Source organism: Capra hircus, chromosome 22 (genome assembly GCF_001704415.2).
Source record: "Capra hircus breed San Clemente chromosome 22, ASM170441v1, whole genome shotgun sequence".
NCBI classification, from domain to species: domain Eukaryota; kingdom Metazoa; phylum Chordata; class Mammalia; order Artiodactyla; family Bovidae; genus Capra; species Capra hircus.
In genome coordinates this window covers 47,517,975-47,786,151 of record NC_030829.1, presented here as the reverse complement: position 1 = coordinate 47,786,151, position 268,177 = coordinate 47,517,975, and the positions used below count along the sequence as shown (strand labels likewise).

The following is a 268,177-nucleotide window of genomic DNA, read 5'->3' as shown; positions in this document are numbered from 1 at the left end:
TTTCTATTGCACTTTGAAAAAGTCAAAAGACATACTTTGGTCTCTGAAACTGGCTCTGGTCATCCTACAAACTCACCAGGGCTATTCACCTGTCTTGCTTGCTGCAGTTCACCTGTACCTTTCCATCCCTAAAGTATGCCAAGGCCCTTCCCACCTCAGGACCCTTGCACACTCTGTTTTCACTGCCTGGGATACTCTCCATCGCACCTCATGCACAGCCCTTCACATGGTTGGTACCATCTCATTGTTCCAGTATTTTTTAAGAAGGCGGTCTCCTTAGAGAAGTCTTCCTTGCCCACTTCACCTAAAAAGGTTCTCTCTCCTCACAATTGGGGGTCAAGTTCAGATTGAGTCGCTGCTTATGAGATGTACTATTTTAAATTTTAATTGAGTTTTATTTATTCATTTTTGGCAGTGCCATGTGACTTGCAGGATCTTAGTCCTCCAGCCAGCAATTGATCTCAGGTCCCTAGCAGTGGAAGCATGGAGTCCTAACCACTGGACTGCCAGGGAAATTCCCCAATAATATATCCGTTATGGGACCCTTCATCTCTCTGGGCCTCAATTTCCTCATCTCTATAAAAATGCAAATAAAGACACCTATCTTGCTGGCTTCTAAGAATCCAAGACCATAAGGTTCATAAATACTCTTTGCCAACTATAAGCACAACAGAATTTTCAGAAATAATTGGCATAGTCCAAAGCCACCTCTTCCAGGAGGCCTCCCAAGATTTTTCTACTTCCTTGTCTGTCTACCTAAGGCACTTAGCTTGCTTTTCCCCAGTCACCCACCTTGGGAAAAGCACACGCTCCCCCACCCCATTTCCATCCTTGAGTGTCACAAGCCCAGGGATCCCTCTGTGCCTCTACTACCCTCTGTTCCCAATTCATGTAGGGAAAAAAATGAATTAGCACAATGTTGCTGATTTTATATTATTGGGCCATGCAGTTTCCCTAAGCCTTTTGCCTCTTGCACTTCTTATCTGCTAACAAGAGCTTAGGCGCACAGAATAGGCGACCAAGGATACTCAGTAATGCAGGGAAAACAAAGATGGCATTTATCTTTGGGATGGTGAAATGCTAAAAATTTAGTTATAGTGATGGTTGCATAATTTCATGATATACTAAAAACTACTGAACTGTAAACTTTATTTAAAAGGGTGAATTTTAGGTATGTGAGTAATGGTGGTGGTGGTTTAGTCACTAAGTCACGTTTGACCCTTGAGCCCCCTTGGACTGTAGCCTCCAGGCTCCTCTGTCCATGGGATTTCCCAGGCAAGAATATTGGAGTGGCTTGCCATTTCCTTCTCCAGGGGATCTTCCCGACCCTAGGATAGAACTCACATTTCCTGCACTGGCAGGTGGATTCTTTACCAACTGAGCCACCAGGGAAGCCCTTGTGAATAATATCTCAGTTTAAAAGTTGAATGATAAAAGTTTACAGTGACTGGTACCAAGGACAAAAGGTGCTTTCCTTGACCTGCACAATGAGGCTTTTTGCAATATTCTTTTCCTGGGGAGAGTATAATGTGCATACAATAAAATGCACCCATTTTATAAGTGTGTAGTCTCTGAGTATTGATAGAGGTAACCACCACCACAATCAAGATACATAGAGTTCCACCACTCAGAAAGTTCCTCTGTCCTCTTCCACTGATTCCCCTGCCCACAGGCAACTGCTGATCTGATTTCTATCTCCATAGTTAGTGTTGTCTGTTTCTTAAAAAATTTCATCATAGAGTAACAGCCCCTTTTGTGTCTGCTTTTGAGATTCATCGTGTTGTTACATGTATCAGAAGATTATTCCTTTTTTCCTCTGATGGTCAACTGCTCCTTTATTTCAGGTTAAATAACATTATTTTAATAACACAGAATGCCCAAGGAATGAAGATTCAGCACCTCTGTTCTACTGGTCTTCAAAAACATCTTATCTGCATCAGTGAAGTTTTGAGCATACACCCTCCATTATGTTTATGTTTAAATTATTATTTTGTGCATACATAGTAGTCTATCTAGTAAAATATGACATGCATTATAAACATATACAATACATAAAGATTTTTAAAGGAAGAACTAATGATAAGATAAATACCACTTTAAAATACTTTTCAGAGACTTCTGTGGCAGTCCAGTGATTAAGACTCAGCACTTCCACTGCAGGGGACACAGATCTGGCCCCTGGTCAGGGAACTAAGATCCCGCATGCTGTGTAGCCAAATAAAGAAATCAGTTAATTTTAAAAGCACCGTCTATCTTTTTTTAAAAAAAGTAAAATAATAATTAAAAACATTAATTAATTTTCATTTTATCAATGGAGTACCATCACTTTGGTCCTCACAAAATAGTATTAAATTATTATTTTAATGATATTAGAGAAATATATCATATTAAAAATAATAGTATTGTTTCAAAAAGGAATGAGATTAAGAATGCTCCTTTTTTTACATTGATGAAGTATAACTACAGTAAACTACGTATTTAATAATTCAATTAGTTTTGACATGAATATATGTAGAAATCATGACAACAAAGAAAACAAATATTCTCATCACCCACAAAAGTTTCTTCACATCTCTTTGCAATCCAGCCCTCCCTCTGCCCATATCTCCAGGCAGCCACTGATGTGTATTTGTTGCTACAGGTTAGACTGCATTTTCTAGAATTTTATATAAATGGAATTATATAGTTGGTAGTCTCATAGAGCATAATGATTCTGAGGCCCCTCCACGTTGTTACATGTAACAGTAGCTCCTTTTTCTTACTGTATAGTATTCTATTGTGCAGATATGCCACAATTTGTTCATCCATCCCTTTGTTGATTTGCATCCTTTCCAATTTAGAGCTATTATGAATAACACTGTTATGAACTTTCATGTATAAGTCCATCTGTGGACGTCTGTCTTCATTCCTCTTTGTTAACAGCATATATATTAAGTAATAAATATATTAGAAATATTCCTAATTACTAATTAGTAATGTAACATATGGGCATATGGGGCTTCCCAGGTGGCACTAGTGGTAAAGAACCTGCCTGCCAATGCAGGAGACATAAGAGATGCTGGTTTGACCCCTGGGTTGGGAAGATCCCCTGGAGGAGGGCATGGCAACCCACTCCAGTATTCTTGCCTGGAAAATCCGTGGACAGAGGAGCCTGGTGGGCTACCATTCATAGGGTTGCAAAGAGTTGGACACAACTGAAGTGACTTAGCACAAACATATGATCTATGAAAACATACAATAAAAGAAGATGAAATACTAAATGTATAGGAATATGTATGTGTGCTTTGAAATGTGTAATGTATAATATGTAGGTGAAAATATATAATAAATGTCCCATCCATCATACATATTGAAAAGTATATATAAATACATATAAAACACACACATACATATATACGTAAATACAGAAACACTCGTATGTACTTTTATCTAATGTGTTTGTCTTTGATGGGACATTTAGTCTTCATTCCCTGTGGTCCTCTACCGACTTGTTCTGTATATCACATGAAAAAGGAGCAGTCACCCAGGCTTCACCCCAGCAAGGCCAATTCCAAGACCTGGGGGTCCACGTTGGGACTGAGGAGCTGGCATTTGGAAGCAGGACACCAAGGCTCACTATGCTGGCTGAGGGCTCCTGTATTTGGCTGCTTACAGCCCAGGAGCCAGGCAGGAACAGAGATTAGGGCCAACTCAGCCATAGAACATTCTCCAAGCCTGTTGTGGCCTGCTGGAGGATCAGAGGTAGGAGGTTCATGAAGAGATAATGGTCACTGGGCCCCTGGAAGGGAATTAGGAAGGCAAGCCCACCAGGAGAGGAGAAAGCAAAGGGAGACACGACATGGGGCCCTCCCAGCCTCTCCCCAAAGCCATCTGCTGGACTTGGGCAAGGGTGGCCTGCATCCTTCCGATGCCACATCTGCTCTCCATCCCCCACCCGCTTGCCATAACTGGGGACCAGAGTTCCCTCCTGTCCCAAGCCTTCCATTGCACTCCTTGCTCTCTTCCCGTGCTGCCATCTCCCCCCTGCTTTTTTTACATTAATATATGGCTTACATTCAATAACTATTAGGACACAGGTGTCAATCTATAAAACAGGGACATTTACTATGTTTGTTTGATACCTGTTACAGCACCAGGGAAGCTTAATCTCCCTGATAAACAAGAGTCTTGCTTACCTGGCTGGGCTTCCAGCCAGATGTTATGGTGCCACTTCTAGGCCCCCAACTTGGTTTCTGGCTAGTTAGCACTGGGTGGATTTGGGAGGAAAGAGATTTCTGCATAATACACACAACATCAGAGAAAATTCCAATGGACCCTGCTCTACCCAGAAGCTTTGTACAAAAATGAAGTGTAGCCAACTGAATTCTTATTTTCTCATTACTTACTTTATGATTCCTGAGATGTGTGGTCTTCATTCCTGTTAGGTCTTGCTCCTAAGGCCTCTGGTTCCTGTTCTCCACTGTCTTTAGTCAGTTCTGGAGCACAAAACTGAGACAGTCACTTTTAACTTCCTGGTATCAATGACTTTATTCTTCAAATGTGGCTAGTAACATTTGGGCTGTTGAAAGTAGATCAACACACTCAAAGATGTCTAGAGGTCCTTTTCAGCTCTAAGATCTGGGATTGGGTTGTGAACACGATTGTGACTATTTCAGATAAGGAGCTTTCCAAGTGGCAGAGTCAAAGTAAATCACTCATGCATTCCTCCTCTCACTGATGCTGGCTGTGTGCCTGCACAGGTGGGACCAAGGTGCCCACATAGATCTATTAAATGGCCAACCCAGAAATGCTCCCAGCCGAGTGAAGTCCTGGTTGGTTCAGTGAAACAGGGTCCTAGAAAGGGCCTATCTCCAAAGAAGGAGGCCTGATTTCCTCTCCTGAGCTGGGAGAAGGAAATCAGGGTCTACTTGTCTCTTCTCTCTCAGAGCCTGGCTTTTCCTCTTACAGACCCTTCTAGTGCCTTTGTACTGGGCCCTCTAAAAGATTCAATATGGCAGCCAGGAGGCACTGCTGGGGACAGGCAACCTTGGCAGGTAGGGACAGGCTCTCTGCAGGTAGTAAACGTCTGGGTGCCATTCTTGGCGAGACCCCAGCAACCAGAGGATTAAGTCAGAGCAGGCAAGCAAAAGCCTTGTGTGGTGCCCAGCTTGCTGATGGTGCTTCTCACATGTGAGCTCCCTTCCCACCTGCTGGCTCCCACATCAGCCAGATCCTCCACTGCAGCAGGACTCTGGGTTCCCAGAGGATGCTGCCACCTCTAGAAGCCAGGCCCACTTATAGAAGGGAAATGGGGCGGGCTCCTTGAGGCAACCAAGCATCTCGAGCAGAGAAGCCTCCAAGATGAAGAACAACTGGAATTCACACCCATTGCTATTACTAGTTTCCCATCAAGCTAAACACACATTTACCCTGTGATCCAGTTTCTCCACTCTGTGGTTAAATTTACCCAAGAGAAATAAAAACACACCCACACACAGATACTTGCGCAAGAATATTCAGAGCAGCTCTATTCACAATAGACGAACTGGAAACAACCCAGATGCCTGTCAACAGAATAGATAACTTGTGGTATATCTACACAATGGAGTACTACTCAGCAATAAGAAGGAATGAGCAAATGTTAGACACAGCAAAATTAGTGAACCTAAAAAACTTCATGCTGATCAAAAGAAACTTCAGGACTACCCTAGTGGTCCATAGTACCTGGCTCTTAGCTCAACTAAGACTCTGAGCTCCTAGTGCAGAGGGCCCAGGTTTGATCTCTGGTATGGGAACTGGATCCCACATCTCACTCCCAACTGAGTTCGCATATCATGACTAAAAATCTCGCACACCGCAAGGAATATCAAAGATCCCATGTGCCGCAACTAAGACATGGCACAGCCAAATAAATACATAAATAAATATTTTTTTTAAAGAAGCTAGACATAAAAAAGAACATGCTATGTGGCTACATTTACTTGTTGCAGGACAGCAAAACTAATTTCTGATGATGGAGGTCAGAGGCCATAGTAGTAGTTACTTCTTGGGTAGGAGCTAGTGACTGGGAGGGAATTTTCTGCAGTGACAAAGCTTGTTCTCGTCATGGTTACATGGGTATCCAGATTAGTGCTCTTTACTGACTATGACTTATTCCGCCATAGGAAAATAAGCCTCCAGGATGCACTCCAAAATGAGGAGCCTCGGGTGAGCAGCTGTGAAGAAGCAAGCAGAGGCCCTGTGTCTGCACACAAGCCCTCCTTTCGTCCAACCTATCCTGCAGGATCCTGGCTGGCAACTGATCCTCCTGATTCTGGTCTCAGTGACAACCGAATTTTGAGCCCACTGGCTGGTGAATGAGATCATACACATGTAAGTGGCAGCTTACAGCAGGGAGGCCTAGGAGGCAGATCACAGCCGGACGGGCCACGTCATGCTCTCAAGTCAGCTGGGCCACCTGTCACCACTACAGTCTGGGCTTTTCTGAGGCCCCAGGACTGCCTGGCTGCCAACCTTGCTGGGAAGGAGGGGCCCAGCCCAACCCCCTCCTAAGGGGTAACCCTGTTGCAGAAGATGTCAGGGACTGACCTTAACAGACCTTAGCTGCTGCACCCAGTATGGACTAACCTCATCTCTATTTTTTCCTGCCCTGTGTTCTCCCTAAGCTCAGCCTGTCCATTCCGCCTTCCACCCTATCACCAGCCCTTCCTCAGACTTCCCCCTACCTGTCACCTTCTGAGCACTGGTTCTCTAGAAGAAATGACCCCAGGGGACTCACACCCACATCTGTGGAAGATATGGCTGTCTACCTGTGGAAAAACACAAACAACACCCACAGTCGTGCACACACATGCTGGAAGGATCCACGGCAACAAGCGAGGCCTTACAGATGTGCCCAGGTGCCTGAGGCACATAAGCTACTGGTGCTGTAGCACCGCTGGGCCTCTACTAACTGCTTGGCAATGCCTGGCCAGTAACTGCTTGTGATCACGTTCACGTGTGCGCAGTCCTGTGCTAGGTGGCCTGTCCACGTGTGGATTCATTCAGTTCTCACCGCAACCCTATAGAGCAGGTCGTGTTCTGTCTGCTTTACAGATGATGACAGGAGTTCAGAGGAAAAGTCACTTGCCTGAGATTGTCCACTCAGATGCTCTCCAGTGTAACCCCAAAGCCCTGCAGCCAGGCAGAAAGCCCATCCAGCCTCTGCCCCCTGCACTCTCTGTCTCCTCACCCTCCCCCAGATCAGGGGGTGGGGGTCTCCTTTGGTTGAAGAGAGATGGGCATATCCCGAGAATGGGCTTTCGAACAGCCCATCAAATGGGCTTGCTCTCTTATTTCTCTGGGCTCTTGGTGGTTACTGGCCGGCAAATCCTCAGTGCTGTTTGTTAGGGGGTGGAGGAAAGCATGGAAGAGGCACGCTGAGCTCCCAGGGAGGCCTGGGAGAAACATCCGAGACAGACCAAGGAGAGCCCCAGGCTTGGCATTTCCACCTTTCCCAGCACAGACCCCACCTTCCCACTGCCCAAAGCACCTGCCTGCCTGTTGCTTCTCAACCTTCCATCCTAGGTCCTCCTTCACCCCATTTGCTAGAAGCAGAAAGTGAAGCCAGAGCTAGATAGGAATTTGTTCATCCAGAATCAAAAGTCCAGGAAAGGTCAGTCTTTTCCAAGTGAGTTGCTCTGGGGCAAGGCAGTTTGCCCCCAGTTAGACTGAGCCTGAGCAGGGACCATGCCAGCTACACTCCCAGCCAGCCCTGCTGTCAGATGTCAGGGAGAAACACGGGGCCAGGGTATAGTCCACGTCCAGCCTGGATGAGAGGGCCCAGCAGGCCACTGACCTCCATCTCCAGGTCTCCTGGCCTGACAGAAGGAGCAGGGGCAGGGAACTGCTTCAGGAGAGGTCTTACCAGACAGCTCCTGCCTTTAAGATATAAAGCTATATATCTTAAATATAAACAAGAAATAAATTAGTAAGTAACAAATAAGATGAGTAGTGTAGTGGTGCAGAGAAGGCAATGGCACCCCACTCCGGTACTCTTGCCAGGAAAATCCCATGGATGGAGGAGCCTGGTGGGCTGCAGTCCATGGGGTCGCTAGGAGTAGGACACGACTGAGCAACTTCACTTTCACTTTTCACTTTCATGCATTGGAGAAGGAAATGGCACCCCACTCCAGTGTTCTTGCCTGGAGAATCCCAGGGACGGGGGAGCCTGGTGGGCTGCCGTCTATGGGGTTGCACAGAGTCAGACACGACTGAAGCGACTTAGCAGCAGCATCAGTATAGTGGTGAGTATCCCCACCTGTTCAGAATTCCCCAGGTGGCGCAGTTGGTAAAGAATCCGCCTGCCAATGTAGGAGATGCAAGAGACCCGGGTTTGACCCCTGGGTCAGGAAGATCCCCCGGAGAAGGAAATGGCAACCCACTCCAGTATTCTTGCCTGGGAAATCCCACGGATAGAGGAGTCTGGCAGGCTACAGTCCATGGAGTCACAGACGACTGCGCAACTGAGCACGCGTGCACGTTCATGCTGCTTCTGGACACGGGACAAGATGAGCAATGAAAGAAATTCACACTGAAAGATGTTTTATCCAAGTGTTAGTGCAACAAAGTGCAGCCGTCCTCTAATCCTGGGTGTGCGATGGGAGTGTTTGGAGGGTAATTTTGCTCAGCGAGTTCGCTTCTCAGTGTCTCTCTGGAAGACCACAGAGGAGACGTGCAGGAGTTTGTCCATGCCGGCAATCTGTCCTGTGTCCACAGGGAGGCTGGTGGACCTGTTCTAATTGCTCCTCTGCCACTCATATTCTAAGAAGGGGAGGGCAGACTCAGGACTGGCCTCTCAGGAGGTGAAAGCCTAAAGGCTCAGAGAGGGCTTGTGGGGTCTAGGGCCCAGGTGGAATTCTGATTAGTGCTCCAGCTTCTGCTGGACAGGACGAGCAGCCATTCAGCGTTTTGTGCCTGTGTCCAGGGCCTGGCTCGCCATTGTCTTGCGGGCTGTCCCGCTCACGAGTCCTTTGCAGGAAACACACGGGAGGGTCCTGCCCTCTAGTGGCCAACAGCAGTCAGGTCTCTCCTCTTGGATTCCGGACCTCAGAGCAGCCCACTGCCCCCACCACCTTGTCCAGTGCCTGCTGCACAGGAACAAGTCCATTTTACAGGGGCTGAAACTGAGGCTGGTCCCAAGAGCTGGCTCAGCTATCTTAATCTCTGAGTACCTTTGACCCCTCAGGGCCCTGCTTCCAGACTCTGGATAACCCCAGAGTCCTAGGGTCACATGGTCTGGGTTCACTAAGAGGGAGGCCTGACGTGCCCAGGGGAGGGCCCTCACAGACCAGGTCGACACAAGCACTCCAGGAGACAGGGAGAACCGTAGCTCCAGAATGGGGAGCATGCCTGCCCAGGCTCCCCACGTGCCCACACCCCTGCTTCTCCCATCACAGCCTCTGTCACCAGGCTGCGACCTGTGCCTGTGGGTGAGCGGAGCACCACAGGACTCGAGAACTTAGCCTAGGATTTGACACTAAAGGTGCTTTGGCTCTGGACACCCCCATCTGTGCCCCAGGTGAAAGGAGGCAGGGACCTGGGGGAGGAGGGGAAACTGAGGGGAAGTCCCACCTCTCCAGGGAGGGCCTCGGCACCCTCTGTTCCTCAAGGGAGGTGCCAAGTGTGAAACCATCAACTGAAGTACGTCTTTCCAGCCCTCTACTGAACCATGGGCTGAGGTGGGGACCGGGTCATTCCCCCAGCCCCTCCATGCCTCTCCTGCCAGCCTCAGAGGCCTTCCCTTCATTCCTGGAGTCTGAAATGCCGAGTTGTGGCTCTGTGCCAGCTGCTGAGGATTCGGCATAAACAAGGTAGGCCTGCTTGGCCCTGGGGCAGCTGGTGCCCAGGGTAAGAGGTGGACAGTGACAAATCTGGAGAAAAGCAGGCAGCACACACCATGCCCACTCAGTTCCACTGAGGCCCCACAGAGGCCCTGCAGCTCTGGGCAAGGGCCCATGCCAGGAAGCCTCCAGGTTCTGACAAGGACAGCCAAGCTGCAGGCCCACCCCAACACATGCACACATTCCCTGCTCCAAATCAGCACTAATTGGACAGTGAGAGAATCCACAGGCCTTGTAGCAATAGGGTCAGGTCTGTGGGGGTCCCAGGGAGGTGGGTCCCCATCAGGGACTAGCTGAGCCAGGCCCTGGGGGAGTGGGCCCCAGGGTCCCCGCCTCTCTGAGGGGAGATCAAGTGACAGGGCCACATCTGCCAGGGACCTCAGTGGTCCCTCTGGAAGACAGAACTGCCCCAAGGTTGGGGAAGACTGGAGGATGGGGAGTCCGACACACACCTCCCTCTGAGGCCATATTCCCAGCTCCTCACCCGACTTGGCCTTTCCATTTCCTCTGCTCCGTCTTCACTGCGTATGCCATCCCCTCATTCATTCATGAGCCCACTGTTCATAAACTCCATGACGAAGCCCTGGGGCCACAGAAACGGATGTGCAGCTGGTCAGCAGGGCCTCAGAGAGGAGTCTGAGTGCAGGGGTGGCTCCTAGTGCTCCCCTCTTCCTCCTGAGCATCTCCCTCTTCTACTGCTCAACACCCTACACAGGCCTGCGCCCAGCTTGGCACAGGCTACAGGGGGCAACCCATCAGGGGGCTTCATCCCGTTCCTGGTGGAGAGGAGGCTGGGCTGGCAGTGCAGTGTGCTGGTGAGTGGACCAGCTCCACTCCTGCCTCTGTATGACTGGTTGGCGCTCTGGGTGAGGCTGTTGTTCCCTCAGTCATTCAGAAAGACTCAGAGGCTAGGCCAGCAAGGCCAGCTGTGTGCATGTCCCGCACCAGGCCTCAGGGCACAGCACTGCCAGGAAGTCCTAGGATTGGCGGGGCAGGAGAAGAGGGCTCCAAGTCTGAGTTGCTCTGAGGTGGGGCTGAAACATCCATGCTGACCAACCTTGGACCCAGACCCCAGGGTGAAGACCCTGAGTCAGCCAGCCCCCTTTACACCACACCATGTGGTGCGGCTCAGGCCCTCGGGCCCGAGCTGGCAAGGTAGGAAGAAAGCAGCTGTGTCCAGCCTGACCCCCACTCTCCAGAACACCCCCACCAGGGAAGCAGAGGCTGGGCTCTGTCCCCTCCTTTCCCACCAGAGAGACCAACAGTCCTGGGTAACTTGGTGTTGCCATGACAACCACACACTTTCTTCTTCCCTACTTAGCAGACCGATTGTGAGATGTCGATTAAGTCCTGGGGAGTTGTCTGTTTAGAAGGCAAGTGGCTGCTTGGAGAGATCTATGAATCTTTCGTTTCCCAAATGCCTCAGGCTGGTGACATGTGTCCCGCACCAGCCCGTGTCCCGTGGTGGGGTCTGGCTGACCAGGTTTCTGTCTGACAACACTCTGGGGTACAGCCTCAGGGGCGGGTAGATGGTGGTCACCGGAAGCCCCAGACCATGCACAGGCCCTGTGTGAGGCACAGGGTTTTCCAGCAAGTGCTCTGGACTCAGAAGGCTCTCTGCCTACTTGGGGTGTGTGCTGTCTTTAGGGACTTGGTGGCCACCGCTGGGAGTTGCCCGTGTGTGAGCAACTGGATGACCAGGTCCTCTGAGACCCTTGGAACCACCACAACCTCCATGCCTTCCCTGGAGCTGAGCTTAGCTGTAACCAGGGAAGGAAAGAAGCTGCCTCTGGTGCAGAGGGAGGGGGCTGGGGTCAGAGCTCAGGCCCCCAGTGAAGGAGACCTGGGGCAGTGGGAGACTGCCCTGTGATGAGGGGGCTGCCGGTGGACCTGGGAGGCACATGTCAGCCTGGCAGTGAGGTGAGGGCTGGTTTAGCCTCTTTTAAGAGGAGTCAGCCTTGGACAGTCAAAGAAGAGTGTGAACCCAGCTGTCAGTGGGCTTCTGGCTCAGCCTGGGACAGGGATGGACACGGACCAGGGGAACTTGCCGGGAAGACCCACCTCTGTCCTCTGCAGTCAGGGCCAAGACCTCCACATCACATGCAGTCCTTTTTTGGGCCTCATTGCACAGCCCGTGGGATTTTAGTTTCTTGACCAGTGATTGAACCTGGGCCCACAGCAATGAAAGCGCTGTGTCCTAACTCTTGGGACACCAGGGAATTCCCACCACATGCAATCCTGTTGTGGATTAGACCCCTACCATGTGGTTCTGTTTACATGGTCCCCACCCCACTGGGTTGCAGCATCCTTGGGCGGGTGAGGGCGTGGCAGCTCTCGACCGTAACTGCATCTCCTGGGACAGACCCACATCTCTGCCGCCATCTTACTACTGTAAGATGCTGGGCAAAGTTCCTTAACTTCCCTGAGCCTTTTCCCTCTAGGGAAGGGAGGGGCCCACAGATGGGATGGTGAGAGTGGAAAAGGGGCGATGTGGGGCTCCCCAAGCAAGGTCTCCAGGGAAAACACAGAATCTGTGATACCTGTTGAGGTTAGTCATGTTGAAAAGAGCTCAGTTTTATGATTTTGTAGGGAAGAACATAAAGTATTTTTAAGAACACAAAATAATGATAATTAATAGTTTGACAATAAACAACAGATTATAGTAGAAAGGAAATAGGATACTACTTGGTTTAGCAGAAAACAATGTTTTTATAGTTTTAAACATGTAAACATGAATTTACCCCGAATCCTGACACTGGGAAGATGGGAAGTATGCAGAGAGCGGACTGATTGTTCCATAAGAAGTCAATATTCTAAAGGGGAAACAATTAAGAAATAGTAACATAAGCAAATTACTTACAAATATGAAGGGAAACGGAAGACATGACCAAAAGAACTAAAATGATGGGCCAAGGAGAGGGTAGCTTGGGAGGGGGATGCAGAACTTGCTGTTTGGCATTATCTTTCAAAGCTGTGTACATGTGTTCTTTTGATCAAAAGAAAAACTGAAAATTAAAGTAGGTAGAGTATTTAGATAGAGGCATGTTGAGGATGGAGAGGTGGGGTAACTTGTCCAGGGTCACAGAATTGAGAGACAGCTTAGCAGGGATCCATGGACAGTTCTGGAGTGACCTTGTCAAGACCATGGACTCCACCTATGGGCCAGCGGCTCACCAAGTGCCCTCGAAGGCTACCCAAATTGGCCTCTAGCCTAACAGGCTGCACCCCATGCCTCTGGGCAGGGAAAAAAGGCCCCAAGCCACTTCCTTGAGGAGGCCACGTCACCCCAAGGGAGGAGTGGGAGCAGACGGTAGAGATGCCTGCCTGGGTTGTTTCACTTCCTTTCTGTTTACTGGTAGCTTTAGCTCCCAAGTTTCCCGTCCAGCCAGGCTGATTAGTCAGATTCTCCAGGGGGAGGCCTGGGGGATTGTTGATTTTCCTGACACCTGGGGAAGCAGTCCCCTGTGCCTGGCACACTCCACTTGCAGCCGAGGAAGCGGTGGAGCCTGGAGTGGGCCAAATGCAGACGAGGTCTCTGTGCCAGGATGTTCTCTGCTGCGTGGTTTTCAGTGCAGGGAATCCGGGGACAACTTAACTGGTACACCATGCAGTAAAAGCAGAACAATGTAGAGGGCAGTGTGAACACGGGAAAATACATGCACCACATGCAAAGCACAAAGAGGCCACGGGAGGGCATTTCTGTCTACAGGTACTGGCTGCCACAGGATACTTTACCAGTCAATGTAAGAAATACCTATTCAATGCAATACATAATGCTATCAGGAGATAAGATCATTTGCCATCAAGAAGAACAATACACGGAGATGTTTTAGACTGTGATGACATCTTCTCTGGTCCCCTGTCTGAATGCAGCCCCAGGCTCCAGCCTCGGAGCACTCAGGCCCACCAACTCTCCCGCTCTCCACTCAGCCCCAATTTGTGCTGCATGGGGGCTTCTCCTTGGCCCCCACCACGGTCCCAGAGCAACAGCGAGTAGGGATCAGAAACTTTTGTAGATGGAGAAGAGGATCTTTCAAGAAGACAGAGGCAGGTCTAGAATCAGAATGTGATTTCCAGGCTCTCTGCCTCTGTTGATTATCTAGATCAACAACTGGTCCCTAGGGCCAAAACATCATCTCTCAGGCCGTGAAGGTAACCAGAACCCTTGCAGGGTGGGGAGCATGGCCCACAGAAGGTGATGGGAATGAAGAGGCCTGGAGCACTGGGCTCTGTGGATCAGAACCAGCATGCCCAGGTCACAGCCTTTTGAAGAGGAGCAGGAAGAGGAGAAAGAGGAAGGCCTGATGGACTCCCCACCACTCAGATATGACCCAGACACCAAGGTCAGCAGCCTTACTCCTTACTCAAGGATCAGGGCCAGACTCAGAAGTGTCTGGTGTCTCCCTGCTCTCCCTGAGTCTCAACTGTAGGCAGAACACACTTCCTTGCTTACGAAAACCGCATCTTAATAGTACCACTCAAGACAATACCCCCTCAGACTTCCCTGGTTGTCCAGCGGTTAAGACTCTGCACATCCACTGCAGGGGGTGCAAGTCTGATCCCTGGTTGGGGAACTAAGATCACATATGCCCCATGGCATGGCCAAAAATAATAATAATAAAATAAGATTAGGGAATTCCCTGGTAGTTAAGAATCTGCCTGGCAATGCAGGGAACATGGGTTCAATCCCTGGTCTGGGAAGATCCCACACACCTCGGGGCAACTAAGCCAGCAAGCCACAGCTAATGAGCCCACATGCTGCAACAACAAGGCCCCTGTGCCCTTGAAGCCCCCTTGCTCCACAATAAGAAGCCACAGCAATGAGAAGCCCATGTGCTGTGACTAGACAGTGACCCCCACTCGCAGCAACTAGAGAAAGCCCATGCACTACAGTGAAGACCCAGTGTAGCCAAATAAATAAATAATCATAATAAATAAAGAAATTTTAACAAGGGAGAAAAAAGTCAAATTAAAAATAAGACAGCATCCTCTGTCCTAGGTTCTGGCCTTTCTCTTCCAGCTGCTTCCAGAAGGGGAAAGCCAGCTGGTCTGAACCCTGCATCCTTCATTACAGCCCAAAGAAGGAAAAAACAATAAGCAGGCTGATGGCAGAAGCAACGGTTGTTTTTGTTGCCTTTTCAGGGTGAGGACGAGGAAGAACTCGAGCTTCAGATCAACTTTGATGAGTGGGTTCAAGGTGAGGACACTGGCAAATTGGAGACTGAGGCAAGTGTGTGTGTGGCGGCGGGGGGGGGGGGGGGGGGGGGCGGGGCGGCGCGCGCGGGGGGAGTGTCTTCACGGTCACCATGGCAAGGCCGAAAGCTGAGGCCAGGGGAGCCAGTGCCCTTGGCCGCCCACCCGCATGGCAGAACCAACTCAGATCCCTCCATTTTCTTCAGAAGCTGCCAACAGCAGCTGGCCCTCCTTGGACAAAGCCACACTCTCGTCTATCACCAGGGGTCTTTTTTCTTTCTGCTTTAATCTAAAGCTGCAGGGAAATTTTAAACTACCAGCTGAGGCAATTTCTGAAATTGCTGAAAATCATTTAACAGGCTTTGCAAGCATCCCCTCTTACCAGGGGGTTGGGAGGGGCGTGGGGCAGTTCAGGCTGAGCCTGAAAGAGGGCATTTGCTGGGCTCTCCCTGGAAACGACGGCTCTGCTTCCTCCAGCTGGGCCGCCGGAACTTGGCTGAGAGTCAGAAGACCTCAGGCAGTCTCACTGACCCATGCCCTCACCTGCTATGCTCCTCCAGGCAAGCTTGGCTGAAAAAGAGCTTTCGTTTCCTCTTCACCTGAAGCACCGCCTTCAAGAAAAGGGGAAAGAAATGTTGCCACTGCAGGAAAAAAGATTCAACCACATACACGTCTGTGGACTGGGCTTAAGTGGGGAGGAGGGAGTAGGTAGGGGTGAAGCAAACGTTCCCAGGGGCCACAGTTCCTCTGTGTTTGGCAGATTTATAATTCCACTCAAGGAGCAAATGATGGGCTGGTGGGGCACCCCCTGCTTGATGCCCCTCCATCTTTTCATGGATTCCCTGCCATACCCGATGAGGTGAGTGTTCTAATGCCCATTTTTAGACCAGTAAACTGAGACACATAGGGATGAACTACCTTGCTCAAGGTCATGTTTGAAGTGGTGCTGGGTCTATCTCCAAGACCCTTTCTGGAACTCCCACACAACCTGCCTTCCTAATTCTCAGGGGAGAAGAAAAATAGGGCTGCTGAAAGAAAAAGAAAGGAGTGTGATAGAGTCAACATGTGCAACTGAGGCTGACAGGGTGAGGCCCAGGAGGTAGAGGTGAGGAGAGGTGAAAGGTGGGAGGCCAGACAGCAGGTGTCGCTGGGCTCCAGAGCACACCCTTAGTACCAGACAAGGCAGGAGCCAAGGAACAGGGATGGGCGTGTTTACTAATGCCACGGGTTTGGGGTTTAATGCCTTCTGGGTGTGACAGCACTGAAGAAAAGGGTTAAATCACCAGCATCTGGAATGTCCTTGCTCCTTTCTTCTTTGCCAGGACAGCCATAGGCCGGCCTGGAGTTGGGTCAACAGGAGCGAGGGTGGGGAGAAGAGAGCCTGGGCTGGGGTTAGAGTGGAGAGCATCAGGGGAGGACTGGCTGAGGGCGAGGAGCAGAAGAGAAAGATGGTAGAGAGGTGGGTACACAGGACATATAGGAAGCCTTGCTATGGGCTGTTTTCTCCAAAGCTTCCAGAGCTACATTTGACTGTCTGGCCTCTGTTCTCCTTCCATCCGCCCTGTGCCATGCCAGGTGGGTTAGCAACAGATGAGGAAACCAAGGTACAGAGAGGCAAGATCTGCCTATGGTTACAATATGATAGAGTGGCTGAAATCAGCCACCTTCCCACTCCTTGGTGATGTCACCTGAGGTCAAGGCCACCAACAGAGAGAGGACCATGGGGAAGAGACAACTGTTTCTTTGTAACGCAACATAATTCGGGGCCAGATCTGTTTCTCCCAAATATCTGTTACTCATTCCAGTGGCTGTGCAAAACAATTACCTTGAATTCTTTAAGATGAGATGAAGACTGGCAAAGGTGGGGGGAACTGTGGGAGAAAACGTCATGGAAGGCCAGGGAGGAGGTTTAAAACATTCAAACGTGGATTTCAAGCTTGACAGGGTTTTGTTGTTGTTTAAACAGAAAGAACTCCTCTTCCAAGCAAATTCTTAAGAGTAATCCCCAGTTTTCATTCCGATCAGAAGAGTGCTGCTCCAGCTGACGTAGGAGCCGGCTGACCCCTCTTGCCCTCTCAGGTGCAAGGTTATCAAAAGAGCTCAGATCTGGCCTTTGTGAATGAGGGAGGAATGGAGCCCAGGGGCTGATGGTGCCTGCTGTGTGCCACAGTTGGTAGAGTGAGGCTTGTTCAGGGTCACCCAGTGAGTTAGAAATGGGCAGCCAGGCTGGGGTATAACCATGCATGCGACACCATGGGCCGCTTAGAAAGCAAAACCCTGCTCGTGTACTTCAGAAGGCAGACATGACACAAGCGGGCCTCCGTGGTGGTGGTGCAGATGGGAGGAACCTCTGGGTGCTCCCCGCAGAGCCTGGCTCTCGGCCCTGCGTTTGCAGGGTTGCTGCGGGGAGAGCTGAGGGGAGGGGAGGTAAGGATGAGTGCCCAGCATGCTTGGGCATCTTGCCATAAGCCCCGCGTGATGTCACTCCAGGTTACAAAAGAGAAAAGGAAAAAAAGGAAAAGCCAGCAGCTCTGTCCCCTCTATGCCCCTACCCCCTCACCTCAACCCAACCCCAGAGCCTAACATCTGCACACCTGCAAGAACATCCTCTTGTCATTGGAGAGATGCCACTTAGGGAATCTCACAAGGCACGTCAGGAAGAAAGGAATCTTCGGCTCTAGTTCAGGAACATAAGTGTGCTAATCTGGTTTGTTCATAAAATTGTTGTCAATGCCCTGGGGGGAACAAAAAGGAAAGCTGTTTTAGCAACATTCCCTAGTTTGGTTGGGATTTGTGGAGGAAAACATCCCATTTCTCTCACGGCGACAATGTTTCGGTTCTCCTGCGTCCTCTGGCTCTCCCTCCCCGGCTGTGCCAGGCCCAGACGAGGGCGCACCCAGAGACCAGGAGAGTGAGCACAGTTAACGCTGGGGTTCGCAACAGGCGCCTACGGAGAGGGCCGTGGCTCCTGCATCACCCAGAGTCGTCTCATAACTCTCCTTCTGAAAGATGCCCTCTGGACCCCAAGTGCCAAGCTCCCTGGTGTGACCTATTGTGATTTTCAGAAGGGAGTGCAGAGAAGTGAGTGAGGAGCTATACTGAGTCATGCTTTCATCGCAGACTCCCCTTCTCTCCCGCCCGACACGGCTGCGTGGAGGCCACACGCTATTAGTTCCACATAATTGAAAAGTGTGTCAGGATCTCTCAGACATGAACCCAAAACATGCTGCTCAGTTGTCACCTCCAACGTGACTAATGCAGTCGTGTCTTAATTAGTCACTGCTCACTGTGCTGACAGCATCAGAGCGCCGTTCCAAGGCCCGTTTGTGGTGCAGATGAGATTAAAGGACCGAGGCTTGCCAGGTTCTCAGGTCCTGTTCCCACTGAGTGCTCTGCAGCAGGCGGGCCCTGCCAAGTGCACTGGTCAGACCAGGGCAGCACTGTGACAGTCAGTCAACAGGAGGAAGGGAGGTAATGAGACTAGTAAATGGTGGACTAGAAGATTCCCTTGTAAGTTGGTCGTTACGTCACAGGCCCTCAGGCAGCTCCTCCAAGGCCGAAGTGGCAACTCTGGCTGAATCACATCACCCTGCCCAGCCCCTGCCCAGTGAGAGCTGATGGAACTGGGCACCCACCTGCCCCAAGGGTGGCCCCTCTGCTGGTTCACTTATGACCCTGTGCCCACGGTAGCCACCCTATGAAGATAACCTGGGCCAGTTCCCTTTCTCCTCAGGGTCTCTGCCTTCAGAACAGAGCTTACAGCCAAAAGGAGACTGTGGGCCCAGACTGTGGGAGAGGAGAAAGGTGGTGAAAGAGACTGCCTCATCAGTGGGAGAACGTGGAACACTGTTTTGGGTGGAAGGGAAGAACAGTGAGTAAAATGCCAGTCCTGTCAGTCCGGAATACAGACGTGTCCATCACAGGGCCGAGGAAGCCAGCCCCTCCTTCCAGGTCGAGATCACCATCCAGTCACGTCCACCAGTGCAGGGAGAACTGTTTTGATGACGACTAAAAATGATTCACATACCTAAGGTACTTGCCCACCTTTCTTTCGTAATTTAAGAATTTTTTGTTTCGTTTTTGGAAGAAGTGATATGAAAGATCTTCACACAAATGTGGAGAAAATAATTTACTCATTTTAAAATTGGAAAATTGACGTGAAACTAGCAATATGAATACACTGGTTGTTTTTTTTTTTTTTAAAAGGGGCAGGAGGAAAGAGGTGCCCTGGTGAAATAGGTTAGTAAATGGCAGCGGGTGGGGCAGAGCATACACACAGGAAACTGACATGAAACTAGCAATATAAACCCAAGTATTAAAAAAAAAAAAGGCAGGAGGAAGGAGGTGTCCTGGTGAATCAGGCTGTTAAGCGGCAGAGGGTGAGGCAGAGCATACACACCGCCAGAGCCTGGAGTCACTGCTAAAGAAGCTTTAAGTGGCACAGCAGCAGCTGCTGACAGAGGGACCTGACAGGCCAAACCCCACGTCACCAACACTTGTGTGGCCAGGGCAGCACAGAAAGACGGAATGCAGTCGCTCTCACCATCAAAGGTTTCTGTTTCATAAATGGATGTGCTTTAGAGACTTGCTTCCATGGAGAGGTGGCCTCACTTATATTTTAAGTGGTACTTAAGGCCTGAAGTGTGATTTTCCCCCCAGTTCCTTCCTGGGTAACGTGGGGTGGCTCAGCACCCTTGTAGGCCAGCCCCTCCAGACCCAGGTGCAGCTCTAGGGGGTGGGGGGTGGGGAAGCCCAAGAGCCAGTGGTCGGGCCCAGCTGCGCTGCAGGGAGCAGCCGAGTGGAGACAGAGACCATGGGCCACACGGGGCCTGCTGCCCAAGTGCTGGAGCCCAGGAAGCAGGTGTTAGTAATGGGAAAACACCTGTTTCCCAAAAGCCTGGGCTACGAGAACTCCTCTTTCTATAAATGAGGAAGCAGGTCACAGCAAAGAGCCCTGGGTGACCATCCCTGCTGGCCATCTCGCCAGAGGAGCTGGCCCTGCCTGGCAGTACGAGATGAGATGCACCCTCGCCGTCAGATGCAGAGCTTCTCCGGGCAGAAAAGCAGAGTGGGAGCCGTGGAACTCATGCTCCTGAGGAGCTAGGGAGTCAGTGATGCTACTCAGGCAAAGGCGGCTTTCTTCCTAGAACTGGGCACAGATACCGTGACATGAGAGGAACTGGCCCTGGGTCCTGACTCGGGTGAGGATGCCGGGGTATGCCAACCCTGGTTTGCCGAAAAAGCTGGTCCCAAAGCCCCACCCTAGAGACGCAGATGCCAAAGGTCTGGAGGGACCCTGGAAACCTACATTTCTGACTTGCAACCCAGGAGATTCTGAAGCAGGTGGCGTGAGGCCCACACTTTGAGTCTGGGGTTAAGTGGGACAGGGTTGAGTGACAGGGTCCTAGCAGAGAGAGGGGTGGTCAACCGGAAATTGCGAGGGCTAGAGGCTCATGTCTGTGTGTTCAAGAGAGCAAAAAAGTACTTGAGAGGCAGGGCTGCCTTCTCTATGTGCCCTACCCCATGGAGCAATCAGTTCCTCTGAGCTGGGCTGACCCTGCCTGACAACACAGGACCAGGCCCACGCTTCTGGAGGGCCTCTAGCTGCTCAGTGATACCTTACATTTACCTACTGTCCCTGCAAAAGCACTCTCTCTTTGACTAGATACACAGGTGTCCAAGTAACTGGGTCCTAGTCTCAGGGGGTCTTTATCCTTGGCCTCTTGGCACTGGCTTTGGACCAGTGGATTTATTTTTACTTAATTAAAACAATTTTTTTTCAATAAGCGGTTTATTTTGTATTGAAGTATAGCCAATTACCAAAGCTGTGATAGTTTCAGGTGGAGAGTGAAGAGACTCAGCCATGCCTACACATGTGTCCATGCTCCCTGGGTCACTGGACTTCAATTTGTGCACTTCAGGTAAACCACCATCTGGTAGCAGTTGCCCTGTTCTCTGGGCATAAACACAGAGGGTTTGGAGACATCAGGGCTAGGTGATTATTAACTATCATCACCCAAGATATAGTTTGCACATGGAGCTCCAAAGGCCAATTACATCTAATTAATACATTAATGACATCAATTAATATATTAACAAGAGAAGAAAAATGCCTTGCTGCCTGATAACAACGCCTGGTGACCTCACCTGCTGGGTGCAGGGCACAGAGGCAAGCCTTCACCTAGGCTCACTGTGGCCTGGAGGACCAAACCTGCAGGCCTGCCAGCCTTGTCCTGGAATTCAGGTGCACTGACCAGGGCCGGAAGTAAGGGGTCAGTGGGAAAGGGGCGTGATTCAGTGATACCTGCCATATAGAATTTACCTTATTTTATTCTAATGGAAAAAAGACACCTCTACTCAACTCTAGTTGTCATCTGTACAACCTCCTCATGAGAACTTACAGCCAACTGCAAAGGGGGCTTCCCTTCTGGGGACAAGATAGCTCACAAAGGATCACAGTGTCCTTTCTCCAGTGGCCAAGCCAGAGATGAGCCGGTTTGCCCCTGCTGTGGGAAGGCATGTGGTAGCCTTTGTAGGGATAGCCGTGAAGGGGACAGATGCTGACTCTGCCTGGCTAACTGCAGGAAATGTGATCTGAAAGCCTCTGTGTCTTCATTTCTTGGATTTCTCATTAACATTTCTCCTTCTCTAAAAATCCAGGTCACAGTGGAGAAAGCCACAACTCTGGGGCAAACTTTGTTGTACAACATCACAAAACACCAAGTCTCCTTCATGCTTTTATAGAACATGGTAAATACTCCTGTGGAGGGTAAAGTGGCTGTATCTGTCCTTCTGAGCTAGATGATTATTAACGATTGACATCCAAGATAGAATACGTGGGACACATGGTTCCTAAGGTCAATCACACCCAAGAGGAATGACTACATTACTCAAAAAGAAAAATGCCAACTACAACAAAATGGTGAAAAAAATAATTGTGTCTATTTTAAAAGAACTTTTTCGTCTTCCCTTAAAAATGGAACCCCTGCTATCTGAAACCTCAAGTGGACGGTAAGTGTTTGGTCCGGTGGTTCGCTCCGATGACTCACCTGCCTGGGTTGGTCTCACTGCACTGCAGACCCCCGGCCTGGCTCTCCTCCACAGAACACGTGTGCCACCCACAGGACCGCCCCACAGCTGATCCAGGTGCCACTCGGCTTCCACAAGGTCATGTCGTTTTGTCAGCGAGTCTGGGCATGCCTAACTGAGTCCTAAGAAAGTGAATCAGCTTGGTTTCTGTGAGGAATGCTGTCCCGAGGGTCACTCCCAGACAGAGGGCCCCCACAGCGATGTGTGCCAGCCGGGCTAGCCAGCCCCATTCACAGCAGAGGAACACCTGTGGAGAGACACCACCGTCACTCCCTGGCCCCCCAGCCATATCGCCTTCCTCTGGGACAAGCCAGGGAGAGGGGGCTCTACTGCTCCAGCTTCGAATCAGGAAAAGCTGTAACACCCATGAGCTAGGGTCTGCTCTGTTCCCACAGGCACCGCCACTCAGTCATTTCTATCACAAGATGCTGGCCTGAAGCTTAGGGGAAGGGGCCCGAGGAAGCAAGTACTTGTCCAGCTGGTTCAGGCAGAACAGGAAGGGGATGTCTGGAACAAGGGAGAGTGGACAGACTGCAAAAGCATGTGGTGTGAAGGCCACGGGGAGTCTCACCTCTGAAGCAGCAGTGATGCCACCACTGACGGCAAACGTCCCGAGGAGGACTGGTGGCAGGGACAGGCCAGCCAGGGGCCTGTGGGGGCTCTTCCGGTAGTAGCGGTAGATGAAGCGAAGGCTCTGCGTGATCCGAATGCCCATGTTGAAGCAGTTGGCCAAGATGAAGCCCACACTGCCACACCAACGGGTCAGGACATAGGATAACATCAGGAAGGAAGACGACAGGGCCAGCATTGTAAAATTGTACCTGGGGAGAGGGAGGCGGGCAACTCAGGGCAGTGGGTACCTCGTCCCAAGGCAAGGCTGCTGCAAAGAAAGGGGCTGTGAACACGAACTCAGCTCTGATATCCCATAATCCAGTTGAGTTTCATATCAAATGCTAAGTGGATAACATGGAAACGTCACTGTCCCCCTCAGCCCTGAATAGAAGAGTTAAAAAATGAACAATTCAACATACTTATGGTGTTTAAGGATAACAACTGGTTAAGTGACACTTTGTAATCAAAACGCATAAAAATCCTGTTCGGCCTGCTTAATGTGAGGCGCGAGAATATGACACGGGTTCACAGTTTCGTGTGGACAGGCACTGTGACAGGTGCTGTGAGGGCTACTGGGAATGTGCCGGTGGACAAACACAGGGCCCTTTCCCTGTGGAGCTGGATCCATTTTACAGACAAGGAAACCAGGCCCAGAGAGGCTGAGGAATCTGCCTAAGGAGTGAGCCAACAGCCCAACCTGACCCCTGGCCCCTAAACGTTAGCACTGCTTCCTTTGGGAAAGGCAGAAACCCCGTAACCTTGGCCAGCAGATCTCACTCAAAGCAAGTGACCAGCTTCCATAACAGAATGGGAAGAGGGAGCAAGGCCTGGCCCACGGCCAGGGTTTCCCAGACTCTCACACATCCCTCCTTGGCTCTCCATCCACCTTTCTAGAGCTCTGTGGGTCCTGTGACTGGAGGGCTTATACTGTTCCTTTCCCTTCTCTGATTCCAGGGCAGTACATCACTTAGTTATCTTCAGTTTTCAGCTCTCGACTGTCTCAGAAAAGATAAAAATCTTCCAAAAGGCTGTGGTACAACCATGAACCAAATTCTCCACCATCTGGTTTCTGCTGAGCACACAGCAGGCAATCTAAGTGTATAGTTGTTGAAGAAACCAAACCCCTTAGATCCCCAAACTGTGTCAGCTGGGTTAGGAAACCTCAGAGACCACCACTCAGCTTCTGCACAGGAAGGAGGGGTGGCGAGAATGCCACTGGGTCCCCCAAATGCCTGGGTTCTTGTCCTCTGGCTGGCCAAGCCCAAGGTGCCATGGGAGACGTAATTATCGCAGAGTGTGGCATCACGAACAAACACACACACACACCCCTATACTCTAACAGGGGACAGTGCTTTCATCTAGAATTCCAGAGAAGTAATTCATTTGCTTCTCAGTTGACACAGTTTCTTTTTAATGAGTAATGGAAGTACAAGAGCCCACATCTTCACAGAGGAAGCTTCCTCACTAATGCTAACCAATAATCAGAATGGCCAGCTTTGTAACAAGCCACTGAGGGTAGGCCAGTACTCTGACCAATTTTCCAAAAAGAAGATGCTGTGTAATGTTTGGTTCTTCTTCAGACCACAGGTTCATAAACTTTCAAAGTCATGTTCACCCAACTCCAAGCAGAAGGGAAACAATGAATGAAACTGGTAGCTAATTCATGTTAACTCTAGCAGGGACAAGTTACAGTGTGGCTTCTTCGGTGTAGCCACTTGGGAGGTGCTAAAAATGAGGACGTCTACTGTTTCTCATTAGAAGAGGGCTCTGCAACTGTTGAGCTTTCCAACACAAATCTATAGCCTTAAAGGCATTATCCACTTCAGGATAAAATAAGAATTTTAAAGTTAAAATTAAAATGCCACTTTGTAAATCAATGGGAAATTAGTCAGCGACAATGACTATTTTCTAAGGTTTGGTTCACATAAACAGGAAGTTATTTTTAATCAGGTTTATCAAAAGGTAAGCAACTGAAGTGTCCCCAGTGGGTGCTGGCTGAAAACATCAAGGTACGGCCATAACAATGTAGCCTAAGTAACTATGTAGAGGATGGCGCGGGTCTCATGTGCCTAGGTGAGAAGATGGCACTTGTCCTTCATTCAGTCAACAGTTATGGAGTCCAACTCCACGCGGGGCACTCAAGGGCCAACAAGTCAGACAGAGGAGCTCTCAATCCTCGGCCTCTGCATCACTGTCCCCTCTGCCTGGAAGGTTCTAGCCCATCTATACATAGCAGACTCTTCCTGGCCATCGAGGCCTCAGCCTAAAGCAACCTTCTCAGAAAGACCTCCCGATCTAAAAGGGCTCCCACTCTCACCACATAACCCTGCTTTACTTCTCCACAGAGCACAATTTTCTTATCTATTTACTTGTTTGCTGTCTGCTTCCCTTACTGTCAGCTACAGGAGAGCAGGGATCACGTCTGTTTTGTTCATGGCTGTGCTCCTGGAGCTTAAAGCAATGCCTCTTAGAGAACAGATGCTCAAAAAAATTTGTCAAATAAGCAAAAGAAAATGAGACAGCCTTAACAAAACACAACCAAGATTCTTCAGTGGGGCATAATGTGAAGCCACCAATCTTCCATATAGATTATGAGGTTATTAACAAAAAAGGAACTCACAGCTCAAAGGACATTCTAATATTTCACATCCAACCAAATGCCTTAGTTTTATTAAAAAACAAACACTGATTAACCTGTAGTTCAATAAGTAAAATAGGTGAAAGCTACTCAATTATACTACAAAAAAATCTTACTACTGTTTTATGTCTGGCTAAATTCATAGAAAGGAAAAAAAGGCTGGTGTCAGTGATGAGCCCAGGTGCTCCAGGTGTTCAGAACAAGACTGGGAGTTGGGGCCAGGGGCCCAGACAAAAAGGGGGCTACTACTTTTAATATAAACTTGGAGACCATGCTTAAAACCACATTTTACTCTTAGGGGAAGTGAGTTACTTCAGATGAGAATATGGCTCTGTCTTTTCTCTATGTTGACGACTAATACCATGAAAATCATTTTCCAGATTTTAATACGCTGTCCAGGTCCCATTACAACTAACTTAAAAAGCTACTTCCTCTGGCTCAATGCAATATAAGAGAAACCAAAGCAATCAGTCACTGTCTGTACTCCCTCATGATTTGTTGGAAGATAATATATTTTTAATGTTTTAAGCAGGCTTAGTCTTGTTTCTCCCTTTCAACATTGATGCTGCAATTACTGTAACAAAATTCCCTTCAAAGAGATAGATTCCTAGTTCAGAGTTCTTTCCAACACACTTCAGTACCTTATTTAGTATGTTTTAAATTATATTTTTAAATTATTTCATGTTAGAAGCACCTTTCAAGTAAAAACATAGTATTTTCAAAATTAAACTTAGATGTCTTTTTATCCACTTTAAAAAAAAAAAAAAAAGGACAGATTCAAAGCAGTATATAGCTATACATTTAACTGTCTGAAGTAAAAACCATGTCTAGACCACATTTGGAAACTATGGGTTGTGACCTAAAAGTGGGCTGGGAAATCAATTTAGTGGGTCATGACATAGCAGTTTAAAAAACTGAAACAGAATTAAAAGCCATCATCAGTGTGCTCTGCGTGTGCCTGGGGTACTGGGTGCTGTGGAAGCTTCGTTTCAGTCACACCTAAATACGCACTGGGTCACAGTGTTGAGCACAGTTTTTACTCTGAAAGCTGGTCTAGGCCAGTGGTTCCTTAAGCCCGAGCTATCATCAGCGATCTCATGGAGTGAACTCCTTGGCCCAACTCCCAAAATTTCAGTTCAGCTGGTATGGGAGAGGGCCAGAACTCTGAGGGGAGTTTGAGCAGTCTGGACTGGGACCACTGCTCTACACTCCAGCTCTCAACTATGGTGTGGCCCACAGGTCGCCAAACCTGAGACAGGCCACAGTGCGAAGCAGACAAAGGGTGCTGTGAATGAGAGAAAGGGCTCCCCCCGTCTCTGAGGTATCCTTGCCCACCTCCCCATACCCCATGAGGCCTCTGAGGGGTTTCAACAGCACTCAAGGCACTACAGTGGCAGCCTGAAGCCCCCATGGGACCCAGACCTCAAGGGGCAAAGGGGTCACGAGGGCCGCTGGCCCCATTTCCTACTCCCACGCCTTCTCCTCTCCTCCTCCTCTCTCTCCTTGGCCGCTAACAGGATTATCCTTCTTCTCAACTACATGCTGCAGTGACGTCTTCAGATACTACCTTTCTACTTTTGCCATTTGCGACACAAGAGATGAATGATCCTGGGTGTGGATCAGAGGCTCATACCAGAAGTTGACATCAGAATCGTTGAGGAGCTTTAAAGAAAACATTTACATGCTCAGGGGCTACTGATTCTGTAGGTATGGTAGGAGAGAGTGGTGGGAGTAGAGTGGACAGGAATCTACATTTCTAACAAGCTCCATCGGGCACTGACTCATAACCAGTATTAAGAACGACTGCTTGAAGTTCAGGGCAGAGGTCCCAACCTCAAGGTCAATGGACAGGAGAAAATGTGGCAAATTTTCTATGTGCACTTGTATCTTTCTCTGAGGAGACATGTCACAGAGCCCTGAGATTGTCCATAAATCTGCTTTTTTAAAAAATATTTTATTTCTTTATTGTTGGCTATGTTGGGTCTTTGTTGCTGTGCAGATCCTAGTCTCTGGTTGCGGTGCTAAAGCTTCTCGTTGTGGTAGCTTCTCTTGCTGCGGAGTATGGGCTCTAGGAGGCTCAGGCTCAGTACTTGTGGCTCATGGGCTTAGTTACTCCAAGGCATGGGGAATCTTCCCAGACCAGGGATCAAACCTGTGCCCCCTGCACTGGTAGGTGGATTCTTAACCACTGGACCATCAGGGAAATACCTGTAGACCTGCCTCTTGAGAAAGCTCCTGAGTAACCCTCTGGAGCACTGGGCAAGGAGGTGGTGGAGGAGGGGGTCTTGTCTGGTGCCTGCCTCTGCCAACTAGGACTAACACAGCCCTTCAGGCCCTAGATTTTTCCCTTGACAAAGGGGGGTGAGGAACAGTGGCTGCTCCCCAGCCCTAGTGTGAAGACTCACTGAATGGTGCCTGAGGAAAGCACCATACTCCAGGCTCTAAAAGAGTCTTCTATAAATACATGTTCAGAATGAAAAGAAAGAAGCTACTTCATTTTGGTGGAAGGCCATGATTACAGGTGTGTCTTGAAGGTTACCTACCTGTCTACCTCCTCTTTGCTCATGGCAGCAAATGTGAAACACTCAGTCACTCCATTGATGGCAAGTAGGAGGACGTAAAGACAGTAGGCTCGCAGTAGGACAGGACCTGTAGGGAAACAACCTGATGAGATTCCAGAGCCCAAGGGGGAGGCCCCTGTGCATCCTCACATTGGCTGGATGGACAGAGAACACCAGAGGGGTCATGAGCTCTGCTGGTGTGGTCACTGGGCAGATGTGTGGTCCTAACTATCTGGAAGGACTCTGAGCATTCCAGGGCACTGACCAAAATAAACAGGCAAAAACAAATGGACAGTTAGGAAGAGATATACAGATCTCTTGCTTAGCAACTAAAAGCTAATCTGGCCAGCAAACAAATTTCACTTTTTGAAACAGCATGAAGAAGGCTGCTAGTCTGAGCACTCAGGGACACTAGTGGCCCTGCAGGTGAAGACGAACGCAGCTGAAGAAGCCCTGCAGAAGCCCAGGACTCAGGAGCGGCAGCACACTATGGAAACGGAACACCCACAACTCTGCAGGGAGAACCAGGGTTCGTAAGGTTATTTTCTTCAAACAAAGTGATTAGGTTCTATAGCTAACTAACAAGCTTTGGGAAAATCTGCTAACAGAAGATCAGGAGCCTTAAAATAGAGTTGATCCCCTCTTTTTTTTTTTTTTTTTCCCTGCCATGCTATGTGGCTTCTGGGACCTTAGTTCCCTGACCAGGGATTGAACTCAGGCTGTCAGCAGTGAAAGTGTGGAGTTCTAACCTACAGGATAGGAATTCCCTGAGCCCCGCTTTTAAAAGGGCCATTACCAAGAGGCAGTCAAGCAGTTTCTAATAAAATAAACATGTACACAACCTACAATCCAAAAATTCTACTCGTATACAAGCAGTGGAAACAAATGCACATGTTCACAAAAACATCTGTGGCAACTTTATTCCTAACAGTCCAAAATGATCATGGACAGGAGAAAGGATAAACAACATATGGGCCATCCATACAAAGAAATACTTCTCAGTAATCAAGGAGAAAAAAAAAACTATTGATCCATGTGAAAACATGCATGAATCTCGAAAACTTCATACTGTGGGAAAGAAGCAAAACGTGAAAGTACTTACACTGTATAATTTCATTTATACGAAATTCTTCTCTAAAGTAATACTAACCTACGGTGATAAGAAATCAAAGCAGTTCTTGCCTCTGAGGTACAGTGGGGCAACTGGGTGGAAAGGGCCCTATGAGAACTTTCTGGGGTAACGGAAATGTTCTGTACCTTAATCTGGATATTGGTTACAAGGGTGTAGACATTTGTCGAAACTCTTAAGAGTACAGTATTTTACTTTATGTAAATTAGACCTCAATAAAGAAAAAAAAGAAACCACTAAAAGAAAAGGGCAGGCCAAGGGGAGTTCCAGAGTCTCAGAATCTGAAACTTATTCATGGTTATGAAAGCTGCTTAATATGAAAGGTCCCCGTGGCACGGGGACACTAAATAGTTTCATGGCCATCAAAAATAACAAAAAGAAGTGATATGGTGGTGAGCTGTTGAGGAGGCGAGGCATTCTGTGGTCCTATGATTAGGTCTCAGTCTTCAGTGAGCTTTTGCCTCTGGACTGTGAACTTCACAAATATTTCCAAGTTTTTTTCTCCCCCCTCAGATGAGATAGGATTGCAAGATTAGACTGGAGTTGGGAATCAGCACACCTTACAGACACTGCATGCTTGGTTCCAGACCACTGCAATAGAGCAAATATTTTAATAAAAAAGGTCCCATGAATTTTTTTGGCTTCTCAGTGCATATAAAAGTTATGACCACATACTGTATTGTATTAGTTGTGCAACAGCATTATGTCTTAAAAAAAATGTAGTTACTTTAATTTAAAATAATTTATTGCTAAAAAATGCTACCCATTATCTGAGCCTTCAGCAAGCTGTAATCTTACTGGTGGAGGGGCTTGCCTGATGTTGGTGGTCTAATGGAGTTGATTTCATGGGACTGATTGGATTCATTTGATTTGATTTGGTTTGGTTTGATCTGACTGGATAAAAAGAACTGCTGTAGTAATAAGAGAATAGACTCTTATATGATTTCAATACCTTTATACTCTGAAATTTTTGCACTATGTTTTGTCCCTGGATGTTTCAGGGTCTCCCAGTTTATAGTCTATGGGAACTTGAATAAAATGTGCATCCTACAATTGTGTAAAAAAGATAAAATGTTAAAAAAAAAACAAAAAGAAGAAGAACTGTTTTAAATCGGCCTAGGAATGGGATAGTGAGGTATGGGTGAGGAGAAGCATTCTATGGTCCTATGATTAGGTCTCAATCTTTAGTGAGCACGCCTCTGGATTGTGACCTTCCCAAGTATTTCTGAGTTTTTTCCTCTCCATTCAGGTCAGGATGGCTAGATTAGACTGGAGTTGGGAACCAGCATACCTCAGAGATATTGCGGGTCAAACAACCAAAAAACAAAACAAAGACAAAAGGAGTCCTAACAGAGTAGCGCTGATGGCCCTCTCTTGGGTTCCACATTTTCATCATGTCAGGCTGCATTTCATTCCCCCAAATTGCTGCAGAAGTGACTTGGCCCCGACCACAGCCGTGGGACGACTCCAGCAGGCGAGGCAGGGACCAGGGTCCGCCCTGCAGTGGCTCGACGCTATGCTCAGTGTGCTTCCTGCTCCTCTCCATCCTTTGCTCTCTGGCAGAGGGGCGGGGCTCCTCTCACAACCTGCACCTCTCACTTGGTAACTGAAAGTTGACGCCATGTGGACCGCGCACGGCTTTGCAAGGTGGAGAACACAAACGCCGGCATGAAACGGTGGTTAGAATAGAAGGGTTTTGAGTCAACTTTAGGGAAAGAGATTGGAATTGGGGAACTTGCAGATGGAACCTTAAACTCTGGGTTGAGCTGAGTGGTAGTACGGGTTGAATTGTATTGCCCCCAAAAGTAATGTGATGGGAAAGAATCTGCCTGCAATGCAGGAGACCTGGATTCAATCCCTGGGTTGGGAAGATGCCCCCCTGGAGAAAGGCATGGAAACCCACTTCAGCATTCTTGCCTGGAGAATCCCCATGGACAGAGGGGTTGGTGGCCTACAGTCCATGGAGTCGCAAACAGTCAGACGCAACTGAGCGACTAACACTTTCACAAAAGTAATGTGAAGTCCTAATCACCAGTAACTTAAGAGTATGGTCTATTTGGAAAGAGCATCTTTATAATAAGTTAAAATGAGGTCATCAGAGTGGGCCCTAATCCATTATGACTGGTATCCTTATGAGAAGCAGAAGTTTGGGCACAGAGATAGTCACAGAGGGAAGATGATGCGAAGACACACAGGGAGAAGACAGCCGTGTGATGGGGGTAATGTATTTCCTAGCCAAAGACCGCCAGCCAACACCAGAAGCTGGGAGAGGTGAGGAAGGAGGCCTCCTCTAGAGCCACCACAGCGAGCAGAGCTCTGCTGGCTCCCGGATGTCAGACTTCTGCAGAACAGTGAGACAATCAATTTCTGTTCTTACAAGCCACTTAGTTCATGACACACTGTGATCCCAGCCCTAGGAAACTAATATTAGGGGCCTGAGAAGAAAAAAAGATTTTTAAAAAGTGAAAGAGGAGACACTGCTTTGGGAAAGCAAGTGTTCTCCTTACTGGCTGCAAATAATAAGCTCTTCTTTCTCAAAAAAAAAAAAAAAAAAGTAAAAGAAAGGGCAAGAAAGAAGCACCTAAGAGATGAATGTGAGAAGTCTCAGGGAAGTTCACTGAATGTTTGTACTTTCCTTTAGGACGGAGAAACCAGATATGAGGAAAACGTCTGATCAAAGTCTCAGACCACTTCCACAGCCCCTAATTACACACAGGGCTGAGCCCAAGTACTGCAAAGCAAACCCTCAGTGCGCCACGAAAGTCTGCCTGTGCTGCGGCCAAGTCCCACTTTAGGAAAGCAGCATGGAGGTCTCTAAGAGAGCCACTGCAGGTCTGGTCACAGGTGAGCCCACTTCACAGGCAAGGACAAAAGCAACATGCAACTGGGGCAACTGAGGACAGCAGCGTTGCAAGTTCCACTTTCAAAACTAAGTGGTTGGGCTGAGCCATGGAAAGTTCCTCATTCTTTTCTGATTCAGTAAGACTTTCTGGAGAAAGGCAATGTTTTCTGAATATTTAAGGGAACAAAAAAAAGGCTGTGGCGAGGAGTATCGGGGCGGAGAGCAGCAGTGTTAATATCTTTGGCACAGGAAAGGCATTTGAATTTGTAGCACTAGTCGGCAAAGTCGAGAAGAGGGCAAGGAGAAGAGGGGTGGTGTGGAGACAGGGAAGGAAAGCCAGCAGGCACCCTGGGGAGACACACTCACCCTCCCAGAAGGCACACACAGCCGGAAATTTGGTCAAAATGAGAGGGAGTGGTGATGAGGAGACAGAGGCTGGAAGACCTTGCTGGGGCAGGGATGCTGATGGAGGCCTGGGCCAGGCACGAGACAAGGGTCCGAAAGATGCTGCAGTGACTACAGCAAACCATGCATCCTTTCTAGAGACTAAGGAACCAGACCATTCTCAAGATGCTTCTCTCTCTCTGAAGATGAGACCAAGAGAATATCTTATTGAGTCTAAAATGATTAATGACTTTGACATAAAACATCAGAGACAGAATTCATTACCTTCATTTATCAAGTAACAATGACCCTTTTAGCTGACAAATCTATCATCAGTGCTCAAGACTGGCACCAGCATCTCACTTGAGTAATAGGACCACACAATGACAATGGTTTGTTGATGTATCTTCAATGATTAATGACTTAGGCAAGTGAATACTACGTAGATGGGACAGCCCTTTCCTTGTGGCACTGTCCTGTGGCTGCATTACAAAGGCTGCTCCTTGGTGATTACCTTTCTAGAGGGGCAGAGCTGCTGTGAAATAGCCTGTCCTGCTCTCTGTGCACTGACTTGCTAATGGCTTCCTATAGCTGCCTGACCCAGGGCACTACAAACCACATCATTGGTTTCACAGCAGCTGTTTGTCCAAACCTAATGACCTTTGTTCTTGGGTAGAAAGTCGGCCCTTCTTCTCCTAATACTAAATGTTTGGGGCCATTATAGTGGAGACAAAAGCATGCCAGTGATCTTGCAGAATGGCATCTGAAAGGGCCCTATCCATTTGAGACAGGGCATTAGAAAAAAGTCTTCAAGGATCTTGTCTAGTGATGTGAGGAATTAAGAGCATCTTTGCTCAACCCAAGAGGAAACACTGTAAATGGATTGCTAGTCTGTGACCCAGTGCATCTCGAAACTGGTAAAGTCCCCAGGGCCCAGCGATGCTGTGAGACACTCAGTGGCCTGGGCACCAGGTGTTTCCAAGCTAGACACACTCGATACTTTTCTCTTTCAAAACCCAAGAGTCACTGGATTAAATATACCATTTTATTTGCTGAGATCAATTTCATTCTCTGCAAATGGCTCTGGGTTATCCTTCAGAGGCTTTTATGCATCAGGCCGTGAGATTTATGTGGCACTTACTGTCTTCAGATGTGTTTAGTACCAAGCGGAGACTCATTAGAGCCTGCTCTCTGCCTTCCTCACTTACCCTACAGGGAACACAGGGAAGCACTTGGCAAAACACATTTGAGGCCTGAAAGGAAAGCTAAGGATTCCTAACAACTTCTCCAAGTGAGGTTGTGGGGACTGATCAACCTGGTGCCAGAGCCCCAACTGCACCCTGAGCTGGTGTGACCTCAGGTGCCCCAGCCTCTGGCAATCTTCCCTATACAGACACACATGTCAACCATATCTGACTTTCATAAGACTCCTCTCCTTCAGTTGGGAAATTAGAACAGATCTGGAAAAAGACTGTGCATACCTGATCCTGAGCTAAGCATGACCCCTCCATAGATGTCCAAAACCAGCTGAGAATAGGCAAAGCCGAAAACAGTGATGGTCAGGCCGGTCAGCAGGGCCAGCTTTAGCAGGGACTCCAAAACCGCGGCAGCCACAGCAACATCCTCCTGGGGCCGGGGGAGAAGGAAGGAAGTGGGATGAATCATGAGCTGGAGAGAAACCTCCCATGTGGCTTTCTCCCTTCACTGTTTCATGGATCACTCTTTCAACTGCTGAGAACCATAGCTGCTTTTCTACAGCCTGGGTTTGTTTCTACTCAATTAACAAATGGAGGAAAAAAGACAAAGTGTGCCTCCTTAAGAAAGCAGGGGAGGGTTAGTTTTTAACTTGTTTAGGATAAATTGTCTCAAATGTTGCCTAGGAAACACCTTCCCCTCTGACATTTATTCTTCAACTGACGAGTTTTTACAGCACTAGCTAGCTTTGTCCGTGTGCTTCTCCTGACAAACAAGTCCAAATTCTGATGTTTCTGTAATCGACACTGAGAAAACATTCCTAAATCAGACTAAGAACCAGATTGGTTCATTTTGAAAAGATATTATGCATGAACTGTCATCTGCAAAATATATTCTAAGACACATAAGAGGCTAACTAGTTTGCTTTTAATTCTAAGTCAGACATTTTCAATGATTCTAGGAAAAGGGAAGTTTCTACACACAAATACTCCTGGATTAAAATCTCGTCTTTTTTTACTGGCTAGACTATGTAGCTTCTCAGGGTCAGAATGGAGCTCTGGGCACATCACAGTCCTTAAGAAGCTAAACAACTGGTGTGGTGAGCGAGACCAGATGGCCCATGTCTTCCTCTCCATGCCCTCAGTTAGCCTTGCCCTGTCTCTGCATCCTTCAGCTCAGCTTTGGTCCTTGAGAATCTGAGGAGGGGGGAGGCAGCCTCATTCTTAAACCTTAGACCATAGGAAGGGGTCTGTGCTGCACTGGGGACAGCTATAGAGTTCTGAGAGGGCTGGGACAAAGAAAAGGTCACAGAGGACAAAGGGTGAAAAGAAAGGGCTGGTCAGGAGGAAAAGGAGAAGCTGGAAAGAAGAAGTGAGCTCAGGATCTTGCCATCATTCAGAATGTGAGAGGAGAATGAAAACTAGAAGAAAATTTCAGATCAAACAGAGGGAAACAGACAGCTCCTCATTTCTGTCTTGTTGATCCTGTACACACACAGAGAATTCACTTGGAAGATGGGGACACGAAAACCAAGACTACCTGCTTCTGAAGTGTGGCGTCCTTTTCTCTCTCTAGCACCTTAGCAAAGAATATATAAAAACTCTCCTCTATTGGCTGGAAAATTAATCTGGCCACAAGGGAGCCAAGATTATTCACTATATCATACACACCTACAAAACAAAAGAAAAAAAAAGAAATAACAGTCTTATTGGTATTTCTACTTGAATTTTTATAGCACTATTAACATTTTTTCTAATATAATTTTTTAGATTAAACTTTTTGAGATAATTATAGATCCACATGGAGTTGTAAGAAATAAAAGGGAGAACCATGTACCCTTTACCCAGTTCCCCCCAAATAGTAAATTCTTGAAAAGCTACAGCAAAAGATCACCGCATAAATTCAGTCAGGATACAGAATATTTGCATCACTAGTACTTTTTTATAAAAGTCATACTGCCAAGTTGATTTTTTTCTATTTTTATTTCCACTACTTAGGGACAGTATTCAAAAATAAATGTGAAAAAATATTAAGACCTATTTAGCCACACACATGGGCCAAATCTTCATGACTGTGATGACCTCCCTGTTACTCTGGCACCCTCTGACCCCCAAAATGAGCCCCAGAGCTCTGCAGAAAGCTGGGTAAGGGCAGGGAATCCCAACAGAGAACTTGCTGCCCAAGACACACAGGAGGGAATAGTCAGATATACATTTATAAAGACCTACAATTTTCAATCTTCAGGATTCATTTTTTATAATCTTCAGATTTGTTTTTTCATTAAATGTATCAAACTACAGGGGCTTCCCTGGTGGTCCAGTGGTTAAGAATCTGCCTTGTAATGCAAGAGCCTGTGCTCTGCAACAAGAGAAGCCACCCAACTGAGAAGCCTGCACAACACAACCAGGAATAGCCCCCTGCACACAGGAACAGATCCAGTGCAGCCAAAAATAAATAAATAGATAGATATTTTCAAAAGAATTAAACTACAGAGGCAAATATTAGAAAGTGTTGTGAAGATAGCTCATCTTTAATTAAAACACTACAGAATTTCATCTTACCCTGATCCCCAAAATTTAACACGTTCAAAAATGTCATCACATATCGCTCGCCTGTAAATGGAAAAGCAAAATAATTAGCATTTCAAATACACAGTATTTTCTTGCTTCCTTTTCTCTTGTTGTGTATTGTCTCTTCCAGTTGGTAAATACTGTCAAAGCAGAAAAATTAGACACTTGGTTAATGACATGGTCCTTGTCCTAATGTTGATTTAAAATAATCTCAAAATAATAACAATTTGGAAAGTGCTGGTGGCTTTATTGATAGCAAAGTTACAAAGCAATTAAAAACAACAAAAATCAATAAAACCAGCCTGATACATTTTCTTAAAAGTGTGAAGAGTTATAGGAATGTTAATAATAAAAATTATAATCTCAGGTTTTCAGGGAGGTCAAATAATCTGAGTGTAAATTCTGTGAAATGAAAAGTCCATGATAAACTGCACAGACTCATCAGAAGTTTCCTCTCTGAGTAGAGAAAACTCTGTGGAGGCCAGCAATTCTCAGCAGTCCTAGTTCATGGTTCAAATCTAAGACAGTCTAATGCCTTAAAGGTGAAGACATTAGCCCTGAGCCCTATTCCCCACTTCCATGAATACTCTTATTATCCCTGAATGGGAAACACTGACCACTATGGAGGAGGAGCACTGAGGAGACCACAGCCCTGAAGGGCCAACTCTCACCTCCTAACCACTTTCTCAAAGAAGAAAGCAGCATTAAGAGATGAGAATGTGATAGTCTCTCAAGTCCCTCTCCCGAGCCTTTCCTCCCTACAATGTCCCATTTTAGGGAGGGTGGTGGCAGGGACCTCTATAGATCCTTCCAAGCATGGGCCCCCCAGTATCTCTGCTCTTCTCTAATCCATCCTCATCGCTAACAGTTCCAGCTTTTGCAAATACAGATCTTAAGTCATCTCTTCTTTCACTCCTTTAAATGGCTCTACTGTGTTTGCAAAAAGTCCAAGTGCCCTGGTTTTGCATTTGGGACCTTTTATAGACTGACCTTTGCCAACAAAGGTCCGTCTAGTCAAGGGTATGGTTTTTCCAGTGGTCACGTATGGATGTGAGAGTTGGACTGTGAAGAAAGCTGAGCGCCAAAGAATTGATGCTTTTGAACTGTGGTGCTAGAGAAGACTCTTGAGAGTCCCTTGGACTGCAAGGAGATCCAACCAGTCCATTCTAAAGGAAATCAGTCCTGGGTGTTCTTTGGAAGGACTGATGCTAAAGCTGAAACTTCAGTTCTTTGGCCACCTCATGCGAAAAGTTGACTCATTGGAAAGACTCTGATGCTGGGAGGGATTGGGGGCAGGAGGAGAAGGGGATGACAGAGGATGAGATGGCTGGATGGCATCACCGACTCAATGGAAATGAGTTTGAGTGAACTCCGGGAGATGGTGATGGACAGGGAGGCCTGGCGTGCTGTGATTCATGGGGTCGCAAAGAGTCAGACACGACTGAGCGACTGAACTGAACTGAACTGAAAGCTATCTTTTCAGCCTCTCTTCACCAGGCTCAGCCCCACCTCCCACCATCACACCATCATCCTCTGCTGCACCCTACATGGAGGTTTTCACTCCTCCAGCTCTTCTGAGTCAGGCTGGGCTAGTGCTCCCAGGCTCAGCTGTTGGTATCCTCACCACCTGCAATGGCTTTTCTGCAGGGATCTCCCTGGGTTCTGGCACAAAAGGCGTCTCCCTCCCACATTCTGTCAGCTCCCTGAGGAACCATGTCTTGGTCATCTCCATGCCCCTGGCTGCCTAGCAGAGCTCCTGGAAATGACAGCACTCAAGAGACGTCTGGAGAATGAGCTGACATTTTCAAGTACACCCCTGTATCAGAGTTAACCACACAAATGCTTTAGTCTCTGCAGAGGGAATGAGCTCCTTGAAGCCACGTCCTGTTCCTCAGTCATCTGTGTATTCTCAGCACATGACACACAGTGTTCAGGAAATGCGGGGGTAGAAGGTAACAGCATATATATGTGTGCGAGTGTGTATATATACATGGGTATACACACACATACATTTTTGCTATAACAATAAATGATTTTAAATTTTTTAGAGCTGTAGCTTTCAGAGAAAAAGAATCTAGGTGTCCTTGTCAGGCCCCTTCCTTATTTCACAGCCATGGAGAGGGAGGCTGTAGGAAGTTCCTAAGGGCCCTTTGCCAGCCAGGCCAGATGGACCGAACATGAAGCAGGCCCACCTCGGGAGGCTCGAACATGTGGCTGACAACCTGACACTGTACACATGACTAGCCACAGCAGTACAGATAACCAAGTTAGGGCCATTCCTAAATTCATTCAAACTGCCCTTTAAACTTTTGAAAGAAAAAAAAAAAGTGCCTTTAAGTAGCTATGCGTCCTCACGCTCCCTCCATTGTTTCGCCTGTTCTAACAATAATGTGAACTATCACAATATACAACTTCACTATAGCTACCTTTCTTTACCAAAAAATAATTGCTGTGGACTTCCCTGGTGGTCCAGTGGCTAAGGCTCTGTCCTCCCAAGGCAGGTAGTCTGCGTTTGATCCTTGGTCAGGGAACTAGATCCTACAAGCCACAGCTAAGACCCAGCGCAGACAAATAAATAAATATTTATAAAAACCCAAACCTTGCTGAATACGTATCACGTTCCAGCCTAGCAGGGTGTCAGGGAGACAGTGGTGAACAGCATGCTCCCTTGCTCTCAAGAGTTTAAGGCATCTTCACTCAGCTCTCTGAAGGTTTCTGACCTTTACTTCCTCCAGAATTCCTGTGAACAGTTTTACTTTTGTGATGGAAATGTTATGGACTCAGGCTAGAAACGTGTCCTCAAAGGTGGGGAGCCCTCAGGTACCTCCTGGTTCTATCTTTTAAACCACAAATGAGGGAAGTGAGGCTTAGGGCTTCCCTTTGGAAGTATAATGAAGAAAAGTAACAATGGTGGACAAAAAAAACAAGATAGTAACAGTGATGTTTTTATTAGAACGCTAGAGTTTTAGGAAATTTTTTCCTATTTTCCAAAATTCTTGTAATGCAATTATATTATTTTTAATAGTTTCTGAAGACATTTGAAAACGTGTTCAGTAATAGATACATACATGTACAGACACATGAAATTTATAGAGAGAAACTACTACCTTCAGCAGCTTATAGCTGACTCCAATCTCATTCTTTGAAATAAAGCTGGGTATAAATACATATATATATATATATATATATATATATATATATATGTATATATAAAATAAGATGTACTTTCAGCTCCTGGTTTGTCCTCTGCATTAGAGTTCTGTCACTGTTAAACTGGGAAGTCCTTAGAAGTTGGAAGGTTGACCAAACTATTCCACCTGTGAATCTTATTGTTAGAGAAAATATATTTGATTTAACCCCAAATATTATCATGGCAACATGAAAAGAAATACTAGAAGCATTTCATGTTATTTTTTAATATTAATTCTTTAAAATCCAATATGTATTGAGTGTACTTACAGCTCAACTCAATTCCAAATGAGAAAAACTGGTTCTTAAAAAGGTCACAAGGGGCTTTCCTGGTGGCTCAATGATAAAGAATCTGTCCGCCAACGTGGGAGACACAGGTTCAATGCCTGATCCATGAAGATCCCACATGCTGTGGGGCAACTAAGTCCATGTGCCATAACTACCGAGCCTGTGCTCTAGAGCCTGTGATCCACAACAAGAGAAGCCACCACAAGAAGTCCATGCGCTGCAACTAGAGAAAAGCCTGAGCAGCAGCAAAGACCCAGCACGGCCAAAACTAATTAATTTTAAAAGCTATTTTTTTAAAAAAAGCTCAGAAAAAGTATATAAAATGTTCAGAAAATAAGATTATAGATAGAAGTGAAGTTGCTCAGTCATGTCCGCCTCTTTGGGACCCCCATGGACTATACTCCACCAGGCTCCTCCATCCATGGAATTTTCCAGGCAAGAGAGACTATAGATAGCTTTCTGTATTTTCTAAACTTTCTGTAATTGATAGAATATTTCTATAATACATTTATTATTACATATAATATATGTAATAATATTACATTATTATTAAGTGGGATTCTGGAATGAGACTCAGATTCAAAGTAAGTTGCCCCTAATTCTTGTAGGACCCTGCAGAAGTAATGTAACTTCACTGATGCTCAGTTTCCTCATCCATAATAAAAAGAACAATATCTTTCTTACAAGGCTGTGGGGAGATTTAAATTAGACAACTGAAGCATCACACTTAATAAATGCTAGTTTTCTCTCCTTATTTAAAACCCTCCCAGTTCTGAGGGTCCTCTGACCCAGGGGCTCTAGGAAGCAGGTGGTCTGCATCTAGGCAACCAGCAGTTCTGTAGACTCCCCTCGCTGATACTTTGTGTGCTTTTGGTTTGGGTTTTGTGTGTTTTTGTTTTTTGGCCATGCCACAAGGCATGTGGGATCTTAGTTTCCTGACCAGGGATCAAACACATGCTCCCTGCATGGAAGCTTGAAGTCTTAACCACTGGACAGCCAGGAAGCTCCCCATCACTGATACTTCAGTTTCCTAACTGCTCAAAGCAACCTTTTACTTACCTTCTGTCAAAATCTGTTTCAGGAAAGACTGTTTGAAAAAACTCCAAGTCAATTTAGCCTCTTCCCAATTTACAAACGCCTAGAAAAAACAAAACAAAAAAATTCTAGGTATTGCAAGTCTAAGAATACAATAAATGCTACACGGGAGGCAAACTCAGTTTGGTCTCTAAATCTCAGCTTGGATAGTCCCCACTAATTTTCATTTACTGCTGCTGCTGCTGCTAAGTTGCTTCAGTCGTGTCCAACTCTGTGCGACCCCGTAGACAGCAGCTCACCAGGCTCCCCCATTCCCTGGGATTCTCCAGGCAAGAACACTGGAGTGGGTTGCCATTTCCTTCTCCAATGCATGAAAGTGAAAAGTGAAAGTGAAGTCGCTCAGTCGTGTCTGACTTTTAGTGACCCCATGGACTGTAGCCCTCCAGGCTTCTCCATCCATGGGATTTTCCAGGCAAGAGTACTGGAGTGGGGTGCCATTGCCTTCTCCATCACTTACTGCTAAGCACATAGAAAACATCCAACAAATACTGACAAAGAATTTATATTTCTGAATGTGAAGACAAAGGCTCTAGGTGGAAAAGCCTACCTGTGTGGCCTGCCTAAGATTCATTCACTGAGACCCCTAAAGAACTGTGATGTCCCCTTGCTGCTGCCCTGGGAGTAAGCTGACCAATGGAACATACACAGTCACAGTCAGCTCTTCCCTTAAAAGATGTCTGAAGCATGCCGAGCTGCAAGACAAACTCTGCTCAGTGTACTCCACATCTTAGTGCTCTACTTAGCCAACTTAGCCATTCAGGGTCCCTTCACACAGAGCATACGAATTTGGCTCATATATTTCAAAAGGCCTTCCAGATCAGTAAAGCCACAAAGAATTGGTATGACAGAGAAAACAAAACTTCTGATATGCCTCTTCTAAAACTCTCAGGGGAAGCACCCAAACAGCCCATTTCCTAAGGACAAGGAGGATAAGAAAGAAGCAAATGCTTAGGAAGGGCAGAGGTCAACCTGTAAGACAGACAGGCAGCCTCGAAGTCAGAGAGCGATTGGAAAATCTGAAGAAGGGCAGCTAGCTGGACAGGACTTCTTTGTTTCTACTTCCTCCCAATTCCTTCTGGGGCCCCTTGATCATGAAGGCATCCAAGGATTCCAGAATACTCGGTTTAGGTGTTAGGTTCTTAATCTCAAGGTACCTGCATTTTGAAAAGTTCTCATTAACTTAAACTGATGACTTTTCAAAGGTGGGATTTCAGGGGGCTCTTCAGGAGGAAACGGGTGATTCATAAGGGCAAGCCCACTGCATCTCTCCAAAATGTCAACTTTAGCTATGGAACCTGTCCCAGTCACATGGGCCCCTGATCTTGGCCCAAAGTCCATCTGTGTAGCAGACATTGTATTTCTGTAGAAATATAATACATGCCACAATGTAATTTTAAGTTTTCTAGCATCCTACAGTGATGAGTAAAGAAACTGTTAAAATTCACTTTAAAATCTTTGATTAAACCCTAAATATTATCATGGCAACATGAAAAGAAATACAAAAGCATTTCATATTATTTTTTATATTAATTCTCTGAAATCCAGTGCGCATTGAGGGCACTGACAGCTCATCTCAATTCCAAATGTTCTGCAGCCACATGTGGCTGTTGCTTACCATTTACGACAGAGCAAGTTTAGAGCACCCTTTGAAACAAGGGTCACTTCCAGTCCTCAAATCTTCCCACCCCTTGGTTTCAGAACCTTTCTTTCCTATTTGGAAGGTAGTTTTGAATCCTTCCAAACCACACTGACTTCAGTGCATCACTGGACCGGGACCAATGCCAGGGTAGCTATAGTCCAGGGGTAAATTTTCCTCATGAGAAGGAAATCAGTCCTGAATATTCATTGGAAGGACTGATGCTAAAGCTGAAACTCCAATACTTTGGCCACCTGATGCGAAGAACTGACTCACTGAAAAAGACCCTGATGCTAGGAAAGATTAAAGGCAAGAGAAGGGGATGACAGAGGATGAGATGGTTGGATGGCATCACCGACTCGATGGGCATGAGTTTAAGCAAGCTCCCAGAGCTGGTGATGGACAGGGAAACCTGGCGTGCTGCAGTCCATGGGGTCGCAAGGAGTTGGACATGACTAAGCGACTGAACGACTGAACTGAATTAACTGAGAAGGAAATTGCACATTTACTTTTCCCAGAACAGAGTGCCAGACCTCCCTACACCACTAGGGGGCACTGGGGACCACATCATCCTCTGATGGCGTACACTGATCTTGCCCATAGCTGGCTTCCTGGGAGCCAGGGCACAGCACCTTCTCTCTCTCACACTCTGCCCTCTCCATGCCAGGTGGCCCTCTGGAGGAGTGAGGTGTGTGGACTACAAAGTAGTAACTGTGCTCTTTTCAAAGGAAATGAACAGTTACAGTGTGTCCACAAGGCTTCTGTGAAGCCTACTTGGTTTGGGAGGGTGGCTGAGCCCTTAAAAAAAAAAAAGGTTCTTTAGGAGAGTGCTAGCATGACAGTGTATCTGATCTGCAAGCTCATACTTGAGCATTCCTTCCTCCTAATGCCTTCAGCTTAAATGGACCCATGGTTTAGAAGGAATGGCCACACTGCTTACTAACTGCAAAATGCTCATTAATGATAGAGAGGCAGGAAGTTTGAGCAGAGATTAGGTTTCTACTCAGAGGCATCTGCTAAGTGGCAGAAAAAGAAGTACATTCTTCGGGATTTTACTGTTCTGAATGGATTTGTCACTTGGAAAGGTCAAAAAAGGCCCCTTCCACAAAATCTAGCTGAGCCGGTCTATCCGGCTGTGAATTTCTCTAGAATTCCCTGACCAACAAACCATTTCACTGCCTCCCTGTACTGATGGAGAAACTGAGGTACAGATGGCGAAAGGTGATGGGCAGTACCTCTGGAGAAGGTCTGGAATCACAACTCAGGGCTCACTGTAGTTTACCCTAACTCACTCTTCCACTTCCCAAACCCCTTTGACTTACAATGGTCCAACCAGCTGCATCTTTACCACACTGTCAAGAGTCACAGGAGCCACGGTCCTGTCCCCTGCCCTCCATCACCTCCACACCCTACACGGCACTCCTCTGTCTCCCTCTTGCTGCAGGGCTGTTGACTGCCCTGGCTTTGTCCACACTCCCATTTCCACCCACCCTCCACTGTCCTCATCACTTGAAAAGTGACAGATGATTGCCACTGCCTTCTCCTGATCTTAAACCTTTTCTCTCCTCATGGCAGGGTTCAGGTTTTGGAGTTGAGCTCATAGGCTAGAACTCAAATTACAGCTCCAGACACTTTTTTTTTTTACTTCACCAAGTGGCTTGCAGGACCTTAGTTCCCCAACCAGGGATCGAACCCATGCCCCCTACATGCCCCCAGGGAATTCCCTACAGCTTCTGACTTACGGAGTATGAAGGCAATGGGCAAGATATTTAACTTTGCTAAGCCTCAGTTTTCTCACCTACAACATGGGATAGGAAGTCCTATCTCAGGACTTCAGTGCAAATTCTGAGTGCAGGGACCCCACCTAGGGCACCTGGTACAGTGCTTAACACAGATATCGCTCATGATAGCTGTGTTAAATTCCTCAGCTTTACCTGAATACTAGCTGATCTTGCATATTAAATCACTCAGAAGTGTCAAAGAGTACAAAAGATGTAAATGGCAGCCATTATTTGAGGTGTCATTATTTTAAGGCTAAATAAGTATCTTTAAAGAAGATGGAGTTCTGTAAGAGGAGGAAAGAAATCTCCTAATTTGGTCAAGTTGACAGTAAATGTAATTTGTTTGACCAGTTTTGTACAAAGGAGCCCCCAGGACAGAAAGCTGCTCCAGAGAGTCAAGTTAGGCTGGTGTAGGCACCCAGTGCATTCAGATTCAGCTCACTTCTTTTCTTCAAAAAAAAAAAAAACAAAACTTAAATAATGAATTGCTCTACCTGGAGCCTCCCAATCTTTAAGTAAAACAAATAATTACTTTGGGCAATAAGCTAATTCCTTTTGGATGAATTCAGAGCATAAAGATTAAACACAGAGACTAAGGTTTTTTCACAGACAGAAGTTAGAAAGAAGTGGGCCCAAAGCCAGCTGTGTGATTTGGGGTGGATCACCTAACTCCTCTGAATTGGAGACAACAGTATTTACTCATAGGGTTACTATGAGGTTTAAGGACAGAAGTCCGAGTGCTTAGCCTAGGGCCAGGCACAGAGTAAGTATGCAGTCAATGGCAGTTATTACAAATAATTCTTTGACAAAGCTCAAATACTTCCACAGAACTCTGTAAGTCTTTAACAGGGGCCTCAGGGGTCGTGTAGACCAATAATCTCACCTTAAAAGTGAGGACCCTTGGGACTTTCCTGGAGGTCCAGTGGCTAAGACATCATGCTCCCAATGCAGGGGCCCCGGGTCCATCTCTGGTCAGGGAACTAATTTGCATGCTGTAACTAAGACCTGACACAGTCAAATAAATACTTTTTTTTTTAAAGTGAGAACTCAGAGATCTGGAGAGAGTCCTGCAGGCTTCAGATGTGAACCTACTGCCTCCCAAATGCACAGGAAGCTCCCTAAGGCTAAGCAGTCACCTTCCTATGTGTTTGTATCCCAGAGAGCACCCAAGCAGGGGCTGGGCTCTGTCAGGAGGAGTGCTGCCACAGATTGAAGGTACACTCAACCTTCTCATGCTCAGGCCTCAACAATGTGAGCACAGGTACTTTCGTGACAGGTGGACAGATGAAGCCACTGAACTCTCAGCAGTCAACAGTGTCTGCCTGGCTAGGATGCTCCAGCAGAGCTACTCCAGCTCTGAGCGCAGCAGTGAGGTGCTGGTGACGGTGTGGGCTGTCATTTACGGATGAGCACTCATGCCAGGCCACAGCATTAAGCACCTTACGTGCCCCCTCTCATGTGGCTCTCACAACCACCTTAGGAGGGAGGTATTCTTACTTAGTGAAGGACAGGGGAGCCTAGTGTGCTGCAGTCCACTGGGTCACTGAGTTGGACACACCTTAGCAACTAAACAACTCATTATGCCCATTTGATATACAAGGAAACTGAAGGTCAGAGTTCTGAGCCCATTACAGGGTTAAGTACACACTTGTCTGACTCTTCCTCTTTTCTCTTTGCCTGTATTAACAGTCCAAAAGCTGCACTTGAAAATACTGCTGAGAGCAGGCACTGGCCCAATACGACAAGCTGGCCAGGCTTGGTATAGGTGGGCCCTAGGGAATACTCGAGGAGAGGAACTTTTCTGTACTCTCAGATGCCCTCTATGGGCAGGGAGCTCCAGGTAAGAGAAGCTATCTGGAGTCTTGATCCACTAAGCCTACAGATAAGGCACCATGGCATCCAAAAACTGTGATGCTGATTTAGGTGAAAGGTTAGATCAGAACGGAGCGCTCTCTTCTAACAAGAACATACATGGCTTTGTTACATCGTATCTGGTTTTTCTTGAAAAGTTGTACAACAAGATTCCTAACATTCTGAGACTTGAATTCCAAATACTTTATTACATTTTTCAAGTAATAATGGAAGAGCTTTAAGGAGAAGCCCAGCTGAAGCCTTACCTCAACTCAGTGAACCACCTCCAGCGAATGAACAAGTACAAGAAAAAGGGAAAGTGGATCAGCCCAGACGGAGCAGGGCACAGGGCCACCGCACAGATGCAGTGTGGGAAAACACCGCAGGCGTGACTCCTGGGCTGGAGACTCTGGCTCTGACCCCACAAGAGTCGGGAGATAAAGTCAAATGGACCGAGAGTTGAAGTGTTGAGTAGAAAGAGATTATGCCTCCCTCCCACCCATCAGCCTCTGGAAGCCTCAACTGTCTACCTGGGGAAGCGGATCGCCTGAGAGAGTGGCCTGACACTAGACAAAGGAACCCTGCAGGGGCCTTCGGCTACATCAGCACCTCCAGACTGCCCATGCTGGAGGTCAGGCCCCGGGAAAAACCAAGAGACGGCAGCAGAGCAGAACAGAGAGAGCAGGCATGGGGGGAGAGCCTGTGCTCTGCTGGGAGTCACGCCTATCCGGCTCCTGGCCTCCCTCTGACCCCCACCCCAGGCAAGTATTTAGCTGCTAAGCCTCAGCTCTTCCTCCCTAAAAGAGAGATAACAATGTCAGCCCCAAAGAGTTGCTGTAACCATTAAATATGGTATGTAAATCATCTGGCACAGAGAGTGGCAGAGGGTTTCTCATCTGGGGGCAGTTCTGCACCCCAGGGGAGCATCTGGAGATATTTTCGGTTGTTACAACTGAGGGGTGGTAGTTACTGGTATCTAGTGGGTAAAGATCAAGAACGCCGCTATACATCCTACAATGCAAAGGACAGCCCACACAACAAAAATTATGTGGCCCACCCCGGAGAATGAAATGGCAACCCACTCCAAATCCCAGGGACAGAGGGGCCTGGCGGGCTACAGTCTATGGGGCCACAAGAGTTGGACACGACTTAGCAACTAAACAACAAATATATATATGTGCATATATACATTATGTATCTATAACTGAATCACTGTACCGTACACCTGAAACTAACACAACATTATAAATTATCTACATTTCAATAAAAGTTTTTTTTTTAATTAAAAAAAAATCATGCCACACAAATTGTCATTAGTGCCAAGATTTAGAAACCTTGGCTGAGCACATAACAGGCACTTCATAAACGTGAATTATCAAATTATCTTTGTTATCGTAACTATAAACAATAAATTGTCATTTCTTTCCCTCAAGGATAACCAGCATCTGTGATTAAAATGATAAGAGACAAAATACATTACTTACTCTACTTTTTGTCATACTGGGTAACAGATCTGTCATGCTGGAGACAGGAAGAGTTTGTTGCTTGGCTGATTCTGGGGAGCCCAATATCTTTGCAAAGTAAATAACATAGCAGAGCACCAGAACTATAGTATAGAAAAGCTGAAAAAAAGAAAACAGTGGGTTTTAATTACACTGTTTTAATGTAAGCATAATTAAGAAGGGGTTTTCCGGGTGGCTCACTGGTAAAGAATCCACCTGCCAATGCAGGAGATGAGGGTTCAATCCCTGGGTCCTGAAAATCTCCTGGAGAAGGAAATGGCAACCTACTCCAGGATTCTTGCTTGGGAAAGGGAAATCCCATGGACAGAGGAATCTGGCAGGCTACAAACCCAGCAACTAAACCACCACCATGATCACCATAACTAAGATGTGCCTATAGATTTGACCTTAAAGGCCAGTCAAGAAATAGAACTGTCTTAATTAACTGTACTTTCTACTGAGCAATGACTCACCTTCTGGAAAACAGTACTAGTCACTAACACTCAGCTCCACTGCAGCATCTCTGGGGAAGGCATCACAACACTCCACCTGACTGGGAGCATAGTTCTTCCAGGCAGGCAGAACATAACTTCCATGATAGATAGCCACTAGGGCAACCACACAGCAATGTCAGATACGTTCTGAGAAGATTTGTATCTGGCCAAAGGGACGGCTTTCCCACCTAGACAGCACACCGTGAGGATCCATGTGTCCTGGCTGTGCTAATATCCAGGGATGTGCCATCATCCAGGGCTGGGGATTTTCTATGAACCCTGGAAACCTGTGACATTATGATTAAAAGGCAAAATTAAGCTGCTGGCTCTCCTCTCTGCCCAGCACATGGGCAAGGCAAGAGCTACCACAGGACTGGGAGGGAAGAGGTGATAAAAGGCCCCACAATCCCTCCCTCTTCCCATCTGAGACAGAAAGTGGCTTCTGGTGAGGAGCAGCAGCCTGGGGTTTTGTCTGCAGGTTGGGGAGGAGCATCCCAAGAGCCCCTTCTTACAAGTTCCCTTGTCCACTCTCAGCCTGAGAACAGCACTGCACAAGGTCAAGGACTGGGATCTCCAGGCACCACTTTCAATCTGGAAATACCAAGGCTTAATGTGTAAAAAAGGCACACATCAAGGACTAAGAGGAGTCTGGATTTAGCAGGTGTAGGCCCTCTGCTTTCCAAACCCATCCACGCCTGAGGACAGACCTGCCACCCACCCTCCTTCTTTCATGCCTCAAACCCTTTAAGACACAAGGAGTGCTGTGGGAGCCACACCATCTAATGCCTACGTCCTCTGTAACAAGCACCTTTTCCAGCCCCCTTTCCTGCCTCTGTCAACATCCCGCTGACCAGAGCCTGGGGAGGAGCAACAATCTCTTCACAGAATATCCTAACTACAGGATCCCTGCCCCTCCTTTTAATTGAGGAAAAATTCACATAACGTTGACCATTTTAATCATTTTACAGCATAAAATGCAGTGGTTTTTAGTACATTCACAATGTTGTATAACCACCACCACTATCTAATTCCAGAACATTTTTCATCTCTAAAAGGAAATTCTTGGCCCATTAAGCAGTCACTCTCCATTCCTCTATCCCCTGATAACCACTAATCTGCTTTCCATCTCTATGGACTCACTTACTCTGGACATTATATATTAATGGAATCATATAATGGGTGGCCTTTACTGCCTGGTTTCTTTCACTTAGCACAATGCTTTCGAGGTTCATTTACATCATAGCACATATCAGTATTTCATTTTTACGGCTGAATAATACTCTATTATATAGATATACCATATTTTGTTTATCCATTCATCAGCTGATGAACATTTGGTTGCTTCCACCTTTTGACTATCATGAATAGTATTATACAAACATCAGTATACAAATTTTTGTTTGATCACCTGTCTTCAATTCTTTTGGGTTATATATCTAGGAGTAGAATTGCCGGATTATGTGGCAGTTCTATATTTAACATTTTGGGGAACTGCTAAATTGTTTTCTAAAGCAGCTGCACCATATTACATTTCTACCAGCAATGTATGAGTATTCCAATTTCTCCATATTTTCAACAACACTTGCTATTTCCTATCTTTTTGATAACTGCCATCCTAGTGGGTGCAAAACAGTATCTCATCGTGGTTTTGATTTACATCTGCCTAATGACTAATGATGCTGAGCATCTTTTCATGCGCTTATTTATATATCTTCTTTGGAGAAATACCTATTCAAGTCCTTGACCCACTTCTGGGGTGGTTTGTTTTCTGTTATTGAATTGTGAGGGTTCTTTATCATTCTAGACTGACTCTTTTTATTTGAGTCATGATGCCAAGGGTTGAGGGACCTGCTTCAGGAGGAACCGGGAGGCAAGCTGGAAAAAGGGGAATCCGAGCGCCATAGGTGGGGCTCCCCTGCTGATATGAGATGCTGTTAACTCTTCAACCTCTCCCACAGAGACTGACAATGTCCCAGAGAAGAACTTCCACAAGTCTTATGATAAGGACGCCAATAAAACTCAAACTCAGAACTGGCCTAGCTGACCTATGATCCATGACGTACCCTGGGTGGGAGCTACAACAATCAGAAAATCATAAAGCAAGTACCTTTCCCAAGAAGAATCAACCAATAACTGGGCATCTCTATGACCCTCCAATCCTATTAGGGAGAGTACAGCACAAACAATGATGAACATTGAGAACGGCAGTTCTAGATCTAATAAACGGTGGCAAAAATAATCAGAAGTAACATTTCTAAAACATGCAATTGTTGCAAGCTGCTCTTAGGAAGCAATTCTCATTCTTAATCTACAATTTTAAATCTAGCTCTTCTATGTTTCACAAAAATATCTGCAGTTTTTGCCTAGGACACAGGAAAACATTTTCACATAAATCATTACTAAGAATTTTAATTTGCTTTCCAATATATTAAGAAAAATTACAAATTAGTTTCAACTATGAGATGGTCGGATAACTATTTGATCTTAGGTTTCATTTTTTAAATTAGCACCTATAGTCTAGCTATAGGGGGCTTCCCAGGTGTCTCAGTGGTAAAGAATCCACCTGCCAGGCAGGAGATACGGGTTCGATCTCTGGGTCCTGAAGATCCCCTGGAGAAGGAAATAACAACCTGCTCCAGTATTCTTGACTGGAAAATTCCATGGACAGAAGAGCCTGGCAGGCTACAGTCCATGGGGTCACAAAGAGTCAGGGATATGACTTAGTGACTAAACAGCAAAAACAACAACAACAACAAAAATAAGTTATATATTTAATAGAACTAGAAAGATGAATTAGAACTAGAGAATGGGATAGAACTGAAGCCAAAACTGCTAAAACTGAAAACATACCTCCTATGACTTGATTCACGCCCTCTGAATTAGGAACGATTTCAATCTAAGTTTAAAAGAGGCTTGGCAGAGATTCCTGCTATTCTGAAAACGACTGATTGAAATTCAGGGAAAATAACAGGCAATTTGATTCCTACCCTACCCCCTTGCTGCTTTTTTTTCTCCTCCAGAAGACTGTCAGACAATCAAAGATCAGTTTGATACAGGCTTGCCCACAGAACATCTAAAGAAGCTTTCATGTATGAGAACAAGCTTTCATGTCCCCCTCACAGTGGGCAGACGTGGCAGCCAGAGGAGAAGCAGTGCCAAGACCATCTTTCTAGAACTTACAGCCTTCTCCACATGCATGAATACCGCAAATGTAAACCACGCAGTAACAGGAACAAGAAGTAGAAAACAGATGGAGAAACAGATTATACAAAAGTTAAAAGTCATAACTCTTACCTGGGCCAAAGAGAAAACGTACAGCCCCCAGTGAGGCAACCACAGCACAAGAAGGGCTGTCAGGACGCTCTTGAGGATTACTGACAGGCTCTCAGCAATCACCTGCAAACCCATAGTAAAGGGTACACTTTACAGACATTATTAAAACTGAAGAGGCAAAGGAATCCCAGACAATCTGGGATAATGGTTACCCTGGTGGTAGGGGTGGGTGGGTAATATGGTTGGACACAGTATTTATAATGGTCCACTTTGAGACTTCCCTGGCAGTTCAGTAAGTAAGACTTCACCTTCCAATGTAGTGGGGTTTGATCCCTAGTAGGGGAGCTAAGATTCCACATGCCTTTTGGCCAAAAAAACCACACATAAAACAGAAGAAAAACTTTAACAAATTCAATAAAGACTTTAAAAATGGTCCACATTAAAAATTTTTGTTGTTTAAAAAAAATACTGCTCTCTTTCTTGGGTTGGGTAGTAGATTCATGGATCTTTAAGATTTATATATATGCTATATACTGTATTGTTTTGTATGTACCGCTTCCCTGGTGGTAGTTCAGACAGTAAAGAATCTGCCTGCAGTGCAGGAGACCTGTGTTCGATTAGCGGCTTGGAAAGACATCGTATAGAAGGGAATGGCTACCCAAAACTAAAAATGGTCCACATTAAAAATTTTTTTAATTTAAAAAAAAAATACTGCTCTATTTCTTGGGTTGGGTAGTAGGTTCAAGGATCTTTAAGATTTATAGACTATATACTAAATTGTTTTGTATGTATCAAATAATACACTTTAAAAGATAAAAAGTTAATATTATTATGCAATTAAACAGAATCACTAGGAAAACCTGAAAAACCTCTCTGGTCCTCTTAAATTCTTATTTAAACTAGTAACTTCTCTATTAGCAAACCTGTTCTTCATTAATAGTGCAGCAGAGGTAAATTTCAACCAAGCCCATCTGACGAATCTCAAGTGAATGAACTAAACTGATTGCGTTACCTTTTCTCAAATACATTTCACATGCAAATTTGAAGAGCATTCTCTCTTATAAAAGCATTTTTTAAAAACCACTCTTTCATTTATTCTTCTCATTTCTCATTCAGAGCAGAAAGCACACTGACCTTGAGCTTGACAAACATATGTGCTTGTGCCAAGACCCAGAAGGGCTCTCCCAGAAGTTCCACCACTGCTGAGAAGCCAAACATCACCACTCCAGTTCCATAGTGGGGGACGACGTGAGGATCAGGCACTTCGAGCAACTGTAGCCAGACCCAGCCCAGGAACAAGGACCAAAACACACCCAAAGGGACTCTAGAAAAGGGAAGAAAATGTCTTTTAATATGCTAAATATAACAATAAAAATAAATATATATTAAAATAGTAACACTGAACAGAAAAGAAATATAGTCATGATAAAAACAGCTACCACTTATTCAGGCACTTACTACATGCCAGGCACTATGATTCACCCCGTTTATCTCACTGAGTCCTCACCATAATACTCTGTCATTACCCCCACTTACAAGATGAAGAAACTAAGACTGACAGGCATTGGGTAATTTGGCCAAGGTCTTAAATAGCTAGTCAAGGGCAGAAGCAGGACTCAATCCTGATCTGACTCCAAAGCCTGCTCCTATCCACTGTGTTACACTGATTTATAACTCCCAGAAGTGCCAGCTGTTTTCACTTAGAATGACTAAAGGATGGCATAGAGCTGGCCTTATACTCCAAATAACTGGTAGTCCAGTGCACAGTATCCCTTCAGGTGTGACCAGAAGGCTCTTCAGCATGACTGGGTGGCTAACCGTCATTCTCTAATAAAATAAACACCTACCAGCCCTTACAACAGTCACCTCCATGAGGTAATAAAGAGTTATGCAAGGGAAGGACTGGGAAACCACTGGAACCACCAGCCCTCTCGGCAGGATCTAAACTGCAGAAGAGCCATTACAATTTTTAGCTGATATACTTGGCTCTCAAGAATAATCTAAAAGGCTCAAAAGTGAAATCAACAAAACAAAATGGAGGAAGGATACAAAGAAACACTTCAAAGGCTTTCAAAAAATAATAAGTGGCTGTTAAAAGATCAGAACACACTGTAAAGAGAAATGGTTAGGAATAAAAAAGATGGCACAGGCTCAGTGGGAATCAAAACAGCAGAAACAGCCTCTGTTGCTTCTGAGGCTGAAGGGGGTAGAAATGGGGCTAGAAACGTAGCATAGAAACCCTCACCCAAAGCCGCCTCCTGGCTCCTGGCTGTCCTGAGAGGAAACAGCCAGGGAAGCTCCTTCACACAGACGTCCTCCCCTTCCTGCCCCATGCCAAAGGCCCAGAAGTCCACTGCAAAACCCAAGCTGGAGACTATTCAGCTTTAGGCAAGAAATGCTGTTTAACTTCTCACACTTACTACACTTGCCTCCGTGAAACTGTCTGTGGCCAAAGCACAACTCACGTGAGCCATAGGAGGTTGAGGGTCTGGCTCCAGTCTCGCTGGGCGGCCCCACTCAGACATGCTCTACGGAAGGCCTCTCTGGCCAGGAAGAGGGTGGTTGAGTAAAGCAGTGTTAGCCTATAAAGGAAAAGCAGAAACCAATATGATGTGTAGTTTTTTCATAGACAACTTTGGGGATTTTCCAGCAACCGGGAGGAGGAAAAGTCTCAGTTATCTTGATGGTGATATGGAGGAGCAATGGCTTCTTACAGAAGCCCCTTCCCCAACTAATTGGACCCACACAGTAACCGAGTTAGGAACCCAGTAAGGGACATATGAGTGTGTGCCCACAGAGTTACGCCTAGGAGAGAAACTGCCACAGCGGCCCCCACAGGCTGCAGCCTTTGTGCCTATGCAGAGGTGTGGCTCTGACCATAAGGAGGAAAAAAGGACAAGATATGACCCCACACAGAGGGCCTCCTGGCCACCATGACACTGGTGTCCTAATGGCCCCTGTGAAAGAAGTTGAGGCTCTCCTGGGTGGAAAATCTCAATACAGGCAATGAGGCTGGCAGCCATGACTGGGGTTGCTGTAACCCAGATGAGCTGGGCCTGTCTGCATCCTTCCTGGAGGGCAGCACCTAGGTGGATCCTCCTGCACCTTAGCAAAGAGTAGCTATGGTTCCCTTTCCTCAGCAGGCAGTGACCTGGGTGAAGCCAGAGTGGGGACGGTGCAGCGCAAAGGTACCTGAGGTTGCCCAAGGACCATCCTGCAACTCAGTGCATCAGCCCAGATGAGAGTGAACCATACCTTAAGCAGGTGGACAGGCCAGACAAAGGCTGTCAGTACAGGCATCTGGCAATCTGGGGAAGGCCAGCTGGGCAGAGGCCCAAACTGCTTTAAAGTCTGAGAACCTAAGAGACCATGGCCCTCTTCCTTCCTGTTTCTACAACAGCATTTCTCAAAGTATGGCCCCTACTTCAAAATCACCTGAAAAAACTATCAACGTGCAGTTCCTGGGCTCCTCCTCAGCCCCACCTAGTACAGAGCTCACCAGATGATTCCTCTACCCACCAAAGTTTGAGAGCTTCATTAAAGCTCTGTGAACAGCACCAAGAGCATATGTTCAGTAAGTATCATTATAGATGCAAAACGCTGTCTGGAACATACTGTCTTGTTTACCAGAATGTGAAGACACACCTGTGAACCTGAGCTATACTGAGCACGCTTATCGCTTCATATACTTTTGTGTCATTTGTGAAGACAGAATATGTGTGGGTGTCCATGAACAGACAGGAGGAGAGTAGAGGAAACAGAGTCTAAAAGACAAAGCAAGCTGGCTTTCTAAGAGCCTCCGAGGATCTGATGACAAGGACTCAGTTCTCATCCCACTGTCACTTTCCAATTATAAAATTCACTAAGGAGAGAGGGAAGGTGGCTGCTCTGGCCCTGCAATTACAAAGCACATCTTCACGATCTGCAGAACTCCTGCTTCCTTTGTTGTCAGCAGGACAAGAACACAGGATTATACCTGAGTTGGAGTTCGCAGTGAATTACTCCCACTCCTCTCCTGGGTTCTAAGAGCAGGCACAGCGGAAGAGCTGGCAGAGAAATGTGCATTTGGAGGCAGCTAATGGAAAACACACCATGGGTCCATTAAAAGCAACATCGCCCGCTCATCCCCCAAACCCAGCACGCTCCTCTTCTGCCCACTGTTGAAACACTCTGCTTCCGGTAAAGGTCCAAGATTCTAGAATCTGAGAGTGACACACAGGTACAAGGTTTGAAGAAAACCCAACTAGGGATGCAAGCTGTGGACAATGCCAGGGTACACTCCTTCTTACCTGACATTCACTATGCCAACGATTTCCTTCGATAGGAAGCGAAGAATAAACGCATTCAAGACAAAGGTGATTAATCGAAACAACACCTACCAAAAAAAGAAGACAAATATGTAAGAATAAACTATATTGGGAAGGTTTACTTTGCTGAAATGAACACAAGATGGCTGCTCTTCTTAATGTAATGACATACAGAAGCTTTGTCGGAGAGATTCTTTCTAAAATGTTCAAGCTGTCTGTACTGCTTTTGAAATCTTTCCTTGGGGTCTCTTGGTACTCGTGCACAATGGTCAAAGAACCCAAGGTGCTTGGAAGTCTCCCTAGTTTACTGATAAGAAGAGAGAAGCTGTAAAGTCAGGCACTCCAGTGGGCAAAAAGGGAATTCTAGTTAGTGCTTCACAATGGCCCTCACTCCAACCGATTTAGAAAGAGCATGCACTTAGCAAGTGGAAGCCCGCATGATACAGCAGACTTAGCAGGAATCATGGAGTCTAATGTCTCCTTCTTTTGTGCTTAGTAATACCTAAGGATCTGATACTGACGTTGAATCTCTTTGAACTTTAGTTTTGTCAGTTAGGAACCAGAAAAGGCTATACGCATTTACTGAATATTTGCTGCTTTCCAGAGAGAAGATGAAATATCTTTTAAACAACTGCAATAATATAAAACAGAGGGAAAAGGAAAACAGTCTAGCTAATGCCATTGGCAAAGGAAATGCCCCAAGATTTTCAAGCCTGTCAATTCAAAAAAACCACCTGAACAAAGAATTCTTCCCATGAGACAGAAAAAAACAGGTTGTGATTAAATGAGGTTGCCAAATGAGGATAATGGCTGGGGTGCAAGCCTCACTAAATGACACCCCTCTGCAACCTCACAGCACCACAGGTGTAACTCAAGGGCACTCCAGAGCAAATGATGCAAATGACAGATCACTTCTGTGTCAAGCACTCTGAGTTACACGTGAACAGTTATTATCTGGAAGTTTCAACTGAAGTATGCCAATGGACCACAGTGATATTTCACACAGTATATCTCTGGGAAAAGGTATGACCAAAAGGGAGACTGCAGTCTAACATGGTCCCCAAAGTGTCACAAAGTAGCAAGGTCTCCAACGCCAAGACATCACAATGCTAATCTTTATGGAGTCCAAGATGACCTTTTGAAAATCTCAGGAAAGCTCGGTAGCCTCTCCTGAGAAACATGCTGGTACATACATAAAACACCAAATTCTGTATTCAGTTTCAGAGATCTGAAACGAATTCATGCAGCTCTTAACAGAAAAAATTTTCTCAGCTCAGCATCTCAACTCACCATTTAGCTAAATTTGTCTTCGAATTTTTGTAAGCTTCAATTTTCACCCCCGTCAAATGAGGCTACCTGTCTCACAGAGTTGATAACAAGGACCAAGCAACACCATAGAAGTGAAAGCATTTTTGAAAAATGCATACAATAAACGGAATTAATAATTTCACTATGGCTGGCTCAGAGTGAAGACAGGCAATAAACTCTCAAATTCTTGCAGAACAGAGTGTAATTGCAAAACTACTGTACCTCAAGTGCCTGCATTATAATTTGAGAAAGCACACAAGATTGAATTAAAACACTCCAAGAAACCTAAACATTATGGCTATTAAACACACACACACACAGACTTCCTTGGTGGTCCAGTGGTTAAGACTCAACACTACCAGTGCAAGGGATGTGGGTTCCATCCTTGGTTGGAGAACTAAGATCCCACATGCTGTGATCAAAAAAAATAAATAAACACATAAACACATTTATGTTAACTTCAAAGTTATTGTTGGTAATAAACTTAATGTCTCAGGCCATATCCATACATAATTGGCTTAAGGTTTGAGCTAATGAAGCTATGAGGTTGTTCACATTCCCCATTATTTGCTCCATATTGTGGCCCTTATTAGCAACAAAGTCTTCATTTAACTTTGTAAAGGACTTGATAGTTTTTTCTGAAAAGCCCTTTCACACCTGTTAATTAGCTGATCCCTAAAAGCAACCAGGTAAATGCACAGGAAGCAAGTAAGTCTCAGAGCAAAGGGATCTGCCACATGAAAAGCAAATGACCCAGCTTGACCTTATGGCTAAGGCCATCAGACACCTAGGCTAGTGGCTTTTCTGCTATGACTTGTTTTCTTTTTATGAAGCCAACCTCAGTAGTAAGATATCGTCAAAGGTTGAAGAATCAACATTGTGGATAAAGTACTGAATTCAAACAGCTATCAATGTGGTGAAATAGAAAAGAAATACAACCAAGTAACTCGAGATTCAGGGTTATATGAATAGCTAACTAAGTGCATATTTGTGCAAGGAATTCTACGTGCCTTACGTAGCTCATCCTATTTCATTCCTGCAATGACCATTTTAAAAGTTCGTATTAGGTAGCTCAGAGGTTAAAGCGTCTGCCCACAGTGTGGAAGACCTGGGTTCGATCCCTGGGTCGGGAAGATCCCCTGGAGAAGGAAATGGCAACCCACTCCAGTATTCTTGCCTGGAGAATCCCATGGACTGAGGAGCCTGGTGGACTATAGTCCACAGGGTCGCAAAGAGTCGGACACCACTGAGCGACTTCACTTTCACTTTCACCATAATAAAAACAGCTAACATTTAGTAAGTATTTACAGTATGCCTAATGATATTATGAGGTTGCATTATCATTCTCATTTAAGATGAGAAACTGATGACTGTAGAAGTCAAGAGATTTTCACCAAAGGCAGGCACTTGGCAAGTGACAAGGCCCTAACGCGGTCTGCCTCATTCTTTCTCTCAACCTCCATGAGAAAAGCTGCCTCTCTAAAATAAGGCGGAGAGTAGACTCAGGGCTTTTGTGAGTAAGGGTTGAAAGGCTCAAGAGCAAGACAGAGAAAAAATGAAATACATGAATGACCTGGTTCTAGGGTTAAAAGAATCTTTACGATAACATTCGGATCAACTGGCATCCACCACATCTGACAGATGATAAAGATGCCAAGAAGAGTAAGTGATTTGTCCACGGTCACGCTGCCGGAAGGAAGATGTAGTCAACATACTACTGTGTTAAGTAACAATTATCCATATAAGCCCAACCCAGCCTCACAGCAACTTTATGACCTAGGTACTGTTATTACTCCCATTTTATGAGGAGTTTTCAGTCATGCAGCAAGCACATGAGAGAACCAAGATTCCAAATCAGGCCTGTCTGAACCCAGGTCCCTGTTCTTAGCTATGCCATAACGTCTCTCTGAATTCAGTGGTGGTCAAAGTTTGAAAAAAAAGTGTTTGAGATAAGGAGTGGAACATGGATTTAAAAATTAAACAAACAAAAAAAACTGCCTTAAAAAAAAGAAATTCTAGAGCACCCGAGGCATCCCTCCCCTACTGCCATATGGGAAATAGAATGCTCAAAAGGGAAGTGATTTGTCTGCAGTCTCCCAGCTCTGGGCCCAGGTGTCCCCTCTCAGGCGCCACCGCCTCTCGCCAAACCCCTCCGTATTAGCTGTGTCCAGGCCCGAATGGGCTCTCAAGGGCCCGAGGGCCTCCCCGTGAATCCCGGCTGCAAGACGGGCTGGGGCCGGTTCCCCAGAGTACCTGAAGGAGCAGACCTGAGGAGGCCAACCGAGCCGCCTGGCCCAGCACCTCCCGGCTGCCCATAGCCTCGGCGCACGGGCTCTGTCATCAGGAAACTCCGCCGACAAGCGACTTCGTCGCGAGAAGATGGCATCACCGAGTGACTCACTCGCTGATTGGCAGTTTTCGTACGGCGGAGGCGGGGCACTGGAAGATCTGGTCCTTTAAGGGGGCGGGAGTTGGCCTGCATCAGTGTAGTTGCGCCGCCTCACCGCTCAGGTTTGTGCTAATCGGTGTTTTGTGTTAATCGGTGTTTTGTGTGTCTATCCCTCAGTTCAGTTCAGCTCAGTCGCTCAGTCGTGTCCGACTCTTTGCGACCCCATGAATCGCAGAACGCCAGGCCTCCCTGTCCATCACCAACTCCCGGAGTTCACTCAAACTCAGGTCCATCGAGTCGGTGATGCATCCAGCCATTTCATCCTCTGTCGTCCCCTTCTCCTCCTGCCTCCAATCACTCCCAGCATCAGAGTCTTTTCCAATGAGTCAACTCTTCGCATGAGGTGGCCAAAGTACTGGAGTTTCAGCTTTAGCATCATTCCTTCCAAAGAACACCTAGGACTGATCTCCTTTAGAATGGACTGGTTGGATCTCCTTGCAGTCCAAGGGACTCTCAAGAGTCTTCTCCAACACCACAGTTCAAAAGCATCAATTCTTCGCTGCTCAGCTTTCTTCATAGTCCAACTCTCACATCCATACATGACCACTGGAAAAACCATAGCCTTGACTAGACTGACCTTTGTTGGCAAAGTAACGTCTCTGCTTTTGGATATGCTGTCTAGGTTGGTCATAACTTTCCTTCCAAGGAGTAAGCGTCTTTTAATTTCATGGCTGCAGTCACTATCTGCAGTGATTTTGGAGCCCAAAAAAATAAAGTCTGACACTATTTCCACTGTTTCCCCATCTATTTCCCATGAAGTGATGGGACCAGATGGCCATGATCTTCGTTTTCTGAATGTTGAGCTTTAAGCCAACTTTTTCACTCTCCTCTTTCACTTTCATCAACAGGCTTTTTAGTTCCTCTTCACTTTCTGCCATAAGGGTGGTGTCATCTGCATATCTGAGGTTATTGATATTTCTCCCAGAAATCTTGAAGAAAGCTTGTGCTTCTTCCAGCCCAGTGTTTCTCATGATGTACTCTGCATATAAGTTAAATAAGCAGGGTGACAATATACAGCCTTGACGTACTCCTTTTCCGATTTGAAACCAGTCTGTTGTTCCATGTCCAGTTCTAGCTTTTGCTTTCTGACCTGCATATAGGTTTCTCAAGAGGCAGGTCAGGTGGTCTGGTATTCCCATCTCTTTCAGAATTTTCCACAGTTTATTGTGATCCACACAGTTAAAGGCTTTGGCATAGTCAATAAAGCAGAAATAGATGTTTTTCTGGAACTCTCTTGCTTTTTCCATGATCCAGCAAATGTTGGCAATTTGATCTCTGGTTCCTCTGCCTTTCGTAAAACCAGCTTGAACATCTGGAAGCTCACGGTTCACATATTGCTGAAGCCTGGCTTGGAGAATTTTGGGCATTACTTTACTAACGTATAAGATGAGTGCAGTTGTGCGGTAGTTTGAGCATTCTTTGGCATTGCCTTTCTTTGGGATTGGAATGAAAACTGACCTTTTCCAGTCCTGTGGCCACTGCTGCATTTTCCAAATTTGCTGGCATATTGAGTGCAGCACTTTCACAGCATCATCTTTCAGGATTTCAAATAGCTCAACTGGAATTCCATCACCTCCACTAGCTTTGTTCGTAGTAATACTTTCTAAGGCCCACTTGACTTCACGTTTCAGGATGTCTGGCTCAGACAACAACATTCTGTCGTTTTCCTCTATTTCTTTGTATTGATTGCTGAGGAAGGCTTTCTTATCTCTTCTTGCTATTCTTTGGAACTCTGCATTCAGATGCTTATATCTTTCCTTTTCTCCTTTCGTTTTCGCTTCTCTTCTTTTCACAGCTATTTGTAAGGCCTCCCCAGACAGCCATTTTGCTTTCCTGCATTTCTTTTCCATGGGGATGGTCTTGATCCCTGTCTCCTGTACAATGTCACGAACCTCCATCCATAGTTCATCAGGCACTCTATCTATCAGATCTAGTCCCTTAAATCTATTTCTCACTTCCACTGTATAATCATAAGGGATTGGATTTAGGTCATACCTGAATGGTCTAGTGGTTTTCCCTACTTTCTTCAAGTCTGAATTTGGCCATAAGGAGTTCATGATCTGAGCCACAGTCGCTCCCGGTCTTGTTTTTGCTGACTGTGTAGAGCTTTTCCATCTTTGGCTGCAAAGAATATAATCAGTCTGATTTCGATGTTGACCATCTGGTGATGTCCATGTGTAGAGTCTTCTCTTGTGTTGTTGGAAGAGGGTGTTTGCTATCCCTACATGTCTGAAATAAATTAAATATTCTGAGCATACTAAGAGATGCTGTTAAAGTAGCCAAAGCCCCTTCTCTAAAGCTCCCAGCCCATCAACCAAGAAACCCTACCTTCCCTGGCTTCATGTGCCAAAAGGAACAAACTATTGAAGGACCTGCGTAAAAAGAGTCTTGATAATTTGGGCCTTCGCTTACAACATCACGGCCATGGTCCCCTAAATCAGACTGGACAAGACTGTCCCAGTTTTACAGTAAAACACTGAGGACCAGAAGTTAAATTCAACATCTTCACGTGTGTGATTTTGTGTAATGCTTTCTCAAGTGCTGAAAATTGGACCCTGTCGTCAGAGAGGAATAAGGTGAGACCTGGAGATGTGAAGTGACTTGTTCATGTATATGCAATTTCTACTTGGGTGGAGCAGACCCCAGACTCCAGATCCTAAACGTGCCTCTCTTATCTACATACTACCAGTTGTGAGAACAGAGAAGAAGTGCTTCAGAAAATGTAAAGTGCCTAACACAGTCATTAGTTGTTCTGTCCATGCTATCATCTGCTGTGCAGGCTCTAGAAAGTCCTGTCTATCTCTTATAGGCCCTAGATGATTTGACCCCAACTTACCTTTCAACCACCTTTCACACTATCACTGCCCTTTCCCTGAAACTTTCTAGACTCTGTCCTTTCAGATCCCTTACAGGCCCTAACTGGCCTTTGCTCTGCTGCTATCTCTGCCCAAAATGCCCTCTTTGAGGCACCACCTACCCTCCCTGACTCCACTGTTTGTGAGTACAACAGCACCTTCTGTGGATTGAATGTGTTGTCCCCAAATTCATACGTTGAAGCCTTAATTTCCAATGTGGTTGCAATTGGAGGTGTGGCCTTTGATAAGCAATTATGTCATGAGAGTGGAGCCCTCATGAATGGGGTTAGTGACCTTCCAAGAAGAGAAGAGAGAGGAACTCTCTCCCTGCCCTGTGAGGATAAGCAGGAAGGTGGCTGGCTACAACGCAGGAAGAGGGCTCTCCCCAAGAACTGAACCAGCCAGCACTTTATCTTAGACGTCCCAGCCTTCAGAACTGCAAGAAATAAATTCCTATTGTTTAAACCACCCAGTCTCTGTTATTCTATTACAGCAGCCTAAGCAGATTAAGATAGCACCTGTAAAGCACTTTGTAACCTAGGCCTTGACCTAGGCTGCCTGCCCACCCCCTCACACCTTAGGCTGGCAGGTGAGGTAGGCCCTGGCTCCCTTAATCTCCAGCAGAGCAGCTGCCTTAGCACAGTCTGGTCTGCAGTGAAGAGACTAGACTATGTCCAGACATCCCATGGGCTCCGAGAAGGCAGGAATGAAGGCCACTCGACTTTGCCTCCTGAAGCAGTGGCAGAGAAAGTTCCTAGTACACCCATGAATGCTTCCTGACCTATTACTGCTGCTGGAAACGGACTATGGAGCTCAAGGACTATGCACTCCCTCCACTCCCATCTTGCCAGGTTAATCAAGCTCTGTCTTACGGCAGAGACTCGGAATGTAAGCTTTTAACTATTAGACAGAGCTGGCCCTGAATCCTCATTCTGCCACTCATGAACCAGGTAACCTCAATATGCTCAGCTATTAAATAGGGGATATTATCTGTCTTGTGATGGCAATTGTAAGGATTAAAGTAGACAAAAGTCTGACCCTTCAGCAGCTTAAATTCTAGTGGAAGGAAGACTGGGTGTGGTGGGGGGGGCGGGGGAAGCTTAGTAAACAAATAATACAATTTCACAAAGGCATAAGTGCTATGAAAAAATGAAATAAGGTAATAGAGGCTCTTAGAAGGGAAGGGAGGAGTGCAGTTCTAGAAGGCAGAGCAAATTAGACATCCACTGGGAAAGGAGAGCAAAATGCTGAAGGGTTGAGCTATTCGGCCTGTGGACTGAGATGTCCAAGGCCTTAACTTAGGCTGCCTGCCTACCCCCTCAGACCTTAGGCTGGCAGGTGAGGTAGGCCCTGGCTCCCTTCATCCCCAGCAAAGCAGCTGCCTCCTCCACACCTCCTCCTTGGAGCACAACCAGCCAAGAGCTCTTCATGTCAACATACTCTAACCCTAGTCATTTGGGTGGGCTGAGTGACTAGGGAATCGTTTCACTGGGGGCAAAGAAGCCAAGGAGGAAATTCTCCAAGGTAAGTCCAAAGTGCAAAGTCTCCCGGGGGGGGGGGGGGGGGGGGTCCAAGGTACAGACTCCAGAGGACTTCTGGGCAGGGAGTCAGAGGCCCTTTTCTCTCATTCCAGAGGATAGGATTTAGCAAGGAGGCACTGAGCAGATGCTCTGTGCCCAGAGTCATGTTTGGTACAAGGGTGTGTGGGAGAGAAAGAACTGTGATGAGAGTCAGTGAGCGCTGAGCACTAACTCCATGTCAGGTGCTCGTGGGAGCACTGTACATGCATGCACTAACCCCTTCATTCTCTCAACAACTCATCGGGTAGGTGTTCCAGATTAGGACTCTGGGAGAGCTGCAGAGGCTGAGATGCAGTGGGCTTGAAGTTCTCCCCCGCCTCAGCACTGAGCTGCTCCAAAGGCCTCCCCTCTGTTAAAGGTATTGGCACCAACGGGGCCTGGCACACTCCATAGTTCTTGTGCAGAGGGCTAAGCTCAGGGCTGGTGAGCTGAGACCTGTTGGCTATTGCCTATTTTATACCACCTGCAAGCTAAGAATAATTTTTAGAATTGTAAATGGTTAGGAAAAATCAAAAGAAGACAATTTCATGACACATGAAAATTTCATGAAATTCAGATTTTAGTGTCCACATATAAAGGTTCTTTTTTAATTAGAAAATTGGTATCATGTTGTACATTTCCACTGTGTTTTCAAATTATTATTTTTTTAATTGAGGTATAGTTGACATACAATATTATATAAGTTTCAGGTGAACAATATAGTGATTCACATTTTTAAAGGTTATATTTCACTTATAATTATAGAATGTTGTCTATATTCCATTTTCTCATATATCCTTTTAACTCATTATTTTTTATAATATTTATTTATTTATTTGGCTGTTTCACGTCTTAGTTGCAGCATGAAGGGCCCTCATTGCATCATGTGGCACTTGGGCTCCAGAGCCTATAGGCTTAGTTGCTCCAAAGGATGTGGGACCTCAGTTCCCCAACAAGGAATCGAACTCATGTCCCCTACATTGCAAGGCAGATTCTTACCCACTGGATCACCAGTGAAGTCCTAGCTCATTTATTTTATACATAGTAGTTTGTACCTCTTAATCTCCACCCCTATCTTGCCCCTCCCCACAAATAAAGTTTTATAGAAACACAACCATATCCACCCATTTGTTTACTTGTTGTCTATAGTTACTGTCCTACTACAGTAGCAGAGTAGTTTGGCCTGAAAAACTGAAAATATTTACTATATGACCTTTTAAAGAAAAAGTTTGCAACTCTTGGTGATCAGCATTGAGCTCTGGTGCCCAACGTGCAGTGGACATTTCAATACCGATTGAATGAATGCATACATAAAATAATTTTTTAATTCAGTTAAAAAAATGTTTAAGGGTAGATGAGATTTATTAGCTCATGGCAAGGCCCAAAATGATTAATGATAATGGTGATAAGAAGAGTCCTTTCCTGGGGGGGTCCCTTGGTTTGGGGGACAACTGACCCCTGGAAGAACACTAGCCTGTAATTAGTTGTCATTGAAGGAACTTTCCCCAGGCTTCCCCCCTCCTTTTTGCTCTTTGTGCCAGGTAGCCTCCCTGCCAGGGAAAGTTGACCTGAGCTGGCTATTTTATTACAAGGCTGGAGGGAGTGCCAGGGCTGTTGCCAAGCCAGTTAGACTCCTGGGGCCTCAGAACAGAGAGGGAGGTGGCCGGTGGGTGGGGAACCAGAACAGAAGATACAGCAAGTGGAGCCCTGGACCTCAGCTGGGTGAAGGCTGGACATCAGGGCATGGTCCCATATACCAGCCACTAGCCTTGCCCTGCCAAGGCTTCCTGCTGCCCAGAGGCTCTCCACCAGGGCCCTCCCTGCAAGAGAAACTCAAGAATCAGTCCCTCACTCAGAAGTCCCTGGGCGGGAGGATTCAGCTGTATTACTAATAACCCATGTTTGCTGAGCCCAGGTAGGCACTGTGCTGCACAGTTCTCTTTCATGATCTCATTTTACTCCCACAGCAGCCCCACAAGGTACACACTGTTATTATCCCCGTTTTACAGACCAGAAGACTAAGGCTCAGTAGGGTTAAGGACCTGCCTAAGGGCTAGTAAATGGCGGTGCCAGAATTTGCACTGGGATATGTGACTCTCCGACTCAACCAGGACTGAACCAGAGTGTTTATTGTTAGTGCTGAGTTTTGGGGCTTCACTTCAGCAGTTCTGAGTCAAAAAGACTAGGGTGGGCCTAGAAATATGCATTAATCTGGGTGCTTCTGATACAGTGGACCAAGCTCTGGGAAGCACAGCTTGAGGACAGATCTCCAGGCACCTTGGAAAATCTACCTCCTTTGGTGGGCTGAAAAATTCTGTCCACTGAAAGCAAGCAAATTGAGTCCTGAGATCTGCTCCCAGGCCTGTCCAGCCCATGAGGAGTCTTGCTCTCAGGATTGGGGTACAGTTCAGTGGTCAAGGCAGCAGGGACTGGAGGTAGTGCCTGCGTGAGGGCCTTGGGGAAATATTCTTTTGCCTTTTATTTATTTATTTAAATTTAAAAATCTTTTGACCATATTGCATGTCCGCGAGATCTTTTTATTTCCCTGACCGGGGATTGAACCTGCACCCCCCACGTTGGCAGCACGGAGTCCTAACAACTGGACCACTGGGGACATCCCCGCTTGGGAAAGATTTGTACCAGGAAGGGTGCACAGTGCACCCCCTGGTCCCCAGGTCTGCCCAGGGCCTGGGGGTGAGCAGCCACAGGACCCTGGCTTTGTTGGCTTCTGCGGGCTTTGATTTGTGCAGAGATAAGAGAATAAATTGCAGTGTCTGCTCATCAGCCTGCTTCATTTCAACTCGGTGTCTTCCAGTGCCACCACTCTATGCCAAGGTATAAGGTATAAGGGAAGGATTCCTGCAGGAGCCTGTTTTGAGCTGCACCTTAAAGGGCAAGAAGGCATGGTCAGACAGAGGGACAAGCAGGCAGAGAATGCAGAGGAGGAGATTGCCAAGCCCACTGGGGAACCCAGTGAGGTCATTCCTCACTGGTCTGTGACCAGTGCACAATTGGTGGCACTGAGAATAGCAAGTTTGTGGGTGTGAACATGCATTTGTGAATGAAACAAATTCAGGCACATGCGTTCACATGCATGACAGGAGGTAAGTGTGCATCTGTACATGTGTGCAGATGTATTTGCCAGGATCTGCCCTCAGACAGACAAAGTCTGTGCGCACACACATGCATACACATGTGCTTGTGGGTTTACGTGTGAGCACAAATATGAAAGCTTGAGTGTTAGATCACATGTATTGTAGGCAACCAGTGAACATATGTGAAAACAAAGGTGTGCGTGCATGCAGGTATACATGTACGCGTGCCACCTCAGGGAGTCAGCCTTTGGACTTTCTGATTCTGGGTCTATGGTCCCCATAAGTGTATTAATGGTTAATATTGTTTAGTTAGGCCTCCACTTTTTGTGCATCACCTCAATTAATTTTCTCAATAGTCTTACATGGTGGGCTTACAACAATTATTTAGTAATCTTCTGAGTTATTACCCCATTTTACACATGAAGAAACTGAGGCTTAGAAAAGTAAAGTGACTTGCTCTGGTGGCTCAGAGAGTAAGGAATCTGCCTGCAATGCGGGAGATGTGGGTTCTTTCCTGGATTGGGAAGATCCCCTGGAGAAGCAAATGGCAACCAACTCCAGTATTTCTGCCTGGAGAATCCCATGGACAAAGGAGCCTAGGGGACTACAGTTCTTGGAGTCACAAAAAAGTTAGATAAGACAGCAACAAACAACACACAGATGAAGAAACTGAGGCTTACAAAAGTAAAGTGATTTGCTCAGAGCTACCCAGCCAAAAGGCAGGAGAGCTGCGATTGAGCTCAGACTATCAGACCTCAAAGGCCCCCGCTTTATCATTCTGCAAGCTGCTTCTTAGCGATTCACAAAGCTCCAGGGTAGAAATGCCTCGGGCACCCTCCTGCCCCTGGCCTGGACCCAGCGCAGACACTCAGGGCTTCTCACATGCTAGGTAGGAAGGGGCTATTCCTGGGACCTGGGTCTTGCGACCCAGGGCTACACATGTAGAAAGGTCACACAGAGGTGAAATGGGGCAGTCTTTGTTTATCCAAAACCCCAAAGAATTTGGGCCAGAGCCAGTGGAGGCCCCTAGCCTGAGCACATGGTGTGTTTCCTGCCCTCTGGAACAACAGCCCAGCATGGAGAGTTACCCTCAGGCTTTTCCAGCCCGGTTTCTTGAAGGCTGCTTGTCAGCACCTGTCCCTGAAAAAGGCAAGGATTGAGCCTGGGGACCAGAAGGGACCTGGAAGCCAGGGCAGGCCCTTCTTGGCCCTGACAGCCTGTTGGTGGCAGTAGCACCAACTTGCATTCTTGCCTTTTTTTCTTGCATTGAGGGTGCAAGTGCCACGTAAAAACCAAAACGGACAATAATAATGTTTTAAAAAATAAGTCACATAGAGTCATTTTTCTCAACCATTTGGAGATGACTGATCTAAACTCATATGTCTTTTAGGCAAGACAGTTCATTTCTCTGAGCCTCTGTTTTCCCATCTGTAAAATGGAGATGATAATAATACTTCCGCATGCATTATGATAAGAATTACATGAGATAGTGAATAGCCTGAGAATGCTCAACAAATAGCTAGGAATGTCATTTTCATTGCATTTGCATTGACAGTACTGACATCATTCCTCCCCGTGACCTTGGAAAAGCATTTGGACCTCCATCCTCCCCACCATAGAGATTATCTTGAGTTTTTTTTGGTTAGGTTCATTTGAGTATTTTAAAATATAACTTATTTTCATAATTCTATCACATAAAATCCACCCCTTTTAAAGTGTACAATTTAATTATAAATGAACTATATTTCAATAAAAATTGAGAAAATAATGAAATAAAGTAAAACATCATAATATTAAAAAATAAAAAATAAGGTTTACAATCCAATGGGTGTTAGCATTTTCATGGTTGGATGGCATTGTCCAACCTTCACCACTATCTCATTCCAGAACATTCTCATCACTCCCAAAAGAAACCCCGAAACCCTCTATTCATTAGCAGATACTCCTCTTTACCTCTTCTCAGCTCCTGGCAACCACCAATCTACTTTGTGTCTCCTTGGATTTGCCTGTTCTGGACATTTCCTATAAGTGGAATCATATAGAATGAGGTATTTTGCACCTGGAATCTTTCACTTGGCAATAATGTTTTGTAGAGTCGTCCATGCTGTGGCAGGTATCATTTTTCATTCCTTTTTATGGTTGAATAATATTCCCTTTTATGGGTATGCTATGTTTTGTTTATTCATTAGTTGATGGACATTTGAGTTGTTTCCACATTTTGGTTATTATGAGTAATGCTGCTATAAACATTGGTATATAGACAGTTGTGTGGACGTATGGTTTCAGTTCTATTGGTTATGTACCTAGGAACAGAATTGCTGTGGTCTTGTGGTGACCACGTGTTACCTGAGGTCTTGTGGTGAACCTGTTTCTCACGGTGGCTGTAGCATTTTACATTTCCAATGGTGGTGTATGAGGGTTCTAATTTCTCCACATCCTCACTGATACATTTGATTGTCCATGTTTTTGATCATAGCCATCATCTTGGGTTGTAAAGTGATACGTCATTGTGGTTTTGATTTGCATTTCCCTAATGACTTATGATGTTGAGCAACTTTTCATGTGCTTCTTGACCATCTGTATATATTTTTTAGAGGTATGTCTCTTGAAATCTTTTGCCATTTAAAAATTCTTTTTATTTTAGCTAACATTTACTGAGCACCTACTGTGTACTGCCTTACTGTGATGGGCAGGGGCACACAGAGCCAGGGACTCTGCTTGGGGCATGAAGGCTTACCCTGTTCGCCTCCCAGGACTATCACACTGGAGCATGTGTGTGACAGAAGGGACTCTGATCCAGAAGGGAAGGAAGCACAAGCTGGAGAAGGGCCTTGGGTTTCAGAGGCTCTGTATGTGCCATGCACCCTTCCGGGGCCTGCCTTGCCCATTGGCTGCCCTGCCACACTCAATACCAGTGTGATTGATACCTGGCAGTCAGAAGCTGACTGGGCATGGCAGCCACCCAGGTCACCAACAAAGGAGGCACCCTCTGGGTAAGCACTCACAGGGAGACCCAATTTAAACCTATGACCACCCAGCCAGAGCTCCCACACAGTCCCTGGTCATCTCCAAGCAGCTCTGCAGGGAGAGTGCTGGGGACAGCAAGGCTTTTGGAGCCTAAACAATAGGAAGATAAATGGACCCTGCTCTGGCCCAGACTGCTGTGTGCTTTGGGCATGTCTCTTGACAAGCCTAAAGCACATGACAGAAAACTGAGCCTCAGTTTTCTCATCTGTGAAATGGGAGACTAACAGCACAGTCTCTTGAGTCCCTTATGAAGCTGAAATGAAATGAGGTATGCAAAGGGGTTTACACAGGTTGGGAAAGAGGAAATGTTCACTAGATATAACTCATGTCATCTGAAAACTGAGAGGGACAAGATGATCTACAAATGCTTGACTCCTTCCTAGAAAAGAGAGGTCATAAGGAGTGAGGAGCACCCTCATGTCATATGAAAGGAGCAAAGAGGTGGGCCAGACTCCCAGCCACAGCTGCCACTATGGGGAGCAGCCACCCTTAGCTCAGGGTTATGCAAAAAGAATTTCAGAGGCAGTGGCCTCAGCCGCAGGGAAAGCCAGACTATCCTAGAAAGCTGTCTGGCCTCTGGGGCTCTTGGTCTCCATCCCGGTTTCTCCTCAGCCTGTGCCATGGTGGCCAGGCGCCTTCTCACTGACCTGACAAGCTCACAGCCGAGGGGAAGTATGTTTCCAGATACGGTGAAAATAGATCCTTCTCCAAATATGCTCATTGTGGCTAAGAAAAATAAATAGAACCAAGAAGGAAAAGAGAGAGCAGCTAGCAGCATCAGATGGGGCCAGGCCTGGGCGGGTCTGGAGAGGCAAGCTGCAGATGGGTGGAGGTTGGGCTTGTGCAACCAAATGGTGAAGGCAATGACAACCCACTCCAGTACTCTTGCCTAGAAAATCCCATTGATGGAGGAGCCTGGTAGGCTGCAGTCCATGGGATCGCACAGAGTCGGACACGACTGAAGTGCCTTATCAGTAGCTTAGCAGCATGTGTATTAGTGTGGGCATGTGTGTATGACTGAGCATGTGTGATAGTAATTGTGAGTATGTGTGAGTACGAGAGTGGATATGCGTGAATGTGTGTGAGTGTATGTGTGAGTATATGCAGGTTGAGTCTGTGAGTTCTTTTGTATATAAGGTGAAGTCTGAGCACGTGCAAGCATGTGACTGAATACATAAGCACTGTGAGTTTATGTGTGAGTGTGAGTGCATGTGAGAGTGTGCAAATGAGTGTGAGCATGTAGGAGTGTGAAAGTGTGTGACTGCGTGCATGTGTTTATGCCAATACCTCTGTGCATGTGTGAGTAAGCATCTGTGTGCATGTGTGTGTCTGAGTGAGAATGTGCGTATGAGTACGTGTGTGTGTTCACTTGTGTCGTATGGTGTGCACACATGAGCAAGTGTATGTGTGTGTGTACAAGCAGGTTTGATAGTGAGTGCATGTGTGCATGTGCCTATGGGGGAGGTGCTCCGAGTCACTCACTAATGGTGGTGGCCCTGAGGGAAGGGAGAATTCTCTGTGCTTAGTCACTCAAAGCCCAGACACAATCAAATCAACAATGTATTTCAAAATACACCAGCTGCATTTATCATGGAGATGCCGTGCTTTTCAGAGGGCCCATGAGGCTTCCTAGAGTTGCTGCTCCTGGGACCTCATGGAAGCACAGGAAGTTGGAAACTGAAGGGACTAGTAGCTCCTCCCCACAAAGACTTCCTGGTCCATATGGGGAGACTGAGGCCCAGGGTCACACAGCTGGTTGGGGCAGAGCTGGGCTTATGGACTCGGCCTTCACCCTTCTGTCCGTTGGTCTTGTTGTACTTCCCACCAAGACATGCCTTCCATCTCCTGAGCCATCATCCATTCATTCATCCAGCAAATGTTTACTGAGGACGTGTTGAGAGCTACACACCAAACTGGGCTCTAAGATACAGACCAGGACTCTGCCTCAAGAAGCTTTCCTCCTAGTGTGGAAATGTAGACTGTAAACCTATAGCCCAGCTGATAAGATAATTCCAGATTCTGATCAGAGCCTTGCAGTCAGGAAGGCAGGGTGATACGATCCTGAGGCCTCCTTCAACAGAGTGACAGGAAGGGGCTCTGCAGAGTGACATTCGAGCTGACACCAGGGTACGAGAGCCAGTTCCTCATAGCTGGGTCTCCAGACCCATTTTCTTTAGTTTTTAAAAAATATATATATATAAAATGTATTTGCCTGTGCCGGGTCTTAATTGCACCATGCAGTATCTAGTTCCCTGCCCAGGGATCAAACCTGGGCCCCCTGCATGGGGAATGTGGCGTCTTAGCCCCTGGACCACCAGAGAAGTCCCTCCAGACCTCTTTTCTTGGTGACCTTCTAGGGACAGGTGGAGCTGTCACAAGTACCATAGGCCAGAAGGCTTCCATCACTCCCCTAGTCCAACTCTGATGAGAAGTAATGGAGAAAAACCTCCTCCCCATGGGGACTAGAGAAATCTCCCTCAGAGAAGACCAGAGCTGGTAAGCAAGTGGGCCCAAGGCAGCTGGGACCCAGGAATCACTGCTGGGGCTGTGGAGGAACCTCCACTCATGCCCTGAAATGCTGTTCCAACCTTCATGAAAGTCATAGTAACCCGTGATGTTAAGTAATATTAACTACTGATGATTGCTAAGCACTTCGCCCATGCCAGGCACATACCAGGTGTGTTACTACAGTTAACCTCTTCAACACACCTTAGGAAATGGGCATTAATGTCTCATTTAGTTTATAGACAAGGAAAGTGAGGCCCTGTTGAAGTAACATGTACAAGGAAGGGGCAGAGCTGCCATTTGCATCCAGGCCTCTGTGACCCCAAAGACTAGAAGCTTGAGCACGCAACCCAGTGCCTCCTGTCTGCCTCCCCTAAGAATCTCACCTTCGTGGACCTTTCTGAACATCCTGCCTCCCAGGATCACACTGCCTGCCCTTGGAGCTCCTACTAATTTGGACCTCACAACTTACCACAGAACCCTGAATTATGCTGCTACTGCTGCTAAGTTGCTTCAGTCGTGTCCGATTCTGTGCAGCCCCATAGACGGCAGCCCACCAGGCTCCCCTGTCCCTGGGATTCTCCAGGGGAGAACACTGGAGTGGGTTCTGAATTATGCTACCATTTGCAAAAGCCAGGATAGCCTCACTGTCCTAAGAGCCCCTACTAGGCACCAGAGCACTGGGACTTTTACATACATGATTGTAATGTTCAAAAGAACCCTTGTAGGTCAGGATTATGTATCTCCTCTTATAGCTGAGGAGGTAAAGGGACTGGCTGATGGTCAGGCAACTGTGGAGTGGGCTGGGTAACGTGACTCCAGAGCCTAATAGCCCCTCATGCTTTCACACAGGGTGCTGGTGAAATGCTTAGCCTGCTGCAAAGTCAGTAACTCCCTCCCATCCCCAGCCTTACCTATGCAGGGTTCAAATTCATGCCTCAACAATGCTACAGAAAATCCCCAACTTTTGGGGTCACTCTCAAGCACTTGAAGCCATCATGTTGAAATGATGAAAGCCAAGTGTCCTCCACATCTATCCCTCAAGGCTCTGAGGGAAGAGATGTAAAATAATACAGCCCTATCTTAGTGTAGGGAGCCTGGGCAAGTGACTTAGCCCTTTAGAATCTTGATTTCCCCATCTGCAAAATGGGATTATGAGATAACACCCACCTCACAGGTTTGGAGTCAGGTAAAACCAAGGTGACTTAATGGTACTTGGCACTCAGGAGGTGCTCAGTAAAGATCTGTGGGCAACTTGGTTGGCACTGGCCTCGAGACCCTGAGGGAGTGGTACTGTTTGGAGTTAAGAAGTTAGGGCAGAGATTTCAACTTCCTCGGTTTCTGGGGCCTTGCTCAGAGGGGCTCAGTCCTCAGCTCTCTCTGCCCTAGTCCCTGGTTTGGGCAGCAGCCCCTGACTCTCTCTCTGGGAACTCTGGGGCAATGCACAGGCCTAGCCTTTCGGGTTCACAGACCAGCTGGGTAAAGGAAACTGCAGGTTTTTCCAGACAGCTGTGCCCCAGAGCTGCAGCCGAAGGACAGAAGTATGTGCTTAGTGGGGAAGTTGCTGCTGCAACCACCGAGTTGAGAAACAAGGTGGGGAAAATCCACCAGGCTGCTGGCTCTGGGAGGTGGGGGATTTCCAGGGGTGGCATGTGCACACCACTCGATCCTCCTTTGTCCCTCTAGCCTGGAAGCATGGTGGCTTCCTGCTGGTGTTACTCTCTGGGCTGCCATTCTTTTCCCTGATAGCTCCTCCACTTTTTTATCACCTGTGTAATGGATTTCCTACATTCAACTCCCTCTATTTGAAATACCTAAAGTAGCTTCTCTTTTCCTATTGGACCCTGAAGTCCAGAGAGGTAAGGCCACTTGTCTGGGATCAGAGGGCTTGCCTGGGGCACCCATCCTGAGCTTCCTCAGTGCCCTCTCCCTTGGGGGAATCTACTTTCCTCACCCTCACTCTGTGCCAGCCTCTCCCTGCTTTGTGAAGGACTATCTGGGAATGCAGTGAACTTAAGGAACTTCATCAGCTGATTCTCACTAAAGTGTGACTGACTGATACTTGGGTATCCAGAAGAAGCTAGAATCACATAGAGCCTGTCCAGAGGGATCAGAGGTCACAGAGGAGAGGCTGCCACTGCTGGAAACATTGCCTAAGGCATTTCTCTTCCTTTCTCCCTCCACCTTTCTCCCTGTGCCCTCCATGAGTAAACTAAGCCACGGAAGTTTGAGGAGTACAGCCTGAAGAGGTTGACCCCTTTGCCATAGACAAGCATCAGAGCAGGGTAAGGGTGAGGAATGATCTGAGGTAAGTAGGTTTGGGATGGACTTCCCAGGTGGCACTAGTGGTAAAGAACCCGCCTCCCAATGCAGGATATGTAGGAGACATGGGTTTGCTCCCTGCATGGGGAAGATCCCCTGGAGGAAGACATGAAAACCCACTCCAGTGTTCTTGCCTGGAGAACCCCATGGACAGAAGAGCCTGGTGGGCTACAGTCCATGGGGTCGCACAGAGTTGGACACAACTGAAACGACTTAGCATGCACGCAGGCTCAGGATGGACACATTCTGCTGTCTACTGCAGCAAGGGGTCAGATGTGACGGTTCCTGAGGACACTTGCTCTCTGAAAGTCCACGGATCTGTGACTCTTAGAGCAAGGGCATGGATTCCCCCGGGTTCTGCTCCCATTCTGATCCTGCATGGCCTGCTGATCCCTACTCTCTCTGGCCTTAGTTTGGCGTCTGCTCAATGGTGAGGTTGGTCAAGTTGGTCCAGGCACGCCCTGGAAGAAGACCCTGCGTGTGTGGGCTGATTTCTCATCCGCGTCCACATCACAGTTCTCCAGAAGCTGCTTTCAGGAATCTGCTGACCTCACTGTACCTACCCATCTGATGTCTTGTCCGTCCTGCTGTCTCAGGTTGGAGGCACCCAGCCCAGTGCCCTCTTCTCCTTGTGGTCCAATCTTCATGAGCCTGCCAGCCCATCAGCTATGGGGCCAGACCTCCCACCCCAGCTTCACCTTCGGTAGCTGAGGGCTGTTCCCTCTCAGAGCAGGAGGAGGCACCACCCAGCCTGGGCCAGGTTCCCCTCGAGGCTTCCACCCCACCTCCCTCCCTCTCTCTGGGGCTTCTCCTTTTTTTCCTTTCCAGAAATGGACAGGAAAGTGGGCCAGTTCGAGAGATATGATAAGATTTTTAGAAGGATTCTGAGATAGGTGCTGAGCCGAGAGGACAGCAAGTCGCCTTCCGTTGGAGGCTGAGGTCAGGCCCGTCTAAGGTTTCCGCAGGCTCTTGGCTCTCAACCCCAACAAGTTAAAAGGCGCCTGCTTCCCACATAAAACACGTGTGAATCACTTTATAAGAGCTGTGCTCTTCTCTTACGTGTGCTCCAGGTGACAGGTTGTCCTAATATTATACTTCGCAGACATTTAAAGAAACATGTAAGAGTTGCAAGCTTCCTGTCCCTGAGCTACTACCTTGTGCTATGTGACCTCAATCTACTCCTCCAAACATGGTACCACCATGAACCCCCTCTTACAGGGGAGAAGACAAGGCGAGAGTGGTCTGGCACATAGCCAGGGAGCTCTGGGCCACCGTCTGTCTGGGTCTGCCCCTCCCCACAGCATAGACCTTTGCTACCCTGGATTCCCAGCTCTGCTGCAGGGATTCTGGGGCATGGACTTGAGGCCTGTGGGGTTCACATCTCATTAGAAGAGCTCGGAGCAGCTGAATGGCCTGGCCTGCTGGACAGAGCCCTCCTCCTGGCCCAGTTAGATGCTTGATGCAGGTGCCCTGGGACTCCTCCCAACGGTGAGCTGCAGGGCACGTGGTTTACCTGCCAGGAGCCCAGAGGCAGGAAAACAAACACCATAAATCATCAGGAAGCCCGTGTAAATATTTTATAGATGGGATGGTAAATAATGCAGCTCCCTGGATGCACCCGACCTAGTTCATCTGCCCCATATCCAACACCCAGGTCAGTCTGTCTGGGCCCCCTCTCCTGCCTTGCACTTTTTAAACAAATGCTGAGGCCCAGTGCTGAGCCCTTTCATATGCACCATCTTCACTGCTAAACTTTTGCTCAGGCTGCTCTCTTTGCCTGGAACACCTTTCTCCTTAAGTCTGGCTAATTCATCCTCCTCCTTCAAGAGTCACCTCCTCAAGGAAGCCTTCTTTGATTTCCCAGGTGGAGTCAGGCATTCTCCTGGCTCTCATAGTACCTAAGCTTCCCCCATGTGAGCTCTGCTTCCTGGAGGTGGTCATTTCCTAGTAACTTGCCTGCTTTCCTTCTGATTCTCAGCTCCAAGAAAGCAATCGTTTCCCTGGAGCTACAGGCAAAGCATGGCATATAGTAGGTGCTCAACAAACAGTGTTGAAGAATAGCATAAATTGTCTTGTTTAATCTTTAAATAAGTCTGTGAAGTCTTATTGGAGTTATTGAGTTTCTTATTACAATCATCCTTATTTTACACGGAAGAAAACCGAGGCCCAGTGGCAGTGCTGGGATTGACTTCCCACCTGTCTGGCCCTGAGGTTAAGGCTTTCTCAATTATCTACCTGGGAACACATCTTTTTCTTGTGCAGACCTCAAGCTCTTTGAATCAGGGACATATTTCTACTGGGAGGGCCTTGACCCCTGCCATAGGCTCTGGCATCCAGTAAATGTTAATCCATGTGTGTGAACGGCTACAAAAGGCAAGGCAGCAGTCACGATCTTTCCCTCAAGCTGGGAAGGAATGCACAATGAGCACCTCAGGAGCAGGAGACCAGGCCAGGGGACTCTCTGGACTCCAGAGCATCTCTGAAAAGATGTATTTCTAGGGAAGGTCTTGGGCCCCTGATGGAGGTGGCTTTGGAAGGTACTTACACTTGGTGGCCCACATGACTTCCATCCAAAGCAACTGTACCACTCTGGGGCCAAGTCCCTAACCAGGCCATCACAGCCTCAGAGGAAGCTGAGATGCAAAGACAGATGATCCTGTCTGCTCTCTCCCCAGCCTGTGTCAGGTGCTGAGAACGAGGACAAGGAAATCAGGGCACAGACTGTGAGAGGTGGGACAGGACAAGGGCAGCTTTGCACAAGAAGCCCTGGCCTGACCCTGGCTTCAATCCTTGGCAAGAGCTGGGCTGCAGAAAGGAAGGAGGGTAAGTGGGTTTCAACTAATGTGTCGATTCCAGGCGGTTGCCAAGGGCTCCCTACAGCTGTGTTGAGGATTCTGAGCTGTATCCTTCCAGGCTCAGAAATGCTGTGATCAATTAGTAATATCGGCCACCAGAACAGAGGGGGACACAGTAGCCCATGTCACAATTTGTCAGCCCCTCCTTTCGCCTCTTCTCAACTCTCAGCACAGAGTAGGAACCCAATAAAGTTCTGAAGTTTCACTGTTTTTTTTTTAAAGATTATTTTTTAATGTGGACCATTTTTAAAGCCTTTGTTATTTCAATTTTTGGGGGGGGTGCCCCAAGGCATGTGGGATCTTAGGTCTCCGACCAGGAATCGAACCCACACCCCCTGCATTGAAAAGCAAAGTCTTAACCACTGGATCACCAGGGAAGTCCTCTGGTTCACTGTTGACTACTAAGGTCAGGACAGAAGTCATTTCTGCTTTAGTTATTTGTGGAGATGGGGATATGAACCCAGGGACTCTTTACTACTGCATTTGCAAGAACCAGAAAGGGAACAAGAAGAGAATAGAAAAGAATGACAGACAGTAAGTGAGAAGTCAGATGTGCAGGAGAACTTCTGGGCAGTATGAACCCAGGCACAGCTCTGCCCTCACCAGTCAGCAAGAACCAAGAGTTTTCAGAGGCAAATTCCTGAGATAAATCTTGGCAAGGACCCAGGGGGTGGCTCTTTGTGCTGCAGGAGGTGGGGCCCAAGCCTTCTGTGAAGTTCAGCAGACTCAGGCATCCCCATTGGGCCTGGGGCAATGCAAGGGGCAGAGAAGGGTACCAGACGCAAATCCTGCATGAGCCCCTCCCTCACATAGCTTCCCAGGTTGTGGGGAAAGAATGTTGGTGGAGCCAGAGTAGGTGGGGCCAGGCAGGATGCTCCCTTTGGGATGGGAGAACCTGGGCAGGTTTCTGGGGAAGGGACAAGGCCCAGAGAGCCGATGGTGGGGCAGCCTGTGTGTGCCTACCCTGGTTCCCTCAGCCTCTCATTACCCCTTGGACATCCACCCTGTGAGGCCACACAGAAAGGTCTGCACAAGCCTTCATTGCTGGGGAACAAGCCTCCAGAAAGGGTGTTGTGTCCTTGCCCTGTTGGCAGCCAACATCTCCACACCCATTGCTCATCTGACTTCACCCAGACCAGTTACCAACTGCTCCCCGGGCCCAACTGCTCCTGTGACTTTAGGGGTAGCCTGGCCTAGTGGCTATGAGCTCTGGCCTGGAATTCAGAGTAGTCTGGGATGTGAGGCTCAGTCTGGCCACATCCTAGCTGTGTGAGAATCGGCATGTCATTTTGCCTCTGTGGGCCTCAGCTTCCCCTCCTGTAAAATGGGGCTAACAATGGTCCCCACGTCGTAAAGGCTTTGTGGAAAGATTGTGAGTTAATAAACATCAAGGGTTAGTTCAGGGCCTGGTAGGTAGTGAATACGTGATATGTGAGGGTTGGAGTTATTGTTCCTGTTATGATTCTAATCGGAGACCAAGTTCATGTTTACCGTATCCTCTGCAGAGTCCTGATTCCACCTGGACTCCTGGGGGACCTCTTCTAAGATTGGTAGGCATCAACGCTGGTGGAGGGCTGGGGACTTGGGATGCCCTGAACCTGAAGGCCTGGGGCAGAGTCCGATGGGCCAGGCAGACGTTCTCTGTAGCCCCAAGGCCTCTGGGTCCGCTGAGCTCTGGGCTGTGGGCAGTGTCAGCCATCCCAGACTATAATCCCATCTATAATTACCTTCCAGCAGAGCTCTGTGGCACTGGGCGGGGGAAACCATTGTCAAGTTTTGTGTTGCTGCCCATTCAGTGACCTTGGGCAGCCCCACACCTGCTGGCCACTATTAGACACAGATGAAGATTGAGTTCTTCAGGGAGGAGACCTTTCCAAGGAGGCTGACCTCTGAGTGCAGGCTCCAAGAGTTCAGGATCCCCACAGTCTCCAGAGATCCACCTCTGCCCAGGCCCAGGGGCAAAGACTACTCTGGGGAGCCAGGAGAATTGATGGGGAGCTCTCCAGGGCCTCCTGGACACAGTGTGAAGCCAGAATGTGAAGGATGCTGAGGACCCAAAGTACATTCTCCATCCTTGTCCTCCTAGCCACTATCCCCTTTCCCTCCTCCCCTCAGACACCCAGGCCTTGGTTTTACGAGGACAGTTGCTGGCCATTGCGGCAGTGGCTGGGAATGATGTTGCCTCAAGGGCAAATCTGGAGCCTGAGCCTAAGCCGTCTCTGGAGGTCGCGCACCCTTGCTTGGCTGGAGCCTGACCTTCCACTCACCGCCGTGTGCACTTGCACCCTCTGGCTCTCCCACGCTCCAGGCCTCTCACACGTCCTTGTCCAATCAACCATGTCAGCAATTGCAGGGTGATGAGGGAGGAAGTAATGGTGACTTCCCACCCCAAACTTCCTCATCTTACAGAAGCAAGAGGTGGAGACTCTAGGAGTCAGGCTTGGGGTTGCAGAGAGGATCCTGCGTCTGAACACTACGGGCACTTTCGGGCATCAGCAGAGGTGTCTGAGCTGCTTCATCATGTGTTGCTGCTCCTGATTCTTCTGGGCACATCCCCACTTAGTGTATCTTTCTCCCCAGGACAGGGCTGAGGTGTCCCTGGATCCACAGAAGGGCTTCCAAGGCTGGGGACAGGACAGGGAGCCCCAGAGGCTCAGGCCAACCCCAGCCACCCTGACTTCCTTGGGGAACGGGCTCCTGCCCCGGACCCACTGCCCGGTGGAGACCCAGAGGAAGCCAACAGATGCGGTGAACAGATGCTGCTGAGCACTGTGTGGGCTTGGGGTGCCACCCTGGGAAAGCCAGTCTTCACTAAGCACCTACAGTGTGCCTGACCTTCATGGGGTGGCAGTCATGTGTGTGGAGGCATGAGGAGGGGTCAGGAGAAGAGGACATGGGCTCAAGGGGATGTGGCCCTATAGCTAGGGAAAGAACAAAGACATACAAGCCCAACCCTACAGGCACCAAGAAGGTCACATGCCAGAACCATGACACCAAGGATCCCAGAGACCCATAGGCAAAGGTTCCAAAACAAATAGTGAAAGAAAGGAAGGGTGTTTGAGGTGGTGCAGGAACCCCATACATACACCCACACTCTCACCCCGAGTCTGTTGCTCAGAGTCCCAGAAACTCATCACTCAGGGCTGTACCTCCAAGCTCACAGAGCAAAGGTCAGAAGGGCAAAGATCAGAGAAATCTCCCTGGACCCACTCCTGTGTGCCCTTTCATGTGGGCAAACCTTGTGCTCAGGGAGTAGGCTGTCATCAGCCTGGCAGTAGTGGGGTTGGGGCATGTGGGGTGGGTGGAGGGCTCTGCATCAGCTCTGTGTTTCCAACCCTGCCCTACAGGTGCCATCAGCAAGACGGGGCAGGGTACTCTGATCCTCACCGTTTTGGACCCACAGGGCAGCATGAGTGATAAAGGCCGTGCTGCACCTATCCACTCATTTAAAGGTGCTTACTGCAGCCGGGCCTGCCTCCAGATTCCTGCCCTTTTCTCTACCTAGAATGCCAGTCTTCCCAATCTTCTTATCTCCAGTTTCTGTCCGGAAAGTGCCTTTCCCAAATCTTCATTTCCCATTATCTTCAGCACAGGGCTCAAATGCAGGTCCAGCCCTTGCATGGCATCCAAGACCCCTGAGAATATGATTCCCTCACTGACCCCTAGGGTCCCCTGTGCATCCCATGTTCCAGCCTTCCAGGCTCACCTCAATGTTCCTAGGATTGGTCTTGGACATTGTCTTTGCTCCAGCTGTGAGTGCCTCTTCTGCCTCCTCACCACTGTCTGAGAAGGAATTCCTCCTTGTCCTTTCTGGTCCAAGCCAGGGGCACCCTGCAGTGGAGCCATCCTTGCTTCCTCAGCTCTAGTACTGGCTCAGGCACACAGTAGGTGCTTGCTAAACGATTGCTGGAGGGAATGAATGAATTAGGTTCTATTCCAGGCTCTGTTGGAGTCTGTGCTGGTTACCTAGGCAAGTTACTTGGCCTCTTGGGACCTTAGTCTCCCATCTATATGATGAGAAGTTAATGGGGAGTTAGATGAGATGGTTGTATTAAGCTTCTAAGAGCCTTAGGTTTTACACACACACACACACACACACACACACACACATATATATATTTACTTGTTTAAGATGGTGAAGAATCTGCCCACAGTGTGGGAGACTCAGGTTTGATCCCTGGGTTGAGAAGATCCCCTGGAGTAGGAAATGGCAACCCAGTCCACCATACTTGCCTGGAGAATTCTGCGGACAGAGAAGCCTGGCAGGCTACAGTCCATGGGGTCACAGAGAGTCGGACACAACTCAGCGACTAACACTTTCATTTTAATTTGTTTATTTATTTGGCTGCACTGGGTCTTAGCCGTGGCATGTGGGAACTTTTAGTTGTGGCACGTGGGATCTAGTTCCCGGACCAGGGATTGAACCTGGGCCCCCTGCATTAGAGGTGCAGACTCTTAGCCACTGGACCACCAGGGAAGTCCCAGAGCCTTAGGTTTTATGCAGAGGACTTCAGGCCATGTAAGCTCCCCCTCCCATCCCTAAACACATCCTGATAATATTAAATCATATAACAAAAATAGTAGTAATCTATTGAGAGCTCACTCTGACCTAAGCCCAGTGCTAGACCTCCTCTGTCTACATTCCCTGAGCCTCTGAGGGGTATTAACAACCCCAGTGAGAGATAAGGAAGATGAAACCAGAGAGGGGAGATGACTTGCCCAAGATCACACTGCAAGAAACCAGCCCCCAGTGGCCAGGAGACTCCTGGTCTCAGACTTGGGCCTCCTGAGCTCAGCCACTGCCTTCTAAAACCACCTATAAGGATAGGCCCTTTTTGGGAGGTTCAGGCTCGGGGGCCTCGGCTGCACTGTGGACTGGAACCCCACAGGCACGTGAAAGGGAAGAGGGAACCCTGAAGGGCAGTCACCCAAGAAAGTGGCCTCTCACATCTGGCATCTGGGCCAGGTAGAGAAAAACAGGTGCCCAGCCCCCCAAATCATGCTGGACTCCATCCCTTCCTCTGGTGGGGATACTGGCCAAAGTCCTCGTTGCCATCTGGGCTCAGCCAGGCCAGACAAAACAGCTGCCCCTGTTCCAGTTTCCTGAGAAATTATCCTGAATCTGCCCCTCTCAGAACCAACTGGAGGGCAGCAGAGCTGTCTCCCACCACAGCATCCAGCCTTTGTCTAGGGAAGGGGCAGGAACCTTTTTTATAGGACATGTGGACAGGCAAGGCCTTAGACTGCTGCCTCAGTCTCTTCCAACAACCCTGGCCTTGTGTGGCCTTGGCCTGGGATGCACCAGAGCCTCAGTTTTCTCATCTGTGGGATGGGCTCAAAATGCTTAGTCTATCTAGGTGGAGACAATTAGACAGCAATCAGGGGACTGACTCACCATGGTGCCTGAGTGAGGCTCCTGGCCAAGGGATAAAGAAAAGAAAGTAACAGGGCAGAACTGTAGGACTGTGGGAACCTGTCCGTGCTCTCAGCAGGTCCTCCTGCAGACCTGAGGAGTGGGGAGAGATGGGACAGGGAAGCCTGTGGCCTCCTCCTTACCCTCACTGGCTCAGGTAACCCTCATGGCCACCGAGAGCAGGTGCTTAACATCCTTCATCATGTTTCAGAGAAGCTGAGCCACCTGCCCAGCCGTCACACAAGCAGAGAAGGCTGAGCTGGGAGGGGAACCCAGAAGCCTGTGGCCCAGGTTTAACTACCAGGTGCCCCTGCGTCTGAAGCCACCAGATCTTCCTCCTGAAGTTGAAAGTCTAGTTCATCTTCTTTGCAAGGCTCCCAAGCAGGGTCCTCAGATTTCCCTGTGATCCGAGGCCCCCGTTCCAGTGCCTACCTGGGGCAACTTGGTGCACCTGGATACAGCTAGCCTGAGTCTTCATGCCCCTCTCTTCCTATCTAGAGTGAGGGTGTAAAGGGTCCCACATGGCCTGAACCTGAGGGTTTAAATTATATATCCCAGCCTTTGACCCAAATGTCACCCCCATCCGGAAATTTCAGCCTTCTTCTGGAACTCCTCCTTCTATTGCCCTGGGATGACCGCCTGGTGCCCACAGACCCTGAGGGGCTGGCCTGGGAACCGGCTGTGTTTCTAGCCCCAACGGCTCACCATCCTGCTGTCCAAGGCCTGCCCGATAGCCTGGCCACCTGCCTAGCCACTGTGGCCAAGATGGCCTCAGCCTGTGCCTGCAGAAGCCTACAGGCAGAGGCAAGGCCAAGGCATGTGAAAGTGATAGGGTAGGCAAGTAGCCTAAGGGTGAGACTCAGCTCCCTGGGGAAGCTCTTCCTTGCCAACATGTCTGTTTCCACTGCAGGCTGCTGGACATTGACAAGGAGGCATATGTCTACCTAGGGAGCTCAGAGCCTGGGGAGACAGACGTGAACAGCCCAGCTGCCTGTTTCCAGGGCTGGGCACAGGTCTGGACCCTCTGCAACCAACACTTCAATCCATCCTCAGAGCAGCCTTAAGGGCTCCAGATTTTACAAATGAGGAAACTGAGGCTCAGAGATGGTTGACACTTGCTCAAGGTCATACAGCCAGTTAGTGTGGAAGTGGCATGTGGAGCTCTGTACATGTGGTCAGTGCCCCAGGAAAGACCCTGGACCGCACCAGTAGTGGGATGGAGGTGAGGGCAGAGCTCATAGGAAGCAGAGGCCCTCCTCAGTTAGAGACAGGAACCTAGAGGAGGACCTCTTACATGGGGTCTTGTTAGATGGTTAAGAGCCTAATGGAATGGCATTTTAAGAGCAAAGCACAACCTGAGCAGTGGCCTTGAGGAGGAGCGTGGGTGGGGGAGGGGGGGCAGGGGATGGTGGGTGAGTTGGCAGGGCTGTCCTGGCGCCCCAGTGCCTCTCAGATTCCTGGAGGAGTCAGAATGGAAGGTGCTGGCTGTGCAGGCACCTTGCTCAGGCTCTGCTGGTCCAACTGGCCTAACCACTTCTCTCCAGGCACTGCTCATTGCCCCTGCTTACAGCCTTGCCAAGCGTTGTTGGCAATCCCTGGGTGAAGCTTGGTCAGGAGCCTGGGATCCCTCATCCTGGTACCAAGGTAAAAAGAACAAGGGGTCTTGAGGCCCAGACTGCTCTGCCACCACCACAGAGCCACCTTCTCCAGGAAGCCTGTCCTGATTGTGCTTTCCAGTAAGACAATTTTTAAGATGCAGTGACAGTCTGGAGTTCTAGGTCTGTCTGAGGAGATGAAATTATCCGTGCAATAACGACAATTTTCTACTTATCTCTGTAAACTTGTCTTTGTTTTCCTTAACTTGCTCTATTTTTCATCAGAACAGCCAGTGTGTGTCATTCATTTATTTTCTAGGTTTCCGTGACTCTCCGTCCCCGTCTGGCATCCCCCATCCAGCCCCCTGTCCTCCCTGCCAGGGCGCTGGTTGAGGTGCCTTGGACAACACTCTCCTCGCCCAGGCTCTCGGTTACGCCATCCATGAAATGGGCGTGCCCGAGTCTCTGACTCTTCGGGACCGAGCTAAGGGCGAGAGGGCGCCGCCTCGGCCCAGAAGGCGGCGCCACTCCAGCCTCCAGGCGGCGGCCCGACCCGGGAATAGAGCCGGGTCTTTTATAGCCGGGCCTGAGTCACGTGACGGGGCGGCCAACTCTGCCGGCGACTGAGAAAGGCCTCCCGGGGGCCAGGCGGGGCGGGGCCCGGTGCGCGGTAGACGCGCCTGCGGGGGCGTGTGCGCGGCGGTCGGTGCTGGGGGCGAAACTGTCAGGGTGGGGTCGGGGTGTGCCTGGCGGGCGCTCGCACCCTGTCAGCTCAGGGCCGCTCCTACCCGCGGTCCCTGTTTCCCACCCGCCAATCCGGGCTTGGTGAGCTGCCCGCTGCGGAGGGAGACTGAGGCAGGTGAGCAAGCCAGGGAGCTGAAGGAGCCCGCGGCCCTTCACGCCCTGTGGGTGATGGAGCCCCCTACCACCCCCTCAAGTGTCAGAGCCTAGAGTGAGACCTGGCGGATCTTAGCGGCCGGGGGTACTGCTGTGTGCGGGTGATGGGAGAGGTAGGGGTGGTGCTGGAAAGCTGGGAGTTCCTCTGGGTCTCCTTGCCAGGGAGTATCTATTACTCTGTGACTGCCCCTGACAACATCAACACCCACCCACGCCCCTTTGGTGGGCAGAGGGGTAGAGGAGGCGGAAGAGCAGACCCAGAAGAGCAGGGGCTGTGCGGTGGTCAGAGCAGGACCGGGGTAGTCCAGGGGCTGCTTACCCTGTAAGAACCCCAGGAAAGCCCTGTGCCCTAAACTCCCAGAAAGCACCTTCCCCTTGTCTACTCCACGTTTTTCTGAAGTTCCACCCAAACAGAGATGTATTGAGGACAGAACTTGTAAACCATTAGCTGGCCTCACTAACTCTTTCCCAGTTAACACCAGTATGGATTGAGCTCTGCTCCCAGAGTACCCCACAAGCTTGATCTTGTCCATCTTCTCAGCCACCCACCAGGCCAGTATTACTGTTATCTTGCCCATTCCACAGTTGAGAAAACTGAGGCACAGTTAAGACATAGGGTGTAAACTTGGCCTCTCCAGGCCCCTAATCTGGCACTTCCTGCCATTTGGTACTACCTCAAGGCCTCTGCCCTTACTACCCAGTGTCTGAGGCAGAAATCTGGGCCCACGATCATTTCAGTGACCTGAGGCACTGCTACATGTTGGACTATGTTCCAAGTGCCCTTCTCACTTGCACTAGACCCAGCAGTATCCATCTAGGTTCTGCCATCCCTGAGAGTTGCCCAGGAGCACCATCTCTGCTAGCCTGGCCTTCTTAACCCTGAAACATGAGTCCCGTTCTCCCTTGGCCAGCCTAGTGCTCTGGGTGTGATGGGGGTGCTGCCGGCAGCCAAAGCCTCAGGGAGAGGATGGTGATACAGAGAAGCAGAAACAGAGACTGATCAGACGCAGAGAGGCTAGATCAAGGACCAACTCTTGGCAGGGCTCAAGTGAGGGACCCCTTCCTGCCGGCTCAGGTGGACAGTCTGCCCCTAGAGACTGAGGGATGTCCAGGTCTTTTCCAGGTTGATTGGCTGAGTCCTGGACTTCCTGTGGAGGGGTCTGAGGGCCTCCAGGGTTCGTGGCCTCTGTGGAGTAGTAGTTGCAGGGGTCAGGCTGCCCCTCCTCTGGACTAACCCTCCGGGAGCCTTCAGGGGGGCAGGGTGGATGCTGGGGGTGGGAGTCTGGTGGCTGGCTGCTCAGTGCTGCTGCTGATGGGCCCGTTTCCTTGGCTGCAAACCTAGAGAGGGAAGAAGGGAAAATACCACTTCTGGGTGGCTGCTGTGGACCCAGCTGTGCTTGGGGATTTATGCCCCATGTCATGACAGACTATCGAGGACTCTTCCAAGGCTGACAGCCTGTGCCTCGGCAAAGTGACCTTACTTGTGCTGTGGCCAAGGTGAGCTGAGCCTCACCACGTGTCCACCCTGGCAGAGGCTCCACGCACATCATCTCACACAGCACTTAGCCCCCAGAGTGGTGGTTTGTCATCAGCCCATTTCACAGGTGAGAACTCAGGATCAGAGAGGTGTGGTCACCCACTCAGAGTCATACAGTTACCATGTGACACACCCCAGGCTTGCTCCCAAGCCTCAGCAGGCCCTACTAAGGTCAGTACCATTCAGGTTGTGGGGGCATAGAAGCAAGCTCATCTGGACCGTGCCCTTGCACATCCAGTGTGGCACCAGAGGGCAACTCCAATGTGCAGAGCCACTCCAGCCCAGCTTGGCCTGGATGCCCTGTGTCCTAGATCCCAGTGCCTGTCTCTAGACGGGAGCCCACCTGCATCCCGTCTCTGCCTTGACCACAGTGTGACCTGCACAGCCTCAGCCCCTCTACTTTCTCTGAGGACGTCTTGCCTTCCCTTGGAGTCTCCAGGGGAGAAAGGTTGGCTGAGGCCAGTGTATGCTTGCAGCCCCTGAGTTCCCGAGTCTGCATAATCCTGAGGGCAAGGAAAGTGCTTCCTGATGTCTACTTTATAAATCCTTGTTCCTACAGCACTAACCCTGCTCTAAAGTAGTTCTCAACAAAGGGTGGTTTTGCCCCCTAGGGGTCATTTGACTGTGTCTGGAGACATTTTTTTTAAATGTTATTTTATTGAAGGATAGTTGATTTACAATGTTGTGTTAATTTCTGCTGTACAGCAAAGTGATTTAGTTTATACTATATATATATGGAGAAGGCAGTGGCACCCCACTCCAGTACTCTTGCCTGGAAAATCCCATGGACGGAGGAGCCTGGTCTGCTGTGGTCTGTGGGGTCGTGAAGAGTTGGACACGACTGTGCGACTTCCCTCACTTTTCACTTTCATGCATTGGAGAAGGAAACGGCACCCCACTCCAGTGTTCTTGCCTGGAGAATCCCAGGGACGGGGGAGCCTGGTGGGCTGCCATCTATGGGGTCACACAGAGTCGGACACGACTGAAGTGACTTAGCAGTAGTAGCAGCAGTATATGTATATATATATATACATTATGTATATATACTCTTTTTCATATTCTTTTCCATCATGGTTTATCACAGGACATCGAATATAGTTCCCTGTGCTATATACTTGGTTGTTTATCCATCCTGTATATAATACTTTGCACCCGCTAATCCCAAACTCCCAATCCATCCTTCCCTTATCTCCCTTCCCCCTCAGCAACCACAAATCCGTTCTCTCTGTCTGTGAATCTGTTTCTCTTTTGTAGATAGGTTTATTTTTGCCATATTTTAGATTTCCTTGTGTAAGTGGTATCATATGGTGTTTGTTTTTCTCTTTCTGACTTACTTCACTTAGTATGATAATCTCTAGGTCCGTCTCCATGTTGCTGCAGTGGTATTATTTCATTCTGTTTTTTGGCTGAGTAGTACTCCATCTGTGGGTTTCCCTGGTGGCTCAGTGGTAAAGAACCTGCCTGCCAGTGCAAGACACGCGGGTTTGATCCCTGGGTCGGGAATTTTCCCTGGAGAAGGAAATGGTAACCCCTTCCAGTATTCTTGCCTGGGAAATTCCATGGACAGAAGAGCTGGGCTGGCTACAGTCCTTGGAGTCACAAAAGAGTTGGACATGACTTAGCAACTAAGCAGCAACGATATTCCATAAGTACCACATCTTTGTCCACTCATCTGTGGGCGGACAGTTAGGTTGTTTCCATGTCTTGGCTATTTTGAATAGTACTGCTCTGAACATAGGGGTGCGTGTGTCTTTTCACATTATAGTTTTATCTGGGTATGTGCCCAGGAGTGGGATTGCTTGGTCATATAGCAACTTTATTTCACTTTTAGTTTAGGTTCTTTTTTTTTTTTTTTTGAGGAGACTCCATACTGTTTTCCATAGTGGCTGCACCAATTTACATTTCCACCAACAGTGTAGGAGGGTTCCCTTTTTTGGAGACATTTTTAGTGGGTAGAGGCCAGGGATGCTGCTAAACATCCTCCAGTGCAGAGAACAGCCCCCATAGCAAAGAATGATGTGACCCAAAGGTTAGCAGCACTGAGACTAAGAACCCCTGATGTAAAACATGGACTTTGGAGCCTGGCAGACCTTGGTTTGAATCTCACTTCTGCCATTTACTAGCTGTGTCTCCTTGGGCAAGTGGGTTTGAGACTCAGTTTACTCATCACCAAAAGTGGCACTAATAGTGGCCTTCACTGTGAAGGGTCTTAAGGTCTGATCAGGTTTCCCAGATCCAGTACCCAGCACAGGACCTGTCCCTGGGGCAGCTCCATCAGTGATGGCCATTATTCTTCTTTTCCATTTTCTAAGGTGAACCTCAGGGTGTGGGAGCAAAGGTCTGGTGGCTGGACCTAGAAATCTCCAAGTGGCAGCCCTCATTGCCCTCCTTCCAGTGGTCCCTGGCACCAGCTGGGCCTGTTGTTGACAGTGAGGGAGAGGCTCAGCTGGCCACTGTGGACCTGGAGGGAGGAGCCAGAGAGGAAACTTGATTCCAGGTGAGCAAAAGTCACCTGAAGCTCATCTTGCTCACCCTTTCTTCAGCTCAAGCCCAACTAAGCCATGGGGTGGGGGTGGGGACTAGGACACAAAACACACTAATGAATAGAGTCCTTTAGCTCAAGGAAGTCCCATGGATTCACAGCTGGACATCAAGGAGGAATGGCATTTGAATGGACACAACCAAGACAGGTAGAGATTTGGGGGTGGGTGGGAAATGACATTCAGGCCCAGGGAACAGTGTGTACAAAAAATTGGTTGTAAGCAGTAAGGCATAAGATTTCTTTCCTAAATGATGGTCCAGTGTGACTTGAAGGGTCCATCTTGGTGGACAGAGCCAACCCCAGTGGGGTCAGGGACAGGCATCAGAGCTGGGAACTTAGACATTAAGCAGTTTTCAAACTAGGTCTTCTTTCTGGAATGTAGGGTAGCATGCATCCCCACCCTCCATGTGTGGGAAAAATTGTATCAATAGTATTCTTCTTTCCAGCTCAGACACACCCCTGCCACACACACACACAGTTTCAGATTCACATCTTGGCCAGGGCTCTGCATCCCTGGAGGTGTCATTAGACAACCCCTCCCCCTACCATCCCCACAGCCCTGTAACCCAGAAGGTCTGGACCCTTCTTCCCACGCATCTTCCCCAACCTAGGGTCCTCCCACCTGAGCAACATGGCAGCTCTTCTGGCCCTATCCAGCCCTTCTCTTCTCCTCAGCCACTATGTCCCATCCATTTCCTCCACAAGCCCATTCCATTTTAACAGCTACCAGCACTCGCTCCTTGAGAAGACTAATGTCCTGGCCATGGCCTGTGTTGGCCATGGGCCCCTTGATCAGTTCAGGCCTCCTCAGGGATTGTCTCCCATTTTCATCCCTTAGGTCTCAGCTGGAAAGAGCTGTCCAGACTGTCTGCATGACCTCTAGGTGATCTCCCAGGAGGATAGGTCTGGAACTGGAATCCTCTTCTTTTCCTCTGGAAACTGACATTTCTTTGGAGTATGGAATCGTTATGGAATGATTTTCTGATATTTGGGGGCAAAGGAATGGATTCCCTGGGCCTTTCTCTCCAAAATTGAGGCCCAGAGGATACTCAGTGAATGAATGAATGAGTTATGGCAGATAATCAAGTTCTTAAGTCTAGAAAGGAAGCTCAGGAGCCTCCCAGAGGCGACGGGGAACTCTGAAAAGCAGGGGCAGGGGGGAGGAATACTCATGGATCAGGGTAGGAGCTGCCTTCAGAATCGCTTGACCAGCACCGGTGGACCGACTAGAGCCTCCTGCCCTGGAGTCTTCCCATTCGTCTCCGGGCACAGAGCCGGGACTAGCCGGCCTGGCGGCGGGCACCGAGCCCGGCCGCGTCCGCACTCCAGCCAACAGGAAGAGAAAGAGCGAAGGCCCGGCGAGGAGGGCCAGCTGGCGGGCAGGGAGTCCCAGGCGCCAGCGCTGGGAACTGGGGAACCCCCGCCGTCGCCTCCCCGGCTCCGTGTGCGGGGCGTAGGGTGGGGAAAGCGCCCCCGGGGCCTCCGCGCCCTCAGTAAAATGAGGCCCCTTCTGAGGGCCTGTTCGTGCCCTAGGTGGGGCGAGGGGTGCTCGGGCCGGCGGAGAGGCCCAGACACTGAGTGGCGGGCCTGGGGAAGCCAAGCTGCTGGACCCTCGCGGGTGGCCGACGGAGGCGGGGCCTCGGAGGGGGCGGGCCCAGGCGGGGGCGGGCCGAGACTGGGGCCGGCACCTGGGTGAGGTCGCGCCGCCCCGCCCCCTTGCACTTCCGTGTGCCGCTGCGCGGGAGCGGGAGGCGGCGGACCTGGGATCTCTTGAGCGACCCCCGGCGTTCGCCCGCCGCGCCGAGGCCGGGGTGGTAACTCACCGGCCGCCGGGCCCGTCCTGGTCTGGCGCGCACCGACCCCTCTCCGTGAGCGCTCCCGGGAGCCGCACCGCTAGCCGGACCCCAGCCACCGCGACCCCTGGCGCCTGGCCTTGCGCCCGGAGGTGAGTGCGAGCCGGGCCGTAGGATCGGGCTGCCCCGAGGGCGCGCCGCCCCTCCCTTCCCCTCCCCGCTCCGGTTCCCGTTTCCGAAACTAAGAAACTGAGCTGCGGCCGGCGAAAGTCCCGCCGCGCTCCGAGACCCGCCGGTGCCTCCGTAACCCTGTCCGTCAGTCTGGCCCTTTGTCCAGCGGTGGGGGCCGAGGGGCTCTCATCCGTCTGCTCTCGGCCCCTCTCTACCCGTGTCTCCAGCGCCTCTGAGGGTCCGCTCGTCCGTTCCAAATTTCTCGAGCTCTCTGTCAGTCCATGCGTCCCCACTCCCTCAGTGTTCCCCTTTCGCCTCTCCCTGGTCCCCATCTGTCTGCCCTTTGCCCTCCTGGCTCCCCATCACCCCATCCGACCCTGCCTCCCGCCACCCCCTAGATTCTGTCCTCTGGGAGCTGCGCCCCGGGCTCACGCTCGCCGCCCCCTGCCTGTCGGCCGCCTCTCTTTTTTTACCACGGGGCTGAGACCAGGCTATCCACTGGGCCTAGCCTCCCGCCCCGGGGACCCTGCCCAGCCCAGCCGCCGCGGCGCCTTCTCTTCGCTTGCTCTCTTCTTTCAGTCTCGGTGTCTTTCTCCCCATCTGTCTCCGGGCTGGGCGTGGCTCCAGTCTCCACCATCCCCCCCTTGTCGTTCCCTGCGCCCCCTCCTCTGGTGGTCCCTTCCCAATCCAGATGCTTCCCCTGTAACGGCCCAGCCAGGAGAGGGGAAGGGGTGGAGGAGAGGAGAGGTGAAGAGTCAGGCGAGAGAATTGCCCCGCTTCCCCAACTCCCCTGTTTGTCCTTGTCAGGGAGGGGAGAGCCCACTGAGCCCCACACTTGAACCCAGTGAGAAAGATTTGGAGTGAGTAGAGGGACATTCCTTTCTCTTCTGGCCCCTACACTATGCGCCTGGACCTTGTCTTCTTGTGCTCAGGTGCCTGTAACCTGTCACATAGGTATGTTGTACATCTGTGTCTCCTTGTGTGTTCTTTGTCCCCGGGTCTGGGACTTGCTCCTGTGTGTCCTTTTAAACATGTGTGACTTCCCTGTGGGTATGTTTGTTTGGGTGTCCTGAAGCTCTCTGTGCTCTTTGCAGCTATGTATGGTCTATGTTTTTTATCACCAGACTTCCCTCTGTGTGTTGGGATGTGTGCCCATGTGCCTGGAGGGTCCTGTGCTGCACACTGGGTATGTCATGGTGACCCACTGACCATGAATACATACAGCCAACAGTGTTAGTGTCAGCCCCCCAGGCTCGTGTGTGTGTGTGTGTGTGTGCGCGCGCACTTACATGTTCTTCTCTGCACTGAGCCGCTGTGACCAGACTGACCTGGTCACTGAGGGAGGTGACTGGTCCCTTGGGTTTCCTCGTTCCTGCTGTGAACTGAGCTGGGGTGTGGTGGACAAGCCAGTAGAGGGCAGTTGTGCTTGTGTGTGTGTGTGTGTGTGTGAGATGTGGAGGTGTTTGGACAGTTGTACTTGGCTGTAGGGTGGTATGAGGGATCTGGTGTGTGACAGGAGATTGGCTGGGGGTGAGGCTTAGTGAATGACTGGTGGGAGACTCACACTGTGACTGTATGAAATTGTGCGGATGTGTGCTTGGGGAGTCACTGTGATTGTGGGGAACCGAGAGTGCTTGGGCGTGGGTGTCAGTAGCAGAAAGAGGTGCAACAAGGTGTGTGTTGCCTGTGCCCTGGGGTGTCAGTGCTGGGAGGGAAGGTAAGAGCCCTTGTGTGTGTGCGCGCACGTGTGTATGTACATGTGGGAGGTCATGAGGTTGTGGATGTGCATGTGACACACTCAAGCCCAGCGCTGGCTCCTGGGAAGATGGGGAAAACCCTCCATCTCTCATCTTCCTCCACTCTCAAGTTCACAGAAACCCTAGGTCACAGTGTTGTGAGCAAGACCTTGGGCTTGACCCAAGAAAGATTTAAGCTCAAATACTCACTGTGCCTTTTAAGAACAAGAGCTGGGAACTAGGCCTCTCTAAGGCAGTTTCCTTATCTGCAGAGTGGACAAAGTTGTGAGGACCAGAGGTCCTCTAGCCTTGGTCCGTAGTGAAAGCTCAGCAGATGCTAAGTCTTGTTTGGTGAACACTTACCTCCTCTCATATGTTGTTGTTGTTGTCGTCATCATCATTATTGTTGTTGTTTAGTCACTAAGTCGTGTCCAACTCTTGCGACCTCATAGACTGTAGTCCGCCAGTCTCCTCTGTCCATGGGATTTCCCAAGCAAGAAAACTGGAGTGGGTTGCCATTTCTTTCGCCAGGAGATATTCCCCCACCCAGGGATCGAACCTGTCTCCTGCATTAGCAGGTCGATTCTTTAAAACTGAGCCACCGGGGAAGCCCCTCCGAACTGTATGGTCCCCATTCTCCTGGGAGCTGGAGGTGCTAAAAGCTCAGATAGCCCCAACCCATCTTCCTGCCTGTGATGTAGCTCTTGCCCCCTCCCATCCGGTTGGAGGGAAGATGGCTGACAGAGACCCTACCTGCATCCAGCCCTGTTGAGGCCAGCCCATATGATACCCTCCACGAGTCTCAGCAGCAGAAATGGTGCTGGTGGAGGTGATTTGGAGTTGTGACCGCAGGGCACTGACACCGTTTAGCTGGCACAGCTAATTGGAGTTTAAAATTAGAAATAACTTAAAGTGCAGACAAAGAGATAAAGCTTTGATGCCTCGGCCCCGAGGGAGTGGTGATGGGGGTCTTCAGTGGGAGGAGGGGCTCACATCTGGGAAGGAGAATGTTTTGTGGAGACCTGGCCTAGCCTGCAGAGAAAGTGCTTAGGCCTTTCAGCCAAGAGACCTGGGGTGTCCTGCTGCCTTTGCTGTTCCTTCCTTCTAGGATCTCTCTGGGCTTCTGTTTTTAAAGCTGTATATTGGGCACAACAGTAATGAGAGAATCACCTGAACTAGAAGGTACAAAACAAAGAATGAAAAATGTCATTGTTCGTTTGGCACTCCAGTTTCAGTACAGCAGCCGGCACACCACATCATTGGAACCTCGCAACCACTTGAGACATCTCCCCACTTCAGAGATGAGACAAACTGAGGCTCAGAGGAATTGCCCCAGGCCACAAAGCAGTGGTACCTGATTGCACCGTAGGCCTCCAAGCCCAAAGGGCAGGCTCTTGAAGACTAGAGGATTGGGGACAGCTTTTTTGCTGTGTTTGTAACCTGGAAATGCTCCAAGGGCTAAGACATAGTCTTCCGACCCCTAGCATGGAGTAGACACATAGCTGGTGCCCTGGAAAAGATGGCCCCAATACCCCACTTCACAGAAGAGACAGCCAGGCCCAAAGAGGCCAAGGTCTCAGAACCAGACGAGGCTGACCCAGGCCTGTGTCGGCCGTGCTGGGGGTGACAGATGGGGAGAGCCTGTTTGGTGGCGCCTACCAGCTCAGCTGTTTTCTCTTGCTCTTGCAGGTCTGCTGGGAACTGGCCCAGGTGAGGGCACAGGCCTACTTCTGGTGGTGGTTGTGTGGCAGTGGTGGCCGCGGCAGCCAGGACTAGAGGCCACGGGGATCTGGGAGCCTCAGGTAAGACTGGGTCCTTTTAAGCAGGTGGACAGACGGACAGTGTGCAGGGATGGCCTTCCGCTTTGGGCTTCTCCCCTTCTGCCCTGGGCCTGGAGTCGGTATGGGGTTGTGGGGGGTGGGGGAGTGGTGCGCACAGAGTCCTTAGTCTGGGTGTGGGGTCTGGGCACCCAGGGAGGGTAGCAGTTCACTCTGGCCCTGAAGGCTCCCTGCCTGGAAGTGGCTTCTGGCCCAGGGAAGGCTTTGGCCTTGAAGCTCAGAGACCTAGGGCCTACCAGTGATTGGGTGCCAAGAGTGGTGACACTGTGCTGGTCGGTCAGAGAGGAGGTGGTGTTTGAGCCAGAGTGAGAGCGGATGTATCAGCTTTTCCATGGCCCCTTTCTCTGCCTCGGGCTGTCCTCATCATCACACAGGGAAATTGAGGTTTGCCCTGGGCCTTCTAGGGGTTGAACACAAGGTCTCCCAGCTCTTGGCACAACCAAACTCTTCCACATCCCCAGTTCCTCCTGTTTCCCTGGCCTTTCTGGGGCCAGAGGAGAGACCTGAAATCCCCGTCTGCAGTCCCCAGATTCAGGGTGCGCTGGAAGTCTCTGTGGAATGCTGGGGAAGGCTGCACTCTATCAGGTGCCTTATAAAGCTCAAAGTTCCCTCCTTCGGGTCACACTTGCCTCCTTCCACCTGCATTACAGTACAGAAGTGAAAGTTACCCTTTGGGTGTCCAGAGTCTAGTGAACAGGATCCTGGGGGGCACTGGGGGCTGTTGAGGGTAGCAAAGATGTTCTTTCCCCCAAGAGTCCTCCCAGATCAACCCCTCAGTCCCACCCCTCCTGGCTCTCAGGAACCTACAGATCTTGAGGGTGAAGAGATGGTGGGGGCTGGGGTCCCTCTTGGAGGAAGGGCAGGACATCAGGGCCCTGGCTCCTGGAGTGGGAGTGGGGGCTGAACAAGGACAGGGACTATGCTGGGTCTTCTGTTTATTCAGCCTTTCCTCAAACTTGGTAGGAAGTGGGTGATGTGTCCTTGGTTGGCTGCAGAACTTTGCTATGTGAGGTCACTGGGCCTTTCCTGCCCACCACTGAGCCTCATTCCCTAAGAAGTCCAATTAATTAACCTTGAAGCCAGCCTGCTTTCTGCTCTCAGAGGTCTCCTACCTCACCGGCATAGGCATATAAATACACACAGGGATACAGAAGCTGAGCCGCACTCTGCCCCCATACCCGCAAGCCTGCGAGTGCCTGCACACGCACCACACATGCGCACACACGTACACAGGTGTTCACATGCAGTCACTCGCAGGCACGCTCAAACACGCACACAGACGCTCACCCGCTCACCCAGTCATCCGTGCACTCAGACGCCTGCCCACACATACCACACTCTGCCCATTCTGGGTCAGGAAGGGGGGTGGGCGGCGGTCCTTGGTCAGGGTCACAGCTCAGCCTGCATCTGGCACTGAGGGTGAGGTTTGAGGTGTAAACGTGACCACAGGCACTCCAGGGGACAGCGCCACCCTGGGAGGTGAGCTTTGCCCAGACATTTACCAGTTATGGCTCCTGGGCCAGGCCCCAGGCTGACCGGCTCGACGTTGCGGGGGGAGGGGGGAGGAGTGCGGGGGAGGAGCCATGTCAGCTGTGCCGTTTGTGGCTGCTGCCACAGAGGAGGAAGTGGGCTGTCTGTGGTCATGGGCCCAAGGTGCTCACAGGCGGGTGGGCGATTCTATCAGCTTGTCTGTCCCCTGCAGTGTCCATGCCTGGTACACGCGGAGTTGCTGGGCCCCGGGGACTGGCAGGCAGGCTGGGGACTTCTCCCGGGGCAGTCTGTGCACTTTCCAAGGCCCGGGCCCAAGGAGAAACCGTCTGAGGTGTTTCCGGAGGCCCACTTCCTCTGGGCTGCCCAGGAAGTGGTTTTAAAGTGGGACTGACCAGCTCTCCATCTGCGGCTCGCTCCACCCCAGCCTGGCCCCCGAGGGGAACAGTGTCTGGACAGTGGGTTAGGTCGACCGATCGGGCTTTCCATGGCCAGGGCTGGCCAGCCCAGGATGGAGACTCAAGGAGGGAAGTCAGGGTGCTGAGGCCATGGAGTCCCCCTCTGCCCTCATGACCCCAGCTCCTCCGTTCCTCCAAGCTGTAAGCTGAGGCTCAGAGCAGAAGCTCTGACAGGAAGGGCACCTTGTGTGTGAGAGATGCTGGGCTGCATCTCTGGGATTAGGCAGCTCTAAGCAGCTGTATGAATGGACCTGGGCAAGTGGCTTTGACTCCCAGTGACTCAGTGTCCCCCTCTGACACCTCAGACCATGATGGCATCCACCTTTACTGGGCTGTGCTGGAAACAACAGATGATGTATGCAAAGTAGCCAGCACTATGCCTGGCACGCTGTTCATGTTTAAGGAGTAGCAGTGGTTTAGTTGCCAAGTTGTGTCCAATTCTTTGGAACCTCATGGATGGTAGCCCACCAGGCTCCTCTGTCTGTGGGATTTCCCAGGCAAGAATACTGGAGTGGGTTGTCATTTCCTTCTCCATGAAGAAGTAGAAACTGTAGTTATATAAAGCACGCAGCTCCCGGTTCGTGGTAACTGTTTGAAGAACAGCAAGTGGTACTGATGATGGGATTATTATCAGCTGATGGCCTGGGCACGGGCCCAGTGTCACAGGGCCAAGTGGCTGCGGAGCCTGACTGAGGAGCCAGGTCTTGATTCTGCCTTGGGTGGCAATGCTGCAGGGTACGTTCTGTTGTTTCAATCTGTTGTGGGTCCTCCAAGGAGAAGAACTCCAGGGTGGAGCAGCTGTGCCCACTCAAGCCCAGCCCTCTCCTGCTCTTCTCCCCCTCACTCCCTTTCAAAAGGAGAAAAACAGATCTCCTGACAAATGGATGCAGGGAAGGGAAAGGCAGGCACAGCTGCCTGCTGCCCCCACAGGCCTCCCCAGACCCTTCCCCTGCTCTGGCCTCCTGCGGGACATGGGGCTTGGAAAAGCTGAGGCTGTTGGTGTGGGAGTGGCTGCTGAGCCCTCCTGCCAGCCTGCCTCCACTTGGGACCCTTGAAGTCGGTCTTTGCGCTGGGGAGGGAGGCGGACATGGGGGCTGATGGAGCCTGGGGGGCTGGGGAGAGCTGGAGATCCCCTCACACACATTCATGCACACATCCTCACCAGGTGGCAGCTGGTGGCAGGACCCTGCCTGTCCAGAGACATGCAGAAGGTCAGCCCTGTGACAGGGTTGCTGAGCTTCAGCTTTTGCTAGCCAGGGCTAAGGGGCTGGGGGCCTCAGGTGTTGAGTGGTAATGATGACATTATAGTAGGCAGAGGCCAGAAGCCTGTAGGGTGTAGAGGGGCAGGGGCCTGGGCTGGGAGTGTAAGTAAGGGTCTTGCTTGATGTTTACTGGTTGTGTACTGAAGCCAGGGACTAGGCTGCTTGAAGGCTCAGTTGTCCCATCTGTGAAATGGGCAGATCTAAGAGTGTGCATCAGAGACCTGAATGATGAGAAACACACTCATCAGTGTGTGTTTTGGGAGAGGAGCAGGAAGACGAAACAGTGAGTTTGGAGGCTCCTGAGCAGAAAGGAATGCGGATATTTAGGGGACCAAAAGTGGTTTGCTGGGGTTGGGGCTGAGGAACAGGGTGAGGTATGGCCAGGAGGTCAGGGAAAGAGGTCTGGGAAAAACCGGGGCCTTGAACAAGGGGTGACAAGATCTGCTATATTATCCTAGGAGATCTCTCTAGTCACTGGGGCAGAGGGACCTTGGAAGTTAGAGCAGAGGCTGGAGGGCAGTGAGCAGGCTGGTGCAGGCCTAGGGAAGGTGATGGTGCTAGGATCGGGTGGTGATGGAGAGAAGAGAGGACTTCAGAACAGATAGGAGGCAAAAGTGATAGCCTTGCTATGGGGGGAGGAAGGGGAGGGTGGAAATGACCCCCAGATGTCTGACCTGAGTGCTGTTGCTGCTAGGAGATCAGGGCACTTGTATGGGGAAGGTGTTTGGATGTATTTGAGCACTTCCAGAGCATGGTGGAGTTGGGGATATTACAGTTTAGGAGGGTCTGGGCTGAAAGCGGAGACTTGAGAGTCGAGATGTAGCACTTGAAGCCAGGACTGAGGGGAGGAGAGAGTTCAGCAGGCCTTCGGTGGGCAAGTCCAAGAGGCCCTGGTTATAAGACTGGGATGCCTGTCCCTCGAAGGTCCCTGCCAAGGTGCCCATGAGGGCAGGCTTGTGGTGGCTGAGCCACTGTTTTCACAACAGCCCCGGAAGCTTTGGATCATGTCTGTGGCTGTGTTGGGTAAACAGGCGCACTGGAGTAGCCAGTCGCCAAGGCCCAAGGCTGGAAGAAATGTCCGCTAGGGGCAGGTTGTCGGGGTTGGGGTGGGGGTGGGGAGCGGTGTGGGGAGACAGGAGGAGAATTGCAGGGTCGTTCAGTGTCAGAGCTGGAGAAAGCCGAGAGGTATCCATTGTCGAGATAGGGAGACTGAGGTCCTGAGAGACAGTAGCTGGCCTGGGGTCTGCTAGTGGACTCAGCTACCTTTGCCCAGCCTGGTCTCTTCTCAGAGCAGCAGAGCAGGGGATCACAGGGCTGTGCGGCTCTAGAGAACCCCTTTCCCCACTGACCCAAGGAAGTTTGGAGGCCCCAGTGACTATAGGACAGCTGGAAAGGGGCGGTGGGGCAGGTGGGGCAAGGACATGGTATGAGGATGCCAGGGCTGACGAGGATGCCGCCGCAGCTCTCACACTCAGCACCACCTCCCGGGCAGGCCCTGATCACGCCCTTCACAGACCATGCCAGAGAGCCTGGACCAAGGTCACAGGGCGCCCAGGGCAGACATGACCTGAACCAGACTTGCCCAGCCTAACCCAGCCCACACCCAGCCCCTGCTCTCTACTTCCATTCCACCATGGAATGGCACACCACAGTCCTGCCTCCCTCCATCTTGCTCCCCATCACTAAAGTGGCATCCTCGGGGCCCTGCTCGCCTCCTGGTGCTCTGCTGTGCTTAGTCGCTCAGTTGTGTCCAACTCTTTAGGACCCCATGGACTGCAGCCCACCAGGCTCCTCTGTCTGTGGAATTCTCCAGGCAAGAATACTGGAGTGGGTTGCCATGCCCTTCTGCAGGGGATCTTCCCGACTCAGGGATGGAACCCAGGTCTCCCACGTTGCAGGAGGATTCTTTACCATCTGAGCCACCAGGGAAGAGATAGAGGCAAAAGCCTTAGATGGCCATCTCTCCTTCTTCTGAACACAAAGGGTACTGTCAACAACCAGGAAAACCATAGGGACACTAGGAAGAGGTGCACCGAGAGAGGGCTGGGGAGTGGTCTCTGGGGGCTGGCAGAGGAGCCATTCCCTCCATCTAGCACTGGCCCTTGTCTCCCTCAAAGCCAGACATGCAGTTCTGGGGCTGGAAACAGAGTCCCCTCTCTGTTGCCCTGGGGACCACCCCATTGAGTTCATGGTTTTGGGTGAATTACCCACCATCTCCTTGTCAGTTTCTTCCCAGTGAGTCTGGAGGGCCTGGACGAGGTGCCTGCACAGCTGCTCCACCTACACAGGAGCACCGGCCCCTCCTTCTGTGTACCAGGCCTGTATCTGCACCTGTGACCCCCCAGCCTGTTCCCAGCCTCCAAGGACCTCCCCTCTTAGAAGGAGGAAGGCTACCCAGGGAGGAGACTGACCGGCCCACTCCTTCCTCTGTGCACTTTGGACTTCGCCCGGGGCGGGAGGGACTTTCTCCACCTCCCTCAGCGGGGGAAACCCAGCCTGTCTGACATCCAGCGGCTCTTCCCTCCCCTGTCCCCTGCCGCTGGGCCCCAGCGGCTGCAGTAGAAAAAGCCACGTGGGGACTTTCTGGTGGCGGCCCCTCGTCAGGCACATCAGGCACGTGTGGGTCCTTCCCGGCTTGTGAGTCGATCTCTGCCTGCCTGGAGTGTCTCCGTTCCCGTGGGTACCTTGTGTGTGTGCCGATCTCTCTGTGCTGGTGCATGAGGGTGTGAATGTCCCGTGTGATCTGTGTGGGCCTGGATATCTGTCAACACGTGAGAGCTGCTGCAGGGGGGTGTGTTTCTCAGTGTTTGTGCTACTCAGTTGTCATAGGAGTGTGTGAGTGGCTATGGTTACAGCTGTGCCTGTGTGAGGGTGAGGGTGTGTTCAGCTGCAAGCAGGGCTCCCCACATGTAACGGTGTGTTTGCTTTGGTGGGTGTGCACATGTGATGTTATTCCGAGAAAGGCCCAGACGTACCCCCACCCCGGCTCCTCACAGAGGCCCCCTTGTTCTCACTCTGGCTGTGAAGGGGCTCTTGTTCCTCCCTCAGGGGTACCTGGGGCCCTCCCTCTGGCTGAACCCAGGGCCTCCCCAATCCTAGGGCCAGCTGAGTGATTCAGGCCTGTACGGCACAGGTCCTACGCGCCATACATGCCGGCAGGGGTGAGCATGAGCCAGTAACAGCCAGTGTCCCAAGACCTGCCCCTCTAACCCTTCCAGACCCTCTGGCTAGGTGGCCCTGTGTCACACTGGGCATCTTTCCCGCTGAAGCCCTTCCTGACGTCCTCCCACCGACAGGCCCCTTTGGCCCCATTCCACCCCAGCCCCTGTCACTGCCCGAGCGGTGGTCACGTCCTTCTCTGTAACGACATGTTTGTTTGCATGTCCTCTGTCAGGCTGTCCCATGGGCCTGGTGTGTCCTGTCACTGTGGTGCCACTGGCTGGGTCTGAGGAGGGCTGAGGGAGACCTGGGGCCAGGCTGGGTGTTGGAGCCCTAGAGCCAGCATGCTATGTGCAGAATCTTGTGTCCCCAGGCACGGGTTTTCCTGCGGGGGAAAGCCAGGTCTTTCATTGGTTCTGAGGGCATGACAATGGCAAAAGGTTGAGTTGTGCTGCCCTGGCCTCTCGTCTGATTCTTGTCCGTGGGCTGGGTTGACCAGCAGTGGAGGTGTTTAGTGTCCCCAGGACAGTCAGATGTGTGGCCGGAGCTGGGAAGGCTGAGCTCCAGGCAGACGCCCAGGTCCTCTGTTGAGTGTGATTCCAGACACCTGCCTGGGGAACCTGCCAGGGCCTGTGAGGTGGAGGAGCTGCTGACCTCCTGGAAAGTGGGGAAGAAAGGACTGGACTTCAGAGTGATCTGTAAGATACGTAGGAATTCAGGAGGACATTCTGGCTGAGGGAACAGTGTGTGCAAAAGCACAGGGGAGCTGCAGATGGAAGCACGTGTTCACAGAGTAGCCAGGGGATAAGGTTTGAGCTGGCAAGCAGGGCAGGGCCAGGCTGAGAGGTGGGCCTCCTCCAGGAGGTTCCGAGCTGTGAGAAGAATGGAACAGGGAGGGACCGGGAGTGGTGACAGTCAGGAAGGGTCACTGGGGAAGAGGAGGACAGTCCACAGTGATTGGAGTCTCAGCTGGGGGATAAGGTGCTAGTGCTGACCTGGAGTAGGGGTAACATTTCTCCTGCTCTGGGCCTTGCCCATGACCTGAGGCCGTGGCTGGTCCTCCTCCCAGGATGTGGGGGCTGGGGGCATAGGCGCAAGGGGAAGGCCCTTGGAAGATCTTTGCTAGCCCTTCCCTCCCCCACCTCCTTTTCTTGCTGAGCCCATTTCCTGGGTTGTGAAACCCCTGTGGCCTCTTTAACTTGCTTCCGTCTGGGAAGGCCATCTGGGGAAGCCAGTCTCCCAGCTGAACTGCTGCCTGCCTGCCTGCCCGCCTGCCTGCCTGCCCGCCTGCCTGCCCTGCCCCGGCAGCTTCTGCCACGCCCAGCACCCTCGGCCTGTTGTAACCCTTCTGGGGCCAACCCTGCTCCCTGCTGCCATCACACTGCCTCTCGTTCCTTCCCTTCCATTGCCTGGGCTTCCTGGGTCCTCCTCCCTCCGGTCACCCCTCAGGACTGATGTGGCCTGGACTTTGAGCTCCCCCCAGGCAGGGTTTGCATCCCCAGAGGTGCCCCACTTTGCTTTGCTGCTGCCTTGACTGTCAGCAGGTGGTGCCTTTTGTGGGTAGGTGGCAGGGGCTGCCCTGAGCTGGGCAGGTGTGTGTTGGGAGGGAGGGTGGCATGGGAAGGGAGTATTCCTTATTCCTCAGGGGTCCGTTCAAGGGAGCCAGAACCTAGACTCACCAGAGCCTCATCTGATCCTGCTCACCCTTGCTTTGCTTGACCTCAGCCTGCCTCCTCTTGTTCCCCTGGCTGACTTGGAGAGGGACCCTCCCTTTATGTTCTCACACTATCCCCCAGAAGTCTGCCGAGGCCTCTCTTCTCGGGCTCTGCTTTGGTCCTCGGTCCAGGAGGCACCCCTGCTGTGGCCTGTGAAGCAGAACCAAATGCCAGGGAAGGACCAGGATGGAAGGGAACCAGCTGAATCTAGAGACCAGGGAATCTTAATGACAGGACCCCGTCCTCAGTTTCCCCCTGTGTATAAAGAGGAGATGGACAGGTCAGTTTCTGAAGACCCATCCCTTGGGAGGTATTTTGGCTTGATGGATTTTATTTTTTACCTCTAACAAAATGGTTGCACGTGATTGTTGTAGAAAAATGAGAAAGCTCATCCTTGTTCCTGAGAACTCCCCTTGGGCCGTGTTCCTATTTGCCCCCTTTACTTACTGGAACACACTCACCCTCACATACACACACAGGGATGTATAATGTGCACGATCGTCCTCCGTGCACCAGTAACTTTGGTTGGTGTAGTCACTCTGGTCACCTTGAAGTTGGCCTTGCCCACTGCCCCTGACTGGCTAGGAGCAGGTTTCCACCACCCTGGAGGAGGCGGGCTGCCTGCTCTGGCCTGGCCCGGTACCACGTTTCCTTACCTGTGGGCTGCAGTCTAGGGCAGGGTGGGGAGTAGGGCCAACAAGCCCTCCTCCCCTGAGGCTGGGATCCAGTTAGGTCTTCCCCAGGTTTTGAGAACTGGAGTCTGGCCCAAGTGTCTGGGGCGGGAGAAGTAGTAGCAGTTCAGGAGTCTGTACCCACCTTCTTTGTACAGTAGTAGGGGGTCCCCAAGGTAAGGCCCGGAGGGGGTTGGGTGGTCAAGCATAGGAGACTTATCTTCTGGTCCCCTCACCCCCTTCTTGTTTTCTCTGTCCTCACGGATGTGTCTCTGTACACTGCTCCCAGCACATTTATCTATCTCTACCTTTGTCCCCTCTTGCCCTTCATCTCCTCTTCCTGACATGGCAGACCAGGAAGAACGTGGGCTGCAACATCAGATAGGCCTGGATTCAGATCCTTCTTCTAGCACTTACTAGCAGTGTGATCTTGGGCAAATCACTTAGCCTCTCTGAGCCTGTTTCTTCATCAGTAAATTATGCACCTCTGGGATCTACACAAGGATAAAGTGAGTTAATTCCATTAGAAGCTTGATCTGGTGTGTGTTGGCCTCAGAGAAGGATGAATTTTTTTTTTTAATTCTAATTTATCTTTTTTTTAGATCTTTTTAAAAAAATTCTTAATTGGAGGATAATCGCTTTACAGTGTTGTGTTGGTTTCTGCCATACATCAACATCAATCAGCCATGCATGTGTCCCCTCTATCCTCCCTCCCACCTCCCATCTCATCCCATCCCATCCCAGGCCACCCCTCTTGGTTGTCACAGAGCACCAGCTTGAGCTTCCTGTGTTGCATACCAAATTCCCCCTGGCTATCTGCTTTACACGTGGTACTGTGTATGTTTCAACGCCACTCTCAATTCGTCCTCTCCTTCCCCCACTGTGTCCACAAGTCTGTTCTCTGTGTCTGTGTCCCTATTGCTGCCATGCAGATAGGTTCATCAGTACCTTTTTTCTCGATTCCATATATATGCATTAGTATACGATATTTGTTTTTCTCTTTCTGCATTACCCTCTGTTTAACAGGCTCTGGGTTCATCCACCTCCCTAGATCTGACTCAGATTCATTCCTTCTTATGGCTGAGTAATATTCCATTGTATATATGTATACAGCTTCTTTATCCATTCATCTGTTGATGGACGTCTAGGTTGCTTCCACGTCCTGACTGTTGTAAATAGTGCTGCAGTGAACATTGTGGTACACGTGTCTTTTAGAATGGTTTTCTCAGGATACATGCCCAGTAGTGGGGTTGTTGGGTCACATGGTACTTTTAATCCTAGTTTTTAAAGAAATCTTCATATTGTTGTCCATAATGATTTTATCAAGTTATATTCCCAGCAACAGTATAAGAGGGTTCCCTTTTCTCCACACCCTACCCAGCATTTATTGTTTGCAGATTTTTTGTTGATGGCTGTTCTGACCAATGTGGGGTGATACCTCACTGTAGTTTTGATTTGCGTTTCTGTAATAATACGTCCCATGAAAAGACGCTTACTCCTTGGAAGGAAAGTTATGACCAACCTAGATAGCATATTGAAAAGCAGTGACATTACTTTGCCAACAAAGATCTGTCTAGTCAAGGCTATGGTTTTCCCAGTGGTCATGTATGGATGTGAGAGTTGGACTGTGAAGAAAGCTGAGCAGCGAAGAATTGATGTTTTTGAACTGTGGTATTGGAGAAGACTCTTGAGAGTCCCTTGGACTGCAGGGAGATCCAACCAGTCCATTCTGAAGGAGATCAGCCCTGGGTTTACTTTGGAAGAATGATGCTAAAGCTGAAACTCCAGTACTTTGGCCACCTCATGCGAAGAGTTGACTCATTGGAAAAGACTCTGATGCTGGGAGGGATTGGGGGCAGGAGGAGAAGGGGACGACAGAGGATGAGATGGCTGGATGGCATCACCGACTCGATGGATGTGAGTCTGAGTGAACTCCGGGAGTTGGTGATGGACAGGGAGGCCTGGCATGCTGCAATTCATGGGGTCTCAGAGTTGGATACGACTGAGTGACTGAACTGAACTGACTGAATAATACGTGATATTGAGCATTTTTTTATGTGTTTATTAGCCATCTGTATGGAAGGATGATCTTTTTTTTTCTAAGTGAGGGCACTGATTCACACCCAGGCCCTTTGACTCCAAGTCCAGTGCTCTCTGCTTCATAGGGCTGCCTCTATTGCGGGCTAGAGAAGCAGAAGAGTAGAGACTGGTGGTCGGGAAGGGTCTGGCTGGCTTCGGCTGGCTCCAAGGAGCTGGTTCCCATGGAGGCCTATGTGGAGTCCAACCCCTGCTGCCTACAGGGGCCTGCAGAGCAGGGATGAGGTTGAGCCAGCGGCCTTCCTTTGGGGCCTGTGGACCTGAGCCAGTTTGCATAATGGCTATAAATAGTTGGCTCACCTTGTTTTTGTGCCATCACTCCACCCCCTGGCCTTCCCACTGGTGTTCAGAGGCTTTGCGAGGTAGGTGAGCGGCTCTGGCTCCGCTGTGCAGGAAGTCCTGGTGTGCCAGGGCCCAAGACCTCTCTTAGGGTCTCATGGCGATCGATGGAAGATGATGTCCGCTTACAGTGTCTCTCTTCCTCTGGGGATCCACACGGTGCAGTTGGGGTGGAAATGGTGTTGGGAACCTGGCTGGGGTCTGTGCTCTAGTATTAGTCCTAGGTAGTTGGGGCTAGGTGACCTCACCCTAGGTTACTGACAGGTAGCCCCAGGGCAGCCCATGGTCCTCTTCCTCATGACGCTGCGGTCGGGCTGTGCAGGTTTGGGGCCAGGACAGGGCCCACTGTGGTTGTGGTTTTCCCTCCGGTGGCTTCTAACTGACTGCAAGCACCAGCTGTTCTGAGTGCTGCAGAGCTGGGGGGCAGACTGATGACTCTGTCTCTGCCATGGTGGTCCTGTGGGCAGCTGGCTCCTGCTAGGTGACCCAGAGCCCATGGACCACCTGGACTGGGCCCTGAGGGGGAGATGGGGATGCGGAGAGGGATGAGGAGCCAGCCTGCAGGCGCCTGAGCCCATTGGCCACTTCAGGATGAGCAGCTCCGCTCCTAAAGACTTGAGTTTTCCTCTCTGAGAGGTAGGGTCAGTTATCAGGACTGTCTTCCCAGGCTACTAGGAGCCTGGAGACCTGGATGTGGGGAGGGTGTTAGTGTATTTTGTAAGCTGTGAAGGACGGTGCACAGAGGAAAGAGGGATGCTATTAGCAAGAAGGGGTGATAGTGGCAAGAGGCCCCCACCCTGAGTCTTGTGGGGTTGGTGTTGGCTGTACAAGTTCTCATCAGTGCAGCAGCCCTCCAGCAAAGCACTGTGCCTCATCTGGGGGATGAGGGTGACCGAGACTCTCAGAGTCCCCCCGCCAGGATGGTTTATCCTGTTGGGAAGCCTGAGGCTGAGCCATGTCTGCTGAGGGTCAGGCCCTGGAATGTGGTTGCACACATGAGGCAAGTGTGTGATATGTAGGGGTCATGCTGATGCTTCCGGAACCCCAGACCACACAGGGTGACAGGATGAGCGCAATAGCCTTTTGCTTAGAAATTTGAGACCCTCACCCGGGATCCGACATGCACTCCCAGCCAGGCCTGTGCAGCTCACTGTCCACTGCAACACTGACTGTGTACCCACCACACTCACACATCCTCACAGGCACACACATCTCCATGGCCGTGGAGTCACACCCACATGTACGCCTCCCCTTTCCCCTAACACCAGCTTGCATACTCATGCCTGCTTGGGGCCCAGGGAGGAGGCAGCAGCAGCCCACAGATGGCTTTCCCTCCCTACCTGCTGAGTGGTCACTGCGGCTGGTCTCAGACGTGAGCTCACACACCCACGCTCACTCCTTCTAAGTAGGAGCCAGGCCCGGGCAAGGGACATGGTGGAGTCTGCGCTGCCTGGTCTCTCTTCTATATTCTAGTGGCTGGCTTCAGAGGACTGGCTGGACCATTGGGCTGGGCTGCAGGCTGAGGTCAGTGTTTCCTGTGAGCTCATCTGGGCTTGGAACTCCCAGCAGGCCTGGCTGCTGCTCTGCAGCCATGTGGAGGAGCTGGGGGAGACGTCCCAGGGCCAAGGTGGTGTTGCCTGTGCAGACAGGCATGTGTGGCAGGGGGATAGGGGTACGTGTCTTAGTCTGCCTCTGTGCCGTCTAATGTTCAGGATGGAGCAAGGCTGTGTATATGTGGATATACATGAGTGAGCATTCCTGCAGCCATGGTGGTGGAGCTCCCCACTATGGACTCTGGACCCGGAGCCAGTGTCTGGGCAGGTATATGAGTGTGCACCTGTGGGCTTGCACAGCTGAGCATCCTCCACGATGACAAGCCAAAAGACCCTCAGGGTCACCTGTCATGACCATTGATTTGAGGAACTGTGAGGAATAGGAGTGTGTGGGGCCAACATGTGTGGTATAAGAAGCAAATTCAGCACATTATGTTTAATATTAAAATAGTTTTATATTTGGGAAAAAGTTAATTTAAGAGTGCAGGCAACTTTCCAGGTAGGCGAGAAGCACCTGAACCCAAGGGGCTCGGGTTCAGAAGTATCAGGCATACCGATCTGGGTGGGGCTTTTTACTACCCTGGTCCCAGACGAAATGGGGACTTAATTAGTAGAATCCCAGCTTTAGGTTCTGCTTCATCCTCAGGATTTCAGTTTCCTGTAGGAAAAGTGGGGTGATCATCTTGACCCTGGTTGTCTACTTGGGTGCTGTGCTCGGTCGCTAGGTTGTGTTGGACTCTTTTCGACTCCATGGTGTGTAGCTCACCAGGCTCCTCTGTCCATGTGATTTCCCAGGCAAGAATACTGGAGTGGGTTGCCATTTCCTTCTCCAGGGGATTTTTCTGACCCAGGGATCAAACTCGTGTTTCCTGTATTATAGGTAGATTCTTTACCACTGAGCCATCAGGGAAGCCCTGTCTGCCTAGGTAGTTTCGAGCAAAAAACAAACTGTGAAAGCCAAGGAGGGCTGCAAGGGGCAAGGAGGATGGGGTACAATCCTTCCCATCTTGGCTGCCACTGAGGTGCTGGAGCCCAGCATATACTAGGTACCTGCACATAGTAGGTGCCTAGCCATTGGCTGTTAAAGGAGGCATTGAATGACTGACTCTCCAAATAAATGAGATGGAAGTCACAGGCTCACATGTCTGCAGGGCCCAGGTAGGATTTGGAGAGAAGTGAAAGCAGGGCTTTGAACTAGAGTGAACTGGCAGGGGTGCTCAACCAAGGGGGCGGTGCCAGCCAGATACCGCCCAGGGGGCCTGATGTCACACCCTCCAGTTTCATCAGGGAAGTTACAAATCTCATCTTATGTGAAACTCAGTTTTAATGTTGGCAACTAGGACTAGTGCCTTTTAAGCACCATGTGGGAGCTCTGAGGGGAGTGGGTACCTGACCACCCTCCCAGGCTGTGCCTGCTGCCTGCCTCAGGTCTTCTGTCTCTGCAGCCCCACTGCAGGCCCCAACATGGCACCATTCCTGCGCATCTCCTTCAATTCCTACGAGCTGGGCTCCCTGAAGGATGTGGACGAGGCAAGCCAGCCCTTCTGTGCTGTGAAGATGAAGGAGGCTCTCAGCACAGGTAGGGCTAGAGGCTGGACCCCACCCATCTGCAGCCACTGGCAACAGGGAGTTGCCAGTGGGGCAGGGAATTCAGAGCCAGGAGGCGGCGGCAATGGAAGGAACCGTGTCTTGTTCTCCTAGAACCTTTGAGGGATCCTTCTCTTCCTTGTCTCATCTCCCTGCCCAGCTCACCTGGCAGTGCAGGACGCTAGAGACTACCCACTTGCCTATAGGACCTCCTGCACTGGCTATACGGAACCTTCTCTGGGGCCCAGGGCTTCTGGTTCCTCCCCATTTGTTGTTGTGCCCAAGAATGGGCTCCTTGCAGGAGCTCCATGTGTCCATCTGTGCCAGGCCCTGTGCTGGGAACAGAGGACAATGCCATGCTCCAAGGCTGACCAGGTTCTGCCCTCATGGGGCTCACAGTCAGGTGGGGGAGCCAGACAGTGAATCCTGTGGTAGGGAAATCCAGACAAGGTCCCATCCCAGGCTGCAGTCAGGGAGGGCTTCCTGGAAGAAGCAAACATCTCACATCATTCCTGCTTGCTTCTGTCCTTGCCTGGTGAACCCTTGTCATCCTTTAGGTCTCAGCTGAGCTGTCCCTTCCTTTAGGAAGCCTTCCCTGACTCTTAGGCTGAGGCAGGCCACCTGACCATGGGTAGGTCTAGACCCACTGACATTGCCCTCTTCAGTCTCATCACAGCTACGATTTAATATTCACTTGAGGGGTGAATGGATTCATGTCTCTGCCTAGGACTGGGGCTCTAGGATGGGCACCATGTTCTTTGCCTCCAGTATCCTGTCTGGCATGTGGGAGCCCGCAGCAGTGTTCACTGAGTGAATGCGTAAGGGAAGGTGACATCTAAGAGGGGCTGGAGGAAGAGGGTCACAGGAGAAGGAAGTAGCAAGAACAGGCTCAGGGAGGAACCTGCTGGGGGCGCCCTCATGGAACGGCCGGTGTTTTTCTGTTCTGGAACAGATCATGAGTGAGAGGGTGAGGCGTGCAGAGCACAGTTGTGAGGGCTGAGGGATGGGGACCTGGGCCCTCGGGGAAAGAGCAGGCAGATTGCACAGGATGGAAGGCCATGGGGAGGTCAGGGAGGGAGGGACAGAGGGGCCTAGCCCGACCTCGCCTGCCTGGCCCATTGCAGAGCGCGGGAAGACACTGGTGCAGAAGAAGCCCACCATGTACCCTGAGTGGAAGTCCACATTCGATGCTCACATCTATGAGGGCCGCGTTATCCAGATAGTGCTGATGCGAGCCGCTGAGGAGCCAATGTCCGAGGTGACGGTGGGTGTGTCAGTGCTAGCCGAGCGCTGCAAGAAGAACAATGGCAAGGCCGAGTTCTGGGTGAGGGACGCAGCCGCGGGCACACAACGTGGGTGGGCAAAGGGAGCGGGGATGGCCAAGGGCACCCCAGGCTCTGGCCACCAACAACCTGGGTTTGAATCCTGGTCCTGCGAGTCATCAAATCCTTAGCTTCTCTGAGTCCGTTTCTGAATCTGTAAAAGAAGAAGCTGCTAAAGAGACCTACCTTGGGGTCGATTGTTCTAAGGAATGAAAAGCTGAAGGTGAAGGGCTTACTGCAGCACCTGGCCCTTAGGCAGCTCTCAAGAGAGCCCTCCTATTGTTGTGGCTGATTTTTTTTCCCTTTTAATTTTGCAAAGGCAGGATGTACAGAGTTAAACATCTCAAGCTGTACAAACGGGCAGCTCTGGCCCCAACACCAAGCCCCAGTCCCCACTTCCCAGAGACCCCCATTGTTCCCAGTTCTGTTTGGAGTCTTCGCAGATATTCCAGGCCCGGGCAGGCACTGGGGAACACCAGTTACGATCTTCCACAGCAAAGGGGTGGGGAGCAGGATCATAGCCTGCCACTCACCTGCCCAAACCTGGACTTTGCACCCACATGTGGCCATGTGTCCCTTGTGACCACAGGATACCCATGCTGGCAGAGCATCCCTACCCCCTGGGGTTACATGTGGGCTCCTGTAGCCAAGATGCACCCCCCCCAGCCCCCTAGGAAAGACCCTGTGACCATGGAGACTCTGCTCAGCCTCCTGTGAGGGGTGAAGGAACTGGCCAGGACAGAGGTTGATCTGGGGCTGCACCCAGTCTTGAATAATCAGGCAGAGACACCTCATGTGTCTGTCCAGTACCCCAGTGGACACAGTCGGGCTCCAGGCCCTGGGTCTGGGGAAGCTGAGGGTCCTGTCCTAAGGACCAGCCAGTCTGTGTGAGGAGACTGGCCACAGAGAGAGAAAGACCAGCAGCCCATTTCAATGTGCGTGTGCCTATGTATGTCTAGGGGGTGGGGAGGGGTACCTACATTCTAAGATCCTTCTGAAGGGGGTGGCCAGGGTTGAAGGTGGGGAGTTTCCCTTCCCACTCTGTTCCCAGGGCCATGTGGCCAAGCTGGGTGTGGGCTGGATCCTTTCACTTCCCCAAATGTAATAATACCCCAGGATGAGGGGTGGGGGCGGGGCTCAGGGGTGGGGCCCTGCCCACTCTGGGCAGACAGGTGGCCGACCGGAGGCCAGGACTCCCTGGGCCTTGAGGGACCAACCATGGGGGCGGGTTCTGAGTCTGACTTGGCCCAGGCCCGCCCTCATTGACTCCCTCACCCTCACCCCTGCAGCTGGACTTGCAACCCCAGGCCAAGGTGTTGATGTCAGTGCAGTATTTCCTGGAAGACATAGGTAAGCCCCTCCCTACCTGGGCTAGAGGTGGAGGTTCAGAGGCCAGAATGGAGGTTTAGGGAGGCAGCCTCCATCAGTGGTCTGTCTGGGACTGCTCTGGGAGGGACTGAAAGGGTAAGGCCCCTCCCAAGGGCCAGGGTTGACTTCTCTGCTCACTGGCCCCCAGATTGCAAGCAGTCTATGCGGAGTGAAGACGAGGCCAAGTTCCCAACAATGAACCGCCGTGGAGCTATCAAACAAGCCAAAATTCACTACATCAGACACCACGAGTTCATCGCCACCTTCTTTGGGCAGCCCACGTTCTGCTCCGTGTGCAGAGAGTTTGTTTGGTGAGACTGGTTGTGCCCACCAGGGTGGGGCAGCGGGAGAGGAGGGCCCCCATCCCTGGCCTTCCCCACACTCACCTAGACTGGTCACTTGCCTTTCAGGGGTCTCAACAAGCAAGGCTACAAGTGCAGGCGTAAGTGTCTCCATGGCCCAGTGTGTATGCGCATATGTGTACACATGTGTCCCTGCGTGCATTCACAGCAAAGTCTGTGTCCCTGTGTTGGGATGGTGTGTTTGCAAGAAGCCTGTGTGTCTGTTTGCGTGTGTGGTGTTCCAGGCGGGTGGGCGTGTGTGGACGATAACTGCATCAGTGAGTGCCAGAGCTGGAGTGTCTCTTTCCAGCGTTTCCTGTTGAGTGATGTCACCTTGGTGACCTTAAAGAGGCCCCAGTGGAGTATGCACACAGAACCCGCCAGCACTGCACATCAGGGCTCTTTCCCCGCAGAGAGGCTATCAGAGCTTTGCCAGTGCGTCCCTGGCTACACGTGTGCTCCTGTTTAGACCTGTGTGTATCTGGGTACACACATAACCAGCACACCATGACGGTGCGTGCACAAGGTGGTGTGGGCCACTGGTGGTGAGCAGAGGCTCCAGAGCCAGCCTGCCTGGGTCTGAACCCCGGCTCCGCCACTTCCTTGCTGTCAGACCTTAGGCACAGTTACTAACCTTTCTGTGTCTCAGTTTCCTCATCTGTGAAATGGGGATAATAGAGTCATTGTGAAGACCAAATGGGGTAAAATACGTAAAGCTGTGTTCTGTGAGTGGTGCACTGTAAGCATTCTATGTAAGTCTTGTCCTTACTACCCTGCTGTGTATGTGTGCCCGAGGGTGTCTGTGTAGGGGTGCATCTGTGTATGTGTGTGTCAGTGTGTGTGTTGGGGGGGTGGGTTGGAGGGTGAGAGAGCTTCGGAGCTGGATGCTGTCCTGGGCCACAACAAGGACTCCCTTGCCTCCTCCTCTCAGTGCCATTCCCCACCCCATCCTTCACTTCCGCCCCACCCCCTGCCCACCGAGACTCCTTGAGCCTTCCGTAATCTCTGAGGCCTCCCCACCCCAGATCAGCCTGTCCTCCTTGCCCCATCCTTCCCAGGGAGGAGAGAAAAATCAAGCTCCGGCGGGGGCCGAGGCCTCTGTGGAGTGAGGGTGTGGGTGGTCGGGGAGAACGGTGGCTTTGTGTAGAGGGCAGGACTGGGCCAGCGGGCGCCAGCTCACAGACTCTGCCCCTCCTGGGCCTTCCCGTCCCCCTCCTGGGCCTGTGCCTCCTCAAGAATGTAACGCTGCCATCCACAAGAAATGCATCGACAAGATCATCGGCCGGTGTACAGGCACTGCAGCCAACAGCCGGGACACCATAGTGAGGCTGGGCCCAGGGCGGCGGGAGGGGGGTGGGGGAGGTATACAGGCACTGCAGCCAACAGTCGGACACCGGACACCGTAGTGAGGCTGGACCCAGGGCGGCGGTGGGGGGGTGGGGGGATCCGAGCTGTCCCCACCCCTTTCCTATTGGGTCACCCTTCCTCCCTGTTTTCCTTCATCCTTCCTTCTGGGTTGACCCCTGGGATCCCTGGATTTCCTATTCCCCATGGGGCCCTCTTGGGAAATCTACCATGTGTGGGGTTGGGGAGAGTTAGGGGGTAAGGAAGGGGCTGGAGCTGGCATGTGACCTTTGACCCGTGACTCTGCATCCCAGTTCCAGAAAGAACGTTTCAACATCGACATGCCGCACCGGTTCAAGGTGTATAACTACATGAGCCCCACCTTCTGTGACCACTGTGGCAGCCTGCTCTGGGGGCTGGTGAAGCAGGGGTTAAAGTGTGAAGGTGCATGCAGGTGGGGGCGGGGGTGGGAGGCTTGGGAGGGCCCACCCTACCCAGACCCTGGAGACCATGACCAACTAAGGTTGCCATTGCTCCCTCACTTGGGGAATCTCACGGGGGTGAGGCCTCCTGGCCCCTCCCCACCGGCCCAACTGACTACCCTTTACTGCTATGAGACCATCAGAAGGTGGCCCCCACGGCTCTAAGCTCCATGTCTTCAATTATAAAACGGGGCTTAGAGTTGAGTTGGCCCCAGTCACTGAGGAGAATGGTGCAGAAGGTGCTCAGTTGGAGGGGCCTGTCTCGGCAGCTTAAAACATGCTCCTCGCTGGCCCTCTCCCCCACCTCCAGCTTCACTGTAGCAAGAGACCTCTGGAGGAAAAGGGACTTCTCTAGTTTGTCCCAGACATTTGTTTTTCATTTTTTAAGTAAGAAAAGATTTGTGGTGATGATTTCAGACGCATCTGTTTCTAAAGGCAGGAAACCCAACAGACCCTGCCCTCCTTTCTCCTCCATCCCTCCCCGCCCTACTGGCTGCCAGCCTGGGCCAGAGCCCTGATGATCTGCTTCTCTTCCCACCACAGACTGTGGCATGAATGTGCATCACAAGTGCCAGATGAAAGTGGCCAACCTCTGTGGCATCAACCAGAAGCTCTTGGCCGAGGCCTTGAACCAAGTTAGTCAGGTGGGCAGGCACTGTGGGGAGCCTGTACAGAGGGTCTTGGGGTTGGGACCAGTCCAGGCTCATGCTCACTCCTGGGGGGTGAACTGCAGTGAGGGGCATTTATACCAAAGACCCCACTTCTGGAAGATCCATTTCAAGGTCTGGTCATTAGAAAGTGGTGGGCTTGTTCTCCTAAGACTAGTTATTCAAGCAGTGCTCTGAGGGTGAACCTGGAGGACTGCTAGTTTGGAACTCTTGGAACTAAAGCCTTTATATGTTTGTGTTTTGTGTGTGTGTGTGTTTGGGTATGTGGGTGGAGCTTGAAGAATACACAAAACTTTAAAACTGTTAAAACTTTAAAACTGTAGAATCACAAAACTTTAAAACTGTAGAATCACAAAACTTTAAAACTGTAGAATCTATCACAAGTGAAGGAAAACAACAACAACAAGGTTCTATTAAGTGGTTGGGCACGTAGGATTCAATTTCCAAAACTTTTGTTTGTAACCAGTGCCTTTCAGACCTCCAAGGCATCTCTGTGCTAGAAGTGTGTGTGTGTGTGTCTCTGTGTGTACTCTCTCGCACATGTGTACATGTACATGCACCACCTAGGGGTCCTGGGCTCTGCCCCTCGCTGTCCCCCATTGGTATTGAGGGTGGAGTTATGGATGGTTGGGGTCCTCCCTCTGCGTTGGGAGTTCTGACCATGCTATGACCTCTGGGCGCCTCCCCACAACCCCCACCCCCTCCTCCAGAGATCTTTAAGGAAGGAAACAGAAACCCAAGACACTGTTGGGATCTACCAGAATTTTGAGAAGAAGCCAGGAGTCTCTGGAGATGATCTTTCAGGTAAAGCTATGCCCATGCCTTCCAAGAAAGCCCCTCCCCTCCCCCACCAGCATGGGGTCCTGTCCCCCACACAGTCGAACGCACCTGTAGAGGAGGCCTCTCTGCTGGGAGGGATCCAGCAGGGCAGGGCCACCTTCTGAGCCTCCGGGCAGAGACCAGAGTCGGAAGCGGCTGTGTCTTGGCAGAAACTGGGACCTACGGCAAGATCTGGGAGAGCAGCGCCAAGTGCAGCATTGACAACTTCACCTTCATCAAGGTCCTGGGCAAAGGCAGCTTCGGGAAGGTGAGGGCCCCATGGCCTCGGGGTAGGCAGCCTGAGCCACCTGAGCCCAGAATCCCGGGGACACCTCCTTCCCACCCTCTCTGTCTGCTTCCCAGTTGGGTGGGGCCATGCACCCTGGGCTTGGTTCTGGCCCTCTCCTGCTCAGCACCCCTCTTACATCCATCAGGTGCTGCTCGCAGAGCTGAAGGGCAAAAAGGAATTCTTCGCCATCAAGGCTCTCAAGAAAGACGTGGTCTTGATCGATGATGACGTGGAGTGCACCATGGTGGAGAAGCGGGTGCTGGCGCTCGCCGGGGATCATCCGTTTCTCACCCACCTCTTCTGCACCTTCCAGACCAAGGTGCCTGGCCCACCCACTGTCAGTGCCCCTGGCCCACAGCCCTCCTCAGTTGCTCAGGTCAGGGTCGTATCTCCCGTTGAGACTCGCCAGAACAGGATCCCTTCTTCCTCAGATCCCTGAAGGCAGGGCTGAGATCGCCCATCCTCAGATGTCTCAGGGCAGGGTCATTCTTCCCCCTGCAGGTCCCTCAGGGCAGAGTTGTTCCCTGCTTCCTGTTAGGGCCTGCCCCTGGTGATCCTGTCAGGGTGCCCCCCTTCGCTTTCTGTCCCCCTGGTCACCATCCTCCCGCCCCTGCAGGACCACCTGTTCTTTGTGATGGAGTTCCTCAATGGGGGCGACCTGATGTACCACATCCAGGACAAAGGCCGCTTCGAGCTCTCCCGTGCCACGTACGCGAGGCCCCATGAGGGGAAGAGCCCTCTGCCTGCCTGCCTTCCATTCCTTCTCTTTGCCCCCTGGAGAAGCTAGCCTGGGCTGGAGATGGGGTTGGAGAGACTTGGGGTGGCCTGGGCCATCCCTTGCCCAGTGTGGGAAGCCAGGGGTGGTGGGTGAGCTGTGGCTGGGAACCCAGCCTGGTCATATGCCAGATCCTGTCCCCTCCTTGGGCCTCAGCCAGGTGGGTGATCTTATTCAATGCAGGACCCAGGTGGGTGGCCCCTTAAACCTGCATGCATCGCTAAACTGTGTGTGTGCACATAGGCATATCTGTATAAACACATATACTCTTAAGACAGAGGATAGTCTCCTTTGGAGCTTTTTCCTTCTTAATTTTCTTTCCTGTCTTGGCTACCAGCCGCTACTTGCCTGACACTAGATGCACTTGATGAGGCCCAGGTTGTCTGTGAAGTTATGCACAGCATTTCCTGTCCCTGGGGGGACAGAAGAAGACCTAGGGAGAAACGGGCTGCTCACAGAAATCTCAGGACACCGTATATGTGTGTGTGTGTTGTCTCATCCAGGTTTTATGCAGCTGAGATAGTCTGTGGACTACAGTTTCTGCACCAGAAAGGGATCATTTACAGGTGCGGGGATTGGGAGATGAGGGGGTGTTTAGGAGGAGAGGCCCCAACCACATCATATCCTCTGAAGTGCTCTGAATGGGGCCCAGTCCAGCTTTGGCCCCCTCTCTGCATGGAGTCGGTCTTTTAGTTGGGTATTTGCCTAAACCACCTACTCCATTGCTAGAATTCCTTGTGGCCCCTTAGCTGAGGCTAGCACAGCTCCAGGGACTGGGAAATCCCCAAGCATACTCGATGCCAGTCAGGGAGCACAGCATGGACTGGTATGGTGTCTCTCTCCCTATGGTGTCTCCCTGTAAAGCCCCTCTAAAGCCCTATCCAAGCACTCTGAACTTCCACCCATAGGGACTGGTTTCATAAATTCTCACCCAACAAACGACAGTCCTATCCTGCCGTTAATATGTATCCATGCCAAAGGAAGAGGCCGGGCTCTGTGCTGTTGTGGATGATGCCAGGGGATGTCGTCAAGTGGGAAACCAGTCCATGGGACAGTGTGTACTGAGTACTAGGGTCTAGACTTTAAAAGGTGGTGTGAGATGCACATTATAACATGCTGTCCATGCCTAGACTCACTCTAGGCAAGTAGGATGGTGTGTGTCAAACGCAGTAGCCAGCTTGCAGGAAGCACTTACATTTAGCACTTCTTTGCCCTCCTCTTCCTCATTCCCCCCTCCCTGCGGGAGCGTGCTAGACTGACAGTGGGGACATGGGAGGGAGCTGCCTGGAGGAGGGGAGTGGGCCCTAATAACTCCTTCTCCTGTCCTTTCCCCTCAGGGACCTCAAGCTGGACAATGTGTTGCTGGACCACAGCGGCCACATCAAGATTGCCGACTTCGGCATGTGCAAGGAGAACATGTCCGGGGACAAACAGGCCAGCACCTTCTGCGGCACCCCTGACTACATCGCCCCCGAGGTGAGTGGCACCCTCCCCGCCCCAGCCAACACCTTGCCTCCACAGGGTGGGCGTGACTTGTGATGTCTGGGCCGCAACTGAGGGGCTGAGGAGATCCCGCCGGGCTTGTGTTCCGGAGCCCCTTCAGCTCCCACACTTTGTCTGCTCCAGATCCTGCAGGGCCTAAAATACTCGTTCTCTGTGGACTGGTGGTCCTTCGGAGTCCTTCTCTACGAGATGCTCATTGGTCAGTCCCCCTTCCATGGTGACGATGAGGACGAGCTCTTCGAGTCCATCCGTTTGGACTCACCGTACTATCCTCGCTGGATCACCAGGGAGTCCAAGGACATCCTGGAGAAGGTGGGAGGCCCTGGGCCGGGCTGGTCTGGGGTGGGGGCTGGCAGATACCAGGTCTCAGGAGGCCTCTGAGAGTCCCAGCAGCCCCCATCCATGCAGACTTGGGAGCAGAGACAAGAGAGGATTCCTCCACCCCAGAGGCTCTGGGGTGTGATGCCGGGCTGAGCCAGACTGGTCCGGGTACCCCTGGGCCTGCTTGGGGGTTTTCTGAGGAACCCATTTCCTGCAGCCCTTGGGTGCTAACCAGGTTCCTTTGCTGGGTTGCAGCTGCTTGAACGGGACGTAAGCAAGAGGCTGGGAGTGACAGGGAACATCAAAATCCACCCCTTCTTCAAGACCATCAACTGGGTTCTGCTGGAGAAACGTGCAGTGGAGCCACCCTTCAAGCCCAGAGTGGTATGTAATCCTACTCTGGTGGGGCTGCCACTCCACATTGCCCCTACTGCCTTCCCGGGTGCGCTCCTCCTGCTTTGCCCTTCCTCCCTCCTGCCTCATTTCCATGCTCTCCTCCTCTCCCTTCTTCTGACAAATCCGCTTTCCCAGCCCTTCTGGCAGGCTGAGTCACAGTCTCTACCCTTGTGTTCTCATGGTCTCTCCTCAGTCAGTCAGTCATTCAACAAACATTTGGTAACAGTGGATCCAGCACCCTTTACCATGCATTCTCTTTTATTTATTTATTTATGGTTACACTGAGTCTTCATTGCGTCATGCAGACTTTCTCTAGTTGCAGCAACCGGGGGCTGCTCTTTGTTGTGGTGCGTGGGCTTTTCGTAGTGGTGGCTTCTCGCTGCGAAGCACAGGCTCCAGGCGCACAGACTTCAGTAGCTGTGGTGCACGGGCTTGGTTGCTCTGAGGCATTGTGGAATCTTTCCAGACTAGGGATTGAACCCATGTCCCCTGCCCTGGCAGGTGGATTTTTATCCACTGTGCCACCAGGGAAGTCCAACCATACATTCTTTAACACCCACTGTGTGCAGGGGAGTATGCTTTGGTAATCAGAGTTAAGGCCTCCCTCCCTCCATCTATCCATCCACCCATTCAATCCGTTTTGCAATAAATATAGAAAATGCTGAGTGCCTTCTGAGTGCAGAGCGCTGAGCTGGGCTGCGTGCACAGCAGAGTAGGAGGCCCAGTCCCAGAACTGGAGGGCCCCAGCTCCTCAGAGAGATAAGAAACTTGCATGCCGATGATCATTTATGATAAAAGGCATCAGTATGAGAGATGTCACAAGGCCACACACAACCAGTTGCCATGAGGAGGGTCTGTCGGCAGGAGCCAGGATCCAGAGTTTGGAGTAGGTCTGAGAGGAAATGAGATGTGGGCAGGGCTGAGGAGGCCCGGCCAGGCTGGGGCCAGATGCTTTCTAGGGAAAGCAAGGTTGCTGTACACAACAGCCTAGAATTTAGAGAAGCCGCCGGGAGCGAGCAGGAGAGCAGAGGCAGGCTGGACTTCTCAGAAGTCGGACACCAAGGCCCTTCTCTGATCACAGCTCTTTCCTCCCTTCCTCTTTCTCTCCTTTGCCTCCCCTCGCTCCTTGAGGACGCTGTTACCACCTAGCAGCCTGTGTAACACGCTCCAGTGTTTGTGTTTTAAAACCGCAGAGAACTCCGCCGACTCCAGGGACCTAAAACTTGCTGCCTCCTGCACTGGGCACATTACTACCAGGCAAGGCAGGCTGTAGGAATATCCCACAGCCTGCGTTTACTGTCATGCTTTTGATAGAAAGAGGGATGGACTGATTTTAAACAACACCAGGCATATGTGCTAATCAGCAGCAATCCCTCTCGGAAGGAAGAGGTAGGGGCCTGTGATGAGCTGGCCCCAAGGGGTTTCAGCACCAAGAGTTAACAGACCTGCCAGGAAGCTGGCCCAAACTGCTCTGCTCTGTCAGTTTTTCAAAGAAGCCAGGAACCTGGATTTTTAAAAAATTTTTTTGGCTACACCGCACAATACATGGGCTCTTACTTCCCCAACCAGGAATTGAACCCATGATTTGGAAAGTCCCCAAAACTTGATTTTGATGTCATATTTCCTAATTTAAAAATATCGGCTCAGGAATTTCCTGGCAGTCCAATGGTTAGGACTCTGAGCTTTCACTTCCTAGGAGCCAGGTTCAATCCCTGGCTAAGCTAAGATCCCACAAGCCACGTGGTGTGGCCAAAAGAAAATTGGCTCAAATGCCATTAAAACTCATGGCTAGTCAAAATGGTTGTACCTGCAGCTCAGTTTGGCCTGAGGGCCACCAGCTTGAGACCTCTTTCTATCACACTTTCACTGTACCCTGAGAAGCAGAGTTGGCAGATTTTTCCTGTGAACAGCCTGATAGGAAATACTATAGGCTTTTCAGGCCAGCTAGTCTCAAAGTGGCCATAGATGTAGCCATAGACATAGCAGCATGTCAGTTAATAGGCATGGTTGTGTACTAATAAAGCTTTATTTATGGATACTGAACCATTGAATTTCATTTAATTTTCACATGTCATGAAATTTTATTCTCCTTTTGTTTTTTTTCCTAAACATTTAAAAATGCAAAATCCAATCTGAGCTGGTGGGACCTACAGAAACAGGTGGTGGAAGGGGTTTGACCCAGGGCTGTATTGCCTGCTTGGGCAAATGCCCACGTTTCCTCCTCCAGGCCCCCTGCTGGTTTCCTTCAGCCCCTTGGGTAACAGCATCCCCCTTCCAGCAGAGAGGCTCCCTTTTCTGTTCTCAATAAGGATGGCTCTGCCTGGCCCAGCCCAGCAGGGATTCTGGCCCCAGGGGTGGGTCCCTGGAACCCCAGGAACCTTCGCCCTTTGAGTCCTGCTTACACACCCCTACCCTCTGCTTGCAGAAGTCACCTGGAGACTACAGCAACTTCGACCAGGAGTTCCTGAATGAGAAGCCGCGCCTCTCCTACAGCGACAAGAACCTCATCGAGTCCATGGACCAAACAGCATTTGCTGGCTTCTCCTTCGTGAACCCCAAATTTGAGAGGCTCCTGGAAAACTGAGGTTCCTGAACGTGTGCCCCAAAAGCCCATCCCAGCCCGGGAGCCTGGGTCAGCCAGCACCACCTGCCGACCCGGCAGCGCAGGTGGCGCCCACACTTCATCAACACCTGCCTGCCCCCCACGATAAGCAACCGTGCAGCTGTCGTGATTTCTGCTGCTGCCTGCCCCCCATGTCCCCCAGAGGGGCCTCAGCTCCTGTCCAGCTGGGCTTTCATGGTACTTCCTCTGTGAATTGTGTGTGAATTTGCTTTTCCTCTGCCCTCAGAGGGAAATTGTAAATCCTGTGTTTCATGACTTGAATGTAGTTATCTATTGAAATATATATATATTATATATATATGCACATACATATATATATATATATGGGCTGTATATATTGCTCAGTAGAGAAAAAAATGTGGGGGTGATACGTTGATCTTTTAAAATATATGTATTATATATATATGACACACACCCTTCCGACCTCCTACCCCCCTCCAAAAGAAAAAGGAGCACAAGCTGTTTGAACCACCAGGTGCTTTGATTTGTCTGTCTAAATAAACACCAAGTGGTACCGACCTGGCTGTTGGGACACATTTGTCCCAGGAAGCTGGTGGCCGCTGCTCCCGCTTCCGGCAGCTGTCTTGGACGCTAAACCTAGCTGTTAGCTGCAGATGCAGAACCCCTGGGCTTTCATGCAAATGTGTTTGTATTTATGGGTTTCCTCTGGCTCCAGAGCTGGGGGCCAAAAGCAGAACACTGTTCTGGGCGGCTGAGGGAGCCCCAGTTGTCTCTTTGGGGTGATGGGACCAGCTACAGAAAATCCATCTCAGAAGAATGAGGGGCGAGCGTGGAAGAGCAGGACAGTGCAAGGCCTGGCCAGAAGACGTGAGCAAAGGTGGCGAGGCCAGCCCAGACGGGCGGAGAGGAGGGGAGAGGAAGGAAATACAGCTCAGACTTCAGGCAGTTGTGGATTCAAATCGCAGAGGAGCCAAAAGATGTGGCTTTTCAGATGTCACTTAATCATCCAAAATCTCCGTTTCCTCATCTGTACAATGGGCCTGAGTTATTCAGTGTAATTCCTCAAGTTTGTCCCCGCCCTTGCCACAGAGGAGTCTGTGTCTGAGTTCTAGAATCTATTCCCCAGGAGCCCTGGGGACAGGGAGGGGAGCAAGGTAGGAGAAAAAGGATGAAATGCCGAGTGGCCGGATCGGGGTCAAGAGCCTTGCCCCAGTGTGCCCTGGTGGAGCCAGGAAACTGGGGGTGGCCGCTGCCCCCCAAGCCTGCAGGTCTCTGTCCCCACCACCTCTTGCCTGCTCTCGGCTTCCTGTTTCTTCTTGTCTGTGTCTCTTGGGGCACAAGCCTTGGGGAGGGTCCGCCCTCCAGCCCTTCAGGTCCAGCCCCCCAGGTCCAGCCCCCCGAGCTCTCATCCCTGGTGGTAGGTGAGGTGCCCCCAGAGCCTGATTGGGCTGGCCCTGGCAGCCAAGGAGGTGGCTTCCAGCAAGTTCATTTTTCTGAGCTGAGGTGCAAGTTTCCACAGCTGGAGAGGAGTCGGATGTGGAGGGGGGCTGGTGCTGGCCAGGGGCGGGGGCTGGGGGTGTCAAACCTTCCCCGAAGAGACCAAGTGTCCCCTTCCCCTCTCCCTGCCTGCCATCTTCTCAGGAAACACTTGAATCCTTGCTCTGCGTCCAGAAGTGGGGCTTTGTCCCCTTGGGCTGACAGTCAGGTTGGGGAGACACTGGGTGACATGGGCTGTGCTGGGGCACGCTGGGGCTGTGAGAGCCCAGAGAAGGAGCCTGGGGACCCCTGTTCCCCACCTCTGCTGCCCAGGCCCCAGAAAACCTTGGGTTGGTCCATTAGAACAGAAATACAGTTGGTGTGTGAATTCAGAGCCTCTCGCCATCTTTCTGCAGCTCCAAGGTGGGGCCGTGCACCCAGACCTCATTTCCTCCAGCGTGGGCTGGGGGAATAAGTAGTTTTTCGGCCAGAGGCAGTGGAGGGTGGCAGGGAGAATGGGAGTGTGTGTTTAGTCCACCACACACACACTGTAACTGCCATGAGTTTCTTCGGTGGGCCTCAGTTCCTCATCTGTAAAAGGGCACCATTACTCCCTGCTGCCTCGTGGAGCTCCTGGCTCTGAGGGACCCCTTGGAGACTGACGCTGAGTACCCAGTGGTCCTGGGTGAAGCCTAAGAGAGAGAAGAGCAAGCTACAGAGATGCTGCAAAACTGCCTGCAAAGACGTGCAGCTCCATACCTGTTCCCAGAGTTGAGTAGGCACCAGGCCTGCCTGGTGGCCCAGGAAATGCCTGTAGTGGCTGGGCCCAGAGTCACACTTTCAGTGGGGTCAGGGGTCCAGAAAGGCAGACAGCCCTCCACTTGCCAAGCAGGTTTGCTGGCAGAGCAGCAAGCTCCGGTGCCACCTCAAATGTGTAGCAGGCCTCACCCTCGTGCCAAGCGGACTAACACAGATGCAGGAGGTCCTGGGGGCAGGGGCAGGAGCAGGGCTCTGCTGTCACATGCCCCTGGTTTCAAACCCTGCACGTCCCTGGTTGTGTGACCTCAGTATGTGACAGCCTCCTGGAGCTCCAGTTTCCTTTACTGAAAATTGGGGATAGAGGCAGACCGCGTTTTGTTGCGCTTCACTTTCGTGCGCTCTGCAGACATCATGCTCTTTACAAATATAAAATCTGTGGCAACCGTGCATGGAGCAAATCGATCAGTGCTGTTTCTCCAATGGCAGTTGCTCACTTTGTGTTTCTGTGTCACATTTTGGTGATTTTCTGGATGTTTCAGATTTTTAGGTAATTATTATATCTGTCATGGTGATCAGTGATCTCTGATGTTACTATCGTAATTATTTTGCAGTACCACAAACTGCACCCATATAAAGAACTTAACCCTTAAATGCTATGTGTATTCTGACTGCTCCATTGACTGGCTGTTCCCCCATCTCTCTTCCTTTCCTTGGCCTCCCTATTCTCTGAGACACAACAGTATTGTGTTTTCTTTTTTAACATGTTTTCTTTTAAAAAAATATTTATTATTTATTTTTGGCTGCGTTGGGTCTTAGTTGCAACACTCAGGATAGTTTTTTGCATTGCACGGGCTCAGTTGCTGTAGCGTGCAGGCTTGGTTGCCCCAAGACACGTGGGATCTTAGTTCTGTGACCAGGGATCAAACCCATGTCCTCTGCATCAGAAGATTTTTCTCTACTGGACCACCAGGAAAGTCCCAAGACACAACAATTTTGAAGTTAGTCCGATTAACAACGCTTCAGTGGCTTCTACATGTTCAAGTGAAAGGAGAGAGTTGCACATTGCTTTAAATCCAAAGCTAGAAGTGATTAAGCTCAGTGAGGAAGGCATGTGGAAAGCTGAGACAGGCTGAAAGTTAGGCCTCTTTGGCCAGTTAGCCAAGTTGGGAATGTAAAGGAGTTCTTGAAGGAAATTTAAAGTGTTAATCCCATGACTGTATGAATGATAAAGTGAAACAGCCTTACTGCTGATGTAGAGAAAGTGTTAGTGGTCTGGAAAGAACATCAAACTACCCATAGCATTCCTTTGCGCCAAAGCCTAATCTAGAGTAAGGCCCTGAAAAAAAAAAAGTAAGTGTTAGTTGCTTCCCTTGTGGCTCAGCTGGTAAAGAATCTTCCTGCAATGCGGGAGATGTGGGTTTGATCCCTGGGTTGGGAAGATCCCCTGGAGAAGGGAAAGGCTACCCACTCCAGTATTCTGGCCTGAAGAATGCCATGGACTGTATGGTCCATGGGATCGCAAAGAGTCGGACATGACAGCGACTTTCACAGTCAGTAGCTCAGTCATGTCCGATTCTTTGGGACTCCATAGACTGTAGCCTGCCTGGCTCCACTGCCCATGGAATTCTTGGGTCTCCTGCATTGCAGGCAGATTCTTTACCGTCTGAGCTGCCAGGGAAACCCAGAGTAAGGGCCTCTCTTCAGATATGTGAAGGCTGAAAGAGGTGAGCAAGCTGCAGAAGAAAAGTTTGAAACTAGCAGAGATTGGTTTACGAGGTTTCAGAAAAGACCTTTCTCCAAAGAAGTGCAAGGAGAAGTAGCAAGTGCTGCTGTAGAAGCTGCAGCAAGTTATCCAGAAGAGCTAACCAAGATAATTACTCAAAGTGATTACATTAAACAACTGATTTTCACTGTAGATAAAACAGCCTTATCTTGGAAGAAAATGCCATCTAGAACATTCATAGCTAGAGAGAAGTCATTGCCTGGCTTCAAAGCTTCAAAGGACAAGCTGACTCTTGTTAGGGGCTATTGCAGCTGGTGAGCTTAAGCCAAAGCCAGTGCTCATTTACATTTACAAAAATCCTAGGGCCCTTAAGAATGATGCTAAATCTACTCTGCCTGTGCTTTGTAAATGGAACAATAAAGCTTGGATGATAGCACATCTGTTTACGACATGGTTTGCTGAACACTTTAAGCATATTGTTGAAACCTGCTCAGAAAAAAAGATTCCTTTCAAAATATTACTGCTTATTGACAATGTACCTAGTCACTCAAGACTGATAGGTGTGTATGAGATTGATGTTGTTTTCGTTCCCACTGAAACAACATCCCACCTCTGAACCAAAGAGTAATTTTGACTTTCAAGTCTTGTCTTATTAAAAATTACCTTTCAGGGACTTCTCTGGTGGTACAGAGGATAAGAATCCACCTGCCAATGCAGGGGACACAGGTTCAATCCCTGGTCCAGGAAGATTCCACAAGCTGTGGAGCAACTAAGCCCACGTGCCATGATTACTGAGTCCGTGTGCTCCGACTACTGAAGCCCGTGTACCTGGAGTCGGTGCTCCACAAGAAGAGAAGTGACTGCAGTGGGGAGCCTGTGCACCTCAGTGAAGGAGGAGCCCGGGCACACTGCAACTAGGCAACAAGGACCCAGCACAACCAAAATAAAATTTAAAAGAGAAAAAGAAACACCTTTCATAAGGCTATAGCTGCCACAGATAGTGATTTCCTCTGATGGATCTGAAAATTGAAAACCTGCTGGAAAAGATTTACCATCCTAGATGCCATGTGATCCATGGGAAGGGGGTCAAAACATCAACATTAACAGGAGTTTGGAAGAATTTGATTCCAACCCTCATGGGTAACTTTGAGTGGTTCAGGATTCCACTGGAGGATGTCACTGCAGATGTGGAAATCACAGAAGCCCTAGAAGTAGAGCCTGAACACATAACTGAATTGCTGCAATTTCGCAACAAAACTTTTAACGAACGAGGGATTACTTCTTATGGACAAGCAAAGAAATTGGTTTCTTGAAACAGAATCTACTCCTGGTGAGGATGCTGTGAAGATTGTTGAAAGGATTTAGAATGCTATTACATAAATGTAGTTGATAAAGCAGTGGCAGGGCTTGAGAGAACCGACTCCAAGTTTGCAAGTTCTACTGTGAGTAAAATGCTATCAAACAGCACTGTGTACTACAGAAAAATTGCTCATAAACGGAAGAGTCATTTGATACAGCAAACTTCATTGCTGTCTTATTGTAAGAAATTGCCACTAGTGCCGCCCAGACACTATGCTGGCCGCCAGTACCATGAAGATCTGGACTTCGGAGCATGACTTTGACCACCCATGGGAAACTGTTACAACAGCTGCATTTCAAACCCTTTGAACCTGAGTGTGGCTGGAGTTGATGTACTGGACAGACACATAGATCCCTCTGGAAAGTTGCACAGCCATAGACTTAGCACAGAGTGGGGACTGCCTTCCATTGTGAAATCTATTATTGGTGCAGCAAGAACCAAAACATCTGTGCAAGAATATTCTGTAGTGGATCCTGTAGAGAAAACAATGGCATTTAAATCTACAAATATTTCACTTACAAATATGGTTTCAATAGATGGGAGACTTACATACAAACCACATCCTCAAGACTCAGAAAAACTATTTTGACTCATGAAGCCATAATTACTGTGAAGGAGTCAGTCTGAGCCATTACCTTGAAGGGCTGATGGCAAGTATGATATCATCAAATGCTAACAAAGGCCAAGAAGCAATGGAGTGGGTAATACATAAATGCTGATAGTGAGGAATGGCCAGCTTCGTCAAGAGGAAGCATATGAACACCAATGGCGGCAGCAGCAGCATTTGGGGAGAAATGATAATGGAAGTTGATACGCAGCACCCAGTTCCCCAGCTCTACAAGCTGGCAGTATATTTGTTATTTAAAAAATACAACTCTATTTTAGGTAGAATGTTTTTTTTTTAAGTTGAAGAAAAGCTATGTGACTTGATCAAAGCAAAGAGGTGCGGGGTTCTAAATAAAAGGGATCAGCTTTAAAAAAAAAATTGCCACAGCTTCCTCAGTCTTCAAGCCGCCAACACCTTGATCCGTCAGCGACCATCAACATTAAGGCAAGACCCTCCACCAGCAAAAAGATTATGAGCTGCTGAAGGCTCAGATGATGGCTAGCATTTTTTAGCAGTAAAGTACTATATAAGTGAGGTATGGACATTTTTTAATTTTAAAATTATTTTGTTATTATTTTACTTTTTGGCCTTGAAGCACAGTATGTGGGATCTTACTTCCACAATAAGGGATCGAACCCATGCACCCTGTAATAGAAGTGTGGCGTCTTAACCACTGGACCACCAGGGAAGTCCCTGTATACTGTTTTCAGGCCGAATGCTATTGCATACTTAATAGACTACAGTATAAACACAACTTTTATATGCACTGGGAAGCCAAAAACTCTGTGTGACTCATGCTTTATTTTGGTGTCCTGGAACCAAACTTGTAATATTGCCAAGTTGTGCCTGTAACTATGATGCTGCTTGTGGACTAGGATGATTTCTGTAAGTGCATCCCATGGGCTCCAGACACAGTAGATGCTTAATAAATAGCAGCCTCTGTGACCCCATCCCCTCAAGGGGATGAAAGCTGCTTAGGACAGCAGCCTGTCAGTTGCACATTGGAACCCCTGGGCCTTCTGACCAGACTGCAGGAGGACACCTTGGCAGTTTCAGTTAAAACCTAAAATGCACCCACCCCATGAGTCAGCAGTCCCTCTCCCCAAGCAGTTACCCAAGGGAGACTCACACAGAGGCCCTAGGAAATGGACCAGGATGCCCACCACCTCATGGATTAATTGGGGAAAACCAGAAGCAAGCAGGACTCTCAACAGCTAGGGGGGTGGGGTGGTGGTTAAATACTTCCCTGATGTGGAAAGTGGTGCAGGGCAAAGGGATCGAGACAAGCAAGTTAGAGAACCATAACTTCAGAGTGATTCCGCTCTGTGGTTCCATGTGCCTGCTTATGAGGGCACCCAAAAGTGGAGGATGGATGAATGGGCTGCGCAAACCACAACCCCTTCATGGCAGTGGCTCTCAGTCAGCATGCAGTGCATCATGATAAGACACGTCCTTTATGCCAGATTCTAACCAACAGGTCTCAGCCCTGACTGTGGGCTGGAACATGATGCCCAGGCTGCTCTGGGTCTAGTTCTAGGTGATCTCTGGAGGGGACCCCACATCAGTATTGCTAAATTGCCCCACAATCCAATGGGCACCAGGACTGAGAGTCACTTGGTTGAGATTCAGAAATCTGCATTTTGCCCAGTTATCCTGTTGGAGCAGGGAGATGCTGCTGTGAGCAGGCCACACTCTGGAAGGCAAAGTCACCAACCAGTATCATCCAGCCCCTGTGTGAGGAATGCTCCACTGCTGGACCCTGGTACCCCTGTGGGAGCGCCCACCATAGGCAGAAGATTGGCGGGTCAAACAGGCACAGGGGAGGGAGCCTGCAGCGGCTGGGGTGGCTATAGCGCCCTCTGGTGGGAGGCAGGCTCTCAGGCCCAGGGACGACTCGTTTTGTGCTAGACCCATATTCAGTGCTACAACCCACCTACTGTCGTTACTCTCTGGGGAAATATTCCAGCAACAAGGTGCCTGAGGACCATTTTGCAGAGAGTCAGAGATGTGGAGATTACACATCTAGACAGTTCCCCTGGCATTAAGAGGGTCTCGGGACTGCCCCAAACCTCAAACCCATTCCCTAGCATCCATCACCCAATTAGAATCCCATTTCCCCCAATTTATTCCTTACTAAGGTGTGAATGACTGATATGAGTTCCCTTGCCCCTGCTCCAGGGACACACTAAAGAGTAAGTAAAAACAGGGTTGGCTGCCAGTCCTGCTTTGTGGCATTAGCAGCAGCGGGTAACCAAACCCCAGGAACTCAGAAATCAATGTCCTCCAGCTGGCAAGTGGCATTGGCCCACTGCCCCAGCTTAGGGTTGGGACCTGGCTCAAGAGCAAGACAGCTGTAGCCAGCCACAGCCCATTAGAAACTCACCATCAATAGTATCGGCAAAACCTCTCTGAGCCATTTCCTGGGTTTAAATCACGAGCTGAGAAAAAATAAAGCGAATTAGATGCATTTTGCGTCAATGACAAGTTAAAAAATAACTCACTTCACAAAATGCTTGCATTCCATTAAAAATGGGTCTAGTTAGCTTAATTGTTCTTGAGTACTCTGGAAACAAGGTATGCTTTTTTTAAAGGAAAAAAAAAAAAGTTTGCCTTTAAACCCTGGCTCAAGTTTGTAATAGCTGGATAGCAAATGCCCCTGTTTATATTGGACCCATACTCAGACTCAGACTAGCGTGGGACAGGAAGTGGAGGCGCTGATGACAAACCGTGAAACGCAGACTTGGAGTCAGATCTGGTTCTATGCCTGCCTGCCCCATCCTCCGCTCCATCCATCCATCCAAGCATCCATCCATCCTTACTTGGCCTCTCTGAGCCTCGGTTTCCTCTCCTGTCATTGTGCATAATCATACCTGTTTTATAGGGTTGTTAGGAGGCCAAAGCTTGGAAAACTCTTCATGCAGCCCAGCACCCAGTGAGTACTTAGGAAATCTAAGAATATTGTTCTTAACTCCATGAACATCTTCATGTTTCCAAGCATGTCTGCCTCACAATAGTGCTATAAGTACAAGGCATGGCTGGGCCCAGGCTAGTATTCAGGAATCTTACAGAAAAGGGACACAATTTTCCTGGATGGGAGTGGAGTGAAGAGCCCTGGATTTTGAGTCAGGAGTGGGTTCCAACAGGGCTCTTCCCCTCCTCCCTCGCCTTGGACTTTGGGCCATCAGCCAGCTCTACAGTAGGAAAATGAGAGTCTAAAATTGACATGAGTGGCAGGTAGGTTTCATGCGGTTTTAAATTATGAAAAAGAAAATTAGAATGTCAAATACCCCCAGTTCTTGGCACAAACTAAAACCAAGTGGCATGAAAGGTAGTAATTCCCACTGTCACAAAAATCCATTGAAAGTTGCCACAGCAGCAGGAAGAGCGGCTGATCCCTGGAGGGCAACCCTTCTCCACCTCCTCTTGTTTGATCTCAGGGCCACACGAAAACCTATCCCTTGACCCTCATGACCTTCCCCAGCATGTTTCCAAGGCAGAGCTGGAGAGTCTCCTGGGGGCCCCCGAATAGCATCCGAGATGCAGACATACACAGGTTTGGTTGATGTTTCTTGAACAGCCACTAAGGTCAGATCCTGCACCGCATGCTTCTTTAGTACATTTGCGGTCAGGACTCTGAAATGAAGGCTAGACCTATCAGTTCACTCTGTGAGCATTTAGTAAGCGCTGACTGTATGTCAGGGATTCTGCAGGATGGTGGCAATCTGTGCAAATGAGGAACAGGTTCGTGGTTTCCTGGGGAAGGCAGGTCTGTAAGCAATTATGATACTAGGGAAGGTGGGGGTCAGTGTGCCCGCTGAGGCTGTGGGTGTACAGAGGAGGTGCCGGCTCTTCCTGTGAGGGCAGCAGGAACTGGGAAGACCTCCTGGAAAAGGAGACGTTTAATCTTGAGGTCCAAAGAAAGAGTCGGTCCGGTTGTTGGACCAGCAACACTTTTAAAGTCTGCTAATACAAAGTATTGCAGAGATACGAAGCTGTGGGTCCCTATTAGCAAGGAGTGGGAAGGAAATTGGCTTCATTCCTCCAGAAGGCAACTTGACACCCTTGGGGACTGCTGAAGATCTTGTAGCTAGAGAAAGTCTTGGTCGTAGTATTGATGGCCACACAGGCAAGATTTTTCCTGGGCACATTGTAAAGTGCAAAGTTGGAAACAACTGAATGTCCACACAGAAGACTAAATGGAGAAATGGAAGTGAGTTCATGCAGTGGGTATGGCTCATCCTCTTTCGCAGTGGACAGAGCTGCCAGCTTCAATGCTGATAGAGCCTCAAGCTCCCATTAAGGGAAAATGTGGAAGGATACGTGTGGGGTGATGAAACAGGGAAGTGCAGAGCTGTATGACCTCAGGAAAACAAGCTTCTTTTTTCAAGGGTGCTGGCTCCTCTGAAATAGGCGGGGGAGGCCTAGACTCCAGAAGCTACCTAAGGGCTGGGCTTTTCCGTCTGTAAGGCTTTACCTCACTAAAAAACATCTGAAGCATGTACAAAAAACCCAATAGAGGTTCACAGAGCTAAGTGGAGGGTCTGCAGATGCTTATTCTCTGTACTTCATGCTCAAAATGTTTCAGATTTTTTTTTTTTTTTAAGAGAACAGGTAAGTGTTCTGTTTCTTGACCTGACTGCTGGTTACCCAGGTGTCCCTTTAGCATGACTTTTTTGCATTGTACATTTGTGCTTTTCTTTACAGAGGTGACGATTCACAGTTTTTTTTAAGTTAAAAAGAATGAGTAGGCAACAGGCGGGGTTCGGGGAAGCCATCCAAGGCAGAGGAACTAGCAGGGCAAAGGCCTGGGTGCCAGGCAGCGCCCTGAGAGCCCCAGCCTGAGGCTGGGTGGGGTCCCCTGAGCACAGCCCTGCACCCAGCCCTGGCCCACAGTGGTCTGTCTCTCTGCACTGGGGGACCAGCAGGGCTGGTTCATGCGTGAGGCTGAATAGAAAGTGAGGGCTCAAGCAGGGGCACTGGCTGGAGTGAGAGGATGGGTTTGATGAAGTGGTTTAAGCCCCTCCTGGTGTGGTAGCAGCGGGTGTGAGGTCCCCAGGTGGGGCTTATCATGATGCTGGCATTTCTCACTGGAGGCAGTAGCTGAGCTAATGCAAGAACTCGTGGCCAGGGTTTGGCGGCTTGATGGACTGCAGAAAGAGGGCTGAGGACCCTGGATGCAGAGTAGCAGCGGCGCCACTGGGCCCCCGAGGTTCTGCTGACGTCCACCTGTACCAGCTCGGTAGGTTTTTCTGCGGCTTTGGGAAGGTTTAGGAAGACACAGTAGGGGCAAGAGTGATGGGCTAGTTGAGTTTTACCAAGGGAAGCCAAAAACAAGCTCAAGAGTTGTTTTTAAAACTCTGGTGGTCTTTCTGCCTCAGAGATGGGAAATCGGGCTCCGTGGGGCTGGTGTTCCCAGTGGGGTGCTGGGCCTGCCCAGGGATGGAGGGGCACAATCAGTGGAAATGGGGCTGATTTATCTGACAAGGCTTCTTCTTAAGAAAGCTCTTGAAGAAAAGGGAAACACGTCGCCCCTGGTGACTTCCTCATTTCCTCTGCATTCTTCCAGAGGGAACCAGCAGCTGGTTTTGGTGTGTGGACCATTTCTCTGTACTATGCTGCTGCTGCTGCTGCTGCTGCTGCTGCTGCTGCTGCTGCTGCTGCTGCTGCTGCTGCTGCTGCTAAGTCGCTTCAGTCGTGTCTGACTCTATGCGACCCTGAACATCGCCTAGGCAATTGTTTTGCATGTTTTTAAACGTCATTATAAATAGAGTCTATGCACAGAGGATCCTTCTGCCCCCAGATTTCCCCTCTAACCCCCCACCCACGCATGCTTTTAAAATTGACCTTTACTAAGCCCTTGTAGCTCAAGTGTATTTCCTTCCTTCTTGTGAGAGCTTTGAGGTATAATTCATATACCATACAATTCCTCCAAAGTGTACAATTTAATTGCTTTCAGTATGCACATAGTGTTATACAATCATTACCACAGTCGATTTTAGAGCACTTTCATCACCCAAAAAAGAAACCCCATACCTTTTAGCCATCAGCCTCCCACTTCCCCAGCTCTTGGCAACCACTAATCTACTTTCTGACTGTATAGATTTGCCTATTTCAGGATGCATCATATAAATAGAATCATGCAATATGCAGTCTCTTGTGACTGGTCAAGGCATTCCTTTCAGGGTTGTGTGACATTCTATCTTATACAATGACCACACTTCATACAAATAAATGGTGTAGAACTCTGCTTTTATCCTGCCAAGATAGAGTAAAAGGGACTGTGTTTACCTTCCTGTCCTGCCTGAGCGGGGAGAAAAAAACCCAAAACCTAAAATCACAAGCAAGATAAGATCAATGAAACTACAGCTCTCAAGATTCTGGACATGAGGCAACAAAGGGCAGTGTTCCCCGAGGGACGTGAGACTCGGGATGTGAGTTGCATGGTTGCCCAGCTTTACTGCCTCAAGACAGTCCTCAGGTTGAGGCTCCAGGAGGGGAACCCAGGGAGTGCCCTGTGGGGTCCCCAAGCTGGGAAGATGAAACTGGGTGTTCAGGGAAGCCAAGGTGGCTAGAATTCACAATGTAGTCCTTGGGAGATGAGAGAGAAAAGCCTGGAGGTTTGTAGAAAATTCTCCTGGAGTACTCAGCAGTACATGCGTGTGAGAAACATTCCAAGGCAGGCAAGGCTCATTTGAATGGGTGAGAGGGAGCAATCCTCAGAACTCACTTGTTGTCAGGAACAGTACCTGTTCCCCAGCAGCCAGACTGGAAATCCTCATGATTCAGGGTCATTGTGTGGAGTACCCAGAAGGCACCTAGAACAAAGCCTACGAATATTTATGGGAATGTAAAAAACATCCAACACCCAATCAGGTAAAATCTCCAATGTCTGGTATCCAATAAAAAATGACCAGGCGTGAAAATGAACAGGAAAAATATCAGTCCATTGAAATGGACCCAGGACCCACACAAATATTAGAATTTGCAGACGAGGACACTAAAACAGTTCTCATAACTCTTTCATATTTCAGGAACTAGAGGATGAAAAGGCAAAGGACAGCAGATTTTTAAAGCAATGAGTAAAAATCTAATAACATATTGATATATTTCACTATACATTTATTCAGACTCATTAACTATATAACACCAAGAGTGAACTTTAATGTAAACATGGACTTTGGGTGATAATGATGCATCAATATAGGCTCATCAGTTGTGACAGAGGCACCACTCTGATCGGGGATGTCAATAGCGGAGGAGGCTATGCACATGTGGGGGGCAGGGGGTATATAGGAACTCTCTCTTCCACTCAGTTTTGCTGTGAACTTAAAACTGCTTTAAAAAATAAAGCCCGTGTTCAAAAAAAAAAAGGAAGCAGAATATATGTTTGATATTTAAAAAGATCCCAATGACACAGTGATGTCTGAGATTTTAAAATATGCTGGCTGGGATTCACTGAAGATTAGACATTACATTTAAAAACCTGAAGACATAGCAATAGAAGATATCCAAAATGAAACCTGGGAGATGGGTGGGGTGGTGGTAGTGGAATTAATAGCACCAGTAAGTCGTGGTACAGTTTCAAGCAATCTAACGTGTATCTAAGTGGAATCTCTGAAATATAAAGAGAGGATGGTACAGAAAAAATATTGGAAGAAATAATGGCAGAAAAATTTCTAAACTTGATGAAAACAAGATCCAAGAAGCTCAGTGAATCCCAAGCACAACAGTATGGATGACCTGGTATAGTAATGAAGTTTTGGTGAACTATTTTCTAGAATTATAAATGGAGGCCATCTTAGTTCCAGAGGTCACATGATTTAACACTGCTTCATAAAAATGTCACTATTGCTATAAGGGTGGATCCAAGGCAGGAAAACTATTTCTGTAGACAATGAAGTACAGGAAATTAGCAATGCATCTGCATGCACCCTTCTCAACCACCTCAGTGAAATTTTCTCAGGTTACTTGTACTCTTTTGCTATTCATTTCTATTTATTTATTAAAAAAAAAATCCAGCCACATCCCATGGCATGTGGGACCTTAGTTCCTCAACTAGGGATCAAACCCACACCCCCTACGTTGGACCTCCTGTATTAACCACTGGACTGCAAGGGAAGTCCCAGCTACTCATTTCTCATTTACTCACTTTGGTGGACAGCCATTCATGTGACATCTGCCCTGTACACAACACAGCATGCTACTGGCTATGTAGAGAAAAAATGAGCAAGAAAATTACCCTGGTTTTAAGGATTTCACAGTTTAGATTAAATCACCATGAGAGAAGGTAATAAATATAATTGCTTTATGAAAGGAAGAAATACAGAAGAGGCCAGGAGGGATTTCTCCCAACCAGAGATCCAAGAAAGGCTATTTCCTAGGTAACCCCCCAATGCAGGAGAATTTAGAAATATTTACTTAAGAAAAGCTGCACCTGATCTGTCATTTGCTGGCAACTGCTGATTAAAATATTAAATGCTTAAAATGTAAAATTTCTCCCCCTGCTTCATGCTCCAGCCTTCTGTTACTTTACTATGTTTGAAACTGGAGGGGCATGGAAGGGAAGAGAGATGGGGAGAGAATGCATGGATAATGGATGGTGAGGCAACAACGTGGAGGAACATAGTTTTCACCACCAGAATATCTTGATTATCTCCAAAGGTGGCAGGTAAGAGGGTGAGTGGACTTGGAAATTATGACTGTTGTTTGGGCTTGCTTGCAGATTTCTCAGCTGTTGTTCAGTCACTCAGTCATGTCTCTGCAACCCTGTGGACTGCAATATACCAGGCTTCCCTGTCCTTCACCACCTCCTGGAGTTTGTTCAAATTCATGTCCATTGAGTCGGTGATGCCATCCAACCACCTCATCCTCTGTTGTCCCCTTCTCCTCCTGCCTTCAATCTTTCCCAGCATCAGGGTCTTTTAAAATGAGTCAGCTCTTCACATCAGTTGGCCAAAGTATTGAAGCTTGAGCATCAGTCCTTCCAATGCATATTCAGGGTTGATTTACTTTAGGATTGACTGTTGTAAAAGGGGGTATGAACAGAAAGATGACCTTTTTGGTTTGGGAGGTTCGGAATCTGTGGAAAAGTCTAATTATGTTATACTTCAAGGGACTGGTTCCCTGGCAGTCCAGTGGTTTTAGGACTCCATGCTTTCACTGCTAAGAAGCCACAAGCCACGAGGCGTGGCCATAAAGAAAAAAAAGTGTATTTCAACTACTCTATGCACTTATACTTTTTGCTTTCTCTTGGTTTAGTGAATCCTTTTATGAGAATTTCAGCCTATCTTGTCTTTGCTAAGGAAAGTCACAGAGAGGTGATTTTCTGGGCCTAGGACTTGATTTGTGTGGCAATCTCCCATTCTGTTCCTTAGCCAAGTTTGGGGAATCACTGGTCTGGAGGACACAGTTTGGGGCCAGTCCAGCTTTGGATTCTTTGCACAGGACCCGGGCCATGGAAAGCATTTAATAAAATACTGGTTGGAAAAGGACACAAAGAAGTTCCTCTTCCTGAGAAAGTAAAACTGGAAGTCCTCTTAGGCAGAGTCGAGATCTACATTAGTGAAGCCAGCCTTCAAGGGTGCATCCTTCCCCTACCCACATCCCCTACCGAATCCCCACGCCACAACGTGTGCCCTCTAGTGACACTAGGTGTGGGCTGTCACCCAAATAGGCTGCGCCATCCTCCTGAGAGGCCCTGGCCCCTGTCCCTGCCCCTCCCACAACTCACGCTCTGGTCAGAACCCCGGTCTGCCCCCGGAAGGCTTGGCTTAGGTGCCGTGTCCTCCCAGAAATCTTTTCTGACTCCCAACCCCGGCCCAAAGCTTTCTCTTCCTTCTCTTGGGTCCCCCTTTTCTTCCTATTGTCAAACTGCCTCGTGTTTTCCCCAGCACTAATTGTTCCAGCAGCGACGCAGCCGGGGGTGGGGACGCGCGTGCGGAGCCCGGGAGGCAGAAGAGGAAGTGGGAGAGCCCATGGTGGAAGTGGCGGAAGCTGGGCTGAGGCTGGGGCCGGAGAGCCAGGGGGAGATGGTTTGAAGTGAGGCTGGAGCAGGGCAGGAGGAGGTCATTCAGGGGCTCAGCCAGAGGCTGGTCTTCATCCAGTGGGAGTCATGACGGAGGCAATGTGCTTGACCGGTAAGTGCTTGTGTCAGGTTCTAGAAGGTTCTCCTTGAGTTGCTATGTAGAGAATGAGCTGGGGGTGGGGGCTGAGGTCAGAAGGCGTCCTCACTGACTGTGCTCTGTGAAAAAAGAGATGACGGAGGTCTGGAGCAGGATGAAGGCAGAAGGTGGCATGTTTGTGAGAAATGAGAGACCTGGGTTCAATCCCTGGGTGGGGAAGATCCCCTGGCAGAGGATACCCCACTCCAGTATTCTTGCCAGGAGAATCCCATGGACAGAGGAGCCTGGTGGGCTACAGTCCATAGGGTCATAAAGAGTTGGACATGACTGAGCATCTGAGCCACAGTAAGCAAAGTCAGTGAGGCCTGGAGTTACTGGGAGAGAATTCTGTCCAGGCCCATGGGCAGGGGTGGTGGGGTAGGAGGGATTGGGGGTGAGTAATTGCCCAAAACCTTCCTGTTTGTCCCAGGATGCATCTTGAAGCCTCAGTGCTGTGTGACTACTGGGAACCATTGCTGCAACCCCGGGTCTTGGTCCATGAGTCAGCCCCTCCCTGACCCTGTCACTGGGGGTGCAGGCTCCTCCTCCACATGGGCCCCAGCTTCCCACAAAGTGATGTGACTTGGACCTCTGAGGTGATGGAGAGACAGGCTAGTTGCTGAGGTCTGTGTTCCTGGGATCAGCTAAAATGGAATTCCTGGTGAGTCTAAACTTCAACCGTCCTCATCCTTGGCCTAGTGGATCTGGGTTTGTGCAGGTGTAGAGGTCCTGGCTTGTCTCCAGATACTTCTTGTGGGGATAGACCTGCTCATCCAGGGACTTCCCTGGCAGTCCAGTGGCTAAGAATCCACGCTGCCAATGCAGGGGGCCAGAGTTCAATCCCTAATCAGGGAACTAGACCCCACATGCCTCAGTTAAGACCTGGTGCAACCAAATAAATAAATTAAATTAAATTTATAAAAAGAGAAAGTGAGCAATGGTATAAAACAAGAGCAGCAAAAAGCTACTTATCCAGTTCTGAACTGGGTGGTGGTTTTCTCAGTCTTTTGGGCATGGGGGAGCAGAGGTGCAAACGTCTTGAATTTAAGGTGCCGCATACGGATAGGACGTTTTTGTTAAAACTCTGATTGGCTGCCTCTCACTCCCGTGAAAATATGTGAAAAAAATTGCATGTTAAGATCTGAAAGCAACATAAAAATGGGCTGTGTACGACTTAGGTACTAATAAACTCACCCTTGGTATTTTGAGGACTGAGGCAGAAAGACCTTTTCTGGGGAAAAACATTTGCCAGTGTTGGAAACTATGTTGCTCTCTCTCTTTTTTTTTTTTTTTTTGCAGTGAGACCTGGGTAAAGAATGGGGGCTCTGGGTTTCCACCACCCTTGGCCTGGGTGTGTGTTAGGGGGTAGTCAGTGACCTGTGGATGAATTTCTGTTCCCCTCCTTCTGCTTAAAAAAAAAAAAAATATATATATATATATATATATATATATTTTTTTTTTTTTCGGCTGTGGAGGGTCTTCTTGGCTGAGAGGGCTTTCTCTAGCTGTGGTGTCTTCCCTGTTGCGGAGCATGCACTCTAGGCACACAGGCTTTGGTAGTTGTGGTGCATGGGCTGAGTGGGTCTGGAGCAGGTGGGATCTTCTCAGGCCAGGGATTGAACCTGTGTCCCTTGCATTGGCAGGCTGATTCTTAACCACTGGACCACCAGGGAAGTCTCATTGTTTGCTTCTGGAAACTTCTCTGCATGGGCCTTAGGCCCCAAGGACCACAGGTGGCTTTGCTGACAGATGACAGAATCTGAGCTTCAGGCTCCTCCCTCCACATTCCCCATGGTCATAATCCTGCAGGAGGACCCAAGACCCTTCTCTAGGGGGGCCGAAGGGTAGTAGGGTGCAGATGTCAGGGCTTCTGGAGTCAGAGAGATGTAGCTTCTAATGCCAGCTCTACCCTTTACTGTGCTGGGGTAACTGGTGTCTCATTCAAGTCTCAGTTGTCTTCTGAAAGATGGGGATAATCTCTTGCAAGTGCTACATAGATATGCACACATAAAGCGCTGGCTTGCAGGTGTTAGGCCATGTCACCTTCACTCCCCACTCTTCACCCTTCCTAACTGGCTGCTGCCCCCAGTCCTGGGACAACCCCTGCCCCACTCCCATTTTCAGCCCTACCTTGGGGAGCCATTCCAAGCATCACGATACCAGGGATGACCACCAGGTGGCACCCACCCCTCTAGCTCCCTGTCCCCAAGCTCAGTTTTGCAGACTGCCATGGATTTCCTTACTCTTCTATGGTTTATATTCAATAAAAGGGGCATCATGGTTACATCAAGATCCAGAGTTCTGGCTGAGAACTATCTTCTTCCCCCACCCCATTGGGCAGGCAGGAAGAGAGGGCTGTCTGTTTCCCTCCCCCCTTTACCCGTGTGGGTTTCTTATGGTGCCTGGTGCCAGCCTCCCTGGTATTCACCCTGACTTTTGCTGCTTCTAGTGTTTAGTCACCTCTAGTTGGTACCAGCAGGCAGACAAGCCCTGGCCCAGGGCTCTTCTCCACCCCTGCTCTTCCTGGCACCCTCTGGAATTGGTATCAGAGGTAGGGACACAGCCCCTGGCCCAGCCAAACCTGGCTGAGTACCTGTGAGCAGCAGCTTGCTGAACGTGGGTGTGACTTGTTCATACTGTCCAGAGTGTTAGGCGGACGAGTGGACATGCCTGCGAATGTCTCATCTCCCTGAAGACTCAAGGATTTCCTGGGAACCCCGCCAGTGGCTGGGAGTACCCAGCCCTCTTTCCCCGGCATTAGTTTGTCCTAGGTCAGAATAAGATTCTATACATTTGGCTATAAGCAAGGACTTCCCTGATGGCTCAGCAGATCAAGAATCCACCTGCAAAGCAGGCAACAAAGGAGATGAGGGTTCAATCTCTGGGTTTGGAAGACCCCCTGGAGGAGGAAATGGCAACCCACTCCAGTATTCTTGCCTGAAAAACCCCATGGACAGAGTAGCCTAGTGAACTACAGCCCAAAAAGGTTGCGAAGAGTCAGGCATGACAGAGTGACTAAGTGCAACAAGGACTAGCCCAGCTGAGCCCAGGGAGCAAGGGAGAAATCTGCGGTGGTCCTGGGAGCTCAGGCCTGCACAGCTAAGTGTGAGCAGAAACTCCTGGACAGTAGAGTCCCTGGTCCCACAGGAAAGGCATTTTCACAAGTTGAAGGGAGTTCTGCACACTTGGAACTCAGGAGAGCTGGTCTGCGGTGCTGGGTGAGAGCTTTTTGTTTTTTTCTGCCACTTGCAGTTCTGATGCCAACCTGAGAAGCACCTTCTTCCCCAGGATAAGCTGGCCTATATCCCTCTGCTTCTCTGGGGTTGACGGAGCTTAGATTGTAAAGCCAGCCGAGGGTGAGGGTTTCTGCCTCTGGGCTGGAAGGTGGTGCCTTAGAGGCAGCAACAGCGCTGACGGTCGGGGGCAGATGAGGGGCCTCTCCAGGTCATGGTCCAGAACCAAGTGCACCAGGCCCCCCGCCTTCCCTCTAGCCTTCTTCCCCTGAACCAGCACCAGCTGCATTCATATCCAAGAAGAAACGTTTCAGGAGCCAATTCATTTTTCTCAAAACATATATTTTATGACTCCTCTCAGTAGATCTTTTGAGCACCTTTGCCAGGATCTCAGGAATGTGTAGAAGTCACTCCCACACCATACCCCACGCCCACCCTAGGCCCTGGTCACCAGGCCCCGCACGGCCTGCGCAATGGCGTCCCTGTCAATGCCAAACATCTTCAGCAGCTCCGCTGGTTTCCCGCTTCTTGGCACCTGGCTGACCGCCAGGCGGGTGACAGTGACGCCAGGCTCTCCCACAACTGCAGAGGCCACTGCCTCACCTATGCCACCTGGACAAAGGAAAGGAGATGAGTAAGGGAATGCAGCCTCAGGGTGAGTGGTGAGCACATCGCCCCTAATTGCCCCCCAGCCCCGAATCAGTCTGAGTTTATTCCCTTTCCTAAGGATGTGGGAAGGACATATACTCCACCCTGCCCCACACCTGTAACCAGACGAGACATCACCAATCACAGCACTTTTTTTTCCCCATAAGCCCAAATGTGCCCTCTGAATCACTTTTAACACCATTTTCTGGGCATCAACCAATGAACGTATGCACCTGACTTCAGGGTCTAAGCCTATCTCTTCCCCAGGGGAGGAATGGCTTGTAGAGGATGGCTTTGTGAAGAACTAATAAAAGCTTCCCAGATGGGTGTTAGTCACTCAGTCATGTCCAACTCTTTGCAACCCCAGGGACTGCAGCTGGCCAGGCTCCACTGTCCACTGAATTTTTCAGGCAAGAATACTGGAGTGGATTGCCATTTCCTTGTCCAGGTGGCTCAGTGGTAAAGAATCTGCCTACAATGCAGAAGACCCAGGTTCAATACCTGGGTCAGGACGGGAAGATCCCCTGAAGGAGGAAATGGCAACCCACTCCAGTATTCCTGCCTGGAGAACCCCATCAACAGAGGAGTCTGGTGGGCTATGGTCCTTGGATTCGCAGAGTCGGACACAGCTGAAGCAACTAAGCAAACACACACACTCATAAAAGTCTGATATTTGTGTCGCTTTCCCACCTTGATTCTCCACAACAGCCTTAACTTTCAAGAACTTCAGGGACATAACTGTCGTGCGCTTTTAGCAAGGCTGGAACCCTTGCAGGTTTCCTGGATCGGGCAGGGATCTAAGGAGCCGTTCCAGCCATTGAGTTCACTGGTCCACAACCCAAGCCTGAGGTCTAATAAGAAACCAAGTGCCAGCTGCTCTGGGTTTCCTGGGCTGCAGCTACCCTGCTGGGGCTGGATGTCTAGCCGTGTGCCCCTAGCTCTCTCACCTTCATAGTAGTGGTCCTCCACAGTGAGGATCCTGCCCTTGGTAGCACGGGCACTGTCAAGAATGAGCTTCTTATCCAGGGGCTTGATGGTGAAAGGGTCCAACACGCGAATGTTGATCTTTTCTGTGAGGGGAGAAGAAGAGGGGTTAGGCAAAGGAGCTGGGTGCTGTGGGTCTGCCCTTTAGGGCCTTGGATGGGCGCCCTGGGAGGGAGCCTGCCACGTAGCTACCCACCCCTAATGGCTCACCCCCTCCTCTGTTGACCTGTGATGCCATGTCCTCCGCTACCCACCCCTCCACCTGGGAGCCTGCCTGGCCTGATTTGGGAGCAACTGGCCTCCAGGAAGATGAGAAGCACCCCTTCTCTCCCCTCCTGCCCTGGGCTGCAGGATGTTGGCATTTGGACTGTCAGGAAACTCCATCAAAGATGCTTTTCAAGCTAAAGAGGAAGCCAGAGGGACATTCCAAGAGTCTGCCCTGAGGTAAGGTAAGGCACAGTGATGCTGAATACCATACTTAGAGGCCAGCTAAGTAGATTCAAGTCCTATGGTCAGGTCCCAGGGCTTCTGATCTGGTCAGCGTGCTGGGCACACAATAAGGGCTCCAAGTCTGGCTTTTATTAATATCCTCATCATTTAATTAGATGAGATTCTTCCTCACCCCCAAGACCTGGTCTGCAGTCAGTGCCCCGTCTAAGACTCTGCAGGTCCCACATTCCTTACCTCTCTTCAGCAGGTCAGCAGCTGCCAGAGCCTCGTGCAGGGTCACCCCAGCACCAATCACAGTCACCTGGTCATCCTTGTTCTTCAGGACTACCTGGGGGCAACATGGGGGCCAGTCAGGCTCAGAAACGGGTGGCCTGGGGTGGGTCCCGACCTTAGGTTCACTCTACGGGGTCTCACTGGCGCATAAACTGCAATTGACCTTGGCTTGTCCGATTTGGAAATCTTCATTGTTGTTGTAGATGATGGCATTTTCTGGGCGGCTGGTCCGGATGAAGCAGATACCCTGGAATGAAACAGAATAACGAAGGATTTCAGGATGTAGGACATCTAATCTCAAGGGCAGGAGTCTTTCCTCTGCAGCGTGTGCCTCTCCAAATACTCCTCTTGTATGAGAGCCAGCCCCAAGTCCCAGAGAGAAGAGTCTCTATCAGGTAGACTATCTTCCAGGAAGGGCTGCCCCTACCCAAGTGCTATGCCTCGGTCCCTGTCCTCAGACAGAGGAATGAGAACCACGTGGGGGCTGCCTGGTCAACAGCAGGTGGCTCTTGGTCAGGACGGGCAGATAAGCCTCAACTGCTGGAATGGAGGCGGGGAGCTGGACTGGAATATCCCAGGAGCTGTTGGGATGCTCAAATGGGCAAAGAGCGCAGTGATCAATTAGCAGTGTCTGCCACATAGCAGGAAGGGTGGTGTGTATTCCATTTTTCCTAGTCTAACTCCTCCAAGCTATACCACCAAGTGCCAAGTCAGGAGATACCCATTCTGGGGCAGCAAATGAGCAGCTCTGGGCTGGCATGCTGGCCACCCTTCCTGTCTCTCTAGGGAAGGACTAGCTGCAGCTGAAGAAAGAAGTCACGTGACCCACCTTTGTATTGGCTGCTAATTCTACTGCCTTCTCCGTAGCCACCCCATCACTTGGGTAAAAGACAGTCGACATGGGGATAGAACGAAACATGGCCAGATCTTCCAGGGCCATCTGGGAGGGCCCGTCTTCTCCTAGGGTGTGGGAAAGGATACGTCAGTGTAAGACCCCATGCATGTAATGCACTCCTGGCCCCACACCCTGCTCCGGAAGTCTGAGGACGTCACAGGTGTAAGCACCCCAGCTCCACTCACCAATGGACACACCGCAGTGCGAGCCGCAGAGGTTGATGTTGCTCTCGGAGATGGCTGCCATGCGAATCTGGTCGAAGGCCCGTGTAAAGAAGGCTGCGAAGGTGCTGCAGAAGGGCACCGTCCTGTCGCGTGTGGCACAGCCCACGGCAATGCTCACCTGGGGTCAGAGCAGATGGCTTCAGCGCCGCGGGAGAGGTGGCCAGGAAGCCCAGGACTTCTCAGGGCCACCTCCTGGGAGGGGAGTGTTTTGTCATCCTAGTAACTGTTAATTCTCCTCTCATGCAAGTGATCCGGTGCACCTAGGGATTCCATCTGTTTCCAGACTCCTTTCAACTGATATTACCATTTCAAAAGTTCTCTTTAAAAAAAATCACTCTCCTGGGGAATACTTTCTTAGCAGCAAGCAAAGCCTTTCACAGAGCAAGCTAGTCAGCTGGGGCATGGATGGTTCATCCCTCCCAGGCCCGTGCAAGTTCCCCTCCACTCACTATCTCCCTGTTGCCCCAAGGCCTCTCCAAAGACAAGCCCTTGCACCCCTAAGCTCTGGAAGCTCCAGGCCCAAATCCTGGCCTAGAAGCACTGAGTGCAGGCACTGGTTCCAAATCGGCACCAGCTCCAGAGTTATGAAATCCACCAGCTGACATAAGCCCTCCTTCCCCAGCACACCAGGGGCCCCCCCAGCCCCCACCCTCTCCACACCCCACCAGTTTAGTCTGGATCTTCCAGCTGCCAAGGCCAGAAGCCAGAGACAACTTCCAGTTAAGGTATTAAGAGGAAGAATGTTGGGTGCAATAGAGCCAAATGGCCACCAGGGGGCGGAAGTTCCCAGCTCCTAGGGACCTGCAAGGCCTTGCTGGGCTCCTCTGCAGAAAGGAGCGGATATTTTGAAAAACTGGACGAAACATTGTTCCTTATTTAACAACCACAGTTCCCTGGCATGGACTTGTGAATACAACCATGCACGTGGTAGAGGTCCACCAAACTCATCTCTGTATCCCACAGGGTGGCAAGGGCCAGAGCCTTGTGTATGAGTTCAGCCGCCTTTGCTAAAACTACCCGCCTCCTGGCTATGCCTGCCCTTCATCTGCAGAGCCCTTTGCCCCCAGAGAAAGCCCACCCACCAGAATGCCTGGCTGGTGCGCAGTAGCCCCTGTTCAGCTCCCCTGTTTCCACTCCCCCAGCCCCTGGGTGTCACATCACCCCTCCCCCACCAGTCCCTTGAGGTCATGGGTCCACGCTGGGTCAAGGACCAGCGTGCCGATATAGCTGCTCAAGGGAGTGGGAGGGCTTCAGCCCTGCCCCCACACCCCACAGACCCCAGCTCTGCCTACCATGTTCTGCTCAGCAATGTAACACTCAATGAAACGGTCCGGGTGCTCCTTTTTGAAGAGTTCTGAGAAGGTGGAGTTCTTGGTGTCCCCATCCAGGGCGATGATGCGGTCACTAGCATGGCCCAGCTTGGCCAGGGCCTGTCCATAGGCCTTGCGGGTAGCTATCTGTGGGGAGGAAAGAGTGGGTAGGCTGAGCACCTTAGGAAGCATGAGGCCTGGAGCCCTGCTCAGCCCCTGGGCCACAGCTTCCACCAGGGAGAAAAGGGACAAAATATAGGCACAGAAAAGTAAATAACTCCAGAGTTGGCTGTCCCCATGAAAGAACTGCAAGGAGCAATATCTCAGGGTTCCTCCTCACCTTGAACTAACCTCTTTTCTCTCTCCTGGCCCCACTCTCTGGAAATGAGTACTGTTGCACCCCAGCCTAGTCAGTCCAGAAAATTGGAGGCTCAACTGGGTACCTTGTCTCCAACTTTGTAGCTGGGCGGGGTGGGCATTCGGATGTTGGTGATGTCCACTGAGGGGGCGTCCTCCTGTGGGGGGGTCGCCAGGATCTTCTTCTTGCTCTGGATCTGACCGTAGATTTCCTGGATGATCTGATCGGCCATATTTTTGGGGAGGGGCTTCCCATGCCAAGACTCCTTATCTTCTATCCCTACAGGTACATCAGAGGACAGACAGGTAAGGGGACAGCTCCCAGGGGACCAGGAAGAGCATGGAGGGCCCGGCCTCCATGTGAGGGCAGCCCACCACCATAGAGGGTAAGGAGAGGACTGTCATGACCAGCGCTCAACCGCAGGCCCCTACTGAGTGGTGGCCCAGGCCTCCAGGAGCTCCCAGTGGGAGGGGGCATACATGGGTGGACGAATATTGCTGGCATGCTGGCCCAACCCGTTCTCTGTGTCACCTCCCCACCCCAAGCTTGCAGAGAGTGGGGTCTGCTGCAAAAATCACTCTGTTGAAGAAGTTGGGAGGGAAGCTGAGGATCAGGGCAGGGTCAGCACTGCCAAAAGTCACCCCCTGCCAAGGTGTCTTGCTGTGTGGGAGGGCCAGTGAGGTTTAGTACCCCTCTCCTCTGAGTCACCTCAGATGTCACCACAGCCCAGGGAGAGCCAAGGACTCAGGCCACCCCCAGGAGCTGTAGTGGTAACACCTGAAGGGTGAGTGTCAGCAGCACTGAGGCTGCAACAGTATCCAAGAGGCCTCTCCCAGAGGCTCAGAGGGCTGTACACCTCTCCCAGATTCCAGTGAAATGTCCTCAACTGCCCCAAGTCCACACAGGCAGAGAGGGATGTGACCCCTGGTGGGCAGGGGGCCAGCTGGACACAATGCACAGTGAAGCCAGCCCAGGGTCTGCACTTAGCTCTCTTAATGCCAGACTCTGTAGTCAAGTTCCTGGCCACTTCTAGCCCCCATCGTCCCTTCTTTACAAAGGCAATGGCCATCCTAGCCCTAAACAAGGGTTTGGAACCCATGGTTGGGTGCTAGGGAGGGACCTGCAGAGCTCTCAGGCCTGGCTCAGGAACTATCTTCCAGACCCTCCTGGGCAATCCACCTGCACAAGCCTCTGGAATCCCTTTTCCATTGCATGAGGGGTACCCTGCTCACCTCTGAGGGGAGAATCTAGGTCTCCCCAAGCTCTCCTGGGGCTCCCTGCCTCAGCCCTTCGGCTCAGGGCAGACAGCTGGAGCTGCCAAGGTCGCTCTGCGAATGCCAGCCAGGGAGTGTCCTTTCTCCTTACCCAGAGGCCTCTCAAAGTCCTCCCGCCTATATATGACCCCCATAGGCCACCCAACCAGAGTCCTAAATCTCAGCTCAGCCACCCTGCCCACCGAGTCTCCTGCACCTCCTTCCCCAGACTGGGTATACTCCACTGAGCAAGCAAGGGGCAGGCTCTTCAGTGGTACCCCCCGAAACCTCCAGCTCTGAAGTCAGCTGCAGGACCAGTCCTGGGCAGGGCAGGAGGTGGAAGGCTCACGTACAGACCTGTGATGCCTCGGCCCTTGAAGGTCTTGGCAATGATGACTGTTGGCTGGTTCTTCACCTGCCCGAAGGCCTTGCACAATTCCTCCACGCTGTGCCCATCTACGATGACAGCGTTCCAACTGGGAACAGAGAGAGGGTATGAGGGGCAAGGGCCCTGACAAGGGTCCAGGGAAAGGCCTGCCCTCCTTCCACTGCATGAAAGGACCTGGAGGAACTGGGATGGCTCAAACCTGCCTGTTTCCAATTTGGGTTTAATTTTCTCTTTTCACATTGTTTTACTTCCTCTTGTTTGCCTTTGGACAGACCTTCCTCCTCTCGCCTAAGTAATGCAAAGCCCAGTGTACTTATTGTCTTTCATTCCTGAGCTATTCATTTCCTACTGAAAGCTACTCTTGGGACAATGCGCTGCGTTTGGAATCTGCTACTAGATTTTTGATGAATTTTTATTTAAGCTGACCTCTCCAGGGCTGCTGGACGCAGTGTTAGAAACTTGTATAAAACAAGCTATGTTGTCAAACATCCAGAAGGAAACTTTCTCTTTCAGCCAATCCTTTCTGGAATTCTTTTTGGTGGATTAATAGTAATAGAAGTGGCAGCTCACACTTACTGAGCACCCACTCTGTAAAGCACGGAGCCAAGCACCTATCAACCCACTTAAGGCTGTTGTTGTCCCCATTTTATAGACAAGTAAACTGAGATAACTGAAGGTGGAGCAACCTGCCCAAGGTCACAAAAGCAAGTTAAGTGATGGAGCCAGGACTTAAGGAATCTGGTTTCATAGTCACAAGGTTATGGACACAGACCCAAGGACATTGCCAGGGTTATTCTCTAAGTCCCCAGGTCCATGTGGTTTTGGGGAGGTCTGTCCCTGAGGCATTTTGTGGCTCTGTTTCTTCCTTCATCCAGACAAATCTTTCCTCTCTTCCTTTTCTCCCTCTATAAGGTCACAAAAGAGGTGACACCCCTTTATCTATGTGACCGGGTACTGCAACTCCACCCCCACCTTCCCTGGCCATCATCTCTGAAGGGTGGCCTTGGAGGCCCAGGGCCCTCAGAGCCCAACTGCAGCGCAGCTTGTACCTGGGGCAGGGGCAGGACATCAAGGTGGGGGCCCCTCTGGATGCCACCCACCCAGACAGACCTCCTTGCTTTGTAACAGGTGACTCTGAACTCACAACCGTCCGAGGCCCAGGGGAGAGATCTGGAAATGCTATCTCCCACTTCCCTAGGAGATGGTGCCCACTCCCCCCCAGGCCGGCCATAGGTGACCAGCGGACTGATGCGCTGAGTGAGCCTGGTCTACGCTGGGTGCCTCCTGCCGCCTCACCCAAGAACAAAGTGAGGATGTATGAGACCACACCACGTGGAGGCTCTCAGAGCCATCACACCAACGTGCAAATATAGCAACTCAGAGCTGCGTCTCAGCCCACAAACCCGTGGCACTGGCCAAGGTGGCCCCTTTAAGCCCAAGGCCACGTGAGTCAAACCCTGAAGTGAGGCTGCATAAAAATGCAGCTTAACCTCCAGCTCAGCCCCTGCACGTGCAAAGCTTCTGGCATAGAGGTCTCCTTTGCTACGAGGGTCCTCAGGTCATTGCCCCGTACGTACCCGAAGGCCTCGCAGCGCTTCTGGTAGACATCCATCTGGTGCTGCAGCGGGGCAGGGTCACTCTGGCCCAGGCGGTTGATGTCAAGAATGGCAACAAGGTTGTCCAGCTTGTAGATGCTGGCGAAGGCCATGGCCTCCCACACGGAGCCCTCTGACAGCTCCCCGTCTCCCAGCATGCAATAGACCCGGTAGCTGTGGACGGGGGGGTGGGTTAGAGGCCGGCCCTGTGCCCCTGGCCTCTCCCTCTGGGACATGCCACAGCTGTGCCAAACCCAAGTCCATACCCAGTGAGGAAAGGGCTGCGAGTCTTTGCCACCCCATGGAGTACACAATCCATGGAATTCTCCAGGCCAGAACACTGGACTGGGTAGCCTTTCCCTTCTCCAGGGGATCTTCCCAACCCAGGGATCAAACCCAGGTCTCCTGCTTTGCAGGTGCATTCTTTCCCAGTTGAGCCACAAGGGAAGCCCCTTGTGAAGGTAAGCCCCACAAGAAGGCAAGTGCAGCTGTTATTCCCCAAAAAACACATAGATAAGGAAACAGGCTCAGAGGCTGAGGGACTTGTCTGAAGATCAGCTGGGCAGCTGAGTGGGGATTCAAACCTGGGCCTGACTGCCCAGTCCTTGCTGACTAGGACTGCATGTAGCAGAAGGAGCGCCAGGATGTGGAGATCCCCACTCGCCTGCTCAGTGTCAACTGTGTGAAACCAGGAAATGAGGCTGCTGCCTAGATGGGTCGGAGAGGACACAGCCTGCCTGCTGCTGAGCGGGTCGGGCCACCATGCCTCCCTGTTGCAGGGAGGGCCAAGGCAGGAGGAGCTGGAGAAGAGGCGGGGCCAGCCATGGTGCTGTCAGCATGACTCAGCACCACTGCAGGCCTCCAGGTCACAGAGAGTTCCTTCATCCTCTCCAAGCCGTGTCAGGCCTGTATCTTCCCTTCTGCGGCCTCCAGTGGGCCGGGCCACTGTTTCCTCCACCAGGTGCAGGGGGTCCTGCACAGCCGCTCCCCAAAATGACCAGTCTGATGTGGCTGAGCAGAGAGGCCGGTAGGGAACTTGACTTCTCCAGAAAGGGATTCCAGGGAAGCCGAACAGCTACCCTCCCAACTCCACACCCACTTCCAAGGAAGTTGAACTGGGGTTAAGAGTGGAATCACAGCACAACCTCAGATTCAGGTCAGGAGGGCAGCCTGGGGAGACACTGGACTGGAAAGAAGAAAAGGGCGCCCTGCAGAAGCTGGGGCTAACCCTGAGGCTGTGTATTGTCTAGAGCTGTTAGATTTGGGACGAAGTTGCAAATACCCATACTCCTGAACAACCATGAAGAAACTAATGAGAGGGCCAATATTTGTTGCAGGAGTTGGGAAACCACCTCAAATGTCCAACAACAAATGACTGTCTAAACACATTATAGCATCCCCATGAAACAGAATGGGCATCAAAACTAGCTCTTGACAGTGCGTGATGCATGAGGAAATGTTCAGATTTTCCCAAAAAGCATTAGGTGAAAGTATATAAATACTAGGATGATAAATCTGTAAGTTCCTTCTCACAATAACATGGAGGAAATAGAATGCATTGTTGTTAAGAAGCTTGAAATGGCGGTGGGGGGTTAAGAATAGGGAAAATGTTCATTTCTTTTTAATGCATTCCTGTGTTTCAGATTAGTAGGTATTTTGAAGTGAAGTCGCTCAGCTGTGTCCGACTCTTTGCGACCCCATGGACTGTAGCCTACCAGGCTCCTCTGTCCATGGGATTTTCCAGGCAATAGTCCTGGAGTGGATGGCCATTTCCTTCTCCAGGGGATCCTCCCAACCCAGGGATCGAACCCAGGTCTCCTGCATTGTAGACAGACACTTTACCGTCTGAGCCACCAGGGAAGTCCAATCCCCCAAAAAAATTATTTAAAAGAGAAATGGGGAAATTCCCCGATGAGCCAGTAGTCAGGACTCCACCGTCTCACTGCCCGGGGCTCCAGGTTTGATGCCTGGTCAGGGAACTAAGATCCCACAAGCTGCAGAATACAGCCAAGAAAAGAGAGAGAGGGAGAGATGGAAAAGAGCCAGCTGGATGTGTGCTCCCCGGCTGCTGGCTGGACAGACCGGACTGGAGGCTGGATCTGCTCTATCAGGAACTCTGGCAGCTGGCACAGCCTGATCATTCCCTCGACCCCTCAGCCTTAGCCAACCCTGGCTGCCGAGAACCACACTAAACCCCTTCTTCCTACACTGGCTTCTCCCATTATGTTAAGGGTCAGGAAATGACCCTTCACGAGGAATTATTTCAACCAACTGTAGAGAATAATTAACTCACAACTCTGGTTCTGTGCCAAATAAAATACTCTTAAACACACATCCCATTCTTTGTGACTTTCTTCACTTCACGGTGGATCACGTCTGGGTGTAGCTGAGCCTGGCCTTGGAGCCCAGCTGGGGAGGCTTTGCAGTAGTCAATTGACACCAGCCTGAGTCTGGAAAGCCTCAGAGCCCCAGTCTATCTCCCGGAGAAAACTGTCTCAGCAGCTTCCCCTGAAAAAGTAGGTACTCACTGAGGTGCAGCCTCCAGTCAGGCTCCCTGCAGCCACCCGCCACCTGCAGGCCAGCTCCCTCGGCCTCTCCTCTGGGAAGCTTCCCACTCTCAGGGGCCTCTGACCCTCGGGCACCTCAGAGCAGCCTTGGGGACCCTGAATACGGACTCTGAATGCACACCCTGGGTTCAAAATCCTGCCTCCACCACAAGGAAAACATCTTACCTCTGTTTCCTTATCTGTGTGGAGGGACAGCTGTGTGCATGTCACCACCCAGCCCATGGGGCTTATCAAGGTGAAACCCTAGAAAGCTCTGAGCAGAGTACAGAGCCTCAAAGGGTAAAGGTGCAGAAACCACCTTGACGGCCTGTAGCCAACACTCCTCCCCTCCACAGCAGAGACTCGTCTGCAGGCCACGGTGGACAGCCTTGTGGCTGAAACCTGCCTCAAGGGGCATCTCCCCCAAACTGCATGGGTGCTGGAGCAGCAAAGCTCTGACCAGGCTGCTCACTCCCTACAGACCAACCTCTCCAGCATTCATTGCTTCCTTGGCTGACAGGTGGGGCTCAGGGGGGCCCAGAATTCCCCAGAACACACCGTCTACTCCTTTCCTGAGGTAAGGCCGAGTGGCTCAGGCCTAGGTTTGTGGCACCCAGTCAGCATTGTGGGATGGGGCCTCCTAAGACTTCTGGGGTCCAGGAGCTGGGCTCAAGAGGGCAACAAGGAAACTGATGAGTCAGAGCATTCTGGCCAAAGAGCATGCAGCCTTGGACGCAAAGCGGGCCCTGCTGGCCACTCTCCAGGGACTCTGGGCACATCCCTTCCTTCCTCTGAGCCGATTTCTTCATCTTAAAAGGGGGCCAGCCCTGGTACCAGCCTCACACCATGCATGCACAGTTAATTACACAGTTTCTACTCAGTCTCCGTCAGGCAAGGAGGTGCTTGGGGGCAGAGAGTAAAACTGGGCCCCCAGGACCACCCACCAAACCACTGTGGGTGGGGTGGGGGAGTGGGAGCATTACCTGGCTTTGTCGAAGTATTTGCCTGTGTAGGCCATCCCACAAGCGGCTCCAAGGCCCTGGCCCAGGGAGCCAGTGGCCACATCGGTGAAAGCTTGTTTCTGTCATGACAGAGGGCTTCAGTTACCACAGGCAATGTTTCCTTGAAGTGCCTCCCAGGATCCTGGCCACAAAAGCCTTGCAGCCAAGCCCCGCCCAGACCCTGGGGGTGTGATTTCCCACTCTCCCTGCGGCAGTAATTGTGGGTGTGGTTCAAATACCAGCTCAGTCCACAGGGAGCTGTGTGACCTCAGGCCATGGACTGAATCTGTTCCCTCACCTGTAGAAGAGCCCAGCTTGTGAAGTGGGTGTGAGAACTCAAGACAAAACTGATATTTAGCCTAGTGGCTGGCCCTGATGGGATGTGACAGTCTTCATGGTAACCTCTAAGGAACACACTGGGCCCCATCCTTGGATATTACAAGTATCCTGCTGCCACCCCCTTAGTGAACCTCATCTCCCAAGCTGTGTCTACATGGCCAAGGAGGCCCAGCAGGGAAGGGAAGCTGGTATTTGGTGCTGGGGAAAGGCCCTCCTGGCAGTCAGCTCAGAGCACCGTAGGTTGGGGCTTTAAAGGCCTCAGACTTCAGCACAAGCTTGGGGTAAACAGTGTTCCCTAAGCACCCACTTCTTCCTCTGCCCTCTAACATCCTCAGTTCCTCAGTGGGTGCCCTGCCCCCTTTCCACAAGCCTTGAGAAACAGGAAATGGAGGCCTGCAGGGCTCCTGGTGAGGTGCACTTACCGGGACAGGGTGCCCGTCCAAGTCGGAGCTGATCTTCCTCAGATTCAGCAGCTCTGACTCCGGCAGGAAGCCAGCTTCAGCCCAGACGGCATACAAGATGGGTGCCGCATGGCCCTGCAGGGGACAGTCCATGGGGAGAGGTCAGATGAGGAGCTGTTCCCGCCGGGGCCTGGCCAAGCCTGCCGGCCAGGATATCCCTTTCAGAGAAGGAAGCAAGTGAAGGCCACTTCCCCTCCCTTCATCCTTCTCTACCCCGAGGTTCCCACAGTCAAGGCCGAGCGGAGCCCAGAACAGGTGCAGGGGAACACAGCTGTGAGGCTGCGGAGGCCAAAACCCCAGCAGGCAGCCGGTCACCCTAATCCTTGGGTTCTGGCATGTGAGCCGACTTGGAAAGACTTCTAAGCTCTCATGCCTGCCTCGAGTAACCAGAGGCCACGGAGCCAGGGCTGGGTACTGGTGGATTTGGGGGGTTCGTGGCATGGCTTGTGGCTGTGGCTCCCCATCCCAAACTCTGTTGCAGGGTACCCCCACTCCTGAGGGGGTGAGCATGGCCTGGATATTGGCCCAGCAGAGATGCGTGCAAAAAGCCACCAAGCTGTACCCCAGACCTGGACTCCAGTCCTGCCAGTCAACACCAAACACGAGTGGAACTCCCAAGATCATTTCCATTCTCTCCTACTAATTCAGTTATTTATTTCTTAGTTAAACTTTACCAGCAGGGTCAGGACAGAGCCAGAGGGGGCCGGGTCGGGTGGGGCAAGTGGAGGAGCCTGGAGTGAGGAAAGGTGGCGAAAGGCTGGGCTTACATCAGGAAGGCAGGTTTCCTTCTTGCCGTTGCAGGGCCCACCCAGACCCAGGTGAAGGGTGGGGGGCTGGCTTCCTACCTTGGAGAGAACAAAGCGGTCGTTGTGAGGGTTCCGGGGATCCAGGGCCTTGTAGCGCATGGTGTGGAAGAAGAGGACAGCCATGATCTCAGCAGCGCTGCAGCATGACGTGGGGTGGCTGTGGCCCAGGAGAGACATGCACACGTGGGTCACGGCCCAGACCCCTGGCCTCAGGGCTCACCACGCTCGAGCACTGGGGGTGCAGGTGTCAAGGAGCCACGTGATCTGGGCCCTGGGAGGGCTGCATGGGGGTTGCACCCTCAGAGACATGGAGGAGGAGGGACCCAGGAGACTGTGGTAGCCCCTCTAGGACCATTGAGCTAAATCCCAGTAGGACTGCCCAGCACTCTGCCCACCTGTCAGGGCAACCTGGCCTCCGTGGCCCTTACGGATCCAGGGCCCCGCATAGCCACGGTCAGGGGTGAGACTTCCAGTAGACTCCACCCATAGGGTGGGTAGTCTGGCAACCAGGGCTTTAGGCTCTCCAAGAGCATCACTGGGCTACTCAGCAGCCTAGCCTTTTAATGGGCATTCTGAGGGCTGGTATAGCACCAGAAACCATGCTTTCGTACAGAACTGAAAAGGCAAAAGCAATCTCTTATCTTCTACAAAGGATACAATCCTAAAAAAATAAAAATAATAATTCCTTCTGCCTGAGATAAGAGCTGGGGTGGCGCTGATAGTAGCCAAGAGCCTGTCCTTCCTTGTGGGATCAAGGGGGCTGCCTTTATTAGGCTCTTGTTCTATTCACCACATACTTACTTGAATGGCGACCCGGCAGAGGACTTAGCTAGAGATAGTACATCTTAGAGATGAGACTTGTTCAGGTTTCTCAGGACCCACTTGGTTGATTCAAACCCCAGCCCCCAGGGTTCCTGGCAGGACATGCTATAATTCCTGAAGCCCTCTGGTCCACAGTCTGATTACAACGTCAGCCTCAGGGCACGTGTCTCCCAGCCGCCCCCTCCACACTGTAACATGCCCACTGCCAAACCCAAGGGCACATGCACCATTTGGAGTTCACGTGGGCCTCCCTCCTCCCTGCAGCCGGCTCCCCGCACGGGTTAGGGGTGAGTCACTCCCAGAGCAGACACATTAGTAGAGAAACCCGGAACTGCCCATGCTGGTTTAGTAGCCACATCCCCAGCACACAGCTGTCTTATACTTAACCATGTCTACGAACTCCTGGGTCATGGGGAAAGACACTAGACCTGAAAGAGGGAGGTGAGGAAATGTGAACGAGAAACCTCTTCCCCGCCTGGCAGGAACCCAGCTTCCCTTGTCCCTAGCACAGAATTCAGCGGGGCAAGGGGGGACGGACGGACACCCCAGTCAACACCGGCCAGGCTGACCTCCTGCTTTCCCCACCCTCCGAGGGCAGCCTCGTCCCTGAGGAACCCTGTTTCAAAAGTCAAGATCCTGTGAGGAGAACAGTGGGGGAAGGATGCGGGTGGACAGCAGGCCAAACTGCTCCAAGAGATGGAAGGCAGGCACGGGATGGGGCTCAGCCCCTCCTGTCCATCAGTGGTTTCCAGGAAGGGGCTCCAGGGATAAAGGCCTGGCAAAAGCACCTTCTGGGCATGGCAAAGGCATGCCCGCCTGGGCAAAGCTGATGTGGAGGGAGGGAGGTCATCCATGAAGACAAACCAGAACTGAAAAGTACTTGATTTTAACCAGGCTTCCCTAGTAGCTCAGTTGGTAAAGAATCTGCCTGCAATGCAGCAGACCTGGGTTCAGTCCCTAGGTTGGGAAGATCCTCTGGAGAAGGAAATGGCAACCCACTCCAGTACTCTTGCCTGGAGAATTCCATGGACAGAGGAGCCTGGCAGGTTAAGCGGGATCGCAAAGAAGAAAGCCTGCATGATGGACACACTGCTAGATCTACCTTCCTATCTGCCAAATAAAAACATACAGAGTAAGGGGTGCTTAGGGTCCAGGCGTCTGCCCATCCCCGACCCCAGAGTTTTCAGGGAATTCCCGGAGATGTGTCCCACGGTGGGGATATGGGCCACTGCGGCTGTGTGGCTTCAGCTTGTGCTTCAGCCCCCTGTGGCTCAGCTTCCTCACTTGTGGATGGGATGCTATGTGGGGACATCCATGGTCAAGGAACTAAGACAGTGAACTCAAAGTGCCCAGGTCACCATCAGCCACCACCATCTGCTGGAAGACCAGATGCCACACTCTGTTCTTCAACAGTGCCCCTACTCATCAGCAGGCTGGGACTGAGGCCCTCTGCTGACCACAGGGCAGGCAGGAGGGAAGCAAGCTGCGGGCTGAGATGGGGCTCTGCCGAACTCATGGGAGACAGTTACTTTTAGGCTCAACTTACTAGAGGAACTCCAGTGTACAGACTCTGGGGCCCCAAGGCCTGTGTTTCCCCAGCAACTCCAGCCTGCCCTGGGGGGACAACTGTGGTTGGGGAGGCCCTACCTCCTATGCTGCTCAGGACACATCTATGTCCTGGCTAGAGACGGGAAGGCCAGGGACAGGGTGGGCAGCTGCAGGGAACTGTATCTGCTAAGCAACTCTTTGTGATGCATGGGAGTTACAAGGTTGTTCTAAAACCTGTCTGCTGCTGCTGCTAAGTCGCTTCAGTTGTGTCCAACTCTGTGCGACCCCATAGACAGCAGCCCACCCGCTCTCCCGTCCCTGGGATTCTCCAGGCAGGAATACTGGAGTGGGTTGCCATTGCCTTCTCTAAAACCTGTCTACTTATTCCCAATTAGTTCAGTCTATGAAGGTGATGTTGAGGGAGCTGGGCCTAAGTAGGTCGCAAAGAGTCGGACACGACTGAGCGACCGAAATGAACTGAACTGAACTGAACTGAACTGAACTGAACTGAACTGAAGTCTCTCAAAGCCCTCCACCCACCCCAGGGGAAGACACACTTTCCAGATGTTCCCTTCTCTCTTCCCCCTTCCATTCAGCACTTTCTGCCTGCTCACAGGTTTTCCTACAGAAAAAGTGCAGAGAAGATCCCTCAGCCCTCTGGCTGGGCTCCGCTCCATTATCAAGAGATAATACTGCCAGCTGCCATGATGGCCCTTCTCCCTGCCCTACACATACCTCAAGACCTCAAAAAATGAACAAACCAGGGAGATGAGCATGGCCACAGCCTCTCTCATGCCTCAAAACAGGAAGAAAAATAATTTGTTATGAATAAAAAACTAAGTTCCTGAAGGAAAAAGTAAGAAATGTGAGTTGAAAACCCAACAGTGAAGATCCAACCTAAAAAGTTAAAAAATGCACTGAGCTCAAGGAGAGCAGAAAGATAAAAACAGAAATTTATGAAATACAAAGCAAATGTACAATTTTTAAAAATCAAAGCCAACAGTTAGCTCTTCGGAAAAGAAAAAAAGATGAAAGGCTTAGCTAACTTTGTTAAGGCAGGATCCAGAAAAAGGAAATGGTGCTATTAGAAGTGGAGGGATGGGCATAAGAACAGATAATAAAATACGCCAAACAACCTGATACAAATAAATTTGGAAACAGGAAAATGTCTAGGAAAAAATGATTTACCGAAACTGACTCAGGAAGAGACAGAAAATCTAAGTAATCTTTTAACTATTAAAAAGACCAAATCAACAGCTATAAATGCACATTCCCTAAGGCCCAGCATCTCTACTTCTAAGACCAGATTCACAGCAAAACATGCAATGATCAGATCTGAAAGCTACCTTCATGTCTATCGAGACGATATTTCATGACAACATATTTCTGGAATACTATGCAGCAATCTCAATAAAATCTCACAAATATGACACGTGAACAAAGCTCACTGCAGACAGATCTCTACCAGAGAAGACTATAAAGTTTATGAACTTATAAGGAAAATAATAAAATGCAAACCTCAGGGTATAGCTCTTTCTTGGGGGAACCCTCCTTCTATGAGGAGGGAAAGACACCCAGTAGGTTCTAAAGCCCTGTAATATCCTTGTTCTTAGGTCTGGTGGAAGGTATACTACCAGGTTCATTATTTATAATATGTACATTAGTTATACTCTTTTTTTAGGCATATGTTAAAAAAAAAAAAAAGGAGAGAATCCTAGGATGCCAAGGCAGAAGCAAACCTCAGAAGCCATCCTTGTTCTTCCTGTTCCAGGAACCATGTGGGACTGGGCTCTTACTGCTCTTGCCTGAGAAGACTGCCTCCACACCTCAGATTGAGCCTTTTCACTGTCGTAGCCTCAGGCCTGAAGAGCATCTGGCACAAACAGTGCACAAATAAATGATGTGCCAAGGCTTTAAGACCCCAGGGGCATGAACTCTCTGAGCCTCAGTTTCCTCCGTGTAAAATGGAGATATAGCAGAATCTGAATGAGGTAGTTTTTGTGTGTAAAGAGCCTGGCACAGTGCATAAAAAATGGCAAATGCTCAGTAAAATCCTAGCTCTAAAAATATCAGATATGAAATCTAACCTCCTCATTTGAGGATAAGACCATTGAGGTCCACAGAAAGGAAGTGCCTTGCCCAAGGTTGCAATCTACCATCAGAAGAGCCAGGAGAAAAGCAAAATGCTAAGAGTAAGTGAAGAATGAATAGATAAAATGGGAAGTGGTAAGTTCACTAAAACTTACTGTATTAATAACTCACTGTCAATACATTAAATTGACTAGAAGCCACTGAACCCCACACTAAGAATGCCATGATATGAAAATTATACCTCACTAGAGCTGTAAAAGGATGGTGTTTAAAAGGAAGAAGGTGCTCAGGGCCCAGATGAGGAAGTTCTTGAGAGGCCACACTCCCTTACCCAGTTGTGCAGTCCTTAGAGATTACAGCCAGGCCATGGGTGCAACTGACTTCTGAGCAAGAAGGTCAAACAGCACAGGCTCCTGTCAGCCAGACTCACATGCTGGGCGAGCTACCAGCTCCTGCAAGCCCACCTCATGGAGTGGACTCGACCTCACTGTTCAGGGAAAAAGTACTGCAGAAGAGTCGGCAGAAGGACCCAGCATCCAGGGCAGGCAGCTGGGTCATGCGCACAGTGAGGGAGTTGCTGATGTTGTGGGACTGGGCTCTGGTGACAGCAGACCTACCTACAGAGGCCAAGTCCAGGGAGGAGTCAGAGAGAGGTGGCCCAGGGGCCACAGTGTCATCAGCTCACGGGAAGCCAGGAGACCCTAACCAGGTGCACCGGGTTCTCAACTTCAGGAAGCACTTCCCACCAGCCCTGCTGAGCTCAGAGGCAGAGAACAGTCGCTGCACGCCAGCCAGGTGTCCTCACAGGGAGTTGGGACACGCTGCTTGCTGCTGGGGTAATCCCAACAGGCTTGTTCTTGCCTCAGTCAGGGCCGAGCTGTGGTGAAGACAGACCAAATGGAGAAGGCGTGGGCAGCAGTTCTCTGCCCAGATAGGCTGGGCCCACAGGGGTCCTCTGAGCACTCCAAGTCCCTAATCACCAGAGCTGGGTGGCAAGGATGCACTCTCAGCCACTTTAAGGTCACAGGGACTCTCCCCAGGACAAGAAACCCACAAGAGGTGGTGGCAGGACCCCAGAGCTCACTCATTCTGGTCCCCCAGCCCCGCTCTCAAGAAACCCAGTTTGAAAACCACCTACAACCCACTCCAGCATTCTTGCCTGGAGAATCTCATGGACAGATGAGCCTGGTGGGCTAGTCTATGGCATTGCAGAGTCGTACACAACTTAGCAACTGAACAACAACAACACACAATCAGGCAGATTGTGATTTGGGGACACAGTTCTTGATGGAAATGTGACATAAAATGAAGAGTGAAGTGACCTAGCAATATGGAATACAGAGTTTTGTAGAAATTAACGTTTGTGTATAGAATAATTGCGAATATTCAAACAATAAAGTCCATGGCTAAAGAAAAAAAAAAAGAAAACCACCTAGCTATGAACTTCTTTAGAGATGGGGAAACTGAGGCCTCAGACAGAACACGGTCTTTTCAACAAAGGCACAGTCACTTGGCACACAGCTACAGTGAGATTCTTATCTCTCTGCGCCCACCAGCCAGGCTTGGCCAGACCTTCTGTTCCTGAGTACCCATCCCAACGCTCTGGGTCAGAGCCCTGGGGACCTCTAAGCACAGCCTGAGCCTCCAGATTCAGGTCTGACTCCGATGCAGTCCTCAGATAACACTTAGCACTGTTTGGATACTGTGAGTCTAGCGTGGTTGGTGAGAACTACAAAATCTCCACCAAGAGCCTTAGCAGTCAGGGCCCCTCTGACAAGGCCACTGAGTGTCATCTTTTTTTTGGGGGGGCGGGGGGGAGCTGCACCAGGTCTTTTTTGCAGCATGTGGGATCTAGTTCCCTGACAAGGGATCAAACCCAGGTTCCATGCGTTGGGAGCTGTCTTATCCACTAGACCACCAGGGAAGTCCCTGAGTATCGTCTTTTAAAGACTGGGTGAGTTGGACCCTTGCCACGGCTGCCACAGCTCCTGTGGCACGCGGAGGGAGGGCGAGGTGACCTGGAGCGGCCTTGGCTGCTGCACAATGAGCCCTCTGTGCAGGCTGTCCCTCAGCTCCACGACACAGAGGCCAGTGTCCTCACTTCCCAAGCCTGGGGAGGTTCACTGTCACTTGCCCAGGGATGGCAGAGAAAGGGGAAAGCTACCAAGATATCAGCACTCCATGGTCCTCACTGACCCACTATCAATCCAGCATGTGCAATGACCATGCAAAGACTTTTGGTCAAAGTGCTGTTTGCATCACTGGGGATGTAAACTCCCCTAGGAAGGAGATAGCCTGACAGGATGGTCACCTTGACCATGATTGCACAGCGCTAAGGCCTCAAGCTACGCCTTCACTTTGCAGAGCTCATCCACTGTCATGAGGAACTGCCTCAAAACAAACATCTTGGAGGCCTGTTCAAGGCTTCCTTTATTAGGGTTTTTTTTAATTTTTTTGCACACAGAACTCTTGGCACATGCCTTTCAAAATCTCTTTTGACAGAGGTTACATAGTAATGTTACTTCCTTCTGAAAATTCAGTTTTCTAAGTATTTCTCTTTTTTTTTTGGTCTTGAGGCATGTTTCTCTAAGTATTTTAGAATCCTTTAGGCTTGTTCACAACTCACAGGAATCACTGTATCTTTCAGGGTTTTTTTTTTGTAAATGGACACTGAGTTAGGTGAGTTCCTCCTTCAGGCATTACAATATAAACCTGCCTGTAACTCAGCTGCCAAATCCAGTATCTTTTCCTTGTTTAACTATCTAACAAAGACCCAGGCAGGAGTCCCACTAGACACCTCTCCCTTTAGGAGCCCCCCATCTCAAGTTGTAAATATTTGTTTCATTTTTCTCCAAGTGGCTTCAAACTGCCTGAGATGCCCCTTTCCAGTTTCTCTCCATTCTCTGGCCTGATGCTTCCCACCTGTCCAAGAAGTCTTTCTGGTAATATGAGCCTCTCACTGGAGCTTAGGATTTACTCATTAAAAACATATCCTAGGAGAGGGTGAGATGTATGGAAAGAGTAACATGGAAACTCACATTACCACATGTAAAATAGATAGACAACGGGAATTTGCTGTATAGCTCAGGAAACTCAAACAGGGGCTCTGTATCAACCTAGAGAGGTGGAATGGGAAGGCAGATGGGAGGGAGGTTCAAACGGGAAGGGATATATGTATACCTATCGCATCCGGTCCCATCACTTCAATGCAAATAGATGGGGAAACAGTGGAAACAGTGGCTGACTTTATTTTTGGGGGCTCCAAAAGCACTGCAGATGGTGATTGCAGCCATGAAATTAAAAGACGCTTACTCCTTGGAAGGAAAGTTATGACCAACCTAGATAGCATATTAAAAAGCAGAGACATTGTTTTGTCAACAAAGGTCCGTCTAGTCAAGGCTATGGTTTTTCCACTGGTCATGTATGGATGTGAGAGTTGGATTATAAAGAAACCTGAGCACCAAAGAACTGATGCTATTGAACTGTGGTGTTGGAGAAGACTCTTGAGAGTCCCTTGGACTGCAACGAGATCCAACCAGTCCATCCTAAAGGAGATCAGTCCTGGGTATTCATTGGAAGGACTGATGTTAAAGCTGAAACTCCAATACTTTGGCCACCTGATGCGAAGAGCTGACTCATTTGAAAAGACCCTGATGCTGGAAAAGACTGAAGGTGGGAGGAGAAGGGGATGACAGAAGATGAGATGGTTGGATGGCATCACCGACTCAATGGACATGGGTTTGGGTGGACGCCGGGAGTTGGTGATGGACAGGGAGGCCTGGTGTGCTACGGTAATGGGGTCACAGAGAGTCGGACACAACTGAGCAACTGAACTGATGGCTGATTCATGTTGAGGTTTGACAGAAAACAAAATTTTGTAAAGCAATTATCCTTCAATTAAATATACATATATATATCCTGTATGAAATTAGCCAGAAGGTAGAATCTTGTCTTTGTTCTACAGACTTAATCTGGGAAGGTCCCTGGAAACCATCCCCCACCGAGACTTCAAAATTATTTCATGAACCAATCATGAAATGCTGTCTGGGCAGCCTGGTCCCAAGCCCTAAATGGCTGGAATCCTGGAAACTACCCAGTTGTGTAGGAGCTACTATTGTTCCCATTTTACGGAGGAGGAAACAGGCTCTGAAGTGACTCCCTGGCTGACTTTCTTAAGTACCCCAGCGGACGCCTCCAGCTGCACAGTGAGCGATTATCATTACTGTCCCTGCAACTGGCCACCTTCAGAGAAGGCTCCCTGAGATGGACAGCAACCTTTCTCCGCCTCCGAGCCACAAGGGCTGGCGGGAAAGAGCGTTGGGGGATGGGCCTGTCTTGGGGAAAGTGCATGTGGAGGCTGGCCCTGCATGTTCACCGCAAGGCCCCAAGACTTGGTTCTTGGTTCTCTTAGCCTTTCAAACCTCCCTTCCTCCACCCCATCCCCTCCTCCTGTCCCCGCCCCAGAGGAGATCTCACTTAGACCTTCAGTTTACAAGGTATGCAACGGCTCTGCATCCACGTGGCCACCTCCCTCCTCACCCTTACTCCCCTGGAGTCGCAGCACTCTTGCTCCAAACCCAAACTGGCAGGAATTTGATTCTTAACAGGAATGTGAGGTGGCGACAGGGACGGGTAGTTTGAGGTAGGGACAAGCCCTGGGCCCCAGGCTTCCCAGCAAGATGAGGGCTTAAAACAGGCGCTCTCGTCTCGGGCAGAGCTGGTTCAAATTCCAGCTCTCTCTGCGCCTGATACCAGCCAATTGACAAACTCGGAGCCTCGGTTTCCTCACGTGTGGGTGGAAGGTTATCAATTACCAGGGGGTAAAGGGTCCAGGGGCCGCATGTGCTGATCCCAAGCACAGGGCCTGGCTCTCGCGCTAATGGTGGCTCTCTGCGCACCGCGGCCGAGAGGTTTCCGCAGTGCCCGGCCGCCCAGTCTCTTGCGCATTAGAGCGGAGGGGAAGGAGGGGCCGAGCCGGCCTAAGGCGCGCAGAGAGCCGGGCCCCAGGGCACGGAAGCCGGGCTGAGGACCGGCGCGGCGGAAGGATCCTCCGGTCGGATCCTCCGGTCGGATCCTCCAGGGCGCGCACTCCACCATGAGACCGCGCCCCCCACCCCCAGCCCCGGCGCCTCCTCCGTGGTGGCACAGTGCAGCGCCACACGGAGCGGACGTGCCCGCACCCCGGCGCCGCCGCCCAGCGTCCCAACTCACCCCGATCCGGCCGCCGTGGTGGCTTGGATGGAGCTGATACGCAGGCGGTTGGCCGTGTCCTTCAGGGCCTGCAGCTTCTGCTGATCAGGCTTATGGTAGGCCTCCATGGCGCGGCCAGGCGAACGGGCGGGTGGCGAGGCAGAGGACGCAGACGGGAAAGCTAAGACGCACGGCTGCGGAGCTGCAAGAAGCGGCCGAGGCCTGAGGCCGCTCGCGGGCGCGTTAAGAGTCCCGGGAGCCGCGCGCGGGGCGGGGCGCCGGCATCACCCCAGGTTGCCCCGCCCCGGCGCCCCGCCCCGGCGCCCCGCCCCGCCCCCGGACCCCTGCAGGCAGCTCCGCCCCAGCCCTCCAGCGCTGATAGGGAAACTGAGGTCGCCGGGAGCCTGGGCGTTTTGCGACCCGACCGGATGCTGTCCACCCGCCTCGCCTCTCGGTTCCTTTTTCCTTCCCCCCGAAATCTGCGGGGCAGCTTCGAGCTGCCAGGCTCCTGAGTCAAGCGGCACTGCCCTGCTGGGATTAACCACACACAAAAATAATGTAATCATAACTCCAGGTTCTCGGCCCGGTCCAGAATTCTGTGGATTCGAACCCTCCCTGCAGACAGCTCTCCTCCCTCCCCATACATAGCCCTGAGCGAAACTGACAGGGGAGGCTTCACTGGTAATCCCATTTTAAAAATGAGCAAATTGAAACTGGCAAGGTCAATTAAAATCACAGGGCTGTTGGGTGCTGGGCTCAGTAGTAGCAAACGTGCCCCATCCTCAAGCCCTAGCCCCAGAGAAAGAGCCCAGGGCTTGAGCCTCGAGGGGAATGAGGACTATGAAAATGAGATTACATAATAGTGGTAATGGCTAGGGGTAAATTACCCACCTGACAATGCAGAAGACGAAAATGTCACTGGTTTGATACCTGGGTGGGGCAGATCCCTTGAAGTAGGAAATGGCAATCCACTCCAGTATTCTTGCCTGGAGAATCCCATGGACAGAGGAGCCTGGCGGGCTGCTGTCCACTGGGTCACAAAGAGTCGGACACAACTGAAGTGACTTAGCACTAGTAGTAATAATATCAGCTAGTGTTAACGGAGAAGGCGACAGCACCCCACTCCAGTATCTTGCCTGGAAAATCCCATGGACGGAGGAGCCTGGTAGGCTGCAGTCCATGGGGTCTTGAAGAGTCGGACTCGACTGAGCGACTTCCCTTTCACTGTTCACTTTCATGCACTGGAGAAGGAAATGGCAACCCATTCCAGTGTTCTTGCCTGGAGAATCCCAGGGACGGGGGAGCCTGGTGGGCTGCCATCTATGGGGTCACACAGAGTCGGACACGACTGAAGTGACTTAGCAGCAGCAGCAGTGTTAACTGAGAAATTACTAGAGGCAAGCCCCTCACAAGTTATTAGGACCTGATAACACGGCTGACTCTGAGGGAGATCATTGGGTTTGATCTCAGCACCTACAGGGTGTAGGGACAGGAGCACTCACCTCTGTTCTTACCAGGTCCCCTGAGCCCAGGGGGATGAGGGTCCCCAGCGTGGGAGTGGGAAGGGGAGAGTTATCACAGATTCTGTTGGTGGAGTCCACCCACCTCACTGGCCCCATGAGGTGGATACTCCTTACTATGTCTTGTACAGGAAGAAACTCCATTTTACATTATCGAGGACAGAGAAAGGGATCCCTTTAAATCAGTGGCCGAGAAGGAGGCTGTATCAGATCTGTGGGAGGCGAGTGGCCAGGCCTTGCTCACCTGTGTGCCCTCTTGTCTTTTGCATGGCCCACACTCAGAGCTCTGGGTCATGAGGAACAATGGGTTGAGTGTGAGTGAGTCCTGCACCCCACCTCAGTTGCTCCTCGGCCGTTCCTCTGCTGGCCTGGTGCCCAGATGCCCAGCCAGACCCTAAGCCCAGTGCATCCCATGGCCCTTGGCTCCTGCTGGCCCAAACCATGGAGGCCTGCCCACCCAAGGTTGGCCCCAAAGCTGGCAAGGGCTGCAGGCTAGATCAGAGTGAGATAGCCCCAAGGGTATGCCACATCAGAGACCAGACACGTGCCTCTGCCCTCAGTCTGATAAGAAAGGACATAGCTTTGAAACCTTTGTACGCTCTGTGCCTTCCTGAAGCAGTCATTCTACATACAAATCCCTGGTCACATCTAACCTCCGGAATCAGAATCTCTGGCGAAGGATTGCTTGCTGTTGTTTAGTCACTAAGTCGAGTCTGACTCTTTATGACACCGTGGACCAGCCCACCAGGTTCCTCTGTCCATGGGATTTCCCAGGCCAGTATACTGGGGTTGGTTGCATTTCCTTTTCCAGGGGATCTTCCCAACCCAGGGACTGAAACACCACTGAGCCACCAGGGAAGCCCTATGGGGCAGGGCCTAGGACTCTGCATTTCTACAAAGACCCTCAGGCAGTTCTGTTTTGGTGTTCTGCGAACTCTCCAAAGGAAAACACCAGGGAGACCTGAGTCCAGTGCCTTGCTGGTTGCCCCATGGGGCTGAGTGAAGCACTGAAAGATCAGCGATGGTGGGGAGAGGTCTGTGCCATGTTGTAAATGGAGTAAAGCAAGGTACAGAACAGCCTGTAGAGTGTGATCCTATTTCTGTCAAAAATAAACGAACGCGTGCACACGCATGCATGTGTTCTCATGCACATGCATGTTCATAAGTGTGCCTGGGCAAAGCAGAGGCTGCAAGGATGCACTCCAAGTCACAGGGGACTTTGGAGGAATTGGGACCTTATGGTAAAAGCTATAATTTCCACCCGTGGAAGCTGGATAATTATCCTGCAGCCATAAATGTGCCAGAAAAACCCACAGGTTAATTTTTCTCATTTCAACAAGAGTATTTGGTTTCTATGAATTTTTCTTTGGTTGGAACTTAGTGAACACTGTTGACTTTTATAATCCACCCCCCCTCAAAAAAAAAAAAAAACAAACCCATCCAGCAAAACGAAATTCTGTCTTGAAAAAATTACTGTCGATTGGGAGATGCACTTTTATGAATGTGCTTTTTCTCATCATTTCTTCTGATTATGTAAAGCTGCTTCTGTGTTTCATAAGCCAGGCCATTGCCCTGGATGTTTTTGAGTTGGGAGCAAACCTCCAGGCGGTGGGGGTGCTCACCAGTGGGGGCCCCTCCTGCCCTTGCCCAGCTGTCTGCATGAAAGGCAGGGCAGAGCTATCCTGATGTGCTCCTGCATGTCCCCTGAGTGGACACCAGTGAGGCGTGAACGGGCCCTGAGCAGCTGTGTTCCTGAGTGACAGCACTGGGCATCACTTTGGCAGCTCTGGTCTATGTGCATGCTCCTGGGGCAGGCCTGGGCTGGCACTGGGGGCCCAAGCCAGCACTCAGCTTGCAGTGGAGCCAACAAGCCAGTCCGGGTCTTCAGGACACTTTCTTTGATTCACATCCAGGACTGAAGGCCCGTGGGGGCCTGAGGTGATTCCTGTGTGAGTGTGTGTGTGTTTGTGAGTGGTGTTCCCTAAAGCCCTGCAGAGGACCCATTCTCGGACACTCTCTAACAGGAGTGTAGGTTGATGAAGAACCGAGCTTTAATAAATCCATCTCTCCTCTTTTTTTTTTTTTTTAATTTTATTTAGTTATTTGGCTGCTCTGGGTCTTAGTTGTAGCATGTGGATCTAGCTCCCTACCAGGGATCGAACCTGGGCCCCCTGCACTGGGAACTCAGGAATCTTAGCCACTGGACCACCAGGGAAGTCCCCATCTCTCCTCTTACCTTCCAGAGGCATTCTTGGTGAAATGCTTCTTTTGATAATGATGCCCCCAGGAATGTGAGCTCTCACACAGTTAACTCACAGAACCTCTGACTTTTCTGATTGGACTTTTGTTATTGTTCTTGTTTTTTAAAACACGTTCCCTCCCTACAAAGTAAAGCATGCTCATTGTAAAACCCTGGAAGGTATAGAAAATTTAAAAGTAAACTAAAATTGCACATAATTCCACTCAAAGGGGACCATTGTTAAGTCATTTGTTCATTTGAGATTTTTTTTTGCCACATCATGATGCATGTAGGATCTTAGTTCCTCAACCAGGAATCGAACCCGGGTCCTCTGCAGTAGACACTCAGAGTCCTAACCACTGGTCACTCATTTGACAGATATTGATTTATTACAGTCGTTATGTAGAGAATAGAAGAGGGTCAAGGGTTAGGGAGAGGGGCTGGAGAGTAGAACGGGGCATCCCCTCAATAGGTGTTTACTATTTTTTTTTTAATATTGTCAAGATCATATAAAACTTACCATTTTCTTTTACATTCTCCCATTAGCATTCTCAAATGCTTCAAAGACATCATATTGATTAGCTGTGAACCATCCCTTAGTGATAGGTATTTGGAGTGCTTCCAGGTTTTCACCAGGGTATATTACCCTGCAGTTAACATGTGGTACCTAAATCCTTGTCCTGGTAGCTTAGCTCTGAACTGGGAGTTCTCAACTAGGAAACTTCTAAGTCAGAGGGTGGAAACCATTCTAAAGCCCTTGATACATATTTGGCAAAGAGCTCCCAGCAAGTCTGGTTCTGTGACTCTGGTACTTCTGCCTCTTAGTACACCCGCCCTAGACTGTGCCTGGGGGAGAGGGTGGAGGGAGGGAATCCAAGGCCCCCATAGCCTTGGGTGGATCCCTCACATCTGTAAAATGGGCTCATTCTTACAACAGAGGTGTATTCTTGTTTTCCCTTTCTTTGCCTAGGGGAAGCACAATCAAGGGTGGGAACCTGCCTTCATTTTAACAGGACTGTAAGCTCTCTCTGGTAGTGGTATGTAGGCAGTAGGAGTGATTGGAGACTGTACCCTCCGAGAGAATTCTGAGATGACTTTTGTAGATGGTTTTCTCCAGGACACATGCAAACTCTGGGACGTGGGCACTGGGCGGGCTCCCCATGATAGGAAGACTGCTGCTGCTGCTAAGTCGCTTCAGTCGTGTCCAACTCTGTGCGACCCCATAGACGGCAGCTCACTAGGCTCCCCCGTCCCTGGGATTCTCCAGGCAAGAACACTGGAGTGGGTTGCCATTTCCTTCTCCAGTGCATGAAAGTGAACAGTGAAAGTGAAGTCGCTCAGTCGTGCCCGGCCCTCAGCGACCCCGTGGACTGCAGCTTATCAGGCTCCTCTGTCCATGGGATTTTCCAGGCAAGAGTACTGGAGTGGGGTGCCATTGCCGTCTCCGTGATAGGAAGGCAGTGGTGGGGAAAGGGAACCAGGTATATATATATATCCTTGGGTATACACTGCGGAACACACTGTTTTCCAAAGTGATTGCACCATTATATAATTTCACCAGCAATGGCTGCCAGTTCTGATTTCTGCACATTCTTGTCAATCCTTGTTATTATCTTGTCTTTTTTATTTTAATCAGCCTTGTAGGTGCAAAGTGGTATCTCATGGTGGTTTTGTCATTTACTGCTTTTTTTAAAAAAATTATACAAGTAACGACACATGTCCCTTGCAGAAAATTTGAGAATATAACAAAAATATTGTGATGGTCTGTTTTATGTCATTCAGCTATGCTGTAGTCCCCAATTATTCAATTAAACACTAACCTAAGTGCTGCTCTGAAGATATCTTATAGAGGTGATTAAATTCCATAGTCAGTTGATTTTAAGTAAAAGAGATTCTTCTAGTTAACCTGGGTGGTTATCTAGAATATCTGATTCACTTGGTTGAAAGGCTGAAGAATAACTCCTTCAATGGCAGTTCCACCTGAGCCCAAGGGTCTAGCCTGCACTTTCTGACAGGTTGCCCTGCAATTTGTGACTTACCTGATCAGCCACTCCCCACCCTCCCTGCCAGAGAGCAATTCAATTCCTTGTACCAAATCTCTTAATATAGACAGTTTCTGCTTCTCTGCTTGAACTCTGATACACAAAGAGGAAAACTTCATCCCCCATAATCCCACCATCCAAGGTTACCAAGGACAACATTTTGGTTATTTCCTTCCAGTCTTTTTCTTTTTCTCCATAAATATAAATATTTCAAACAAGGTCATGACCCCTCTGGTTTACATCACTATGCATCTTAAATTCTTTTCCAGAGTCCACGTGCTTTTCACCCCCAGGATTGTCACTGGGCAGAGGAAGGTTATCCACGGGCCCCCCTTGTCTGGACACTGCTTTTGGCATTTGCACTGTAACAAACAATATGTGTGCTTTCGGAACACCTAGCCTGGAAAATCCCATGGACGGAGGAGCCTGGTAGGCTGCAGTCCATGGGGTCGCACAGAGTCGGACACAACTGAAGCGACTTAGCAGCAGCAGCAGCACTAGATTCCAGGAGAGAGGACTTTTTTTTTTCCCCTGGTTTTCACTGTGTGTCCTTGGCCAATCTCAGGACCAATTGAGTGGTTGACCCTCTGAGTCACCACCAAAGGCCAGGGCTGAAGGCACCTGCCATTCCTAACAGGTGAGCACCAGGCTGGAGCCCAGCCAAGACAGGCCTGCTTTTCTTGCACACAAAAGAAAAGTGCCTAGTCACTGCAGCTTGTAATCTGAGTAGCGGAGCCTGGGCACCTCCCCTGCATTGGGAGCAAGGAGTCAACCCCCATCAGCTGGCTGGGCTCCCATAGTGCTATTGAAAATCGGGGCACTTCTGGGGCAGCTGGCGTGGCCTGAAGCATGGAGTGGGGAGAGATGTCACCTTGTGCCTTGTTCTCATTGCTCCTGTTTGCCTGAGCAAGCTGGGCAGCAGGGGTGGCTTTTGTTCCAGTGGATATTACAGATGACTGTTTTTGTTTTGTTGTGGTGAGATTAAGTAGATTTCCTCCTGGGCAGTTATTGAATAGCTGAAGTGGTAGTTTTTTAGGTGAGGACTCTGGAGAAAGGCATGGAGAGGGATCATTTCCCTGTTCAGAGCCACACAACTCTTCCTAGGAAACATTAAGCCGTAGGAGTGCTTGGCTGGAAAGAGCAGTCAGCAGTTATAGGAAGTCCCATGCCCGAGTTGGCTGCTCCTCACCCAGGGGAGGTGCCCAGGCTCCACCACTCAGATTACAACATAATGGTTTTTCTCTCCCCACCCCACCCTCAGAATTAGCAACGACATCTAGTCAGCCTTCCTTCTGGTGACTTTGAAAGAAAGTGAAAGTGAAGTCGCTCAGTAGTGTCCCACTCTTTACAACCCCATGGACTGTAGCCTACCAGGCTCCTCTGACCATGGGATTCTCCAGGCAAGAATACTGGAGTGGGTTGCTATTTCCTTCTTTGATGAGGCCTCAAATGACATTTTGATTCACTCATGAATTTATTTGTTTGTTGCATTTGCCAAGGCCTGTGTGGAGGTATTGTGCTAGATATTTGGAAAAGACAATTCTGTATCAGTTCTCGGCTCACAGGTCATAGGTCAGTGGGGGCCATGAGGCTCTGTCCCTGTGATCTACACAAAGAATTGCCTCCTGAGGCTTCGGATCACGGAAGGCTCTAAGGAGGAGGTGAACACCGACAGCCAATTTGCCCCCAAACAGTACCTGTGTCAAGCTGGCATGGGTGATGGGGATTGAGACAATAAAATCATTGCAGATCTGGGCCTTGGCTTTCCTGCTTGGCCGGTGTCTTGGCAGGATGCCTCTAACCCACTCTCCCACTTTCTCACCCTCTCTGGCTTAGGGCTGAGAAAGCCCTCTGAGAACTAAACCTGTGAGTCAGGAATAACAGAAGGGGACTGGGAGCAAGGCTGCTGTCACTTCCAAATGGGCTCCAAAATTCTCCGGGGACCCGAAGCCTCTCTCCATGGTCCACAAACCCAGAGAGAGGTGGTGGGTGTAAGTCTACTTCAACTCTTGCCTCTGCTGCCCTCTAGCTGGGTGAACTTGGACGGATGGTGTTTGGCCGATCACTCAATGGCCAGTTCCCTCATCTGCATCCCCCAGGTGGTCAGGAGGGTGAAAGTCACTCTGTTCCACAGCGCCCGGCATCCCTGCTGTGCCACATTGTGGGTACAGAGAGGCTCCCCAGTTCGCAGTTTCCTACGGAGCCACAGTCTAAGGGGACAGGGCAGGCGTGTGTGCCTGTGTTGTCCAGCACTGCGTTTGAGACAGAATAGCTCTTACCCGCAGCCCTGAGGGTCAGATGGGGACCAACAAATAGGGTCTGTGTGTGTATGTGTGTGTCTCTCCCATCTTCCCTCTTAACTTCCTCTGAGGTTGAGCCACCAGCCATTGCACTGGTCCATCAGTTAAGGGTGCTAAATCCCTGGGAGGTGATAATAACCTCACCATCTTGGGCTGAAGCGCAAACAGCTCCTCAGTCTCCTTTTGGGCAGGAGCCCAGGGAGACAGAGCGGGCAGTGGAGGGGTGGCGGAGCAGGCTCCCAGGTGTGTCGGCCTTGGGCAGGCCTGCTATGGGAGAGCCGCTGTCTTTTGTTGGGGAGAGGAAGTGAAGCCAGGGCTCCGATTTCTGGGGGCATTCTGAGAATTTGTGTAGTCATGCCCGAGCATTTACTTATTTAATATAGAACATCTGATTATAAATCACTTTAAAACTTCTCCTTTGTATTACAATTAAGATATTAATTTAAAAATTATGTAGGCCTAGGTTACATTCTCTGTGAATTCTGGGTCAAAATGGTATAAAAGTGAGGGACTTCCCTGGTGGTCTAGTGGCTGGGAATCTGTGCTCCCAAAGCAAGGGGCCTGGGTTTGATCCCCAGTCAGGGAGCTGGATTCCATATGCCGCAACCAAGACCTGGCACAGTCAAAGAAACAAATTAAGCAAACAAATGCTGTTTAAAAATGGTAAAGGTGAAATGACAAAATATTTGTTTAAAATGGGGTGAGGTGCCTGCTGGGGTGCACGCAGCCCGTAGCCCGTGGTGCAGACCACAAGGTAACTGGCGTTGCCGGCACTATTCCTGGAGCCCCCTTTCCCATCGGGGGGCCTGTCAGGGTAAGGGGTCAAGTGGAAGTCAAGGAAGCCTCTGGGTGCCAGCAGGACAGGAGAGGATGTTAGCCTGAGAGGCTGGAGGGCTAACCTCTGGGGGTAGGGACACCTCAGATATTGTTGTTCAGTTGCTCAGTCATGTCTGAGTCTTTGTGACCCCATGGACTGCAGCACGCCAGGCTTTCCTGTCTTTCACCATCTCCCGGAGCTTGCTCAAACTCATGTCCATCCAGTCGGTGATGCCATCCGACCATCTCATCCTCTGTCATCCCCTTCTCTTCCTGCCTCAATCTTTCCCAGCATCAGGGTCTTTTCCAATGAGTCGGCTCTTCCCATCAGGTGGCCACAGTATTGGAGCTTCAGCTTCAGCATCAAGTCCTTGCAATTAATATTCAGGGTTGATTTCCTTTAGAATTGACTGCTCTGATCTCCTTGCAGTCCAAGGGACTCTCAAGTCTTCTCCAGCACTGCAGCACTGCAATACGAAAGCATCAACTCAGATGCCAGATATAGAAACAATAAATGGGGTTTGGGTCACAAAATGTGTAGGGATCCAGATTTTGTACTTGCTTCAGAAGCTAGGGCCTCATTGCCAACACTGTGAGAAACTCCACAGAAAATGGCGTGTGGCTTGCTGGGGGTGTCTCTAGAGCTCTGGCAGGGCTCAAGCAGTGCCAGACTCATCTTCTTGGAGTGGCAGGGACCTGGGTACAAAGACACCAGTTCCTATGGAGTGTGGCTGCCTTCTCGGCTCCACTATTAGAGCTCTTTTCAGATGGACGGGCTGACATCAGTCTAACCAGAGCCTGTACCCCTTCTTCCCCTTCTCAGGATGACAGAAGCTGGTGTGTTTCGAGCCCTTTCTGGAGGCTGCACTTTGAATGGCCTCCTCCTCCCAGGGATGTGGGGAAGATTAACAAATAATGCACACAATCACACAGCACACAACAAATGTTGGTTATGATTACTCACAGGACTGTATTTCAAATTTATTCCAACTTAACTGAAAGAAATGTTTGTGAAACATGATGTGACTGTCATGTTGCTTTCATTATCACCTCCTTCTGAGCCATTCTACCAGTTGGGCATAACATATCTCTTAGCAGCCATCCGTTATTTATTTGCCTGAAGTGATGTGTGGAAGCCCCATCCTCCAGCCAGGTGGGAGGCTTATGTCATGAGTTCTATTTGCGTTGAGTATGGCGGCAAACTCTAGGAGTGAGGATCTTGAATGGATTTAAGCCCTTTAGAAACCTGTTGACTTTTTCCCATTACAGATAACAGAGACCCTCAAATGCACTGTCTCAAAGAGGGAATGCAGGCTGGGCTCCAGGGTTTGCTTGATTTAGTGACTGTTTCTTGCTGCTCTGCTCTTCTCTTCTGCTTTCCAAGAAGCCTGCTTCATCCTTAGAGGAAACCTCATGGCTGGATTTCCAGCTGCTCATCCAGGAGAGACAGGCTGCTTCCTGTAACTGACAAACATAAAAGCCCCAGCAAGAGCAATCTAGAATAATTTATCATGGAGGCAATGGAATCAAGAAAGGAATTCTAGACCAGCCCTCCAGTCTGCATGGCTTCAGGTCCTTAACTCAGCGCTGGCTTAATAAGCAGCAGCCTTTGGCACATCCTTGTCACTCTTGGCTTCAACTCCCTTCTCTCTAAAATGGGTTACTGTGAAGATCAAGAAAATAGTCGCAATGTTTATGTGTTGAATGAGCATGCCAATAGTGGTGACTGAGTGTGTGTATAAAAGTCATAAAGCAAGGTTTAAGCATATGCTCTGCTCTATGAAAGCAGGCAGGTAAAGCAAACATTTTAGGGAGAATTTCATTTGGAAACGCACTGGGTTGGCCAAAACGTTTATTCAGGTTTTTTTCTGTAAGGTGTTATGGAAAAACACAAATGAACTTTTTGGCCAACCCAATACTTAATGTGAACAGTTATCAGGGACTTACATGATTAACACTTTTCTACCCTTTTCCCTATTTCCTATAACAATCACAGTTTATTTTCTTCTCTCCCTCTTTCCTTCTTTATCAACCTAGACACCAGGCACATGAATTGAGTGAATCTGAGAAGTGACTCAGAAGATAAAAGTCCCCTATAAGAGACTATTTCTTGTCCTTATTAGACCTGTTCCCTTTATCTGGGGAAACCTTCTAGGAATAAATGGATTTGTTTTGTTCTCTCACCCCATTCCCTCTCAGCAGTAGGAGGCTCCAGCATAGTGTAGCAACTCATCCAAAAGTTCCTATGTCTTTAAGTTCAATAAAAACACAATTAAAATTGAGTAGGTGCTAAAACTTGGTTTTGAACTTTTATTAAAAAAATATATTTGCAAACATATAAAATTTAGGATGAAAAATGCTCATCTGAAAACAGGTAATAACTTAATATTTGCAAACATACACAGATGGTATAAAATCCATACCATTAAAACTGTTGATGATGCTGCATTGCGCTCATGGAACAAAAATCTTGCCACAGTCCCAGAGCTTCTCACGGCCACATTCAGGGCAATGAAACTCTGGTACACTGAAGGTCATGAGAGCCACATGGCCAAAGCAGGAATACAGAATAAAAACCCACTGAGAACATATATTTTAAAAACACGTTTCTGAAGGAATCACACAGATAAAAGGGAAACACAACTCTGCATTTCCCCCTTTCAAAGTGAACGGTATTGCATCAGAGCATTTCAAATGAAGATGTCACACACAAAGCCAAGTGAAACATTGCACATGTCTCTCTTGCTGAAAAAAACAGGCTCCTGGAGGCCCCGGCCCACTCAGGGAAATGTTCTCAAGCACAGCTTTTAAAGAGCTCAGTGTAAGTTGCTTTACTTCTTTCAGATCTTAACATTTTAGACACCTGAAAACGCAGGGTGCTACTGGTTCCAGCAGGCCCTTTGAATACAACTGAAGAAAACCAAAGACAGGTAAGAAAGAAACATGTGCTCAGCAGCAGCAAACGTGCAGCAAGAATGCAGGACACACGTCCCTGTGACTCCTTGTTTTCACTCACACGGACTGAGCCTACCGTGCCTGTGCCGCCTCTCATTCCTCTGTTTCATTTTGCTCAGAGTTACAGTATGATGGCTGATTTTGTTTTTTAAGCAGTTAGGCACCTTCAATTTCATGTTGCATTATTAGTAATACAATGGCAGTTATGGCCTCTACTACCAAAATGAGAAAAACGTCAAACTACATTCTTTGGGGAGGAGAGTAATAAAGCTGCATGGTTTAAAAATATTTACCTAGTAGATCTGATGGGGTTTAAGATTTTTTACAAGAACACACAGGTGGAAAAAGAACAATTCTTGACATGCAAAATCGGGTCCTATTCTCAACTAAGCCTGTGCCTCCTCTGGCAGAGAAGTACCCAGGTCAACTTGGGCTCTTAACAAAACCCAGCTCCCAAAAGCCTTCCTAAGTAAGCCATGGACATTCACATTCACATGCAGATGTCACGAATGCTTCTCCTGGAGCTGACAGTCACTGGACAACATGGGATTCCAAGTCACACCTTACCAACCTGGGGGGAGATGCACAATGAGGAGGAGCTTCTGCCTTAAAGGAACGAGGCTGTTTGGGAGGTGGGAGTCCACTCAAAGACACCACAGTAACTGCAAGAAAAGAAGAGCAGGGCCGCCCACTCAGGTGAGGGGCTCTACAGATAGACACGGTGACCTAAGTGCAGGGCACCTGGAGTTCTGCAAACCTAGCAAGAAGCGTCTCTGTTTTGGTGTCCATTTGGACCCAACTAAGGTTTAAAACTTAAGATTCCGGTAAAGTTACTGCAGCAATGTAAACATGCAACCTAAACTAGCATGAGGTTCTGGACAGAAGTCTGAATGAGGGGTAAGGCAACCGAACTGTGACTTTCAGCCCAGGGTCATCCAACTGCCACTGTTCAGGCTTGGCCCGACTTCTCTACTGACTCATCCTGGCCTGAACTTCCTGGTTCTCATGGCAGTGAACCTCTGGCTTCTGAATTTTCAAAACGCTTTGAATACATAAATTTGGGAGTCGAAACAGGCTTACCCTTTTCAAGTCTCCACGACTTGGGCACTTAAAAGTTTACTTTCACACTAAGGAAACCTCATCCCAGATTCTCTACTGTCTATCCTATTCATTCCTTGAATTAAAGGGTGAAAATGAACAGATCTGATTACAGACCCTCTTCAGAACTCTCTCTCAACTGTCGTGTAATATTGACCCGACTCAAAGCATCATTTCAACTCAAACGTCTATCATAACAAGAACCCCTCGATTCTTCCGCTTTCCAAAGCCCACAGACACTTATACCTGGGATGCATCCTAGCCTGCCAGGGCAACTGTCTTCGGAGAACAGTCACGGGGGCGCCCTGGACACCACCTCCTGGGGTCAGCGACATTTCACACCTTACTGTAACCTTCTCTTTCCTGGGTGATGCACAAGCAATTCATTTTTGGTTGCTGAATTTACACACTACTTTTGAAAACAAACTATTCCTAACTCCTAATTGAGTATGAGAACTTAGAAGCTTCCTTGACTTCTGCACAATTCACAAATAATAGGTATACACAATAGAAGACACTAAATTTGGAAGCAGAAAAGTTGCCCAGGAAGCACGTTTAGATTAACAAAAGCCAATCAAGGTATTCTTTATGCTAAAAAAAACAAAAAACTGAAAACAACTTAAGCGCAAACTAAAACAAGTATGTAATTCACAATTTTCTAAAATCTCAGCTAAAAGAAAAAAAACCTATGGATTTATGATTGAGTTACCATTAAAGCTTAAATGATTGTTCCCAAGGAACCATCATATCTGTCAGCATTATTCACAGCTAATCCTTAAGCTAGCTGGTTGAGCCAATTGGGTTTTTACCCCGTCATTAAATAGTGCTCAGAAAAGTAAGCAGTGCATTTTAATTGGTTAAATACTACAAAATGACCTGTATCATAGAAACGAAGACACTTTCATTCAAAGAATATCTTAAAATTACTATTGCTGAAATAAATCAAATCTACATTAAAATATTACTAATCACCATTACATGCCATAAAAGAATAAATATAAATCATGGCAGATCAATAGCAGCATAACAAAGCATCTTTACATATTTTCAGACTTGGGCTGCAGAAGGGCTCACAGCCTAAGAATACATTGGTGAAGTTCCGAATATCACCCTTGGTTTTTAATTCCATATTCTATAATAAAGTAAGGGCAGTGTGAGTAACAGTTCCCTTTTCTGCATAGCTTTAAAACTATTCTCAGTAGACTTGAGGAACGGAACCAGAATGGCTTTGTCAGATTGGTCCACTGGTCCTTTTGTCAAAGTGTTAAGGGAAACAACGAACAATGACTTCTCACTGTTTGGACAGAAAAGGAAAATAAGGCTATGATTCACACACAAGCTTAACATTTTCAAAACCACTGGAGAGTTTAACTGAAAGTGAAGATTTCTGATAGAATTTGGGTCTTACCAGTCCCAGCCTTTACTTCAAAGGTGTGCCACGCCTGCTCCCACCTCAGCACAGGGCCGGCAGGGCCCTATTCAAACATATCCTCACAGTGGAAGCCCTCTGCGTGGCATCACCGGGGACACTTAAAATCAGAACAAATCAATAAACTTCAGAACTTTTAAGGCCCAAAAGGGGCATTCGTATAAAATACACTTCACTTGAACAAACCAGTCCTAATCTGACAGCTTAACCTCTGACCCTTAAAACGCGAAGCTACTTTGCACAGAGCTGACTTCTGCTCTGTTCAGAACTTGACTACCAGCCCAAGGCTTAAGTTTTTAGATGGAAGTACGGGAGGGGAATGGGGGTATGGGCTGGGCTGACTGCCACAGGGCTGGTGACCTCTTTTCCCTAAGACCTTGAATACGAAAGTGAGCTGAAAATCAGATTCCTTATTTCACAAACTTGTTTAGAGCTGATGAAAACACCCACACCCACACAAGTGAACACAATGGTCTTTTTTTTCCCCCCCCAAAACAAAGGTCTGCTGGTGATGCTTCACAGTGAAACCTCCATTATCACTGAGAACGTCACTTGGAAAACATTCTTAAGCAACGAGTCTCTTTCTCATAGGCTCAGTTTTAGAATTCTCAAAGCTCAATGTTCCGTTTAGAAGTTTCCATGATGAGGCCTGCTTGCTTCTGAGGTCGACATCCTGCCTTCAGGATTACTCTGCTCTAGTCATAGGTTGTGGCTGTCTCTGTTCTTGGTCAGAACCTGTAAGTAGGCTTCATGAAGTGTGCTGAGGAAGCTGGGATCATTCTGGAAGAGATGGTCAGGTCACGGTTACCTCCTTAGAGCTTACTGTCATGGTAACAGCTTAGGAAGAAATTATATACATGCTCTGTATAACTAATTATGCCAAGAATCCCACCACCCAGAGACAATCATGAGGAATATTTTGAAATTCACACAGATCTATTTTTCCACTTCGAGAATTTTCCCGTAGGGAGAGAGAAACACTGGTCCTAGCTGGCCTTGGATTTTCTTTATGAATTGACTTTTTAAAGAATCATACAATTATTTTTTTACAGAATGAAAATCCAAAGACTAAACTAATATTTTACATACCTTGATTAGATGTATTAATGTATCCTGGAGCTGAGACTTGCTGAGGATAATGGAAGGCTTTCTCTGATTTTCTGTCGTCCCAACAGTGAGAGGAGAAGGGGAGCTGGCTTTCCTCTCAAGGTCTGAGGACCTTGTAACTGTCTGCTGGAAAACACTGGGGGACAGCAGGACTGAGGGCGCTGCCGAGGTTGTTGCCGGAACCAGAGGGGGGCCTGCCACCTGCAGGGGAACAATGGCCATTTTGCAACAAAGAGTGTGGGAGCCAGCAGCCAGGCCCAGAGGAGGGGACGCTGATAATAAGCACAAGCAGCAGGAGATAGGAAAGCAGAGCCCATGCTGACTATTCAGAGTTCAGATAAAGGGCCAGAAGCGGCATCTAAGCATGCAATGTCTGGTTAGGAAGCTTGTTCGCTGAAGGATGAAGAGCCCATTTACATGATAAGGGTGGCCTCGAGCTGTTATGATACGCCAAGCCCCATCACTACAGAAAGGGAATCTGATAAGGCACAGTAAGAACAGTCCTGAGATAAGTTGAATATGTCAAGTTTTTCCATGAGGGACACAGAAATGCTTGGAGGAGGGTGTGAAGGAACTATCTGAGGTGATGGACTACCCAAGAGATATACGTGTATTAAAACTCAATTCAAGAAATCTGCATTTTATTATACATAAATTTTAATTCAATAAAAAGAATTATATGAAGCATCAGTTATATGAAATTATATGAAGCATTAGTTTCTTTAGTCGTGTTCAATGTATTTATTATGCCACCACAGTCATCAAAGACACAATTTTAAAAACATAAAACTAACATTTACCTCCTTCTTTCATTTAGATATACTTCTGGGCTAACAACGGCTAACCAGCAGTAATACACGAAAGAGTAATAATATTTTTTTTTTGAAAGTGAAAGTTGCTCAGTCATGTCCAACTCTTTTAGACTCCATGGACTTGTATAGTCCATAGAATTCTCCAGGCCAGAATACTGGAGTGGGTAGCCTTTCGCTTCTCCAGGGGATCTTTCCAACCCAGGGATCGAACCCAAGTCTCCTGCATTGTAGGCGGATTCTTTACCAACTGAGCTATGAGGGAAGCCCATTCTTTTTTTTTTTTTTAACTAATTCTCATATTTTGATACACTCAACAAGAAAACTATGTATTTTTTCCCTCCTATCCGTCACCCTCCTCATTTATAAAGAACCAAAGCTGTCCGTAGCTTTGAGAGTGCAGTTTCTGGGTTCTGAGCCATCTGTGGTTATTTCTGGTGCAACACCGGGCTGAGAGATTACCAAGAAGCGGTAAGCCGATCACCACACAGCAGGACAAGCTACAAAGAAGACCTGCTAAGACCAGTCAGAAGGTGGCTTCTGTTTAAACTCTTAGGCTTCAGGAGAGATGTTAAGGCTCAAAGGCAAATGGAACCTCAAAGTTTAGGAACTGAAAAAGATGAGTGTGCCTGTCAAAGCTGGTAGGGAATGGAGGATGAGGACAAGTTTTAAAACATGAGGCAGGGGAGAAGCAGCAAGGCACAGAGCACGCAGGCCTGGGAGGTTCTGTCAACAGGGCAATGGGAAGCCATCGAGCAGGGTGGTGACAATGCCTTGTTTACTGGGACACCATGGTTCTTCCAGGGCAAAGACTGTCTCCTGTCCATAGGGATGGGGCTGACTTGCTCTCAGCAGTCACCCGTTCACAACACAGAGGGAATGAGCGAGCACCCCTGCCGTGGCCGACCTTGCCCTCCCATACACACACTCAGGGAAGACATCACTGAGGACGGATGACTTGAGGACTGCAGAGGTCACAGCAATGAGCTCTGCCTGCGGGAGTGGGAGGGGACATTTAAGAGGGGCCTAGGTTTGAAAGCTGCAATGTTTCACTCTACACTCAGCAGAAGAACTTAAGACATACTATGCTCTTTAGAAAAAGGGGATCCTTACCGGGATGGCACTGGATAACACCTTAGGCTGGGCAAAGACTTCAGGATCCTGGTTTTGCTGCATAGACTGCAATGTTTAAACAGAAAAGAGGAACAGATGTAGCAACTTTTCATTAACGATTTCTTAGTTACTGGGGAAAAAAATCTAGGTTAGCAGCTGTAAGGAGGAGTTCAAACATGACTTGGTTCCCAGATTCCTGAGGGAAGTGGCTGACCAGAATTTGTCACAATGCAGGATAGGAGCTTCAGGACAGCCCCCAACCCCCTTCAGTTCCACTGGAGAAAAGGGGTGTGCAAAGCCTTGAAAACGTCTCTACAGAAAAAGCTGAAACCTGGGTCTCTTATAAGAGCGGGGACAGACCAAGCATATTTTGCTGTTGAGACTGTAGAGACGCAAGATCCTGACAGCATGAAGCCTCCTGATAGGGTGGTTCACACTCTGACAGGTGGCACTAAACAGTCTCACACAGAGCCACACACTTCCAGATAAATGCTATACCTATTCCCTGGGAGACACAGAAGTTCCTGTGGCAGAGCAAATACATTAGGACTCAGTGTGGTCCCAGGTCCTGAAATTCGATACGGCACATAAATGAGAAAGAACATGTTTGTAAGCTTCCTCTGCCAGGAGGCATGCTGGAGAGCAGGGTGCTGTCCCAGAGGCCAAATCTAGAGGGGCGGTATTCAGGACTGCTGGTTGTATTTCTAGAACAACAGGAATAGTGGCAGCAGACACATTTCAGGGATGTTTTATCAAACAGAACATTCTCGCTGCTCCTTATACTGCGGACAGAAACGGCAAATATGACAATTTAATCATGTAACCAGGACACCAGGTTTCTTTTTCTGTATTGAATTTTAACGGAATGGAACAAAGCATTCCATTAACTAAGAGATAATATTATACAGAAGAGCCAGTATTAATATTATTTGGTAAAATGTTCAACAGCTGGGGATTGTAATTATTAAAGGGCATGAGACTAAAACCTTGAAAGGCTCTACCCCCTTTCAGTTCTGTGATCTTGCACAAGTCACTTCAACTGTGACCTGATTTCCTCATTTGTAAACTCACCGATCTTATAAGTTACTGAGGGACAAACCTCTTCTTCACCTCTATATCCAAACCCCACCAAGTCCCGCTCATCCTCCTTCTTAATAAATCCACACGTCCACACTGCCCAGTACAGGCCCCCACCCGCTCAAGCCTGGGTGACTGCCCCGACCTCCGTTCTGATGGGTCGTCGTCCTTCCGTCATCCCCTTTCCCAGCGTGCCACCCTTGGCTCATGCACTTAAAAAGGGCCCTCAGAACAAACCTCTAACTCCTTGACACTATTTACAAAGTTTTACTCATCACCAACACCTGCTCCCCCATGTTTCTTTACACATAGATCCGGTCACACCACAGCTCAGCAAATGCCCTCTCGTGTCTAGGCTTCTGCACCTGCTATTTTCCTTGCCTTCAGACACACTTCCTACCTCTAGGTCTGGCTAATTTCTACTGAGTCTTCAAATCTCAGCTGATGGCCAGTTTCCCGAGGAAGCTTTCTTTGACCTCAGACCTCCAGATGTGGGATGCTCTTATGGCACCCCTAAGGCACCTGGCACAAGGCGGGCACTCAGTCAAGAGTACTGAGGGAGCAGGGGATGGAACAAAGCTTGGGATAATCTGGATCCATGGTCTTGAGTCAAATAAGGACTCCTAGACGTGTCAGGCAAAAATAAACTAACAAAAAAACGCTAAAATGCACACCCAGGAAGGAAAATACTATTTCTCAGCTTTTATCAGCTGAAATTATTTTGGGAAGTGGAACTGAGTTACACCACCAGTTACCGATGGTTTGGTTGATCACTGCAGGGCTTCTCACCTCTCCTTTCTTCTAGCCCCTTACACACTCAACGGTTGTCTCTTTAAACAACTCTGCCTCCTCTCAATCAAAATCCAGTTTCATCCCGCTAGGTTACAGCCACCCAATCTCCTGCCAGTACCTGAAGGGGAGCAAGCACCATGTTGCTCAGGGAGGCTGAGGCTCTTGCTGCTGTCGCTTTAGGGGAAGGCTCTATGAAGCTCTCAGGGGTGGCCAGCTGGCCGGCTGCTGGAGAAAAGCTGGGTGCTGCTGCACCTTTCCCAAGTGACTGTGTCTGTATTTGGTCATGCTGCGGGGTCAACCTGAGTTTCTGGAGAAGATCAACACTTGGGAGAGACGGACTGGTTGTGTTTGTCACACTCAGCGGGGCCCTGAATGGGCTCTGGCTGGCAGTCAGGCTGGCGTGGCTCAGCTCGGGGACAGGCTGACTCAGGAGTGGAGACCTCTGCCTAGGTGTAGTCTTCACTGTTTGCATCATGGTGGTTTTTCGGGGTAGGCTGGGGGGAGCCTGTCCAGTAGAAGCTTCTGCTGGTAGACTAGGACTTAGCACAGAGTGCAATGGGATGGCATAGCTGGGGGCCTGCTTTTCACTGGACTGAGTGATGGAAGCAGGAGTGATTAGCACCGGGGTGGTGACTTCGGGCTGGACTGAGGGGTGGGCAGCAGGATGGACACCCAGGTTTTCCGACTGGGGGGCCCCTCCAGGCTCAAAGGAAAATGGTAGGAATGAGTTGGGCTCTTTCTGGGAGGCATCTCCTGGCAGCTTCTCCACTTCTTCTGAATCCAGACCCACAACTGTTGGCTGTTCCTTTGACAAAGAGGTTCCAAATAATTCTTCCACCGTCAGATGTTTGTGTCCAGATGGAGCAGACTGAAAAACAAATCAAATCACCCAATGAGAGAAAACTCTTGCAAACCAGCATAACTAAATTTCTTTTCCATCAACCAAATCAGTTTGCAGAAGCAAGGATAGGTAGAGTCTGAAAATAGGAAATGGAACAAGCTGAAGATGTCCTCAGGATTAAGGCCAAGAATGCACCTGGTATCCCCAAGGTGGTGATACACCTACATTTGTAATAAAAATCAAATTTTAGGGACTCAGGTGATAGTTTAAAATTCACCTTTTCTGCTTAGCAAACAGATGTAAGGTAAAGGGGCAATTACTTTGCTCAAAGTTAATTTGCCCCATGTCAGTCACACATGGTAGGGAAATTACATTCAAGAGGATATGAGGACCAAATGATGATCAAGCAATCCTACCTTTATGTTCATATTTTTTTTATTAAAAGGCAGGCATTGTACCTTAAGGACTAGGCCTCAAATACCAGAAAATAAATTTAACTATTTAAAAAAAATTAAAGTATAGGTGATATAACATTATATTAGTTTCAGGTATACAACATAGTGATTCAATATTTTTATAGACTGTACTTCATTTAAAGTTACTATAAAATATTGGCTATATTCCCTGTGCTGTACAATTTATTGTTGTATCCTATTTATTTTATACATAATAAGTTTGTACCATTTAATTCCCTACCCTATATTGCCCCTCTCAATTTAACCATTTTTTAAATAGCAACCTTCCAATTCCCAAATCACAGACGCTGAAGGAAAAGGAAAGCATTTAAGCCTGAAAGCGTTAAACTTACTTATATTTTAGTGATCTGGTTTACTGATACCACTCCAATGATTCAGAGGAGATATGTTCATAGTTCCCACTTGTGAGCTTTCTTGCACTCTCCCTTCAAGCAGTACTGCTGAATTCATTTAACCTTTATTTGCTGGGTATGCAGAGGGTGCCAGGCCCTGCCCTGCCCTGGGCCCAAAGGACTCCTTTCATTTATTTTATTTTTTGGCTGCACTGTATGGCTTGCAGGATCTTAGTTTCCCAATCACAGACTGAACCAGTATTCTCTGCAGTGCAAGTGCAGAGTCGTTCCTAACCACTGGACCCTCAGGGAAATCCCAATTACGTAGCTCTTAACCACCATATTCTTTTACATATACATATGTATGTGTATACACACACACACACCCCAACATTTAGATACACCTACTTTAGAAAACACAGATCATATTGGAATGATCTTGTAGAAACTTAAAAGTCTTTTCCAGTGAAGAATACTATGTTATAAGAAAAGGAACAATCAAAAACCAGACATGGAGAAACCTCACCATGAAATACACCTTAGGCTTCGAAAATGATCCAGGTAGCAATTTTTATCTATCTAGTGGAACAAAAACGAACTCTTAAAAAACTGAAACTATCCACATTGACACGTGAAATGTTTCTATACTTGAACTTAAGAACAGGTATGTCTGCTCATTTAAAATCTACTTCATATTAAAAAATGAAGTCATCTGGTAGTGTGCAAAAGCAGCAGCCAGTTTCCAATTTCTCCACGCTGCCTCCCTGCAACATCTGCCAGGCCAGAGACAGATTATTAGACTTTATGGAATAGGGTGTGTGGTAAAGCATTAGGTTTCAGAGGTACCTCACGTAAGGCAGAAGAAATGAGGTTACAAGGCAGTAAGAATTATCACAGACAGAACGCTCACTGTACAGGAGGCCCTGTACTACACTTCGCATGCATTACTCTATTAATCAGTGAGGGCAGTACTATTATTATTGCCATTTATGGATGATGCCCAAGTACAGCAGAACCAGATGCCAACCTAGTTCTAACAAGACAATCCATATTCTTAACCATTATGCCACTGCACCGTTATGTCCACCATGCAGATGACAGGCTATCTAATCATCTGAATGGTGATAGGATCCTTCGGAAAAGAGAGGTGCAAGTAAGACCTGAATAACTAAGAGCTGGTGGCTGGTCAGACTGTACCAATTTTTGGAAATATGTAACTGGCTGAATTAGTCACTAGAGGCTGAGGGGTCAGAGCATGTGTCTTTACACAAACTCCCCAAAGCTTTATTGTCTCTGAGCTGGTTTGGACAGGACCCGTTCCATTCTTCTCTGCCTCTGACAAGAAAAACTGGCTGCATTCCTTTAGTTGTTGGCTTATTTATGGACTCATCTTCCATCATCCACAGAAAAGGTGAAATTTTATTCTTTATTCATGTCTGAATATACTTACAGTCTGGATTCTGAGTTCAGCAATGCCTCACTTAAATCAAATTTTAATCTGACCATTCCCTTGTGAAATGGAATTCAGTGACAGTATGTATGGGACTGAAAAAAATTTTTTTTTAAGAAACTATCTCAGGTTTTCCATTGTTCTTCTCTCACCCCACAGCTCTTGCTGTTTACAGAATTTCATATTTCTGTTTGAATTTACTGTGTCCATGTCAGATTTCCGACTCATTAGTGCCCTGGGCACACTAGAAGGTGTGATTATTCTTAACCACAGGAACAAAAAAACAAAAACAAAACAAAACAAACTAGGGAAACTGTCCCAAGGAAATTTTAGTAAGTGAATAATGAAACTGAAATAAAATTTAATACTATTAATATTAAGGCTTGACAGCATTATCTGCTCCTCAGCACTAGATGGCAGTGTTACTAAACCAATGTACTATTCTGTGTACAGGGCTGGTTATGGATCTGAGCTAATTTTAGACAATCATGTGGCTTAACAATATCCAGTTCTCAGTATTTCACAAAATGCTGTCACTTTGGCCTATAAAATGGAGTCTTTTGGGGTTCACTTTTTCATTTGGGTTTCACAGTAAATCTGTGAGTCAGGTACTGCCAGAATCCTTAATCCCATGATTCAGAAATGAAAGGGAAAGTGACTAGCCCACTGGACATTCATGGCTGATAGGCCAAACTAGAAGGAATCTGCTCCTCCACTTGCTCCCTGTCTTAACACATATTATTTAAAAATTAAATTTTATATAACACTTTCTCTTTTAATATACGTTTGACCTTCAGGATCTCAAATTCAAATACAGCAAAAACGGAGCAAAGAAATGTAGTATACAAAATCTGGTTTAAATAATTTACCCCCTGCATCCCTAGAAACATTATACATACATTGCTTAGGAATGTAAAATGGTATAGCCTCTTGGAAAACAGTATGGTAGGGCAATTTCTAAACTAAAACTTGCAGTTATGAAATTACCCAACATTTGTACTCTTGGGCATTTAACCCAGAGTAAAGGCAATTTAGGGCTTCCCTGGTGTCACAGCAGTAACGAATCTGCCTTCCAATGAAGGAGACACAAGTTCAATCCCTAGGTCGGGAAGATACCCTGGAGAAGGAAATGGAAACCCACTCTAGTATTCTTGCCTGGGAAACTGCATGGACAGGGGAGCTAGCAGGCTACAGTCCATGGGGTTGGAAAGAGTCAAACACGATTTAGCAACGGAGAGGACAAAGGAACAACAAAGGAAATGTGTGTACAAAAATCTGTATACAAATGTTCATGGAAATGTAATTCACAATAGCCCCAAACTGATAACAACACATGCGTCCTTTAACAGGTTAAAAATGTTAATTCTACTCAGCAGTGATTCGGAACTATAATATATGTAACAATTTCAATGAGTCTCTTCAATGAGTTATGCTGAGTGAAGAAACATACTCCCAAAAGGTTATATATTATGTGATTCCATTTATAGAAAATTCTTAAAATGACAGTGTTATAAAGCTGGAGACATATCAGTCACTGCTGGGGTTAGTTAGGGATGCCAGAGGAAGGCTAGGAGGGTGTGACATGTAAGTCAGTGTGACAACAAATGGGCAATACAAAGGATTCTTGTGGTGATGAAGTCTTCTATCTTGACTGTGGTGGTAGATACACAAAGCTCTACATGAGATAAAACTGCATGGAACTAAACACACACAAATGAGGCTTCCCAGGTGCTGCTAGTGGTAAAGAACCCGCCTCCCAATGCAGGAGACATAAGAGACATGGGTTCGATCACTAGGTCAGGAGGGTCCCCTGGAGAAGGGCATTGCCTGGAGAATCCCAAGGACAGAGGAGCCTGGAGGGCCACAGTCCATAGGGCTGCATAGAGTTGGATACGACTGAAGCAACTTAGCATGCACGCAAACACACACATGCATATACCCACAGAAATGAATATGAGTAAAACAACTGAGGAAATGTGCACAAGATGGGTATACTGGGTTAATATTCTGGTTGTGGTATTGTACTATAGTTTTCAAGCTGTTATCAATGGAGTAAACAGGCGAAAGGGACATGGATCTTTCTGTATTATTTCTTATGACTGCGTAGGAATCTGTAATTGTCTTAAAATAAAAGGCTTAAAAAACTATGGCTTTTACTTTTTCTGTATTATTTCTTACAACTGTATATGAATCTATAATTATCTTAAAATAAAAAGCTTAAAAAACTATGGCTTTTAATTGGTATCTGTTCACTTATCAAGTCATCAGTTTTAAAGAGAATTACTTCATAAAAATATAAATAATAAAATAAAAAGAAATAAAAACAAAGAAAACGATTTCATTCAACAAATATTTACAGTGCTGGGTGCTGAGGATACCGCAGCAAACAAGGCAGGCAAAACTGGCTGCCTACTATGATACTTGGATTTTGGTGGGGAGGAGACAATCAAAAAACTTAAAAAAACCACAAACCCTGATAGCTGCAAGAAAATAAAGTACAATAGAACAGGGGGAGGGAAGGATTGTTATTTAAAATAGGGTGGTGTGAAAGGCCCCCACCTACATGGAAGACACCAGAATGGGAGCAAGGTACTTCTAGGAAGCAAGTCTTTCAAGCTGTGGGGACTATAACTGCAAAGGGGACTATAACTGCAAAGGCCTGTCCTGGGGTAGGGGCAGGTCTCACACATCTGTGAAAAGGTAGAAAAGCCTATGAGGCTGGGAACAAGGCAGAAAGATGGAAGATGAGGCCAGGGGTAGGGGGGCCAGATCAGATAGGGTCTTAGGGGTTACTGCCGTGACCCTGGCTTTTATTTGAGTGAGATGAGACAACACTGGAGGAAAGCCGCAGTCTCACCTAGGTTAAACCAGGATTACTTTGACCCCTGGGTCAAGAAGAGGAGAGGGAGTAGCTAGGGCAAAAGCTGGGAAACCAGATAGGAGGCTACTGCAAAACCCGGATGAAAGACAGTTACATGGACCAGGGGAAATGACATGAGAGGATGACATCACGCTACTGCCTATACGCACATACTCTGACAGATGATCAATGTATCACACTTGTACTGCATCAAAGCCCTTACAAAATGCTGACTCTGTGTTAGGTTACTGTGGACAAAGCTAGGGCTTGAGTTGTACAAACCTTATCTTGCAACCCAGATGGTATCTCTTCTAGCGTCTCAGTGCTTCCCAGATTGGAGATCTGAGTACTTGGCTGCAGCCCAGGGCTGGAGATATTTGAGTCGCCCATCTGATTCTTAAATTAAAAGGAAAAGTACATCATGTGAAAAAACTTGCTATTGTTTGGTTTACAAAACAGCATTCAAGGTTACTGTTAACAGAAATATTATTTTAAAAGTCAAGGATAATCACCCCCTGCCAAATGCCAAATGTTTGCTTTGGACCTGCATGAAATATGGAAATTAATTGGACAATAAAATTTCTAGAAAGTTGAGCACATGATTTTAGACAATAGTGTTCGTAACAACTGTTATTTTTATAACCCCTTTAAGGACAAGCAAACAGCATTACTTTATTATATATTCTTTTCCATTTTTTTTAAAGTTAATATATGGTAAAATTAACTTTTGAAATGTATCACCAGGCTTCCCTGGTGGCTCATACTGTAAAGAATCTGCTTGTAATGCAGGAGACCCTGGTTCGATCCCTGGATTGGGAATATCCCCTGGAGAAGGAAATGGCAATCCACTCTAGTAATTCTTGCCTGGAGAATTCCATGGACAGGGGAGCCTGGAGGGCTACCATTTCTTTCACTTTCAAAATTAACTTTTGAAATGTATAGTTTTGTGTACCCATTACCACAATCAGGATATCTGACCTCCCCAAACTCCCTTGTGCTATCCCAATGCAGTCGTGCCCTCCTTCCACTCCTGGCAACCAGTGACTCTTCTCTGGCACCAGTTCCGTCTTTTCGAGATTGTCATCTAAATGGAATGCTGGCTTCCTTAACTTAGCAAATGCCTTTGAGATTCATCCAAGTTGTTGCATAGATGAATCTGGCAATCTCCCAAGTCTCTACCTAGAGATAAAGGGTCTATTTGGAACCATCTGAGGCAGAGGAGAAATCATCCAGACACTAAGACGTGAACTCATGGGCCGCTGCTAAGACTAACACCGTATGATTAGATGACAGGCGAGTGCAGACAAGCAACAATACTCCTGTTTAAGGAAGTGCCACCTATTTATGGATGGCTTCAAAAATAGAAAGAACACATTATGAAGGAAATATCAAAGATTTAACTAGATCCCCAAAGGTTTAGTCTTAATCCAACCACAGAAACTTTATTCACTCCATACCGTATCAGAAGAATTCCCTTACAACAGTAGTTACTGCGCTGTCCATACTTTCTACCTTTGCAACGTGCATTGACCAGAAATCATGTCAGATTTTTACACTGCTCATGTAACCTAGAGCTCCTCTGCAGCTCCGCACACAGAAACAAGGCTTCAGCTCTTTCTTCCCCCTGGAGAGGACTTGCTTCCCAGCCTGAGGAGGAAGGCGGGCCCCTCCTGGAGCCTCTGCTCTAGTGTGCAGCTCCCGCACTTTCTGTCCTGTGTGGCACCTTGACCTCGTCCTCACTGGGAACGGGTGACAGAGCTCTCAACTTACTAGCTGTTACCACAACACCGAAAGGTCTCTATAAAAACAGAGGAATCTATGTAGATAACCCATATCTCATTAAGGGTACGGGAGGGAATTTATGGTAATACATGGTAACTTAAAAGCTCAGAAATGGTTCTTGAAATTTATTTACTTCATCCAGTTTCCTAAGAATCAATGAATTCATTATAGAGATGATTGCCTTTTATGTATTGATTTTCACAGATCCATAAATTCTTTGTAATTCTCTAAGACAGACATTGAGGAATCTGTTAGAACTTTAAACATCTCATGGGTTCTAATGTACATTTCTTTACCCAGGAAGTGGGACCTTTTATATTCCAAAATCCTTTTCTCCCACAGTAATTTTTAAGGAACAGAAAAAGAACACTCTGAATTTTCAGAGGTAAGAACATCCCTTTCCTGATCTATAAGACAGGTCTTCTTTCTGAACTACTTATTCCTGCTGGCCCTGGAGGTGACCTCCCCAGTCCACCAGACCCGACACTGGTCTCCTCCCTGCTCTGGTTCTCCTGCTCAGCGCACAGCCTCACCCTCTCGTACTCATCCTTGGCTCTGCTTAGCATCTCCAGGATGTCGATGGGCCTGTGGTCACTGCAGCCGTTGGCCTGGCTGGGACTCTGCTTATCCCGAGCTGCTTGCTGGGACCGCCGCGTCTCCTCTTCTACCACGCTGGAGGGAGAGAACCAAGTTTTAGAAAGACCTTTTTTGACACAATATGACCCGAGATTTTGGCGTCCATCTTCCAAGGATACTGGAAGACTGCCTCATGGTAACAATGCCTTCCTCACAATACAGAACAGAGCCTCAGCTACCTCATCCCAGTAACACATGACTGACTACTTTCACCATCTCACTCACAACAGTACCAACCAGTATAGTTCACTGTTAGAAGGCCAAAAATACAGAATTCCTTTCCAGATTTGGTAGAAGCAGATACTTTTAAAATCTACTAGATTACACATTATTTCTCTCTCTTTCCTACATTATCTCAGGATCAAACTACCTGGTAAAGTAAATCTGAAAATGGACAATGTCACCAAGACAAAGGAAAGCTGTTCAGGTGAACCACTCCTATGGAGAGGGTATATTAATAATGGGGAGCAAGGAAAAAGCTTAGCATCTTAAAAATGAAGATCTTGGTGAATTTTCAAAAATCAGCAATAACTCTACAAGCAAACAAAAGATTTTCCTTGTTGTCTCCTTAAAAAAATCACTAAGTGGGTAACTAAGGTCAGGGTGATTGTGGCAACGTTCTTTATTTTGACTAGTGTTACTTAAGCTAATTTTGCACTTGAAAATATATATTAAAAAAAGCATGAAAGTCAAGGTCTAAGTCAAGGGCTGCGGTCTGCAAATCTATCTGAGGGGTTTAATTTCTTAGGAACATGCTCTCTCCCTGCCACACCTTAAAGTCTGAAGCAAAATGTGAAAAACTAAAAGTTGCCTGGGGAGCACATGAATGTTTTACTGCTTCTTATATTTTTCTTAAAGCTTGAAACTAATGTAACAAAATAAGATAATGAATCTTTTTTCTTTTAAACATCCATTCAGGTTTCAAGTCCAACTGTAATGAACAGGCCTACTTGCCATGGGATAGTATAGGCACAGTCACAACTTGATAATCGAATTAATTTGAAAACTTTCAGACAGTGATGATGACAGGCAATAAAACAATTCAGTAGTAAAAGGCTTTTTTTTTTTAATGGACTAAGAGGCATAGAACAGGGTACCCAATGTCAGTTTACTGCTTTAAAACAGCCTGCCTAGGAACTCCTATTAGTGTGTGTGGGATGGTTCTTTTATTTGAAAACATCGGATTAAACAATATTAAACACAGATTAAAAAAAAAAAAGCAACATTATTCTGAGTTTTTAACAAGCTACAATGTATTATGCTTCTCCAAGGATGGGTTTAAAGCTTTCTCCAAACTGGGAAGTCCCTGGTGGTCCAGTAGTTAGAACCCCACGCTTTCACTGGCAAGGGCCTGGGGTTCAATCACTGGTGGGGGAACTAAGATCCCACAAACTTAGTGATGCAGCCAAAACCCAAAAAATGCTTATTATTTAATACTCAGTTGTAGGCCACGCCCACCATCAAGGACCCGTCACACAGCCCGTGTCTACCATCACCTGCTACACTGTTTGGCTTACCCATGCTAGTATTCACCTCTCTCTGACCTGGACTGGATTTGTGATCTTCATTCCAAAGAAAAACATTTCTAATAATCACCACTGTTCATCCACCCAAAGGACTACCTTATAAAACTGCTGAGAGCAGAAACTGGCTGGCGGCATGGAAGGCACACCCAGCTCTGGACTCTAAGGCCTCTTCCAATCACACTCTGGGAAGAACAGCCCTGCCCCTCTCCCTTCCTCTCAAACCCTCAAGTATGCCCCAAGACTATTTGTAAGATCAGGAATAGGGCTCACTTCTATGAGTTCTCCAAATTTTATAGTCTATGTATGGGCAAGCATTCAGACTAGGTTTTGTTAAAAACACCTTCTGGCAGACTGAATTTCCTCTTTAGGAGAGGCGACATTTTCCAAGTTTAGTGAATTTTCAATTTTGCTACTGATCAAAGAGAATTTCCAGATTTGTTTATAGAACAGGTCTAGACGTTTACCTGTTCTCCTATATATCTTCTCAGTTCTTACTAACAACCTTTTGGAATAAATCAATGTTTTACTTCAAGAATTATCATATTGCAGCTGTAGAAACAGTGGTAGAAAGAACTATATTTAACAGAACGGGCAGTGGCAGGCACTTTTATTTAGATGCACAATATGTCCCAAAGAATTTTACCTGTATCTCTGGCTAACAGAGATGACATTCTGAAATATGTAGCGAAAAGAGGCTGTATGCAGGTAAAGTCAGAGCAAAGAAAGACAAAGATAACCTTTTTATCTTTGGTGACCAGAATGCCATTTATCACAAAGTTAATGTGAACATATTTGGTATTCTCTTCAGCCATAAATAGGCCTGACACTTGAAAACTCACTATCAACAGTTTCATGCAGGCATTTGCTAATCACTTTCAATACCATTGCTTCTAGTAAAACAAGCTAAAAGTTTAAGCAAATGCCCCTCTTTTGGGCATCTCTAGTGAAGGAAACCTGAATGCCCTTCTTTTCCCTTTCTGCTTCCTGTTTCTACTTCCTCATCCTATTTTTATGTTCACTACAGTATTTTCAGATGAGCCTTGCTTTATCTTCTGCTTTATGTATGATCTGAAGTCTTGCTTTACGGATACTGCCTACTGATAGAGAATACAGTTCAACATGGTTTCCTGCAAATAACTGTTAGAGCTGAAAGAGCCAGGGTCTCTCAATTTGGGCCCAAAAGCTCTCAATCTGCAGGAGAAAGTCTATGTATTAACATACTCCAAAATATAGATATTTAAGAAAAATACTGTAAATTTCAGGATAACCAAAAATCAACAAATCTCTGTCTTCTAAGTTATCAAAACCTGCCTCTGCTGTTCCTTTTAAAAGTACAGATAGTGGTCATTAAATAAAAGGCTTTGTAAAAAAGTAGCTTTTATCTTTTTTTTTTTAAGAGAAAAGTTCTAAAAAGAAAGGTCTGGTTGTGGAAAGCCAATGCATTTTCAAATGACTGACACAAGTTCACATGGAACAATGTCCTTGGGGTCACACCTACAGCAAACAAAGCGGGAAGCAGATAAAAACCCAACTGAGACATGTTAGCAGTCCTGGACTAAAATGTGGCCTTAGCCATGTGCACTTCTTTTAAAATGCAAATACACCTGGAAATGGGATGTGGGCCTAATTATTTATTTATAGTTTAACAGGATTTAGTTTAATATTAGACAAAAGAAAAAGAAAAAAACTGTTTTCTCCCAAACATGCAGGTAAAAACGTTGCAGAAGAGCAAAGGGAATTCTGATTTGATGGAGGGGGAGAGAGGCCAGCATTTCTGAGGAAATGCAGGCAGAAACTGAAAAGAAAACTTAAATCCACCAGAACTCGCTGCCCACTGCAGCATTCTGTGCAGGGCGTGGTAGTACCTCAGGCCCCTCTAACACCTGTGTCTTAGATCCCCAGAAACCAGAATGGCAGTACCAGCAATACAGAGGGATGGCTTCTGTGGGCCAGTCTGAGAAAGGACAACGACCATCCCTCAGAACATCAATTCAAGGAAAATTAGTTTCCAAATTCCAAGATTCTGATTTATAAAAGCTCTCCTGGGACATAACCCATTAGAGGACTGGGGATTCTAAACCTGGAATCTGTGTCAAAAATAAGTTCTCTTAAAGGAAGTAGCCATGGATGCATGTGGGAGTTCTCTATCAGTTACTGAACACAGCTCCACCTGCTACAGTGGAAATCTGGAGAGAACCGAAGTCAGGTGCAGTGCAAACGGTGGTGAGGCTGTGCTCTGGACACAGAATACCCTCTGGAGCGAGGCAGCTGGATGGTTCTAACGTTTAACAGTAAGGCTCTGGTTAAATTATGATCTGTCTGCAGAACAGAATACAAAGCAGACATAAATACTACAAAAGACTATTTAATGTCCTGGAAAAATGCTGTGGACGTGAAAAGTCCAATGTACAGTGTAATCTTACTTCTGGAAATGTAAAGGAAAAAAGCATTGCCTGCCATTCCAGCTCAAGAAGGATCAAGCCTATGGGCCACTGCAGTTACCCATAGAGTACACAGTGAGAGGAGCTCAGGATGGAGAGAAACAGGAAATATTCTGGGCTCTGGATATACTGGCCCATAGATAATTAAGATGCATATCCAAGGAATAATTTCACTGACTCCAGATTCTTGCATCTTTCCACATATAGGAAAGCACTAAAATCTTCATCATGAGATGTCTGTTTATTACTAGGAGTAATCTTTTGATATTTGACTATACGTTTTTCTCAGCAAAAAAGTTTACCTATCCTCATTTTATTGGCATTCTCTTCTCTAGCTCCCTTGTCTTTGCTTTTATTTTTTTCCATAAGTATTTTAAAATTCTTGTTACTATTGCTGAGGATCATATTTTAAATTCTTTTTTTCTGATATGACTACACTAAATACCATTTTTTGTTTGATTAATTTGGTAATAAAGTAGTCTTTAGATAATTTCAATTATGTAAATATTTCTCCTAGATATTCTCCTCTTGGAGGTAGTATCCCTTAAATAATTAGATGAGGCTACCTCCCAGGCTATAGGCCTTAATATAGTCACTTAATAAAAATTAGCTCATAACTTTTTTGTTTTGCATTTTTCTTTCAGTGAACATAAAAAAAATGAATAAAAAACAATCACATCAACCCAAGGTACACGTAAAAAGAGACTGGTGGTACGATTATCGATAATTTGAGATTTCTTTAAGCTTCTCTGCCTTTTTCAAAACTTTGACAATAAAAGGAAATCGGGGAAAATACATGAGTTAGTGGACTCTGGTAACAAAGAGAAGGGGGAAACATTATTTTTTCATCTACCATATATCACAAATTAAAATCTATGGTGTAACAGAAATACTTACTCGGCCATGAGTTTGGCTATGCGGTGACAGTCATTCTTGTCATAAAACCAGATACTGTATATAGACACTTGAAAAAAAAAGGAAAAATGAGGTTTCAGTACTTGAGTATATGGCAGTAATATATTATTGCCAAAAAATGTCACAGAGTTTACCATCAGACCCTCAAACTGTTAACAGTTCCTCTAAAAAAAAAAAAGCCTCCCCACAAAATGTTTAATAATAAATTAATAAAGTTGGGCCAGGTAAAGTATACAGATAGTTGGTTTCAGACATCATTATCAGATCTCACTGAGCTTAAGATGACACTAAACTGTAAGATGCATTATTATTTTATGTATTAGCAAGGGAAAAATGCTGCCAATTAAACTAGGAGTTTGCAGGTGGCACATTAGTAGACTCTGCCTGCAATGCAGGACACATAAGAGACTAGTGTTCGATCCCTGGGTCAGGAAGATTCCCTGCCTGGAATAGAAAACGGCAACCCATTCTAGTATTTTTGCCTGGAAAATTCCATGGACAGAGGAGCCTGGCAGGCTACAGTCCGTAGGGTCGCGAAGAGCTGGACACGACTCTGCGACTAAGACACACACGACAAACTAAGAAACAACAATGATTGTGTGGAAAGGGAACGGTGTCTTCCATCCCAGTAATAAGGAATGCTGTCCTTCCCTGCTGGCAAGCCATCAGCAGCGCCCCCACGGGGAGTGCTAAGAGAAACTCAGGATGGAGACAAACAGGAAACTATGCGCTCTGGATACTATGGCCCTGCTGCTGCTGCTGCTAAGTCGCTTCAGTCGTGTCCGACTCTGGGCGACTTCATAGACGGCAGCCCACCAGGCTCTGCCGTCTAAAATGCCTACCTAAGGAATAATTTCAATGAGCCCAGTCATCTTCCCGCATAGAGAAAAGCACAAAAATCACTAACCTAAAGTATCTGTTTGTTTGTGAATAGCAGTAATATTTCGATGTTTGACTACACATTTTTAGCAAAAACTCCTATGTGTCCTGGCTCCTCCCTCATCTCTGCACAGCATTCTTCAGAGTTACTTGAGGCTATCCCCTAGGCCTTAGTTCTCAGAAAAGTCTCTGAATAAAATTTAACCTGCAACTTTTAGGTTTTATTTTTCTTCACTTGGTAACTAACTACAAAATGCCTTCCAAATTGACAGTCAAACGTGGAGAGAAAAATTAGTGCAAACTTCATTAACCCACATTCCAAAACCAAACACCAGAACCTTTGAGTCTCTTGAAATTTACAAATATAAAATTAATGCCATGTTATGGTAAAACAAAGCTTTAAAAACACTCACTCACCCTAGAACCTTCTATGATCAACTCTACTCACACGTGAAATGGATGTGCCCAGGCTGAGCTCCTTCTTTTCCAATCTTTTATTCCCAATATGGTGATCACAGCTAAGAAAGCTCCCCAAAACAGTGGTGAATAATAAACAACAAGGTCCAACTGTATAGCACTATATTCAATATCCTGAGATAAGCCAGGATATATTAAAAACAATAGGATATATAAAAAAGAATATAGAAACGAATGCATATGTGTATAACTGACTCCCTTTGCCAAACAGCAGAAATTAATACAACACTGTATATCAACTATACTTCAATAAAAACATAGAGAAAAACCTGGTAGATGGATAGATGGAACTTTACTATAAAGAATATAAAACTGCTGTAAATACTTCTCAATATATTTTTACTTTTACTTTTTTATACAATTTTAAAGGTTACTTTCCATTTACAGTTACTACAACTTTGGCTAGATAGCCTGTGTTTTACATATAAATACTTCTTGCATAAGGAGAACCCTTATTGCCAAATTCAGACTTAAACTGAAGAAAGTAGGGAAAACCACTAGACCATTCAGGTATGACCTAAATCAAATCTCTCATACAGTGGAAGTGAGAAATAGATTTAAGGGACTAGATCTGATAGACAGAGTGCTGATGAACTATGGATGGAGGTTCATGACAGTGTATAGGAGACAGGGATCAAGACCATTCCCAAGAAAAAGAAATGCAAAAAAGCCAAACGGCTTGCTGAAGAGGCATTACAAATAGCTGTGAAAAGATGAGAAGCAAAAAGCAAAGGAGAAAAGGAAAGATATACTCACTTGAATGCAGAGTTCCAAAGAACAGCAAGGAGAGATAAGAAAGCCTTCCTCAGTGATCAGTGCAAAGAAATAAAAGGAAAACAACAGAATGGGAAAGACTAGAGATCTCTTCAAGAAAATTAGAGATACCAAGGGAACATTTCATGCAAAGATGGGCTCAATAAAGGACAGAAATGGCAGGGACCTAACAGAAGCAGAAGATATTAAGAAGAGGTGGCAAGAATACACAGAAAAGAACTGTACAAAAAAGATCTTCACGACCAAGATAATCACGATGGTGTGATCACTCACCTAGAGCCAGACATCCTGGAATGTGAAGTTAAGCAGGCCTTAGGAAGCATCACTACACACAAGCTAGTGGAGGTGATGGAATTCCAGTTGAGCTATTTCAAATCCTGAAAGATGATGCTGTGAAAGTGCTGCACTCAATATGCCAGCAAATTTGGAAAACTCAGCAGTGGCCACAGGACTGGAAAAGGTCCGTTTTCATTCCAATCCCAAAGAAAGGCAATGCCAAAGAATGTTCAAACTACTGCACAATTGCACTCATCTCATAAGCTAGTAAAGTAATGCTCGAAATTCTCAAAGCCAGGCTTCAGCAATACGTGAACCGTGAACGTCCAGATGTTCAAGCTGGTTTTAGAAAAGGCAGAGGAACCAGAGACCAAATTGCCAACATCTGCTGGATCATCAAAAAAGCAAGAGAGTTCCAGAAAAACATATATTTCTGCTTTATTGACTATGCCAAAGCCTTTAACTGTGTGGATCACAACAAACTGTGGAGAATTCTGAAAGAAATGGGAATACCAGAGCACCTGACCTGCCTCTTGAGAAACTTATATGCAGGTCAGGAAGCAACAGTTAGAACTGGACATGGAACAACAGACTGGTTCCAAACAGGAAAAGGAGTACGTCAAGGCTATACATTGTCACCCTGCTTATTTAACTCATATGCAGAGTACATCATGAGAAACGCTGGGCTGGATGAAGCACAAGCTGGAATCAAGATTGCCGGGAGAAATATCAATAATCTCAGATATGCAAATGATACCACCCTTAAGGCAGAAAGTGAAGATGAACTAAAGAGCCTGTTGATGAAAGTGAAAGAGGAGAGTGAAAAAACTGGCTTAAAGCTCAACATTTAGAAAACTAGATCATGGCATCCAGTCCCAACACTTCATGGCAGAAAGATGCGGAAACAGTGGAAACAGTGGCAGACTTTATTCTGGGGGGGCTCCAAAATCACTGCAGATGGTGACTGCAGCCATGAAATTAAAAGACGCTTGCTTACTCCTTGGAAGGAAAGTTACAACCAACCTAGACAGCATATTAAAAAGCAGAGACATTACTCTGCCAACAAAAGTCCGTCTAGTCAAGGCTATGGTTTTTCTAGTACTCATGTACGGATGTGAGAGTTGGACTATAAAGAAGGCTGAGCGCTGAAGAATCGATGCTTTTGAACAGTGGTGTTGGAAAAGACTCTTGAGAGTCCCTTGGTCTGCAAGGAGATTCAACAAGTCCATTGTAAAGGAGATCAGTCCTGAGTGTTCATTGGAGGGACTGATGTTGAAGCTGAAACTGCAATACTTTGGCCACCTGATGCGAAGAGCTGACTCAATGGAAAAGACCCTGATGCTGGGAAAGACTGGCAGAAGAACTGGATGACAGAAGATGAGATGGCTGGACGGCATCACCAACTCAATGGACATGAATTTGAATAAACTCCGGATGGACAGGGAGGCCTGGCATGTTGCAGTCTATGGGGTCACAAAGAGTCGGACATAATTGAGTGACTGAACTGAACTGAGACTAGGAATACTGAAAACATCAAAGTAAACACATGGGCAGGCATGGCTCATTGCTATCCCAGGCTGCATTCCATTTCATATGACTCTGGCACAAGAAGGGTAGGTATGCTTTTATTTTTTTTAATTAAACTTTCAGTTTTGAAACAATTGTAACTTCATACATATTGTAAAAAAGAAACAGAGACACTGTGTGCCCTTTATTTCTTCCAATAGTAACATTTTGTAAACCTGTAACATAATATTACAGCCAGACTATTGACATGGATACAATCAAGATACAGAACATTTCTATTGCCATAGAGATCCCTGTTCCCTTTTTATGGCCACACCCATCTCCCTTGGCACCCCTCCCCCATCTCTGACCCCTGGCAAACACTCTGATCTCTTTATTTCGATACTATAATGTTGCCTTTTTGAGAAATGTATTACAAATGGAATCACAGAGGATGCAACTTCTTGAAACTGACTTTTCTGACTCAATGTAACTCTCTGGATATTCATCTACAGTCATTACTTGCATCAAAAGTTTGCTCCTATTTTTTGCTGAGTAGTACTTCTTGGTCTGGATGTACCAGTTTATTTGACCATTTATCCACTGAAGGTCATCTGCAGTGTTTCCACTCTGGGGCTATTATGCATATGTTTGTGTATAGGTTTTTGTGAACCTAAGTTTTCTTTTTTCTGGGTTAAAGGTCCAAAAGTATAGTTACTGAGTCATAGTAGTTGCATGTTAAAAAAAAAAAACTGTTACACTGTTTTCTGGTTTTATACTCTTGCCAACAATGGATGAGCCATCTAGTCTCTCTGCCTCCTTGCCAGCATTTGCTGTTCTATTTTTAATTTTACGCATTCTGATAGGTGTGTAGTGGTATCTCATGGTGGTTTTAATTTACATTCCCCTAATGGCTAATAATACAGAATGTCTTTTCATGTGCTTGTCATCTATACATCCTCTTTAATCCAATGTCTATTCATATCTTTTGCCCCAATGGATTGTTTTCTAAACTGTTCAATTGAGAAACCAATTCTTTGTCAGATGTGGTTTGAAAATATTTTCTTTTGTCAATAGCTTTTTTTTTTTTTCCCATCCTCTTCATAACACCCTTTTAGAGCAAAAGTTTTAATTCTGATAAAGTCCAATTGATGCGTTATGCCTTGTGTGGATTTCAAGTCTAAAAACTCTTTGCTGACCCCTAGTAAATTGGATAGGGGCTCTGAAAAGACTCCATTTATGGCAATTACACACAATCATCTTTCTCTAAGATGCCTCTTCTGACCTGGCAAAAGAACACACAAAACACAAGAGACCAAATACAAAAGACACCAGTTTTTCTCTAATGGACACAAGGATGATATGCAATACATCAGGCTCAGAGAGGAACACACAACATTTTGAGGGGGCTAAGCAGAGGCATTTAAGGTTCACAGAGGAGTTTGTAAACCAAACTCTTAGGAAAGAATTCCATATCAATAATCAAAATAAGTCCACCAGAGCTGTTGACTTACTCTGACAAATCTTTACCTAAAGTCTCACTCTCTTTCCTTTGAAGACATACACTATATTAGATAGAAATAAGATGCACATTTTCCACATTTGTGCATTATCAAATAAACTGCCAAAAAAGAGTCAAACACTTTCAAAGGCATGCTGCAGAAGAAACAGAGATAAGGAGGCCATAATGATAGCTTAATGGGTAAAGGATAAGAGTCGCACTCAATTCTGCCAAAAGCAGACATGCGGAGGTTCAGACACGCATCCAGGAATCAGCTCTGTCTGCCAACATATCAGATGCTCAGTGCATGCAACTGGCAAAGAGGCCCCGGGAGCTGCCACTGAGCCTGTCACCATCACTGTGAGCAAAGACAGACAAGTTCACCAGATAGCTAAAACCACCAAAGACCTTGTCTCCACACCAAAGCTAAGCACTCTTCCCTCAAGGGAACTTACACTCTAAGGCCCAACATATTCTGCCAACCATCTGCTTGCTAAAACATCCTGAAATAATTTTCCTTGATTAATTATGCCCCAGAGGATTTAGACATTTGGCAATACAGTATAATTTTGCTATAGTAAATAATAATGGCATCGTGTTTTGTAAGTGGCTTTTCTGAAGATGAAAGCAAACTATTCAGTTACTGGACACCCACCACATATCGTGGCTGTTAACCACTGTCCCAGTTAGTCTCGCTGTCCCTGAAGAGTTAGGGGGTGTGACAGGACATTTAAATACCTTTACGCTGTACTTCTATAAAAAATATCAAAATACAGAAAGGTATATTCAAATCTAACTGTTTCCCTTGCTTCTCAAATGACAGCCCTCTTCTGAACATATGAAAAGTGCAACTGACAAAGATCAAAGTTGTTGGATTATTTAATGCTGAGAAATTTTCAAAATTTTCAAAAGCTGAAGGGCAAGTCATCTGTTTCCCTGGAGAGTTCTGTTTGAAGATTCAGCAGCCAATTATGATCTGATGTTATACCTCATTCTGCTTCTCATCAGGAGTGGTGTATGGCACACACGAGGTCAAGAAAACCCAAATTAATTTGGAGCCTTTACAAAATCCCTTGAGACCTCTAGCAATCTGGTAAAATGTCACTAAAACAGAGCGGGGGACCACTTTCATGCACATGTTGTTTTTTTGATTCATTTATTAGTTAGATCTGACCTACTTTCTAAAAGGATCTGAGGAGGCTGGAGATTTTTCTCAGTATGCTGCCAAGCTGAAAAGGGGGTTTGATAAAGCTTTTGGCAATGGTCTTATGACTTGTAACATTTCTGAGGATGGCACCAACCAAGATCCTCTAGACCAGGAAACAAACACAACAAAATGTACTTTGAACATAACCAGAAATATTTACCCTGGAATAAGGAAGACCTCTTCTGATTACAAAAGGACTGTAAGAATAGAATAGATGACGTATACATAAGCATGCTCTGACAAGTGAAAATACAAATGCTTTGACAGATCATTTCCTTTAAGATAAGAATAAGCCTGGTGGCTCCACAGCAATTAAGGTTGGGAAAGAGACAGAAGAGAAAGTCTCTGGGGTGGAGGTTAGAATACACACACACAGGTGAAAAGTTACAGAGCCAAAGACTGCTGGACCTGGGATTACAACGCAACAGTGTGGGAGGTGGCAAACAGGCAGGCGAGGAAGTGCTGTGAGTCTGTGAGTAAGGCTGCTAAGTGTACCTGGGTTGGAGCAGCAGCTTAACTTTTGGGAGCCAAAGAGTAGACATGCTTAAACGCCACTGAACACTAACATGGCAGACAAACAGCCCACTTTCTAAAATTTAAATTATGTCTATTTAGTAAACATCGATTAAAAGACTTCTTCCAGGAAATTAAAAATGCTATTCTGCAAGCTCTTCAGTTTATTGTTAAATTTGGTACCCTTCTCTAAATCAAGTCCGAAAATATTTACCAGCAACACCGCTTCCAGAGTTCCTTTTAACCATAATTTCAGTATAGGATTCAGACATACGAAATGACCACTAAACTTTTTGGGGGACTAGGAAAATAAACTCAAGAATATCACAAGTGATGATTCCTATTTATAAGCTTTTTACTCTGTAATGATGGGTAACCCTGAATAAAACAGTGAGTCACACTAGGATTTCACTTCTGCTTTTAGGATTTATCGTCACTATAGCCGCATAGCGCTTGCCATGAACAGAGCACACATGGTCAACTTTTAAAATCTTTACAATTAAGATAATAATAATAACTGATAAAAATTGCTTTCACCTGGAAACACTACTGGGGAGAGGTGGGGGAAGCCAGTAATTGGACATAATGAAAAGAATCTGCTTTGGAAATTCTCAACTGTTCACAGACTCAAGTTAACAAGAGGGTACCTGATGGAGGCTCTATTGGAACACTAAGTAGCGACCTACAACAGCTAGGAAGCATTGAAGGTTTTTGATATGTCTGACCCAAGAGCGTCACCAGATCAACCTTGGCATCCAAGTCACTGTTTTCATGGTGTTTTACCTCTTCAGTCTACGTTATGTGACAACAGCAAGGCTCTTTCTTTATCTTGGTTCAGAAGGCCAGACGAATGCAGCGCCAAAGATTTCTTCCTCTTACGCTGACTGCAGAATCATACCAGCCGCAGAAGCTGCTGCTGATGGGGGGAGACTGCCTGCCTCTCTTCAGGCTACGTAAGAAGCAGTGTGTACTGGATTCAAAGATCACAAAGTATGGGCTGTGGAACTTTAGAAACTGTTTATAAAGTCTTCTTTTAGCCTGGTGGTAGAACTCACATTTTTTGAGTTGTCAAACTGTAAAACTACTCTTGCAAGGAAATTTCCTGTACTGTGCTTTAATTTTGAAGATTTGCACCAAATGCCAATAGCCAAAAACCATCTCTACTGCTCTTGCCCTTGAACTGAGAAAGGCCAAGCAGAGACCAAGGAAAACACACGTACACACTACAGTATTTCTTCTACTAAGACTTACCATTTGGCAGCTACATTTTCAACGCCATGGAAATGAATCTCCCTGCTTTTTCTAGTGATCTAATTTTAATTAAAAATGCTCTATATCAAGAGACTGATGCTCGATATAAAGGAAAAGTGACAAGTGAAGCGGAAACGAAGGGGTACTTCACACAGATTTTTGGAGGTAAGTTCTTTCAAAATATTCAACTGTAATAAGATTTTTATTTTCAATTGTTCCTGGTGTGGTGATCTGCTGTTGCTGTTAAGCTGGTTACAGGGTGTCTATGCCTTTAGGTCCCCTCTCTCCTCACATTAAACTTTATTCTGTCCTTAGACAAATGTGTGATGGTGGTTTTAGCCAAGAGAGAAGTGATTATTTTACTCTGTGTGCATGTTAGACTTGACATCTCATAATTAAGTCACAAGTACATATACATATATATACAACAAATCCCAGGTTACCATGTTAACCCTGAAAGATATCCACAGAAATGAAAATGAAAGTACCCGACACTGATCTTGGGGGAAAGCACCTTCTAAGAGAAACACACTTAGTGAGATTTTGTTGTTTATAGCCAGGGCTCACCAAATGCTTGAAGGAATAGTGGATAATATGAAGCACGATTTCCTTTCTATGGCGATAAGTGTTCCTGTGGTAAGATCAGAAATGTGAAGATCCTATAGTTACTTTTTCAAAGGCCCGTTGCTATATGGATGACTACTTTAGTACCACTTACTGAACTGGAGAAAACATTCTTCTCAGCATTCTTTTTAGATGAGATGGAAGAGATTTTAAAACTACTGACCCAATTATTGCATTGAATCCATTTACTCCTAAGTTTTGTTACACTGTTTTTTTCTAGGAAATTGTCTATATAATCCAAATTTTAAACTTCTAGGCAGAAAGTTCTTTACAGTGGTTTCTTATTCCCTATCCTTAGTTGCTATATATATACACACACACACACATATATATATGCACATATATATACACACATATATATATAGTATACGTTATTCCTAATATTGCCATTTATGTCTCTCCTCTTTTTGCTGTTGGATTAATCAGGTCATAGGGGAGAGCTTTTGTTTTGTTGATAATTTTAATAAAAATTCTATACATACTTGAAAAAAATGCAAATCCTTGAAGTGCTAGAAGCAGGGTTTTTTCCTTTGTCCATTACACCAAGTCTAACTGTATTTAACTATATGGGTTAAATATCCCATAGCCTTACTAAATTATCTGCCTTATCTGTCAATTACTGAGGTGGTCTGTTTCTATTTCCCACTGTGACTATGGATTTTAAACATTTGATGTGTAATGCTGACAAATACAAGGTACGTATCAGTTCAGAACTGTTTTTTCTTGTAGGTGATTTACTTCTTTTGTCATTATGGGATAACTTTTATTCCTGATGTTTCCTACCTCAGATTCTATGACCTGTGATCAACACAGCTACATCAGTCTTGTTTGGCTAATAGTTACCTGACATATATCATCCTCTTTTACTTTCAACTTTTCCTGGCTTTGGAGTTTTAAGCTTTTTGAAACCAGCATTATTGGCAAATTCTGTATCTTTATCCAATCTCAGAATCTCTTTTAACTGTCAAGTACAGTTCACTTAACATTTGTTTTAGTTACTGGTTTATTTATTTCTGCCATTTTATTAGAACTGGGCTATTTCCCATAGTTTCTATTTACTTTTCTCCTATCTCAATTTGTACCTGTTTAAAATTAAGACATCCTATTTCTGTTCTGCAGTAATTACCCTGAATCTTTTGATCAAAGCATAGCTTGACTTACAAGTCTACTGGTCATCAATTTATTTACCCTCGCCTCAGTCTTCGTAATTTTTTGGTTTGGAAAGTTTTTATCTTATATTATTGCTGTCTAGTATTTTTGTTTTACCTTTTTAATACCTCTACTCAAGCTAGGCATTTTATTTCTTTATACAGTCAATGCTTATTTTGTTTTACTGTTGCTTAAACCTAATTACTTCTGTATTCAATTTTCTTCTTTCTGAACTATAGCCTTTAGAGCAGCACTGGTAAAAATAAATTAACTAAAATAAATTAAGAACTTATTTAGTTAAAAACATAGTTGTACTAGGCACATTTCAAGGATTCAACAGCTACCATATAGTACTGCTTTGGAAGGGCATATGACAAAGGTCTGCTGGAGTTAACTTCTGTTTTTGTTGAAAAATGTCTTAGTTTGCTCTCTTGAATTACTAAATTGATGGTTAATTGTTTTTTCCTTTAGTACTTGAAAATAAAATTCCTTTGTCTTCTAAACTCAGTAGCTGCAATTAAATATGCTGTCAGTCTAACTGACGCTCTTCCTAAATAATAAAATCGCAAGAAGCTTTGGCTGCTTACGTCTTTGCCTTTGATCCAGGTCTGTATTTATTTTGTCATGTGTCCAAGTCTGTGTTTATTTCTATTTATTTTGCTTGGGGCCTTATTTTATTGTCTAAATCTGAGACTTATATCTTTCATGCATTCTGGAAAATTCTCAGTTATAATCTCCTCAAAAAATTCCCCCCTACATATTTTATCATTCTGAAATTCTTCTCTGTCATATGTTAAACTTTCTAAGACTTTCCAACCCTTTGCTCTCTGTCAAATTTTCCATTTTCCCCCTTTCTGGACTGCATCCTGGATAATTTCCTCAGATGTCTCTTCCAGGTACCCAATTCTCTTTGCAGTCTTTATAAATTAACTGTTAAATCAGGTAGAGAGTTTACTTCAACAACTAAATTTTAATTTCTTAAAGTTTTACTTAGCTATTTTTCAAATCTACCTGTCACTTTATTTTATAATCTATATCTGATATTCCTATCTATTAAAGTCTCTAACTGATCATATCATTAACCAAAATTTCTGGGAAGGGCTGGCTGTTTGTTTTACCATAAGCTTTACCGACTGTGAATTATGTCTTTGCATATATTGTAATTTTTGGACCATGAGGCTTACCAGTAAGATCCTGGGGCAATTTTAATTAAGAATATTCTCTCCAAAAAAGTTTTGCATTTGCTTTTGCCAAGTGTTCTAGAGCATTCAATAGGTGAGAATCAATTTTATGTTAATTTTTCGGCCTGGGTAAGAAATTACACCAAATGAATATTATAACTTGAACTTCAAATCTGAAATATGAGAGAGGCCTCTGGCTACAATTTTTAGGGGGGAAATCTTCCCTCTAATTCACAGCACAGATTGAGGGAGATAAGCTTGCCTGTCATCTCCCTACATTGATGGGCTGATATCTTCCTAATTTACTAATATACAACTCATTAGGGGACCTGGATAATAAAGTCTTTATGATCTTTCACTAATAAGACCACTTGGTTTAAGTCCAAGATAGAGACACAGTCTATAATATTTTAATTTGTAAGTGCCTGATAAATAATCTTTACATACATGATGCTTTCTTAAGATAAGCAGGTCAGATCAGTGGTTTAAGTGATTTATCCAAAGTTACAGTTGGGAAAATGGCAAAGCCAAGAATAGAATTCTTTTCTGCAAATTAAATTCCACAGCAAAGAGTGTTACCATGGCAAACCCACCCTCAGGGATATCTTCTGCAGCCCTTGCATCTAGAAATCATTTGTAAATTTTAAAAAGAAATCATTAAATGAGAGGCAGACAAATCTAAAGCTGCCCAAGTATGTTTCTGCATGGATCTATGCTTCAGAACTCTGGTGTCCAATATGGTAGCCACTAGTCTCAGATGGCTATTGAAATGCAAATTGATTAAATAAACTTTTAAAATCTGTTTTTTCTTGGCTGCACCAGCCACATTTTAAGTGTTCCACAGTCACATGTGGCTGACCGGTGACTGCTATACGAGACAGCATCAATACAGAGCATTTCCATCATCACGGAGTTCCACAGACAGCACTGCTCTAGAGAGTGGACTGATGAAATAAGTCATTTTACTGTTGTAGCAAAGTAGAAAGAACATTTGTTTTGAAGCTCAAGAGACCTAGATTTGACTTCTGCCTGTTACTTATAAACTTTGTTGACTCTTGAGCAAGTTTCTGAACTTCTCTGGGACTCTTGTTTCCTCATCTTTAAGTGGGGAATCAGAAATAAGGTGCTGGGAATATAATTTTCGCTTAGTAACTACAGAATCTGCAGTCTCCACAACCCTTACTGGGGTCTTGTGGCTGGCAAAAGGTATAAAGATAAACTATTTCCGAAAGGTGCAAGAGAATCACCAAAGCTAAACTTCTGGCAGGTGCAAGCATTTCCTTTGTAAGCTTTTAGCTTTCTCTTGGGATGGTGGGGTGGGGTGTTAAAGAAAAACTAGGGAATTCCTGGCAGTCCAGTGGTTAGGACCCTGTGATCTCACTGCTGTGGGTCTGAATTTCGTCCTTGACGGGAGAACTAAGATGCTACAAGCCACACAGTGCATGCCCCCCTCCCCACCAAAAAAGTTAGAACTGGAAAAAGTTATAGCTCAATATTCTATTAACTCTAAAAACTGATTTAAGAGGAAGAGGCTGGATCTGAGGGTGTAGCTGGAATACAATGGGTCAGGTGTCTTGGTGGTATTTCCCACGAGAAATGACAGAACAGCTACAGAAGCTGTATAATTACCTGTATACACATCAGACACTAATTAACTTTTTATTTAAAGAGCAAATCCCTGAACAATTCAGTAGCTTGCTGATCTGACAAGACTACTTGATACTTTTAAGACTAGGGAGACAAAACATACTCAGCAGAGGCTTTAACACTCTCAAAACCACTTTATGCTTCCCTGTCACTTCTCCCAGTACAGAAAGGCCTCTAAATACTTTGCCCAAGCTCTTCTTCTAGACTATTTCTAATATATCCACAGTATTGTTCTTGACCTTTTCAGGCTTTTCTCTGGCCTAAAAACAAACTGATGTGATCTTGAATATCTAATTAGCAATACCAGAAACTGTTACGCCCTTAAGAAATAATTCAGTGCCTCAATTAACAGAGAAGCGGAATGATCTAGGTTAAGTGAGTCTTATGTTTAACTAAAGAAACCTTTGTTTCAACCTTTTGTCGAAAATCTTTCTACAATAAAAAGCATTAGAGCACTGTCCCCCTCAAGAATATTCTAATTAACATAAGAAACACTTCTGATGAGTTAAGGTCTTATCATTACAGCAAATCAATCTATGACACTATAGTGTGGTAAAACTTATAGTACTGATCCCAAGTAACACATAAATTTGCTAGATTTTCACAAAATAAAACATTAGCCTTTTTTCTTTACAAGTTGCTTTCATTTCTTCCATACATGGACTATAGAAATATTTACAGATATTTTAGGCTCTGATTGGTTACATTTTGGTTAATCAACACTAGAAATCAACTACACTCCAATAAACATTAATTTAAAAACCTTTTTGGTTAATCATGGTTTACTTTTATTTGTGTTATCTTACACTTCAACTTCATAGGTAATTTTACTTGTTCAATACCATTCATTTCAGGCTTATGCTAAATGGTAATTAAGTCCATGGGCCTCTGATAATTTCCCCTACTGACTACTTTACTCAGAGAGGGCAATGGCACCCCACTGCAGTACTCTTACCTGGAAAATTCCATGGACGGAGGAGCCTGGGAGGCTGCAGTCCATGGGGTCGCTAAGAGTCAGACACGACTGAGCGACTTCACTTTCACTTTTCACTTTCATGCATTGGAGAAGGAAATAGCAACCCACTCCAGTGTTCTTGCCTGGAGAATCCCAGGGATGGGGGAGCCTGGTGGGCTGCCATCTCTGGGGTCGCACAGAGTCAGACATGACTGAAGCGACTTGGCAGCAGCAGTAGCAGACTACTTTACTAATCAAACTTATATTAGAGGCAATAGCTAAAGTTTTCAGGTAATAAAAAGCAGAATTAACCCAATTTTCCTTAAATAAAAAATTGGATCTGTGCTGCTTTGCAGACTTTCCCCTTTAACAGAATAGTCAGCATAAAGAAAACAGCTATTTGAAATAATTCTTATTGTTAGTAACAGTTTAAATAAATCCATCCATTCCAACTAAGAGAGAGAATTATCTGGACAAATCGTTTACTGAAAAGTCCAGAGATGGATTTTATTCTGCTTAAAAGTGAGCTAGGGAGAAGAATTTGGGGCTTTCAGTTTCAACAGAAATCTGTCACTTCTTGTTCAGGGAGTGAAAAGATGCATACTTTCTAGTAGTTTCTTTAAAAAACATTTTCTATTGAAGACATTCCCCCAATACTAGTTACCTCGCACTCAAGTGAAATTCATACTTTTAGGTTTTAAGTTAGAAGCCAAGCCTCTCCAGCAGTCTCCTCAGATGATGGCTGCAGCACAGTCCCCTTCCCAGCATAACCAGGGCTGATACTGCTACCAGCAAGGCCAGACAAATCGTCTGTCTTCTGTTCCCAAACACCCATACCTCCAATTCCCATGTTGAAATACAAGAACCAGGTGTACTTTTTAGTATTTACTTCTTAAAAAGGCCACTCTGGCTTTGCTGACTACACCCAACCATTTTTCGTGCCTTAAAATGCCTGAAAGGACCCTGGATTAGGAAGCAGCAAAAAGGGTTACAATCCTCTCTCTCCAACGGAGCAACTGCCATTCACCTGAGTCTCAGCTGACTTAATGGCCTGTCTACCCTAAAAGTTATTATGCTATTGATGTTAAAGTACAATAGCTCTTGGCCCAGTGCTTGTACCCAACACTCAACTAAATAAACAGACTGAAAAATAACACAATCAGGGCAAAGACAGTCCTTTCTTTGTGCACAGAAATATTAGTATCTGTCTTTAAGTTCTTTTGCTCAGTGGCATCAGTTCAGTTCAGTTCAGTCGCTCAGTCGTGTGTGACTCTTTGCAACTCCGTGAATCACAGCACGCCAGGCGTGGGCAGCCAATAACACATATTACAACAAAAACAAAGGGTCAAATTTATTTTCACAGAACAAATAGTAGGAAAATAATGTAATATAATTACATAGAATAATATAGTTAACTATTACTAAAATAATAAGTTACTGTATACAAAGAGTGTTTCAATTTTAGAAGTTCAATTCAAAAGCGCTGATCTTAGCAAGAGACACACTTATAACCACAAGAGTATAGACCATAGTTTTTATTGTACCCTGAATTTCCAAGAATACTGTGCTGACAGAAACTAAAGTCACTCAATTAAGCAGCAAACACATGAACTATAATTAACAGATAGATACTCACAACTTGCATTTCTATACAGAAGAAATGGTTCATGGAGCTGAAATTCCAAATCTTTATTCACTGGTTCAACTAGATTGTGCATATTCAGTCGATTCACAATGGTGAAACCATGGTAAGGTGAAGCTGACCTTAGATTTAATAGAAGAAAAAAAAAGAAGTCATTAAATTTGCTGAAATATTATCTACTCTTTCAGTTCAGTTCAGTTCAGTTCAGTTGCTTAGTTGTGTCTGACTCTTTGAGACCCCATGAATCGCAGCACGCCAGGCCTCCCTGTCCATCACTAACTTTAGTTCCATTTTAAAGATTGAATGGAATATTGCATTATATAATATTATTAGCACTTAAAATCATAAACAAAAAATTTAAGTCAGATCATACCCCTCCCCCTCTTAGGAGCTTTCAAGGACTGTCCCTCAGAATAAAGGCCAAGGTCCTAACTAAGGCCACCCACCCAAGGCCTTAAGTGATATGTGCCCCCCTGATTTCAACTCCTGTGCCTCTTCCCTGTTCTTCCTGCTCCAGCCACACTGGACTCCTTACCATTCTTCCTATAGATATGTTTCTACGTAAAGACCTCTGTCTGGGCTACTTGCCCAGAGTCTACAGTTATCTCATCTCCCACAAGCCTCTGTTCAAATGTCCCATTCTCACTGAGGCCTGCTACACAACTACCCTTTTCAATGCTACCAAGCTCAATACCTCTAACCCTTCTCTCTCTTTTTCCATATCACAATTTTTTGTATTTATCATCCTTCTCCACTAAACTCTACCATGCAAATAGGATTCTTGGTTTTTTTCAGATAAGTACCAAGAGAAACATATAGTAGATATTTAGTGAATATATGCTCAATAAAAATATCGTTTATTTTAAATATGGTACAGGACTGGTTACAATAATTATTGCCCACCATCACAATGATTTTGCTTGTATCAAATGGGAGAGCTATGGAAAGACTTGAGCTAGTAAGAAAATGTTTCGAATCCTACAAGAAACATCTTTGGTTCCCATGTCAGAGTGATCCAGCACACAATCCTTTAGGTACTTCTCATTTGTATATGAAATATTTCTCTGTGTAACATGGGAGAGGTTTTAGAATTCTATTCTACAGATTAGGAAACAAGCTTAGGATGATTCAGGCCTGCACCCAAAGTCACACAAATAATAACCAGGATTCAGCTTTTCGGTTTTCTGATTCCAAATCCATGCTGCTTCTATGCTAAGGTCTCTCCAAAGGGACATTCTGACATCTGGTATATATTTATCCATTTCATCCATAACATGTTCTCACATTTCCCAAATAGAGTCTCTCTGGTCTCCTTTTATTGGAATCAATACAAGTGGAAGCTTCCATAAATTTTATTAAATCAAGTCAGTCACTAAACTAAATTTCATTTTCTGTAATTGGTGAATCCACACTGTTACAATAAAGCCAGGAAAGTGCTTCCCAAGTACCAAGGTTCTAATAACAGTTGAAGAGCTTCTAGAGATTTATATTGGTAATGAATATTACCAGGTAAAAGGTAAAGGTCTTTTTTTTTTTAAAAGGAGAAAGATGAGTAACAGGGAACAAAATGTCAACAAGAAAGAGTAACATTAAAGCACTTAAAAGGAAGAAAAAAATCAGTGTTTTTTAGACAAGATCTCAAAGGTACACAAGACAATTTAGAAGAATATTTGACAAATTCTTGTTACAATCCAAAAACAATTTAACACACACACACACACACACACGCACACGCACGAAAAGAACCAGGTATCAGTAATCCTGCTGAGTTTCCTAAGCTTTAAAAACCAAGAAAAGGCATCTATCTCAATCAGAGTGAGAGTTAAGAGGGATCCAGGAAAACAAGAAACTTTAATGACTAACATACCCTTGTCAATTGCCTTTAGGCCAAGAAAGTTGCCAAACAAAACCAAACCTGCAATTCACAAACCAATCAACTCAGAAAAGTTGAAAGTTAAAAATGTGCAGTTATGAGTAGTCCAGGCTTTCTAAAGGACTCTCAAACTAAAAATACCTATTACTAGACACTGTATACAACTCAAAACTTTTGGGTAGCTGGAATGGGGAAAGAACCAGAGTCTTAGAAGATAACCTTTTAGTTCAGTAATCACAGAATAGTTAGCTCCTGTATTATATTTTTCTCAGTTACATATCTCTGTTTTCCTAATATGGGGAAAAGGAAAAAGGCATATGTTTTAGATTCATTCATTACTACAAAATGTTTTCTATTTTGCTAGGTTCCTAAATAAGTTCTGTTTGATTCTGAATCACAGGAACTATCAAAGAAGGGACATTACTTGGTTAAGATTTCACAGCAAGAGATGGATGAATACTTGGAAGGGTCAAGCAGGAAGTTCCAAAGACAATACAATAGGGCTGAATCACTCTACATGACAATGTTCACCATCAAATTAAAAAAATAATAAATTTTTAAAACGCTTACCTTCGATATACAAATAAGGTCCCTTCTATATCGGTCTTCTCCTGTAACAGACAACGAGTCAATTAGTATTTTCCCCCATAATCTAACCCCAAGTTGTCCCAGTGGAGAAGTCATGTTTAAGATCAACTTATTTATTTTAAAATTAATTACTCTGAACAGGTCAAGCCTCTCTCCACAAACTACTGTTACCAGTTTCTTTTGTATCCTTTTTAGTCTATTGATGCATGTTAATTGATATGCAATGTTCTATCCAGCAACATGCCTGTATCTACAGTAACTTTCCTTTTCTTTTTTAAAATTTAAAGGAGAAAAAAATCTAGAATAAGCTTTCATTTTTTAAAACTAAAATGTTTTAGCCAAATTTCTTAATTTTAAAGCCAAAGTCTGTATACACCTTTAAAGTTTATCAAAGTTAGTAGGAGAAAAAAAAGAAATTTTATCTTACAGGACACTGTTTCATCATTTGGGAGATTCTGGCATATTTTCATGAGCAGCAAACTTTGTAGCTAGTTAAGAACTACTGTCAAACACAATTAGTTTGTTACTCTTAGACCTTTGTTGAAGAATCATGAGTACTGAAATTCTACTTAGTATAATTTGTATAGTTCTTACAAATAATTTAAAACTTTTTTTTAGCTTAAAGTAAACGTTTTGATTAAGAAAGTACAACTAATCATCTTTCATTTGCTGTGACAAGAAGTGTATTTAGGTTTTAAACCGTTAAAATGTTTTTTTAAAAAAAAAATTAGTCTACAATTCACAGGCCAGATAGGATCTAAATAGTTTAATGCAATCAGCAAACTATTAACAAACTTAAATGTTAGTCATATAGAACTGAATTTGGTGGGATGAAAAAAAGAACTTTAAAAGATATTTACCATCTTGATTTCTAACTTAAACATTATCATGGAATTTTTCCTTATGTATTTCTTGCCTTTCAAACTTTATTAATATAATAAATTGGTAATCAGTTGCTTCACAATGAAAGAAAATTTACCCAAATAAACAATTGTGTAAAGTTACAAATCACTGCCATGATACAAATGAATAATGGCAGCTTAGTTTTCAATGCAGGTTATTTCAGCTTGTATTTCATTCAGCTTGTATTTAAAGAAGAATGGCACAATTAAAATTCCAAAATATTGGAAGTCTGTGACAAACTAGAAATAAAAGCTTGTCAGTAACAAGCCCATGCCCCTCACCATTTGTCTGCAATCCACACTCCAAAAATGTATATGTACAGCAAGAAAAGAAAAATGGTCCAAAACAATTTAAACTAAAGCAATATCTAATAAAACAGTCACACTTAAAAAAAAAATCTATAATTTTGTTCTGTGTGGCTTGCCATACCTCCTCCTATTCCAGGAGGTGAAGGAAAGACGATACAAAGTAAAGCAAGATGACTTTGAAAACTCTCTGCATCTGATTTAACTGTTTATAAATGCGAAATGATTTTTCACAAAATTAATGATTAAATATAACCCGTGTATCTGCATTATGTTGTAAAGAATATATTATGATAATAATCTTTCTGTTTTGTTAGTACAAGGACTTCAATTCTTATTGAAACGTGAATGTGAATCATTTATTAATTCAATCCAACAAACATTTACAGATTATTTTTAAAATAAAGCCTATATAGCTAAATGAGTTAATCAAGAAGATTCATATTTTTAAGGGAAATGATGTTACGTTTATTTATATTTTATTTAGCCACTTGCGTGGCTTGTTAGATCTTAGTTCTCCGACTAAGGATCGAACTCTTGCCCCCTGCAGTAGAAGCGGGGAGTTCTAACCACTGGATCGCCAGGGAAGTCTCGAAATTCTGACATGTAAACAACAACCGAAGCTTCAAACCGGCCAACAAATCAGTGAACTAACTGAATGTAACTTTTCGCAACCTCTCTCGTGCAAAAAAAGACGAAAAGTACTTAAGTCTGATGCGCGTATTCAGAGGTGACATCACCAGCAGCATAGCTGAAAACACGAGGTCTCTTGTCCAAAGGTTTCAAGGTAACAAAATTAACATGCAAGCCCTTTTCCTAAGTGCCTTGAAATCTTTTCCAAACTCTGGAACACAGTGTAGTTTGATAAATGCGGGACGTATCCCCACCCTCTCACCTTTCCAAGAACTGAAACTAATTGGATTTCAAGCTTTAAATCCTAATAACCTCTGCGAAGGGGGTTCTGATTTATCTATCTGTTGGGGGGAGAGGAGTGTTTACTTTATAGATTATGTATACATAATTTATCTAACAACTCTCAAAGCTTCAGACAATCTTACAGGCGTCTTTCTGACTCCATCGGTCTCAAATCCTCCAACACACCTGCAAAGAAGGCAGGTCGCCCACATCCTCGAACTGGACCCCTGGGGACTAATCCTTCTTCAACCCTCCCCTCTATCAGCTTTCCCCCCGGATGTTTGGACCTACTTCCCTCTCTCCTCTCACCCAATCCCCAGCGGCGCCGACACCTCTCAGGCGCCGGCCAGGCTCTCCTCCAGTCCCTGGCCTCGCCTCCGCCACCCTGGCCTCCCGCATCGCCCCCTACCCAGGTCGGTCGGCGCGGCCCCTTTAAGAGGCGGCGGCCGGGAGAGCGACTTCAGCCGCCTGGCTGCACTCACCCACTGGTTGGCCTTGGGGCAGAAGGTGTACAGTGCGACCTGGCCCGTGAGGTCTGCGATGCTGGTGATGTAGGGGTCGTGTTGCTTCAGGGCCGCTAGGCTCATCTCTTGCCCAGCTCGACTCAGCGACTCCATCTTGAATCCTGGAGCCGAGCCCCTCTGGCGGGGCGGAGTCGAGGACAGGAAGGTGCCATGGAGGCAAAGTTCCCCCAGCTGCGTCAGCGCCCTCAATTTCCGCCTCTCCACCGGGCCTCGCGGCCGGGCGGTACTACAGCTATTATGCTCCGCTGAACCCACGCCCGGGGCGCCGGGTTCCGGTGTCGTCAGGTCCCAGTGGACTAAGGTTCGAGGTGGCGTCCGCCGCCGCGTGGCGGAGCAGAAAGGCCTGGGCGCGGGTTCTTCTTTTCCGCGGGCTCAAAGGTACCGGCGCTCGGAACAAGGCTGCTCTGGAGCTTTCTCACCGTTCCTGCCGGATTAGTTTCCCGCGGCCGCAGACTGGAAACCTAGCTGCGTCAAGGCAGGGCTCCATGGGCGATTTAGAAAACAGAAAAGCGGGGAGAAACGGGGTGGGGGTGGGGAACCTCGGAAAGTACCCCAGATCTCAGATCTATTTGTGTTTTTATAAAGGAAGTTTTTGAAAAAGCCAGACTAGCCTGTCTGTAATTACACAGAAATGTCTTTTATTGTCAACTTATTTTCTTCCTCTGAATCCCACGAAAATCTTTATCCAGTTTTGGAAAGAACCCGTGAAAACTTGTTTGCCGTGCATCATTTAAAGCTTTAAAACGGTAACTCATCCTTTTAGCAAACATCTGCTTAATATTTTAAGGCATTTTAAAAGAGCCAGTTACTAGCTAAAGAGTAAAACAAGGTGTTGAAGATAAAGGGAGCTCTGCCCCTTCCCCCGCCCCTCCCCCGATTTGTTATAAAAAACCTTTTCTTATACTGAAAAGATAACCGAGAGGTGTCTGTGGCGGCCCAGTGGTTGACTCCACCCTTTCAGTGCACGGGGTGCAGGTTGAATTTTTTTTGACTGAGAAATACTATTGACTCTAATAGTTGTATTGTTTATGATTTTACATCCCGAGATCGTTATCGGAAAGATACTTAATGTTTTACATTGTTGGCAGAATCACGTTACATGTACAAATGCAGAAAAGGAAACATTCATTTACTGTTTCTTTAGCAAGTAGTTTTGTTAGTTGCTCAGCCGTGTCTGTGTCTGACTCTTGGTAATCCCATGGACTATAGCCCACGAGGCTCGTCTGTCCATGGCATTCTCCAGGCAAGAATACTGGAGTGAATTGCCATTCCCTTCTCCATCAGTTCAGTTCAGTCGCTCAGTCGTGTACGATTCTGCGCCCATGAACACAAGCACGCCAGGCCTCCCTGTCCATCACCAGCTTCGAGAGTTTACCCAAACTCATGTCCATTGAGTCCGTGATGCCATCCAACCATCTCATCCTCTGTCCTCCCCTTCTCCTCCTGCCCTCAGTCTTTTCTAGCATCAGGGTCTTTTCAAATGAGTCAGCTCTTTGCAACAGGTGGCCAAAGTGTTGGAGTTTCAGCTTCAACATCAGTCCTTCCAGTGAACACTCAGGAATGATCTCCCCCAGGATGGACTGGTTGGATCTCCTTGTAGTCCAAGGGACTCTCAAGAGACTTCTCATTTCAAAAGTATCAATTCTTCAGCACTCAGCTTTCTCTATAGTTCAACTCTCACATTGATACATGACTACTGGAAAAACCATAGCCTTGACTAAACAGACCTTTGTTGACAAAGTAATGTCTCTGCTTTTTAATATGCTGTCTAATTTGGTCATAACTTTCCTTCCAAGGAGTAAGCATCTTTTAATTTCATGGCTGCAATCACCATCTACAGTGATTTTGGAGCCCAGAAAAATAAAGTCAGCCACTGTTTCCCCATCTATTTGCAATGAAATGATGGGACCAGATGCCATGATCTTAGTTTTCTGAATGTTGAGCTTTAAGCCAACTTTTTCCCCTCTCCTCTTTCACTTTCATCAAGAGGCTTCTTAGTTCTTCTTCACTTTCTGCCGTAAGGGTGGTATCATCTGCATGTCTGAGGTTATTGATATGTCTCCCGGCAATCTTGATTCCAGCTTGTGATTCCTCCAGCCCAGCGTTTTTCTTGATGTACTCTGCATAGAAGTTAAATAAGCAGGGTGACAATATACAGCCTTGACGTACTCCTTTTTCTATTTGGAACCAGTCCATTGTTCCATGTCCAGTTCTAACTATTGCTTCCTGACCTGCATACTGATTTCTTAAGAGGGAAGTCAGGTTGCCCTTCTCCATAGCAAATATTTATTGACCTCCTGCTTTGAACAGGTATCTGCTTGGGATGCAAAGAACTGACTCATTGGAAAAGACCCTGATCCTGGGAAAGATTGAAGGCAGGAGGAGAAGGGGATGAGATGAGAGGATGAGATGGTTGGATGGCATCACCAACTCCATGAACATGAGTTTAAGTAATCTCTAGGGAGTTGGTGATGGTCAAGGAAGCCTGGGGTGCTTCAGTCCATGCGGTTGCAAAGAGTCAGACACAACTGAGTGACTGAACTGCACTGAGTCCCTTGGGAAGCTTCAAAGTCTAAGACAATTTTCTGGTTCTGGGAGAAACTGAAAGAAGTAGGGGCAATACTAGAGATGTCTCACTTGACACCTAGGGGATGGAGCCAGTAACTTCATCTGTCAGGAGAGTATTGGAGGGCTTGATGGAGGAGATGATGTTTGAATTAGTGTTTCAGGAATAAGTATGAGTTCATCGGAAGGACAGGAAAAGACTCCCATTCATATCACAGTCTAAATGGTGGTGATATGCTCATCCTCATTTGATGGTTGCTTAATTGAAGCTGGATGGAGACATCACTGGCTCGTTGTTCCGCACTAGTCAGGGGGATCTGATGTTAGAATCCAGGGACTAGGCCGTGCCAGGGTCCTTTTCTCCATGCTATGCCTGCCTTTCTTCGTATTGGAGAGAGAGCCCTATATCTCCCGCTACCTTCTTTCTTTCTTTTCCTTAACTTTTTATTTTATATTGGAGTATAGTTGATTAACAGTGTTGTGTTAGGGGACTTCCCTGGTTGCTCAGTGGTTAGAAATCCACCTTCCAATGCAGGGGATGCAGGTTTGACTCCTTGTCCGGAAATAAGATCCCACATGCCTCCAGGCAACTAAGCCTGCACACTGCAACTAGAGAAGGCCCACGCGCTGCAATGGAGACCCAGAGCAGCCAAAAATTTAAGTGAAATTTAAAAAAAAAAAAAAAAAAAACCCAACAAAAACCAATGTCCTGTTAGTTTCAACAGGACAACAACGTGTACAACAAAAGCGATTCAGCTATACACATACATGTATCTATCCTTTTTCTTTTCAAAGCATTTATTTATTGTGGTTGTGCTGGGTCTTCGATGCTGCAAGTGGGCTTTCTCTGGTTGCGGTGAGTGGGAGCTACTCTCTAGTTGCGGTGGCTTCTCTTGCTGCGGAGCACAGGCTCCAGACCTGTGAGCTTCAGTAGACGCAGCCTGTTGGCTTGGTAGTTGTGACACACTGGCTTCTTGTTCCGTGGCACGTGAGACATTCCGGGATCAGGGACTGAATCCGTGTCTTCTGAACTCGCAGGAGAATTCTTTACCACTGAGCCACCAGGGAAACCCATTTATTCTTTTTCAAATTATTTTCCCATTTAGGCTGTAACAGAATATTGAGCATAGTTCTCTGTGCTATACAGTAGGTCCTTGTTGGTTATCCATTTTAAATATGGCAGTGTGTACCCGTCAATCCCAAACTCCCTAACTATCCCTCCCCATCCAGCTACTGTCAAGGGAGCATTTAAACAATCAGTACTTCAATTTTTAATCGTAATTTTGGAATAAGTAACACATTCCCTTGGTACAAAATTCAAAGACCCACCTGAAACAGTTTAGGTTTTTTAATTCTTGTTTTTTAACTTAGATACACTTGACATATTATTTTCAGGTTACAACATAATGAGTTAATATTTGTATATATTAAAGTAATCACCACAATAGTCTAGTTAACATCTATCACCACTCATAGTTACACACTTTTTTTCTTTTAATAACAACTTTCAAGGTCCACTCTCTTAGCTACTTTTAAATATGTAATGCAAAATCGTAGTAGTCACCATGCTATACTTTATTTTTATTTATTTATTTATTTTTTTCATGCTATACTTTGCATTCTTGTTCCTCCTTAATGAGTTTTCTTCTTACATAGATTTTCTGAAATAATCTAAGACATTTCCCTTTTTAATTATTAACTTTATTTTTGATTGAAGAGGACTGGACAAGTGAAGAACACCCAATTATTTTAGGGAGTTTTCATATTTAGAATAGAAAATTGCTTCAAAATGCATGCATGTTTGCATGGCCGCAAGTATATTAATTGACTTTGATGCCCTATACAGCTATTAAGATATATTAAAGAGAATGTGAGTATTTTGGAATTGAAAATCTTTCTCGCTTACTTTGAGGCCTGACATTACCTTACATTTGTGAATCAAACGGGAAGACCTTTCCTGTATGTTTCAGGCAATAGGCTTTGAGAGGTCAGAGGTTACACCTTAGTCTATTAGGTCTCTAGTACCTACCACGGCCCCTGGCAAAGAGTAGACTTGGAATAAATACAGTGAATGTTGTCTTAAAACCCAACTCCCTTATGGTCATGGAAGAGACTAGTGGGAGAGATGGGGAGGTGAAAAGGAGTCTTAATCTGCACTGGAAAACCTTCGGTTAGTTTTGTGTTGTGTTCCATGAACGGAACACATTTTATATTTATTTATTTGACTGTGCCAGGTCTTAGTTGCGGCATGTGGGATCTAGCTTCCAGACCAGGGATCGAACAAGGACCATCTGCACGGGGAGCTCTGGACCACCAGGGAAGTTCCAACAATTTTTTACAATAAAACTAATTTTAAATATGAAAACCTAAAACCCATGTCTCTCCCACTCTGAGTGTTTTTGTGGTAAAATAAATAAAACTTGGCATTTAAATCATGGGCTCTAGGTCCAAGATGGCAGAGATGTTGACTTCCACTAGACCTTGAGCCTCAGTATACCCATGACAGGCACCACAACAGGCCAAGGCCGACCAGAAAAGGCCAATAAGTGGGCCGTGGCCCAATTCCTGGAAATCTCCACCTCTTTCCCAAAATAGTTGGAGTAATCCTCCCACTCACTGGCCTATGAAATTACCCAGCCTATGAAAACTAACCACACCTTGTTTCAGGGCCTTTCACCTTCTGGGATGGCCCAAACTCTGTGGAGTGTATATCTCCCTGAATAAACCTTCTTTCATTTTTAAAAATAAAATAGGACTTCCCTGGTAGTGCAGTGGAAAAGCATCTGTCTGCCAAGGCAGGGGACACAGGATTGATCCCTGGTGTGGGGAGATTCCACGTGGCATGGAGCAACTGAGTCTGTGCACCATGGCTGCCGAGCTCAGGCTCTACAGCCTGAGAGCTGCAAGTACTGGGTCCACAGCCCGCATCTACTGAAACTCACAGCCTAGAGCACATGCTCTGCAACAGGAAACGCCACTGCAGGGAGCAGCCGATGCACCGCAACTAGAGAGAAGCCCCCACTCTCTGCAGCCAGAGAGAGCCCACTAGCAGAAAGGAAGACCCGTGTAACCAAAATAAATAAATAAAACATAAGAATCAAACATAAACCATGGAGTCTAAGATAAAGAGCACTAAAGTACAAGTCATAAGATCAGTGATTGAGTTCCAAATCTGCTAGTCATGTAGCTTTGTTAGTCCCAGGCTTCGCCTTTCTCCAGTGTCAAATCCCAGGTCCTTGCCATGGCCTGGGAGGAAGCATTGCTGGGCCTGCTCTCTTGCTTTCATTCTATCTCCATCTCCTGTGAATTGCTCTTTCAATTTTTCCATCCCAGTTCATTGACCTGCAGGTGCTAAATGAGTCCTGCCTCAGGACCTTTGCACTTGTTCTCACTTTCTGGAGCATTCTTATTGCTGATAGCCCTCTGATAGGGATATCAGTTTCCTAGCTTTCTTCATAGCATTTATCTGTGAGTTGTAATTATTTTGTTCACGTATGTTTCATCTGTCTCATGAGTGCAGTGAAGCAGGAAACATGTCTGCCTTATTTACTACCACATTTTGACACAGAGGCCAGACCTCATAAATGTTTGTTAAGACTGTTGATTTCTTTCACATAGAGCTGAGAGAAGGGATGGTTGTTTCATCTCTACATCCAACAAAATATTTGTTATACGTGCTAAACAAATCATCATGCCTGATTTGCTTGTACTGATATGCTTATTGCTTTTAGTATAGCCCGGGACAAGCATTTGGCATCTTTTCACTCTTGCAACTTTCTCCCTATCCATTTTCTCTCCATCTCTAAGTCTCCCTCTTTTCCTCTCTTTCTCCCATTCTCCCTCAGATTAAAAAAAAAATATTCTCGAAGTATATGCTTATTACTGTTTTGCCTTTTTAGGGAGAAAAACCAAGCTAACTAATTTTCCCAGGGTCATATAATGTTTCATTTGCTAAGCTGAAATTAGCAACTTCTAGACTTTGGCCCGCTGATGTGAAGAACTAACTCAATAGAAAAGACCCTGATACTGGGAAAGATTGAAGGCAGGAGGAGAAGGGGATGACAGAGGATGAGGTGGTTGCGTGGCATCACTGATTTGATGTAGATGACTTTGAGAAAGCTCCGGGAGTTGGTGATGGACAGGAAAGCCTGGTGTGCTGCAGTCCATGGGGTTGCAAAGAGTTGGACATGACTGAGCAACTGAACTGAACTGAGCCTTGGTTTCCAGGTGGATCATGCATCTTGCTACTCTTCTGCCAGGCACACTTTTTTTTTTAATAAATATAAATTAGTGAGGTTTATTAATGAAGGAAAATACTATCTATGAGATAATGACATAATAAAACAATATCAAGTGAAGAAAAAGAGAAAGCACAACTGAACTATTATTACTTAAAAAATGGGTTATTCTAACAAAAACATGGTAAATCAAGACATTAGACACATCAACTTGAAGCCACACTTTTAAATTATACTGTCTACACATGAATGAAACTTACTTTTCTCGTGTTGCTGTTTCACTACTGAGATTTATTTTACATGATTGATATCCAAAACATTTTGGACTTACTATCACGCATAACACTCATTAAATTACCCTTGCCAGATGATTAGGACGGTAGCTCTTTCCTTCAGTTTCTCTAGAAAGGTTCAGACCTCTGTATTTTAAAATGTTACCCTATGAAAGTATTTTAAATGGTGTACTCAGGTGGCCCGGTGGTAAAGAATCTGCCTGGCAATACAGGAGACACAGGTTCAGTCCCTGGGTCGGGAATATTACCTGGAGAAGGGAATAGCAACCCACTCCAGTATTCTTGCTTGGAGAATCCCATGGACAGAGGCACCTAGAGGCACAGTCCAAAGGTCAGAGATGAGTGAGCACACACGCACAGATGCTTTCTATAATTACACTTCTGATTTACACTAGTTTAGTCTATCAGTTCTGGACCAGAAATAATAATATTTTCAACCAGGAAGAAAGAAATAGCTGTCCCATATAGAGTAATGTAGGGAGAATAAAATAACATGGGATTAGAACAACATTTATTAATAGTTCATCCCTCTATTTCCAGGAAAGATTGTACTTAACATGGTGTTCTTGACAATGTTCTTTGGTAGGAAGGACTGTTGTTTACTGTTACTTTACCAAATGTTATGTTTCAAATTACCAATAGCATAGGAATGTCATAAACAATGGCAGTATATCACTGCTACAGTGCTTATCCTTGGATCAAAGTGCTTCTTAGGTAGACTGTGGAAGGAAAATAAAAATGGAGTCGGTGTTGCTAAGGGAGCTCTCTGAAACAGAACAGGCAGGATGCTGCGGAAGTGTGAGTGACGCATGTCTCAGCCTGTATGGAATCTGAACTTCTGACCAGTTAGTGTCCTAATGCAAGCATCCAGAGCATCTGCCAGAAACTCAAGATATTTATCACCCCTTACCCTAAAATAACCCAGTCTTCCTTAAGGACAGATTTCCTGACTTGTGTCAGAGTCAGTCACAGTCCTTGCCAGGCAACTGTAACAATGTGATGACGTTTGTCTTCAGAAGCGCCTGATTCTTTCTCTCCCAAGGAACACACTTTTGGTTTTATCCAAGTCTGCGTCTCCAGCATTCTCAGATCTCGAATAAGTTGTTTTTTTATTTGCCACCTTCTTTTTCTTTGGGTTCGGCAGTACACATTGGCAAGCCCTCAAGATCGGTATATGCCTGCAGATCGTTGTTACTCATTTGCACGTGAAAGAGCCAGAGGCGCAAGATGAGCTGACTTGTCTCTGGCAGAGATTGTTCACCAACAATCCCTTTATCCATTTCCGTTGAAGGAGGCGCAGCCAGGCTTCACTTCCCAAGCTCCTCTGGGTTCCCTTTGTCTCCATGACCAAGCTCAGGCCAGAAGAATGTTCGCAGAAGCACTGCGTGCTTGCTTGCAGGCCAAGGCTCTCAGGAGCACCTGGCCCTTCCCATTGTTTGCCACCCGCTGCTGACTGGGTGCTGTCACGGTGAGGCCAGGAGGGATGGCAGCGACACAGAATGAAGGGAGCCAAACTAGCCGCCACACAAAGGAGAGCTGGCCTCCAGCCAGGGTGCCCTTGAGAGACTATTATAAGGAATGAGAAGTAGGCTCTGTTTGGTTGGAGGAATTATGTTATTTGAGGAGTTTTAGTTACCCCAGTCCAGCCTATCCAAACTCTATTACTGCTCCAGGTTGTTTAGAAAATCACAAGTCACAAATGACAGTTCAATCTTCTGAAGTAAAATTAAAATGAAGCATATGACTGACCAGAACACGGCTTAACGCTTTGAAAATAAGCCCAAATTATTAAAAAAATTCCAGTCAAAGTCTGCATTTACAGTTGATGATAAGCAACAAATTTGCAAAGTTGCAAAGTTGCAAATTGGCTAAGACCAAAAATAATGTTCCTTATACCATAAGCAAACAGTTTGTAATTGCGTCCTGAGAAACCCTGGAAGACGAATGGTACACTGACTTTGTGGCCGTTTCCATGGAAGCTCTTAGGTTTCTGTTTGGTCTTTTTTCACCTGACATACTAAAAGGAAACTGTTTCTTATATTCTGTTTATAATTTGAATTTGGTTTTTCAGAAATTTTTATTTAAAATTAGACCACAGTTGATTTATAATACTGTGTCAGTTTCAGGATTACAACAAAGTAATTCAGCTATACGTATATTCTTTTTTAAATGATTTTTCCATTTAGATTATGATGTAATAAACTAGATTAATAAAGTAGTTCCCTATGGTATACAATAGGTTTTTGTTCCTTATCTATTTTAAAAGTAATACTGTGAATATGTCAGTCCCAATTTAAAAATTTTGCCTTCTACAGATCACAAACTTTCTCTTGGTATCCATAAGTTTGTTTTTGGTCTCTGAATCTATTTCCATTTAGTAAATTATGTTATTTGTATCCATTTTTAGATTTCACATAAGAGTGAATGACATGATATTTGGCTTTCTGTGTCTGACTTACTTTACTTTGTATGAATTTCTCTGGGTCCACCAACGTTGCTGCAATGGCACATTTCATTCATTTCTGGGCTGAGGAATATGCCATTGTATATATGTACAACAATTTCTGTATCCACACATCTGTCTATGAACATCATACATGCCTCAGAGGCTGGGCTGTTGTATACAGTGCTGCAGTGAACATCAACATGCATGTGTGTGTCCAAATATGATTTTCTGCAGATACTTGCCCAGAAATGAAGTTGTCTGGTTGCTCTACTTTTTGTTTTTTGAAAAACCTCCTACGTGTTATCCATACTGACTGTAGTAATTTACATTTTCCTCAAATGCAAAGGAGATTCGCTTTTCTCCAGATTCTCTCTCAGATTAATCGTTTGTAGCCTTTTGATGCTGGCCGTTGGGATTGGTGTGAAATTATTCCTGGGAGTAGTGGTGGTTTCCATTTCTCTAATAGGGCCAGGATGAGCAGTTTCTTTGTTTCTTTCCTTTGTAAACAGAATAGATAAAAAGTACCTATTGACTGGTTTCTTGAAAGCGGCCTTCTTTTGAATTCTGTTGTGATTACCCCAGAATATGTCCATTTTTCCCTATAATATTTGAAGATTAATTAATTAATTTTTATTTATGATTCTGGGTCTTCCTTGATGCACTAGGGCTTTCTCTAGTTGCCAAGAGTGGGGCTACTCTTCCTGGCGGGGTTCTTGTCGCAGACGCTTCTTTAATTGTGGACTATGGGCTCTAGGCGCACAGGCTTCAGTAGCTGCAGGACAGGGCTCAGTAGTTGTGATCACTGTCTCTAGGTTGCTGGATCAGTAGTTGTGGTTCAAGGAGTTACTGGCCCCCAGGCATGTAGGATCCTCCCGGGGAAGAAGTTGAACCACAGTCGTGTCTGACTGTTTGCGACCCCATGGACTGCAGCACACCAGACTTGCCTGTCCATCACCAACTCCCAGAGCTTGCTCAAATTCATGTCCATTGAGTTGGTGATGCCATCCAACCATCTCATCCTCTGTCATCCCCTTCTCCTCCTGCCCTCAATCTTTCCCAGCATCAGGGTCTTCTCTAAGGAGTCAGTTCTTTTCATCAGGTGGCCAAAGTATTGGAGCTTCAGCTTCAGCATCAGTCCTTCCAATGAACACCCAGGACTAATTTCCTTTAGGATGGACTGGTTGGATCTCCTTGCAGTCCAAGGGACTCTCAAGAGTCTTCTCCAACACCACAGTTCAAAAGCATCAGTTCTTTGTCACTCAGCTTTATTTATGGTCCAACTCTCACATGCATACATGACTACTGGAAAAACCATAGCTTTGACTAGTTGGACCTTTGTCAGCAGAGTTATGTCTCTGCATTTTAATATGCTGTCTAGGTTTGTCATAGCTTTTCTTCCAAGGAGCAAGCGTCTTTTAATTTCATGGCTTCAGTCACCATCTGCAGTGATTTTGGAGCCCCCCCGAAATAAAGTCTCTCACTGTTTCTACTGTTTTCCCATCTATTTGCCATGCAGTGATGGGACTGGATGCCATGATTTTAGTTTTTTGAAGATCGAGTTTTAAGCCAGCTTTTTCACTCTCCTCTTTCACTTTTATCAAGAGGCTATTTAGTTCTTCACTTTCTACCATAAGGATGGTGTCATCTGCCTATCTGAAGTTATTGATATTTCTCCCGGCAATCTTTATTCCAGCTTGTGCTTCTTCCAGCCCAGCGTTTCTCGTGATGTACTCCGCATATAAGTTAAATAAGCAGGGTGACAGTATACAGCCTTGACACACTCCTTTCCCAATTTGGAACCACGGCATTTCTAGAGGGTAGATTTTGTTTGCAGTCTTACAGGACTGGTGTCAAGTGCCAGCAGGCAGGGGTTTCAAGTTGTAGTTAGAGGCTGTGTCCACAAGGCGGCAGCACATCTCCAACAGCAGCTCAGATCCCCTAGACCCGCTATGCTCAGGGTAAGGCGTGTTCCAGGGGTTGTAAATCGGGGTGGAATGTGGTCTAAGAGACAGGAAAAGTGTGTTTCTCATTACTACTTCCCCGTTACCCTTCACCCGCAAGTGTAATTTGAACTCCAGCCAAACCTCCACGCAGAGAGCGTGGTCTCAGGTAGGTGGGACGACTCTAAGGAAAAGTCGGCAAGTGGAAACCACGACCCCAGGAGAATTGGACACCAGGGAACTTTTTGAGGCCCTTTAAGCTCGGGGAGTCCACCCCAACTCCCTTGTGAATGGGGTTTGACTTAGCTGTAAGTAAGCCCGCGTGGACATGGAGCTGTGGGTGCCTTCCAGGGGCAGGAGGCACTCCTGGTCCTAGGGTACACCCTTAGCTCCATCAGCCAGCCCCAGGAGAGCCCTGCCTTGGGATGCAGCCCGATCAGGCTGCCATGATGTGGAAATAGCCGAGATTCACAAGGGCTGGAAAGAGTATAGTAGGCATTTCTTTCTAGCTGTTGTTATTTTAATTCTATTTCCATTTTGTATGGGAGTGTGGTTGATTTACAGTGCTGTGTTTGTTTTGGTGTACAGACATGAATCTGTTGAACCAACACGTCATTTGCTCCTTCTCAAATTCTTTGCCCACATAGGTTATTTCAGGGTGTTATTTCAAATTCAGTGTGATCTATGGAAGTACTCGGGTGGCTCAGGGTCAAGAATCCACCTGGAGATGTGGGTTAGATACCTGGGTGGGAAGATCCCCTCTTGAGGGAAATGGCAACCTACTCCAGTATTTTAGCCTGGGAAATCCTATGGCCAGTGGAGCCTGGGGGGCTATCATCCATGGAGCTGCAAAAAGAGTCCTCAGGACTTGGTGACTAAACAACCACCACCACCACCTCACCAACAACACTAGGTCTTGGTTAAATAGCTGTTTTGTAGATACATATATACCTATATGCTTATATATATGTATCTGTATATATACTTAGACATATATGTAATATACATATACCTGTACATATGAGATTGTGTTTAGCAACCTCCTTCTTGAAATCCTGACACCGCCTTTCCCTTTGGTAAGGAGTAGTGTTTAGTGTTCTTGCCTGGAAAATATCATGGACAGGGGAACCTGGAGGGCTCCAGTCCACGGGTCCCAGAGAGTCAGACAGGACTGCAGTGACTCAGCACAGGGCAGCAGAGCGCAGTGTGTTTCCTGTGGGTGCGGTTCTGTTTGGGGCTGGTGCCTTGACTCGTTGGATTCCATTTTATATTTGCCATGGAAGTCTAAGTGCAGTCCGAAGACATTTTCCTCGTCTGTCTGACTTCACGTCTCTGGACCGTCTGTAGGTCCAGCCATGTTCCTGCGTGTGTCATGAGATCTCTTTTAAAGCCTGAGCACTATTTTTACTATATTTTGGTGCCACATCTGCTTTCTCCATTCATCTTTGGACGAACTTTAGGTGGTGTCGGAGTCCAGCTGCAGCAGCCAGGGATTCAACCTGAAGGGGTGTGCAATGTCGGCGAGAGAAACTGAGGCAGCCTCTCAGTTTTCTTGGATTGCCTGTTTATTTCAAGCTAATGATTCTCTTTTATACTTTTACAAAAGCATTAGGTCAGAGGTTTGATATTTTTCATTCCCATTGACCCAGATTTATTTTTGTCCAAAAATCATTGTTGCCCCTCAAAAGGAGTTCCTTCCTCAGCGATTCTCTTATCTGCTTCTTCTCATGTGTCCTTGTGAATACACTGTAACTCAGGCTAATGTCTGGGCTCATACTGCATTCCTCAGTTTATTTCTTATCTTTCTAAGTCCTGTTTGCCCCTAGTATCCTAAGCTCACTATTTCTTAGAAAGCGCTTCTAGCTAATAATATCTCTAAAGTCCGTAATTTCTATAAGCCTTAGTAGAATATTGTAACATTACAGCAGTCCTTAAATCTTTAGCTTCTAACTATTTTAATTATTCCTAAGCCCTAAATTCAGCAAACTTCTTTGCCATAAACACTTTCTCATAAACAAATGGGCCTCAGATAGGAATCCCTCCCATGGTCTCAAGCTGCGGCCTCTGTGCTCACCCTGGAACACTCTTTTGTAAAAGTCCTTGAACAAATGTCAGTGATTAACTTTATGAATTATTCTTTGAACACAGCTGCAGAAGGCTTTATGCCTTCTCATGCTCCTCTTAAAAACAATAAGCACCTTAATATTCTCTTCAGTCAACTCAGCCGAGGAAAGGAAAAAACAAGTCAGAATCACAAAGCCTAACTCCTTCATTCCGGGTCCGTGCCTACAGAACAAAGCGAGGGGGTTTAGGGCCGTGCCTCAAATTTGTCATTAACGCCTAACGCGGCTCCCGATAAGGTGGCCTCCTCAGCTCGGCTCTTTTGAAGGCTGCTGCAGTGAGCATCGAAATGCTCGAGGCCTTTTGAATGATCGTTTCCTGCCGATGCTGGTGCAGGAGTGGGGTTGCGTGATTGCCTGGTCCCTCAACACTTCTGTGGTTAAGAAGCGTCCGTTGTGTTGTCCATCCTGGCTGTGGGAGTTTACTTGCTCCCCAGAGGTGTGGGAGGTTCTTTGTTCTCCGAGATCTCTCAAGGAATTCTGGGGTGAATCCATCTTGCCGTGTGCCGCTGGGAGTGGTGTGCAGTGATTCCTGGGTGTGTGTGTGGATGGCATTGCTGTCATATAGCCACGTGAAGCAGTTTTTCCTGGTTACGTTGCTTTGCATACAGGGTGGGGAAAAAAAATGCACTGATTGAAACTGGCTTGTGGAGGGGCGGCCCTGTTTTGAATCTACCTCAGGGCTCTTCTTCTTTTAGTAAAGATTTTTAGTTTATTTGTTTGTTTTTCCTCATAGTTGTCCTGGGTCTTCATTGCTACACTCCGGCCTTCTCTAGATGCTCAGATCCAGGGTACAGTCCTTTTGGGCTTGACTTTTTCCTGTGGAGTGCCTTCTTTTGCTGCAGAGTTCCAGCTCTTGGCTGGTAGGTTTCAGCTGCTGGGGAATGAGGCATCAGTAGTTGAGGCTCAAGGGCTTCTTGCCTCGAGGTGTGTGGGATCCTTCTGGAGAAGGAATCGAGCCCGTGTCTCCTACTTTGGCAGGCAGATTTTAAGTCGTGGATCACCCGGAAAAGGTCACCCCAGGGCGTTTCTGAAGGGTGGATTTTTTCTGTAGCTCTGGGTTTGAAGGGCCACTACCGCACAGTTGCACTCATCTCACATGCTAGTAAAGCAATGCTCAAAATTCTCCAAGCCAGGCTTCAGCAATACATGAACCATGAACATCCAGATGTTCAAGCTGGTTTTAGAAAAGGCAGAGGAACCAGAGATCAAATTGCCAACATCCTCTGGATCATCGAAAAAGCAAGAGAGTTCCAGAAAAACATCTATTTCTGCTTTATTGACTAAGCCAAAGCCTTTGACTGTGTGGATCACAACAAACTGTGGAAAATTCTGAAAGAGATGGGAATACCAGAGCACCTGACCTGCCTCTTGAGAAACTTATACGCAGGTCAGGAAGCAACAGTTAGAACTGGACATGGAACAACAGACTGGTTCCAAATAGGAAAAGGAGTACGTCAAGGCTGTATATTGTCACTCTGCTTATTTAACTTCTATGCAGAGTACATCATGAGAAACACTGGGCTGGAAGAAGCACAAGCTGGAATGGCAGAAAGTGAAGAGGAACTAAAAAGCCTCTTGATGAAAGTGAAAGAGGAGAGTGGAAAGGTTGGCTTAAAGCTCAACATTCAGAAAGCGAAGATCGTGGCATCTGGTCCCATCACTTCATGGGAAATAGATGAGGAAACAGTGGAAACAGTGTTAGACTTTATTTTTCTGGGCTCCAAAATCACTGCAGATGGTGATTGCAGCCATGAAATTAAAAGACTCTTACTCCTTGAAAGGAGAGTTATGACCAACCTAGATAGCATATTCGAAAGCAGAGACATTACTTTGCCAACAAAAGTCTGTCTAGTCAAGGCTATGGTTTTTCCACTGGTCATGTATGGATGTGAGAGTTGGACTGTAAAGAAAGCTGAGCGCCGAAGAATTGATGCTTTTGAAGTGTGGTGTTGAAGAAGACTCTTGAGAGTCCCTTGGACTGCAAGGAGATCCAACCAGTCCATTCTAAAGGAGATCAGTCCTGGCTGTTCTTTGGAAGGAATGATGCTAAAGCTGAAACTCCAATACTTCGGCCACCTCATGCGAAGAGTTGACTCATTGGAAAAGACTCTGATGCTGGGAGGGATTGGGGGCAGGAGGAGAAGGGGACGACAGAGGATGAGATGGCTGGATCACCGACTCGATGGACATGAGTTTGAGTGAATTCCGGGAGTTGGTGATGGACAGGGAGGCCTGGCGTGCTGCGATTCATGGGGTCGCGAAGAGTAGGACACGACTGAGCGACCGAACTGAGCTGAACTGAACTTGGCTGGGTATTCAAGTTGTAGTTGCAGAATGTGTCCACAAGACGGCAGCACTGCACCATTCCCGAGTCCAGTTCCCTAGGCACTTCGAGACAGGGCAAGGCACGTTCCAGGGTGGTAGCATGTGCTTAGAGACGGCAAAAGTTTCTCCTTACTACTTCCTTCTGACCACTCACCCACGAGTGTAATTTGAACTCCAGGCAAGCCTCCATGCAGACAGGGGTGTCCTAGGAAAGTGGGGCGACTCTAAAGAAAAGCTGGCAAGTGGGAACCACCGCTCAGGACAGCAGGGGAGTTTTCCTGGCTGTTTAAGCCGAGAGAGTCGAGCCCTCCTTTTGCAGCAGGCTTGGTTTAGACATAGGTAAGCCCGCGTGGAGATGGTGATGGGGGTGCCTTCCAGGGGCAGGAGACTCTCCTCGTCCTAGTGGGTTCCCCACTGCGGCTGCATCCTCTTAGCTAGCCAGCCCCAGGACAGTCCAGTCTTGGGAACCAACCGGATCTGGCTGCCTGTGATGTGAAAAGAGCCGAGATCCCGAGGTCTGAAAAGAGGATAGCAGGCATTTTAGTCCGCATTTTGTTTCTTTTTTTTCAATTTTGATTTTCATTCCTGTGGGAGTGTAGATGATTTACAGTACTGTTTGCTTTCGGCGACAAGCAACATGAATCTATTCAACTGATACACACGTCTGTTTCTTCTCAGAATCTTTTCCCTTATAGGTTGTTTCAGAGTGTTATTTTAAAGTCAGTGTGATCCACAGTAGTTCTGTGGTGACTCTTGGTAAAGAATCTATCTGCAAGGCAGGAGATTCAGGTTTGATCCCTGAGGATGAAAATCTTCTGTTGAGGGAAACAGCGACCCACAGCAACATTCTATCCTGAGAGGTGTATGTTCGATGGAGCCTGGGGGCTATAGTCCATGGAGTCAGTAAAAGAGTGCACAGAACTGGGTAACTAGACAATGACAGCAACAACAACATCACCAACAACAGCAGAAGGGAAATATCTGTTTCATAGATACATGCATATCTATATGTTTTTATACCTGTGTTTATATCTACGTGGACATTGTGTACATATACACGTTTATGTAAATATTAGGGTGTATCTGTACATATCATCTTCTGTCTTTACTCTGGACACCACCTTTCCCTTTGGTCAGCAGTGGTGTTTTTTCTATGGGTGCCAGTCTGTTGGTTCATTTGTGTGCATTTTAGACTTGCCTAGGGCTTCCCTGGTGGCTCAGAGGGTAAAGCGTCTGCCTGCAATGTGGAAAACCCAGGTTTGATCCCTGGGTTGGAACAATCCCCTGGAGAAGGAAATGGCAACCCACTCTAGTATTCTTGCCTGGAGAATTCCATGGGTGGAGGAGCCTGGTAGGCTACTTTCTGCAGGATCACAAAGGGTCGGACATGACTGAGTGACTTGACTTTCTCTCTTTAGACTTGCGAGTTAAGTGCTGGCAGATGACGTTTAGCCTTGTCTTGTCTGACTTCACTTCTTCGGACTGTGTGTAGGTCCATCCTTTTTCCTGTGTGTGTCATGAAATCTTCCTCTTTAAAACCTGAGCACTATTTCACTACGTTCTGGTACCACATCTGCTTTCTCCATTCATCTTTGGATGGACTTTAGGTGGCCTCCTCACCTAGGCTCTTCTGAAGGGTGCTGCAGTGAGTGGAAAGGTGCTGGAGGCTTTTTGAATGACCGCTTCCTGCCGATGCTAGTCTAAGAGTGGGGCTGCTGAAACATCTGAATTTTTCAGTTTTTAAGGACCCTCCAAAGGTGTTCTCCATCCTGGCTGTGGCAGTTTACATCTCCTCCAGATGTGTGTGTGGTTCTTCGTCCTCCAAGTTCTCTTCCAGATTTATGGAGTATAGCCCTTCTTGATGCTGGCCACTGGGGCTGGTGTGAAGTGATTCTTTAGGTGTATTTGTGGATGGCATTGCTCTGATATAGCGATGTCAAGGAGCTTTTTCTGGTTCCTTTCCTTTTTATAAAGCATGAGTAAAATGTACCAGTTGAAACTGGCTTCTGGAGGGTCGGCCCTGGTTTGAATCCTGTTGTGATTGACTATCCCAGGACTCTTCTGCTTTTCATAAAGATTTGTTTATTTATTTGGGCTTCCCTGGTAGCTCAGCTGGTAAAGAATCTGCCTGCAATGCAGGAGATCCCAGTTTGAATCCTGGGTCAGGAAGATCTGCTGGAGAAGGGATAGGCTGCCTATGCCAGTATTCTTGGGCTTCCCTGGTGGCTCAGCTGGGTAAAGAATCTGCCTGCAATGCTGGAGACCTGAGTTCTATCCCTGGGTCAGGAAGATCCCCTGGAGAAGAGAACAGCTACCCACTGCAGTATTCTGGCCTGGAGAATTCCATGGACAGAGAAAGAGTCTTTTGCTTTTATTAAAGATTTATTTATTTAATTTATTTATATTACTGGTTGTCCTTGGTCTTCATTGCTGCGTGCTGACCTACTGTAGATGCAGAGAAGGGACTGAGGTCCTTTTGGGCTTGTCATTGAGGTGGTTTCTCTTGCTGTGAAGCCCCAGCTCTAGGCTGGTGTCTTCAGTTGTTGCTGACCCAGGGATCAGTAGTTGTGGCTCAAGGGCTTACTTGCCCCCAGGCATGTGGGATTGTCCTGGGGAAAGGATCGAACTCGTGTCTCCTACATTGGCAAGCAGACTGTAAACACTAGACCACCAGCAAAGCCCACCAAGGGCATTTCTATTGGGTAGGTTTTATTTGCTGCTTTGCCGGCCTGCAGAGTACCAAGTGTTCTTAGGCAGAGGTTTCAAGTTGTAGTTACAGGATGTGTCCTCAAGGGGTCAGCACGTCTCCAATGGTATATCAGGTTCCCTAGGCCCCAAGAGCCTGAGGGAGGGATGTCTTCTGGCATTGTAGACAAGGGTGGAATGTGCTGGAAAAGACCCCAGAAGTTTGTCTCTCTATACCACTTCCCACTTATCCTTCACCCGCAAGAGGAATTTGAACTCTAGCCAAACCTCCATGCAGAGAGTGCTGTCTCAGGTAGTTGGGGTGACTCCTCTAAAGGAAAGCTGAATGTGGGAATAGCAACCGCAGGAGGCCTGGATACCAGGGGAATGAATTTTCCAGGTTCTTTAAGCCAAGAAAGTCCACCAACCCTTGCGCAGGGGGCTCAGTTTGGCCATAAGTAAGCCTGCATGGACATGGTGATGGGAGTGGCTTCCAGGGGCAGGAGACACTTCTGGTCCTAGGGGGTTCCCCACTGCTGCTGCAATCGCTTAGCTCCACCGGCCCCAGGACAGTCCAGCCTTGGGATCCACCCTGCTCAGACTGCAGACTGCTGCGATGTGAAAAGAGCCACGGTCCCTGAGGGTTGAAAAGAGTATAGTAGGCATTTCATTCATTATTTTTTAAAATTTGATTTATACATTGTATGGGAGTGTAGATGATTTACAGTGCTGTGTTTGTTTTCGGTGTATGTCAACGTGAATCTGTTAAACCGATATATACATCTGTTCCTTCTCAGATTCCTTTCTCATACGGGTTATTTCAGAGTGTTATTTCAAATTAAGTGTGCTCTAGACTAGCTTCTTGGTGCCTCAGTGGTAAAGAATCCATCTGCAAGGCAGGAGATTCTGGTTCAATCCTTGAATGGAAAGGTCCCCTGACGAGGGAAATGGCAACCCACTCCAGTATTCTTGCCTGGGAAATCTTATGGTCAGTGGAGCCTGGGGGGCTAAATCCATGGAGTCGTGAAGAGTCCACAGGACTTGGTAACTAAACAGGAACAACACCAACCTCACCGACAACAATAGGTCTTGTTTAAATATCTGTTTAATGGGTTCATATATTTTTATATGCTTATATATATGTGTGTGTCTGATCGATATATACATATGATCTCGGCCAGGTAGCAGTGAGCAGTGGCATGGAATGAGATCTTAATTCCATGCCCAGGAAGAATCTGGGTAGTCTGGATGAAAACCAGGAATCCTAGCCACCAAACCATCAAGGGCTAGAGGCTAGGAGCTCATTTTCCCTGGATCTTCACACACCCCACCCCCACCCCCGCCCCCGGATCTTTACCACCAGTTAAAAATGCATTTATCACAGAGGCGAAAACTGTAAAGGCAAGTACAAAAAGTTTATCACTACAGATATAGCACAACAACAAGTGGGAGACCGCATAGAGAAAGTTTGTTTAGTTGAGATGGGAGCAACGCAGAGATGCATATGTGTGGAGAAAGGGTGTGTGTGTGTGTGTCTGTGTGTGTCTGTGTCCCACCTGTGAGGAGGAGCTCAGTAAAGAGGCCGTTGAGTCATTTCTATAGCTCAGAACTTCCAGGTCTTTGTCTCCCTTCAGGCCAATGGTCTGGTTTCTGTTACCACACTTGGTCTGACCTGGGACCCTCCCCTGGGGTGCCCATGCACCCCTGAGCCGAGATGGATCCCGAAGCGGCGGCTCCTGGGAGGAGGCTGGTTGATAGTGAATTTAGAACCGGGAGCCCTCCTACCTCTAGCCTCAGGAAATGCAAAGAGGAGCCCTTGCTGTGTGTGCTTAGCTGTTCAGTTGTGTTGGACCCTTCGTGATCTTAGGAACTGTGGCCGCCAGGCTCCTCTGTCCAAGGGGATTCTCCAGGCAAGAATACTGGAGTGGGTTGTCATGCCAGTATCTCCAGGGGATCTTCCCAATCCATGGATCACACCCAGGTCTCCCCCTTTGAGGGCAGATGCTATACCATCTGGGCCACTAGGGAAGCCAAAGAGGAGCCTGGCTGATTGTAAATGTTCAACCTGGAGCCCGTCTACCACATACCTCACATAGAAATATATGTACGTAAATATGCATATATATAAGCTGCTGGTGCTAAGTCACTTCAGTTGTGTCTGACTCTCTGCGACCCCAGAGACGGCAGCCCACCAGGCTTCCCCGTCCCTGGGATTCTCCAGGCAAGAACGCTGGAGTGGGTTGCCATTTCCTTCTCCAGTGCATGAAAGTGAAAAGTGAAAGTGAAGTCGCTCAGTCATGTCCGACTCTTCGGGACCCCGTGGACTGCAGCCCACCAGGCTCCTCCATCCGTGAGATTTTCCAGGCAAGAACGCTGGAGTGGGTTGCCATTTCCTTCTCCAGTGCATGAAAGTGAAAAGTGAAAGTGAAGTCGCTCAGTCATGCCTGACTCTTAGTGACCCCATGGACTGCAGCCCACCAGGTTCCTCTGCCCATGGGATTTTCCAGGCAAGAGTGCTGGAGTGGGGTGCCATCGCCTTCTCCTGCATATATACATACTAGTGTGTGTTTAGAAATAGCACTCTCCTTTTACTTTGGACACAAACTTTACCTCTGGTAGGCAGTAGTGTTTCTTTTGTATGGGGGCAAGTCTGTTTGAGTAGGGTATCTTGATACATTTGTGTCCATTTTAGAGTTAACAAGAAAGTGTGGCATGTAACATTTTATAAGTGTATATATCAGCTTGTATCCATATACAGCATCCTTCGTCTATACTCCATTAAAGAAATGTCCAAGGTGTTGTCCATCCTGGTGTGGTAGTTTCCATTTCCCCCAGATGTGTCGGAGGTTCTTTGTTCTCCAAGACCTCTCCAGGATTTCTGGTGTGTAGCCGTCTTGACACGCACCACTGGCAGTGGTGTGCAGTGATTCCTGGGTGTCTGTGTGGATGGCATTCCTGTCATACAGCCACGTGAAGCAGCTTTTCCAGGTTATGTTCCTTTGCATAGAGGGTGGGGGAAAATGCCCTGATTGTAACTGGCTTGTGGAGGGGCGGCTCTTTTTTGAATCTTGTTGTGAATGATTACCCCAGGGCTCTTCTTCTTTTAGTAAAGATTTTTAGTTTATTTCTATATTTTTCCTCCTGGTTGTCCCGGGTCTTTTTGGTGCACGCTGCCCTTCTCTAGATGCTCAGAGCTGGGCTACGGTCCTTTTGAGCTTGGTATTGCCGTGGCTACTTTTGCTGTGGAGTCCTGGCTCTCAGCTAGCGGGCTTCAGCTGCTGGGGAGAGAGACATCAGTAGTTGAGGCCCCAGGGCTTCTTGCCTTGAGGCATGGGGATCCTCCTGGAGAATCGAACCTGTGTCTCCTACTTTGGCAGGCAGATTCTAAGCAGTGGATCACTGGGAAAAGGCCACCCCAGGGCATTTCTAAAGAGTGGATTTTATCTGTGGCCTTGTGCCACTGGCGAGTCTGAAGTGCCCTTGAGTTCAGTTCAGTTCAGTTACTCAGTCATGTCCGACTCTTTGTGACCCCATGAATCCTAGCACGCCAGGCCTCCCTGTCCATCACCAACTCCTGGAGTTCACCCAAACCCATGTCCACCGAGTCGGTGATGCCATCCAGCCATCTCATCCTCTGTCGTCCCCTTCTCCTCCTGCCCCCAATCCCTCCCAGCATCAGAGTCTTTTCCAATGAGTCAACTCTTCACATGAGGTGGCGAAGAGGTGGCCAAAGTACTGGAGTTTCAGCTTTAGCATCATTCCTTCCAAAGAACAGCCAGGACTGATCTCCTTTAGAATGGACTGGTTGGATCTCCTTGCAGTCCAAGGGACTCTCAAGAGTCTTCTCCAATGCCATAGTTCAAAAGCATCAATTCTTCGGCACTCAGCTTTCTTCACAGTCCAACTTTCACATCCATACGTGACCACTGGAAAAACCATATCCTTGACTAGATGGACCTTTGTTGGCAAAGTAATGTCTCTGCTTTTGAATATGCTATCTAGGTTGGTCATAACTTTCCTTCCAAGGAGTAAGCATCTTTTAATTTCATGGCTGCAGTCACCATCTGCAGTGATTTTGGAGCCCCCCCCCCCAAATAAAGTCTGGCACTGTTTCCCGGTGCCCTTGCTGCTAAGTCACTTCAGTCGTGCCCGACTCTGTGCAACCCACAGACGGCAGCCCAACAGGCTCCCCCGTCCCGGGGATTCTCCAGACAAGAACACTGGAGTGGATTGCCATTTCCCTCTCCAATGCATGAAAGTGAAAAGTGAAAGTGAAGTTGCTCAGTTGTGTCCGACTCCTAGCGACCCCATGGACTGTAGCCCACCAGGGATTTTTCCAGGCAAGGGTACTGAAGTGGGTTGCCGTTACCTTCTCCTTAGGCAGGGGGTTTCTAGTTGTAGTTACAGAACGTGTCCGCAAGGAGGCAGCACCTGCCCGTTGCCAAGGCACGTTAGCTGGGCACTGAGTCTGTTCCCAGGTGGCATGTGCTTACAGAGACACCAGAATTTTGTCACTATCACTTCCACGTGACCCTCCACCCACAGGAGTCACTTGAACTCCAGCCAAACTTCCATGCCGTGAGGTGTGCCCCAGGAAACTGGGGCGACCCTAAAGAAAAGCCGGCAAGTAGGAGCTACAACCCAGGCAATCTGGATGCCAGGCCAATTTTCCCGGGTCCTTAAGTCGAGACAGTCGACCGCTCCTTGTGCAGGGAGCTCAGTTTGGCCATAAGTGAGCACTCATGGACATGGTGATTGGGGTGCCTTCCACGGGCAGAAGACACTGCTGGTCCTGGGGTTTCCCCACTGCTGCCGCAATCTCTTAGCTCCACCAGCCCCAGGACGGTCCAGCCTTGGGATCCAGCTGGATCAGACTGCCATGATGTGAAAAGAGCTGAGGTCCTGAGGTCTGAAAGAGCAGAATAGGCATTTTCTCTGCGTTTTTTTTTCATTCGATTTTCACTGCTCTGGGAGTATAGATGATTTACTGTGTTTGTTGTGCTTGCTTTCAGCATCCGGCAACATGAATCCATTCACCTGACGTACACATCAATTCCTTCTCAGATTCTTCTCCAGTACAGGTTATTTGAGAGTGTCATTTCCAATTCAGTGTGATCTACAGTGGTCCCCTGGTGGCTCTTGGTAAAGAATCCATCTGAAAGGCAGGAGACCCGGGTTCCATCCGTGGGGTGAGATCTTCTGTTGAGGGAAGTGGTGAGCCACAGCGGTATTCTTGCCTGGGGCGTCTTATGGTCAGTGGAGCCTGGGGGCCCGTAGTCCATGGAGTCGGTGAAAGGGTGCGCAGAGCTGGTGACTGAGGAGCAGCAGCAGCAGCAGGAGTGGGCGTTAAGTATCTGTTTCACAGATACATGTGAATCTACATGCTTTTATATCTGTGTTTATATGCAGGCAGACAGTGTGTACATATACACGTTTATGTACATATTAAGGTGCGCCTGTGTGCATATAGCATCCTCTGTCTTTGCTGTGGACAGCACCTTTCCCTTCGGTCAGCAGCGGTGTTTTTCTGTGGGGGGCAGTCTGTTGATTCCTTTGTGTCCACTTTAGACTTGCCAGGTAGGTGCTGACAGATGCCTTTTAGCCTTGTCTTGTCTGACTTCACCTCTTTGGACCATCTGTAAGTCCGTCCTTATTTCTGCGTGTGTCATGAGATATTTTTGTTTTAAAACCTGAGCACTATTTCACTGTTTTGTACAATGTCTGTTTTCTCCATTCATCTTTGGATGGACTTTAGGTGGCCTCCTCAGCTCGGCCCTTTTGAAGGGTGCTGCAGTGAGCATCGGAATGCTTGAGGCCTTTTGAATGATCGTTTCCTGCCGATGCTGGTGCAGGAGTGGGGTTGCGTGATTGCCTGGTCCCTCAACTCTTCTGTGGTTAAGAAGCGTCCATTGTGTTGTCCATCCTGGCTGTGGGAGTTTACTTGCCCCCCAGAGGTGTGGGAGGTTCTTTGTTTTCCGAGATCTCTCAAGGAATTCTGGGGTGAATCCATCTTGCCGTGTGCCGCTGGGAGTGGTGTGCAGTGATTCCTGGGTGTGTGTGTGGATGGCATTGCTGTCATATAGCCACGTGAAGCAGTTTTTCCTGGTTAAGTTGCTTTGCATACAGGGTGGGGAAAAACTGTTGCCAATTGCAACTGGCTTGTGGAGGAGCAGCCCTGTTTTGAATCCTGTTGTGAATGACTACCCCAGGGCTTTTCTTCTTTTATTACTATTTTTTGTTTATTTCTTCATTTTTACCTCTTGTTGCACTGGGTCTTTATTGCTGCACCCCAGCCTTCTCCAGATGCTCAGAGCAGGTCTATGGTCCTTTGGAGCTTGACATTAAGGTGGCTCTTTTGCTTCTGAGTCCTGGCTCTCAGCTGGCAGCGGGCTTCAGCTGTTGTGGAGCAAGGGATCAGTAGTTGTGGGTCAAGAGCTCTCTCGCCCCGAGGTGTGTGGGTTCCTCCCGGGGAAGGGATCAAACCCATGTCTCCTGCTTTGGCAGGCAGATTTTAAGTAGCGGATCACTGGGAAAAGGCCACCTCAGGGCATTTCTAAATGGTGGATTTTTTGGTAGCTCTGCGCCTATGGCTCAAATGGTAAAGAATCTGCCAGCATTGCAGGAGACCCCTGGGTTAATTCCTGGTCGGGAAGATCTTCTGGAGAAGGGAATGGCAATCCACTCCAGGATCCTTGCCTGGAGAAACCCATGGACAGAGAAGGCTGGCAGTCTATATAGTTCGTGGGGTCCCAAAGAGTCGGACACAACTGAGCAACTAACACTTCTGAGAATTGATGCTTTTGAACTGTGGTGTTGGAGAAAACTCTTGAGAATCTCTTGGACTGCAAGGAGATCCAACTGGTCCATCTGAAAGGAAATCAGTCCTGAATGTTCATTGGAGGGACTGATGCTGAAGCTGAAACTCCAATACTTTGGCCAACTCGTGCAAAGAGCTGACTCTTTTGAAAAGACCCTGATGCTGGAAAAGATTGAAGGCAGGAGGAGAAGGGGAAGACAGAGGATAAGATGGTTGGATGGCATCACTGACTCCATGGACATGAGTTTGAATAAACTCTGGGAGTTGGTGATGGATAGGGAGGCCTGGTGTGCTGCAATTCATGGGGTCGCAAAGAGTTGGACATGACTGAGCGACTGAACTGAACTTAGCCACAAGGGAAGCCCAAGAATACTGGAGTGGGTAGCCTATTCCTTCTCCAGGGGATCTTCCAGACCCAGGAATCGAACCAGAGTCTCCTGCATTGCAGGCGGATTCTTTACCAACTGAACTATGAGGGAAGCCCAGGAAACGTGGAGAGCAGGGGAATTTTTCTGGCGCTTTAAGCTGAGAGAATCGAGTACTCCGTGTGCAGGGGGCTCCATTTAGCCATAAATAAGCTCGCATGGACATGGAGATGGGGGTGCCTTTGTGGGCAGGAGACACTCCTCTCCTAGGGGGTTCCCCCTGCCCCTGTGGCTGCATCCTCTTAGCTCTATCAGCCAGCCCCAGGACAGTCCAGCCTTGGGATCCAGCCCGATCAGACTGCCGTGATGTGAAAAGAGCTGAGATCCCGAGGTCTGAAAGAGTAGAATAGGCATTTTCTCCACTTTTTTTTAATTTGATTTTCATCGCTGTGGGAGTGCAGATGTTTTAGGGTACTGTGCTTTCCGCATCCGGCAACATGAACCCATTCAATTGGTACACACGTCAATTCCTTCTCAGAATCGTATTCCGTATAGGTTATTTCAGAGTGTTATTTTGAATTTGGTGTGACCTATGGTAGTTCTGTGGTGACTCTTGATAAAGAATCCATGTGCAAGGCAGGAGATTTGGGTTTGATCCCTGGGGTGAAGGCTCTTCTGTTGAGGGAAGTGGTGAGCCACAGAGTATTCTTGTCTGGGACGTGTATTTTCAGTGTGACCTGGGGGCCCGTAGTCCATGGAGTTGGTAAAAGGGTGCACAGAACTGGGTGACTGGACAGCAGCAACAGCAAGAGTGGGAGTTAAGTACCTGTTTCATAGAAACACGCACATCAGTATATTTTCATATCTGTATCTATATCTAGGTAGACATTGTGTACACGTACACGTCTATGTAAACATTAGGGTGTATCTGTTTATAGCATCCTCTGTCTTTGCTGTGGACAGCACCTTTCCCTTCGGTCAGCAGTGGTGTTCTTCTGTGGGGGGCAGTCTGTTGATTCCCTTGTGTCCTCTTTAGACTTGCCAGGTAGGTGCTGGCAGGTGCCATTTAGCCTTTTCTGTCTGACTTCCCCTCTTTGGACCATCCGTAGGTCCGTCTTTGTTTCTGTGTGTGTTCTGATATTTTTCTTTTCAAACTTGAGCACTATTTCAGTATGTTTTGTACCACATCTGCTTTCTCCACTCATCTTTGGATGGACTTTTGGTTCCCTCGTCACCTCGGCTCTTTTGAAGGGTGCTGCAGTGAGCATCAAAGTGCATGAGGCTTTTTGAATGACTGTTTCCTGCCGATGCTGCTGCAGGAGTGGGGTCCCTCAGTTCTTCTGTGATTAAGAAATGTCCACGGTGTTCTCCATCCCGCTCTGGTAGTTTACATTCCTCCCAGATGTGTCGGAAGTTCTTTCTCCTCTGAGTTAGTTCTCTTCAGGATTTCTGGTGTGTAACCGTCTTGCCGTGCACCGCTGGGAGTGGTGTGCAGTGATTCCTGGGTGTGTGTGTGCATAGCATTGCTGTCATGCAGCCACGTGAAGCAGTTTTTCCAGGTTACATTCCACTGCATACAGGGCGGGGGGAAAAGTGTACCGATTATACCTGGCTTGTCGAGGGGCGGCCCTGTTTTGAATCCTGTTGTGAATGACTGCCCCAGGGCTCTTCTTCTCTTAGTTAAGATTTTAGTGTTTTCTTCCCCCCTCCTGGTCGTCCCAGGTCTTTTTGGTGCACGCCGCCCTTCTTGAGATTCTCAGAGCGGGGCTACAGTCCTTTTGAGCTTGGTATTGCAATGGCTTCTTTTGCTGCGGAGTCCTGGCTCTCGCCTGTTGGGCTTCAGCTGCTGGGGAGAGAGTCATCAGTAATTGAGGCTCAGTGGGTTTTTTGCCTCGAGGAGGTGGGGTTCTCCTGGGGAAGGGATTGACCTGTGTCTCCTATTTTGGCAGGCAGATTCTAAGCAGTGGATTATCGCAAAGCCCCACCCCAGGGTGCTTCTGAAGAGTGGATTTTATCTGTGGCCTTGTGCCACTGGCGAGTCTGAAGTGCCCTTGAGTTCAGTTCAGTTCAGTTCATTTCAGTCGCTCAGTCATGTCCAACTCTTTGCGACCCCATGAATCCTAGTACGCCAGGCCTCCCTGTCCATCACCAACTCCTGGAGTTCACCTAAACTCAAGTCCATCGAGTCGGTGATGCCATCCAGCCATCTCATCCTCTGTCGTCCCCTTCTCCTCCTGACCCCAATCCCTCCCAGCATCAGAGTCTTTTCCAATGAGTCAACTCTTTGCATCAGGTGGCCAAAGTACTGGAGTTTCAGCTTTAGCATCATTCCTTCCAAAGAACAGCCAGGACTGATCTCCTTTAGAATGGACTGTTTGGATCTCCTTACAGTCCAAGGGACTCTCAAGTCTTCTCTAACATCGCAGTTCAAAAGCATCAATTCTTCAGCTCTCAGCTTTCTTTACAGTCCAACTCTCACATCCATACATGACCAGTGGAAAAACCACAGCCTTGACTAGATGGACCTCTGTTGGCAAAGTACTATCTCTGCTTTTGGATATGCAGTCTAGGTTGGTCATAACTTTCCTTCCAAGGAGTAAGCGTCTTTTAATTTCATGGCTGCAGTCACCATCTGCAGTGATTTTGGAGCCCAGAAAAATAAAGTCTGACACTGTTTCCACTTTTTCCCCATCTATTTGCTATGAAGTGATGGGACCAGATGCCATGATCTTAGTTTTCTGAATGTTGAGCTTTAAGCCAACTTTTTCACTCTACTCTTTCACTTTCATCAAGAGGTTTCTTAGTTCCTCTTCACTTTCTGCCATAAGGGTGCTGTCATCTGCATATCTGAGGTTATTGATATTTCTCCCGGCAATCTCGATTCCAGCTTGTGCTTCTTCCAGCCCAGCGTTTCTCAGGACGTACTCTGCATAGAAGTTAAATAAGCAGGGTGACAATATACAGCCTTGACGTACTCCTTTTCCTATTTGGATCCAGTCTGTTGTTCCATGTCCAGTTCTAACTGTTGCTTCCTGACCTGCATAGAGGTTTCTCAAGAGGCAGGTCAAGTGCTCTGGTATTCCTATTTCTTTCAGAATTCTCCACAGTTTATTGTGATCCACACAGTCAAAGGCTTTGGCATAGTCAATAAAGCAGAAATATATGTTTTTCTGGAAGTCTCTTGCTTTTTCCATGATCCAGCGGATGTTGGCAATTTGATCTCTGGTTCCTCCGCCTTTTCTAAAACCAGCTTGAACATCTGGAAGTTCACGGTTCACGTATTGCTGAAGCCTGGCTTGGAGAATTTCGAGCATTACTTTACTAGCGTGTGAGATGAGTGCAATTGGTAACTTGAGCATTCTTTGACATTGCCTTTCTGTGGCGGGTGTTTCTAGCTGTAGTTACAGAACGTGCCCACAAGGTGGCAGCACTTCCCCAATCCCAAGGCAGGCTCCCTAGGCACCGCGAGTCTGAGGGCCAGGCGTGTTCCCGGGGGTGGCATGTGCTTACAGAGACACCAGAAGCTTGTCACTAGCACTTCCACGTGACCCTCCACCCACAGGAGTCATTTGAACTCCAGCAAAGCCTGCATGCCGACAGGGATTCCCGGGAGGCTGGGGCAACTCTAAGGTTAAAGCCCGCAAGTGGGAACCACGACCCCGGCAACCTGGACACCAGAATTTTCCAGCTCGTTAAGTCGAGACGGTCGACTGCTCCATGTATAGGGGCCTCGGTTTGGCCATAAGTAAGCCCGCATGGACATGGTGAGGGGGGTACCTTCAGGGGCAGGAGACACTGCTGGTCCTAGAGGGTCCCCCCTGCTCCTGGGGCTGCATCCTCTTAGCTCTATCAGCCCCAGGACAGTCCAGCCTTGGGATCCACCCTCATCAGACTGCTTTGATGTGAAAAGAGTCGAGATCCAGAGGTCTGAAAAAGTAGAATAGGCATTTTTTTTCTGTGTGTGTGTTTTTTTTTTTTTAATTCTATTTTCATTCCTATGGGAGTGTACACGATTTAGAGTACTGTGTTTGGTTTCCATATCTGGCAATGAAATCCATTCAATCCATCAATTCTTCCTCAGATTCTTTCCCCATACATGTTATTTCAGAGTGTTATTTCCAATTCAGTGTGATCTACAGTGGTCCCCTAGTGGCTCTTGGTAAAGAATCCATCTGAAAGGGAGGCGATTTGGGTTCGATCCCTGGGGTGAAAGATCTCTTGAGGGAAGCAGCAAGCCACGGTGGTATTCTTGCCTGGGACATCTTATGATCAGTGGAGCCTGGGGGCCCATATGGAGTCGGTGAAAGGGTGCACAGAACTGGTGACTAAACAGCAGTAGCAACAAGAGTGGGCGTTAAGTATCTGTTTCACAGATACATGTGTATCTACATGTTTTTATATCTGTGTCTATATGTAGGCAGACAGTGTGTACATATACTTGTTTCTGTAAATATTAGGGTGCATCTGTCTATCTATCTAAATATATAGCATCCTCTGTCTTTGCTGTGGACAGCACCTTTCCCTTCGGTCAGCAGCGGTGTTTTTCTGTGGGTGGCAGTCTGTTGATTCCCTTGTGTTCACTTTAGACTTGCCAGGTAAATGCTGGCAGATGACATTCAGTCTTGTCTCGTCTGACTTCACTTCTTTGGACCATCTGTAGGTCTGTCCTTGTTTCTGCGTGTGTTACGAGATCTTGTTCTTTAAAGCCTGAGCACTATTTCACTATGTTCTGTACCACATCTGCTTTCTCCATTCGCCTTTGGATGGACTTTTGGTTCCCTCCTCAGCTCAGCTCTTTTGAAGGATGCTGCAGTGAGCATCAAAATGCATGAGGCTTTTTGAATGACCGTTTCCCGCTGATGCTAGTGCAGGAGTGGGGTTGCTCGATCGTCTGGTCCCTCAGTTCTTCGGTGTTTAAGAAGCATCCACGGTGTTCTCCATCCCGCTGTGGTAGTTTACATTCCCCCCAGATGTGTTGGAGGTTCTGTTTTCTAGTAGATCTCTCGAGGAATTCTGGTGTGAAGCCGTGCTGCTGCGTGCCACTGGGAGTGGTGTGCTGTGATACCTGGGTGTGTGTGTGCATGGCATTGCCCTCATATAGGCTCATGAAGCAGTTTTTCCAGGTTCTGTTCCTTTGCAGAGAGGGTGGGGAAAATGTCCTGAGGGTAACTGGCTTGTGGAGGGGCGGCCCTTTTTTGAATCCTGTTGTGAATGACTACCCCAGGGCTGTCCTTCTTTCAGTAAAGATTTTTAGTTTATTTCTTTATTTTTCCTCCTGGTTGTCCCGGGTCTTTTTGGTGCCTGCCGCGCTTCTCGAGATGCTCAGAGCGAGGCTACAGTCCTTCTGGGCTTGGTATTGCAGTAGCTTCTTTTGCTGCGGAGTTCTGGCTCTCGGCTCTCGGCTGGCAGCGGGCTTCAGCTGTTGTGGAGCGAGCGATCAGTAGTCGTGGTTCAGGGGCTCTCTTGCCCGAGGTGTGTGGGTTCCTCCTGGGCAAGGGATCGGGAAGTTTGTCGGGAAGATTTTAAGTCATGGATCACTCCAGGAAAAGACCACTCCAGGCCGTTTCTACAGAGTGGATTTTATCTGGGACTAGCCACTCTGAAGTGCCCTTAGGCGAGGGTTTCTAGTTGTAGTTACAGAATGTGCCCACAAGGCGGCAGCACTTCCCCAATCCCAAGGCAGGCTCCCTAGGCACCGTGAGCCTGAGGGCCAGGCGTGTTCCCGAGGGTGGCATGTGCTTACAGAGACACCAGAAGCTTGTCACTAGCACTTCCACGTGACCCTCCACCCGCAAGAGTCATTTGAAACCTCCAGCCAAACCTCCATGCAGACAGCGGTGTCCCAGGAAGCTGGGGGCGATTCTAAAGAAAAGCCGGCGGTGGTAGTTTTACATTCCCCCTGGAACTGTCGGAGGTTCTTTTTCTCTTTTGAGATCTCTCCAGGATTTCTGGTGCGCAGCCTTCCCGACGCGCGCCGTTGGGAGTGGTGTGCAGTGATTCCTGGGTGTATGCGAGGATGGCTTTGCCGGCATACAGCCACGTGAAGCAGTTTCTCCTGGTTATGTTCCTTTCATACAGGGTGGGAAAAATACGTCCCGATTGAAACTGACTTGTGGAGAGGCGGCCCTGATTGATCCTGTTGTGAACGACTATCCCAGGTCCTTTAGTCTTTTAGTAAAGATCTTTTGTTTATTTTTATTCGTAGTGGTCATGGGTTTTTATTGTTGCTCGCCAGCCTTCTCTAGATGCGCAGAGCGGAGCTATGGTCCTTTGGGCTTTTCTTTGCAGCGGTTTCTTTTGCTGGCTAACCCTGGCTCCCAGCTGGCGGTCTTAAACTCTTGCAGACTGAGGGATCAGTAGTTGTGGCATAAGGGCTTTTCCGTCCCGAGGAGTGAGGGATCCTCCTCGGGAAGGGATCGAACCCATGTTCCCAACTCTGGCAGGCAGATTCTAAGTAGTGGATCACCGGAAAATCTCACCCCAGAGCATTTCTTACGGTAGATTTCATCTGCAGCCCTGGGCGACTGGCTTGCGTTGAAGTACCCTTAGGCAGGGGTCTCAAGGTGTTGTTACAAAATCTGTCCACACGGCGGCAGCAGTGCTTCAGACACACCTCAGGTTGCTAGGCAAAGGCAGCCTGAGGGAAAGTGGCGTTCCGGGTTTGTGAATAAGCTGGAAGCTGCTTAAACAGGGCCTTCCCAGGTGGCGATAGTGATAAAGAACCTAGCTACCAATGAAGAAGACATAAGAGATGCGGATTTGACCCCTTGGCCCAGAGAATGGGCTGAAGGAGGGCGTGACATCCCCCTTCAGAATTCTTGCCTGGAAAATCTCATGGACAGCGGAGCCTGGCAAGCTATAGCCCACGTGTTTCCAAAGAGGCGGCCAGCGCTGGAGAGACTTAGCGCGCACGCACACGCTCAGACACCCAAGAGTTGTGTAGGTTCCCTTTTCTCCATGTTCTATCCAGCATTCATTGTTTCTAAACTTTTCGATTGTGCCCATCGGGTCTGGTGTGAAGCCGTTCTTTTTTGTAGCTGTGATCTGCACGGGTCTTATAATGAGCAATGTTGAGCATATTTTCATGTGCCTGTTGGATATGTATGTCTTCTCTGGACAAAACACTATTAGGTCTTCTGCCCTGAGAATGGAATTATTTCTTTAGCCAATGCTGTAAGAAAAGTTTCAGTAAATCCTATATTGCTGTGTCAAGTCTGAAAGGTGAAAGGTTTTTTTTCTTGACCCTCTAAATAGTTATGAAAATGTATAAAGAAGTGATAATAGGGCCTATAGATTCGATTTCTTCTCTTCTGTTGCTCACCCTTTTCTGGGGTTTCTTACAGGCTTTTTTTTTTTTTTACTATTATTTCATTAATATTTATTTTTTAGCACTTTTAATATGATCATTTATAATGTGAATTTAATTTACTTTATGAATTTTAGCTCCCTCCTTTCTGAAATTTGTTGAACTTCTATGGTTTGTATTTGCACAGAAGTAGGTTTAGGAATTAATTACTTATATTCATTATAAACTCCTACTTTGAGGTAAAACCATAGTGTTACATACTTTAAGGTTTCAATGCTCTAGTTTTTCTGTTTATATATTAATTCACTTTGGGTTTTTGAAATGTGTTCTACCTTAGACAAAAATGCCATATGATTTATTGGGAACCTTTCTTGTGGATACTGCTCATTATGTGATTTGTGGAAGAATAAACATGATCCACACATGACTTTTCTAAACCTGAACTCATTTAGCCTGAAGGCTGAAGTTTTAGGAAATTCTTTTCCCATTGAAGTGCACTTGTACCATAGGCATTGATGTCAAACAGGATCATTAAAATCACTCTGAATTACTGAGACACTATAATTTAATGAAGATTAACTGTCACGGTATGAAAAGCCATTCACTCGTCTGTATGTTGTCTACAGCCTTGCATTTAAGGGATATTACCTGTTCTGAGCCATGAAGGGAACTCGGTGTTCATTATCAAAGAGAAAGACATAAATTATACTCTGCCGTTCGATAAGCATTAACCCAAAAGATAACAGAGTAACCAGTTTCTCTTGCACAGGAAAATTATTGCTACTCCTATGACAAGAGGTTGAACTGGGTTAGGAATGGTTCTTTTTACATTGCTCAAGAACACTGAAAGAATTAAAAATTTATGGATTACCTCCTAGAAACAATGATCTGGTCCTGAAGCGTAACAAAACGCCTACTCTCCTGTATCTCCCAGCTTCTCCGTGCCATTTCATTTTGCGATTGTATTAGCGTGACAGCTTCTCAAAGCTCTAGAAACTGTATTTTGGCAAAGATGAAGATTTTCAAAGCAAAAGATTTTTTATGGGAAATCCAGAGGCAAATGGTGTAGAAAGGTAATGTATGATCATCAAATAGTATCTCATTTTGTGTAAACTCTGTATATTCGTGTTTTTATTTTAGATTGCTGATAAGTAGAAGCCCTCCCCCCCAAAAAAATGGAAATGAAGTAAAGAGTGATATTAGAAATATCATATAGTGTAAATATCCTTCTGGCTACAAAAAATACTGTATTGTTATGTTTATGTAAAATCTTTCAGAGTAAAAGCTGGCAAAGTTACTTCTTAAAAGAGCTATATATAGTTTGGAGAAGTAATTTATTAATGGTCCTTTAACGTTTCAGACATTTCTAAGTCTTTGCTGTTGTTTTTAAAGAGTATTTTAGCACATGCATTTGTATAATATTTAATACTGGAAAATAATATAGGTGAACCTGCTTCATCTCAGAAGTAACTTAATTTTAAGGGACTTGGGGGAAAGTTGGGCCATTTTATTTGTAAATATTTTAAAGTCATTTATTTCTTATTGATGGATGTTTTCATATAGAAAGTGTTTTTGTTACTCAGAGATTTTTTTCCCCCTATCTTTGTTTTCCTTTGATGGCCCTTTATTCTTCAGTAATGAAACCCATGAGAACATTCAGAGTTTTCAACCATTCCATAGATTCTGAGCTAAAGTGTCTCATGGTTTAGCAAAGGCAGTGGAAATATGATGACTGTGCAGCACTTTCCGCTTTCCACAGCTTCCCGGCTTCTCTGGTGGCTCAGAGGTTAAAGCGTCTGCCTCCAATGCGCGAGACCCGGGTTTGATCCCTGGGTTGGGAAGATTCCCTGGAGAAGGAAACGGCAATCCACTCCATTATTCTTGCCTGGAGAATCCCATGGATGGAGAAGCCTAGTAGGTTACAGTCCACGGGGTCGCAAAGAGTCGGACACGACTGAGAGGCTTCATTTTACTTCATGGTAAAAATGGAAAAAAATGCCCATCTACAGTTTATACTATAATAGATTATGTGTGAATAAAAATCTCCATTTTTTTTAGTCAGTGAGTCCCTGAGGATTGAGGTACATCCTCCATAGAAAGTCGCCAAGAGATCTGATGAAAGGCATATCGCATCAGAGAAATGAGCCGTGTAGTTTGCCATCGATAGAAATACATCAGCTGAACCGAACTGACGGATAATCTCAGTGTCATATTTTGGCATGCCTTCTCAGAATAAGCAAGGAGGCTTTTCTTCCCCCAGAAGAAGCTGACTAATTTAAAAAAAGTGTTTGGAATAGCAGAGATCTTCCTGGTGTGAGCTGGTAAGGTCTTTTGAAAATGTACCATTGACGTTAAGTAAAAAGAGCAGTCTTGGGATTTTTGTCCTTCAGACTGGAGATGGGTAATGCCAAAGAGGTTTCAGAGGCAAAGCCAAGAGTTTATGTCATCCTTAAGAATGGCAGAGGGCAAATGTGGTCACATCGTGAAACAGACGAGAACTGACCTTTTATGAGGTATGAGTTAGGCGCATGTGTACTAGACCCATGTATTTCACAGGCCTGAGCAGAGCGAAGCCAGCTGCTCGTCGTGCGGTCTCGTGGTGTGGCCAGGACTTCTGCTGGAGGGTCAGTTGTCCTCCAAGGTGTGGATGGGGTGAAAGAGCATTTTGAAAGCTGAGGGAAAAACACAGATCTTCTATCCAGCTTTCAAATCCAGTTTTATTGAAAACCACCACCATCAGATGTATGTACACTAAAATACTTGACTTTTAATTTTGTGTTTTGTTGAAAAAAAAATTTTTTTTTGCCACACCATATGGCACATGGGATCTTCATTCCCTGACCAGGAATCGAACCCTCACCCCCTGCAGTGGAAACACTGAGTCTTAACCACTGGACTGCCTGGGAAGGCCCTTGACTTTTAACTTTAAGCCAAAAATATCAGCAACAAACTGGTAAGGACTCAGTAGCATCCTTCCAATAAATAAGCAGTTTGTTTTTGTTAGAATTAATTGACCAAACAATCTTGATCTGACAGTTCCGGGATGAGAACACTGATAAACCACCTCTGAACTCTGCCATGATGACAAAGCATCGTGTTCTGGTGCTTTGATCTTTTAATAGGCTCCTTGCCGTAGGGGAGGAAGAAGTTTTCCTCAACCTTCGTAGGGTCCATGGCTGGGTCTGGAGATTAAACTGCTGAAGATTGATGGGAAAAAAGCACGCACATTTATTTGTTCCGTGACACAAGAGAACGGTAATGAAATGCAGACCCAAAGAAATGGTGAACGAAACCTGAGTGTTTTTAAATTAATTTTTATTGGAGTATAGTTGATTTACAATGCTGTGCTGTTTTCTGCTATGCAGCAAAGTGAATGAATCTCCGCTCTTTTTCCTTTTCTTTCTTTTTCTCCTGGCTGTACTGTGCAGTTTGTACAATCATTAGCTCACTGACCAGGGGCTGAGATGTGCCCTCAGCAGTGGAAGCATGGAGTCCTACCCACGGGACCACCAGGGAATTCCCGCATCCACTCTGTGTTAGGCTCTTTCCCCATATAGGTCATTACAGGGTACTGATGACAGCTTCCCTTGTTACACGGCAGCTCCTTATTAGTTTTCCACAGTTGAATGTGGCCTTCCCTGGGGGTGGCTCAGACGGTAAAGAGTCTGCCTACAGTGCAGGAGACCTGGGTTCAATCCCTGGCTTGGGAAGATCCCCTGGAAGAAGCTACCCAAAAACTGGAAGTTTGTACCCTTTGACGCTCTTCACCTCGTCTCACCCTGCACACCTTGCCTCTGGCAACCATCAATCTGTCTTCTGTATCCATAAGTTTGCTTTTAATTTTTTTTAGACACCACACATAGCGAGATCATACAATATTTGTCTTTCTGTGTCTGATATTTCACTTTGCGTAGTGCCCTCAAGTTCCAGACACGTCTCCAACGGCAAGATGTTCTTTACTCTGGCTGAAAAATACTCTACTGTATGAGTATTTGCGTATAATCTACTATATTTATGTATATACACATACCATATTTTATTCATTCATCCACCAATATATGCTTACTTTTTTTTTCTTAGTATTTCTCTACTTATCAAAACAACTAGGAGTCCAGAGGGATAGTTAAAAGAAAGTAGCAGCATAAAGCCGGATGTGGTTAAGCACTGACTGAGTGGGCCTGCTCCCCAGGGCTGTGTTCCAGGAGGATGGAGGAGGCGGCCGGCCCTGCGCCCTGGCGGTGGGCAGGGTTAGGACAGGCTGAGAGGAGGGGAGAGGATGGCAAATCCCTTGTTTTTCTGTGTTTTGTTCCATAGAAAACCATATGGATTCTCTTTGGAGTTGCTTTGTTTTTTTAGCTTTTATACTGGAGTAATAGCTGATTAACAGTGTTGTGGTAGTTTCAGGTGGTCAGCAGGGGCTACATTCTTGAGTTCTATTTCTTGGACCGCTCTTAGGAAGAATGTTCTTCTGTTCTGCTTGCTGGACTAAAGCAGTATCTCACCAGTAGCTGTAAGACACTCCGCATCTGAGCATTTGAAGTCAGAAAGTCAGACAAGAACTCCAGCTTGGCCCCACCACCTGGAGAAGTCATTGAACTTCTCTGGGTCTGTTTTCTCATCTGATAAAACAGGGTTAATGCTTTCCACCACCCAGGCTTGTAGAGATTGAGAAATTTGCCCACATTGAGAAAATGTTGGCAAATTAATTAAGACAGTGCCTACGACATAGGAAGGGCTCAGTCGATGACTGGGTTCTCTTCCCGCTTCATGGGCCACAAACGATGGGCTTGTTTTTTGAGTCGGGGACACGCAGCGTGGCTCCTGACAGCACGTGAACGAGGGGGTACCTCTGCCGAAGTGCGGGTCTCTGGAATCGTGGACAGCTTTCCCGGAAACCTAAGCCTGACCTCTCGCCAGTGGCTGCCCGCAGACCCTCTTCCCTGTCTGGAGAATGAATGGGGACCCTGGGGGCCGCAATTCCCAGTACATTGCCGTCCACATGCCTCCTGAGCCCCGGAACACATGCGCGCTGTCAAGAGGATTAAGGGGCGGCTGGGTTCAGGACTGAAAAGTGCTGAGGCAAGGCACATGTGTTAAGCAAAGACATTTGTTAGCCAAGGACAAGTGCATATTGCTAGGTAATCAGAAGTTTCCCAGGGAGCTAGCCCAGCACGGAGCTACAGTCATTTTTCTTGCATTTATTTTTCTGGATGGCCTTCTAAAATCCAATGGTAATGCAGTCGGATGTGGCAGACGTGCTGGTTAGACTGGCTCTCTGCTGGCAGACGGAAGGGGGAAAGTGGTTTCTTCTCACGGAGAAAGTCACTTCTGAGGGGAGAATCTGGTTAGGGAGCTCGTTCTAAGTTTAGAAATTGAAGAAAGGCGGGGGGTGGGGGTTGCATTATCATAGGTCCCCCGTGAAGTGAAGGTCACTCGGTCGTGTCTGGCTCTTTGCAACCCCTTATACTATACAAGCCATGGAATGTTCCAGGCCAGAATACTGGAGTGGGTAGCCATTCCCTTCTCCCAGGGATCTCCCCAACCCAGGGATTGAACCCAGGTCTCCTGCGTTGCAGTTGGATTCTTTACCAGCTGAGGCACCAGCAAAGCCCCTAGCAAGCTAAACAGCATCCCTTTGAAAGCCAAGTGTGATTTCAGATTGAATCAGGATCATACCCATAAGTCCTGTGTCCTGAAGCTCTAGGGGTTCTGTTGAATTAATAAGAACAATAACCACAGATGGCAAAATACTGCCAGTCAGAGAAATGGTTCCAAGTCCAACCCCCTGAAAACCTCAGAAGGTAAAACCAACCTGTTTTAACATTTGCTGCTAACACGGGAAGGGGGCCCCTTTTGTGGGGTTCTGAGGAATTGCTTCTACCGGGCAGCCAGTCTGGCTCAGCTAGGCCACCGCCTTCCACGTCTGCAGGGGCCTCTGTTCTTTTTTTTCCCCTGAACACTCAGAGTCAGTCAAGAGGGACTGGATTCGTGTTTAAGAAAGTGTTTATTCTGTGGGAGATGAAGTTGGGGTTGGTGCTGGGTCAGGGCCTTAGAGAAGCTCTTAGAGGTGAGAAAATGATGTTATTGTTACTACCCTCTTTCCCTCTTTTTCTCACCTTATAAACAGTGAAAAAAGGGTCAGTGTTTGGAATGCTTGAAAATAGCCTTTTCACACTCTAGGCAGCTGACAGCTCTTGTTCGGGGAGGCCTACAGACCGGAAAGTTGGGTAGTCGCTGTGGAAAAGGAAAATTACCGGTAGTTTTAACCGTGTGAAGAAAAAGTAGGTACAGTTCTTCATCGTTATTTATTGATGGTGCTATATGCAGATTCCATCTCGATGGGAATCTGAGCCTTTGAAGGGTGACGTCCTAGGACACCTCAGAAGAGGGACCCAGCTAACTAGAGCGGAGGATTCGAAAGGCGATAGAAGGAGGATTTTCTTCACGGGGTGGTTTTTACCACCCCAAAGCCAATAGAGTAAACTTTCTCTGCCCCCGAGGGTCATTTTATTTCTGAAGTTACTGATTAATTGATGTGTGGTGAATTCTATTCCCCTTCCCTCCCTACCGTAATCAAAGCCTAGATTTTTGTTTGGTTTGGTTTTCAGTGTAAGGACTGAGTATCAAGGTATCACTGTATAATCTAGGTCAGACATTAATTTCAATAGCTTTTTTCGTTGTTGAATATTTCAATGGAAGTTGAAATTTAATTCTGTACTTTTTAAAACATTTGAAATGAAATATTTTAGGGTGTTCTGGTTGCCTGAGATAGATGAGTTTATACTGAGATGTCTATAAATATACAGTAGGCTGAGAAGGTTTGGCTGATATGTTTAAAGTTAGAGTGAATTAAAAGCATATTGTGACACATTAAAACGTAGACATGCCTGGCTGTAGAAAACTCGGAAGACGGAATCATGATTGCGGTGGTTTTTAACCTGGGCCTGTGGAGGGCCGTTAGAAATTCTGTGGCTGCTCCGGGATTAAAAGCAATGTCAGTGTGTCTGTGCTTTTGTTTCAGGAGAGAATGGGTGGCCTTCATCAGATTCTCAAAAGGGTCCATGTGCCCCCAAAAGGTGAAGAACCACAGACATTTTTATTCTGTCGGAGCATAGTCGATTAAGGGTGTTGGGGTAGTTTCAGGTGAACAGCTAAGGGACTCAGCCATGTGTTCACATGCATCCAGTCTCCGCCCCACTCCCATCCCGGCTGCTGCACGACACTGAGCCGAGCTCCCTGTGCTCCGCAGTGGGTCCCTGTTGGTTGTGCATCAAAGATAGCGGAGCGCTCCTGACCTTCCCAGAATCCGCCTGCCGATGCAGAGCCACAAACGTTTAAAGATGCTCTGCGCCTTGGGTTACATTTTAAAACCTGATGACAAGGAACTTCTCTGGGGGTCCGTACCTTCTCTTTCTACATGAAAGTCTATCTCTAAAAAAAAAATATAAAAAAAAAGAAAAGAAAGTCTATCTCTATATATCTATAAGTCTATGTCTGTCTGTCTATCTATAGCTATCTATATATCTAATATACTATGTTATATATAGTATATATTATATATAGTATATATACACTATATATATTAAAATATATATAATATTGTAAACAATATATTTACAATATCATAATATATATTATATATACTATATATAATATAGTAATGATATATAATTTATATAATTTATATGTATATATTTATATATGTAACATATATTTTATATATTATATATATTAAATAAATTATATATCATACATATCATATATATCACATATATCATATACATATATAATATATAATAATAGCACATATAATTAATAATTATAAATATAATAAATATATTGTATTATATAATATAATATGTAAATAAATAACATATAATATATTAATACATTATATGTATTATACATATATTATATTATATATAGTATATAAGTATATATTGATATATAATGTAAATTATATGTATAATATATACTATATATGTATTATATATAATATATAGTTATATGTTACATAGCACTAAAATATATAAAAATATATAAATATTACAATTTATAACATCATTATAATTCTATATTTATAGTTATATAATTATGTATATTATATATAATATATTATATAACATAGATATAAGTTATCTATAAATATAGATATTAGATAATATATGTAGATAGTTCTGTAATAGATATTAAATATTATAAAATAGATGTTAGATATTAGATATTCTCTATATTATAAATGTTAGATACTATAATATCTAATGTTCCAGCCTTTCATGTAGAAAGAGAAGGAATAGATTCCCCAGAAAAGTTCCTTTTTATCAATTTTTAAAATTTAATCCAATGTGCAGAGTATTTTTAAATGTTTCTGGTTCTTTTGCATTGTCAGGCTTGGAATATTAGCTATTATAGGATATACAACCTAATGTTCTAGTATGAATTTTAAATCCCAATGTAATGATTATAGAAATGATTTCATAAACAGAGAAGCTCGATTAAAAAGAAAGACACCTGTCTTAAGGTGTGAGATGGTCTTAATACATTCAAATGGAAAATTTCCTGGAAACTGGAGGACTGAAAAGATGGCCACCCTGGGGCTGCGTGCGGAAAATTTCACCTGATTGACACTGGGAGGCGCTGTGGTTTAGGAAATGAAGGGAACCCAGGTCTAACCCAGCCTCAGCTTCCAACTCAAGTGAAATCGGTGGACAGGTCCTTTAATCTCACCGAGTCCGTTGCGTTATCTGCAAAGTAGCGATATTCTGTTTCATTGTATTTCAATGAGACTAAGGTGTGATAAACCACAAAGCACTTTAAAAAATGTGCCCTGTGGTCATTAAAATAACACTGTTGAGAGGGATTGCCAAGATAATTATGAGGATAAAGAGTAAGGTGCAGGTTAGTTACAGTATGAAGGTTTTGTGTATGAATTTTTATTCTAACATGTATATGCTGATAACATATGACACAGTTATTATTTACTAGAAAAATGAAAACCTATGGTTGTTGGAATAGAACTAGGAGTGGGGAGGGAGATTTCTCTTTTCCACTTCATTATTATTTCTGTTAGAAATATTAACGGGGGAAAAAAACAAAACAAAAAAGGAAATATTAACGGGACATTTGGGCAGTGGCATTTTCAGCTGTTGTTTTAATTATTATTTTCTCTTAAAAAGCTAAAAATAATTTTTAAAAAGGAAATAAAAGACCCTTGAAGATTCAGGTTTGATGTTGGGGGTGTGGGGCCAGGCCAACTTCATAGATGCTGGTATGTTCTTCCATCAGGAGGCTTATAAAAGTCTGTTTCTCTCCTTAAGACGCTAGTCCTTCTTGATGATTAATGCTTATTTCCATTAATTCATTAGAGGCTTCAAAATATATTAGGTGATATTCTAATTTTATCTTCCTTTTTCATATGTTTATTAGCTGAAACATGTTTTAAAAGAGAAATTTACCTTCATTTACTATTTGGATATCCAATGGTACAGTTTATATAAGAAAAAAACATAAATTTTGATCATTAAAAATTGACTTTCAGAATAATGAGTTGATTCCCTAGCATCCGCATTTGGGTTTGGGGATGATTTTTTTTTCAGGTATTATGAACTCATGTTTTAAACATATTAGATATGTTTCAGTCCATTACAGTTGTTATTCATATGATGCTCAAATTTTTCTATTCCTTCTCTCTCTTAAATTCTCATAATTCCCTCCACTCTTGTCAATGTCACCATTGGCCTACATGCCACAAAATCCAACAGCTAACGCTGACGTCTCTTTTTAAAAGATTTTTTAAATGGAGATATAATCCACATACCATGATGTTCACTCTTTTGATATAAGTGGTTCAGTGGGTTTTGAAGTTTATTTACAAAGTTGTGGAGCCATCACCATTTCTAATCCCAGAACATTTCACCCCCTCCTGAAAGAAACCTCATACCCATTAGTAGGTGGCCTCTGCCTCTCCCTCCCCCAGCTTCTCGTAACCTCTAATCTAGTTTCTGTCTCAGTGGATGTGTGTGTTCTGGATGTTTTATATGAATGGAGTTGTACAGCATGTGGCCTTCTGCACCTAGCTTTTTTTCACTTACCATAATGTTTTCAAGGTTCCTCCGCATGGCCGCGTGAGTCCCGAGTCCTCATCCTGACGGATCAGCAGCATTTGGCATGACTGATCACTGTTCTGTGTTCTTTTGATTTCTGGAGCACCCTGTCTCTCGCATTCTTCTCACGACTCTGGCTGCGTCTTGTCAGTCTTAGGTGCTTCCTCCTTAGTGTCCAGCCCTCTTACCGTTGGTGAGCCCGGGGCTCAGACACCAGCCTTCTTTATATTCACGCCCCAGGGGCCGTCATCCAGTCTCCAGGGTGTACACCCTACCTGTGTCACACCTATACCATCGACTCCTGACCTTGTGTCCCTAGCCAGGACCTTTTCTCTGAATTCCGGAGCTAAACCTTCATCTCTTCTTGGATGTCTCATGTTCGTTGCAAAAACCTGTCCAAAACTGAGCTCCTGAGCCCCCACACCCTCTCCTGCTTTCCAGTTTGTTCCTCCCACAAATTTTCCCTCTACATTCTTAGACCAATAACTTTGTAGCCATGCTTGACTGTTTTTCTTACTCCCCACATCACATCTATCAACCTGGCCTTTCCTTCAAAACACATCCGGAACCCAACTCCTTCTCACAATCCTCATGGCTAAACCCTCTTGTGTAAGCCCCCATTACCTCTCACAGGCAATAAATTGATGTCCCTGTGGCCACCCTCCTAAGGTATATTCTTAGCAGCTCAAGGGATCATTTTAAACCTTAAGTCAGGTCACTTGTCTCTTCTGTTCAGAATTGTTCAGTGGATCCCCATGTTGATCAGGATAAAAGCTGAAGTTCTTACACTGTCTAACAAGTCTATTAAATGCAGCCTCCCCCCAACCCCATCCCACTCACTTCGTGCTGCTCTCTGCCTGCACTTCTCTGGGTCATCCTCACTGGATTCCTCATAGACAACTCACCTGCGCTCACCTCTGGGCCTTTGCACGTACTGTTTTTCTGCTAGAATGCTGTTCCTCCAGTTATCTCAATTCCTCATCCTTCAGTTCTGTGTTTATTCATCACCTAATCGATGAGGACCATTCTATTTAAGATAATAACACGGGAACTTCCCTGGTGGTCCAGTGGTTAATACTCTTGCTTTCATTGCAGGGGACACAGGCTTGATCCCTTGTCAGGGAACTAAGACCTTACCTGCCATGTCGCACAGACAAAAAAAGAAAAAGCACCCACCCCCTTTCCTATTTCCCATGTCACTTTCTCTGCCTTTCTTTTTCCAAAGCACTTACCTGCTGACACATACATGCACCCAGGAGTACCTGCATCCACCTGCGCACACGTTCTCTGCCTACGCCAGCCTACATGCACACATGTACACCTACTCATTTACTTGTTTATTTGTCTATTGCCTGTCTTCCCCACTAAAAGGTAAGTTTAGTGGGTACAGGGACATGATTTTGTTCCCTGCTATATTCCTAGCACTAGTATAGGACTTGGCAAACCTTAGGCTGTCAATGTATGTTTATGGAATAAGTGAATGAATTGCCTGAATACTTCTTTCCCCCATAGAGGCAAGAGCAGGAACTTTGAAGCATTAATTTGGTTGCCTTCTGCTTGTTGTGAAATGCCAGAGGCCTTGTGTTTCCTTTCTAAAACTCAGGCTGGTCAGGAATGAGCTCTGGGCTCACAGCGAGTCCTCCTGGCCATTGAGTCAGCTCATCTTCCCCTTTGATCTCCCGAAGTCCTTGGGGAGTCAACATTTAGGCCCATCTTTGAGCCTGGCACTCAGCCCTTCTTTCCTACAAACGTAAGGATGCCTGGCTTTTAGGTAGAAATGCTAAACAAAGAAGGGAAGATTATCTTTGGGGCTATGGCTTACTTCCAAAAGTAAATGTAATGGAAATGCTATCACAAAGGCTAGCGTACACGAGTAGCTTGAAAAACTGGCTTGAGCAATTCTGCTTGCTCCGGTTAAAGGAGAGAAGAAATTTTAAATGTAGAATTTTCCAAGTAATCACACTTTTAGAATAAAGAGGGAGTTTCTTTCCCTCCCTCCCTCCCTCCTTTTTTTTTTCCCTTTCCTTTTCAGATACCAAAAGCCAGAGAAATGAGGCAGATCTCCAGGCTCCCAGAGTTAATGGCAGAGTCAGAACACAAACTCAGGATTCCTAATTCTCACTCTTTGGAATATATTATACTGCCTTCTCAGTAAACAAGGAAGATGCTCAAGTATGTTGGGGGAGGTTAACTTCTTAGTTCTCAAAAGGCTCAGTGCCAGTGGACAAGAAATTAGAGTCCGTCCAAGAGACTGACAAATGAACATCTTGGTCTTGAACCACTCTAAAGTTTCCAGTGTACCCCTCTAATCCTGTAGATTTCTCCCAAGGTTGTTTATCTTCAGCTTAAATAATTATTTCGTCATTTGCTTGCATAGAGTTTATATCTTTCTGTGGGCAAAAGAGAACAGAGAGAGTTGCAGAGAAAGTGTGCTCTTTTTAAAAAATTATTACAAAACAATTAAAATTTTTTTAGGTTGTGCTACGCGGCTTGCAGGATCTTAGGGACAGAACCCAGACCCTCAGCAGTGAGAGCGTGAAGTCCTAACCACTGAACTGCTGGGAAATTCCCTACTACAAAACAATTTTAATTTGCATTAAGCATAATAAAAATAATACTAGCTAACCAGAGAGCAAATTGCCAACATCTGTTAGATCATCGAAAAAGCAAGAGAGTTCCAGAAAAACATTTCCTTCTGCTTTATTGACTATGCCAAAGCCTTTGACTGTAGGATCACAACAAACTGTGGAAAATTCTTCAACAGATGGGAATACCAGATCACCTGACCTGCCTCTTGAGAAATCTGTATGCGGGTCAGGAAGCAACAGTTAGAACTGGACATGGAACAACAGACGTTCCAGATTGGGAAAGGAGTACGTCAAGGCTGTATATTGTCACCCGGCTTATGCTAGACTAGATGAAGCACAAGGTGGAATCAAAGTTGCAGGGAGAAATATCAATAACCTCAGATATGCAGATGACACCACCCTTAAGGCAGAAAGTGAAGAAAAACTAAAGAGCCTCTTGATGAACGTGAAAGAGGAGAGGGAAAAAGCTGGCTTAAAGCTCAACATTCAGAAAACCAAGATCATGGCATCTGGTCCCATCACTTCATGGCAAATAGATGGGGAAACAATGGAAACAGTGGCAGACGTTATTTTGGGGGGCTCCAAAATCACAGCAGCTGGTGACTGGAGCCATGAAATTAGAAGACGCTTGCTCCTTGGAAGAAAGGTTATGACCAACTAGTTAGTTAAAGTTAAGTCGCTCAGTCGTGCCTGACTCTTTGCGACCCTGTGGACTGTAGCCCATCAGGCTCCTCTGTCCATGGGATTCTCCAGGCAAGAATACTGGAGTGGGTTGCCATTTCCTTCTCCAGGGGATCTTCCTGACTCAGGGATCAAACCTAGGTCTCCCGCATTAGAGGCAGACGCTTTAACCTCTGAGCCACCAGGGAAGCTCATGACCAACTAGACAGCATATTAAACAGCAGAGATATTACTTTGCCAACAAAGGTCTGTCTCGTTAAAGCTATGGTTTTTCCAGTGGTCATGTATAGATGTGAGAGTTGGACTATAAGAAAGCTGAGTGCTGACTGGACTGAACTGAACATTCATTAAGCATATTATGTGTGGCAGATGCTATTATAAATTTTCATATGTTATCATATTTAATCCTCATAACCTATGTGAGGTAGATAATATTATCATCATCATATTATAAAGGCAAAAACTGAAGCTTGGAGAGATTATGTAACTTGAATTGGGCTTTCCTCAGTCTCAAAAAATATTTTTAATCTTATGTTAGTGGACAGCTCTTCTGCTACTGACATACACTTTGTCTTTCTGTGGCTTAGTGGGTATGGGATTGTACCACTCTATACAGTTTTCTGTTTTTTGTTTTTTTTTCTCTCACATTCAGTTCAGTTCAGTCACTCAGTCGTGTCTGACTCTTTGCGACCTCATGAACCACAGAACGCCAGGCCTCCCTGTCCATCACCAACTCTGGGGGTTTACCCAAACCCATGTCCATTGAGTCAGTGATGCCATCCAACCATCTCATCCTCTGTCATTCCCTTCTCCTCCCGCCCTCAATCTTTCCCAGCATCACGATCTTTTCAAATGAGTCAGCTCTATGCATCCGGTGGCCAAAGTACTGGAGTTTCAGCTTCATCATCAGTCCTTCCAGTGAACACCCAGGATTGATCTCCTTGCAGTCCAAGGGACTCTCAAGAGTCTTCTCCAACACCATGGTTCAAAACCATCAATTCTTCGGCACTCAGCTTTCTTTATAGTCCAACTCTCACATGTCCAATGTCTCTGCTGTTTAATATGCTGTCTATGTTGGTCATAACTTTCCCTCCAAGGAGTAAGTGTCTTTTAATTTCATGGCTGCAATTACCATCTGCAGTGATTTTGGAGCCCAGAAAAATAAAGTCTGTCACTGTTTCCACTGTTTCCCCATCTATTTGCCATGAAGTGATGGGACCAGATGCCATGATCTTCATTTTCTAAATGTTGAGCTTTAAGCCAACTTTTTCTCTTTCCTCTTTCACATTCATCAAGAGGCTCTTTAGTTCTTCTTCACTTTCTGCCATAAAGGTGGTGTCATCTGCATATCTGAGGTTATTGATATATCTCCAGCAATCTTGAATCCAGCTTGTGCTTCCTCCAGCCCAGCATTTCTCATGATGTACTCTGCACAGAAGTTACATAAGCAGGGTGACAATATACAGCCTTGACGTACTCCAATCCCAATTTGGAACCAGTCTGTTATTCCATGTCCAGGTCTAACTGTTGCTTCCTGACCTATGGGTTTCTCAAGAGGAAGGTCAGGTGGTCTGGTATTCCCATCTCTTTCAGAATTTTCCACAGTTTATTGTGATCCACACAGTCAAAGGCTTTGGCATAGTCAATAAAGCAGAAATAGATGTTTTTCTGAAATTCTCTTGCTTTTTCTATGATTCAGCGGATGTTGGCAATTTGATCTCCGGTTCCTCTGCCTTTTCTAAAACCAGCTTGAACATCTGGGAGTTCACGGTTCACATATTGCTGAAGCCTGGCTTGGAGAATTTTAAGCATCACTTTACTAGCATGTGAGATGAGGGCAATTGTGCGGTAGTTTGAGCATTCTTTGGCATTTCCTTTCTTTCTTTGGGATTGGAATGAAAACTGACCTTTTCCAGTCCTGTGGCCTCTGCTGAGTTTTCCAAATTTGCTGGCATATTGAGTGCAGCACTTTCACAGCATCATCTTTCAGGATTGAAACAGCTCAACTGGAATTCCATCACCTCCACTAGCTATGTTTGTAGTGATGCTTTCTAAGGCCCACTTGACTTCACATTCCAGAATGTCTGGCTCTAGGTGAGTGATCACACCATCATGATTATCTTGGTCGTGAAGATCTTTTTTGTACAGTTCTTCTGTGTATTCTTGCCACCTCTTATTAATATCTTCTGCTTCTATTAGGTTCCTATCATTTCTGTCCTTTATTGTGCCCATCTTTGCATGAAATGTTCCCTTGCTATCTCTGATTTTCTTGAAGAGATCTCTAGTCTTTCCCATTCTATTGTTTTCCTCTATTTAAGGCTTTCTTATCTCTCCTTGCTATTCTTTGCAATTCTGCATTCAGATGGGTATATCTTTCCTTTTCTCCTTTACTTTTCACTTCCCTTCTTTTCACAGCTATTTGTAAGGCCTCCTCAGACAGCCATTTTGCTTTTTTGCATTTCTTTTTCTTGGGAATGGTCTTGATCCTTGTCTCTTGTAATTGTTTCTAGTAGCATATTTACATAGATTTGAACGTATAGATAATTGTAGAAAAATATATAGGCCACATAATTTAAAACAGTCATTCCAAATCAAGACACATGGGTTTTTCAAAGGAGCTTCTTGGACATGTTGAATCTAGGATTGGACTCCAGTGACTATGTTTTAAACTCTTATGCTGTGGAAAATAAAACTAAAGTATATTTTTCATGTTTTCTTTATATTTTTGTAACTCATAATAAGAGAGCTTTGATATGATAGTTGTCTCACATAAAGCAAAACAGGATTTAATAAAATGATATTTTACAAAGATAAAATGGCAGAAAATATAGGTATAAATCTTCATGATTGTGGAGTAGGAATTGGTTTCTTAAATACGACACCAAAGGCATAAACAACAAAAGAATAAATAGACAAATTGAACTTTTGCAAAATTAAAAACTTTTGTTCATCAAAGAACACTATCATGAAAGTGAGAAGATAGCTACAGAATGGGAGAACATGTTTGCAAATCTTGTCTCTGATGAGGGTCTAGTATATAGACTTTATAAGTAATATTTATAACAACAATGTAAAGACAAAAAATCCAATTTAAAAATAAGCAAAGGAAAAATAGGTGATGGAGATTAAGAGGTATAAACTTACAGTTCCAGATCCATGAGTCACCTGCATGAAATGTGCAGTGGAAATACAGTCAATATAGTATCTATACGGTGACATACTGTAACTAGGCAACATGATGATCATTTTGAAATGTATAGAAATACCAAACAATTATGTTGTGTAACAGGAACTAGCAATGTTGTAGGCCAATTATAATTCAAAAACAAACAATCAAACTCATAGAAAAAGAGGTGAGATTGGTAGTCACCATAGGTAGAAGGTGAAGGGGAGGGGGCTGGATGAAGGCTGTCAAAAGGTACAAAATTCCAGTCATAAGATAAATAAGAAGTAGGAATGTAATGTACAACATGATAAATATAATTAAGACTGCTGTATGTCATATATGAAAATCATTAAGAGAGTAATTCCTCAGAAATCTCATTACAAAATGTTTTTCTATTTCTTTAAGGTTGTATCTGTATGAGATGATAAATGTTAAATAACTTATTGTGATAATCGTTTCATGATGCATGTAAGTGAAATCACTATGCTGTATACAGGGCTGAATGTCAATTACATTGCAACAAAGCTGGAAGAAAAAATTAATAAAAATAAGCAAAAGATCTGAACAGACATTTCTCCAAAGTAGATACACAAACGGCAAGTAGGAACATGAAAAGATGCTCAGCATCATTAGTCATTAGGGAAGGAAGTCAAAGCCACAATGAGATGTTATTTTATACCTACTACAATGGCTATAATAATAATAAGAATAATACAATGGAAAATAACAAGTGTTGGTGAGGATGTGGAGAAATTGGAGCCTTCAAACATTGCTGGGATGTAGGATGCAACAGCCATTTGGTAAGACAGACAGGCATTTCTTAAAAATGTTAGAGTTATCCTATGACTCAGCAATTTCATTCTCAGGTGTATACCCGAGAGGGTTGAAAGCATATGTTTTCTTTTGAAAACAAGTGCAGAAGAACTTGTGCATGAACGCTCATAGCAGCATCAATAGCCAAAAGGAGGAAGCCACCCCAAATGTTCACCAAATGATCACTGGATTTAAAAAAAAGTGGTGTATCTGTACAATGCAATGTTATTCAGCCGTAAAAAGGAACAGGATACTGACACATGCTACACCATGGATGAATCTTGAAAACACGATGCTAAGTGAGAGGTGCCAGACAGAAAAGGCCACATATTGTGCAATTCCATATACATGAAGTGCCTAGATGAGGCGGATCCATAGAGACCACAAGTAGATTGCTGGTTGCCAAGGGGTGGGGGGAATGGGGAAACTGGGAGTAACTGCTAACGGAAAT

At 47.3% G+C, this 268,177-nt stretch overlaps 4 protein-coding genes and 1 pseudogene across 10 annotated transcripts; 2 read left to right on the top strand and 3 right to left on the bottom strand.

Annotated features, from left to right (window-relative positions):
• RFT1 (RFT1 homolog) lies at window positions 12,342-59,162 on the bottom strand. Of its 6 annotated transcripts, XR_001297142.2 has the most exons (16): window positions 59,050-59,162; window positions 55,471-55,556; window positions 53,647-53,763; window positions 52,316-52,505; window positions 51,203-51,304; window positions 47,397-47,534; window positions 40,609-40,687; window positions 36,064-36,114; window positions 35,042-35,172; window positions 33,790-33,934; window positions 27,936-28,041; window positions 22,714-22,963; window positions 22,103-22,389; window positions 17,648-17,788; window positions 15,597-15,664; window positions 12,342-13,455 (listed from the first exon to the last, which is right to left on the bottom strand). XR_001297142.2 is itself a non-coding variant. In XM_005695851.3 (13 exons), the coding sequence occupies exons 1-13, from the start codon at window positions 59,110-59,112 to the stop codon at window positions 22,222-22,224; spliced, it is 1,626 nt and encodes a 541-aa protein (XP_005695908.2). In that variant the 5' UTR covers window positions 59,113-59,162; the 3' UTR covers window positions 21,778-22,221. The 6 variants fall into 6 exon arrangements, 1 of the variants encoding a protein (XP_005695908.2); XR_001297141.2 differs by lacking the exon at window positions 12,342-13,455 and having other exon boundaries at window positions 15,387-15,664; XR_001297143.2 differs by lacking the exons at window positions 12,342-13,455; window positions 17,648-17,788 and having other exon boundaries at window positions 15,387-15,664.
• Window positions 91,162-122,084, top strand: PRKCD (protein kinase C delta). Of its 2 annotated transcripts, none has more exons than XM_018067051.1 (19): window positions 91,162-91,392; window positions 94,837-94,949; window positions 109,173-109,306; window positions 110,439-110,638; window positions 111,926-111,986; window positions 112,153-112,315; window positions 112,415-112,446; window positions 113,582-113,667; window positions 114,004-114,133; window positions 114,715-114,806; window positions 115,550-115,643; window positions 115,829-115,926; window positions 116,093-116,266; window positions 116,564-116,655; window positions 117,226-117,288; window positions 118,060-118,198; window positions 118,349-118,537; window positions 118,802-118,930; window positions 121,368-122,084. In XM_018067051.1, exons 3-19 carry the CDS (start codon window positions 109,192-109,194, stop codon window positions 121,524-121,526), a joined length of 2,016 nt encoding a protein of 671 aa, XP_017922540.1. In that variant the 5' UTR covers window positions 91,162-91,392; window positions 94,837-94,949; window positions 109,173-109,191; the 3' UTR covers window positions 121,527-122,084. The 2 variants fall into 2 exon arrangements, with proteins under 2 accessions (XP_017922540.1, XP_017922539.1); XM_018067050.1 differs by having other exon boundaries at window positions 114,715-114,815.
• Window positions 127,075-127,642, top strand: LOC102171200 (annotated as a pseudogene).
• On the bottom strand, window positions 141,166-164,297 carry TKT (transketolase). The gene is made up of 14 exons (XM_018067049.1): window positions 164,048-164,297; window positions 154,415-154,532; window positions 153,531-153,644; window positions 152,752-152,849; window positions 149,205-149,396; window positions 147,597-147,715; window positions 146,072-146,265; window positions 145,611-145,775; window positions 144,280-144,436; window positions 144,029-144,159; window positions 143,363-143,446; window positions 143,161-143,254; window positions 142,440-142,562; window positions 141,166-141,456 (listed from the first exon to the last, which is right to left on the bottom strand). The coding sequence occupies exons 1-14, from the start codon at window positions 164,152-164,154 to the stop codon at window positions 141,281-141,283; spliced, it is 1,872 nt and encodes a 623-aa protein (XP_017922538.1). The 5' UTR covers window positions 164,155-164,297; the 3' UTR covers window positions 141,166-141,280.
• DCP1A (decapping mRNA 1A) lies at window positions 175,227-217,451 on the bottom strand. The gene is made up of 10 exons (XM_005695847.2): window positions 217,231-217,451; window positions 214,608-214,648; window positions 212,159-212,286; window positions 196,565-196,631; window positions 191,598-191,736; window positions 189,565-189,678; window positions 183,442-184,191; window positions 181,455-181,520; window positions 179,515-179,733; window positions 175,227-179,205 (listed from the first exon to the last, which is right to left on the bottom strand). Exons 1-10 carry the CDS (start codon window positions 217,363-217,365, stop codon window positions 179,125-179,127), a joined length of 1,740 nt encoding a protein of 579 aa, XP_005695904.1. The 5' UTR covers window positions 217,366-217,451; the 3' UTR covers window positions 175,227-179,124.

What these genes read in the sequence shown, in the direction of transcription:
- TKT (XM_018067049.1), bottom strand. Translation starts at nt 164,154, where the DNA reads ATGGAGGCCTACCATAAGCCTGATCAGCAGAAGCTGCAGGCCCTGAAG. An exon ending in AAATACTTCGACAAAGCCAG is followed by an intron (nt 149,397 to 152,751) that starts GTAATGCTCCCA and finishes CCCCGTCCACAG; the next exon opens with CTACCGGGTCTATTGCATGC. An exon ending in AAGCGCTGCGAGGCCTTCGG is followed by an intron (nt 147,716 to 149,204) that starts GTACGTACGGGG and finishes CTCTGTTCCCAG; the next exon opens with TTGGAACGCTGTCATCGTAG.
- PRKCD (XM_018067050.1), top strand. Translation starts at nt 109,192, where the DNA reads ATGGCACCATTCCTGCGCATCTCCTTCAATTCCTACGAGCTGGGCTCC. An exon ending in CCAACAGCCGGGACACCATA is followed by an intron (nt 113,668 to 114,003) that starts GTGAGGCTGGGC and finishes TCTGCATCCCAG; the next exon opens with TTCCAGAAAGAACGTTTCAA. An exon ending in TTCGAGCTCTCCCGTGCCAC is followed by an intron (nt 116,656 to 117,225) that starts GTACGCGAGGCC and finishes TGTCTCATCCAG; the next exon opens with GTTTTATGCAGCTGAGATAG.
- RFT1 (XM_005695851.3), bottom strand. Translation starts at nt 59,112, where the DNA reads ATGGGCAGCCGGGAGGTGCTGGGCCAGGCGGCTCGGTTGGCCTCCTCA. An exon ending in GAAACAGATTTTGACAGAAG is followed by an intron (nt 36,115 to 40,608) that starts GTAAGTAAAAGG and finishes TTCCATTTACAG; the next exon opens with GCGAGCGATATGTGATGACA. An exon ending in AGCAAAGAGGAGGTAGACAG is followed by an intron (nt 22,964 to 27,935) that starts GTAGGTAACCTT and finishes CCCTCTCCCCAG; the next exon opens with GTACAATTTTACAATGCTGG.
- DCP1A (XM_005695847.2), bottom strand. Translation starts at nt 217,365, where the DNA reads ATGGAGTCGCTGAGTCGAGCTGGGCAAGAGATGAGCCTAGCGGCCCTG. An exon ending in ATAGCCAAACTCATGGCCGA is followed by an intron (nt 191,737 to 196,564) that starts GTAAGTATTTCT and finishes CTCTCCCTCCAG; the next exon opens with CGTGGTAGAAGAGGAGACGC. An exon ending in CCAAGGATGAGTACGAGAGG is followed by an intron (nt 189,679 to 191,597) that starts GTGAGGCTGTGC and finishes TTTTAATTTAAG; the next exon opens with AATCAGATGGGCGACTCAAA.